The 286,792-nt window shown below is 32.3% G+C and overlaps 5 protein-coding genes across 16 annotated transcripts; 2 read left to right on the top strand and 3 right to left on the bottom strand.

Moving 5' to 3' along the window:
* Positions 1-4,244: 4,244 nt before the first annotated feature.
* Positions 4,245-33,994, top strand: LOC134686957 (uncharacterized). 2 transcript variants are annotated; one of them, XM_063546839.1, is made up of 8 exons: positions 4,245-4,355; positions 17,755-17,914; positions 19,440-19,503; positions 19,982-20,143; positions 22,659-22,768; positions 24,026-24,363; positions 26,584-26,795; positions 29,759-33,994. In XM_063546839.1, exons 2-8 carry the CDS (start codon positions 17,844-17,846, stop codon positions 30,257-30,259), a joined length of 1,458 nt encoding a protein of 485 aa, XP_063402909.1. In that variant the 5' UTR covers positions 4,245-4,355; positions 17,755-17,843; the 3' UTR covers positions 30,260-33,994. The 2 variants fall into 2 exon arrangements, with proteins under 2 accessions (XP_063402909.1, XP_063402910.1); XM_063546840.1 differs by having other exon boundaries at positions 4,261-4,293.
* A 10,472-nt stretch (positions 33,995-44,466) lies between these two features.
* Positions 44,467-65,085, bottom strand: LOC134686956 (transcriptional enhancer factor TEF-1-like). 4 transcript variants are annotated; one of them, XM_063546837.1, is made up of 11 exons: positions 64,977-65,085; positions 62,711-62,956; positions 55,268-55,395; positions 54,560-54,736; positions 54,239-54,273; positions 51,242-51,407; positions 50,600-50,662; positions 49,742-49,849; positions 48,569-48,709; positions 47,709-47,861; positions 44,467-44,719 (listed from the first exon to the last, which is right to left on the bottom strand). In XM_063546837.1, the coding sequence occupies exons 2-11, from the start codon at positions 62,940-62,942 to the stop codon at positions 44,606-44,608; spliced, it is 1,317 nt and encodes a 438-aa protein (XP_063402907.1). In that variant the 5' UTR covers positions 62,943-62,956; positions 64,977-65,085; the 3' UTR covers positions 44,467-44,605. The 4 variants fall into 4 exon arrangements, with proteins under 4 accessions (XP_063402907.1, XP_063402908.1, XP_063402906.1 ...); XM_063546838.1 differs by lacking the exon at positions 64,977-65,085 and adding an exon at positions 64,526-64,760; XM_063546836.1 differs by lacking the exon at positions 64,977-65,085 and adding an exon at positions 64,243-64,380 and having other exon boundaries at positions 54,560-54,721.
* Positions 65,086-81,661: 16,576 nt separating this feature from the next.
* On the bottom strand, positions 81,662-150,616 carry LOC134686955 (phosphatidylinositol-binding clathrin assembly protein LAP-like). Of its 5 annotated transcripts, none has more exons than XM_063546833.1 (18): positions 150,520-150,616; positions 141,994-142,136; positions 140,524-140,620; positions 133,408-133,510; positions 132,582-132,621; positions 131,635-131,691; positions 126,101-126,212; positions 124,604-124,710; positions 123,158-123,199; positions 119,191-119,270; positions 113,771-113,888; positions 112,302-112,584; positions 109,483-109,542; positions 97,846-97,999; positions 95,009-95,111; positions 94,100-94,162; positions 91,713-91,889; positions 81,662-88,227 (listed from the first exon to the last, which is right to left on the bottom strand). In XM_063546833.1, exons 2-17 carry the CDS (start codon positions 142,009-142,011, stop codon positions 91,731-91,733), a joined length of 1,596 nt encoding a protein of 531 aa, XP_063402903.1. In that variant the 5' UTR covers positions 142,012-142,136; positions 150,520-150,616; the 3' UTR covers positions 81,662-88,227; positions 91,713-91,730. The 5 variants fall into 5 exon arrangements, with proteins under 5 accessions (XP_063402903.1, XP_063402899.1, XP_063402900.1 ...); XM_063546829.1 differs by lacking the exon at positions 150,520-150,616 and adding an exon at positions 144,172-144,440; XM_063546830.1 differs by lacking the exon at positions 150,520-150,616 and adding an exon at positions 144,172-144,440 and having other exon boundaries at positions 109,483-109,539.
* A 1,813-nt stretch (positions 150,617-152,429) lies between these two features.
* Positions 152,430-186,644, top strand: LOC134686953 (serine/threonine-protein kinase LATS1-like). Of its 4 annotated transcripts, none has more exons than XM_063546825.1 (7): positions 152,430-152,513; positions 156,838-157,445; positions 167,472-167,568; positions 170,860-173,091; positions 181,364-181,546; positions 182,214-182,320; positions 186,122-186,644. In XM_063546825.1, exons 2-7 carry the CDS (start codon positions 157,113-157,115, stop codon positions 186,560-186,562), a joined length of 3,393 nt encoding a protein of 1,130 aa, XP_063402895.1. In that variant the 5' UTR covers positions 152,430-152,513; positions 156,838-157,112; the 3' UTR covers positions 186,563-186,644. The 4 variants fall into 4 exon arrangements, with proteins under 4 accessions (XP_063402895.1, XP_063402897.1, XP_063402893.1 ...); XM_063546827.1 differs by lacking the exon at positions 152,430-152,513 and adding an exon at positions 152,530-152,755 and having other exon boundaries at positions 181,367-181,546; XM_063546823.1 differs by lacking the exon at positions 152,430-152,513 and adding an exon at positions 152,530-152,755.
* A 6,997-nt stretch (positions 186,645-193,641) lies between these two features.
* Positions 193,642-263,467, bottom strand: LOC134686954 (E3 UFM1-protein ligase 1-like). Its single transcript, XM_063546828.1, has 17 exons — positions 263,330-263,467; positions 260,880-261,025; positions 259,593-259,719; positions 258,160-258,274; positions 253,730-253,860; positions 248,620-248,678; positions 247,201-247,347; positions 238,382-238,557; positions 233,643-233,813; positions 227,085-227,205; positions 219,897-220,140; positions 216,927-217,087; positions 216,236-216,366; positions 205,353-205,433; positions 202,205-202,296; positions 196,236-196,447; positions 193,642-194,735 (listed from the first exon to the last, which is right to left on the bottom strand). Exons 1-17 carry the CDS (start codon positions 263,401-263,403, stop codon positions 194,590-194,592), a joined length of 2,334 nt encoding a protein of 777 aa, XP_063402898.1. The 5' UTR covers positions 263,404-263,467; the 3' UTR covers positions 193,642-194,589.
* Between the last annotated feature and the right edge of the window lie 23,325 nt (positions 263,468-286,792).

Here is a 286,792-nt window from a genome sequence, read left to right as displayed (position 1 = left end):
ATACTACTTCATAACGTGTGACCTCACGTGTGTGGAAAAATTTGTTGATTCACGGATGCACGGAGCTATTCTAGTAAATGAATTAATCTACAAAGCGAGATCACTTTCCATTTTCATCAGCTAAGAGTCGACTAGCCCTTTTTGAAAGGCTAATGCTTGTAGGAAAATATTTATGAATGAATTCAATCATATTTTAACAATGGAATTTAAATGATATGATAAATACTGTTTAAGAGTTGTGTATTTATATTTTTGAAAAAAAATGTCAACAGACTTATTTTCCTAGACCTGTCTCACTAATAAGTCAACTATCATCAAATATATAACATAGTGTGAGTGAAACACTGGAAAAAAAGACTTGATGACTTAGAAACAAACTTCGAAGAAAGAGTGTCAGACAAACTTTATTTTTTTTTATTCTTGTATGATCGACAATAGAAAAGGAAAACAAAGTTAGATGAGGTTAGAACAGGGGTAAAAGTGACATGATTACTAACAGAAGAGAATTGATGGTTTAGAGAAGTCTTTGGTAGAGGTTCACATACCAAAGAAAATAATACTCGATTCATCATAAAAAAAATCTTGACTTTGATGAAAATGAAAAGAACAAATGATATAAATACTACCACTATTAATTAAAAGTGCAGGATATGTTGAAAGACGGGCTAGCATTTTCAAACGTTGTGATGAAATCGGTTACAAGCAAGGAAGGATAGTAAAGGTCGAGCTCCGGTCGATGGGCTGGTTATTGTACTGAGAAGTGGCCAATTTTGACCATAAAAGAGAAATTATGAAAAACAAGAAAAACCTTAGAAATTACACTAAATATAACAAGGTGTATTACTATATTGATCACAGGCACTTGTCTCAGAAAAAAATTTCTATTAAGGTATATAGGATTATTTTTTTCTGAGACAAGTGCCTGTGATATTGATGACGAGTTATCCCAAAAACACACAACTTTCAAGCAAGTGTTTGAACTGTTCTGAAAGACATCGGTAAAGTAAGAAATGTCACTGAACAGATTTTCGCCGGGGTAATAGACTTTAAACCAGGTGCTCCGAAGGGCGCAGCTTTATATGACCACAGAAGTCGAACCCTGAACAGTTGGGGCAAGTATATATGGACACAATAATCAAGCTTGATAAAGCTCTGAATTTGGATTGCGATAACATTTTTGATATAATATGATGTTCTGACACAAAATAAATGACTTACAAATCAATTGCGCAATATTGTGCAATTAAAGATTTCTTCTTTCAACTTTTCAAAAATTAGGAATTTAAAAAATTTGAAAGAAAGAAAAATGAACGCAAATATCACCCCTTTTTTTGGCAATTAGTCCAAACATTGACTTTTTATTTATACATAATATACAAGTAGTGTAAGGGAGGTAAATCCGAACATATCCAACATTGTATGTTAAATATTTTGGAATTATCTCCCTTATATTGCTGGGTCTTCCAAGTGCTCCATTGAAAGAGTTGGTATTACTTTGCTTCATAAAAAAGAATGGCCAACGTAGATACAAGTATCTTGTCTTAGGGAGGGATAAATCCTACTTTGTAAAGAATCACTGTGATTCAAACAAAAAATTATCTGAAACCGATATTAGCAAGATGCTTGATTTCTTGATTGATAACATATTTGTTACGTTCGGAGGACGTGTTTTTCAACAGACTGTTGGCATCCCAATGGGAACAAACTGTGCCCCTCTACTTGCTGACTTGTTTCTTTATTATTATGAGGCTTACTTCATGCAGGAACTTCTTAGGAAGAAAGATAAGAAGTTAGCAATGTCCTTTAACTCTACTTTCCGCTATTTAGATGACGTTCTTTCACTAAAAAATTTAAAATTTGGTGACTATGCGGATTGCATCTATCCCATCGAATTGGAGATAAAGGATACTACATATACAGTTAAGTCTGCTTCATATCTTGACTTACATCTAGAATTGATAATGAGGGTCGGTTGAAGACAAAACTTTACGACAAAAGAGATGATTTCAGCCTTCCAATTGTGAACTTTCCATTTCTAAGTAGCAACATTCCAGCAGCACCTGCATACGGAGTATATATCTCCCAATTGATACGATATTCCCGTGCTTGCATTTCCTATCATGATTTTCTTGATAGAGGGTTACTGCTCACAAGGAAGCTATTAAACCAAGAGTTCCAAATGGTGAAGTTGAAAGCATCCCTTAGTAAATTTTACGGACGCCATCACGAGTTGGTTGACCGTTATGGAATAACAGTTTCACAAATGATATCGGATATGTTTCTTACGTCGAAACTACAATCCCCTTCCCTTTCATGAATTTGACCTACCGAATTAGACTATTTACCGGATTTGTAATCACATATGCAACACGACGGGTGCCGCATGTGGAGCAGGATCTGCTTACCCTTCCGGGGCACCTGAGATCACCCCTAGTTTTTGGTGGGGTTCGTGTTGTTTATTCTTTAGTTTTCTATGTTGTGTCATGTGTACTATTGTTTTTCTGTTTGTCTTTTTCATTTTTAGCCATGACGTTGTCAGTTTGTTTTAGATTTATGAGTTTGACTGTCCCTTTGGTATCTTCCGTCCCTCTTTTACACTGCTTTTAAATTGTCTTCATTGTCCATTGACCAGAAATACCTAGTCCCCCCCTTTTTCCGATACATTTTGAGCCATAACCCTCCAAAGCATATACTAACCCCTTAATGGTATGGAAACTAGTGGTTTAATTTCAGAGAGATGCATACACTTAAGACATAAGTTATTATTTGAAAACTACAGAAATGCTTCTTTTTGGTCCCTTATTCCTAAACATATAAGGAAAAATTAACACCAAACTGATTCCTAGCCTTCCCTGTTTTTATATATGGAAATTTGTGGTACAATGTCAGAGAGATCCATACAGTTACACACAAGTTATTGTCTTGAACCTAGAAAATTTGCTTGTTTTTGCCCCTTTTTGGCCCTTAATTCTTAGACTGTTTGCCCAATAACCCCTTAAATAAATCCCAACCTTCTACTTATGGTATTAAACATTGTGGTACAATATCAGAACAAATTCAATTGAAATACTAATAAATGCTGTTTTGGCCTCTTTTGGCCCTCATTCCTAAACCCCAAAAATCAATCCCAATCTACTTTTTGTGGTTATAAACATTGTGTTAAAATTTTATTGATTTCTTTAAACTTATTCAAAAGTTATTATCCGGAAACGACGACGTGAGTACCAATATACGACCAATTTTTTTTATTTTTTTGTGGTCGTATAAAAACATTAGGATGTATTGCGGCTTGGGATCTAAAACTGCACGAGGTGGTCAGTAAATACGAACGATAACTCGCAATTCAAATAAGAATTGGGAAAAAAACAGCATTTGTACAAAAATCTAATAGAAAGATGAAAATAACTGACACATTGTAATTTGGCATATTCCTTTTACTTTGTTGAAATCACTACCCATTGATATATATACCTTGATATATTTGATGTGTCAAAAAAAGGACGGCACATCTGTATACCTTAATCAAGGATTTGTATAGTTAGAAGGGTTGGAATCTCGTGGGCTTTTACATAGACTGTAGTATTAATATCTTATGCTATACAAATCCTTGCCTTAATGTAGGAAGAGACCCCCGTGCAAAGATGTGACCTAAATCAGTTGAACAAATAAAATTATGGGGTACCACGATTTCCCGAGAAATACGAGAAAAACGTAATATCCCGAAAACAAGATTATAGAACGAGTAATATCTCTTATTAGTATTCTTTATTATTGTAAAAAGTAGTTTAAAAACACAATAAAAACACCTGTAACACAATTAAAAATCTTGTTCTCGGGATATTACGTTTTTCTCGTATTTCTCGGGAAATCGTGGTACCGAAAATTATGTACGTAATTTTACACATCTAGGTGTCCGTTTCATATCTTCCCCATAATTTTGAAATTTATCGGCTCCAGCAAAATAGTGATTTACATAGAGTTTTGCTATTTTGCCGGTCTAAATTAAGATTTTAATGGAAGAATGACAGAATGGAAGAATAGAAAAAATATAAAAATATACACTTTAAATAAAGATCTCTATAATCTCTATATCAAAATGTCTTCTCTAAAAAAATAATATTCTTTACTCTGAGAAAAAGTAGTCTCTATAAATGTACTTTTAGGTGACAATCTTTTACTGACTGTTATTGCCAGAGACATTGCTTAATTTCAGAAACTTAAGACCGGGACCAAATCCATATTTTAGAAACACTACAGTAGTATTTCCGGAACAGTTGTGGATTAAGAATTTTTGTATGCCAAAATTTTCAGATTACCTTCTTTGCAATCGCCGATAAATTTCCATGTTTTATAATGTAAGATTTAAACACCATTGTAGTACAGATTTTAGTGCTGAATGATAACACCATGGTAATCTGTTTGGAAAAATCAAATAACGAAAAAATACCAAAATCCAAGGAAAAGTGAAACGGAAAGGCTCTATTAGATAAGGGCGAACGAACTCAGGGCAAACGGACCCAGGGCGAACATGTTACTAGGGCGAACGGTCCCGATACCGTAATGTATAACGTGACGGTACCCAAATTGCACCTATTTTGACAGTTTCTCCACCTACGTTTTTTATGATCAAGAAATAAATGTCCTTATTGTGTTTATTTTTGTAGCCCTATCCTTCTTTATCGTAAAGGTACACCAATTTTAATTTTTAATCCATATTGAGTCATTAAAAAATAGGTTTGAATCAACCTCCAAACTATCCATGATTCTGTAATGAGGAGTACCCAAATTGCATCCATGCTTAAATTCACATCGTCAAAAGTCTGATAACCAAGCTTTTGTTTAATTTTTTCAAATAATTTGAACAATTGGGTATTAGTCCATGCTTACACTTCATTTTGTATGAAATGAATACTTATAATATATTGTATTTGCTAATTTTAAAAAGATGACGTCGCATGATGACGTTTTCGTACATTTTGCTTTTTCAGTAAAGAGTGCATCTGTTGATAGATACTGTGAACGTTTTGTGAATATCTAAATATGTTTACCTGTGTTGAAAGACGTGCATAGTATCAAATCATGCAAAACCAAATTGTTTAGTCTCTAGGAAATTTTGTAAGATTTCCGTTGCTATTTTTCTAAATAGGTGCAATTTGGGTACCCTTACGTTATATGGCAAATGTATTGGCTTAAACACATCAAACAAATGGCAAACAACTATCATATTCCTTACTTGATACAGTCATTTCCTTATAGTTGATTAAACTAGGTAGCAAAACCTGGTGAAAGAAACCAAAGTTTTCCATAAATCCTTAAGATTGAAATGGATCCGTATTCCCCTACATCAACTGGTATTTGACCAAGCTCTTCTAGATAATTGCAATATCAACTACATGTAATGTTACTCATAGTTTTACCAACTATTCATCAAAAACAAATTGACAAATATTATGGAACCTGGCTGTGTGTTTAACATGATTAAAGTAGTCCAAATAATTATGACGTCTGGCAAGGCTATTTTTTTTTGGGGGGGAGGGGGGGGCCCTTCTTGTGACATCATAAGGCTGAACCCACAATTTTTGGTTGGATTTTGAGAGCGAATTTGCTCTCAAAGGATTTTCACATTTTCTTCTTGTTAAATAGACAATAGACAATATTTTATTCGCACAAACACATTTACATTAAATGGTTATGGCATACATGTACAAAATTAAGACAATAAACTTACAATAGTTAAATTGATTACAATTATATTAGAGTGACAATGGTATTCACAGGAAAGAAGAAAAAGGCTATAAATATCAACAGTTAACACATTATTATTGTTCATGAACAATTGAAAAAAGAACACAAACAAAAATTAGGTTGGCAATGCATATCAAAAGAAATACAAGTTATACAGATGTTCTTAATAGAAGACAATCATTAATATACTTTATGGTGATTTTTATAATGACTGGTAGACTGCTATTTAAAATTACAGTCAAATTCTTAAGTGTTATAGTGGACTGCAATTTAACAAAATTGAAATTAAGATTTTTATTATACGACCGCAAAATTTGAAAAAAGTTTCGTCGTATATTGCTATCACGTTGGCGTAGTCGCCCCTCTAACTTTAGTAAAAGTGAATAGAAATCTATGAAATTTTGACACAAGCTTTATGACCACTATAGGAAGATTGGCATTGATTTTGGAAGTTTTGGTCCCAATATTTTAGGAATTAGGGGCCAAAAAGGGCCCAAATAAGCATTTTCTTGGTTTTCGCACAGTAACTTTAGTGAAATTTTGACACAAGGTTTATGACCACAAAAGGCAGGTTGGGATTGATTTTGGGAGGTTTTTTTTAACTGTTTAGGAACTAGGGGCCAAAAAAGCCCAAATAAGCATTATTCTTGTTTTTTTGTCGAGCCTTCGACTTTAGTCGAAAAAGCGAGACTAAGCGATCCTACTTTCCGTCGTCGTCGGTGTCGTCGTCGGCGGCGTCCACAAATATTCACTCTGTGGTTAAAGTTTTTGAAATTTGAATAACTTTCTTAAACTATACTGGATTTCTACCAAACTTGGCCAGAAGCTTGTTTATGATCATAAGATAGTATCCAGAAGTAAATTTTGTAAAAATAAAATTCCATTTTTTCCGTATTTAACTTATAAATGGACTTAGTTTTTTTCTGCGGGGAAACATAACATTCACTCTGTGGTTAAAGTTTTCAGAATTTTAATAACTTTCTTAAACTATCCTGGGTTTGTACCAAACTTGGACAGAAGCTTGTTTATGATCATAAGATAGTATCCAGAAGTAAATTTTGTAAAAAAATAAATCCATTTTTTCCATATTTTACTTTAAAATGGACTTAGTTTTTCTGCGGTGAAACATTACATTCACTCTGTGGTTAAAGTTTTTATACGACCGCAAATTTTGAAAAAAATTTCGTCGTATATTGCTATCACGTTGGCGTCGTCGTCTGCGTCGTCGGCGTCCGATTACTTTTAGTTTTCGCACTCTTACTTTAGTAAAAGTGAATAGAAATCTATGAAATTTTAACACAAGGTTTATGACCATAAAAGGAAGGTTGGTATTGATTTTGGGAGTTTTGGACCCAACATTTTGGGAATTAGGGGCCAAAATAAGCATTTTCTTGGTTTTCGCACTATAACTTTAGTTTAAGTTAATAGAAATCTATGAAATTTTGACACAAGGTTTATGACCACAAAAGAAAGGTTGGGATTGATTTTGGGAGTTTCGGTTTCAACAGTTTAGGAATTTGGGGCCAAAAAGGGCCCAAATAAGCATTATTCTTGGTTTTCGCACAATAACTTTAGTTTAAGTAAATAGAAATCAATGAAATTTAAACACAATGTTTATGACCACAAAAGGAAGATTGGTATTGATATTGGGAGTTTAGGTCCCAACAGTTTAGGAATAAGGGGCCAAAAAGGGACCCAAATAAGCTTTTTTCTTGGTTTTCGCACCATAACGTTAGTATAAGTAAATAGAAATCTATGAAATTTAAACACAAGGTTTATGACCATAAAAGGAAGGTTGGTATTGATTTTAGGAGTTTTGGTCCCAACAGTTTAGGAAAAAGGGGCCCAAAGGTCCCAAAATTAAACTTTGTTTGATTTCATCAAAATTGAATAATTGGGGTTCTTTGATATGCCGAATCTAACTGTGTATGTAGATTCTTAACTTTTGGTCATGTTTTCAAATTGGTCTTCATTAAGGTCTAAAGGGTCCAAAATTAAACTTAGTTTGATTTTGACAAAAAATGAATCGGTTGGGTTCTTTGATATGTTGAATCTAAAAATGTACTTAGATTCTTGATTATTGGCCCAGTTTTCAAGTTGGTCCAAATCTGGGTCCAAAATTAAACTTTATTTGATTTCATCAAAAATTGAATAAATGGGGTTCTTTGATATGCCAAATCTAACTGTGTATGTAGATTCTTCATTTTTGGTCCCGTTTTCAAATTGGCCTACATTAAGGTCCAAAGGGTCCAAAATTAAACTAAGTTAGATTTTAACAAAAATTAAATTCTTGGGCCTCTTTGATATGCTGAATCTAAACATGTACTTAGATTTTTGATTATGGGCCCAGTTTTCAAGTTGGTCCAAATCAGGATCTAAAATTATTATATTAAGTATTGTGCAATAGCAAGTCTTTTCAATTGCACAGTATTGTGCAATGGCAAGAAATATCTAATTTCACAATATTGTGAAATAGCAAATTTTTTTTTAATTAGAGTTATCTTTCTTTGTCCAGATTAGTAAGCAAGAAATATCTTATTGCAAGATTTTTTTTAATTGGAGTTATCTTTCTTTGTCCAGAATCAACTTAAATCTTTGTTATATACAATATACAATGTATATTGACTTTTTACTACCAACTGATAAATTTAAATAATCTTTACCATTCAGTGATAACAAGCAGTTTTTTTACATCTTAATATTTTATGATGTATTTAAATGAGTAGTTATTGTTGCAAACTCCATTAGAATATTTTAATTGAGATTAGTTTTGGAATAAGGGAAAGGGGATGTGATTAAAAAATTGGGTTCAATTGGGTTCAATTTTTCTCATTTGAAATTTCATAAATAAAAAGAAAATTTCTTCAAACATTTTTTTGAGAAGATTAATATTCAACAGCATAGTGAATTGCTCTAATAGAAAACAAAAATTTTAAGTTCATTAGAACACATTCATTCTGTGTCAGAAACCTATGCTGTGTCAACTTTTTAATCACAATCCAAATTTAGAGCTGAATCCAGCTTGAATGTTGTGTCCATACTTGCCCCAACTGTTCAGGGTTCAACCTCTGCGGTCGTATAAAGCTACGCCCTGCGGAGCATCTGGTTAGAATTTAATTAACTTTCTTAAAATATCCTGGGTTTGTACCAAACTGTGATAGAAGCTTATTTATGATCATAAGATAGTATCCAGAAGTAAATTTTGTAAAAAGATAACTCCATTTTTTCTATATTTTACTTTTAAATGGACTTAGATTTTCTTCCAGTTAACATTACATACAGTCTGCAGTTAAAGTTTTCAAAACATTTAATAGATTCATTAACTATCCTAGATTTTTACCAAACTTGGACAGAAGCTTCTTACAATCATAAGATAGTATCAAGAGGAATATTTTTATAGATTTTTTTCCTCATTTTTGTTGAGCCTGGGATTTACAGCAAAAGTAGGCGAGACACTGGGTTCCGCGGAACCCTTACAAATTTTTCACAATAACTGTAGTATAAATGAATAGAAATCAATGTAATTTAAGCACAAGGTTTATGAACACAAAAGGAAGGTTGGGATTGATTTTGGGAGTTGAGATCCCAACAGTTTAGGAATTAGGGGTCAAAAAAGTGCCCAAATAAGCATTTTTCTTGGTTTTCACACCATAACTTAAGTATAAGTTAATAGAAATCTATGAAATTTAAACATAAGGTTTTAATAATGACCATAAAAGGAAGATTTGGATTGATTTTGGAAATTTTGGTCCCAACAGTTTGGAAATAAGGGGCCCAAAGGGTCCAAAACTAAACTTTGTTTGATTTCATCAAAAATGGAATAATTTGGGTTCTTTGATATGCCGAATCTAACTGTATTTGTAAATTCTTAATTTTTGGTCGCGTTTTCAAATTGGTCTACATTAGGGTCCAAAGGGTCCAAAATTAAACTTAGTTTGATTTTAACAAAAATTGAATCCTTGGGGTTCTTTGATATGCTGAATCTTAAAATGTACTTAGATTTTTTATTATTGGCCCAGTTTTCTAGTTGGTTCAGATCAAGGTCCAAAATTAAACTTTGTTTGATTTAATCAAAAATTAAATAATTGGGGTTCTTTGATATGCCGAATCTAACTGTGTTTGTAGATTCTTAATTTTTGGTCCCGTTTTCAAATTGGTCTACATTAGGGTCCAAAGGATCCAAAATTAAAGTTAGTTTGATTTTAACAAAAATTGAATCCTTGGGGTTCTTTGATATGCTGAATCTAAACATGTACTTGGATTTTTGATTATGGGCAAAGTTTTCAATTTGGTCCAAATCAGGATTCAAAATTATTATATTAAGTATTGTGCAATAGCAAGAAATTTTCAATTGCACAGTATTGTGCAATAGCAAGAAATTTTCAATTGCACAGTATTGTTCAATAGCAAAAAATCTTCAATTGACAGTATTGCGCAATAGGAAGAAATATCTAATTGCATAATATTGTGCAATAGCAATCAATTTTCAATTGGAGTTATCTTTCTTTGTCCAGAATAGATATTCGTGCAATAGCAAGATATTTTCAATATTCTTTGAAAATTTGAGTTATCTTTCTTTGTCCAGAATAGTAGTACATGTAATCTATTTACCACGATGGGTAACACCTTTGACAGGTACTTGTACTTCATTGATATTGTAAAAACTTTTATTTCCAGTTCTATATTTTGGAAGAAATCCAAAGAAACATACTCTTAATTATTAATCTAGTACAGTTGATATAAAAGTTTGTTCAGTGCCTCTTTTCATTCTAGTCATTGTGTGTTCTATTGTTCAAACCAGACATTTTGTTCTAGTCAGAAACTTTAAATGTGTTATTATATAAAATACATATATATATAATAACTGCAAAGTTTGATTTTCTTAATGTTATTTCCAGTTTTATATTTTCGAGATTTTTGTGCCAGGGTAAATATCCTGGAATTGAATACAGTATACATGTATAACAAGCAACAAACTATGGCAATTTGGAATCTACACCTTGTCATACATGCATTAATATGTAATTAATAAAAGCTTTAATAACTGTCAAATCAGAAAGTAGTAAATATACACTTTAATGCTACATTAGTTTTATGCACTAAATGTGCATATTTTGAATAGTGCTTGAAAGCAAAAGGATTTATAATCTAAATAAATACACTCAAATTGAGCACTAACAACTGATAAGTGGCCTCCAGTGGTCAAGTCAAACCATCCATGACAACCAGTTGGGAAAAAAAAATTACCTGCCTGCCAGGTCTGTTTACAAAGAGTAGACCCGGGGGAGGGGAAACAGACATTCTTTTAAATGTGGCCTAATATTAAAGTTTGCGGTTTTAAAGAATCATTTATTTTACTCAAAATCCAATATTTGCAATGGACCTGAATCATCACTTATTTTGGATTAGCGTCATGAAGTCAATGTGGGATAAAAAAAAGTAAAAATCAAAAATACCCACAGCAGACGGCATGATTATCTGGACTAGATTAAAGGGAAAATTCATGATTTTTAACTTATGGTTTAAATACGTTCATAATGACATAATAAATATATTCCTAAAGTTTTATCGCTATATGTGCAGTAATAAAGGAGAAATTCAATATTTAATGAAAAAATGTTAACTACTTCCTGTAGGTCGTGACGTTTTCTCCTGGTTTTTGCATGCAGGGATTTAAAATACAATCATTAAAAGTCTTGGTTTTTAATCATATTTTAACGTAATCGGAAGCGCACCGATGACTTACGCTTTATCTAATAACCATCTGATAATAAGAAGATAAAATGCACAGACGTGCAATTGTACACATTCATGAGACAAATTTTCTATGTTAAACGTATATATATATTCGAATCATTTTTGTAGACAACACAAAAATTTATAAATAAAATTTTAATTAATGCATTTTCGGACTGATAAGGTGAACAAATTAAAGTACAATTGTAAAGACAATATGTTGGTGTACTCTTATTTACCTTTTACTCTCTCTGCTATGACTAGGTTTATACGATGTGTGAATTCTCGGTTCTGTGGCAATACTTGTAGATCTATGGCTTGTTGAAAGGTAAATTGTTATTTGCATGTCGGTATTTAACCACGCATCTGGGGCACACCTTGACAGGTGTGACTGTCTATTCGGATCAGTGTATTATAAAACAAGGGATCATTTAATACACAAATTTAAAATACATATTCAAGCTGGTGACATATAAAAATAGATCGCCGTGGAATTATTTAATTATATTTGGTGCTATTATTTATTTGATTCAAATAAGTTAATTTACTTAGAAATGCACAGTTTTCGTTTTAAGACGGGAAACTTAACTCATGTGTCAGAATGAAATGATATACACCTCTTGTCCTTGTTTTATGTTTCATAAAAAAGGGGAACTTAGAAAATAGAAATAGCTTTACCAAAGCATTTTGATTGTCCTTTATTAGGCAAAAAAATGTACGAGAACACTTACATTTAGACTTTTGAAAGCCATGTATTAATTAATATCTGAAACTATCTGAAGATAACTCTACCGAAACGGAATATAAAATGTACAAATATAAAGAAAAAATACTTGTGTACTTATAGGAAACCAAATGAAAGTTTTCCACAGAGTCGTCTGCTCTTGACCAAGGTATTTAAACTTTTGCAAGTTTACCTGTCCTATTGAATCAATACAATAGCTATTGTTCTTGGTGAAGTTTATTCACTTGGACATTTAAATTTCTTCTAGGAGAAATCTATCACTCATTGATTAATTTGCCTGACCAAAAAAATATCTTCTTTGTTGATTGAAATGCATACAACTATAAACTCACATAAACTGCATGTGATACAGTATTTATTCAATATCAATGATATTTTTTCAATCTGTTCAATTAAGCACTGATTTAATCAGAGTTGGGGTAATTGTAATTGTAATTGATTACAATTTTCAAAGTAATCAGTGTAAGTATTAATCAGCCTCAAATCTGATTACATGTAATTTAATTTAATCAATTACTTTTCAAAATAGCCTGTAATCCTGATTACATTTTGATTACATTCTGATTACAATGAAAAAAATCTAAAACTGTGTTAATGTCAATAAATGATTTTTTCATTATTCAATTTGGTAAATATTCTTTTTGTTTACTTAAAGCATGCTTATTGATTTGCATACTTCAGCAAAAAAATAAAATGTTTCAGTATTGAAAATTCATCATTAGCCAAAGCAAAGACATATACTACAATTATATGTCTCTGGCCTTTGAAAAAAGATATTGTACATATATTCACAAATTACAGATGTACTCATATACATTTGATAATAACTGTTACATTCAAGTAATACTTTTCATTATAAACCCTGAATTATATTCTTTTGTTAAAATTGTGATTTTTGTCAACTTTGAATTGACAGGTAGGAGACCAATTAAGGTTTGTTTTATTGCAATTACCAATTGAGCATAGCTGTAGGGCAATACACATGATATAGGATAAAATTTATTTGATTAGCACAAATTAAATAAAAGTTGGAAAAACATGTTCAAAATAAACAAATTTTGGTATGGATTTGGACTGGACATGTAAAATGCAATGATTTAAGTACTTATAATTTGTTTACTATATGATGTAACAATTCTATTAAAAATTTTGCATAGTTTTTAACTGGTAACTTTATTTCATTCATATTTTAACTTCCATAAATTGCACCTTGTAATACACATACAGTCTTGAAGAGATCAGAAGACAAGTTACAGCAAATAATTCATAAAAACTTTATTCATTATTTCAGTCAGAATTATTCAGAGACCATTGGCGATAAATTGTGATAGGTCATAACCAATGACACAATGTGCATGTACATGTATATATACATTGAACTTTTGTGGTTTATATTATTGATGAAAATTGAAGTTACCATTTTATAATAATTAAAAAAAATCCTTTTTCAAAACTGCTATACCTTTATTATTGTAATTTGGATGAAGAGTTGTCTCATTGGCGCTCACACCACATCTTCCTATATCTATATACTAGCTATATTAAACATTTATTCATTGACATCAAAAATGTAATTTTATTTATTCATTTTAATCAGATGTAATCATGATTACTTTGCCAATGTAATCATTAATTTAATCAGATACTTTCAGAAATGATGTAATCATTAATTTAATTTAATCGTACAATTGACAAAGTCATTGTAATTTAATCAATTACATTGAAAGTAATCGGACCCATCTCTGGATTTAATCATAAAAAGTTTATTTCTAAAAAAAATTTAACTTCTACATGCATTTATGTTTCAAAGAATCGGCATGTTTTTCGTCGTTCTTCAGTTATAAAGAATACATTTATGAAGACCTTTATTTAAACATTATCATTTCAAGTTTTTATTTGTGAACAGACTAAAAAATAGCAAATTTTAAAAGGTAAAATGTTGAAATTTGATCAGAAATCAACTTTTAATTTTTAAATCAGTGTTTATATCAAACAAATTGAAAATGTGTTCTTGATTGAATAAATACAACATCACATGCAGTTTTATAATTACTTATTTGTACATGTATTTCCATCATTAACAGTTCAATTTTTTGTTCAGCTAAATTAATCAGTGAGTGATAGATTTCTCTTGCAAGAAACTTAAAGGTCCCATCAAATAAACGATACAGAGAACAATACCTGTTGTATTTGTTAGATTGGACAATAGAACTTACAAAAGTTTAAATCGACAGGTAACTTGCAGGTGAATCTGTGGAAAACTAAGATAGGGTTTGCTATAAGAGATTTTAAAAAATTGACAGGAAATGTAAGGATCTTCTTGGAATGGAATCGAAAAATTACGAATAGATATTATTTTCAAGTGTGAAAAACGTCAACCAATTTTATTCACAATCGGGAACATCCTTATTAAAACAATCTTCGTCTCACAACGTATAATTATACTTAAATAACTATTTGACCAACGATGTTTAAAAACAAAAGACAACAAATTTAATTTCATCTTCTCCTATTTTTAAATGTAAATTATAAGTCTGTTCATCTGGCAAGAATACCCCTAAAGTGGACAAGCCGTTTATTCTTTAAATTGCTGTCATTGAATATCAAGAAAAAAAATAAATCCCGAAAATGATTTGAAACTTTAATATTCAATAGTTTTCCAAGAAAATATTTACATCCCTCGGGGATTATTAGTGTACGTTCAGTTGCATATATATTACATGAATGTCGGAACAATTGTGATGATGACGAATTTCTTCCTTTATTCGAGAACAATCTAAATGATATATAAATCTATGATTTTACTATGTTCATAACTTCGATGAACCAAAGCAAGTTATATATGGATCTCTATTTAAATCAAATTGTTTCTTTTCTTCTTCTTCTTTTGGTATACAATAATCTTTCGAATTCGTTGGTATATACCTGAACTAGTCTATTTACAAAACTTTTACCCCACTTTACACAAAAAGTATGTTTCTTGCTTATGTTCAATGTATACAAGTATATATTTTAAATTGCGTTCTTCCCCAACTTTCTACCCAGGCGTATAACGAATTGTCGACAAGTGCATACATTTTTGTCGAGCCTTCGACTTTAGTTGAAAAAGCGAGACTAAGCTATCCTACATTCCGTCGGCGGCGGCGTCCACAAATATTCACTCTGTGGTTAAAGTTTTTGAAATTTTAATAACTTTCTTAAACTATACTGGATTTCTACCAAACTTGGACAGAAGCTTGTTTATGATTATAAGATAGTATCCAAAAGTAAATTTTGTAAAAAAAAAAATCCATTTTTTCAATATTTTACTTGTAAATGGACTTAGTTTTTTCTGCGGGAAAACATTGCATTTTCATCTGTGGTTCAAGTTTTTAAAATTTTAATAACTTTCTTAAACTATCCTGGGTTTGTACCAAACTTGGACAGAAGCTTGATTATGATCATAAGATAGTATCCAGAAGTAAATTTTGTAAAAAAATAATTCCATTTTTTCCATATTTTACATTTGAATGGACTTAGTTTTTCTGCAGGGAAACATTACATTCACTCTGTGGTTAAAGTTTTTAAAATTTTAATAACTAACTTAAAACTATCCTGGGTTTGTACCAAAATTGGACAGAAGCTTGTTTATGATCATAAGATAGTAAACAGAACGTACGTGTAAAGTCTGCAGTTAAAGTTTTTAAAGCATTGATAAGATTCATAAACTATGCTGTATTTTTACCAAGCTTGGACAGAAGCTTCTTACAATCAAAAGATTGTATCAAGAGGAATATTTTTATTGATTTTTTCCCTCATTTTTGTTGAGCCTGCCATTTACAGCAAAAGTAGGCGAGACACTGGGTTCCACGGAACCCTACAAATTTTTTTAAATCAATATTTCTGGTATGTTCCAATCTGTCCTTTACTATTGACAAAGAGAATATATTACATTTTCCCAAATTAACCCTTGGAAAAAATATGTAAATAGATTTTTTTTCTTCAATTTTTTTTTTTATAAATAATATTCTTTACATCAGAAATGTTATTTATAAACAAGCGTATGAGTTAAGTATATAATGACTAGTGTATTATATCACTTTCGGACACGCAAGACAGAGATGTATATTATACATGCACCTGATAGTTCAAAATGTAAAGTTATAAGTTATCGGTCGTGTACACTGATCAATACCTACAGAAGTGAAACGATGCATGAACTTGCAAGCCTGACAGGAAATCGCTTGAATACCTGGACGCGTCACCTCACACCCCTCACATTACCTTTGAGAGTAATACCTTTAGCCATGCTAGTGATCAGATGAGGGAAGATCCGAATTTATTTGAATAATGTTTATTACTTTAAAGAATTATGAACGAATTAGATTTTCGACAACAATTTTCACGGAACACTTATTTATGATTTATGAAAAGGAAGGTTGGGATTGATTTTGGGAGTTTTGATCCCAACATTTTAGGAATTAGGGGCCAAAAAGGGCCCAAATAAGCCTTTTCTTGGTTTTCGCACAGTAACTTTAGTTGAAGTAAATAGAAATCTATGAAATTTTGACACAAGGTTTATGACCACAAAAGGAAGGTTGGGATTGATTTTGGGAGTTTTGGTCCTAACAGTTTAGGAATTAGGGGCCAAAAAAGGGCCAAAATAAGCATTATTCTTGGTTTTTGCACAATAACTTTAGTTTAAGTGAATAGAAATCTATGAAATTTAAACACAAGGTTTATGACCATAAATAGAAGGTTGGTATTGATTTTGGGAGTTTTGGTCCCAACAGTTTAGGAATTTGGGGCCCAAAGGGTCCAAAATTAAACTTTGTTTGATTTCATCAAAAATTGAATAATTAGGGTTCTTTGATATGCCGAATCTAACTGTGTATGTAGATTCTTAATTTTTGGTCCCATTTTCAAATTGGTTTACATTAAGGTCCAAAGGGTCCAAACTTAAACTTTGTTTGATTTTGACCAAAATTGAATCCTTGGGGTTCGTTGATATGCTGAATCTAAAAATGTACTTAGATTTTAAATTATTGGCCCAGTTTTCAAGTTGGTCCAATTGGGGTCCAAAATTAAAATTTGTTTGATTTCATCAAAAATTGAATAAATGGGGTTCTTTGATATTCCAAATGTATGTAGATTCTTAATTTTTGGTCCAGTTTTCAAATTGGTCTATATTAAGGTCCAAAGGGTCCAAATCATAATGTGACATAAACCTATGTTGTGTCAACAATTTAATCACAATCCACATTTAAAGCTGTATCAAACATAAAAGTTGTGTCCATACCTGTCCCATCTGTTCAGGGTTCTACATCTGCGGTCGTATAGTTCTGCGCCCTGCGAAGCAACTGGTTATAATCTATTACAAGAATATTCTCTAAATGCAATTAGACTGATTTAACCAAACTTGGCCATAATCATCATTAGGGTATCTACCACATGTACATAAAATGTGTCTGACAACCAGGATAACTGTCTGTGATAAAAGTCAATTTCCTCTGTCAATTTTACATGCTTTTCTTTTTATTTGATTACAGATTTATAAGGATTTAGCTGGCAAAGGTTTAAAATTTTCAGTCATGGAAAAATGTGGAACTTGATATTAACAAAATGGTGATGGAGTAAAATGGCCATGTTTCGGAATGTGTTTGGAGGTTGTGTATCTGATAGGAGTACAGAGGCCATGCGTCGTCAAAAGTAGGTTTGATGCTAACAAGGTTATTTTAAATTTTCTCCCCAGGACTTTGTTGTAAGACAATTATTAGTATGCAACATTCAAGAGGGACGAAAGATACTAGAGGGACAGTCAAACTCTGAAATTGAAAATAAACTGACAACACAATTGCTAAAAATGAAAGCGACAACCAGACAAACAATAGTAAACATGACTCAACATAGAAAACTAAAAAAGCAACACGAACACCACAAAAAACTGGGGTGATCTCTGATGCTCTTGATTTGAAGGGTAAGCAGATCCTGTTCCACATGTGGGTCGTGTTGCTCATTTTATAACAAATCCAGTAAATAGACTAATTCGGTAGGTCTCATTTATGAAAGGGAAGGGGATTGTAGTTACCAAGTTACTTATTGACCTCTAACATTATAATGCTGTGTCATGTCTAACATTATAATGCTGTGTCATGTTTAACATTATAATGCTGTGTCATGTCTAACATTATAATGCTGTGTCATGTCTAACATTATAATGCTGTGTCATGTTTAACATTATAATGCTGTGTCATGTCTAACATTATAATGCTGTGTCATGTCTAACATTATAATGCTGTGTCATGTCTAACATTATAATGCTGTGTCATGTCTAACATTATAATGCTGTATCATGTCTAACATTATAATGCTGTGTCATGTTTAACATTATAATGCTGTGTCATGTCTTTGATGAACTGTTGTTTGCACAATAAAAAAATGAAAAATAGATTACAGATGTCAACTTGGTGAACAATCACTAATCAAATACTCTGAAATTACAATAATCAATCTTGAAATTTTGTTCATTTCATAATAAATCCCAATGATAAGTGCACACAATAATTTCTGAATTAACAGTTAAAGATTTTTAGAGTGCAGTATCTTATACATGATATGATGCAGGTTGTAGAAAGAGGCAAAAGATACAAAAGGAAATTTGGTTTCCGTTCTCTTACTTAATTTTGCCTCAACCAAATGTTATGAGTAACAGTTTAAGATATGCTTAATGCTTATTACCACAAAACACAGATCGATTTTGAATATCGGTGTTGTCACTTTTATCGCTCTAGAGTGATGCCCCTTTACGCATGGAAAAATTGCTTGATTATTCGTTTCTGTTCTCTAACTTTAGTTTGCTTCACCCAAATGTGGCATCACTATCACTGTTCTAAAGTTATGCCCTATTAAAAATGAAAAAAATGCTTTCTTTTAGTTGTTGTTCTTTAGTTTGTCTCAACCAAATATTATGAAACATAAACACATGTACAATGCTTACTATGTACCACAAAACTCAGTTAAAGTACAAATTTGGGTTGTGTCCCTTTTACAATACTTGATTTATGTCCTTTTAGAACATTATATGAAAGTGTCCAGACGCCTCCATGGGACACAGATGATGTATATGTGTCCCATGGAGGCTTCTGGACACAGTCCTCATTTATTTTAAAACAATTGCTTGTGACAAGCTTATATGCTCTAGTCACAACTGTTGATTAATTATTTTTGATTACAGATTAAAGTTTGGAGTTCCACTGCACATTGCTTTAAAGAATGGATATATACCTGTTTCACTAGTTGTAAGTATTGGTCATTTTTGTTATCATTTTGGTCCAGATATGGATTCTATCATGTCCACACTTTGCTTTCAACATTTTTTCAAGGATCTGACAAAATTAATTCAACTATCAATTCTTGATACTTTCTCATCTGTCAATGAAATTACTGCATTCAAAATTTTGAAGGGTGTGTACAAATACATAGGGTTAAATCATATCTAATTTTAGATTTACATTATTTTCTTTTGAACATAAGGGGGTTTACTAAGAAGTATTTCATCAAAAATTGAATTCTTGAGGTTCTTTGATATGCTAATTCTAGCATTATGTACTTGGATTTAAGACATTGGACCATATTAAATAGGTTAATGTCCAATTTCTGTTTTAATCTTAATGATGGGCCCAAACTTTTTCAACTGTTCAGGGTTTGACCTCAGCAAGAATATCTGGTTTGTTTTATATTTGCATTGACGTATACCATAGTTTTTTTCCTTTTTAGGAACTTTTAGTCTACATAGCACATGAAGGAATGTTTACTGCAGACTTATTTAGACGTCCTGGAAATCCTGGTGACACAAGAAGAATTGTAAAGAGATTGTCGGAGGGCAAACCTGTTATTTTCCAAAACTATAATTTGTATACATTAGCATCAGTTGTAAAGGTAACTGTCAATCACAGCTGATACAATTATTCTTTTACATTTCATATTATGAAACTTATACACAATGCTTATTACCACAAAACACATTTCACGGATCAAGTGTGAATTTTTGTGGAGTCACTTATACTGTTCAAGAGTCATGCCCCTTTACAAATTGAAAAATCGCTGCATTTTTTGTTTCCGTTCTCTTACTCAAGATTGCCTTTATCAAATGTTAACATAGGACTTGTTGGAAATACATACTAATGTATTATGGTTTTCAACCTAATACAGAAAGCCTTATTACTTTATGAATATGAAAATATGAATTTAAAGCAAAGGTCAAAATCTAGAACATCAAATTTACCTATGATCTTGACCTCAATTTCAAGGTTATAAACCGAAGACCCCAAATTAAAAGACCCTAGATTATATCCATTGCTGATGATTTATGTCAATTAATGTACAATTTTTAATATAAGAGGGGAAAAAATTCCCATTTAATGTTGATGTTCCAGACCGTACAAGTATTTGGACCGTACACGTACGGTCTGATTAATATTAAGAAGTTGGTCAAGTTTATTAGATACAAATGTTTATAACAGATCAACATATCTTATATCTCAAATTGATATAAAAAGTTCAATAGTAATTGAAATAAAAATGTAATATTTTAACTATTTGAAAACAAAATCACACTGATTTAATCTGTTAATCTCCTGTATTTAGCATGTCAGTATATTTCAATAATTGCAGCCCATTATGCTCCTTGTAATTGAAGTTATCAGGAGAAAACATAATGTGGGAGGACAACAGTTTTAGAATATTTAGGAACTTTACAAAAAATGCATAGTCATAGGAACATGCATGAACAAAACTTGTTAATGTAAAACAAATATGACGTTCCTTGTGGAACCAAGTCTCACCTTGGGCCAGAGTAGCAAAATAGGATTCACGGATATAAAATTAAACAAATATTTAATTTCAATTGTTCGCTTATTTACTGAATCCATCTCATTGTAATAATAAGAATTTGTGTAACTAAAAATACAGATTATGATGAATATTTGTTTAAATTTAACCCATATGATCCCAAAACATGTATAATCAGCTGGACAGTAAATGTATACTCATACGGTCCGACCATATGCGTATGGTTGGACCATACAAGTATACGTATAGTCTGGACCGTATGCGTACGGTCCAAATACTCATATGGTCTGGAACATTTACACACCCTTTCAACCAAAATTTTATGATTTTATAAAGAGAAGTGAGAATAAGCAAAAATCAAGAGATTAGAATCTGACCCCTAGCTTCTTTTTTTGGACCAAGGACCTCAAATCAAGATACCCTAGGTCTGTATCACTTCATGAGTTACATTCATATATCACTTATGTCAAATACAAAAAGGGAAATAGCTCTCATATAGAGACTCCAAAGAAAAGTTGAAAGACCTAATTAATTTTGATGATGAATTATTTACTTGTAAGTGAATTATTTCGTCTTCATTGAATCCATATTATTGTAAACTTCAATTTAACCCCTTAGATAGAGATAGTTTACACATGTGACATGATTTATGTGTATTCCATTGTTAAAAGAAAAGAATGTCAACATTAAAAGTGAAACAAAGGTAAATCATATGGACTGATTCGATCAAAAAAATCATTCTTATACAGTTAAATTCGACAATTAACTAATTTTTTAACCCATTAACCTACAACATGAAATCAAACAGACATAGAAAAAATCCATTTGCAGGAGGTCCATACAATGTATCTATTTATATTTATGTAAATGTTCATATCATATTATGTGACCGTAAGTAGTTTTTGGGGTCATCTTGATAGATATTTAGATGGCATCTAGACTACAATGCACACAAAATTCTGATATATATAATCTAGTATATGCATTGTTAACTGTTTATTTGAGACTTATTATTATAATTTATTTAAATATATTTTTAAGTATGTTCTAAATCAAACATGAGTTTTTGAGTCAAATAGCTAGTGTTCCTTAATAAAGGGATTTTATAGATATTAAAGGGTTAAATTAACTTAGATATACTTACCACAATTTTCAATTTTTGTGATAAAAACATCTTCTTATAATTTATGTGAAAATCACAACATATTCTATATATGAATAGTAAATTATTCAAATGAACGTATAGTAATTTGCACTGAATTCACTATAACTCTACTTACAGTGAATTTCATTAAATATTTATTGCATAATACACATGTTTCTGCAACAAGAAATTTCTACCTGTGTAAAATGCTAGGAATTTTGAATTCATGTTGGGAGATTGAAAGAAGATTTTTGGTTTTAACCTATTTAACTGATAGCTGCTATAATTAGTTATCAAAGGATCCTGGATTATACTTTAATATGCTAGACACACGTTTCGTCTTCATAAGACTCATCAGTGACACTCAGATCAAATTAGTTATAAAGCCAAACAAGTACAAAGTTGAAGACCATATATATTTACACAATCAGTAAACTGATTTGATTTCTATTTGTACAGAAATTTTTGCTGAGACTTCCAGGTGGTATATTTGGTCCTGAAGGTGAACATACACTTCTACATGTTTTAGCCATTGGCCATAAAATGGAACAGTATGAAGCTGTACACAAGTAAGATACCAATGTTTTGCATGTTTTTATAGAAAATCTGTAATCCAATCAACAAGATTCACCTCATAAGGTACATCAATCACATGGTGTTAACAATTTGGGTTGAACAGGTCAAATTTCACCTGTGATTTTATAATGCACAGAAAAGATATAATATGTCATTTAAAACTTTAGCAATTTACAATTTTGATTACGGAAAATTTTAGCACCACAGACAAAAAACATAAATAACAGTACCGGTAGGACCTTTACCACCACAGTAAAAATTTACTTCGCTGGCCAGCAGTGCTTTAAGGGCCAGCGAAGAACACTGAATTATGTCAAATTGTGAGCTGTTAGTTTACATTCAAACTTACTTAACAGGAATACACAGCTCATTCTCAGAGTCCAAATCTAAAAGTTACCAACAATGTATACAATAAAAGAAAGCATATACATGTACAATGAATTTTATCTTAAGAATGTGCAACTAAAACCTTTTCAATGTCTATTTTTCTTGAAAATAAGCTAACTTACTTTAAAGCCAATTTTATCAAAATAAATGCACCATACATTTATTGGACAAGTCAAAATTTAAGTTAAGTCTTATTACTTCCAATATTGTGATTTATAACCATATAGTCCAATTGATAATTAAAGTCTGTAAATATGCAATTTTTTCTCGCTTGCTCACTATACTTTAAAAATGGTTGTTTCTTTTCAGTTTTATAACTTTTCCATAAACCTAAGGTGATTAAAATTTATTAGATTTTATTTAAAAACAAATAAGGATAGGGAGTTACTCAGCTATCAGCAAAATTTATGAAAAAAACCATATGAAATCTTCGGATAACTCATTTGAAGTATATGCTTATATGTGCAACAAAGGTTGTGGCACAAAATGGCCTAAAATATCATAAAACATCGAAACGGTTACAATTTGGTTCGTAAATGGAATTATTTCAAAAGTATTGATGCTAAATGAATGAGTTCTTTTCATAAAAGTACATAATATTTTCCAAAGTAAGCCCATTTTAGGCATTTTGTCAAAATATGATGATTTTGTGCAGTTGTCAGACCTAAAAGCTTAAGAAACACCTTGGCCGCCACCTACGATCCAAAATATTTTTTGTATACAAAAGATTCAAATTTTGATATAGAACTCCTCAATATAAAAACTTTTAACCCTTCGTGAAACTTCGTCCTTGATTGGAGGAGCTTTGGTTGACCTGTTTTAGGCTGAATTTTTACATATGACTATCTTTTATGATTTTACAGGTTTATATCATCATTAAAAGTAAGTCATCAGCATCTGATTTCACTTTTGTATGGAATATGGTTTACAATGATAAACAACTGTGACATAAACTTTATGACTGTAGAGGCATTATCACGCAGTGTGGCGGGTAGTATGTTTCATACCTGTGCAACTAATCCAGCCAGGGTGGAAAAAGCCAGTAGAATAATGCAATTGCTCATTGAAAATTTTGGTGTAGCTGGTATGTTTGGACAAGAGAACATAGAATATTTTGCAGAAATTACCAGCACAGAAATGCATATACGTGAAAAATTTAAGTGTCAGTTTGTTTATTCTCCTCCAGAGGACTCATTTTCAAGTAAGTAATACTTTTCTCTAATTCTTTGACAATTTATACCTTTCTGCACTCGTATAAAAAAAAAATTCAACGTGTGGTTGTGGTGATCTCAGAAGATGATTTGATGAGAATAAGGGTCATAACCTTAATCGGCTAAATCAATGAATCAAACTATGCAAACAGGTGTTCATGAAACTTTGTGAAATGTGGAAGGCACTCGAAGGGGACTTTTGTTTAACAAAAAATGAAAATTTATTTTTTAATAATTAGAGAGACAGATTCCTACACATTTACTGGTGAATTATTGGATTTATCCAATCTCGATAGTTAAATTGATAATCTAACTATCTTTGATAATCTAACTATCTTGATTGGATAAATCAGAAAATCCACTGGTATCAATGTAGGAATCTATATACCGTATAAATATCTTCTTATTAGCTTACTGCTTTGTATGTGATTAAAGAATGGTCTATCTAAGAAACATTTATGGGTGTGTACAGGTATAGAACCACTGATTTAGGGAATGGTCAGAAAGAATATACAAGAATTTATTACATCTTTGTAACAAAATAGTTCCTAAGCATAGGCCTAACTTTTAATATCTAATAATATTTTGGTAATAATAGTATCAGATAAAATAAGGAATGTATATCATTTTAGAAATATTGATTTAGGAATAAATCTCTGATAATTGTGCATGTTGAAAATTTGTGAAATAGAGTTACAGGTATGTTGAATTTCATTTCCCATGGAGGCTAAAGCAAGAGATAACAATTAAAGATTTTGTCATCAACAATTAGGTTCAGTCTAAAATAAGAGAATGTTATAGACCTCAGTAACTTTGTCACACCATCATGGAATTTTTATGTACAGAAGCTTGTTCGGATTACCTCCCTTACACTACTTTTAAAATATGTTTAAAGAAATGTTGTATATTGTCTTGAGGTGATTAGCTATCAATTTATTGTTAGAAGTTACTATTATAAGCCATGATTACATATGTCATATTCTATTTTTATACTTTTTTAATGTATTTAAATCATAAATGGATATTTATGGTTGCAAACTGCTTTGGGAATTTGAATTGAGATTATGACCATATCTATAGGGAAAGAATGTTTTCTTGAAAAAAAGGGGGAGGTGAAAAAAATTGGTAATGTGGAGGGTGATTTTTCTAATTTTTAACGGGATGACAAAAATGTTGGTTATTGATTTGGGGATGTACGGCGTCGGTCGGGCGGGCTGCAACCAAATGTTGTCTGTGCATTTACTCATGAACTGTTGATTCAAAGTTTTTAAAATTTTAATATGTTGTTACTGACAACAAATTGAAAGGTCAAGTTCAAGAATGACGATTTTGACTTTTATGGTTCAGGAGTTATGGTTCTTGAAAGATTGAAAAATGACGTTTCCAGTCGTGTCCGTGCATTTACGCATAAACTGTTAAACCAAAGCTTCCCAAATTTAATATGTTGTTACTGGTGACAAAATGAAGCTCAAGTTCAAAAATGACGATTTTGACTTTTACCGTTCAGGAGTTATGGTTCTTGAAAGATTGAAAAATGGCAATTCCATTCATCAATGTTCATGTTGTTGCATTTACTCATGAACTATTCAACCTAAGCTCTTTCAAATTTTAATATGTTGATACTGATGACAAAATGGAGGTCAAATTTGATATTGATGATTTTCACTTTCACCGTTCATCAGTTATGGTTCTTGTGATATTACCAGGACACAAATAAATATTAATAAATCCGGTTTGCTGTCTTGTGACAGCCTCTTGTTAGTAATTAAAAAGAAAATTCCTTCAAAATGTTTTCCCAAAAAATTTTTTTGTTTTTTTTTTGGGGGGTGGGGGTCAATTAGCAATAGCATAGTGTATTGCACAAAAGCAAAACATTGAATATGAATTCAAATCATATAACCAATTCTAAGTTCTTTGACTACAGTTAATCTCTGTTAGAAACCTATTATGTGTCAAATTTTTAATTACTATCCAAATTCAGACCTGTATCAAACATTAATATTGTGTCCATTTTTGCCCCAATGGTTCAGAGTTGGACCTTTGAGTCGTATCTAGCTGGGTTAGGCGAAGCAATATATTGCACATTGTTAAAAGTTGTTATTGTTAATTGAATACATGAAGTTTCTCAAATCAGAGTCATATTTGGCGTCTGTCTCATTGGCAATCATGCCAGACCTTCTTATTTTACATTGTACATTATTACTTTTTAGCTATATTGGAAGATGGATTTAATGAAATGTCTCAAATGCATTCATCAAGAGAGCATGTACATGAACAGGATGATGATGTTAAAATGTCTGAGAGTGGATCACCAGAAATGGTTCGATATATTGGTATGAAATCTATGGCACGACTACATGCTGTCTCAACTATTTCTGCACCTGAAGTGTCACTGGTTCCATCCCCAGGACTCATTAACAAGGTACAACTAAAGTATTAAGGTTATACCTAACACTGCAGGGAGATTACTCTGTAAAATCAGGCAAATGTTTTAATCATGTTGTACTGTTAAGGAAAAATTAGCGTTCTCAATGATCAAAATGAGTGTTTGTCACACTGCTATATATCCAACCAATTTTTTCCAAGAAAGTGATTGGTTCAAGTTTTTTGAAATCTTTATATTTTTTTCAAACATACAGACATATGAAAGACAATATTTTGTCAAAATTTTATGAAAATTAAACTAGCTAAATTGATTTTAGTCAAGATGTTGGGTACCTCCTTAAATCCTAGATTTGCATTATTTTTACATTTTATAAAGAAATAATAGATACATGTATAAGCATTTTTTGTCAAAATTAATTATTTAGCGACCTAAATGAAAAATATGTGGTCTCACTAAAATAGTGATCAGCAGAAATGTAAGATTAATAAAGAAGTCAAGCTTTATAGGAGTTATCTGCTATAAACCTAACTTTTATTAACATCCATTGACCCAAAAAAAGACTTCACTCTTCACATGGGAAAAATATAGTTTGAATCTTTCCAAGGGTTAAATCTTTAATCTGTATGCAAAGTTTAAATTATAAATGGAAAATGGTTTTTTTATACGACCGCAAATTTTGAAAAAATTTTCGTCGTATATTGCTATCACGTTGGCGTCGTCGTCGTCGTCGTCGTCGTCCGAATACTTTTAGTTTTCGCACTCTAACTTTAGTAAAAGTGAATAGAAATCTATGAAATTTTAACACAAGGTTTATGACCATAAAAGGAAGGCTGGTATTGATTTTGGGAGTTTAGGTCCTAACATTTTAGGAATTAGGGGCCAAAAAGGGCCCAAATAAGCATTTTTTTGGTTTTCGCACTATAACTTTAGTTTAAGTTAATAGAAATCTATGAAATTTTGACACAAGGTTTATAACCACAAAATAAAGGTTGGGATTGATTTTGGGAGTTTTATTTCCAACAGTTTAGGAATTAGGGGCCAAAAAAGGGCCCAAATTAGCATTATTCTTGGTTTTCGCACAATAACTTTAGTTAAAGTAAATAGAAATCAATGAAATTTTAACACAATGTTTATGACCACAAAAGGAAGGTTGGTATTGATTTTGGGAGTTTTGGTCCCAACAGTTTAGGAATTAGGGGCCAAAAAGGGACCCAAATAAGCATTTTTCTTGGTTTTCGCACCATAGCGTTAGTATAAGTAAATAGAAATCTATGAAATTTAAACACAAGGTTTATGACTATAAAAGGAAGGTTGGTATTGATTTTGGAAGTTTTGGTCCCAACAGTTAAGGAAAAAGGGCCCAAAGGGTCCAAAATTAAACTTTGTTTGATTTCATCAAAATTGAATAGTTGGGGTTCTTTAATATGCCGAATCTAACTGTGTATGTAGATTCTTAATTTTTGGTCCCGTTTTCAAATTGGTCTACATTAAGGTCCAAAGGGTCCAAAATTAAACTTAGTTTGATTTTAACAAAAATTGAAACCTTGGGGTTCTTTGATATGCTGGATCTAAAAATGTACTTAGATTTTTGATTATTGGCCCAGTTTTCAAGTTGGCCCAAATCGGGGTCCAAAATTAAACATTGTTTGATTTCATCAAAAATTGAATAATTGGGGTTCTTTGACATGCCAAATCTAACTGTGTATGTAGATTCTTAATTTTTGGTCCAGTTTTAAAATTGGTCTAAATTAAAGTGCAAAGGGTCCAAAATTAAACTAAGTTTGATTTTAACAAAAATTAAATTCTTGGGCCTCTTTGATATGCTAAATCTAAACATGTACTTAGATTTTTGATTATGGGCCCAGTTTTCAAGTTGGTCCAAATCAGGATCTAAAATTATTATATTAAGTATTGTGCAATAGCAAGTCTTTTCAATTGCACAGTATTGTGCAATGGCAAGAAATATCTAATTTCACAATATTGTGAAATAGCTAATTTTTTTTAATTAAGAGTTATCTTTCTTTGTCCAGTATAGTAAGCAAGAAATATCTGCAATAATTTTTTTTAATTGGAGTTATCTTTCTTTGTCCAGAATAAACTTAAATCTTTGATATATACAATATACAATGTATATTCACTTTTTACTACCAACTGATAAATTTAAATAATCTTTACCATTCAGTGATAACAAGCAGTTTTTTTACATCATGTATTTAAATGAGTAGTTATTGTTGCAAACTCCATTAGAATATTTTAATTGAAATTAGTTTTGGAATAAGGGAAAGGGGGATGTGAATAAAAAATTGGGTTAAATTTTTCTCATGCGAAATTTCATAAATAAAAAGAAAATTTCTTCAAACATTTTTTTGAGAGGATTAATATTCAACAGCATAGTGAATTGCTCTAAGAGAAAACAAAAATTTTAAGTTCATTTGAATACATTCATTCTGTGTCAGAAACCTATGCTGTGTCAACTATTTAATCACAATCCAAATTTAGAGCGGAATCCAACTTGAATGTTGTGTCCATACTTGCCCCAACCGTTCAGGGTTCAACCTCTGTGGTCGTATAAAGCTACGCCCTGCAGAGCATCTGGTTTCACATGAAACAAATTAGTTACTCTCTATAAAATTCTGAACTAGGGGATACTGATCTTCAATTTTAATCAAAGTGGGTAAATGTTGAGGATAACTAATAGAGGAGCAGCTGCACACAAACTATATGCCCTCCATTATTTTGTCATTGATTATGGACAGATGAATGGACATAATGAAGCCCTCATTACACCTACTGTTGCTTCGGGGTGGTGAAGTAAATATCAACTCCTCCTACACTTGACATATTTAAACTGAAAGGATCTTCAAACTCTTTTTTGAGTATTTTACACAAATTACAAAACAGCAGTACAGACTATTTGAATCAATTATTTAAGGTACATTTGTATTAATCATAAATATTTTTAAATTGCTTAATATTGTGTAAAATTATTTTATTTGTAGAGACCAAAATCATTTGAAGATAACCTAAATGAAACTGCTGAAATACAGTCGTCAAGGCCTAGCATAAGTAGATTTAATTCTGTGAAGCGTAAACAGCTTGAACGTTTAAGACACAGGTCTGACTGGTTTTTAGGACCAAACTCATGCACAACTTTAGAACAATCACAACAACAAGAACTTATTTCAGTGGGAAATGAACACCAAGTGCTCCAAGCAAAATCATCAGGGAATAGTGTAACTAAGGCATCTTCTGAAGGGACTGGACTAGATTTACATTCGGATAATGACAGTGTATTTTCTGAATCAAGTCGTAGTGAATCGCCAGCATCAGAACCTGCTAGATCCCAATCAGTAAGAATTATTCGTGATATAATTCATAGTGATACTTTAGAAGATGTACAAATGTCAGAGACAGGGGAAATTAGGAATGAAGATATGGCAGTAGGAGACTCAGACATTTGCTATTTTGTGGTTGAACATAAGTATGGTGATACAACATAGTCCTAGTAATGTCGTCTTTCTCAGGACTTCACCTGTCATTATTGAACATTGCAATTTTTTAACTAGAGTATTTAATACCTCCCTTTCAGCTAACATGGCCAATGAGAGCTGTTGTTTTTTAACTATAATATTTAGTACCTCCCTTTTCAGCTAACATGGCCAATGAGAGCTGTTGTTTTTTAACTATAGTATTTAGAGCTTCCTTTTTTCAGCTAACATGGCCAATGAGAGCTATTTTTTTTTTTAAATTATAGTATTTAATACCTCCCTTTTCAGCTAACATGGCCAATGAGAGCTATTGTATTTTTAACTAAAGTATTTAATACCTCCCTTTTCAGCTAACATGGCAAATGACAGCTGTTGTTTTCTAACTATAGTATTTAATACCTCCCTTTAAGCTTACATTGCCAATGAGAGCTGTTGTTATCTCATGGCATTTGTCATCTAACATATTATGCTCTTTAGATTGTCTCCTCAGCAGCTACTTTAATCAAACTTAGTCAGAATTTTCGTGTGTTTTGTAGTTTTCTATAAATTTTATCCAAGGTCTTTGCTTAACCAACCAACATGGTTTCCACAGTTTAAAATAGAACATAAGGGTAAATCGCAAATAATAGTCTTTAATCTATATAGATGATATATTATTATGTTAGATAGATGGATTGATTGATTTATTGTTGGTGTTTAACACAACTTTTAAGCAACCCTTATAGGCTATTTTGTGGCAGCCATTTTTTTATTGGTGGAGGAATCTTGAGTGTCCTGACCTTTGATAGAAAAGTTGACAATCCTAGTCAATTGAAAAATTGACAATCCTAGTCAATTAAGATTAGAATTGCATGCTTCAGCACGAGCGGGGTTTGAACTCACAACCTCAATGTTGACTGGCTATTAATAACAGTAGTAAAACTACTTCAACAACTTGTCCACTAAGGCCCCCGAATGTCAAATAGATCAAACAGAATAATCTATATGATTATTTTCCTTAATTGATAGTTTTGAATGAGCCAGAAAGAGGACACGGACAGAAGATCTACAAATTTGTCAGATAATTGAAACCATCATTGTATTGAAAGAAGCTTTAGATAATCAAAAAATAATTTGACAAATTAAAGTCATTTCAAAAGACCACTTTCGAGTTCATCCGTCACCTGAAAAAACTCGTCAATTATACGCGCCTTTATCACCGTCATTTGTGCGTTAGGGGCGTTGTCACTTCCATTCCATTGTTGAGGGAGTGGTTGGAAAACTAAAATTCTACATTGTACGAATTATCCGGCAAATTTAATTCTCAAAATTGACAACCAGCACTGCTGTCATTAGGGAATCGTCATTAAGTACCTACAGAGCAACCATTATTTCTAGTTTATCCTGCACAATGACGATCACTAAGACGCTTGATGAACGTAAATAGTGCAGAGATACAGGCGACCCCCTCTATCTGGTAAATGACGTCATAAAGGTGCGTATAATTGACGAGTTTTTTCCGGTGACAGATGAACTCGAAAGTGGTCTATTATCTTGGAAGCAAGAATGAATAGACACAAACTGTGAACAGAAAAAATGATAAGCAACATAAGAGCACAAAAAGCTGATATTACTGAAACCATCAATTACTGGAGTTGAAATAACGTGATTTTTTTTATTATCTTTATTATATTTATGAGTTATCTTGGTACAGTCAAAAGAAGAAAGCATGTCCTTCCTTTTTGTTGTGTATACAGATGTGAGTGGGTTTGATCCCCAGCATGGTTGAACCGAAGACTCCTATTAGCCATTATAGCTGCTTCTCCACTAAGCAAGCTAAGTAGGAGCAAAGACCTGTTATCTTGGAGTCACCACAGTGATCCTGCAGACCTTGTGAACTAGCATTTTAAATCTGGCTTAGTTGGTAAGTCATAGCCAAAGCATTGTTCATATTCATATCCCATTACATGTTCTTATTCTGATATCCATGTTATCAAGGATTTCTACTCACGTATGTCGGGTACTTGTTTTTTCCTCTCTTTTCATTCATTTTTTATCATGTGGAATGGGAGACATATCAATTGAGCAAAATGATTAGGTCCCCCACAGAGTCTATAATATAAGTTTTTCATTGTTTCAACTGCTGACATACAACACACATTTAAGCAGGCACAATGTGTTTTGCGAGGTACATTATAGAAATTCATCTTTTACAATTACTATACATTTTTGTACCATCGTTTTCCAGTGGCAGCCTAACCTAAAAAATCCAGTTATATTCTGCTCAATACAATCTCTACATTAAGGCTTGAATTCTTAGAATTTGTTGCAGTCCAAATTTTCAACCTTTTCTCCTCTATTACAAGACTTACCTTTTGTATTCATTGGTAATTTTTAAGCTCACCTGACCCAAAAGGTCCCTTTTAGCTTTCCTCATCACCTTGTGTCCGTCGTCGCTCATTGGTCAACTTTTACAAAAAAACATGTAACTAATGGGTTTATTAAAACCAAACTCTAGTTTAGATCATATATCTAATGACCCAACCCATTAACCAAGATGGCAGCCATGGCTTAAAATATAATATGGGGGTCAAATGCAGTTTTTATACAACCGCAAACATTTTTTGGTGTGTATAATGCTATGATGTCTTCTAAATCCGAAGACACATTTTGGTTTACGAATAATAAATTTAATGAAATTTTACAAGAAGGTTCAATACCTTTAAAGGAAGGTTGAGATTGATTTTGGAGGTTATGGAATGAACATTTAAGAATCGGGGACCAAAAACTAGCATTTTTGTAGATTCTGGACAATAAGTGTGCTGGCCCAAATAGAATTAAACTAAGCCACATTTTTTAAAAGGAAATTTTGATGGAAAAATATATCCGATGACCATGTCATCCAATCAACATGGCTGTCATGGCTAAAAATAAAACTCTATTGGAAAATTGTAAAAATAATTTCAAATGGTCAGAACTTGGAAACTAATTTAAATAATGGTAAGGGGTCTTCAGTTACTATTGTAATACTACAATGATATGACCTGCTTTAAATTTACCTTCTGTCCCAAATAAAACTTAACTTGGTTTTAACCTTATTTCACATAATTTCCAAAATCAGGAGAGTGACACAGGCTCTTTAGAGCCCCTAGTTCTTGTCATGAACATGCATGAAGTTTTTGCTACTTGATGTTAAAGCAAACATTTTCAATCAATCAAACTTGTATATGCCAACCAAGAGAAATATAATCTGATTTATTAATTTCTTTTCTTTTCTTTGGAACCACTGTTTTGCAATTTCTCATGAAAATTTCTACCACAATATTTTTGAAACCATCTGTAAAAACTGTTATGAAAGGAATGTAGAAACTGTGCCCCACTGTCCCAATTCTTCGAAAAAGTATGTTCTTGCCCACTTTATTGAACATCTTATTTGAAGTAATCATTTTTATTATTTTATACTAAGTAGGTTTGTTTGCATGTAATAAAGTGTTATTGTGTTGATGTAGTTATATGTAAAATGGTTGAATAACAGAATTTACACGTTTCCTTGCCAGTTTCTTTATGTTAGTGTGTCCAAAATTTGTGCTAATAATATTTTTTATGCCCCCGTCATAGTGGAGGGTGCATTAAAGTTTTGCCATTGTCTGTCTGCACATCGGTACATCCCAAAAATGGTTTCCGTTCTCAAACTTTAGTTTGCCTCAATTAAATGTTATGGAACTTGTACACAATGCTTGTTATCATAAAATACAGATATAATATGAGTTTTGGTGCCTCACTTTTATTTTTCTAGAGTTATACCCCTTTACAAATGGAAAAAAAAATGCTGAATTATTTGTTTCCGTACTGTTTAGTTTGCCTCGACCAAATGTTGTGAAACTTATATGCAATGTTTATTACCACAAACCACAGATCAAATTTGAAGTTTGATTGGGTCACTTTTACAATTCTTCATATAGTATAAATAAGATCGTAGATACATACAAAAACATTCAAGTAGACCAAAAAGATAGCCGACATTGATGCAAATCTGTAAATCATATACACAATGTAAGTCACAGTGTTATCATATGCAAGGTACAAATTAGAATATTGAACTGGAAATTATTAATTGAATCATCAATGTGTCCCAGCCTTGAAGAACTGTCGTCAGTAAAACCTGTACTTGTTCTAGCGACTGGTATATTTGATATTAAAAATCCAACCTGGAGAATACTGAATACACAAAGAACAGTGATACTTTTCAGTCACGCAAGGGACTACAAAGAGAGAGAAAGTGTTGTGTTGTGTTAAGCTTGCAATTGGGATGATAGATAGCAAGTCCTAACATGAGAATAAAATTGAGAAAGGAAGTGTGGAATGTGTCAAAGCGACAACAACCCGACCATAGAGCAGACAACAGCCAAAGGCCACCAATGGGTCTTTAATGTAGTGAGAAACTCTTGCACCCATAGGCATCCTTCAGCTGGCCCCTTAAAAAATATGTATACTACATGTAGTACAGTGATAATGGACGTCATACTAAACACCAAACTATACTCAAGAAACTAAAATTAATAAACAAAAAAGACTAACAAACCCAGTGGCTCCTGACTTGGGACAGGCGCAAAATTGTGGTGGTGTTAAACATTTTTATGAGATCTCAACCCTCCCCTAAACCTCTAGCCAATGTAGAAAAGTAAACGCATAACACAACGCACATTAAAATTCAGATCAAGAGAAGTCCGAGTCCAATGTCAGAAGATGTAGCAATTGAAAATAAATAAAATTACAATACATTTGTAATACATAGATTACAACAGACTACTAGCAGTTAACTGACATGCCAGCTCTAGATGAATCGGACAACCCATTGTTAGGTTGCTGTCCCTGAATTGGTAATTTTAAGAAACTTGGTTGTTTTTGGTTATTATCTTGAATATTATTATAGATAGATTTAAACTGTAAACAGCAATAATGTTCAGCAAAGTAAGATCTACAAATAAGTCAACATGACCAAAATGGTCAGTTGACTCCTTTCGGAGTTATTGCCCTTTATAGTATATTTTAAACCTTTTTATACGACCGCAAAATTTGAAAAAAATTTCGTCGTATATGCCTATCACGTTGGCGTCGTTGTCTGCGTCGTCGTCCGAAAACTTTTAGTTTTCGCACTCTAACTTTAGTAAAAGTGAATAGAAATCTATGAAATTTTAACACAAGGTTTATGACCACAAAAGGAAGGTTGAAATTGATTTTGGGAGTTTTGGTCCCAACATTTTAGGAATGAGGGGCCAAAAAGGGCCCAAATAAGCATTTTCTTGGTTTTCGCACTATAACTTTAGTTTAAGTTAATAGAAATCTATGAAATTTTGACATATGGTTTATGAGCACAAAAGAAAGGTTGGGATTGATTTTGAGAGTTTTGGTTCCAACAGTTTAGGAACTAGGGGCCAAAAAAGGGCCCAAATAAGCATTATTCTTGGTTTTCGCACCATAACTTTAGTTTAAGTAAATAGAATCAATGAAATTTAAACACAATGTTTATGACCACAGAAGGAAGGTTGGGATTGATTTTGGGAGTTAAGGTTTCAACAGTTTAGGAATTAGGGGCCAAAAAAGGGCCCAAATAAGCATTATTCTTGGTTTTCGCACAATAACTTTAGTTTTAGTAAATAGAAATCAATGAAATTTAAACACAATGTTTATGACCACAAAAGGAAGGTTGGTATTGATTTTGGGAGTTTAGGTCCCAACACTTTAGGAATAAGGGGCCAAAAAGGGACCCAAATAAGCATTTTTCTTGGTTTTCGCACCATAATGTCAGTATAAGTAAATAGAAATCTATGAAATTTAAACACAAGGTTTATGACCATAAAAGGAAAGTTGGTATTGATTTTGGGAGCTTTGGTCCAAACAGTTTAGGAATAAGGGGCCCAAAGGGTCCAAATTAAACTTTGTTTGATTTCATCAAAATTGAATAATCGGGGTTCTTTGATATGCCGAATCTAACTGTGTATGTAGATTCTTAACTTTTGGTCCCGTTTTCTTATTGGTCTACATTAAGGTCCAAAGGGTCCAAAATTAAACTTAGTTTGATTTTGACAAAAAATGAATTGGTTGGGTTCTTTGATATGCTGAATCTAAAAATGTACTTAGATTCTTGATTTTTGGCCCAGTTTTCATGTTGGTCTAAATAGGGGTCCAAAATTAAACTTTGTTTGATTTCATCTAAAATTGAATAAATGGGGTTCTTTGATATGCCAAATCTAACTGTGTATGTAGATTCTTCATTTTTGGTCATGTTTTCAAATTGGTCTACATTAAAGTCCAAAGGGTCCAAAATTAAACTTAGTTTGATTTTAACAAAAATTGAAATCTTGGGGTTCTTTGATATGCTGAATCCAAACATGTACTTAGATTTTTGATTATGGGCCCAGTTTTCAAGTTGGTCCAAATCAGGATCTAAAATTATTATATTAAGTATTGTGCAATAGCAAGTCTTTTCAATTGCAAAGTATTGCACAATGGCAAGAAATATCTAATTGCACAATATTGTGAAATAGCAAATTATTTTTTTAATTAGAGTTATCTTTCTTTGTTCAGAATAGTAAGCAAGAAATATCTAATTGCAAAATATTGTGCAATAGCAAGATTTTTTTTTAATTAGAGTTATCTTTCTTTGTCCAGAATCAACCTAAATCTTTGTTATATACAATATACAATGTATGTTCACTTTTTACTACCAAATGATAAATTAAAATAATCTTTACCATTCAGTGATAACAAGCATTTTTTTTTACATCTTAATATTTTATGATGCATTTAAATGAGTAGTTATTGTTGCAAACTCCATTAGAAATTTTAATTGAGATTAGTTTTGGAATAAGGGAAAGGGGGATGTGATTAAAAAAATTGGGTTCAATTTTTCTCATTTGAAATTTCATAAATAAAAAGAAAATTTCTTCAAACATTTTTTTGAGAGGATTAATATTCAACAGCATAGTGAATTGCTCTAAGAGAAAACAAAAAAATTAAGTTCATTAGAACACATTCATTCTGTGTCAGAAACCTATGCTGTGTCAACTATTTAATCACAATTCAAATTTAGAGTTGAATCCAGCTTGAATGTTGTGTCCATACTTGCCCCAACCGTTCAGGGTTCAACCTCTGCGGTCGTATAAAGCTACGCCATGCGGAGCATCTGGTTGATTATTGGCCCAGTTTTCAAGTTGGTCCAAATCGGGGTCCAAAATTAAACTTTGTTTGGTTTCATCAAAAATTGAATAATTGGGGTTCCTTGATATGCCAAATCTAACTGTGTATGTAGATTCTTAATGTTTGGTCCCGTTTTCAAATTGGTCTACATTAAGGTCCAAGTGAGTAGGAGGTAAAGTATTCAGTTACTTGTAGAAGGCTTATTTGCAATTTGCTCTATAAAGAGTGGCCATTTATGAGATGCCTTAGAGTTGTAGTTGTGTGCACAGTTTTATTTCGTGTTTGCCTGGAATAATGCACGGTACTTTCCAGTCGATGTGGCCGAGGGCATCACCTAGCATCACTGTTGTTTTTGTCTCGCCTTGGTGGAGTCTAAAAGCGAGACATAGGTATGCTGTTTCTGGCGGCAGCGGCGTCAACACTATTAGTTTGTAATAAGGTCTGGTTTATGGTGAACCTCAAGTTGTAGGTCAATCATATTTGGTATGCAGTTGTATAAGCATTGGCACATCTCATTTCCATGGAGATTATTGGTCCCTGCCCCCTCAGTCATGTTCTACTGACTTCGAAACTTTTGCTTATTTTACATGTATTCGTTTGTGATAAGGTCAGTTTTGGGGGAACCACAAGTGGTAGGTCAATTATATTTGGTATTCAGTTGTATAAGCATTGGCACATCTCATTTCCTTGGAGATCATTCGTCCCTGCCCCCTCAGTCATGGTCTATTGACTTCGAAACGTTTGCTTATTTTACATGTATTAGTTTGTGATTAGGTCAGTTTATATATGGTATTCAGTTGTATAAGCATTGACACATCTCATTTCCTTGGAGATTATTTGTTTCTGTCCCCTCAGTCATGTTCTATTGACCTCAAAACTTTTGCTTATTTTACATGTATTAGTTTGTGATTAGGTCAGTTTATGGGGAACAATAAGTGGTAGGCCAATGATAATTGGTATTCAGTTGTATAAGCATTGGCACATCTCATTTCCATGGAGAATATTTGACCTCGCTCCTCAGTCACAGTCTAATGGCTTTGAAACTTATCTTAGTTTATATGTATTAGTTTTGTGATTTTATCAGTTTAAGATGAACTGCTAATGTTAAATCAATGCATGATATTCGGTACGCAAATTTATTTACATTAGCAAATATTGATTCCATGGAGATTGTATATCCCCACCCCCTCTTCATTGACTTTGAATCTTTTACATAGTTTACAAGCTAATATTTGTATTTAGGTTTGGGATTGACTTATGATAAGTCAATGGTATTTGGTATGCAGTCGTATAAGCATTGGCGTATATCATTAACATGGAGATTGTTTAGCCATGTACTCAGTCATGGTTCATTGACTTTGAATATTTTCATAACTTGTGTAAGGCATTGGCATATATCATTAACATGGAGATTGTTTAGCCATGTACTCAGTCATGGTTCATTGACTTTGAATATTTTCATAACTTGTGTAAGATGATAAAGTATTGCTATTTTGATTTCTACATTTGTATATGGTAAGATCAAAATTACAAAAAGGCGAGACATATCTCTGTGATAACAGTTTATTGTATTATTGTTGATGCGATTAAGATGTTTAGATTTTCAAGTGTCTGTGATATGCCATTGTCTGAAGGTAGTCTATAGTAACAGCCTAGTAAAAGTTTTCTCGCATTTGTCATGTTTATTTCCGCCAATATGCTTTCAGTCTGTTTGTACTTCTCTGATTTCATTTGATAGTTATTGTGTTAATATGGCAATGCTGACGCCACCGTAGCTTTGGTTATTTTTGGATGCCATTCAGATGATAAGATATCGCTACTGAGCCAGGTTTCAGTGCCCAATATTATTTCTGGTTGTACAGATAAAATAATTTCATCTAGTTCAGCCTGTTTATTCTTAATAGACTGAAAGTTTGTTGTTAGTATTTTCAATGGTGTTTCTTTTTTTTGCGCTCTTTTGATACAAGTTTGATTTATAGGTGACGATGTTGGTCTAGGTAAGCCAGGACTTCCTACTGAATGTTCTGATAATGGTGAGAATGAGCTTGATGTTTCAGGTATGGTAAGATCAAAAATAGATGAGAGGTTTGGCATACCACATTGTATGCACGCCCAAGATATATTTGATGAATTCAAATATCGCTTGATCGCAACATAGTACTCTCTGATTCCATATAATAGCTTTTCCACATGGCCACCTGAGTGTTCTGGGACCTGGATTTATTTCAGTGTCTCCTGATAGTGCAAGTACTAGTAAACATAGATATGTTTTTGATTGTTTGATATGTAACACTTTAAAAGTTTTGAATCGACGTGTCAATCCATTATTGTTAAAGTAAATACTACATGTACGAATTGTACACCGTAACACGAGACGATCATAAGCCATTTTTTTTTATAAATTATAGTTAGTACTTGAATTTGTGCAACGCAAGGGACAGTGGGATAACTGCATGTATCAAAGCTTTAATAAAAGATTCATAACTGGTATTGCAAAAATCATATTCTTGACAGCACTAACTATGCAATTTTCAATATAATTACATGTTAAAATCACCACAGATTCTACATCTCAGTCAAAAGACATTACCTGTAGTACAATTTCAATAAAATTCCGACAAGAATAGTACACATGAAAACAATCACAACCAATTTTCCATATAATCGATATTTTCAAGGGGTCACAGCTCTTTTATAAATAATTGATCACTCTATTTTTTTAACTGGATGATAAATGAGAGCCCTAACGATGCAATTTTTCATAATAACAAGGTTTCCAAGAGGTACAACTGTTTTAGAATAAGTACATACACACTGATGTTCGAATTTGTCCGAGACCTTGCTGATATACAAATAAATGAAGTTGCTAGAAACAGCAAGCTATTCTACAAACAAAACTGCAAAAATAAATGTACATATGTTAGTTAGGTCATACAAGACCAGACGGTCTGACAGACAGACGGACGGACGCTATATCTATTTCCAATCGAATGTTGGGACAATAAAAATTGCCAAAAGACTTTAAAGAAACTTATTTGCACAAGCGATTTATTTTCACATCTTTTGCTAGTAGAAAAATAAATTGTCAGGAATATCTATCACATTCCATTATACAAGTCCATTAAAAAAATAGAAAAATAAATTACGAAAATAAATACTGTGGATTCATTAGCATTAGTTTGATACCAATGTTCGTGGAGATGAAACAAGAAATTGAATGACTTTTCTATAGGATTGTATGCAGGCGTCGGCAGGTGTCAATTTCGTTTACATAAGAACCATGAAATTAAAGATCCACGAACATACATGTTTATCTCATTCCACGAAAATTGGTAAACATGAAAATAAATGAATCCACAGTAATCCTAACGTTGACTAGAAAGTAAAAATGTGAAATAAAGTATCTAAAAATAAGCTGTATAGTAATCTCCAATAATATAAATTCTAATGCAGCTGCATATAAAATATCACACAAAGTGTTCCCCAATAAACTCACCTAATCACAAACTGATACCTTGTTTGAGTCACTAAAACAGCAACGTATTTTATAAAAGAACCAGATGCTCGGCAGGATGTAGCTTTATGTGACCCCAAAGGTTGAACCATGAACAGTTGGCCAAGTATGGACACACCATTCTAGCTTGATACTGTCTGAATTTGGATTTTGATCAAATTTTTGACATAATATAGGTTTCTGAAACAAAATAAATATGATCAAAAATCTTACAAATCTATTGCTCATTACTGTCAGTGTGCAATTCAAGATTTTATCTTGAAAACTTCAAAAATTGGAAAGTAGAAAATTTTGAATAAAATTATTAATCACTTTAAAAAAAAAAACCTCCCCACTTATTGACACCTCTTGATAACCTTAAAACTAATTTCCAGCCTTTCCTTTGAAGTATGGAACCATGTAGTAGAATTTCAGAGAGGTCCATACACTTCAACACAAGTTATTGTCTGGAAACTTAGAAAAATGCTTCTTTTTGGCCCCGAATTTCTTCATGTTTGGGGCAGTTAACCGCAAACTCAATTCAAACAAAAACCAGATGCTCCACAGTGCACATCTTTATACGACCGCAGAGGTGGAACCCTGAACGGTTGGGCGAGTATGGACACAATATTCAAGCTGGATACAGCTCTGAATTTAGATTGTGATTAAATAGTTGACACAGCATAGGAATGACTGTGGTCTAATGAACTTTCAATATTTTTTTGCTTTTGAGCAATTAACTATGCTGTTGAATATTAATCCTCCCCAAGGATTTGTATAGTTAGCTATACAAATCCTTGTCCTCCCCAAAAAAAAATATTTGAAGAAATTTTCTTTTAATTTCTGAAATCTGAAATGAGAAAAATTGACTCCCCATAATTTTTTTTCACCTTCCCCTTTCCCTTATTCCAAAAATGATCTCAATTCAATTTCAAATGGAGTTTGCAACAAAAACTACTCATTTAAATACATTATAAAGTATTAAAATGTAAAATGTCATACAGTCAATGGTTAAAATTAATTAATAGTAACTTCTAAAAAAATAAATGGAAAATGTGTCCCTTTGGACACAAATGATCCCCCTGCTAGCATATATCATTATAAAGGGACATAACTCAAGAACTGTAAAAGTAAAGCTGCCAAAATTTGAACTGAAACTAACTTTAGATGTAATAAGCATTATATACACATTTCATTAAATTTAGTTGAGACAAACTTAAGAGAACAGAAATGAATTTTTATTTAATTTTTCCACTTGTAAAGGGGCATAACCCTTGAATGGTAATCAAAGTGCTTGAAATCACTGAATGGTAAAGATTGCTTTAATTTATCAGTTGGTAGTAAAAGTGAATATTGCATTGTATATTGTATATAGCATTGATTTAAGTTGATTCAATTATTATTCTGGACAAAGAAAGATAACTCCCATTTTCAAAGATTTCATAAAGCATTGGTTTTAGGTGATTCAACAACCATTCTGGACAAAGGTAGATAACTCCAATTTAGTGTCTTGTAACTACAAAAATGCTTGTTTTTGGCCCTTTACTCCTAGACTGTTTGCACCATAACCCTTAAAATATATCCCAACCTTCAACTTATGGTATTAAACATTGTGGTAAAATTTCAGAAAAAAGAAATACTTATACACAACTAATTGTCTTGACACTATTTAAATGCTTGTTTTGGGCCCTTATTCCTTAACCTTAGGGATCCCAAAATCAATCTTTAACTTCCTTTTGTGGTTACAAACATTGTGTTAAATTCTTATTGGTTTCAATTTACTTATACTAGTTATTATCCAGAAACTATCTGTCTTCGGACGACGACACACACAACAACGTGAGACCAAAATACGACCGCAAATTTTTTTGAAGTTGTATAAAAATTACTTAACCCAGTGCAGCTGTATATGACCACAGAGGTACAATCCTTAACAGTTGAGGCAAAAATGGACACAGTATTCACACTTGATAAAGGTCTGAATTTGGATTGTAATTAAATATTAGACACATAATAGGTTTCTGACATAGAATAACTATAGTCAAAGAACTTAGAATTGGTAACATGATTTGAATTTATATTCAATTTTTTGCTTTTGTGCAGTACTCTACCCCTCTAAAAAAGAATTAAAAAAATCACACTCTCTATTTTTTTTTGGTGCTATACACTATGCTGTTGCATATTGACACCCACATCCCCCATTTAATTTCTGAAGTGAAAAAAATATGCTCCTCCTCCCCCCAATTTTTTCAAGTTTACAGTATTAAAAAAATATAATAGATTTCTCTTTTTGCTTTAATGCAAGACTATCCTGTTGTAAATTGACCCCATTTAAAAAAAAAAACAAAAAAAAACAACAATACTTGAAGATATTTTCTTTATAATTTTGAAATCAAATTGTCCCCATACTCTTTTTTTTTTACATCCACCCACCTTTTCCAAAAAAAAAATCTTTTTCCCAAAAGATATGATTATAACCCATTTAAATATTAAAATATACCATAAGTGTAAAGGAGGTATTTCAAAATGTTTTTGAATTACTTCCCTTACACTGCTTTTGACTTAGGTTTCGTAATCAAATAATTGAGCCATACCAAGATAGAGATATAAGCCAAAATCTACATTTTACCTCTATGTTCTATTATTAGCCATGGCATCCTTCTTGGTTGGCAGGCCAGGTCATCAGACACATTTTTTAAACTGAACACCCCAATAATGATTATGGCTTGGTTAAATTTGGTCCAGCAGTTTCAGAGGAGAAGATTTTTGTAAAAGTAAATGGACAACAACAGACGACAGACGCCAAGTGATGAAAAACAACTTCAGAACTAATGTTAAAAAATAAATGCTTTCTAACTTGTCCAAGACATTGCTGATATAAGTCTATAATACAAGTTTCATGTAATAAAAATAAAAACAAAAATAACGCTGTACAAGTGAAGGCACTTAACAAGACAAGATGGACAGACACTTGGATGGACACCTGGTATTTTCATGTACCCACAATGCATCAAATAGTGGTGAAAAGAAAAGATTAAACTGCACATTTAAGTCTTTTTCTTCAATAACAGGTGAAAAGATAAAGTTTGAGAAAAGAAAAAAAATGTGTCCCTTATGAAAAGACATATATAGAAATATTCATGGAAATTAAATATGAAAAGGTTGAAATCGAAAACCAAGTGACATAACCCTGAAGCCAGTTGAGCCACATAACCCTGAAGCCAGTTGAGCCCACTGCTGTCCTTCTTTTAAACAAGGAATTATTTGAATCTGGAATAATTTTGGATTCTGGAAAATTAATGAGAAATTTATGATGAAAACTAACCCAACTGAATAGGGTTAGCCATGCACCCATGGCTAAGTGGGGTAGTCAGTTCATACTGATATGATAGTGAAAGTAAAATTAACCTGGGCCATGCATAAATGGCTAACCCATTTAAGTTGGGTTAGTTTAAAACATTTTCTGATCAATTTTACATAATTCAAAATTCCCAGCTTCTAATAATTCCTTGTTTTTAATACATTTTTATATCTTTAAAGTGCTTGATGAATTTCTAAATTTTTATTGTTATCTGTAACAATTTCATGATTAGATGCCAGGTAAAAGTTCTACTCTGAGAAAATAAGAGGATGATAGCTATATACAGTCATGTTACTACAATGCTTTAACAATATATTGCATAGATTTAATCTTTCACAAGACGATAAATATGATGTTGTGCACCGTGTTCATTTGTTGAAACTTCAAAAACATATGCAATGCATAATAATGTCTCTTGTGTATCTCTGTTTGAAACAACCTGAAAAAAAAAAAAAAATGTTATTGTCAATAAATCAAGAAATATTTCATGATAAATTTTAAATTCCCAGTATTTTGTAAGATCATGCAGGGTCCAGAATAAGTACAAACCATCAATACAAAACTACATGAAAAATGTTTCTATTAGCCACAGATACATACACTTATAAAAAATTATGTATCAACACCTAATTTCAAACTTGATTTGTGTTGTGTTGTAGAATGCATTTTGAATAAGTTTTAGACAGATCACTTTTGGGTTAGGCAAATCAGCAATTTTTCTGTTTATAAAGAGACACAACTAATGAATGGTAAAAGAAATACCATCTAATGTCAAATTTGATCTGTATGATGTGGTAATAAGCAATTATGTTTAATTTCATAACATTTGGTTGTCAGAGGCAAACTGAATTCAATTAAGGTGACATACACGACAGACAGACATACACAACAGACAGACAGGCAAACCAGTCTCAGCAGTTGGGGCATAAACAACCAGATGACCCGCAGGGCGCAGCTTTATACGACCACACAGGTTGAACCCTGAACAGTTGGGGCAAGTATGGACACAACATTCAAGCTGGATTCAGCTCTAAACTTGGGTTGTGATTAAATAGTTGACACAGCATAGGTTTCTGACACAGAATGAATGTGGTCTAATGAACTTAATTTTTTTGTTTTGCCTTTGAGCAATTCACTATGCTGTTGAATATTAATCCTCTCAAAAAAAGGTTTGAAGAAATTTTCTTTTTATTTATGAAATTTCAAATGAGAAAAATTGACCCCCCCCCCCCAATTTTTTTTTCACACCCCCTATCCTTTATTCCAAAACTGATCTCAATTCCAATTTCTAATGGAGTTTGTAACAATAATTACTCATTTAAATACATCATAAAATATTAAAATGTAAAAAAAGTGCTTGTTATCACTGAATGGTAAAGATTGTTTTAATTTATCAGTTGGTAGTAAAAGTGAAAATACATTTATATTGTATAAAACAATGATTTAAGTTGATTCAACTACCTATTCTGGACAAAAAAAGATAACTCCAATTGAAAATAAATTTCTTGCTATTGCACAATATTTGGACCTTAATGTAGATCAATTTGTAAACGGGACCAAAAATATAAAATCTACATACACAGTTAGATTCGGCATATCAAAGAACCCCAATTTTTCAATTTTTGATGAAATCAAACAATATTGTGCAATTAGATATTTCTTTCTATTGCGTAATACTGTGCAATTGAAAATTCTTGCTATTGCACAATACTGTACAATTGAAGATTTCTTGCTATTGTGCAATACTGTGCAATTGAAAATTTCTTGCTATTGCACAATACTGTGCAATTGAAGATTTCTTGTAAATGCTGAGTACTGTGCAATTGAAAATTTCTTGCTATTGCACAATACTTAATATATTAATTTTAGATCCTGATTTTGACCAACTTGAAAACTGGGCCCATAATCAGAAATCTAAGTACATGCTTGGATTCAGCATATCAAAGGACCCCAAGAATTATTTTTTTGTTAAAATCAAACTAAGTTTAATTTTGCACCCTTTGGACTTTAATGTAGACCAATTTGAAAACAGGACCAAAAGTTAAGAATCTACATACACAATTAGATTTGGCATATCAAAGAACCCCATTTATTCAATTTTTGATGAAATCAAACAAAGTTTGATTTTGGACCCCAATTTGGACCAACTTGAAAACTGGGCCAATAATCAAAAATCTAAGTACATTTTTAATTCAGCATATCAAAGAACCCCAAGGATTCAATTTTTGTCAAAATCAAACTAAGTTTAATTTTGGACCATTTGGACCTTAATGTAGATCAATTTGTAAACGGGACCAAAAATATAAAATCTACATACACAGTTAGATTCGGCATATCAAAGAACCCCAATTTTTCAATTTTTGATGAAATCAAACAAAGTTTAATTTTGGACCCTTTGGGCCACTTCTTCCTAAACTGTAAAGACCAAAACTCCCAAAATCAATACCAACCTTCCTTTTATGGTCATAAACCTGGTGTTTAAATTTCATAGATTTCTATTTACTTATACTAAAGTTATGGTGCAAAAACCAAGAAAAATGCTTATTTGGACCCCTAATTCCTAAACTGTTTGAACCAAAACTCCCGAAATCAATCACAACCTTCTTTTTGTGGTCATAAACCTTGTGTCAAAATTTCATAGATTTCTATTCACTTTAACTATAGTTAGAGTGCAAAAACTAAAAGTATTCGGACGACGACGACGACGACGCAGCCAAACATGATAGCAATATATGACGAAAAAAAATTCAAATTTTGCGGTCGTATAAAAATCTTTTAAAATTGTGACTCAAGAATAATAAGTATTAAAAATATTTTTTCCAGAGGTAATTAGTGTATAAACATAGGAGAAAAATTGGTACCATTAAAAGGTTTGATCCCGCTGCAAATATTTGCATCTGTCCTAAGTCAGGAATCTGATGTAGAGTGTTTGTCGTCTGTTTATGTAGTTCATACATGTTACACGTTTTTAAATACATAAGACCGTTGGTTTTCAGTTTTAAATGGTTTTACACTTGTGATTATTGGCCATGGGGTCCTTGAAAGATTGCTGTTTGGTGTGAGCCAAGGCTATGTGTTGAAGGCGGTACCTTGCACTGTAATGGTTTACTTTATAAATTGTTACTTGGATGGAGAGTTAAGTCTCATACAACATCTTCCTATATTTATTGAATGCAAACTTTTCTCAGTTTGAGATTAATCTAAACGCCCCAGTTCACACATCAATATATATAACATCTAGAAAAAATGATTTACTTATACAATTGAAAGCCAAATCACTGTTTTCACAGAATTCAAAGTAAGTGGTTTCTTTTTTAACTAACCTAATCCCAAACAATCTTTGACATTGACCTTGCTGGATAATTCTTTGGTCCCTACAGTTTACCTCAATATATCTTATAAAACAACAATGATATTGATTGGTTTACCTGTAAAATTGTGAAATTTTCCAGCACACTGTTCATCATATATTTTTCTGGTAAGTGTTTTAATTTGTGTACAAAGTTTATCATGTATTCACACATTGGAGATCGATGGATTCGATATACGAAGCGGCCATTTTCATACCGTGGATACTCAGTCTAAAAATAAAGATAAATATTAAAACCTTATCATTTATGCTTCATGTTTGCAGCTGCGATGAGAAGTACTGTACATTCAGAATTATTGCGTGCTTTTATTATGGCGATTTTCAGAAAAATCTTGTTTAATTCATATAAAATATTTCAAAATGAGAGTTTCAATTATTGCGTTTACAACTCTGTCGCATTTTTCGCAATATTAAACACCTTGCAATATTTTCTTTATTTACACTATTTTACATGGTCATGCATTATATTTGTGAATGTAGGTTAAGGCAATGTTATATACAAAGATATATTTCTTTTAGTCTAACAACTGGATTATAAAACTATGTCACAGGAGTAAAATTAGTTGACAAATTCATTACTGATATTTTCAACATTTGTACACAACATTTATCTGCTACTTAAAATAAAACAACTTTTTGCACAAATGACAGTGATAAGTAACTTTCTTTGAATATAATTGATCTTAAACAGTATTTGAATAAAGCGCTTCATAAGCCTTTGGAGGCTAGCAGATATTTGTATTGAAAATTGCATTACTATGCTGGCTGATATTTTTATTGTATATATAAAACTTAGTCATGTGATATGTCATATATGTATATATTTCAAGCCTAAAATAGCCTTATTCAACAATTTTCACCCCCTAATTACATATTTATAAAAGAAGAAGCATTTTGTATCTGACACCATTGACTTACCTCAACCTTTTCTACAACTTGTTTTCCAAATGAACACACTTTAGTTGAACAGTTAATAGGTACATTTTCATTTCCTTCATATTGGCTCGTCACACCATAAAATGCACCACTTTCGTCAGCTTCATTGGTGTTAATGTCAGCCTGTAATCAGAATAGGTTATTGTGAAACAGAATCAGCTAGTTATTTTTTTAATAAAAATGATACATCAAGCCAATTTTCTTAAATTGTCTCAGTCAAAGGTTCCTCAATGCTCTTCAACTTTATCATTTATTTGGCCTTTTTATCTTTTCTTGATTCTAGAGTCACTGATGAGTCTTTTATAGACGAAACACGAGTCAGTGTAAAAACAAAATTTAATCCTGGTATCTATGATGAATTCATTTAGTAGAGTTTAGTGACAAGAGGTCAATTGAAACAAAATTCTCATGTTATTTGTATAGGTAGTTACTCATTTCAATAACAAAATTCTACAACACATAAAAGAGGCTGAAAATCTAAATCTACAGGTACCATCTCATATATAGAGACAACTAATGATTAGAGTAGAACTAACCGAGATGTAAAGATAAATGTAGGTCTTGTAATGATTTTCTGGATCAAGTATAGAATACGTGATCGTAGTACCATCGGACTTATATTTAAGTCAAATGAAGTAAATCGGTTCTTATACAAATTACATAATTGTAGTACCATCGGACTTATATTTAAGTCAAATGAAGTAAATCGGTTTTTATACAAGTTAAATTATTTTCCAGGTTTATTATTTGAAGATTGTAGTTATGTTTAATCGCCATATTAAGTTGGGATCGACAGGTCGACAGGTCGATAGGTCGATAGGTCGACCTGCTGACCTGTCGACCTGCTGACCTGTCGACCTGCTGACTATTTAACTGAGTACCAAATCTTCTCTCTACACAACATCCTGACTTAATGACTAATAATCTATGGATAACATGAAACATCTTTTGACCTGTTGTCTTGCTGACCTGTTGACCTGCTGACCTGTCGACCTGCTGACCTGTAAACTTGCTTGAATGAATATTTCGATTATTGCCGAAACTAGGCCTTCAGATTGTTGCGCGCCTAAACATATTTAAAGTATTGGCGTATGGATATTTCGAATATTGCCGGAACTACTTAAACGTATTCTATACTTGGGCCGATTTTCTTACCCAAAACTTCACCAAGAAAAAACTTGATTGAGGACCTTTATCATACAATTCTTTCAATCCACCTTTCTTTTCTGGAAATTTGTCATAAATTTGTCGAATATCTACAGCCTAAAATTAAGAAAAAAGTATTCAATAAACATTTTTTTAATTCAATTAATTCATTTCAATTATATATATAACAGGGACTTAACTCTTTTTATGTGAAAAGGGAGAAACACTTTATAACAGGTTCAACATTTTATCTGCAACATTATTTTAACTGCCAAGTTTGTGTTTTTGAAACAAATGGGAACAAATCTGACTTTATTCATAAATTCTAATAAGACACTCATGCAAACCCTTCAAGTCCAAAGTTTGAGCATGTCATTAGCATACCAATAGTTTTTTTCACCATTAATTAGATATAGGAAGATGTGGTGTGATGTTTTAATCATTCTGTTTTTTACGGAAACAGCAAAGTTTGCTTTTACCCAAGTTTTTGTAACTGTCTTTGTCCCATTAGAATGGAAATTATTCATTGCGGATTGAAATAATTTCTATTTTTATCACAGGTTGGCCCTTAACACACATACTGTACATTTAATTAGAATTCAATTCACACATGCTTCTTATTTTTCAATTCGAATTGAATTTCAAAGTGGCTTATTCGCATTAAACATCCGTTAACGTTAATACTCATTAGATAATTTGCATTAAATCGAAATTTAGACTCAAGCTGTGGACACTTACTATTACACACCCCAACATTTCTAAACTATAGAGTCATACTGGTATAAATATCTAACTTATACAGGTAAAATGGCTTTAACTACAGGTACTGTGGTCAAGCAGTTTGGAGCTTAATTAAATCAAACTTACCTCTAAAAGTGGATCAGAATATGTGGCTGTTGCACCAATGTGGACAAACAAATGTTTTGCATACTGAAAAAAAAATAACAGTTCATTGAGGATTCAGTCCTTTAATGGGGCACTATCTGTCAGTGTCAAATTTAATTTGACCATTTGAATCATATAATCTATTAAAACATACATCCAAATTACAAAAAAACAAAATGAAACAATTTACAATGATGCAGGGACATGTTATTTTAAATTTTTTAATGGATCACTATTTAATGAGTATTTTAGACTAGATTCATCTGATAAGTCATCAAGATGACATCTAAAGAATGCAGATGGTCACACTACTAGACATAAAAATAGCACAAATACAAATACACATTCAAGTACATGCAATTGTAAAGCAGTGATCTTTTTAGGTATGTTTGGATTGCTTTTGTTGATTATTATTATTTCGCAATTTTCCTTTCTAAATGTTTGAAACAAAGAAAATCCTACTAAAGCAAACTTTTTTTCCACAACACTGTATGATCTGACACAATAGATCAATTTACATGTATACAAGTTAAATTAAGATTTCATGCATAAAATAATTGGAGTCGATTTGAACACCAATTGTTTTAATCTTATTCAAATATAAAGATAAATGATATGACTCACATTATCTGGATCTCTTGTCTGTTCTAAGAAAGCACTAAATTCACAAAGACGTAGTTTTGGTCCAGCTATTGACCTGCCTTGCCATGGCGGAGCTACCACTTCACTGTTCGCAGACGTTTGGGATTTGTGTTCTAAATAACCTGGTGTACCAAATGATGGCTTAACACTACAATGATAAAAAAAAACACAATTAGCTAGATATATAACAAGACTTTTTATTGTTCAAAACTGCTTATCAATTTTGCTCTCAGACCTACGCCTGGACATGAAAAACTATTTTAAACTCATGAATTGAATTGAATTTATATGAATTGAATTTAAATTCAATTAAAGATTTCTTGCTGTTGTGCAATACACTGTGCTGTTGCTAAATAAATCTGTCGTCAGACCATAATTAAATAAAGTTCAATTTTTTCTCAATGTCATATTTGAAATTTATGAACATCAATACAGAGATAAATAATTCACCAAAGTTTCACGAGAACTTCTGAAAGCATTTTACATATGTTGGAAAACTGGAAAATCCCCCCTTTTTTAATGAATAAAACCCCAAAACTCAAAAACGGTAAATCTGAAATTTATAAAGAAAAACCAAAATGGACCTCAATTCAATAGACATAAACAATTCAACAAATTTCCATGCATATTGGTTACAGCATTTTTTAGTTAATGTCCGACATTTTGACGACAGATGGTCAATATATACCGTAAACAAACTATATCAGAGGGAACCAAAAATTCAGCAATTTTCATGTTTACAAAAATGCCATACTCATGAACGGGAAAAGAGACCCACCGGATTTCAACTTGATTTGTGTTTTTTGTTCAGCATTGTGTGTAAGTTTTTAAAACATTTGGTTGAGCTCTCATTTTTATAAAGGGACATTACTCATGAAAGGTAAAAGTGATGCTACCAAATTTAAACTTGATCTGTGTTTTGTGATAATCAGCATTGTGTATAATTTCTTAAAGCATTTGGCTGAGACAAACTGAAGTTAGAGAATGTAAACCAATTTTGGATAAGTAAGGAACAGAGGGACAAAGGTAACATTTTTTACTCTGTGTTTGGTTTTTTCATTATTTTACATTTATTATTTGTCACAACATACATGAAATGGCAATAGGACTCTTCACGGTAAGTTCGGCAATATTGAATAGGAAGCAAATTTTTTGGAAAGTGGAAATAGTGTGAAAGTATGAGAAATTCTTTGAATGTTTTCAAGCAACTGCTCTGTTTTAATGATGTTTTCCCATATTTTTCACACCCTTATTACCTCCATTATGAACATCTGCCCTTATCCAATATGGCTAAACTAACTGTGAAGAGCTCTGATGGGGATTGTTAATTTTAGCCAATAAAACTAGAGGCTCTAAAGAGCTAACCTTGGTCTATGTGAATTTTAAACAAAGGAAGCAGATGGATTAATGACAAAATTGTGTTTTGGTGATGGTGATGTGTTTGTACATCTTACTTTACTAAAAAGTCTTGCTGCTTACAATTATCTCTATCTATAATGAACTTGGCCCAGTAGTTTCAGTGGAAAATGTTAATAAAAATTTTCAAATTTTATGAAAATTGTTAAAAATTGACTATAAAGGACAATAACTCCTTAGGGGGTCAATTGACCATTTCGGTCATTTTGACTTATTTGTAAATCTTACTTTGCTGAACATTAATGCTGTTTACAGTTTATCTCTATCTATAATAATATCCAAGATAATAACCAAAATAAGAAAAAATTCCTTAAAATTACCGATTCAGGGACAGCAACCCAACAACAGGTTGTGTGATTCATCTGTAAATTTCAGGGCAGATAGATGAAGACCTGATCAACAATTTAACCCCATGTCAGATTTGCTCTAAATGCTTTGGTTTTTGAGTTATAAGCCAAAAACTGCATTTTACTCCTATGTTCTATTTTTAGCTGTGGCGGCTATCTTGATTTGATGGCCGGGTCACCAGACACATTTTTTAAACTAAATACCCCAAAGATGATTGTGGCCAAGTTTGGATTAATTTGGCCCAGTAGTTTCAGAGGAGAAGATTTTTGTAAATGATAACCAAGATTTACAAAAATGGTTAAAAATTGACAATAAAGGGCAATAACTCCTTAAGGGGTCAACTGACCATTTTGGTCACTTGACTTATTTGTAAATCTTACTTTGCTGAACATTATTGCTGTTTACAGTTTATCTCTATCTATAATAATATTCAAGATAATAACCAAAAACAGCAAAATTTCCTTAAAATTACCAATTCAGGGGCAGCAACCCAACAACGGAATGTCCAATTCATCTGAAAACTTCAGGGCAGATAGATCTTGACCATATAAACAATTTTACCCAATGTCAGATTTGCTCTAAATGCTTTGGTTTTTGAGTTATAAGCCAAAAACTGCATTTTACCCCTATGTTCTATTTTTAGCCATGGCGGCCATCTTGGTTGGTTGGCCGGATCAGCGGACACATTTTTTAAACTAGATACCCCAATGATGATTGAGGCCAAGTTTGGTTTAATTTGGCCCACTAGTTTCAGGAGAAGATTTTTGTAAAAGTTAACAATGACGACGGACGACGTCGGACTCAAAGTGATGGGAAAAGCTCACTTGGCCCTTTGGGCCAGGTGAGCTAAAAAATTGCATTAGAATCTTTTTAAAAATAAAACATAAAGTACCAAGGAAAAGCAAGGTTGACTTCATCTCATAGCAAATTATCATTATCTTCAAAATAACATTATTTTTTCTATTTATTGAACCAAAATTATTATCATTTCTCTATGTGTGTTTGTATCCTTATGTAGGATGTTAATGTTCCTTTCCTCTGACAAATTTCTAACACAAATCACTGACTTAATTTGACAACAAATTACAATATCACAAATGGGCATTTGGGAATTTTAAACATTAATATACATATATACCATACATTAAAAAACCTGGAAAAATTATATTATTGATAAACATTTAAAGCAAACAAGCTTTTAACACGTATACTTACTCAGTTTGAGGTCCAACATTATTTTGAGGCCAAAACTGAAACAAAGTACACAACTCAAATAAGGCTTGCAAATCAAAATAAAAAATACAAAGCAAATCATTACAGCAAAACTATGAAATTACATTTATGAATATAAAATCTTTTAACTTGAAAAATACATGTCTTATGTATTTATTCTAATAAAACTTTCATTAACATATCAATTAACAAACATTGAAATCATTCAAATAAAACTATAATTAACAATTTTGACAACAGTTTTTGAGCATGCCCACAAAAAGTACAACTTAATTTGTGTTACAACGTTTATAGATAACTAACCTGTGAACCACTAGCTGAGTAGGACGGTCGTACTGGACCAACACTGTGAGGAATAGCAAGTCCCTGCTGAATAGCTTTATTGTGAATGGCACTAGCTGATACAATTTGTGCTGATGACATAGACGCCATACTTTGTAATGCTTTGTCCTTCGCTGACTGGTCCTGCATTGGAATGGACTGATTTGGCATTAGAATTAAGATTTATGCATGCATGCATCCATGTATTATATTACATAAATCAAACTAAATTTAGCAATAAGAAAAGCAAAGCCCTGTATGCTGAATTTCATATTCTTGTATACTGAATGTCAATACCCTGTATATAGAATGTCTAGAAGAGATCTAGGGTTGTTTTTTGTATGACGGTCATTAAATGTTATATTTTTTTCTATTTTATTTGTGCTAAAAATCGGTTCAGAATTATCCTGTTTACAAATCTTTTTCGAAAAAAATAAGGATTTTCTTTTTCCAGGTATAGATAACATTAGCCATATTTGGCACAACTTTTTGGATCCTCAATGCTCTTTAACTTTGTTCCTGTTTGGCTTTACAACTTTTTTTATAAGAACGTCCCTGATAAGTCTTATGTAGATGAAACGCACACCTAGGGTACCAAATTATAATCCTGGTACCATTGATAACTATTACAACAATTAACTCACTACAGGAGGTGATGTTTATTGTGTAAAGTTAGATTTAATCTAATACCTTAAGTTGTGCTTGTATTTCTTTTGCTTTTCTTCTTGCCAGAACCTGTATGTGACTGGACACTTGTTTTCTAGTTCTTGTCTTCCCTGTCCGTAACTTTATATATCTGGCAATAAGTTCATTTCTTCCTGCAAAGCATAAGACTTCAAAAATAACTTTTTTGACAATGTTAGATCTATGTTTTGTCTTTAGGGATAATGAACAATATCTAATAAGCAGTGCACAATGACATTATACAGGTATTGTCCATTTGACTTCTATATATTTGCAGAAAAAAATTCTTAAAATTCATTTTTATGAATTAATAATTTTTTCCTTGATGTATGTTAATTAAGAAATAATTCATGGGGGCTTGAATATATCGTGATTTTACCAGGGGTTGGCCCTTTATGACAAATATTTTACCCTGAGCGATAGCGAGGGGTAAAATATGGGCATAAAGGGACAACCCGTGGTAAAATCTAGATATATTCAAGCCCCCATGAATTATTTCGATTCTAATAGGACAAATACGGCAATTCTTTTGGATCGAAGTGTCTAGCCTAGGTGGAGGCAAATATTTGCCGTTCCCATAAATTAACGCACTTTTAGATTGGCGTAAAAGAACGGAGCAAACAGAATAAAGTGACATACTCAAACTATTTACAATAACGTAATAGGATAGATTTGGATGAATTTTAATGATAATTTACTTATATGTCTTCTATGTAAAAAAAAAAGGGGCTTATACCACATGTTAGCATCGTTTGTTTACTTTTCCTTGTTGTGATGATTTTCGGTGACAGAAGCGTGTATTTTCCCGTAAAATGCTTTAATTATTACGTCATCATTCTATGACGTCGGTTTCTTCAATCACAAATAAACATATGACGTGGGAGTACGATCGGAACAGCCAATACAAAATATTCATATTTTACCACGGGTGTGTACTCAAAGCGTTTGAAGGACGTCATGTTAGAATATATGGTATATACGAACTCTGACTATTAATTTCATAATTTTTGGTCAATATTTTAAAAAGTTTCCCATTGTTTTTGTTTTGTTTAGAAGGCCGTTACACTACTTATACTTACTCCATCAGGTAATCAACACTTCAAAAAATAAAATTAACATAGAGACCTAATGGGAAACTTTTAAAAATATTGACCAAAAATTATGAAATTCATAGTCAGAGTTCGTATATACAATGTACCATATAATAATATACATCAAGGAAAAAAATATTAATTTATAAAAATGAATTTTAAAGAAATTTTTTCTGCAAATATATAGAAGTCAAATGGACAATACATGCAAAAGAGATTAAATGAAAAATGAAAATGAAAAATGAAAGTTTCAAGATGATTGGACTTCAACTTCATCAAAAACAACCTTTACCAACAACATCAACCTGAAATGGAACAGACACATGATCAGACTTACAAATGAACAAACAGACAGACAAGAAAACATAATATCCATAAATGATGCAAAACAAGAATGTGTCCATAGTACACGGATGCCCCACTCCCACTTTCATTATCTATGTTCAGTGGACCATGAAATTGGGATAAAAAATATAATTTGGCATTTAAAATAGAAAGATCATAACCTAAGGAACATGTGTACAAAGTTTCAAGTTGATTGGACTTCAACTAAATCTAAAACTACCTTGATCAAAAACTTAAACCTGAAACTAACACTATCATTTTCTAAGTTCAGTGGACCGTGAAATTGGGGTAAAAAGTCTAATTTGGCAATTAAATTAGACAGACCATATCATAGGGAACATGTATACTAAGTTTGAAGTTGATTGGACTTCAACTATCATAGGTGCAAATATTAATAAAATCAAACCCCAGAAGTGACCTACATTGTACATGTAAAGTGCCAAAAGAGAATAAACAGCTGCGCCATGAGCGCATGATATGCCCGACGTCTTGTGTGGAAGTTTTAGGCAATAATCATAAATAGTTTCTGAGAAAGTTTTAAGCAATAACCATATATTGTTTTTGAGACACGGAGGGACATGTGAAACCCTCAACCCTGTTTTTTTTTTTTACAAAAAATTAAATATCACTAAAATAAAATTTTGAATCAAAACCAAAAAGTATTCAGATCTTAAGATTAATATAACAAAGAAGTGTGTAAAGTTTTAAGCAATAACCTTTAATTATTTTTGAGATATGGCGCGACATGTAAAAAAAACCTCCCCCTTTTTTACAAAATACTCAATAACTCAAAAATGAAATTTTGAATCATCACCAAAAAGTATACAGATCTTTAGATTAATATAACAAAGACATGTGTAAAGTTTTAAGCAATAATCATAAATTGTTTTTAAGATATGGTGCGACATGTAAAAAGACCCTCCCCCTTTTTACAAAATACTCAATAACTCAAAAATAAAATTTTGAATCATCACCAAAAAGTATACAGATATTAAGATTAATATAACTAAGAAGTGTTTAAAGTTTTAAGCCATAATCAAGAATCGTTTTTGTGATACGGTGTGACATGTGAAAAAAAACTCACCCCTGTTTTAGTTACAAAGTGCTGTAACTCAAAAAGTTTTAATCTTATTTTCACCAAAAAGTATACAGATCATTTGACCATCATAAGAAACAACTATATTTATAAGTTTCATGAAATTTGGATAAGTCGTTCTCAAGTTACGGGGTGACATGTTTACGCCAGACAGACACCTGACATTTGTATACCATAATACGTCCCGTCAAAATTTTGATGGGCGTATAAAAATTGATTGATAAAAACACCTGGGAACACCAAGAAAGATGACAGACAAAGAAGTTAAGAGATATTAATTGACCTAATTATATATATCAGATAATTTTCTGACCTATTCACATATTTTCAAGTTTGAAAACGACACCTTTCCCAGTGGCAAGTCCAATCACCTCAGATTTAAGACCCCCCCCCAGAAAATAAAAAAAATAAAAATCACTTAGGCATTTTTCTGATTTGCAGATTACATAGTAAAGTGTTGAGGTTCCAAATCTACTAAAGTTTGGTTTAAGGAAATAGTCTTAAAAGGCCTGCAGTTAGAAGATAAATGTATTTTTGATTATTTTTTTCCCCCTTCATATATATAATAAATCATAAAAATGCTCTCTAAATGATAATAAATTATTAACTGTACGTAAGTCTACAGTCTACAGTCAAAATCAAACTTTATATCATTTAAGTGTAATGTATAAATATTAACCAATGTAAAAATAACATTATGTAACCTCCATATACCCCCCCCCCTAAATCAATATAATTTTTCATTGATAAAATATAATGTAAAAAAATCTGTGTTTATCTCTTCTGTCAAAATTATAATTGTATCACTCAAACTGTAAACAATAATTACACGCAAATCCCCTTCACATACACTGCCAAAAATATGAACAATAACAAATACATCATGACCTATTTATTCCTTTGTCTGGCAACAGACCAATTCAGTTTTATTATGCAAGGTACCTGTGCAGGAAGATGTTTTATATTACTAGTGCTCTGATTATAATTTTAAGATGTACAACTTATCTTTTAAATCCTATTAAAAATATTTGGCCATTTTAAAATGGAGAAACACATAATAATAAAAAGATATATGTCTAAGCAGCCTGTGCTTGACCTAAGGTTAGACATTAACATAAAACCTAAATTTGGAGGAAGGATATTAGTCATAAAAGAATGACTCATTGATCCAAGTAAGTTTACCTGGGGTTCTTAAAGGAATATTGTCATATCATATTATTTCTTATCATGTAAACCTCACATTTAAATCCGTAGTTTGTATGTTTTACAGAAATGATAAAAAGAATAACAAGTATTTAGTTATTAAGATTTAATTTTTAAAAATAATAGGACGTTTGATATTTGTTCAAAAGGTGTCTAATTTTATATAAAAAAACATGCACAACAATTAATGATTTGTGTGAATACTTTTTTACTTTTTATCAGTTACAAATGTATATAATCAATCAAACATTCAAATTCCTAATATGTTATCAATAACAAAGAAACACCCTTAAATATGTATACCATGAAATAGCATAAGGATAGAGATCTTTCAGAAACTCTGTTGATATTTATAAAGAATCAAAATCAAAAACAATGTCTTAATGTCAAAATTGAAGAAGATGGGGTATGATGGCCAATGAGACAACCCTCCACAAGAGACCATATGACACAGAAATAAACATCTTTAACTGTAGGTTCAGAGGCAGATTTAGGGGGGCAGGCCTGGACCCCCCTTCTATTGGAAAATTTTTGTTGATTATATAGGGAATCACTGAAGCATGACTGGAGTGGGCAGTCAGTGGGCACCACTTATGGAAATTTCTCAATCATCCACTGAATTTTTCGAACAATTAGTAAACCCATACCTCAAAGTCGAGCTGAGTTATAAAAGGACCAGAAATGAAAAATGTATAACATTTCACCAAAAAAAAATTAATGACCTGATATGTGTACAATATAATGAACGAAAAAAAAACATAAATATAAAATTAATTGATATTTGTTTTGTGTTTAAATATTGCTACACATAAATTGTAAGTGGTGTACAGGTTGATGTGTTCTTGTAGTTAAAAGGTTTATAAACATATTGTAACTTTGAGTGATAGGAAAGGGGAGGAAATTCATTTTTCTTGATATAAATGTTAAACATGTTAAACTGTTAGCAGTTGTATATTAATAAATTTCACAATTTTAATTAGGAATCAAAGATGTAGTGGAAATGAAATGCTGAATATAATTATGTCTAAGTTAAAAGGATTATATTATAATGTACTTTGTTTTACATTGTCATTTTGGGGCCTTTTAAAGCTGACTATGCAGTAAGGGCTTTGCTCATTGTTGAAGGTTGTACAGTGACTTATAGTTGTTTATTTCTGTGTAATTTTGGTCTCTTGTGGAGAGTTGTCTCATTGCAATTGGCAATCATACCACATCATCTTGTTCTATTTTGGTTAATTTTTTTTTGCAAAAAACAAATTTGTAAAAGTAAACAATTAAAGGTCAATTTCGCTCTTCAACACTGAGCCTTGGCTCACACTGAACAGCAAGCTATAAAGGACCCCAAAAATAACTAGTGTAAAACCATTCAAACAAAAAATCAAGTCTAATCAAGAAACACTTATAAATGAACCACATCAACAAACGACAACCACTGAACATCAGGTTCCTGACTTAGGACAGGTGCACAGTATTGCAAGTTTATATAGACCCCATTGACATGATTGAAATGGATCAGAAATAAGCAATTCATTGACTTTTTATTAAATGGGAAATGTGTCCATTGAACATAGATGATGCCCCCGTTTGCATATCATCTAAATTATAAAAGAACATACAAGTAATATTTGAAGAACAGTAATACTGTAAAAGTGACGCTGCCCAAATTTGTACTTGACCTGAGTCTTGTGGTAAAGAGTATTGTGAATAAGTCTCATATGATAACATTCAATTTGGTTGAGGCTAACTCAAGTTTCTGATAGGTATTAATCTAGAACAGTAAAAGTGACACCACCAAAATTCAAACTTGGTACGTAATAAGCATTGTGTATAAGTTTCTTCGCATTTTCTTTGCTACATTGTAAGTTTATGTATAATCTATCATGGTTTAAGCTATATATATAACAAATATCAAGTCAATATCTCTAAGCATGACGTATACAAGTGTGGAAAACTGATTATTTTAGTGATAATCTAAGTCAAAGGACCATAACTCTGCACAAAATCATCAGAATGGAACAAAATTTGAACTTGATCAGTATCTTGTCAAGCCTGAAGATGAAACTTTATTCCAATTATAAAACCAACATCTTCAAGCATGGTGAAAAAAATTGAGAAAACTGATTATTTGAGTGAATTTTTTAAGTCAAAGTACCATAACTCTGCAAAAAATCATCAGAACGAAACAAAATTCTAACTTGATCTGTAAGTTGTCCTCATAAAATTATAAACCAATTATAAAATCAATATCTTCAAGCCTGACGAATAAAGGTGAGCAATACTGATTATTTGAGTGAACATATGGCAAAACTTGGGGTTATATACTTTTCTAAATTACATAACCATTTTGCCATTACAATAGGATTATACATGTATATGCCCCTCAATAAAAATGCCAATATGCCAATTCCTATGTTGAATCAACAATTTTTCCACATATAGGTGAATTGTTCATCTTTTAAGGGTTCTGTTGGTGTACAAATGAACAATGTGTACTGTGAAAATTTTTGACCTTTTCAGTTTGAAAATTGAAAGTGTAACCTTGGTAAAATTGCTGTATATATAAAATAATGAAAAATCATAATCGAAACAAAAATAAAGATACAAGGAGATAATTTGTCCTTGATTTGTCCACATATCGGGAAACACCTAGTATGTTGAATTTTAAAGATAAAAAAGGTTTAACTTACATGCTGTCTTAGTTTTTTTCGGCTAAATTCTTTAAAAAAACATGATGATTTCAATTTCCCATTCCATATAAGGTTATTTTTAAGCATTTTCCCATAGAATTTTACCCAGTGGCGGATCCAGAACTTTTCATAAGAGGGGCCCACTCCAGTCATGCTTCAGTGGTTCCTTATATAAGCAACCAAATTTTTCCCACAAAAGGATGGGCCTGAGCCCTCCAGGGCCCTCCCTGCCTATGGAACATTTGGTAAATCCCTGCTAAAGGAAATTTTGAAAGACACATGAACATTAGTTTAAGATGCAGGACAGAAAAGGGGCTGAATTATTCACAATTTGATATAATTCATATTTTCAATCTTAAACTGAGGGAAGAAATTTAATCAAAATGGCAAAGTCGCATGGTGCAAATCATATGAATGAAGTACCTTTGATTTTGCCATGTCATTTTCTTAGACCAAGAACTCTGCACAAAATCAGCAGACTATTAATAAATTTCAACTTGATCTGTAACTTACCATGATAATACAAACACCAAATACTCATTGAAAATCTTTAAGCATGCATGTTGAAAAAAAATATGTGGAAAACTGATTCGCCAGATGGAGTGCAAAGCTTAAGTCCCCTTCAACTTTGTTGGTAAGGGACTTATAACAGGTTCCTGGCGTAGAGTTTAACATATTTGTGAGATAAGGTGTCAGACCACCAATTCAAAAACCCCATCTATTGAGCCAAATTTTGAAATTTTCACAGCAAGTTTAACTTCCTGGAAACTAGGTACAAATGTATATATCCTAAATTGTTCATGTATCACCTTTATGCATGCCTATTTTCAACCCATGTTTAAAGTCTTCTAAGAAAAGAATTTTAATCCGTATTTTACACTGGCATGACTGGCAGTGGAAACAGTCACCAAAAATGATAATGATGGATGTGGACACCTAAACCTTTTATTTAAAAATCCAAAAATAGAAATGTTAGACAAGTGCTTAAATTTCCTGCTAGAATGTAATAGCAATATCTCAAACCTACCATACATTTTTCCTTCATCAGACAAAATAATTTTTCTACGTCCACATGGTGGATATATTGCTAATGCTTCTTGAAAGCTCTGTTCAATATCTGGACTCCAAACACCTTCAGCATCATTTGAAAGGTCATCTACATCACCATCCCCACTTCCAGAATTACTTTCAGCTTTAGTCATGGTATCAGGAGGGCCAGGTGGTAAATTTTGATCCACATTTGGCCAACTGGAAGACATAATTTGTTTGGTACCTACAATAGAAACATACATTTTTGTGCAATAAGACACAGAATATTAAAGAATATTAGTAGGAGAAAGTTAACCATAGATGGTTTTTTATATCTTATTTTACAGTTGCTATAAGGTCATATGGCTTTTCACAAGTTTGGAGTCTTCCTTGTCTTTCAACTTTTTTTTTATCATAGTGTTCCTTAAGTACAATTTACAAATGTATATCTGTAACTTTTGTATATAAACTGTATCATGTGTATACTCTGCATCTTTTTTCATTCATTTCTTTACAGAAATGCAATAGCATCATGCATGTCATGTATGTGTAAAGAGACATATGGTCATGATGGTAAAGATGTTTGAGGAGTCTGTAATTCAGTGGTTGTCGTTTGTTTATGGGTAATTTATTTTACATATTTGGTTTTAGTTCATTTTTGGTAGATTAATTAGGCCGTTAGTTTCTGATTTGAATTGTTTTACATTGTCATTTTGGTGCCTTTTAAAGCGGACTATGCGGTATGGTCTTTGCTCATTGTTGAAAGGTGTATGGTGTGCTATAGTTGCTAATTAATGTCATGTTGGTCTCTTGTGGAGTGTTGTTTCATTGGCAATTAATCATACCACATCTTCTTTTTTTATATTTAGCATCACAACTTAAATATCTTTATTTGCCTAGAGTTAATTTTTGGTGCTGCTTTTTATTATTTATTGCATGCTGCATGCCTTGTTTTATTTGTTATTGCATATGTTTTTATATTCGGTGAAAAGCTCATTAGAGCTTATGTTTGTATTGTTTGTCAATATGCCGAATCCAAATAAAGTTTTACTTACTTACTTACTAATACATGTAGATGTTTCAACTTTGATTGTTATACATGTATATACATTCATGAATAATAACTTTGTCGAAATCATTCTAATTCAGAATTTATAATTAAAAATATGAGAAACTAGAAAAACTTATGAACTATATCAACAAACGACAACTATTGAACTTGAACCTGACTTAGGACAAGTGCAAACAAGAGGGTAGTAATGCCCAGTAACGACAGGAATTTGCAGCTATCTGTTTGCATCACATTGGTTAAAAATTTAATGCGATTTGTCAAAATATCCTTATCATGAATTGTCAGAGATCTCAAATAATTAAAGAAAACATAATTTTTGGAAGAAGAAAAAAATGGGATTCATCAAAATCAGTTGATGCTTTTATCATCTAAAAGAAAGTGTACATTTTATCGTCATACTAAAAAAAACTTTATTATTACCGTTACTGTTCATGCTGTTATTTGGCAAGAATTTTTACCTTTATTTGCCATGAAAGTACCCCCATTGCGAACCTCAAATAAATACAGCATAATAATGCACATTTAACAAGTTTCATACAAGTGAATCTAGTTCCAATAGTCATCTTATTATGTTCCCTACATGTAGGGGGTACTCCTCACAGGGGAGCTAATTTGTTATTGTCATTCATGACTGTTTGCCATTTGGGATCATTTGGTTGTAAACTTTTTCCCCGAATCAAATATTCTCACTATATATATATGCACGATCAACTGAAGCTTATGCAATCTGTAGACTATTACATTTTGATTCAACTCCTATTGTAACGATCCAAATTCTTGTAGACACCTGGGATGTCCTGAAAAGTTTATCAGCTATATATTTTCGGCCATTTATGCATTACGTTCACTTCACCTTTGAATCATTGTGACATTGATATTAAAAAAAAGTACCAAAATGAACTTTTTATGAGGTCAAATAACTTGCATTAGAGAAAAGGTAAACTTTTTCTGTTTCAAAAGTTCATGATACAAAAGTTTGTCGCCCGGAAGTTATGCCATGAAGAATGACAAATATTTCAGAGATTCGAAGCCCGCACAGACATTTCGGCCATGCTGCTCTGGTTTGAAGTTTCTAACATATTCCAGGCAAGTTTTCACTTTAACTCAGTACATTCATATGTAATTGTAACATAAATTCATAAAAGTTTCAAGTGTTAACTTTAAATTCAAATAAAACAAATATTTAACTCACTTGTTGGTATGCGTGGAATGGCACAAAGAATCTGGACAACGTACTAACCTACTGCGCATGAACACAGCGCATGGGGCGGGCCAGTCCTTCGTGTTGGGAGAATGTGACACAACTTCAAATCAAACAGACTAATAGTATTTAAATAAAGTGGAGTGTATTTTCACTCTAGGTTTACAGATGTCACAAGAAGATATCATTTTAAGGGGCATTGTCGTACACTTTCTTCTGAAACATATCCATTAATAAAAATTAAATTTATAGAAAGGTTCGTATGGGTTCCCGTTTCTACATATGTTACCTCTTAGAACCCCTTTCATTTTTTTGCGTTCGCGCTTGCGATTCCGTTTTCATTAAACCAGTGACATATATATGTCTTTGATTAAACCAAGGAACTGTATATATAAATTAAATTAAACCAGAGACATATATACACATGTATGTCTATATATGTCTCTGGTTAAATCGTGCATATATGATGATAAATGCAAACTCCATCTCTTCTTACCTAATTATAAGTATATATATAATATATATCGCGATTTTTAATACATATACAATAATATTATATGCATGTTGTCAGAAAATATAAAATTTATTTGTATGAGATTTAGAATTTAGATTTCGTAGCGACGCGGACCGCGAAGAGGACCCCAAAATGAACTGGTTTGGAAACAGAAATATTCATATTACTGCTTGCTCAACATAAAAGTGGGGTATCAGGAGAATGTATTTGTACAATGTACAAATAAAGCAAAAATGTATTTGTATGTACCTGGTATTTGTACAATCGTTGGCCAATGAATCGCAGGATAAATGATTTAACTATATGGTAACCGTATAATGTAATAAGCCAATATTAGTTACCAGGATAAACAATTGTCCAGTAAACCAGAAACCCGTTTCGTCTTCAAAAGACTAATAACCATCCGACGAGATTGCATGTAGCTGAGAATAGATTGGAGTCAGAACACCCTCTCATTTGAAAAACCGTGCCGGAATCATAGTGGTGTCAAGCTGAGACTACTATAACACAGTAGTCTCAGTGTCAAGCTATCCAGCAATTCTCATCCTGCAATTCTCTTTCGAAAAGCTATCCTGTCATTCGTCGGCATCATGCATTGGCGTTTGAAAAACTGCTCCTTTTTTCTGGGGTAAGCCCTCTTTAAGCTGAATATTTCGTTTGAAACATGGTGAAATTAGGCTGTTGGCCACTGTTGGATTGATTGATTGTTGGTTGCTTAACGTCCAGTGGCAAATGTTTCATGCATATTCAGGACGAGAACAAGTTCACAATAAATACAATAGGTAGGTTGATACAAAAGAGGCCATCTGGGATGATGGTCAAGGAAATTTGGACTGCCCCTAGAAAATGAGGGTATGTCGATAGGGACAGAAATTTTGCCTTGCAACAGGCCACCTACGGACCCCTCAAAGAGTTGTTGCAAGGGTTCTTAACGTGCAAAGAGCGTGGCAATTTCTTTACACGAGGCATCGGATTTAACGTCCCCCTTCTGACCGCACAGCCAAACGGACGCCCCACTTCGGCAAGCGTTTTACTGCCGGTCGGGAGAAGACCAAATGACCATACTTCTATACCCCAGTCACCCTTGGGGTTTTGGCCACTGTTGGAAAAACAGCCAAATTCTATAAATCCCGCATTGGGGGTTATATCTTTGCTGCCCGCTCACATTGGTTACAAAAAAAATCAAAAAAAAAAAAAAAAAATCATATAATTAAATTCAAGCTACTGTAACACAAATAGTGCGTAATTCACGCGTACAGCTTTGTCTTACAACTCATTTATTAAAACACGGATAAAAAATAAAATCGCAAACATACTGCATACTCAGTGAAATTTTTTCAATATTTCGAACCATTTTTTTTGGACTGTAAGAATGCTTACCCAGATCAATAAATGCTATTCGGTTGTTGTACTATATCCAATAGCTATTTATTTAAGCAGCGTCTATAACCCTTAGCCATAAAGAACTACCAAGAAAATGGGTTTGATATTTGGTACTCCTAATGCGTACAGATATATATTAAAGCAGAGTCTATAAACCTTAGTCATAAAGATCTACGAAAAAAGTAAAACCACAAAAACTAAACTTCGAGGTAAATTCAAAACGGAAGGTCCCTCATCAAATGGCAAAATCAAACGATAAAACACGTCAAACGAATGGACAACACCTGAACTGTCAATTATCTCCCCATTCAAACAAATATTTAACAAAAAACACAAAAAGCATATATCAAATTAAAAACCACATGCATTGCTTCGACTGTTTGACGTAGAGAGTATGGTATCCTTTATGCGTATTTTAGAAAATTTGAAAGTTTCGAACCGAATATTTCATGCTTAAGGAACGCTTTCCCAAGAAATTATATGCTATCCCTTAATACTTAGAACTATCCAATACAATATGAATACCTACTTATTAAATTAGAGTCTTTAACCCCTAGAACAAAAAAAAACCAAAAAACGATCGAGACAGAGGGTGGGAAGGTACTCCTAATGTATATTTTTGAGAATAGGAAATTTTTCTAATTTTCGAACCAAATTTTCGTGCTTCAAGAATGCTTTTGCAAGAAATTCTATGCTTTCCCTTTATACTTCTATTTAATACCTACTTATTAAAACAGTCTTTAAGCCATAGAACAAAAAAAAAAGACGGTCGAGACAGAAAACGTGAAGGGACTCAAAACGAGTATTTTATAGAATTCGATTTTTTTTAATTAAGTAATGTTTACCCCAGTATACCTCAGTATACCTTTGCTATCAGTATGCTGTACTATTCAAAATCTACATATTAAAGCAGAGTATATACCCATTTACCACAATGAACTATCTTATGCTTATCTCAGATATTCTTTGTTATCTTGTTGGTTGTTGAACTATGCAATAGCTTTTTATTTACACAGAGTCTTCAACCTCTAGCCATAAAGATCTACCGAGACCATGTGGTTGAAAATTGGTACCCCTAATGCGTATTTTAGAGAATTATAAGTATTTCCAAGTTTCGAACCGAATTTTTAATGCTTTAAGAATGATTATCTCAGATATTCTTTGCTATCCATTTATATTTCTATTCAATACCTTCTTACTTATTCAGAGTCGTTAACCCCTAGCACAACAAACAAAATAGTGGAGACGGCGGATCGGAAGGCAATGGGGTTAAAAATTGGTACCCCTAATGCGTATTTTAAAGAATTCGAAATTCTTCCAAGTTTCGAACCGAATTTTTCGTGCTTTGTGATTCTTAACCCATAGTAGCTGTGCTATTCTGTTTTACTATCCAATAGCTATTTCCTGAAGTAGGCTCTATAAACATGCATTAGCCACAAAGAATTGCCAGAACAATGGGTTTGATTTTTTTAGTTCTCCGATGTTTTCATTTCCTGCTCTTTCCTTCCTCTGTTTTGACATTCTAATTGCAAGATTTTCCCTACATTTGTTTCACTCGTAGTACCAAACTTTAACTTCAAAGTTTCAAAAAATTTTGAAGATAAAAAACGCCAAAAATTAAACAAAACAGACTTTAAATTGTTACTATGTGTTATTGTTGGAGACAATTTTTCGCAAAAAAAAAAAATGTCCATGTATTTAGATTTTTGTTTTGATTCAATTTGATTTTTCATTTATACACCAGTTTGAAAAGGCATAGCATATATATAAAGAAGCAACTTCGAAAATCTCTACAAAAATGAATCTTTTTTTATACTTGTTAGAAGAATGTAAATTCTACGGTTTCTTTAAGTTGCATTTTTACTTGAACGGGTTCTAAGGATAACGTTTGAAACTTTCGGAACAACGTCAAAATCGTCGTTTTATTTGGAACGTCATGTAACTCTGAGTGGCCCCAATGCCGTGCGTAACGTCACTGTCATTATTTTTATTAGCAGATTTGCTAAAACTTTGAGGGGGTATTTGATTATATTCCTCTTGGGAGTTTTTTGTAGACTTACTGTTGTTTCTTCTATATTTATAATTGAATTATTACTACTCTACGATATATTTTTCTATGTCCCTATCCGTGATAGAGCAGCCACTACACGAATACTGTTCTTCGTCAGATTGAGTTATCGGAAGGTACCAAGACCTTGTTGATAATATAGCGTACATAATACACTAATAATACACGAATTTCCGTTGAATTATAGATTCTGCGCGTTCTGACGTTTATCCTCTTAATACGTGTTATAGTGTTCTTTAATTTGTCTTTATTAATATTACTTTTACTGTTTGACTTGTTTTTGGTGATATCCATTTGCTTAATTACTTGGTCTGTATGCAATTGAGTGCTTCTACAACCGGGCGTTTTCCGTGTTATAGTAATTCAAAGACGGAATACCAATACTTTAAACTTTATTAGCAAGGTCCGGACAGTACCAGACCTAAGACCTAAACTGACTACAAAATGACATACACAAGCATATATAAAAAACAGTATCTATAGAAAAGGATTAGTGTCCAACGGATTAACTTGTCATGGTCAGAGTGATTTCCATCAAGACAAACATATATTTAACAATAGAATTAATAAAGCACAAAGAAATATAAAAGGTTAGATAGACGGATTAATAAATTGTCACTTTAGCACTTAAAATATATTGTCTGATCTTAATTTATTTGTAATCGCAAATAGTCCAAATCTTCCTGGTTATATTCGCCACTACTCCACCTAAACTCGGTCTCCGAGTTTGCCGAATGAATTTTGTTATCGTCGTGGGTATCCTCCTCCTCGCCGATGACGTTGCTGCGAATTGCCACGCGAGCAAATTGCATAGGTCGAAAGAGCACCTCGGTTTGAATGTTTTATATCTAGATGTTGAATCTCGTGTCTACTGTTTACGTTCTCTGCCTTAAGTCTCTGAATTTCGTCTTCCATATCATGTAAGATGCGATTGTACTGCAAGTCAGTATTTTTGAACTCCATTGTTAAGCGTTGTCTGGAGTTCGTTAAATTTAGGTTTTCCTCTTTCAGTTGAACTATTACTCTTTCCAAATGTTCAGTTCTATTTCTATGTTCGGCTAACTCATGTTCGATCTTTTGAATTATCTTGTTATGGTGTAAACGTTCTGAATTTAAATTATCCAAACTGTTCTTTAATATAACATTTTCTTTTCCTACGGTATCCAATTTAGAATTTTCAGCCTTAAGCACAGCGATTTCTTTGATGAAGTTTCGGTTAGACACTTTTAACTTGTTAATGTGCTGTTTCGCGGATTCGTCCTGTATGGAGCACGTTAATGAAGAGATTTCCTGGTCCTCAAGTCCTTGAAACGGAAATTGAGACATTTGCTTCTTCTCGATAAACGTTCTCATACGGTCACTATCTCTCTGAATTTTTGATTTCGACTTCTTTCTCGGTTTTGGGGTTTCACTTGACTTCACGTGAAAACTACACATACGGGCAAAATGTCCATGATGTCTGCACTCGTAACAGTGAGCGTTAGCTGCATAACATCGATGGTAGGTGAAAACGTTCAATGTCTTACCGCAATATTTGCACAGAAAGTCCAAACAGATATTTTCTTTTCTTATCGGAAACGGATGTCCATTTCTGAAAGGCTGGTAATTCCAGGTTCCTTCCATAGTGTTGTTTCTGGAGGTATCCATTAACTAGTTTGGAGAAACTAGCTCGGATCGTGCCGCGGGTACCTCAACCAATATATAACCGGGCGTTTTCCGTGTTATAGTGATTCAAAGACGGAATACCAATACTTTAAACTTTATTAGCAAGGTCCGGACAGTACCAGACCTAAGACCTAAACTGACTACAAAATGACATACACAAGCATTTATAAAAAACAGTATCTATAGAAAAGGATTAGTGTCCAACGGATTAACTTGTCATGGTCAGAGTGATTTCCATCAAGACAAACATATATTTAACAATATAATTAATAAAGCACAAAGAAATATAAAAGGTTAGATAGACGGATTAATAAATTGTCACTTTAGCACTTAAAATATATTGTCTGATCTTAATTTATTTGTAATCGCAAATAGTCCAAATCTTCCTGGTTATACTTCTTTGCTACACATTTGTTTGTTGTTTTAGGGATTAAGATTATAACACCATGTTGACTAATGTATATGTGACATTTTTACCTATGACGTCTGTTTGTTTTGTTCACGCATCGTTTTCAATATATTTTGGAAATTGATGCGACTGTCATACAAGTGAGAGGTATAGCTAACTATAAAAATCAGGTTCAATCCACCATTTTCTACAAAAGAAAATACCTGTTCCAATTCAGGAATATGACAGTTGGTATCCATTCGTTTAATGCGTTTGAGCTTTGATTTTGCCATTTGATTAGGGACTTACCGTTTGAATTTTCCTCGGAGTTCAGTATTTTGTGATTTTACTTTTTATCCATACAAGATCAATGTATCACCTATGTAGTAAAACTATTAGCCGTCGACAATACAGTCTTTGGGTATTTCTGGTTGTGTTGTCTGATTGCATACTTGCCACAATAGGCATGTTTCATTCATTGCTTAAATTCCTCAATTTCATTCAGGCACAACTCTCTTGTTTGAGTTCTAATAAAGTGACAATCATTGCATGTCAAAGCAACACTTTTTGGTCTCTTTTAATGGCATATACGAAAGAACTGGCTCTCGGAACCTCGGATGTATCAAAACAGGTACTTCAGATCTGACAAACAGACAAAATGTACTATCTTTTTAAAAATTTGTGTATTTTTTTTAATATCTAAAATCATAAGTCATCAAATGTTCTTCAATGATCGCAAGTCAATCAGCTGTTATTTAATATAAAAAAAACCTAAATTTTCTACATATTTTGAAAGTTACACTCACGCATAGGTACTACTTTGTGTTAAATTTGTAATTCTTTCTGGTCGGGTCCGAGTTAATGGTGTTAGACCTTTAGGCTATAGCAGAAGTGTAGACAAACTTGTAACCTGACTTGCTGTTGATTCATTTTCTGTTCATTCAATGGCTCTATTTATGTTGCTTTGAAGTATCGTATGTATTTTATGACAGTGGCTATTTGACCGGCACTGGCAATATAGCAAATTTGATATTTGACCGGCACCGGCAAAATAGCAAATTTGCTAATTAGCCGGCTCTGATAAAATTATATAAAACTGGAATTAAAATTTAAGAATAATAATTAAATATCAAAATGTTCTATTTAAAAAAAACTTTTGTTACTGTTTCTCATATAAACACTTAAACTTCTTATCTAAAACAAAAATTTAAAACTGTGTGTACATCAAAAATTTGACAAAAATAAAAATATGGCGAATCTATTATGAATAGAAATGAAGTAATAAGATGAATTAAAAAGTAAAATACAAATATGATAAAAGTCACTTTGTAGCTATACTTCATTCCGGAAACTAGTGTACTCTTTTCCTTTATGGAACAAGCATTGTGATTGTGTTGCGGATGCAATCGCAGAATGGTCTTTCAGTACCACGAGAAGAAGTTGAGAAATACAATTATAATCAAGCAATTATATGGCTTGGTCTTTTAAACCAAAACCGTGAAAAAATAAGAATTTCATCAGTATAATTGAAAATGAAAACGTGAAAAAAAAACTAAAACAAAGAGAAATGAAATTGTATTTATTTATGTATTTTCTCAATTTGAAAAATAGCATGTAAGTTGCACAGACGCTGCTCCTTATTATCCAATCTAGCGCAACCCAATACACATTAGAAGTTTGTTTTTCTCTAATTATTTTTTTTCTTCAAATTATTATATGTTAAGTTCCATGAAATTGCGAGAATGCAGAATTTTTCACTATTAACACCAGAGCTCCTAGGCACGGGCCTTGAGGTGCCTAAGACCCCTCGCCATATACCCCGGCTTTGAGTACACATCATTTTGGCATAGCTACACCCCTGGCTGTTTAGAGCGTTTATATAGAGGAGAAAAAGAACCCTATCTACATATGTAACATATGCACACAAGATGTAGAACACTGTTTTGAGTGGCAACATTTATCTTGTGCTAGAATAAACTTCCTAAGGCAAAGAATTGGTTTTGTTACAATTGCAAATGTTAAATCATGTGTCCATTTGAAATTCATAGCAAACAACTATTAATATTGTCAATTCAATTTTTTATTACTTTCAGCACATTATGCTTATCAGTGCAATTAATACAAATACATTTCTATGAACACAACATGACATAATACAGATTCAATAGTTTATTAAAGTCTCACCACTTGAATAACATTATACATTCCAATATACAAATACACCAGAGAAGCAAATAAATATCAAGTATTGACCAATAACAGTTTGGTCCTACGATTAAGTGCATTAAACAAGAATTTACACAAATTACACAAATCTTTTACATTTTTAGTGCTGAGAAGTTGCACTAATTTGAATGACGCTTGACGTCTATAATAATAAGGTTTAATAAACTGTCTCCTGCACGGTCTCTATAGCATTCACATTGTAAAACAAAATGGAATTCATCTTCAGTGATATTCAAAATACAAAGAGTCTATCATATCTGTTTTATGATGTAGTTTTGCATAACACTATTTTTATCACTGGCCGAATATTTAAACCATAAATTTTACACAGATTTAAATTTGAAAATCATCATTTTGTTATAAATATTTTAGAAAAAATATATTTAATAATGTATTTACAAATGTGTTTTCATGCTTTTGATTAATACTATAAAGTTATAAATTATTTATTTATGAAAATCTTTTATTTTTCATTGTACTGTATTTCTAATGCTTGATATGGTGATAAATGATTTTTAAATTATTATTAAGCTTTTTTTATTTTCTACTAATCACATCAATGAACAGTTTTATTTAGTGCCGGCTAAATAGCAAATTTGCTATTAAGCCGGTGCCGGTCAAATAGCAAATTTGCTATTTTGTCAGTCAAATAGCCACTGCCTTATTTTATATACATTCTGCCCCTTTAGGTATTAGTATGTTATTTCTGTAACTGTATAGGAGCTTGTTTTTACAAGTGACTCATTCTGTCTTGCTCTTATTTCTATATAATCTTCGTTTCTCCTTGTTTATCTGTTTCTCTAACTGTTTGAAATATATCTTAAAATTCCCTCTGGATTTGATTCTTTCTTTTAAATCCTTAATGTGTGTGACAGGACGAGTTCCATACTTTGTCAATTTACCTACAAATTTGATCATTTGATACAGTATGAAATGAATGTGTATTCTTGTCTTTCATTTTTTGTTAATGTGTTCGTCTATATGATTTTTTTGTGTTTATTTGATACACATGACGTGGCTCTACACCCGCCATTGTGTAATTGTGCTTTTGTAAATATTTGTATTCTTGTCTTTCATGTCTATATCTGATGTACAGTAGTTGTCGTTTGTTTATGTAATATATACGTGTTTCTCGTTTTTTATATAGATTAGACCGCTGGTTTTCCTGTTTAAATGATTTTACACTAGTAATTTTGGGGCCCTTTATAGCTTGTTGTACGGTGCGAGCCAAGGCTCCGTGTTGAAGGCCGTACATTGACCTATAATGGTTCACTTTTCTTTTTTTTTTATTTGGATGGAGAGTTGTCTCACTGGCACTCACACCACATCTTCCTATATCTATATGCCTTTTTGTATTCTTGTCTTCCATTTTATGTCTATATGCCTTTTTGTATTCTTGTCTTTCATTATATGTCTATATGCCTTTTTGTATCATTTTGTCTTCCATTATGTCTATATGCCTTTTTGTATTCTTGTCTTTCATTATATGTCTATATGTCTTTTTGTATTCTTGTCTTTCATTATATGTCTATATGCCTTTTTGTATTCTTGTCTTCCATTATATGTCTATATGCCTTTTTGTATTCTTGTCTTCCATTATATGTCTATATGCCTTTTTGTATTCTTGTCTTTCATTATATGTCTATATAAAGGCAACAGTAGTATACCGCTGTTCAAAATCGGGATAACAAACTAAAACTGAGGGAAACGCATCAAATACAAGAGGAGAACAACGACACAACATTAAAATGTAACGCACACAGAAACGGACTAAGCATTAGACTATATGCCTTTTTGTATTCTTGTCTTTCATAATATGTCTATATGCCTTTCTGTGCTTCATTTTTATATAGTTATCAAAGGTATCAGGATAAAATTTACTGACGAGTCTTTTGTAGACGAAACGCGCGTCTGGCGTATATACAAAATTTAGTCCTGGTATCTATGATGAGTTTATTTAGTACGCCAGACGCGCGTTTCGTCTACACTAGACTCATATATTTAAATTGAGAATGGAAATGGGGAATGTGTCAAAGAGAAAACAACCCGACCATATAACAGACAACAGCAGAAGATCACCAATAGGTCTTCAATGCAGGTAGAAATTTCCGCACCCGGAGTCGCCCTACAGCTTGCCTCTAAATGAATATATATACAAGTTCAGTGATAATGAACGCCATAGGCTTAGCAAAGTTGGTTGCTTTAATAGTGATTAAGACTGATGTACCCTTATTTGTGACATTTTTAATTATTATTCTGTTTGCTTTGTTCACACAGCGAGATATTTAGCTAGCTATACAACCAAGTTTATTCCACCATTTTCTACATATAATATGCCCGTAGCAAGTCAGGAATATGACAGTTATCCATTCGTTTGATGTGTTTGAGCTTCTAATTTTGCCATTTGATTAAGGACTTTCTGTTTTGAATTTGTCTCCGAGTTTAGTATTTGTGTGATTTTACATTTTAATACGATAACGTTGTCTGTCACTACGTACTTCTATTTATTACTGAAAGTGATGTTCTGATGCATAACCTTTGATTATCATAGTTTAGCATTATATGTAGTCTAGAGTGTTGTTCAAGGTCAATGTCTATTTCCCCCCATTAAATCTTCATAAGCAACTGCTGATAGCCCCAGGGTGCAGTTTTGATGATTCTCTACAATTTATATTTCCATTGTTCTATTGCATGCTTCTAGCTTTTTTTACTAAAGCCCTGGCTTTATTGACATTAAAGTTTTCATATTTCGCTGCGTTTCGATTTTCGTTCTTACTAATGTTCTGGTATGGATAATCATTCTTCACTTTAATTTGTTTTGACTTAGGAATCTGATACCAATAGTATGTCACCGGTTACATGTAACCACTATATACACGGATCATAATAACATAAACCTCGCCATCATACAGGGATTGATACTACTAAATTCAATCATTGTCACATGTAATTTCCGTTTGTTGAAAGACCTCTTGAAAGAAAGCCAGAACAGAAACATACAGATTTTAAAATGAGAGAAAAAATAAGTATAGATTATAACATGCCCTTTTCCATATTGGCTCTGGTATCATCCCGAGACTCCCATATCGGCCTCGAGGCTTTAGCCGAGGGCCGATATGGGTCGAGGGATGATACCCGGGCCAATATGGAAAAGACATGTTATAATCTTTTTATCACATATTTAAGTTCTGCAGAAAAGAGAGAAAAAAAACGTCAATTACATAAAAGGTAAAGTCTTAAGGGAATTATCACAAACGTGTTGTTAAGGATGCAATGACGTCACGTCATTAGGAACAGGGCACAATATGGATATAGATATAGGAAGATGTGGTGTTAGTGCCAATGAGACAACTCTCCATCCAAACAACAATTCAAAAATTAAACCATTATAGGTTAAAGTACGGCCTTCAACACGGAGCCTTGGCTCACACAGAACAACAAGCTATAAAGGGCCCGAAAATAAAAAGTGTAAAACCATTCAAACGGGAAAACCAACGGTCTAATCTATATAAAATATGTCTTTTTTGCCCCGGGCAATTTTGAGGTTATTGCATATGCAAAACCCGACGTATTCGTTACAAATATGTGATAATGAATATTATCACATATTTGTTATGAATACATTAGGTTTTGCATATGCAATAACCTCAAAATTGCCCGGGGCAAAAAAGACATATCCATATTGTTCCCTGTTCCTAATGACGTGACGTCATTGCATCCTTAACAACACGTTTGTGATAATTTGCTTAAGATTTTACCTTTTATGCATCATAAAATTGATATAATTTACGTTTTTTTTCTCTTTTCTGCAGAACTTAAATATGTGATAAAAAGATTATAACATGTCTTTTCCATATTGGCCCGGGTATCATCCCTCGACCCATATCGGCCCTCGGCTAAAGCCTCGAGGCCGATATGGGAGTCTCGGGATGATACCAGGGCCAATATGGAAAAGGGCATGTTATAATCTATACTTATAATCAGCAGCGACATGGGTACTATTTCAGTGAAGGCAATATTTGCATTGAAATTTGTCTGTTATTTGATTTTTACCAGTCTTCTAATGCTGGAGGAAGTCACATTCTGCTCGATTGCAGAGAACTGGAAATTGCGTGGAGACAGCTCCCTCTAGTATTATGCTCTGTTTCCTGTTACTAGTATGCCGGAAGAAGCGAATCCATTTGTTGTTTTGGGGTTGATGCCATAGTAATTATTCAAATTATTAAAAGTTTACTTACATGTACTTACTTAGGCCCTTGTCTCCTTCAGGGAGCATATACCATTGAAGAACTCACTTCATCTAACTCGATTTTGGGCCAGCTTTTCTAGTTTGTCCTTGCTTTATTTCCGATTCTGTGTCCCTACGCCAGGTGTTTCTTGGTCGTCCTGTTTCTTTTTCCTTGAGGGTTCCACTTAAGTGCCTGCCTTGTAATTGCTGGTTTTCGCAGTGTGTGGCCTATCCACACCAATTTTCTTTTCTTGATTTGGGTGACAATAGGTTCTTGTTCAGCTCTTTTCCATGAGTATTCATTTATTACTTTGTCGAACCATCTGAGGTTCATGATTCTCCTTACGCAGTAGTTGATGAACCTTTGGAGTCTAGACAACATTTTTTTGGTTGTTCTCCATGTCTCTGATCCATACAAGAGCACTGATTTAACGTTGGAATTGAAAATTTTCATTTTTGTGCTTCTTGATATTTTCTTGGCACTCCATATTTTCCCTAGAATGTTAAAGATGACTCTGGCTTTGTTGAAGTTCTTGCCTTTACATCAGCGTCTGTACCTCCTTCTATATTGACAATGCTTCCTAGATAATTAAACTCCTCTAATTCTTTTATGTTGATGTTGATCATCTTTATTGGTTGTTTACTTTTGGTATTGATCTTCATTATTTTTGTTTTTTCTTCGTTTTGTTTGAATCCAAGCTTTATAGATGTTGAAGAGAGAAGAGTTGTTTTTTCTTGCATTTGTTGTTGTGTACTGGATATAAGGGCTATATCATCTGCAAAATCCAAGTCTTCTAGTTGTTGTCACATTGTTCATTGGATTCCATTTCTTTTCCCTTCAATAACTTCTTTCATGATGTAGTCTATTGCCAAGAGGAAAAGAAAGGGTGATAGCAGGCAGTCTTGTTTTACTCCAGTTTTAACATCAAAACTTTCGCTGAGCTTGCCTTCATGTACAACTCTGTATTTCATGTTGATAAAGGAGTGTCTGATGATGTTAATGATATGTTGTGGTATTCCATAGTGTGCCATGATATTCCAAAGGGTTTCTCTGTCCAAGCTGTCGAATGCCTTTTCGAAGTCAACGAGGTTAATCACAGTGCAGTAACGAGGTGTTCCACTCTAAGGACTGTTCAATTATTATACGTAGTGTGGCTATCTGGTCTATGATCGGTCTTTCCTAAATCCTGCTTGTTGTTCACGGAGTTTTTCGTCTATAGCCTTAAGAAGTCGTGTAAGGAGAATTCTATTCAGTACCTTTGCAGCCACTGATAGTAATGCAATTCCTCTGTAATTTTTGCATTCTTTAAGGTTGCCTTTCTTTGGTAGTTTTATTAGGTGTCCCTCATTCCATTCTTGAGGCATTTCTTCTTGCTGCCATGTATTATGGAATAGTTTATGTAAGAGATTAGCTGTTAGGTCTGGGCTGGCCTTAAGGGATTTCGGTGGAATGTTGTACGAACCTGCTTGTTTAATTTCTACTTTTGTGTGAAGCTCTTCATCTGTTCTGTTGATAACTGGTGTATTAGCTGGAGGTTGTCTATTCGGAAGTTCTTTGAAGTATTCGGGCCATCTAGCAATCTGTTCTTCAATAGTGGTAAGGACCTTCCCATTTTTGTCTTTAACTTGTTGACCAGTTTGTCTAAATTTGCCAGCAAGTTTTCATATCTTTCATGTTTCTCATGTTTGCAGCTTCCTCAGCTTGTGAGGCAAGATTTTCAATGTATGCTCTTTTATCTTTTCTTACACACTGTCTAACTTCCTGGTGGGTTTTGTTGTAGTCAGGTTGAGCATCAGCTTTTTTTTTCTAGTTTTGCTTCTATTCAATTTGCCTTTATTCTGTTTTCTCTCATGAACTTTCCTAAGATAGGCTGGTGTAATTCATTCTTTTTGGATGTGTGTTTTTCTACCAAGAGTTTCTTTAAAAGTTTACAAGGCATGTATTTTTCATGTGTATTTTAGTCTAGATGCCATTAAATTAACTATAAAGTTGACCTCCAGAGTTTGCCGACAGTCATACAAGCAATATAAACATTAATGCAGAGATAGCCAACTCGTGCAATTGAATTTTTCTAGTTCTGTTTGATTTCAAATTTTGGGTTAAAAATATGTTACCTTTCATTTTTATCTTATAGTATATAAGAATGAGTTTTTGTGGAACGAATAAGTCAATCAAATGATTTACCTTTGTTTCACTTTAAAGTCATAAGAAACCTCAAATTAGGAAAAAAATATGCATATGCTTTTTATAACTAAATGAATAGTTTTCATTATACAACTTGTGTACATATACTTTTTTCTGAGGAAAAATCTTTAATTTGTCCACATTTAGAAGAAGTTTACTTATTTTTAATTGCTTGCTTCCAGGAAGTAATTCGCCAACATATTTTCCATATGCATAGTGACCCGAGTGTAACCCTCCTCGTAAAAATCCGGTGACCACAATACGCCATGTTCGCATGGATCTGTCATTGAAATAAACAAATATCTGATTATACATGTTAAACACGTGCTCAATATCCATGCTTTTTGTGATTTGTTTACTAAAAGGTGACAATCGGTAAAACTCGGCTTCAAAACACAGCATTTAATGAGCAGCCATATTTGTTAAATCATAACAAACAGAGATAAAAAAAAATTACGATTATATGATATATTTGCGAAGATAATAATAAAATCGTGCACAGAGGACTAAGTTTATGATGTATACACGCATTGGTTCAAGAATTGGACAAACATTATTTTTTACCACTCACTCGTTTCATATGACTTTAAACAATGTTGTCATTTTTTTCCTTTTTATAACATTAACTGAGCATGTATTATTAATGCGTAATCCATCTTTATTTAAATTAAAGGTCACATGAATATGGATTCAATGAGGTTGGAATATTCATTTGCAAATGAATAAGTCATCATCTATGTTTTTAGCTTATTTTGACAAAATTGAACCATACAGGCTGCTAGGAGCAAATCATTTTATCACTATTTCACTTTAATTAATGATTGAACAATTATTTTTTCATATATCTCGTAGATATGTGCCACTTCTTGATGCAAGGAATTTTGTAAAGGTCATGAAAAAGCAGATATATTTTCCCAACAGATCGTCATTCGGTCACTTATGTGTTCATTTTAACACTGTTTCCTATTATAAATAGAAATGATAATCTATAAATTGCTCGATTTGCTGCAAAATCCCAGGTTATACACTACTCTTATTAAATACTAACAAAAACATTCTCTCTTTTATTGACTATCACAGCTCACAATTTGTGTTTGACCATTTCTACAACTAGACACTGAATTATTCTATTCACAAGTAGAAACTATTGCAATAAATTAGTAAACAGTGAAAACACCTTTCGTGACAGTACAATTCTGATGATTTGGCATACCTATATATAGATTCCTACATTACATTTTTAATACTCATGCACATATTTAAAACACCAAAACGAGGCTCAGTGTTTGTTGTTGACTGTAATGAAATGCTGGAATGTATTAATCTAATATCATTAACTGTGCTTTAACATCACTAAAAGACTACTCAATACATTCTGTAGTTGATTGTTATGTATATATTACATCAATTATTAACAATGATGGAATTGCAACAGTTAATTAGTGTATTTCTGATAAAAACTATTATCACCAATATACATGATGATTGTAAAGGTCTGAATGTACAAACTAATATATATCTAAAATATTCACATTAGGCGATAACAGTAATTAGAACACGATACGTGTTGAGGCTAAAACTGATCAGTAGGTCAAATCAGCCATTACAAGTTTACAATATGTTATAGATGCAAAAGCAAGTAATCATTCTTAAAAAATAGAAAGAAGATATTGAATGAAAATCAAAATAATAATGGTCTATGTATTGAAATATTCTAGTATGCCTAATACAAAGTTTCCGCATCAAAATGGCTCTCACTCAATCTTATTTATTCAATTGTGTAATGGAATTTCTATGTAAAAAATAAATAAAAGCTAAATGTTCCTTGGAGTTTTGAATGTTTTCTTACTTTTTCTAAAATTTCCCATGTTACTGTTATTTTTAAATTTTTATTTTTTTTCCATAAGTCTGAAATGTTCTGATTTTAGTAAGTAGTTGAGGCCATATTCTTTTATAGACAAGATTGCAATCCCCCCCCCCCCCCCCCCCCCCCCAAAAAAAAAAGAAGAAAAAAGATCATTCATGTTGTGTGTTTTTTATTGCTTCCATAGTTTCCTTGACACAAAATTGCAAGTAATGGATATCATTGAGATTTTATCATGCATAATATATAAGAAATTCTTTGGAACTGTAGAGTGACCCCTATGATCTACTTTTAGACAAGGCCACCATATCGAAATTTTTATCTATCAAGCAGTTTCAGAGGAGATTTAAAATATTTACAGATGAACACAAAGTGGTGACTTAAGCTTACATTGCCATTTAGGCTAGTAAGCTAAAATACAAATAAATTTGTAACAGAATCATTTTATCAGCTTAAATTAAGAAGAACAGTTTTCAAACATTAGAACAAATACTTTTTTTCATTTTAAGATTAAATTACAGCAGAGAACACAGCTAATAACCAGATTAAGACTTTCATTGACACAGGAATGGTTGTTCAATATTTTCCAAAGATTGAAATAAATTAAAGGAAATATTGTTCATCATAGAATGTATCATATCTAGAGGTTATTTACAGTAGTAAGCTTGAGGAGAAAGAAAGGATGTGCTACCGGTATAAATGTGTTACAACCCACAACTTATTATCTTTTTAACAGTTGACAATGAAATATGTCTGTTCTTGATTTTGGTCTGCTTTGAAGTGAGACAAGAAATAATATTTCAATCCATTTAAATGCAATGGCTATGCACTGTTTAGTTGAAATCAACTATTTTCATTTAAAAAAAAAAAACTTAACACAAAGCTAAATAATTCTATAAGGATGAAGTTTGATGAACAAACATGAACTTGTTCATTTGGATTTCCACATGATCTGAGTTAAAAGCCTTCAATAGTCTGGTTGCTCCCCTTGTAACAAAAATGTCCATGTATTTCAGCCACTCTTTTCTCAAACAGATAAATTACAGAAGAATAATCTATTATTCCCTTTGAGATATGAAACCTTACAGTGTCAGAGAGATTCACTGTAACACAAGTTATTGTCCAGCAACTACTAAAAAGCTTTTTTTGATCCCAAATTCCTAAACCCCCTAAAATCAATCTCAATCTTCCATTTGGGGTATTGAACCTTCTTGTAAAATTTCATAGAAATCCACTCACTAAAACTAAAGTTATTGTCCGGAAACAAAATGTGTTCTCGAACAATAAAAACATAGACAAGTTCATACCATTATAGGGACCCTTAAAAACTGTGGTGGTATAAAAATCTTTAATCATCCCCAACCTGATACACCACCATTGATGAGGGTATGTAAGGCAGCAACCATTTGATTTTCTGGGGGGGGGGGGGGGGGGGGGGCTATGGTTTTTTTTTCTGTGCAAACTTTTTTTTTTTAGCGACAAACCGAAAACAATTTTTTTCTTTCAATTTTAGCATTACATATAGCGGCAGCTGAGGGTGAAACAAACAAATTTTTTTTCTCAGGGACCAAAACAAATTATTTTTTTCACTAAAACCTGGAAACAAACTTTTTTTTCCAAAAAAAACCATAGCCACCCCAGAAAATCAAATGGTTGCTGCCTAAGATTGCTATGTCTTGCTTCCTTGACAAAATGTTGCATGCATAATGGGTAAGCATTATTATTAAGTGATTTATCAGATATTTAGGAGTCATCTAAGCAATTATTTATTTGTATTTACAGTTTTGCTTCATCATCAACCAAAAAAGTAAATAAATGTATAAAAAGTATAATTAAAGGAAACTCATGTATGGAGTCTACTGAGAGTTTTAGCAATGAAAATATAAGTATCTGATATTAACAATGTTTACAGTTTGTCTTTTACAAAAAATGCAACAAATTGGTATCTGAGAGTAATATCAACTCAGTGGACAACTGACAAAATCTGCAATGTATATATTGATTGTCTCCCCTTATCAAATGGTTAAGTTGTGAAGATCTGGTCTGATCATTTCCCCTATTAATTCCTGTATTCATTCAAGGTTGATGCTAAACCCAAAATAAATCCAATGAAGATATCAATACCAGACAGTATATATAATGTTGATACAGAGACGAGAGGCTATCATGTTTTACATACATATACATAAAATGTGCATACAATACACAATTGTCTATTAAATGTCATCAGGTGTGCTTAACAATTTTTACTATTCAAGATGTACAAATACATTGAGACTTACATTTTAATAGAATTGATTGAATCTCATAGTGAGCACCTGCAACAGAAATGTCAAACACAGTACAACTAAAGTTGTATAAGTAATTTGGATGTCAAGCATGTGTACCTAGTTTAAAAGTAAGAACTTTTTTACAAAGCAAAAGAGTAGTGTATATCAGAATTGTATTTTATAATATAAATCTATTCATGATTTGCTTTAAAATATCACTTGTATTTCTTGTATTAGTACAAAAATCAGATCTTAGAAGTTAAAAACAAAAACAAGATGCTTCTAAATTACTCAATCTCTCATCTGGCAATATGATATGCCATTTTGATATTTTAATCTAACCTTTATTGCACTGGATTTTGTTTACTTATAAAGATGATAATGTTGTGCTATTTTCTCTCTTTCTTGTTTTGAAGGGAAAAAAACCCGCAAGGAATGGGAAATAATTGTCACTTTAGATGAACCTTATAAGCATTTTTTAAAGATTTTTTCAATCTTTGCATTCATCAACAACTGGCTATTTATTATATTAGAATATTGAACATGCTTTTCGCATATAGAATATATGCAACACTTCGAACATTTGCTGTTATTAACTACAAAGTAAATGTTAACGTCCCCTTTTGTCCCCTGTGAAACAAATTGATGGGGAAATGGAAATAAGGGACATTGTTATGTTGGTCTGTACATCTGTCTTGTCTTGTTAGGGCTCTCATGGTTTTAATAATGCAAATAAAGTGACTTGGTGATTATCGCAATAACAATTAAAAACTTGATACATAAGATTACTAAGAGTGGCATACTATTTCCAATGTTATTAGATGTTGTAACCAGATGCTCCACAGGGCGTAGCTTTATACGACCGCAGAGGTTGAACCCTGAACGGTTGGGGCAAGTATGGACACAACATTCAAGCTGGATTCAGCTCTAAATTTGGATTGTGATTAAATAGTTGACATAGCATAGGTTTCTGACAGAGAATGAATGTGTTCTAATGAACTTAAAATTTTTATTTTCTCTTAGAGCAATTCACTATGCTGTTGAATATTAATCCTCTCAAAAAAATGTTTGAAGAAATTTTCTTTTTATTTATGAAATTTCAAATGAGAAAATTGAACCCAATTTTTTTAATAACATCCCCCTTTCCCTTATTCCAAAACTAATCTCAATTAAAATTTCTAATGGAGTTTGCAACAATAACTACTCATTTAAATACATCATAAAATATTAAGATGTAAAAAAACTGCTTGTTATCACTGAATGGTAAAGATTATTTTAATTTATCAGTTGGTAGTAAAAAGTGAATATACATTGTATATTGTATATAACAAAGATTTAAGTTGATTCTGGACAAAGAAAGATAACTCCAAATAAAAAAATTTCTTACAATTGTAATTAGATATTTCTTGCTTACTATTCTGGACAAAGAAAGATAACTCTAATTTAAAAAAAAATTGCTATTTCACAATATTGTGCAATAAGATACTTCTTGCCATTGCGCAATACTGTGCAATTGAAAAGACTTGCTATTGCACAAAACTTAATATAACAAGAGGCTCTCAAGAGCCTGAATCGCTCACCTGAATTTTTTTGGTTTAATCTCTCATCAATGATTATTTTGGCTTTTCAATTTATTTAAATGTTTTTTGAATCGTCCTATTTTCTTCAAAAGCAAAAAAAAAATCATTTTCTCCTATGTTCTATTTTAGCCATAGGAGCTATGTTTCTTGACATACAAGGAAATGAAATATAAAATTTATACTAGATACTCTGAAACTCTGAAACTCATTTAGCCTAAGTTTGGCTGAAATTGATACAGCAGTTTCAAAGGAGAAGATTTTTTAAAGTTAGCAAATATGATGAACAAATTGTGAAAAATTGTCATTAAAGGACAATAACCCCTTAAGGGGTCAGTTGACAATTTTGGTCATATTAACTTATTTGTAGATCTTACTTTGCTGATCATTTTTGCTGTTTACAGTTTATCTTTATCTATAATAATATTCAAGATAATGATCAAAAACTTCAAAATTTCCTTAAAATTACCAATTAAGTGGCAGCAACCCAACAATGGGTTAATTGATTCATCTAAACATTTTAAAGCTGATAGATATTGACCCATTAAACATTTTAACCCCATGTCAGATTTGCTCTAAATGCTTTGGTTTTTGAGATATAAGCCAAAAACTGCATTTGACCCCTATGTTCTATTTTAAGTAACGGCGGCCATGTTTTTTGACGGATCAAAAATCAAAGCACACGCTTTGTGCAGGATAATCTAAGGAACAATCATGCTAAGTTTCATCCAAATCCATTCAGTAGTTTCAGAGGAGAAGATTTTTTAAAGTTAGCAAATATGATGAACAAATTGTGAAAAATTGTCATTAAAGGACAATAACCCCTTAAGGGGTCAATTGACAATTTTGGTCATATTAACTTATTTGTAGATCTTACTTTGCTGATCATTTTTGCTGTTTACAGTTTATCTTTATCTATAATAATATTCAAGATAATGACCAAAAACTGCAAAATTTCCTTAAAATTACCAATTAAGTGGCAGCAACCCAACAATGTTTTGTTTGATTCATCTGAAAATTTCAGGGCTGATAGATCTGGACCTAATGAACATTTTTACCCCATGTCAGATTTGCTCTAAATGCTTTGGTTTTTGAGATATAAGCCAAAAACTGCATTTGACCCCTATGTTCTATTTTAGGTAATGCTGGCCATGTTTTTTGACGGATCAAAAATCGAAGCACACACTTTGTGCAGGATACTCTAAGGAACAATCATGCTAAGTTTCATTCAAATCCATTCAGTAGTTTCAGAGGAGAAGATGTTTGAAAAATTGTTAACGACGACAGACGACGACGGACGCCAAGTGATAAGAAAAGCTCACATGGCCTTTTTGGCCAGGTCAGCTAATAATTTTAGATCTTGATTTGGACCAAATTGAAAACTGTTTGGATTCAGCATATCAAAAAACCCCAAGATTTCAATTTTTGTTAAAATCAAACTAAGTTTAATTTTGGACCCTTTGGACTTTAATGTAGACCAATTTGAAAACAAGACCAAAAATGAGGAATCTACATACACAGTTAGATTTGGCATATCAAAGAACCCCATTTATTCAATTTTTGATGAAATCAAACAAAGTTTAATTTTGGACCCCGATTTGGACCAACTTGAAAACTGGGCCAATAATCAAGAATCTAAGTACATTTTTAGATTCAGCATATCAAAGAACCCAACCGATTCATTTTTTGTCAAAATCAAAGTAAGTTTAATTTTGGACCCTTTGGACCTTAATGTAGACCAATTTGAAAACGGGACCAAAAGTTAAGAATCTACATACACAGTTAGATTCGGCATATCAAAAAACCCAATTATTCAATTTTGATGAAATCAAACAAAGTTTAATTTTGGACCCTTTGGGCCCCTTATTTCTAAACTGTTGGGACCAAAACTCCCAAAACAATACCAACCTTCCTTTTATGGTCATAAACCTTGTGTTTAAATTTCATATATTTCTATTTACTTATACTAAAGTTATGGTGCGAAAACCAAGAAAAATGCTTATTTGGGTCCCTTTTTGGCCCCTAATTCCTAAACTGTTGGGACCTAAACTCCAAAAATCAATACCAACCTTCCTTTAGTGGTCATGAACATTGTGTTTAAATTTCATTATTTTCTATTAACTTAAACTAAAGTTATTGTGCGAAAACCAAGAATAATGCTTATTTGGGCCCTTTTGTGGCCCCTAATTCCTAAACTGTTGAAACAAAAACTCCCAAAATCAATCCCAAACTTTCTTTTGTGGTCATAAACCTTGTGTCAAAATTTCATAGATTTCTATTAACTTAAACTAAAGTTATAGTGTGAAAACCAAGAAAATGCTTATTTGGGCCCTTTTTGGCCCCTAATTCCTAAAATGTCGGACGACGATGACGACGCAGACGTGATAGCAATATACGACGAAATTTTTTTCAAATTTTGCAGTCGTATAAAAACCATGAAAGTTACACTTTGCTTGAAGGAAAATGCATTCATTTTCAACAGATTTGAAAACATTGATTAATCCATTTTTTTCTGTAAAGGGGTATAGAATATAAAATGGCTGATGATTTTAAAGAAATAGCAATACATATTGTATAATTTTCCTTGATATGTGACTCAACACAAGGTACAGTGCTGATATGATCTTTATCATACTAATGATCTGAACAGTATTGGTAAAAATAAATACATGTCTATAAATACATCAAAGTATTCATAGCATTAAACATATACAAATAAAATATATTTGAAGGTGCGTAGAAACAGCCAAGCCATCTGTACACAACCAACTACTTATTGTGTTTTTCAATGTAGAACTGATGCCAGCACTGATGATAAATTGATCCCATACAGTAGTTTGAATATTAGAAAGTCTTTCTGCAAGAAGTTTTATCCTGTAAAAATAAACAGAAATTTATTAACATTGGTTCTAGTTGACATCTAGCAATATCTTACTAAAATACATTCTAAAGGTACCCAGAGATATTGTGGGTATGCAACTTGTCAATAAAAGCTGTAAAGTATGTCAGTATAAGCTGTAAATTATGTCAGTATAAGCTGTAAAGTATGTCTGTATAAGCTGTAAAGTCTGTCTGTATAAGCTGTAAAGTATGTCTGTATAAGATGTAAAGTATGTCTGTATAAGATGTAAAGAATGTCTGTAAAAGCTGTAAAGTATGTCTGTAAAAGCTGTAAAGTATGTCTGTATAAGATGTTAAGTATGTCTGTATAAGCTGTAAAGTATGTCTGTAAAAGCTGTAAAGTATGTCAGTATAAGCTGTAAAGTATGTCTGTATAAGCTGTAAAGTCTGTATAAGCTGTAAAGTATGTCTGTATAAGCTGTAAAGTATGTCAGTATAAGCTGTAAAGTATGTCTGTATAAGCTGTAAAGTATGTCAGTATAAGCTGTAAAGTATGTCTGTATAAGATGTAAAGTATGTCTGTATAAGCTGTAAAGTATGTAAAGTATGTCTGTATAAGATGTAAAGTATGTCTGTATAAGATGTAAAGTATGTCTGTATAAGCTGTAAAGTATGTCTGTATAAGATGTAAAGTATGTCTGTATAAGATGTAAAGTATGTCTGTATAAGCTGTAAAGTATGTCAGTATAAGCTGTAAAGTATGTCAGTATAAGCTGTAAAGTATGTCTGTATAAGCTGTAAAGTATGTCAGTATAAGCTGTAAAGTATGTCAGTATAAGCTGTAAAGTATGTCTGTATAAGCTGTAAAGTCTGTATAAGCTGTAAAGTATGTCTGTATAAGATGTAAAGTATGTCTGTATAAGATGTAAAGAATGTCTGTAAAAGCTGTAAAGTATGTCTGTATAAGCTGTAAAGTATGTCTGTATAAGATGTAAAGTATGTCTGTATAAGATGTAAAGAATGTCTGTTTAAGCTGTAAAGTATGTCTGTATAAGCTGTAAAGTATGTCTGTATAAGATGTAAAGTATGTCTGTATAAGATGTAAAGTATGTCTGTATAAGCTGTAAAGTATGTCTGTATAAGATGTAAAGTATGTCTGTATAAGATGTAAAGTATGTCTGTATAAGCTGTAAAGTCTGTCTGTATAAGATGTAAAGTATGTCTGTATAAGATGTAAAGTATGTCAGTATAAGCTGTAAAGTATGTCAGTATAAGCTGTAAATTATGTCTGTTTAAGCTGTAAAGTATGTCTGTATAAGATGTAAAGTATGTCTGTAAAAGCTGTAAAGTATGTCTGTATAAGCTGTAAAGTATGTCTGTATAAGATGTAAAGTATGTCTGTATAAGATGTAAAGTATGTCTGTAAAAGCTGTAAAGCATGTCTGACTGTATATGCTGTAAAGTATGTCTGTATAAGCTGTAAAGTATGTCTGTAAAAGCTGTAAAGTATGTCTGTATAAGATGTAAGGTATGTCTGTATAAGCTGTAAAGTATGTCTGTAAAAGCTGTAAAGTATGTCTGACTGTATATGCTGTAAAGTATGTCTGTATAAGCTGTAAAGTATGTCTGTATAAGATGTAAAGTATGTCTGTATAAGCTGTAAAGTATATCTGTATAAGCTGTAAAGTATGTCTGTATAAGATGTAAAGTATGTCTGTATAAGATGTAAAGTATGTCTGTATAAGATGTAAAGTATGTCTGTAAAAGCTGTAAAGTATGTCTGACTGTATATGCTGTAAAGTATGTCTGTATAAGCTGTAAAGTATATCTGTATAAGCTGTAAAGTATGTCTGTATAAGATGTAAAGTATGTCTGTATAAGATGTAAAGTATGTCTGTATAAGATGTAAAGTATGTCTGTAAAAGCTGTAAAGTATGTCTGACTGTATATGCTGTAAAGTATGTCTGTAAAAGCTGTAAAGTATGTCTGTAAAAGCTGTTAAGTATGTCTGAATAAGATGTAAAGTATGTCTGTATAAGATGTAAAGTATGTCTGTAAAAGCTGTAAAGTATATCTGTATAAGCTGTAAAGTATGTCTGTATAAGATGTAAAGTATGTTAATAAACTTTTATCACATAGATATGTCTCTCTTTTTGGTTATTTGGATAATGCAAATGTTGAAATTAAAATAGATACACTTTGACATGTAAGATTTGAAAATATTCAAAGTCAATTAACCATGACTGAAGGAACATGACTAAACAATCTCCATGGAAATGAGATGTGCCAATGCTAATACAACTTGACCTCCATTTTGTTGTCAGTAACAACATATTAAGATTATAAAAGCTTTGGTTGAACAGTTCCTAAGTAAATGCACAGACAACATTTAGCTGCTGTCTGCCGTATATCCCCAAATCAACTAGAGGCTTTAAAGAGCCTGTGTCACTCACCTTGGTCTATGTGAATATTAAACAAAGGACGCAGATGGATTCATGACAAAATTGGGTTTTGGTGATGGTGATGTGTTTGTACTGAACATTCTTCCTGCTTACAATTATCTCTATTTATAATGAACTTGGCCCAATAGTTTCAGTGGAAAATGTTAGTAAAAATTTACAAATTTTATGACAATTGTTAAAAATTTACTTAAAAGGACAATAACTCCTTAGGGCATGTAGGGGGTCAGGTCAATTGACCATTTTGGTCATGTTGACTTATTTTTAGGTCTTACTTCGCTGTACATTATTGCTGTTTACAGTTTATCTGTATCTATAATGATATTCAAGATAATAACCCAAAACAGCAAAATTTCCGTAAAATTACCAATTCAGGGGCAGCAACCCAACAACAGGTTGTCTGATTCATCTGAAAATTTCAGGGCAGATAGATCTTGACCTATTTAGCAATTTTACGCCATGTCAGATTTGCTCTAAATGCTTTGGTTTCAGAGATATAAGCCAAAATCTACATTTTACCCTTATGTTCTATTTTTAGCAATGGTGGCCATCTTGGTTGGTTGGACTGTTTAACAGTTTTAAGAGACGACGGACGCAAAGTGATGAGAAAAGCTCATTCGGGCCAGGTGAGCTAATAACCAATATTTTCTTTGAAAATCAGGTTAAAAATTCAGCAATTTCCTTTTGTAATCAGGCATAAGTCAAGAATGGTCAAAGTGACATCATCAGAATTCAAACTTGATCTGTTTGTTATGGTAATCATTATGGTAATCATTGTGTCAGATTTCATATCATTTGGTTTGATGCAAACTACAATGAGAGAATGGAAACTAAAATGCAGCAATTTTTATGTTAATAAAGAGGCATAACTCAAAAACCTTTAAATAGTGACACCATCCAATTTCAGACTTGATCTGTATTTTGTGGTAATAAGTATTGTGTATAAGTTTCATAGCATTTGGTTGAGGCAAACTAAAGTTAAAGAACAGAAACTAGGAGGGATGGACGTAAAGACAAGACAAGGATTAAACTAATGATGAGGGCATTATTATAACTCACTTCTCACAGAAACCTGCCTCATAAAGCTCCAAATGGATCATTCATTGACTGATGAGCTGGTGGCCGTGGCTGTGTCATCATGGTTCCATTCATTCCATAGACACCTGCTTGAGGCTGAACACCCATCACTGGCTGCATGTTCATTCCCATTGGCCTATTGGCTATCATACCAGGTTGCTGCAAAAATCAAAATTACCAATTACTAAATATCCTTACACCAAATATACTCTAATGGTCTATTGGCTATCATACCAGGTTGCTGCAAAAATCAAAGTTACTTAATATCCCTACACAAAATTATACATGTACTAAATGTATTTGGTTTTCTTGCTTCACATTTGCTCATTAAGGTGTAAGAACATGAACTCTCTTGTTTCAGTGACATATTATTGTCTGCAAAATTCCTCAAAATCATTCAAAATCTAATTTTACATGTAGACAGAAGTTTGCTACCTAGAAATTTAATTTGTCTGAGCTTTAATTAATGATTTGGACTGATTCACAATGATATTCACCTTGTATTCCATTGTGGACAGACTATAATTCAATTGTTACAAATATTTTATAAATTCACAGCAGAAGGTAGTAATAAGGAAAATTAGCTCAATTTTTCATAAATTCTGATGTTACTTGGTCATGGTCATGGTTAAATTCCTATTTTTATGTATTTTTTTTTTTATATTATTGTAGTAATCAAACCATTCTTTACAATTTTGAAATCATTTAATGAAAGTACAGAGTTCATGTGTTCATCAAGTTGCACATATTTTATCTATCTTAGGTAACAAGGGCAATATCAAAACTATAGGCTCATAAGAGCCTGTGTTGTCCACCTTGGTCTATGTACATATTGTACAAAAGAAAATTTCCAACATTAGGCAAGAATAGAATTCATGACAAATTTGTTTTGTTGATCTTGGATTGCAGATCATTTAACTGGTAGTCTGTTTAGTATCACTCCTATAAGAGTGGCAGTCTACTTACTATACCAAGATTGAAAATTAGATTTACTAAATTACTCATAGATCTTGCCTTGCTAATCATTTTGTGATTTAAAGTGTCTATTTAACTCTGGCAAGAATTGTACCTGTGAGAGCACTAACAAAGACCACACGGAGGGATGACTGGTAGTTCCATGTCCAATGCGTTACACGTGGGTAAAAAAAACAATTCTTGAGTAGCAGGTTAACAACTTCAACATGAGTACAATTTTTCCATGAAGGATCTGAGATCAAGGTTGAAAACTGTAGGAGTTGAGTACTCAAAACTTTTACAATCTTTCTTGCGTAAAATGTGACAAAGTCAATCGTTCTACTCAGCCTTTCTGGTTACATGAAGAAATTTTTGTACTGGGTAGTGAGAATGGCAGAGTAGTTTCCATGCATTGATGACAAAGTATCTCGTGAAGAGTTGTCTAAATCTGTGACCAATTTCAAAACAAGAGGCTGTCACAACGACAGCAAACCGGATTTATTAGCATTTATTTGTGTCCTGGCAATATCACAAGAACCATTTATACTGATGATTGGTGAAAGTGAAAATCGTCAATATCAAATTTGACCTCTATTTTGTCATCAGTATCAACATATTTAAAATTTGAAAAGCTTAGATTGAATGGTTTGTGAGTAAATGCAACAACGTGAATGGAAACACCATTTAAGGATCTTTCAAGAACCATAACTCCTGAACGGTAAAAGTCAAAATCGTCATTATTCATTGACCTCTATTTTGTCATCCGTAACAACATATAAAAATTTGAAAAGCTTTGGTTGAATGGTTCATGAGAAAATGCACGGACACGACTGGAAACACCATTTTTCAATCTTTCAAGAACCATAACTCCTGAACGGTAAAAGTCAAAATCGTCGTTATTGAACTTGACCTCCATTTTGTCACCAGTAACAACATATTAAAATTTGGGAAGCTTTGGAAGAACTGTTCATGTGTAAATGCACGGACACGACTGGAAACGCCATTTTTCCATCTTTCAAGAACCATAACTCCTGAACGGTAAAAGTCAAAATGGCCATTATTGAACTTGACCTTCATTTAGTTGTCAGTAACAACATATTAAAATTTTAAAAGCTTTGGTTGAAAGGTTCATGAGTTAATGCACGGACAACATTTGATTGCCGCCCGCCATCCCCAATTTAATAACCGACATTTTTGTCACAAAAATCCGGTTAAAAATCAACATAGGTGCAATATTTCTATAAATTTTCAGAGATCTAATGGGACAATTTATAGGAACTGACTTTTCCATGCCAGTCCACCACCCAACCTCACTATATGCTATAATTTGGTTTTGTACTTCATTTAACATGGTAAAAAAAGTACATTATTTTACTTTGATTTCCTTTTATAAGAGCAAATACAATGTAATTTACCATTAAAGGCTGTCCAATAGGTTGTTGGTACATTGTATTTGGTGAAACAGAAGTTCCTGTCATCTGAAAAAAAAATACAAATATTATATAGCTTTTACCTGTCTGATTAAAATTGTCAATATAAACTAGACCTGTATCACTACATGATGAACATTTCAAAATATTGATATTAAATTGCTTTGCCAAGCATAGTGGAAACAACTGCAGAGGTTCTATCTACCCTGAACAGTTTGGGCAAAAATGAACACAATATTCGTGCTTGGTACAGGTCTGAATTTGGATTGAAATTCAATATTTGATGCACAATAGGAATCTGACACAGAATAACTGTAGTCAAAGAACTTAGAATTAGTTATATGATTTAAATTCATATTCATTTTTATGCTTTTGTGCAATACACTATGCTGTTGTGAATTGACCCCCCCCCCCCCACATATAATATTTCAAGAAATTTTCTTTTTAATTTCTGAAATCTGATGAAAAAAAATCTTTATGCATAATTTAAAAGCAGTGTAAGGGAGGTAATCCTAACATATAATTTGTACTTTTTTAATTGTCCATTTACCAGGAAACCCTTGGTTTTTTTTGCTCCTAATTTCTTAACTGTTTGAGCCAAAATTTAAAATTTAAACAGTCAATTCATTGGGTATACAATATTTGGGGGGTTTACCTTTAAGAAGATATCAGTTGTGGCATTTATCTACATCATTATAAACATATTAATTGAATCCAAACTTTTAAATCTTCTTGAAATGACAAAAATTGAGTGAAAAAAATTCCTGATCCTCATGTTGAAGGTAGTATTGTTGAAAATCTATTTAATAGCTCATAATCAGTTCCGTTTGATCCAATAGTGATTTTGAAGTCAACACTAAGTGATTGATAAGATATACTAAAGTAGGGACTCACCATAGGCTGTGCTGCCCATGTGCTTGATGCATTTCCCTGGAACTGAAAGTTTGCACCTCCTGTTTTTTTATGCTCTCCTTTAGGTTGCCATTCATGTTGAGTTCTGAAGAAAATTTCATGACAAATAGACATAAATACTGTATCAAAAATAGCTAGTTACTTAAAGGCTTTTAGATCAAAGTTTTATGCTACAGGTGGTCCGAGAATACAATTAATTCGTAGTGCATTTCTTTTAGAACATAAACGAAAATTAAAAAAATCCCACCTGCGCTTTCTCAATGAAATTTTTACAGTGTGTTGTACTATTTTTGGGACAAATTATATCAAAATTATACAAAACTTCATCGCCTCTAACTCAAAATATGGACAATTTTGTGTTTAGGGTGTCTTGAAATCTTTTGACAGCTTCCGAAGTGCTAATTTTTAACCTTTTTCAGCTGGACCAAATCACTACTTTCCTGTAAAATTCTGAACCCAAATTTTTTTACAATGTAATTTCACTTACAATTTGAGGCATTAAACATGGAGAAATAAATTTGGAAGGGGTATAAAAATTAATGGCAAGTAACCCACTAATAACACTAGGGACTATATTCGTGAACAAACGAAAATCAAGGGACGACAATTGTGGTCTCTGACCTTATAGGATAGAAAGAGTTGACAAATCTTAAAAAAAACTAAAGCTTAATAAATTATAACACTGCTTGCAAAGTTTCATAACAATAGGATATATATTATAGACAATATGTTGAATTCTATACTCATCTTTGAGTGTTAAATTTTGACGTTAAAATTGAAAAATTTCAACTATCAACATTTTTGGCTTTAAAAATCAAAATATTGCAAAACAATACTTTTTAAATGCCTTCATATATAACTTATTATGTACTTAAAGCAATAGAGTACTCATTTGATTTATCAGACTTAGCATAATTATTCAAAAGTCAAACTTATATCAGCCTGGGCCTAAAAATTGAGGTTTTTCAATGAAAGGGGGCCTTACATGAAGATGTAATATTTTCCAGCAATTTTAAATTTGTGAAGCTTTTTGGTTAAAAATAATCCTTACATATGTTTTGAATGTACTTTAAATGGAAAGAAAAGTTACAAATAACATATCAAATTAGTTTAAAAGGGTTTTAAGCCAAGAAGACTGGAAAAAATTTAGGATCAATTTTGGCCGTGCCATATATTTACATTAAAAAATGCATATTGAGGCTATAAGAAATAAAAAATTGTGTCTTTTTTTATCATTTCTATACTCATGTGACATGATACAACAAATCTGAGCCCAAAAAGGCTCTGGCAATTAACTTTTCTTGCAGACAGTATGGTTTGATACACAGATTTTTGCCTTTTTAGTGAAAAATTTGAATGCAATTTTAGTCTCAATAGCATTATATTTAAACCACTTGCTATCCTACAGAAGAAAAGAAAGATATTATGTAAAATGGAACAGATACAATAGACATTGTAAAGTGCTTTTGTTACAAATTTAGTGAGGTCTTTATTATGGACTTCAAATTTTATATACCAAGCTCCCCACTTTTGACTTATCCAAATAGGGAGTTAGACAAGGGTCATTTATACAACACATTTTGCACATATTGTCTGAGATGATCTTCTTTTCTGTAGATTCAGAGGTCATAAATAAGTAAATGAAGTAGATAAAGGCACAGAAACACAAGTATTGACAAATGAAAACCTATCAGTTAAAAAGTCAGGATGCCATGTATGCATCAATATTGAAAAAGCCTTAAAATGCCTATTTTGACCATAAAATGCCGAAATTGGTCATTTTTGCAGAAATTCTATAAAATAAAAGTTTAAATCCTTTAGTTTCATGCTATTAGTGAACAACGAAAATCAAGGGACGACAATTGTGGTCTCGGACCAGGTATCACATAAACTTGAAATACCCATTATCCATGGAAAGGAAGTCAAGGTCAGATGAACCCTTCCATACCGACATGTACATTTAACAGAGATTCTGTACACTAAAAGAAATGCTTCTATTTTAATCTGATTTTATTTGTTACTTATTAATTTATCAGAACATTTTCGTGTGAATTTTGAAATGAATAGCATCCATGCTAAATCAAGATTTCTGTGTTAACAGGGGAGGTTATATTTTGATATAAGTTTTATTTATGTCTGTAGCGCAACCAAAGAGCTGTGGTGTCAAAAAGACAACTTTATTTGGCATTTATATCAAACTACAATTTGATAAACTGTTTTAGCCATTGCTATTGTTATACCACAAAGGTGACTGGATAATCACTGTAAAACATGTTTGTATATGGAATATTGTGAATTGAGAAATTTTTGCTAGCATTTATTGTTTGAACAAGGTATAAAAATGTGAGTCGAATTATAATGAATTGAGGAAATGTTGCCTACAAATAATGCAAGGAAAAAATGTGTTTTAAGTTTTGATAGAGCTGTCATGACACAATTTTCACAATACATGGGGGAGGGTTTCAATAAACATGTTTAACCCTGCTGCATTTTTGCGCCTGTCCCAAGACAGGAGCCTCTGGCCTTTGTAAGTCTTGTATGAATTTTAATTTTAGTTTCTTGATATAATTCAGAGTTATGTATGACATACATTATCACATAAATAGTTTACATATTAGTTTAGGGGCCAGCTGAAGAACCCCTCCAGGTACGGGAGTTTCTCACTGCATTGAAGACCCATTGGTGACATTCAGCTGTTGTCTGCTCTATGGTGTGGTTCTTGTCTCTTCGACACATTTCCAATTTCCATTATCAATTTTATGTAATTTAAAAATCATAAAAAGTATCTAAGTTACAGTACTTTTATCTATAATACTTACTTCTTGACACTTGCAGCAGGATTTATATTGAGGTTCCCAGCTAAACTTGCCAAACTAGAATCTAAGTCTTTCTGTAATAATTTATCAGTCTGTGTATTCATTAACTGACCAGATGTATTAGCTGGTTTCAGAACCTCTCCAAATGCATCAAAACCTAAAAAAAGGAGAAATTTTTTAAAAAAGCATTTAAAAAGATATCTTTCTGTATTCTTTACAAGAACAGTGAAAACAAGCTGATGAATCTAATCAGTATCAGGCAGATATATGTGGATCACTTAGGTAAAGTCATTTTACATCAGAAATCTCATTTAAAAATTGACTAGCAGTCCAAAAACATTTATGAACATACATAATATAGATATTCATACTATTGCAACAGAACCCATTATAAAAACCTTTTACCTCAAAATATTTATACTTATTCAGTAGGGGACTATTGCCATGTAATACTCACAGAATGCTTGTTTGAATTTGATGTGATATTAAAATGTGGTACTTGTATATGATCTTGTAGAACAGTCATATGTGAATTCTAACAATATTTTTATATTCATGCTGGCTTATTGTTCCTCTACCTAAATCAATGCACAACAAATATTATGTGAGTATTGTATGGCAATACATAGTCCCCTACTGAATAGGGAACAAATTTCAAAATCATTCTTTAACTTGTCATGATAAAGCTATAAACCAATTTTCAAATCAATATCAAATCAAAATAAAATGCTTTGCAGAGCACAACCTGATACGGCCACAGAGAACCCGGAACAGTTAGGGCAAAATTTGGAAACATTATTCAAGCTTGATACTGTCTGAATTTGGTTTGTATTCTGACAAAATAAATGTGGTTTAATATCTGAAAAATCAATATATGTCTATGATGACATCAAAGTCCAATTGCAGGATGTGTAAATTATAACTCTTTAGTTTAGTTATTAAGTTTAGTCTTTAATTCTATTTGTATACATCTTTGTATTAACAGTACGTAACTTGGTGGGTTGAGATTAAAGTGTTACAGAGAACATTTAAGTTGTTTACAACTAACATTTGCAGCAGAGCTCACAACGTCTGGCGAGATGGAACGACTCATGAGGTATAAGAACCCACCATGCTTGACAACAAAGAAATCATATCAGCAACGGAAAAACGAAGGGAATATGTGGCAACTGGTTACAGAAATGGACAAGAAAAGAGAGTACTTGCCTTGTCGTTACAAGGAAAACCGAGAGAAGAAGCATTAGAAATAACCCAGAAGATTTGAATGTTGATGAACGAGTAGACAAATTGCTAACAGAATTAGTTAAATTGTTTGAAAAGGACAGGAAAGATCAAGCTTATGCAGCATATACAACTTTTGATAAGTTGCATAGGGAGTCCTTGATTAAAATGTGCGACTATATGATTGAGTTTGAACAGAAGTATAACAAATGCAAGAAATATGACTTCCTGATGCAATATTAGTTTTTAACTCTTGGATATTGCAGGACTTGGTCAAAGTTACAGACATTTAGCTCAAACTGCATGTTCTGATTTAAAATTTGATATCATAAAGGTAGCCCTAAGTAGGATATTTTCATCAGAATCACTGAGTGATAATAATATAGAATCTAAAATTGTAGAAGAACATCATTTTGATAGAGGGTGAAGTTCAAGGAGATTTGGTGCACACAATAACATATTTAATCAAAGAAATATACAATCCAGACTTAATCCAACTGTCAATGGCAGCATATTTAGTTGTAGATGTGATTCAAAATATAACTGGTTCAGAGGTTTTCCACATAGAAAATATGATTTTAAAATGACAAGAGGAACAAACAGACACATCTGAAACTGTAAACATAACTGTAATTACAACTTAAACAAATTGCTGTATATGAAGCATTCAATGCTGCAGTTGTAGATATAGCATATACCAAAACAGTTTGCGCATCTAAATAGTTACATCAGTTTTAAGACACTCTTTACTCTGCTAATGGAGATATAAAACGCAAGAAAAGTCATACTATTAAACTTTGGTGTTGGTAAAACAGTGCATTCGTATCAGTCTGTAAAGTTACCTGCCACAATTTGGCCTAGAACAGAGTTGGGGTAATTGTAATTGTAATCGTTAATCAGCTGTAATTGATTACAATTCTTCAAGTAATCATTGTAATCATTAATCAGCCAAAAATCTGATTACATGTAATTTAATTTAATCAATTACTTTTCAAAATACCCTGTTATCCTGATTACTTTATGATTACATTCTGATTACAATGAAAACCAGATGCTCCGCAGGGCGTAGCTTTATACGACCGCAGAGGTTGAACCCTGAACAGTTGGGGCAAGTATGGACACAACATTCAAGCTGGATTCTGCTATAAATTTGGATTGTGATTAAATAGTTGACACAGCATAGGTTTCTGACACAGAATGAATGTATTCAAATGAACTTAAAATTTTTGTTTTCTCTTAGAGCAATTCACTATGCTGTTGAATATTAATCCTCTCAAAAAAATGTTTGAAGAAATTTTCTTTTTATTTATGAAATTTCAAATGAGAAAAATTGAACCCAATTTTTTAATCACATCCCCCTTTCCCTTATTCCAAAACTAATTTCAATTACAATATTCTAATGGAGTTTGCAACAATTACTACTCATTTAAATACATCATAAAATATTAAGATGTAAAAAAACTGCTTGTTATCACTGAATGGTAAAGATTATTTAAATTTATCAGTTGGTAGTAAAAAGTTAATAAACATTGTATATTGTATATAACAAAGATTTAAGTTGATTCTGGACAAAGAAAGATAACTCCAATTAAAAAAAATCTTGCAGATATTTCTTGCTTACTTTACTGGACAAAGAAAGATAACTCTTAATTAAAAAAAAATTTGCTATTTCACAATATTGTGAAATTAGATATTTCTTGCCATTGCACAATACTGTGCAATTGAAAAGACTTGCTATTGAACAATACTTAATATAATAATTTTAGATCCTGATTTGGACCAACTTGAAAACTGGGCCCATAATCAAAAATCTAAGTACATGTTTAGATTCAGCATATCAAAGAGGCCCAAGAATTTGATTTTTGTTAAAATCAAACTTAGTTTAATTTTGGACCCTTTGCACTTTAATTTAAACCAATTTTAAAACTGGACCAAACATTAAGAATCTACACACACAGTTAGATTTGGCATATCAAAGAACCCCAATTATTCAATTTTTGATGAAATCAAACAATGTTTAATTTTGGACCCTGATTTGGGCCAACTTGAAAACTGGGCCAATAATCAAAAATCTAAGTACATTTTTAGATTCAGCATATCAAAGAACCCCAAGGTTTCAATTTTTGTTAAAATCAAACTTAGTTTAATTTTGGACCCTTTGGACCTTAATGTAGACCAATTTGAAAACGGGACCAAAAATTAAGAATCTACATACACAGTTAGTTTTGGCATATTAAAGAACCCCAATTATTCAATTTTGATGAAATCAAACAAAGTTTAATTTTGGACCCTTTGGGCCCCTTTTTCCTTAACTGTTGGGACCCAAACTCCCAAAATCAATACCAACCTTCCTTTTATAGTCATAAACCTTGTGTTTAAATTTCATAGATTTCTATTTACTTATACCAACGCTATGGTGCGAAAACCAAGAAAAATGCTTATTTGGGTCCCTTTTTGGCCCCTAATTCCTAAACTGTTGGGACCGAAACTCCCAAAATAAATACCAACCTTCCTTTTGTGGTCATAAACATTGTGTTTAAATTTCATTGATTTCTATTAACTTTAACTAAAGTTATTGTGCGAAAACCAGGAATAATGCTTATTTGGGCCCTTTTTTGGCCCCTAATTCCTAAACTGTTGTAACCAAAACTCCCAAAATCAATCCCAACCTTTCTTTTGTGGTCATAAACCTTGTGTCAAAATTTCATAGATTTCTATTAAGTTAAACTAAAGTTATAGTGCGAAAACCAAGAAAATGCTTATTTGGGCCCTTTTTGGCCCCTAATTCCTAAAATATTGGGACCAAAACTCCCAAAATCAATACCAGCCTTCCTTTTATGGTCATAAACCTTGTTTTAAAATTTCATAGATTTCTATTCACTTTTACTAAAGTTAGAGTGCGAAAACTTAAAGTATTCGGACGACGACGACGACGACGACGACGACGACGACGACGACGACGACGCCAACGTGATAGCAATATACGACGAAAATTTTTTCAAAATTTGCGGTCGTATAAAAATCTTAAACTGTGTGTATGGTCAATAAAGGAAACTTTTTGTTATTCTAATTCAATTTATATTGAGCATGTTAAAATAGTTTGGTTTACTTTATTTTTTTTAAAAACTTGACAATTGGTTTGTATAATTCAGTAAAAAATAAACTGTTACAGTATTGAAAAGTCATCAATAGCCTAAGAGAGACATATAATACAATTATATGTTTCTGGCCTTAGTAAAAGATATTGTACATATTCACAATTTAAAGATATACATACATATATTTGATAATAACTGTTATATTCAAGTAATACTTATCTTTAACCCTTAATTATAATCTTTTATTAATGTTGTGATTTTTGTCATCTTTGAATTGACAGGTAGGAAACCAATTAAGGTTTGTTTTTATTGCAATTGCCAACTGAGTATAGCTGTAGGACAATATATATGGTAAAAGATAAATTAGACAAGTGATAATTTATCCAATTAGCACAAAATTAATTAAAAGTTGGGCAAATATCTTGTTTAAAATAAACAAATGTTTGTATGTATTTGGACTGGTCATGTAAAATGCAATGATTTTTTAGGACTTGTATTTTGTTTACAATTTGATTAAACTGGTACAATTTCATCCATATTTAACTCCCATAAACTGTACCTTGAAACAAATATAAATTAAAGTCTAGAATATGTCAGAAGACAAACAGCAAATGCTTTTTATAAGCTATATTCAATTGAAGTCAAAATAATTCAGAGATTAATGATGATAAAGTGCAATGGGTCATAACCCGTAAACCAGTGACACAATGTTCATGTATGTATGATGTGAACTTTTGAGGTTTATTAAATAGATGAAGCTTGAAGTTATCATTTTATAATATAGCAAACACAATACTTTCTAAAAAATGCTATAGTTATATAATAAACATTTATTCATTCACATCATGCAAAATGTTTATTTTTTTAATTCATTGTAATCAGATGTAATCATGATTACTTTGCCAATGTAATCATTAATTTAATCAGACACTTTCAGAAATGATGTAATCATTAATCTAATTTAATCGTACAAATGACAAAGTAGGTAATTGTAGTTTAATCAATTACATTGAAAGTAATCGGACCCATCTCTGGTCTAGAAACAGAAGTAATTGACTACGAAATACCTCTATTATTGAGTGAGGGGACAGGGCTAGGATGAAAATTTTTCTCTTGCCTTTTTTTAGTTGTTATCTCTGTCCTGCTTTCTATTTTTCACTCTATTTGGTCCTGCCAATTTTTTTTTATAATTTATCCTGACTTTTTTTACATAATTCATTGTGCTTGTGCATAGGTGTGAACTTTATAATGTAATCAAAAACTCAATAAAAAAAAGAAAACTATTTTGCTCATCTTAAATTTAATTCAAACTTAAATTGATACTTTAATCTGCAAACAAACATTTCTGGTAATCTTGGTTTCATTTGATCTGATTGTTTTCTGCTATGAACTCACAACATCCATCAACACAATATATATAGTATAATCCTCTAACCTAATTGAACTAAATATAAATAGTAACAGTGGTTGACATATTGTTTTGTCAATATATGGCAATTTTATATACTACAAAACCTAAATAAAAGTCTAGTGAGTTTTTAAAACAAAAGTAAGAAACTGAACAGAAAAAATAATAAATGTGTACACATAATTTACACAACACAAATGTAAACATGTAACACTGAGAAACCTGAATCAGTAAGTGGTGTTCCTGTCATAGGTTGATCAACTGCAGAAGAAACATGACTGGTTGAATGCAGTGAGCCAATCATCTTACTATGATTTTTCTCAATGTCTGACACAGAAGAAACCGTTGAGGGCATGACAGAACTGGAAACCTGTTTGACTGGTGAAATGAGTTCTTGTCTAGATAACAGATTATCAAGAGAACTATCAACAGGGATAGACACAGATGCTAAAGGGTCTAATGGATCCAGTGTGAACATCTGGTCTGCTGCTGAAAATGAGGTCAATCTCTTTAGACAATGTACATGTATTACTATGTTGATTTCAATAAAATAGTTAGCTACCAACCTCTGATGTATGAAACACATTAACTTTAATATTCACTGCTCCCTTTTGATGCTTAATAAATGTGAAAACCAACATTATCCATTTTGTCTTTTAGTAAATTTGTAAAAGTAGATCAAAATTAAGATCTACCAAGGTGGTTAGCATCACCTTGACTAATATCAATTTGGCTTGTTTAATTTTCATGAGATTTTGACAAATTGTTTATTTTGACCCTTTGACAAAATTCTAAATTTACCAAATAACTGAACCAATCACTCTATCAGAAAAATTTCATTCATTATAAAGCAGTTTGACCAATACATAATTTGATAATTGAGCTTAATATTTCCTATACAATATTATTAAAACGTTTAGCTGATTTTTACAGAGTTATCTCCCTGTAGTGTAAGGTACATGTACCACTTTAAACCAGATGCTCCGCAGGGCGCAGCTTTATACGACCGCAGAGGTTGAACCCTGAACGGTTGGGGCAAGTATGAACACAACATTCAAGCTGGATTCAGCTCTAAATTTGGATTGTGATTAAATAGTTGACACAGCATAGGTTTCTGACACAGAATGAATGTGGTCTAATGAACTTAAAATTTTTGTTTTGCCTTTGAGCAATTCACTATGCTGTTGAATATTAATCCTCTCAAAAAAATGTTTGAAGAAATTTTCTTTTTATTTATGAAATTTCAAATGAGAAAAATTGAACCCATTCCCCCCCCCCCACCCCCCCACCCCCCCAATTTTTGTTTTCACACCCCTATCCTTTATTCCAAAACTGATCTCAATTCAAATTTCTAATTGAGTTTGCAACAATAATTACTCATTTAAATACATCATAAAATATTAAAATGTTAAAAAGTGCTTGTTATCACTGAATGGTAAAGATTGTTTTAATTTATCAGTTGGTAGTAAAAGTGAATATTCATTGTATATTGAATAAAACAATGATTTAAGTTTATTCAACTACCTATTCTGGACAAAGAAAGATAACTCCAATTAAAAATCTTGCTATTGCACAATATTGTGAAATTAGATATTTCTTGATATTGTGCAATACTGTGCATTTGAAAATACTTGCTATTAAACAATACTGTGTACTTGAAAATTTCTTGCTATTTCGCAATACTATGCAATTGAAAATCTCTTGCTATTGCACAATACTGTGCAATTGAAGATTTCTTGTTATTGCTGAGTACTGTGCAATTGAAAATTTCTTGCTATTGCACAATACTTAATATAATAATTTTAGATCCTGATTTGGACCAACTTGAAGACTGGGCCTATAATCAAAAATCTAAGTACATGTTTGGATTCAACATATCAAAGAACCCCAAGAATTCAATTTTTGTTAAAATCAAACAAAGTTTAATTTTGAACCCTTTGGACTTTAATGTAGACTAATTTGAAAACAGGACCAAAAATTAAAAATCTATATACAGTTAGATTTGGCATATCAAAGAATCCCTTTTATTCAATTTTTGATGAAATCAAACAAAGTTTAATTTTGGACCCCGATTTGGACCAACTTGAAAACTGGGCCAATAATAAAAAATCTAAGTACATTTTTAGATTCAGCATATCAAAGAACCTCAAAGTTTCAATTTTTGTCAAAATCAAAATAAGTTTAATTTTGGACCCTTTGGACCTTAAATGTAGACCAATTTGAAAACGGGACCAAAAATTAAGAATCTAAGTAAACAGTGAGACTCAGCATATCAAAGAACCCCAATAATTCAATTTTTAATGAAATCAAACAAAGTTTAATTTTGGACCCTTTGGGCCCCTTATTCCAAAACTGTTGTTGGGACCAAACCTCCCAGAATCAATACCAACCTTCCTTTTGAGGTCATAAACCTTGTGTTTAAATTTCATAGATTTCTATTTACTTTTACTAAAGTTATGGTGCGAAAACCAAGAAAAATGCTTATTTGAACCCCTTTTTGGCCCCTAATTCCTAAACTGTTAGGACCAAAACTCCCAAAATCAAGCCCAACCTTCCTTTTGAGGTCATTAACCTTGTGTCAAAATTTCAAAGATTTCTATTTACTTAAACTAAAGTTACAGTGCGAAAAACAAGAAAATGCTTATTTGGGCCCTTTTTGGCCCCTAATTCCTAAAATGTAGGGATCAAAACTCCCAAAATCAATTCCAGTCTTCCTTTTTGTGGTCATAAACCTTGTGTTAAAATTTCATAGATTTCTATTCACTTTTACTAAAGTAAGAGTGCGAAAACTAAAAGTATTCGGATGACGACGACGCAGACGACGACGCCAACGTGATAGCAATATACGACGGCGGTCGTATAAAAACTTATGTATTGCTCATCAAGCTTCTTTCGACAAGCTCCCCTTAAATAAAACAAATCAAAGCTTTACTGAACATTGATTTTATGTTGAAAGTCTTAAAGATAAGAGGTTTCACTAAAAGCATTATAGAAACTTAAATCTTTTAAAGATCTATGACAATGAAGTCAAGATTAGATAAATAGTGTCAGACATACCCAAGCATCTTACATTTTTTGGATACACTAAATATTTTTGACCTATTCAGATTTAAAGTCAGACCAAATCACCAAAAAAAATAACATTGTCTAATTAACAATAAATTGCTTCAGGTGAATGCAGCTGGATACTACCACAGAGGTCCTACCCTGAACAGTTGGGGCAAAAATAGACACAATATTCACGCTTGATACAGGTCTGGCAAACAGTTAAATGTGGCACCCCTACGGAATAAACTGTTATACATTATAGTATTCTTTTGGTATGGTTGAAGTGCCATATGAAACTCTTACCCAGGTCTGAATTTGGATTGTAATTAAATATTTGACACATAATAGGTTTCTGACACACTATAACTGTAGTCAAAGGACTTAGAACTGGTTAAATGATTTTAATTTATATTCAGTTTTTTGCTTTTATGCAATACACCATGATATTCGTTAGATACCAATTTTTGTGGATTTCATTGGTTTCATACCTTTGTATGCAGACCTTGGCAAAACCACGAAATTAAATATCCACAAACATACAAGTTTCCTTTATCAACGAAAATTGGTAACCACGAAAATAAATGAATCCACAGACAGCATTGTTAATTTCTTTCTGTGCCCATCCCATGTAAAGGGCCTGGATTTTTTTTTATTGATTTAGGTACCTTCATATTTGTTTTACATTTTAGTTGCCGCTGTGAAATTCAGCATTTCATTTTGAGATTTTTGGTTTTCAGCCATTCATTTATATAATCTTTGCCTCTGTGTTGAGTTAACACATTATAGGTCAATCTTAAAAAATCCTACTGACTCAGTCCGATTTTGTGAGACCAATTATGTTATAGTCCCAGTTTGTTATAGGCCGAAATATCAGGTAACTTTAGATACACTATGGTTTTTATGATTTTAATAAATAAACATTAAACATTTGTAAAGCATCCTATTAAAAGCGCTGGAAAATGATTATTCATAATAAAATTGATAATGGAAATGGGGAATGTGTCAAAGAGACAACAACCCGACCATAGAAAAAAACAACAGCAGAAGGTCACCAACAGGTCTTCAATGTAGGGAGAAATTCCCGCACCCGGAGGCAACCTTCAGCTGGCACCTAAACAAATATATACTAGTTCAGTGATAATGAACGCCATACTAATTTCCATATTGTACACAAGAAACTTAAATTAAAATAATACAAGACTAACAAAGGCCAGAGGCTCCTGACTTGGGACAGACCCAAAAATATATTCATAAATGTTTAAACACAGTATTTATTTTCTCTTCAACCAGAGGATGGGAGGAGACTTCTGAAAATGGGATAATTGTACTCCTGTCTGGAGGTTCACTTATATGGATCTCATGCATGTCTGGGGAATCCCCAAGGAAAGCATACAGGTAAGATAAACATACAAAATGGCATACAGTTCAATAGTAATCAACGGTACCAGGATTATAATATAAATATAATATGCCAGACGTGCATTTCCTCTACATCAGTGTGGTTAGATCATACTAGTTATAAAGCCAAACAAGGTTGAAGAGCATTGTGTATAAGTTTCTTAGCATTTGGTTAAGGCAAACTAAAGTTAGAGAACGGAAACGAAAAGTTTAGCAATTATTTCGATTGTTAAGGTGATGTCCCAGATTTTAATCTTGGTTTGTTTTTTGTGGTAATAAGCATTCTGTATTAGTTTCATAACATTTGGTCAAGGCAATCTAAAGTTAGAGAATAAAAACCAATTTGAGAAATATGTACGGATGGACATACAGAAAGACAAGAGTAAAACTTAATGCCCCCAATGGTGGAGGCATAAAGGAAAGCATGTTTGTTAGTTTTATAGAAAGCTCCTTTATACTCATACAATGACAGTTATTTCATTTGTTTTACTAAACAAGGCTCTTGCTATGAATTGAACTGGGGTTTTCTCCAAATTGTAAAAATTAAAATTGCATTTAAGTCTAGAATGACAAATTGGTAATAATAAATGCACGCAATAATTTCTAAATCTACAGTATATATAACAAGTATGATATGTGATTTAAGCAATAACAAGTGTTTTCCAAAATTCTCCATCCTCTTAGAAACCTCACTTCACTGTCATTTACAATTTATAAAGGAGCCTATATTAGTAATAAATAAAATGCTTCGCTAAGTGCAGCTTGATACGACATAATAGGTCCAATCCTGAACAATTGGGTCAAATTTAGACACAATAAAGGATTCTGACACAATAAATGTGGTTGAAGAGCTTAAAATCTATTGGGCAATACTGTGCAATTCAAGATTTTTTCTTGAAACTTGAGAAGAAAAAATTTGAAAAAAAATATTAAAAAATTGGAACACTTTGACTTTGAGCAATTGCCCCCAAACTCAATGCTAGCCTCTCCTTGGGAATCTGGTTGTACGACTGTAGAGAGATCGATAAAACACAAGTTTTTGTCCGAAAACTAGAAAAATACTGTTTTTTGCCCCTGCATGTTTGGGCACCTTCTCAATCCTAGCCTTCCCTTTGTGATATAAAACCTTGTGGTACAATGTCAAGTAGATCCATAATGACATTCAAGTTATTGTCCTGAAACTACAAACATGCTTGTTTTTTGCCCTTAATTCTCAAACAATAATCCCCAAATTTAATCCCCAAAATCAATCCTGACCTTACTATTGTGGTATTAAACCTTCTTGCAAAATTTCTAAGAGATCCATTAACTTAATTTGCTAGTGCTAAAGTTATTGTTGGGCAACAAAATGTGTCTTGGGACAACGACGACAATGATGATATCATAGCATTATACCAACCCCAAAAAAGTTTTGCAGTGGTATAAAAAGCCTGAACCAGTTTTGTTAAACATGCTTTTATTGCCTACCCATATATCCTGATGATGTTGACGAGTTGTTGTAAAAAACTTTCGTAAAGTCAACATCTGCTGTCAAGAAGAAAATATGTACATGTATTTCATTTTTATATAATTATAAAAGATGTTTGTTATTTTGATTGGCTAATAGCAATCTTGTGTCATTCTTCATTTCAAAATGAATTATATGAATTGAAATATACATGATGGCACATGTTTCTACAATATAGTGCACAGGTAAATAGAAGTAAAACTTAATGTTTATCACATTTTCTTGATCTTAGACTGGAAGTATTATATTGACAAGAACAATGAAGACCCGTCTTCAAACATTTCATCTGTGATGCTGTGAGCAATTTTATGACATTGACTTAAAACATGGCACGTTATTTACTCTACAAAGTGTGGTGCCCTACAATATTATCATTCTTGGTTTGTTTTCACAATTACGTAAATAAATGAAGAGATTGATAGATAAATTCTCAGAAAACAGCATCCGGTAAACCTGTGAAGATTCTGTTACCCTTCATCTGTATGTGTGCTAATTGATAGATTGGTGGATTTGTGGGAGACAATTAATTCTAAAGAAAAACACAGTGACAAAAGAAATTTGTACAAGATTGATTGAATACATGCCCCATGTTTACTGATTTTTTTGGGGCTAGCAATTGCACTATACTAGATGTAAATATCGCAAGTTGTTATAATTTTGTAAAATTACTGTTTACTCCAGTGGCACACATTTCATGCAAATTTTGGATTATTGTAAAATGATTGTTCTGATAGAAATAAAAGAGATTTTAAAGAAACTTGGGAATTATTAGGCTTTGCTCTAAATCCAGGATAAGATCATGGGTTGTTATACAAATGTTTCACTTGAGCCTGGATCAGTCCCTGATGTGTTGAAATTTTTCATGTACTAAAAAAGTAATTATTGGCACATTCACTAATGACGAGTTGGAATACTGACACCTGCTGCATATAAGTGGACAAAATTCATTCAAATACAAATATTTTAGCAGTTTTGAATTTCACAAATTTAAATGCACCTATATATACGTACTTATAAATATAATTATTTTCTGTTACTGTATCTTACATTAATTTGTAGGATCCTTTACTATAGATAATTGAGCTGATCTGTAACAATAACATCTCCATGCCTTATATATCATGTACTGTAGTACTCCGCTAGATTAAAACTGACGAGGAAAGGTAACATACAACCACCGAAAGCTTTACTTTTGTGAAGCCCAGGTGGTCGTGTGGTCTATATCACAGTAGCATGGGTTAGAATCCCGGCGAGGGAAGAACAAAAAATTTGCGAAAGCAAATTTACAGATCTAACATTGTTGGGTTGATGTTTAGATGAGTTGTATATATATATATATTTAATTGTTTTCAATTTAGACTTGTTTATATCTTTTTCGTTTGGGCTTGTATTATATTTTCCCTCTGGTTTATATTATCTGTTGTGACTCTTTAACATTCAAGAGTCTATCCTAAATTGAGGTCAATTGTATTGCCTTCCAAATACTTTTCAATCCCTAACATCACTGCAGAGACATTAATTGTGGAAATCCAGATATGGTGTACAAATTTTACCACCTCATGTTTGTGGTTAACCATCTTTACTGCAAGTTCATTGTTTCTATTTGGTATTAAATCAATATATAGATCCACTTTGTTAAATCTTGTGATCAATATATTTGGCAATCGTAAATAGCAGTTTGCAGGGTTTAAGAACATCAGTTGTTCTACCTGTTGGTCAAAAAGGTTTTATCAAAATATACTTTTTCACTTTTTTGGTCTTTTCGAAAATGTTGTTTGTGCTGTATATAGACCCCTCTACAACAAAATTTGTTTTAAAATGCACATCTAAAGAAAGTGTGGTTCTTATCTAACGCAATTATAGGTTTAAATTTTGTTTTCAATTTAGACTTGTTTATATTTATTTCGTTTGGGCTTGTATAATATTTTCCCATGTTTATATAATTGTTTCATTCTATTCCGACTCTTTAAAATTAAAAAAAAAGATAATACCATCTATCCAAATACCATTAAGCAACTCTGAAACAGGAATGCCAACCAATTGTAAGATGCCAGACTTGTGACTGTAGAGTTGTAGGTTAAACTTCTGTCAACGGAAATCTTGTGTTGTAATCTAGAGCAAGATACTTTACTTTGCTTGTTCCAGTCTATACAGCTGTTTTAAAAATAGTGTGTGGTTCAGGGCAGTGATGGACATGTCGAGTCCAGATGCAGATTAAGAGGGTTGATTATATAGGGAATCGCAGAAGCATGACTGAAGTGGGCCCCCACTTATGAAAATTCTGTATCTGCCTCTGGAGTCTTGTACGGTTTTTGCTTCATAAATGAGTTGAGAATAATTATGGTTTGAAAAGCCCATGGACAATGGATGATAATATATGAATGGCTATAAGATAATTTATTGTGAATATCTAAGACCATGTACAAAAATTTATCTGGGGTTCTTCCATGTTTGAAGAGATATAACACCATATTGCATGTTTAATGCATGCTTTTAAAAGCCCTCTTTATTTGAATTCAACTGTAAACCCTAAATTGGCGACTTTAAATAAAAGAAGAGCAAACCTTGTAGTATTAGGCTTTGCAGTTTGGAAATTTATAATATACCTTGAATACTGCTGGAGAAAAAAAAACTTTTTACCTAACTACCTACCCTCCTTCCTAACTACCTACCCTCCTGTGAAACCAAGGGTTGGGAGAGGGAAAAGAAACATATTTTTAAATGTGGTCTTAAATTCAGTTATTGGCTTTTCCCTTTTACATCATTTATTACAGCTCACCTTGACTAGGTTGTGTGTTCCAGCCACCAGGAGCAAAAGAAGTCTGTATATTATTGACAGCATTATTCATGGCCATCACTTGCTGGACATTCTGAACAAACGGATTCCCTGTTAAACTCAGTAAATCATCACTTGCCATACCAGGTTGTGAAGATACTGGTGAGCCAAGCAAATTATTTGTGTCTGTTGCATTTGTATTATTGGCAAATGGATTTGTTGATGGTGGTGATTGTGTAGCAGTACTTGGAGTTGCTGGTGAACCCGTTTCCTTTAATTTATATTCCTAAAATGGAATGAACAAAACTGCAAGGATACTGGTAATTACCCAATCCATGAGAAATGAGAATATGGCTAACCTTTGATGTAGAAGAAAAAGAGATTTAGCTAGATTTCCATTTTTCATTTTTTGTACAGGTTAAATCCATTTTTAAGCAAAATTTTGTACATGTTATAGCGTATATGAACTACTTTTCTGCATGTTTTACATGTAATAATGTATTGTTGCATTGTTCAAATTATAGCATATACTAAATTTTTGTACATGTTATAACATATATACTTTTTTGACAATACTGATCCATTTTTCTTCAGAAAATATATGCTGAATCCCATATACTGCATAGCGACGATACACTGACAACGTTAGTGCCATATCAAGATCACTTTCTTTGTTTTTGCCATACAGTTTGTCCGTTACAAATAACATTTTCATTTTTGCACTCAAAGCTAACTTTGTCTGTTTTCTCCTGCTTTAGCAAATTGTCCCTTCCAGAGGGCCGCCATTTTATATATCCTCAAACATTACGATGGACTTGAAAAACAGAGATGTCATAATACTGTTACGACACTGTAGCAGCGCAGAGAGTGATGCGTATAAACAATAGTGTGATTTCTCTTTAATACTGCATTTGAGGAATGTTTTATCAAATTCTCTTGATTTTCAATAAAAAATCAAACAAAATCATGCTTTTACTCAATCTTAAAAGAACTATAGAACAGACCTGCCAAGAACTATAGAACAGACCTGACAACCATCTCAATTTTGGCGGTATTAATCCAATATTAAACCCCAAACCAGATATCAGGATTGTCAAAATTACACAAAATATACAGGAAAAAAAAAATATTGGTTACCAATTTTGAAGTTTTTCTGATCAATTGCTATAATTCTAATGCAATAGTTTGGAAGGATAATTTTCATAGGACATTGACAAATATTTTGAAGGGTTAGATTCTATGTTCTACTAGTCTGCAACTAAGAAGGCCACCATTTGGAATACTGATTTTTTTTTTTAATTTCTCATATTTTAAAAATTGGAAACAGTCAATAATTGAAAAACTGACGTAACATGATCATCTTAATATTATTTGCCTTTTTAATTTTTATTTGAGTCTCACTGGTGAGTTTATTGAAGACGTTTCGAAACCTCTTTCAAAATTTCAATCCTAGTATCTATCATGAGATATACCTTTAATTGTTGTAATCTTTGATTCTCCTCATCTAAAATTTTTTTCTTTTCTTCCTCTGATATCTGAAAAGAACTGTTCCCTGATATTGCATCTACAGCTGTTGAGAAGCCTGCTGGTCTGAAAATACAACAGACATTATGTTATAGATGATGCATATTTTAAGGTTTTTCTTGTCGTAGAACACACCGAGGGGTGTCAGGATTGATCAAATGAAAGACATATATGATAATGTTTCTATATTGTAGAGATAAATTAACAAAACTTCACGTTATTTTTTTTTCTAAAATTAAAATAAGGGACTACAATGACGGTTCATTTTACATCTATCATCGATTTAACCTTGAAAAATAAATTTCCAACTCGGCAACAAAAAACTATTAGACCAATACAGTTTTGAAGTTAATCATAGATTGCATGTTTATCAAGGAAAATAATGACCTCACACAGGTCATTATTTTATGCCTTGGAGCAATTATCATTGAAACATGGTATCGGCCGGGTTGATTCTGAAAAAGAATGACCTGTCGTTCTGAAAGAAAATAACTCCATATAGGTATATAAATTCTTTTAAATTCATTCTTTCAATTTCATTGTTGCTGTTCCTGTCTTGTGTCGCTCAAATTGATCTATATGAAACTCTACAAGATTGTAGACAAGAATGAAATGCATGACAAACTTCATGATTGTTTGGCCCCTAATTCCTAAACTGTTGGTACCATAACCCCTAAAAATCAATCCCAACCTTGCAGTCAAATTTCACAGAAATCCATTAACTTTAAAGTTATTGTCCAGAAAAGAAATGTGTCTTGGGACGAGAGATGCAGACAACAACATCATAACATTATACAAACCCAAATTTTTTTGGAAATTGGACATTTACATATTTAATACGGTCCAAAACAAGTAAACTGCGAGCTACTGCTCACTGATGATACCCCCGCCGCAAGTGGATAATATTAATAGTGTAAAAATATGCAAGTGTTCGGTAAACAGGAAGTTGTCAAGTGATCAATCTGAAAACGCATCACACCGTATAGCTGACTTAGATAAACCCTGAAACCAAATTTCAGAAATCCTTGTATTGTAGTTCCTGAGAAAAATGTGACGAAAATTTTCAACTTGGCTATCATGTGTAAAATCATACAAGTGTTCGGTAAACAGGAAGTAGTCAAGTGATCAATCTGAAAACGCATCACACGGTATAGCTGACTTAGATAAACCATGAAACCAAATTTCAGAAATCCTTGTATTGTAGTTCCTGAGAAAAATGTGACGAAAGTTTCATGGGACGGACTGACTGACGGACGGACGGACGGACTGAAGGACGGACTGAAGGACGGACTGAAGGACGGACTGACGGACAGACAGAGGTAAATCAGTATACCCCCCCTTTTTTAAAGCGGGGGTATAAAAATAAAATTAACACTCACACACACACACCAAATATAGCATTCAGAAAATAGGTCTTTTAAAAATTTATAAAACTTTGTTTATACAGTCCTAAATAGCTTATAATTATCAACACTTAGAATACAGAAATTTTTCAAATAAATATTTTAATCCAATTATAATTGTGTGAGACATTTTAATCCCAGATACACTTATTTATCAACAGGTGAAAATAAGTCATTTTAGTGTAAATCAAACTTCCTATAATTAAACAAATCTGTTCAAAGACAAATAACTCAATCACATTGAAAATACCACTTTTGAATATTAACTAGAGGCTCTAAAGAGCCTGTGTTGCTCACCTTAGTATATGTGAATTAAATGTTAAACAAAGGAAGCAGACAGTTCATGACAAAATTGTGTTTAGGTGATTGTGACGTGTTTGTACATCTTACTTTACTGAACATTCTTGCTGCTTACAATTATCTCTATCTTGTCCATGTAGTTTCAGTGGAAAATGTTAGTAAAAATTTACAAATTTTATGAAAATTGTTAAAAATTGATTATATTAAAATGGCAATAACTTCTTAGGGGGTCAATTGACCATTTTGGTCATTTTGACTTATTTTTGAGTCTTAAATTGCTGTACATTATTGCTGTTTACAGTTTATCTCTATATATAATAATAATCAAGATAATAACCCAAAACAGCAAAATTTCCTTAAAATTACCAATTTAGGGGCAGCACCCTAACAACGAGTTGTCCCATTCATCTTAAAATTTCAGGGCAGATAGATCTTGACCAGATAAACAATTTTACCCCTTGTCAGATTTGCTCTAAATGCTTTGGTTTTTGAGTAATAACCAAAAACTGCATTTAACCTCCATGTTCTATTTTAGCCTTGGCAGCCATCTTGGATGGTTGGCCAAGTCAAAAAACACAAACTTTAAACTAGATACATCAATGATGATTGTGGCCAAGTTTGGATTAATTTGGCTCAGTAGTTTCAGAGGAGAAGATTTTTGTAAAAGATCATGGATATTTACGAAAAATGGTTAAAAATTGACTATAAAGGGCAATAACTCCTAAAGGGGTCAACTGACCATTTTGGTCACGTTGACTTATTTGTAAATCTTACTTTGCTGAACATTATTGCTGTTTACAGTTTATCTCCATCTATAATGATATTCAAGATAATAACCAAAAACAGTAAAATTTCCTTAAAATTACCAATTTAGGGGCAGCAACCCAACAATGGGTTGTCCGATTCATCTGAAAATTTCAGGGCAGATAGATCTTGACCTGATAAACAATTTAACACCATGTCAGATTTGCTCTAAATGTTTTGGTTTTTGAGTTATAAGCCAAAAACTGCATTTTACCCCTATGTTCTATTTTTAGCCATGGCGGCCATCTTGGATGGTTGGCCAGGTCAAAAAACAAACTTTCAACTAGATACATTGATGATGATTGTGGCCAAGTTTGGATTAATTTGGCCCGGTAGTTTCAGAGGAGAAGATTTTTGAAAAAGATCATGGACATTTACGAAAAATGGTTAAAAATTGACTATAAAGGGCAATAACTCCTAAAGGGGTCAACTGACCATTTTGGTCATGTTGACTTATTTGTAAATCTTACTTTGCTGAACATTATTGCTGTTTACAGTTTATCTCCATCTATAATAATATTCAAGATAATAACCAAAAACATTAAAATTTCCTTAAAATTAACAATTTAAGGGCAGCAACCCAACAATGGGTTGTCTGATTCATCTGAACATTTCAGGGCAGATAGATCTTGACCTGATAAACAATTTTACACCATGTCAGATTTGCTCTAAATGCTTTGGTTTTTGAGTTATAAGCCAAAAACTGCATTTTACCCCTATGTTCTATTTTTAGCCATGGCGGCCATCTTGGTTGGTTGGCCGTGTCAAAAAACACAAATTTTAAACTAGATACATCAATGATGATTGTGGCCAAGTTTGGTTAAATTTGGCCCAGTAAGTTCAGAGGAGAAGATTTTTGTAAAAGTTAACGCCAAACAACGGACGGCGGACGCCAAGTGATGAGAAAAGGGCAATAACTCAACAAGGAGAAAAACTAAAATCGTGTAAATTGAACTGGACCTTCATTTAGTCACAGGTAACAACATATATAAATTTGAAAAAAAAATTGTCAAAGCATTTTCATGTTATTGAGGAGACATTATTTGGCAGCTGCCCACCTGGCCACCCGCCAGCCTTACATCCCCATATCAATTACCGTATTTCCTTTGAAATTCGGGTTAAAAACAAAAAATATCCCTGTTTTTTAAGCCCCTAATTTCTAAATGGTTTGAGGGGCCATAACCCCCAAAAATCAATCCCAACCTTTCTTTTGAGGAACATAGAAGTACAATTCAATAGAGATCCATACACTTACAAGTTATTGTCCTGAAACCAAGGCTTCCAAAACGGTCATATATTCCGGTCATTTGTATAATGTCCGGTAAAAGACCGGCTGGGCAAAGCATGAAACGGTCATATACTTTTTAGTTTCAAAGGCTTTTTCGGTCATTTTAACATATAAATTCACGATCTTTTTGACCCAACATTTTGCCTTTAACAGCCATACATTTCCTGTCATAAAAGTGACATGATGATTAATTACTATCAAAACAACCCCTACTTTAGTACTTTCTAATTTTAATCATGGCTAATTAGTTGTTGGACAGCTGAAAACTACCTGTTCAGGTGACAGGTAAACTATTTTCAGTACCGGACATTGTATAAATTAATCGGTCCATTCCCAATTATTTTCGTACATTTCAGCAGCTTGTATCTAATTGATTAAAAATATATAATAAATAAATTTATAAACATGATTTGATAAATCATTTAAAAAGGTTTTAAATGAAAAATCGTCAGAACTACGTTGTATGAACAAGAACACGTGTGCGCATGTGCACAGGTGGGAAGTTCAATTATGCATCCTACATTTCTTCAAAAATGCTAAAACTATCATTAATGCCTGTATCTAATGTTCATTTCAAGTGTTTTGTTGAAGAAATAACATGGAAAGAGCTTCTTCGCTCAGTAGTTCTATGTTAAAGTACACAGATTTTACGTATCCGTTTATGGTCCATGTTTTACCATTGTCAAGTCAACATCCGGTTTTGAAAAATTTGACTTTAAAAACGAAAATAAAGTTCTAGACAACTTCATTTTGCACAAATAAAGAGTCTAATGCAGATATGAGCACGTTGATGTGCACACTTTGAATGATGCAATGTCAATTTTAACATTTTATGTCAGAACATCAAATTCATATCAAAGTAAAGTTTAATATCGATTTTAATTTAATGTCAATGGGATGGCCATCTGATTACCATAATTGCCTTTTGTGACTTTGTCTTAGGGATTAAAATTCGGATCAGATATGAACTGTCCGGCTGGCTCAGAAAAATTTTGGAAGCCCTGCCTGAAACCTCCAACAAATCTTAATTTTGGCCCCTATTTCTAAACAGTAAGGGCACTTATAACCAAAATCAAAAACAATTATCCTTTTGTCCTTGTGGTAAAATTTCAAAGAGGTACATACACCTCTACATAATTATATCAATTTTGTTCTGAAACATGAAAAATGCTGGGTTTTTGCACTTTTTACTAAACAGCTACGACAGGAACCTCCAAAAATAAATCTTAACCTTCCTACTGTGTTAGATATTTCTTTGCAGTCATATAAACAACACAGCAGAATTCTCCTGATAATTAATGGTATAATGGTAATAAAGTTCTAAGATCTTTTATCACACCTTGAGTAAATACCATATACTGTGGAATCAGTACCAATTTTCGTGGACAGAGGAAAACTTGTATATTCATGGATATTTAAATTTGTGGTTTTGACAACACTCACATGTATTCCTTTAGAAAATTTTCATTTCATTGAACATTTAAATTAGTTGTTTCCCTGTACCCATGAAGTCCACGAAAAAGTTTGTGTCCACCGAATATTAATGAATCCACAGTAACTTATAATCACTTACTTTGTTGTAGAAACAATACCCTTTTTTCCTTCTAATGATGCAAGATGCTGTTCAAGTGCATCTAATAAACTTGATGGTGCCTACAAATATACAGAATATATACTGAAGCAATTACTGGATATGATTGTGATAACAAAACAATGGAAACTAATTATTATTGTACACTCTTTTATACATTAATATTCATGGTCCTGATATTTGCACAAAGTTATGTTTTTCTCTAACTGTTGATGTCATCTCTATACAAAATTTATAGGAAGTTGTATGAGTACTGATTGAAGAATAGCTGATTTTTTTTTCATAAATTGGTATTGACTTTGAACTATTTTACAGTAACTGTGACAGTGACTGTGAGCACTATCAGATCTATACTTAGTCCCCTTTTGTGTTTTTGCTAGTAGTATTTGTGCTTTGTATTGTTCTGATGTTTTAAGAGCTTTTTAATTGGTTTTCATAATTGTTTTATGTGTTGTTTTGTTACACATCTGTCCTCGGTCAGCTGAGGGTTGGTGCTAACATAATAACCCACTAATGAATTGAGAATGGAAATGGGGAATGTGTTAAAGAGACAACAACCCAATATTGTAGATATATATGTGCCTGTCTCAAGTTATCTTCCCTAGCCAAGGGTTACAATCCACTTCCCTCCTCTCCGCTCCTGGCGATTAAGATAGAATTTTGGAGACACAATGAAATGATTTTCATTGGTTGCAGTTGAACTCGCTGCATTCAATCAACTAGAGGCTCTAAAGAGCCTGTGTCGCTCACCTTGGTATATGTGAATTAAACAAATGAAGCAGACAGTTCATGACAAAATTGTGTTTAGGTGATTGTGATGTGTTTGTACATCTTACTTTACTGAACATTATTGCTGCTTACAATTATCTCTATCTATAATGAACTTGTCCGTGTAGTTTCAGTGGAAAATGTTAGTAAAAATTTATAAATTTTATGAAAATTGTTAAAAATTGATTATAAAGGACAATAACTTCTTAGGGGGTCAATTGACCAATTTGGTCATTTTGACTTATTTTTGAGTCTTAAATTGTTGTACATTATTGCTGTTTACAGTTTATCTCTATCTATAATAGTATTCAAGATAATAACCCAAAACAGCAAAATTTCCTTAAAATTACCAATTTAGGGGCAGCAACCGAACAACGAGTTGTCTGATTCATCTAAAAATTTCAGGGCAGATAGATCTTGACAAGATAAACAATTTTACCTTGTCAGATTTGCTCTAAATGCTTTGGTTTTTGAGTTATAAGTCAAAAACTGCGTTTTACCCCTATGTTCTATTTTTGCCATAGTGGCCATCTTGGTTGGTTTTCCAGTCACAAAACACAATTTTTAAATAAGATAGCCTAATAATGATTCTGGCTATGTTTGGTAAAATTTGGCCCAGTAGTTTCAGAGGAGAAGATTTTTGTAAAAGTTAACTAAGATTTACGAAAAATGGTTAAAAATTGACTATAAAGGGCAATAAATCCAAAAGGGGTCAACTGACCATTTTGGTCCTGTTGTCTTATTTGTAAATCTTACTTTGCTGAACATTTTTGCTGTGTACAGTTTATCTCTATCCATAATAATATTCACGATTATATCCAAAAACCGCAAAATTTCCTTAAAATTACAAATTCAGAGGCAGCAACCAAACAACGGGTTGTCCCATTCATCTTAAAATTTCAGGGCAAATAGATCTCGACCAGATAAACAATTTTACCCCATGTCAGATTTGCTCTAAATGCTTTGGTTTTTGAGTAATAACCAAACACTGCATTTAACCTCCATGTTCTATTTTTAGCCGTGGAGGCCAATTTGGTTGGTTGGCCAGGTCAAAAAACACAATTCCCCAAGTTTGGATTAATTTGGCTCAGTAGTTTCAGTAGAGAAGATTTTTGCAAAAGATCATGGATATTTACGAAAAATGGTTAAAAATTGACTATAAAGGGCAATAACTCGTAAAGGGGTCAAACGACCATTTTGGTCATGTTGAATTATTTGTAAATCTTACTTTGCTGAACATAATGGCTGTTTACAGTTTATATTCATCTATAATAATATTCAAGATAATAACCAAAAACAGTAAAATTTCCTTAAAATTACCAATTTAGGGGCAGCAACCCAACAATGGGTTGTCTGATTCATCTGAAAATTTCAGGGCAGATAGATCTTGACCTGATAAACAAATTAAATCCATGTCAGATTTGCTCTAAATGCTTTGGTTTTTGAGTTATAAGCCAAAAACTGCATTTTACCCCAATGTTCTATTTTTAGCCATGGCAGCCATGTTTTTTGATGAAATGGGAATTAAAACACAAACTTTATTCTTGATACCCTAGGAATCAATCAGATGAAGTTTGGTTTGAATTGGTTAAGTTGTTTCAGAGGAGAAGATTTTTGTAAAAGATCATGGAGATTTACGAAAAATGGTTAAAAATTGACTATTAAGGGCAATAACTCCTAAAGGGTCAACTGACCATTTTGGTCATGTTGACTTATTTGTAAATCTTACTTTGCTGAACATTATTGTTGTTTACAGTTTATATCCATCTATAATAGTATTCAAGATAATAACCAAAAACAGCAAAATTTCCTTAAAATTACCTATTTGGGTTGTCTGATTCATCTGAAAATTTCAGGGCAGATAGATCTTGACCTGATAAACGATTTAACACCATGTCAGATTTGCTCTAAATGCTTTGGTTTTTGAGTTATAAGCCAAAAACTGCATTTTACCCCTATGTTCTATTTTTAGCCATGGCGGCCATCTTGGTTGGTTGGCCGGGTCAAAAAACACAAATTTTAAACTAGATACATCAATGATGATTGTGGCCAAGTTTGGTTTAATTTGGCCCAGTAGTTTCAGAGGAGAAGATTTTTGTAAAAGTCTACCGACCGTGCAAGGGCTGTATAGCCAGTCAAGGTCGTTAAAAACTTCCATTTGTTGTAAAAGTTAACGACGACGGACGACAGACGACGCCGGACGCCGGAAGCTAAGTGATGAGAAAAGCTCACTTGGCCTTTTAGGCCAGGTGAGCTAAAAAGCGCCTACAACATGATCACTTGTAAATGTAAGAAGTTTATGTAAACAATTGTCACATGCTTATTGTGCCAGAAATCTTTACATCCCTCAACATATGACCATATTTAGTGACAATTTGAATGTTTTAATCAACTAAAAGAAGTTGCTGTGTATGTTTCTTGCACAAATGCATGAATGTCAAAGTATATTTTTGTTCCTGCTTTACCAAGTGTGTAGCATCTGTTACCATGTTTTCACCTCCAAATTGAAGATTTCAAGTGCTACCATTGGTGTAAAATAATGTATTCCGAATGGGTGTGACCTTAATCTACCGATAGATGATGCAGCATTGTTATCACAAATGACGGCTTCATCTGCCAAGGGTAGAGATAAGGGAAGTGGAACGTAACCCTTGGCTAGCGAAGATAAGCTCAAGCCAGGAGTCTGTAATTCAGTGGTTGTCATTTGTTGCTGTATTTCATTTGTTTTTGTTAATAATTTTGCATATAAAACAGGCCATTAATTTTGCAGTTTGAATTGTTTTTCAAGTCATGCCTCTTCAGATTGCTGAGTGGTATGGGTTATGCTCATTGTTGAAGGATGTACTGTGATATCAAGTTGGTAACCTTCATCATCATTTGGTCATGCTGATGTAGAATTGTCTCATTGGCAATCATGTATGTGTAAGGAATGATTACATATATATCAGGTTCAAATCTAGACCCTCAATTATTTGATAATCTTAAAACCAACTTGACCAAGAAATGAGAAAGTTCACATTAAATTCAATAAGACAAAATGAATTTCAAAAGTTGATTTTTTGTTGATGCAGAAAATAAAATTCCCAAACTTTATTTACTCACTGCGTTGTTTTAGTTTCTTTATTTTTATTATTATTTTGAGAGTCCTTTTACCATTTATTGCCAAACTTCAGGTACTAACCTTTGCTAAGTCAGGAATATCTCCTTTATCTATCCCAACATTCTGTAAAGAGAAAGCATAAGTACTGCTAAAAATTAATCCATAATTTCTAAATCTAATTCTATCAACCATTACTAACACTATTGTGTTTTAGAAATTAGCCCTTAACATGGTTTTCTGACACTTTACATGAAAATTTTGTTGGTTTCTCTGTATTTTTTCCGACCAAAAAATATTATAGAAGGGGAATGTGTCCATAGGGACACAGATGATGCCCCCGCTAGCATAAAACATTATAAAGGGACATGAGAGAGAATGGAAAAGGGGCATAACCCTAGAAAAGTAAAAAATGACCCTACCAAAATTCAAATGTTGAAATAAGCAATGTGTATGAGTTTCAAAACATTTGAAAAGCAATCTTCTATAGTTAGAGAATGGAAACGAATAATTCAACATTTTTTCATTTCTAAAGGGGCAGATATTTAGAACAGTAAAAGTGATGCCAACAAAACTCAAGCTCCATCTGTGTTTTGTGGTAATAGGTATTGTGTATAAGTTTTTTTTTTAAATTTGAGGCAAACTCACATTAATTTGGAAACTTTTCCATTTGTAAAGAGGCATAACTCTATAACAGTAAAAGTGACACCATCAAAATTCAAACTCGATCTGTGTTTTGTGGAAATGAGCATTACATAAAATTTCCATAACATTTGGTTGAGGCAAACTAATGAAAGAAAAAAACAAAACTGAAAATTTAGCATATTTTTCCATTTGTAAAGGAAATACATAACTCTAGAACAGTAGGAGTCACACCACCAAAATTAGAACTTGATCTGTATTTTGTGGTAGTTAGCAGTGTGTATATTTATATAAAATTTGATTGAGGCTAACTTAAGTTAAGAGAACTGAAAAACAAGAATGTCTTCATTTAAGAATTGAATGCTTCTTTTTGTAAATTTATTGGGTGGTAAAAGCGTTGACCGAAGTACATTTTGTATGAAGCGCGGAAGCGCTTCATTCTAAAAATGTACGCACGGTCAACGCTTTTACAACCCTATAAAGTTTCAAAAAGAAGCATTCAATACTTATAATTACATTTTTCAGCTAGGATCATGAAAACACGAATTTTATTCTGTTTTATTCAATTCACCTGTGCACTTTATTGTGGGACCTTGTGTCATCATGCATGATAAATGTTATTGTCTGATGCAATTGTTTACGGAATAACATGTGAAGTGCAGTTAGCCAATCAGAATAATGTTTTATAATGAAACTTACATCTAATGTAATTATAGTACACTGATGCCCCATCCCCACTTTCATTTTCTACATTCAATGGACTGTGAAAATGGGGGGAAATCTCTTAATTTGGCGTTAAAACTAGAAAGATCATATCATTAGGAGCATGTGTTTGAAGTTGATTGGACCTCAACAGCAAAAGCTTTGTGCTCTTATAAAACTAAATACCTCTGCAACTTTGAGGAACTCTCCAACTTTATCCATACGCACTAGGAATCTTTTATAACATTCTAATCCATCTTTGCATTGTTTTTTGTTCATATCAAAATATTTTTCTGGAAAAACAAAGATAACATACAATTATATTAGATATACGCAAAACATAGTGGTTTCTGTCACCCTTGAGATAACATACATTTATATTAGATATACACAAAACATAGTGGTTTCTGTTACCCTTGCATTCACAATGTAAACTTCCATATAAAATAATTAGGTTACCATATTTACACATTTCTAAGAGACTCAACATCTGCTGAAAGACATCTTTTCAAGAACTGAAAAGGTTATCATATGGCTTTGTTAAAATGTTAGTTCAGAAAGATAATCATTGTTTTCCTCTGTTGAAAAATGTCATAAATGTGTGCCCATCTCAGAGGGTCACTAAAGGAAAAGGTACAATAAGTATTAACAGCCCCCAATTATGTGCTCAAATCAAAAGTGATATGTTATGTGTATAATAAAATTTATATATTTTGGTTAACTTCAGAAGCTATATAGCTTTTTAAAAGCCCGTAGATTTGATTCATGATTTGTTGGGCCAAACACTGACATATTTGCAAAAGGGGAAAAAATTACAGTTTTTGTATTCCTGACTTGGAACAGGCAATTTCTTAAGTAGAAAATGTTGGATTAAACCTAGAATTAGCTTCCTTTGTACGGATATGTATGATTTACCATGATGCAACTTTAACAAAGTGTTAAAACCTAGAACTCTGTAGGATTGACGGACATTTACTAGGTTTTGTTAACAAAACTTTGAATTTTTCGAAAAAACTAAGGATTTTCTTAACCCAGGAATAGATTACCTAAGCGGTATTTGGCACAACTTTTGGGAATTTTGGATCCTCAATGCTCACCAACTTCGTACTTGTTTAGCTTTATAAATATTTTGATATGAGCGTCACTGATGAGTTTTATGTAGACGAAACACATGTCTGGCATACTAAATTATAATCCTGGTACCTTTGATAAATATTTCTAATTGCTCCAACCAATCAACAGACTTTTACTATGAAGTAGTCAGTAACAATCACTTACAATCAGGTAGATATTTAGCCCGCAGACGGTATTTTCTTCAACTTATAATAATGACTCAGAGGATATAAAAATTAATGCATTTTAGCTGTGTGCTTTATTCTTAGCTGTGGCAACCATCTTAACTGATTAACTGAACAAAAACACAAACTATATACAGTAAGGATCATTCAGTTAAAGTTTGGTTGAAATTTGTTCAGTGGTTTCATAGGAAAATATTGTTTGAAAATGTTTACAATGTTTAACCCATGTTTTCTCATTTTGCGATATGGGCTTTGCTCATTGCTGAAGGCTGTACAGTGACCTACAGTTGTTAATCTCTGTGTCATTTTGCTTTCTTTTGGAGAGTTGTCTAGTTGGCAATCATACCACATCTTCCTTTTTTTATATTTGCAGAAGTAAACTTACCAAGAAGGTTGATTACACCATCATTGTAACATGCAAATAGTCTGATCAGATCTTTGAAAAGCAACAAAAAACAAGCATTCATTACACCATTTGTCAATTCATTTGGAGTACACTGAAACAAAAAAAAATCCAACTTATTACTTTAAACAAGAGCTGTCACAACGACAGCAAACCGGATTTATTAACATTTATTTGTGTCCTGGCAATATCACAAGAACCATTATTGATGAATGGTGAAAGTGAAAATCGTCAATAAACCATAACTCCTGATCGGTAAAAGTCAAAATCGTCATTATTGGACTTGACCTCTATTTTGTCATCAGTAACAACATAAAAAAATTTCAAAAGCTTTGGTTAAAAGGTTCATGAGAAAATGCACGCACACGACTGGAAATACCATTTTTCAATCTTTCAAGAACCATAACTCCTGAATGATAAAAGTAAAAATCATCATTATTGAACTTGGTCTCCATTTTGTCATCAGTAACAATATATTAAAATTTAGGAAGCTTTGGTAGAACAGTTCATGCGTAAATGCAGGGACACGACTGGAAATTCCATTTTCAATCTTTCAAGAACCATAACTCCTGAATGGTAAAAGTCAAAATCGTCATTATTGAACTTGTCCTCCATTTTTACATCAGTAACAACATATTAAAATTTGGGAAGCTTTGGTAGAACAATTCATGCATAAATGCACGGACAGGACTGGAAACTCAATTTTTCAATCTTTCAAGAACCATAACTCCTGAACGATAAAAGTCAAAATCGTCATTATTGAACTTGACCTTCATTTAGTTGTCAGTAACAAGATATTAAAATTTTAAAAGCTTTGGTTGAACGGTTCATGAGTTAATGCACGGACACGACTGGTAACTCCATTTTTCAATCTTTCAAGAACCATAACTCCTGAATGGTAAAAGTCAAAATCGTCATTATTAAACTTGTCCTCCATTTTGTCATCAGTAACAACATATTAAAATTTGGGAAGCTTTGGTAGAACAGTTCATGCATAAATGCACGGACAGGACTGGAAACTCAATTTTTCAATCTTTCAAGAACCATAACTCCTGAACGATAAAAGTCAAAATCGTCATTATTGAACTTGACCTTCATTTAGTTGTCAGTAACAATATATTAAAATTTTAAAAGCTTTGGTTGAACGGTTCATGAGTTAATGCACGGACACGACTGGTAACTCCATTTTTCAATCTTTCAAGAACCATAACTCCTGAATGGTAAAAGTCAAAATCGTCATTATTAAACTTGTCCTCCATTTTGTCATCAGTAACAACATATTAAAATTTGGGAAGCTTTGGAAGAACAGTTCATGCATAAATGCACGGACAGGACTGGAAACTCAATTTTTCAATCTTTCAAGAACCATAACTCCTGAACGATAAAAGTCAAAATCGTCATTTTTGAACTTGACCTTCATTTAGTTGTCAGTAACAATATATTAAAATTTTAAAAGCTTTGGTTGAACGGTTCATGAGTTAATGCACGGACACGACTGGAAACTCCATTTTTCAATCTTTCAAGAACCTCAACTCCTAGACGGTAAAAGTCAAAATCGCCATTATTGATCTTGACCTTCATTTAGTTGTCAGTAACAACATATTAAAATTTTAAAAGCTTTGGTTAAACGGTTCATGAGTTAATGTACAGACAACATTTGATTGCCCGCCGTACATCCCCAAATCAATAACTGACATTTTTGTCACAAAAATCTGGTTAAAAAATACAGCAGCATGGAGTATCTGATACTGTGGATTCATCATTATTCGTTGGATACCAATTTTCATGGGTTTCATGGGTACAGGTGAACCAAGAATTTAAATATTAAACAAATAACATATTTTCAATAGGCTTTATATATACAGAGATTGACAAAACCACTAAATCAACAAGTGAAACTGCGAGCTACTGCTCACTGATGATACCTACGCCGCAAGTGGATAATATAAATAGTGTTAAAATATGCAAGTGTTTGGTAGACAGGAAGTTGTCGAGTGATGAATCTGAAAACGCATCACACGGTATAGCTGACTTATATAAATCCTGACACCAAATTTCAGAAATCCTTGTTTTGTAGTTCCTAAGTAAAAATGTGACGAAAATTTTCAACTTGGCTATCATGCGTAAAATCATACAAGTGTTCAGTAATCAGGAAGTTGTCAAGTGATCAATCTGAAAACGCATCACAGGGTATAGCTGACTTAGATAAACCCAGAAATCCTTGTATTGTAGTATTGAAAAATGCGACGAAAAATATTCATGGGACAGATAGACTGACTGACGGACTGACGGAAGGACAGACAGAGGTAAAACAGTATACCCCCCCCCCCCCTTTTTTAAAGCGGGGGATATAAATATCCACAAATAAGCAAGTTGTTAGCAATGCATGAAAATTGATATCCACACAAAATGAATGAATCCACAGTTTCTAAGAATTTAAATGTACTACTGTAACATCAAATACAACAATCCTTGTTATTAACCTATACAAAAAGTAATATACTTCAAAGTATAATTATCTAATTAGTCTACATGTTAGAAAACATAGGTGGCATTTTCAGGCCAGGTAAAAGTATGATATAACAAATTGAAGTACAAATCATGAGGTTTTTGTGGTTTGCACTTGAATGTTATTACAATGGCAGTATACATGACCATGTTATTATTAAAGTGAAAGTAACCAACTAATGATAGCTGCCATGGTACGGCATGTCCAGTGAGGTATTGTCTATTTTGGAATAGAAACAGAGATTTTATAAATTTTCATCTTTCACTTCTTACTTACATTTTAACGTCATCAAACAAAACAACTGTGATGTGACATAACCCAACATGAATTTCATTCTACTACCATGTGTGTAAATCACACAATCGTATTTGGATAAACAAACCATCAAGACAATGATATATCTAACTAGAGGCTCTAAAGAGCCTGTGTCACTCACCTTGGTCTATGTGAATATTAAACAAAGGATGTAGATGGATTCATGAAAACTTTGTGTTTTGGTGATGGTAATATGTTTGTACATCTTACTTTACTGTACATTCTTGCTGCTAACAATTATTTCTATCTATAATGAACTTGGCCCAGTAGTTTTAGTGGAAAATGTTAGTAAAAATTTACAAATTTTATGAAAATTGTTGAAAGTTGACTCAATTGACCATTTTGGTCATGTTGACTAATATTAAGGTATCACTTTGCTGTAAATTATTGCTGTTAACAGTTTATCTCTATCAATAATAGTATTCAAAATAAAAACCAAAAACGGCAAAATTTCCTCAAAATAACCAATTCAGGGGCAGCAACCTAACAACAGAATGTCCAATCCATCTGAAAATTTCCCGGCAGATAGATCTTCACCTGATAAACAAAGCCAGATTTGCTCTAAATGCTTTGGTTTTTGAGTTATAAGCCAAAAACTGCATTTTACACCTTTGTTCTATTTTTAGCCATGGCCGCCATCTAGGTCGGATTATGGGGTCATCAGACACATTTTTCAAACTAGTTACCCCAAAGATCATTGTGGCCAAGTTTGGATTTATTTGGCCCAGTAGTTTCAGAGGAGAAGATTTTTGTAAAAGATTACAAAGATTTACGAAAATTGGTTAAAAATTGACTAAAAAAGGCAATAACTCCTAAAGGGGTCAACTGACCATTTTGGTCATGTTGACTTATTTGTAAATCTTACTTTGCTGAACATTATTGCTGTTTACAGTTTATCTCTAACTATTATAATATTCAAGATAATAACCAGAAACAGCAAAGTTTCCTTAAAATTACCAAAATCAGGGGCAGCAACCCAACAATGGGTTGTCCGATTCATCTGAAAATTTCAGGACAAATAGATCTTGAACTGATAAACAATTTAACCCCATGTCAGATTTGTTTTAAATGCTTTGGTTTTTTAAAACCTGCATTTTACCCCTATGTTCTATTTTTAGCCATGGCGGCCATCTTGGATGGTAGGCCGGGTCACCAGGCTCGGGTCACTGGACACATTTTTTAAACTAATTACCCCAATGATGATTGTGGCCAAGTTTGGTTTAATTTGGCCCAGTAGTTTCAGAGGAGAATATTTTTGTAAAAGCTAACGACGGACGACAACGACGGACGCCAAGTGATGAGAAAAGCTCACTTGGCCCTTTAGGCCAGGTGAGCTAAAAATAACTCATTTTATTTTTAATTTCTATATTCAATTTCTATTTTCATTTCTATTCATATATTTGTTACCACTTCTGGGTTTTTTTAACTGTCAGAAAGCCCCATACAAAGTACTTCAGGGATAATTTTTCTTTAGTTAACCATCCTGATGCCGCCACTCATGTGGTGAAACATGTAGACACAATATAAATATGATTTATCAGTATAACATGGGTGTTGATGTCTTTATTTTCTATAAAAATTTCAATGTTCAACAAATATAAGTAAAATGCTTTGCTGAGTGCAGCCTGATATGACCACAGAGGTTGAACCATGAACAGTTAGGTCACCAGCACACTGTGTAACAAATTTATCTTACTGACTATCTTCACATGTGGTAATTTGACTAGTGGCTTGTCAAATTGATTAAGTCTTCAATATACTTATAATTAAGATCCTACTTCCATTGTTCTATACAGAAAAAAAATGTTCATAATAACAACCTTTTTATAGCTTTAAAATGGTTTTATAAATTTATTTCAATCGTTCATTACATGTATCAATTTCTTTGTCTGTTAAAAACTTCCAGATTTTTTAAATTTTTTTTGAAAGGGAAGTAACTCTTTAATGCCAACAATAACAACTTGTTAGTTTTAATTATGTTTATGAATTTATTTCAACCTTTCATCAATTTCGTCATCTGTTGAATCCTTCCAGATTTTTCCTCAACACCTTGTTGTTTTTATAAAGGGTTGTGCCATCTTTTATTTTTTGAAAGGGAAGTAACTCCTTACTAACCCTATTTGGTAACCAACCATGTATGGTAACTAAACCTATATTTTTTAAGGACACCCTATATCTAATATACATAGTCACCACACCTACGTGTAGTCCTTTACCCAATCATATCTCCATAAATCTATAGGAGGTACAAATGTAAGACAACTGTATACCAAATATCATTGGCCTTCCGCTATTGGTTTACTATGAGCTAGAACTAATCACACAAATTAAAACAATGGTGACCCTGACCTCGGAAAGGGCATACCCATGTCTCACTTTTTGATCTGTCAAGGTGAGACAAATATTGCAATAAATAAATGCTTGCATTGATATCTAAATTTACAGTACATGTATAAGAAAGTTCTTACTCAAAACTGTAGGAGTATCCTGTCAAACTATTTTCTCTATGTGAGATGAAGGATTGGGTGGACAGTGGTAAAACAGTATTTTGATGAACCATAACGATCCCAAACATCCCTTGTATAAGCATTCATTTTTGGCTAGACAAACACTGACTTATATCTGAAATATACTTACGTCATTGGACTGACCTAGCTAGACAAACAGTGACTAATATCTGAAATTTACTTACATCAAATTCAATTAATGCATCTAACTGGTGTTGCAAACAAGGGAGAGATTTCAGTAGCTGTAATGATAAATCATAGCTGACATAATATCTACAGAAACTGGAAACAAGCCGCATAAAACTTAAAATTACTGTAAATTCAGAAATTATTGCGTGCACTTATTATTGCGATTTTGTCATTTTAAACTTAAATGCGATTTTAATTTTTACGATTTTGAGAAAAGTCATGCTTAATTCAGTTAAAATATTACAAAATGCGAGTTTTAATTACTGCGTTTACAACTCTGTCGCATTATTCGCAATAATAAAAACCTCGCAATATATTCTGAATTTACAGTAATGTGTTATTCAAGAACATTCAGTGAAAGCAAGTATTCTGCGAGTATTGCATAGTAATACATCTATTGTCAGATTACTGTCACCTACTGAAAAAGAATTACTGTATTGGAACAAAAATTAAACTTGATCTATAACCTGTCATGGTTTAAACTATGAAATAAATATAAGGTCAATATCTTCAGTCATGACGAAAAAAGTGTTGGACTGATTGTTTAAGTGAATTTTCAAAGTCCAAGGACCATTACTCTACACAAAATCATCAGATCGTAAAAAAAATAAAACTTGATCTGTTACTTGTTGTGATAAAACTATATACCAATTTTCAAATTAATATCTTTAAACATGACATAAAAAAGTTTGGACAAAATCATCAGAACAGAACTAATTTCAAACCTAATCTGCAACTCGTTATAATAAAACTATATACCAGGTGAGCTAAAACAATTACCATTCGCATACAATTATACTCAAGCTATTGTCTGGATGCCATATATCTTCAGACGAATGTCATACTATTATACACAAGTTTTGCTGCAAAGTTGTCAGTCATGTGGGCATTAAGATGGGAAAATAGAAAACTTCAGAGGTAAATTATTCAACATATATTTTACCTTTTCAGCATTCATCTTCCTCAATACTCCATCATCTTTTCTATAAATAAAAAAAAATGGAAAGTGCAAATTGACATGACAAAATATGAACTTCACTCTACAATTGTATTTGAGATATACTCATCAGAAATACCTGAAAATAAATGTCCAACAAAATACACTTGAGACTCTTAAGAGCTTCTGTCACTCACCTATGTAAATGTGCATAATCAACATAGAACACTCTCCAATATTGTAGATGAGAATAGAATTGTCATTTTTATTGATCTTGTAAATATTGTTGAAGGCTGTACGATGACCTACAGCTGTTAATTTCTGTGTCATTTGGTCTCTTGTGGAGCGTTGTCTCATTGGCAATCATACAACATCTTCTTTTTTATATTATAATGCAAAAGGACAAACTTCAATTCATTGTATTATAAAACGTAAGACCTTCTACAATGTAACTTAAACTACCGGTTAACCAGTTGAACAATTATTCAAGGGATGGGTTAGGTAAAACTGTACGATTAGACAACACACAAATAACTTTTGAATCCAAGGGCCCTAAGCCAATTTTAATATAGTCCAACATAAATTTTACATGTCAGAGCTGGTGGGCCTGTGGTTCAGCATTAAGACTGCAATGACATCATATCCAGGTATTCAAGTATTTTTGTAGATATTGTCTTGCTTATCATGTTTGCTGTTAACAATTTCAATCTTTTCGAGTTTAGAGATAAAAGGCAAAATCATTAAAACTAACCAAAGATCATCATATATTAGCAGTAACTAGAGTAATTTGATCAATTTGGTAGAAAATATTTTAAACTAATATCAATCTTACCCTCGTCTGATTTTACAGAAGTCAAATGCCATGGACCTATATGACACGGCCTTTTCATTTAGGTATTTGGAATATCTTCTAATATAAGTTGACATGTCATAGCCTAAAATGAAAAACTATCCAATCAATTCAATATGCAATAAAAAACATAAAACAATGATGTTTAAGATGGTTCAGCGATCTAAACAAAACCTTTAATATTTATTTAAGGTTTTCACATCTTACTTAAAATGTTATTTCAAAAATTATGATTCAAGTGAACATAAAGAAATGTCACACCATTTGAAATATTTATGACAGTCTGAATAATATGATGACTGCCTTTGAGATACAAGTATTCAGTGGTATTTAATCATTAACCAGATGCTCCGCAGGGCGCAGCTTTATACGACCGCAGAGGTTGAACCCTGAAGGGTTGAGGAAAGTATGGACACAACATTCAAGCTGGATTCAGCTCTAAATTTGGATTGTGATTAAATAGTTGACACAGCATAGGTTTCTGACACAGAATAAATGTGGTCTAATGAACTTAAAAAAAAAAAATTTGCCTTTGAGCAATTCACTATGAATAATAATCCTCTCAAAAAAATATTTGAAGAAATTTTATTTATGAAATCTGAAATGAGAAAAACATTCCCTTATTCCAAAACTGATCTCAATTCAAATTTCTAATGGAGTTTGCAACAATAACTGCTCATTTAAATACATCATCAAATATTAAAATGTAAAAAACAAGTGCTTGTTATCACTGAATGGTTTAGTTTAAACATATTTATTTGACACATTCCCCATTTCCATTCTCAATTTTATTATTTATAGTGGATTGGGAAACAAGTTTTGCAACTTATATTAATCCCTTTCCACTTTGCGTTTGCGAGTGCTGCCTTGTAGCGGCATTAGCCTACTCTTTTTCGAAATCTACAAGGGTGTCTTTAACGTGCAAGAGATATGGCTCTCTCTTTACACGGGTCAGCCATTTATCGTCCAGACATGTGACAGAGTTGTCAAGTCACAACTGGAGATTTGGAAATTTTCAGCTGGAGTTTGGGCCTCATAACTGGAGATTTTTTATCGGCATTGTTATTGACGTACGCAATGGTTTTTTGGTGTTTAAACTGCATATTTGCCTTTTTTGTTAATGATTTTATAACTCCATATCCATTTTTTAAAATACTTGATAGAAATAGAAGATCAGGGGTTTTTAAATATTTATTTATTATATATAAAGTTCAAGATAAAGTGATCAGCCATCATATATAGGTGGTAAAAAGTATCTCTGCTTAAGCATCATTGTTAATTTTGGTACCACTAACTGAACTGTGGTGTAGAATTGATAGAGTTGTGAGCTTTCTGGTGGGTTAACTGTCTCCATATGTTAGGTCAAGTCATTAGAGTCACCATAGTCAGCTTTGCAACAAGTGTAGTAGACATACATATCATGTCTCAGTTCATTAAGATATTTGTCGTGAGGTTAAGTAATACAACGGTTCAATGTTTTTAACAGCATCACAAAAAAGTCGTTGTTTATACAACTTTAATTAATCCATTGTCAGTATTTCACTTTTAATCATCCAGGCATGTGTCTTAAACTTGCTAGTTGATCACCAGGTAATTGCAAATACTCTTTTATTGCTGTATACACAGTCTAATCCTTAACACCTTCATAGATAACTCGAGGCTATTTACCTTTTGACATCAAAACAGTTAAAGGAAACTTCCGTTTTTCTCGGACTTTTCCGATATGAATTTCGAGTTTCTCGGACTTTTTCTCTGTCAGTACCACTTTTGTAAACAAAAATTTCTACTGAAAATTTTTCGAGTTTGACATTTTCAAAAAGCGGAAGATTTCAAATTTAAACGGGAGGGACGGAAGAGGGTCTTAAAAGCGGGAGATTTTGACTCCCGCCGGAAGAATCACATGTATGATCGTCCCCGTCCGACGGACTATCATCGTTTCCTCAAGACCATACTCGCAAATGGTGTCAAGGGAGAGCCGAAAATTGAGTTCCTGAAATTTTCATCCCAAACGGGAATCGAACCAGGAACCTTTGTGTTAGAAGTCCGATGCACTAACCACTACACCACGGCTCTCATGAATGGTAAAGATTGTTTTAATTTATCAGTTGGTAGTAAAAGTAAATATACATTGTATATTGTATAAAACAATGATTTAAATTGATTCAACTACTATTCTGGACAAAGAAAGATAACTCCAATTGAAAATTGATTGCTATTGCACAATATTGTGAAATTAGATATTTCTTGCTATTGCGCAATACTGTCAATTGAAAATATCTTGCTATTGCACAAATATCTATTCTGGACAAAGAAAGATAACTCCAATTGAAAATTGATTGCTATTGCACAATATTGTGAAATAAGATATTTCTTGCTATTGCGCAATACTGTCAATTGAAGATTTCTTGCTATTGAACAATACTGTGCAATTGATAATTTCTTGCTATTGCACAATACTGTACAATTGAAGATTTCTTGCTATTGCTGAATACTGTGCAATTGAAAATTTCTTGCTATTGCACAATACTTAATATAATAATTTTGAATCCTGATTTGGACCAACTTGAAAACTTTGCCCATAATCAAAAATCTAAGTACATATTTAGATTCAGCATATCAAAGAAGCCCAAGAATTTAATTTTTGTTAAAATCAAACTTAGTTTAATTTTGGACCCTTTGGACCTTAATGAAGACCAATTTGAAAACGGAACCAAAAATTAAGAATCTACTAACACAGTTAGATTTGGCATATCAAAGAACCCCAATTATTCAATTTTTGATGAAATCAAACAAAGTTAAATTTTGGACCTCGATTTGGACCAACTCTAAAACTGGGCCAATAATAAAAAATCTAAATACATTTTTAGATTCAGCATATCAAAGAACCCCAAAGATTCAATTTTTGTTAAAATCAAACTAAGTTTAATTTTGGACCCTTTGGACCTTAATGTAGACCAATTTGAAAACGGGACCAAAAATTAAAAATCTACATACACAGTTAGATTCAGCATATCAAAGAACCCCAATTATTCAATTTTTGATGAAATCAAACAAAGTTTAGTTTTGGACCCTTTGGGCCCCTTATTCCCAAACTGTTGGGACCAAAACTCCCAAAATCAATCCAAACCTTCCTTTTGTGTTCATAAACCTTGTGTTTAAATTTCATTGATTTCTATTCACTTATACTAAAGTTATTGTGCAAAAACCAAGAATAATGCTTATTTTGGCCCTTTTTGGCCCCTTATTCCTAAACAGTTAGAACAAAAACTCCCAAAATCAATCCCAACCTTCCTTTTGTGGTCATAAACCTTGTGTCAAAATTTCATAGATTTCTATTTACTTAAACTAAAGTTATAGTGCGAAAACCAAGAAAATGCTTATTTGGGCCCTTTTTGGCCCCTCATTCCTAAAATATTGGGACCAAAACTCCCAAATTCAATCCCAGCCTTCCTTTTGTGGTCATAAACCTTATATTATAATTTCATAGATTTCTATTCACTTTTACTAAAGTTAGAGTGTGAAAACTAAAAGTATTTGGACGACGCAGACAACGACGCCGACGTGATAGCAATATACGACGAAAAAAAATTCAAATTTTGCGGTCGTATAAAAACCCATGGTTGATGAAAATGAGATACAAGATATGAATACAAATAGGAAATGTGTAATATATGTGCTAATAAGATAGGTACAGGAAACCAATGACCCTCTAGTTTCCATTGTAATATTTGTTACGGTGGAAGATATTACGGGTAGTAATTGTTCAGAGGAATGAAATTCTTTCCATTTTACATAGAAAATATTAAAGAGTAATTTCTTCCCAGTTAATATTTCGAATAAGCTTCTGAGAAACATTCCAATTGTTTTGATAGTACTTAATCATCATGTCACTTCTATCACTGGAAATGTGTGGCTGTTTAAAGACAAAATGTTGGGTCAAAAAGATAGCGAGTTATGTTAAAATGACTTTCTCTTACGAAAGCCTTTAAAACTAAAAAGTAGGATGTCCGTTTTATGTTAATTTCTGTGTCATTTTTGTCTCTTGTGGAGAGTTGTCTCATTGGCAATCATACCACATCTTCTATTTTTATACATTTTTTTATAGCAGTCTCTGAATCATGAAAATTAGGCAAGACATATACCGTAGATACTCGCTTATAAGTCAGAAGTTTGGAGCTGAAAAGGGTATCCGACTTATAGTCGGATCGACTAATAGGCGAGTATCGTTCGGATATGGAAACTTTGTAACACAAGACATCATCATACAAAGAATGCAGGGGCGGATCCAGCCAATTTAAAAAGGGGGGTCCCAACCCAGGACAAAGGGGGGTCCAACTGTATGTCCCCATTCAAATGCATTGATCAGCCAAAAAAGGGGGTTCCAACCCCTGAAGCCCCCTCCCCCCTGGATCCTCCAATGGTATGAAGCTATACTATCTTTAACATTTTAAAATATAAATCTTCATACAAATATAAATATCTTACAAGTGCTCCTGTAGCCACATAGTAATCTTATCTACACATAGTAATCTTATCTACACATAGTAATCTTATCTACACATAGTAATCTTATTGCCACATAGTAATCTTAAAAGTTTGGCCTTCTACAACTTAAGTTGCAGCTGAGACAACCAGATGCTCCGCAGGGCGCAGCTTTATACGACCGCAGAGGTTGAACCCTGAACGGTTGGGGCAAGTATGAATACAACATTCAAGTTGGATCCAGCTCTAAATTTGGATTGTGATTAAATAGTTGACACAGCATGTGTTTCTGACACAGAATGAATGTGTTCTAATGAACTTAAAATTTTTGTTTTCTCTTAGAGCAATTCACTATGCTGTTGAATATTAATCCTCTCAAAAAATTGTTTGAAGAAATTTTCTTTTTATTTATGAAATTTCAAATGAGAAAAATTGAATACAATTTTTTTAATCACATCCCCCTTTCCCTTATTCCAAAACTAATCCCAATTAAAATTTCTAATGGAGTTTGCAACAATAACTACTCATTTAAATACATCATAAAATATTTAGATGTAAAAAAACTGCTTGTTATCACTGAATGGTAAAGATTGTTTTAATTTATCAGTTGGTAGTAAAAAGTGAATATACATTGTATATTGTATATGACAAAGATTTAAGTTGATTCTGGACAAAGTAAGATAACTCCAATTAAAAAAAAATCTTGCTATTGCACAATATTGTGCATTTAGATATTTATTGCTTACTATTCTGGACCAATTTGAAAACGGGACCAAAAATTAAGAATCTTCATACACAGTTAGATTCGGCATATCAAAGAACCCCAATTTTTCAATTTTTGATAAAATCAAACAAAGTTTAATTTTGGACCTTTTGGACCTTAATGTAGACCAATTTGAAAACGGGACCAAAAATTAAGAATCTACATACACAGTTAGATTTGGCATATCAAAGAACCCCAATTATTCAATTTTTGATGCAATCAAACAAAGTTGAATTTTGGACCCTTTTCGGCCCCTTATTCCTAAGCTGTTAGGACCAAAACTCCCGAAATCTATACCAACCTTCCTTTTATGGTCATAAACCTTGTGTTTAAATTTCATAGATTTCTATTTACTTAAACTAAAGTTATGGTGCGAAAACCAAGAAAATGCTTATTTGGACCCCTTTTTGGCCCCTTATTCCTAAACTGTTAGAACCAAAACTCCCAAAATCAATCCCAACCTTCCTTTTGTGGTCATAAACCTTGTGTCAAAATTTAATAGATTTCTATTTACTTTTACTAAAGTTACTGTGCGAAAAACAAGAAAATGCTTATTTGGGCCCTTTTTGGCCCCTTATTCCTTAACTGTTGGGATCAAAACTCCCAAAATCAATCCCAAACTTCCTTTTGTGATCATAAACCTTGTGTTAAAATTTCATAGATTTCTATTCACTTTTACTTAAGTTAGAGTGCGAAAACTTAAAGTAATCAGACAACGACGACGACGCAGACGCCAACGTGATGGCAATATACGACGAAAATTTTTCAAATTTTGCGGTCGTATAAAAATTAGTTGTTAATATTTTCTTAACATTTAATAGGAGATAGACGTTGACCTGCTCAGAATGCTGATTATTTTTAGCTGTGTTGCTGTTAGTGTTAGTTTTGCCCTAATTGCTTCAGTTTGTATTTTATCCCCTTTGTTTTGTTTAAGCAACAGTGACCATGTATGTTGCAAGAGTAATTCCCAAGACAAAATGTTAAGCTAGATACCATAAGGAGCATACAGGAAAAGTTTGGGAACATTAGGTAGCACTCCACAGTTAGGTGTGTAGTTTCGCATTTTGGCCCCTGTGGATTTTTTAAATATGAGAGCTAGTGTGCAATAAAATTCATTTTTGGATAGCTGAGTATTAAAATAGCCTTTGTATTGGGTTTATATGAACATCAAGGTTATGTAATGTATGTAATATAGGCTGTTTTCTGTATGACAGTCCGTATTTGCATGTCCATACCATACATTGGTCCGGCAATTATTGTAATGTTTTTTTCCAACTTTTTATCGCACGAACTTTGTGATTGGATTTTACGAAAAAATGAGGCGAAAGACACCCATTTTTTATTTGATCATTAGGAAGATTTAAGAAAACAGTTTCTAAAAAGGTATCACTCAAAGGCATTGAAATTCTAGTTTGATCCAAATTTTGGGGGGATATATGACATGTTCACCCCCCTTTTTGCAATATTTTATGGTAAATAAATGCTGAATGTTGCCATGGATACACATAAAAGGAATTAATTTTCACCCTTTTAACGTTGGAAAATTGAATCTATGGAAGATACTGATTACATACATATGCACATGTACAACACAAACTGTTAGGTAAATGTATTAGAAATCCAGGAACAGGAGATGATAAAACATTTTGGGGCTCATTTTTAATTTTATTTTCTAACTGTGGAGTGCTACCTTATGCCTGGAAATTACAAGGAAATGTTTCTTTAAACAGTTTATGACAACAGACGACCGACGGATGGTGAAAGACAGCAAGTGCCAGCAAAGGCTCAATTTATCTGTTTATGTAAGATAAACAGTGTATACTTTTCAACAGCAAATAGATTATTTTAATCACCTTGAGTTTCTTTTTTCTCACCTTGAACTCCAGCTTTATCTATAAAGTTATTGAGGTTAAAAGTACAGTTATTGGAGGCCAAATACTGTGTGAATCTCTGAAATAAAATAAAAGAAATATAATTGTATTTATTGTCATAGTGCCACTGTGCCCACAGGATGCACCTATCTCCATCAATCTTACACATATCCTACACACCAAAACATTACCCTAATATACATCTAAAGAAAAATTGACAAGAGTTTTGACTACAATTGATTGTTATAATTATAATTAAGTCAAATGAGAATTTGAGTAGGGCCAAATAAAGATACATGTTTGGTTCCTGTTACATACTTTAAAGTTCGGTAGGTTTCACTGAAATTGTTTCCGGTATTATACATGCCCCATCTGAAAATCCACCATTTTTACATGTGTTAGGTTGTAAAAATAAACAGTCATGTATCATTGTTATTTTGTTTATTTTCTATTGTAACATCTTCTGACTTTTCTTGAACTGAATTTTAATGTGTGAATTGTTCTGTGTTTACTTTTCTATATTGGCTAGAGGTATTAGGGGAGGGGGAAGATCTCATAAATATGTTTAACCCCGCCACATTTTTGCGCCTGTCCCAAGTCAAGAGCCTCTGGCGTTTGTTAGTCTTGTATTATTTTAATTTTAGTTTCTTGTGTATAATTTGGAGTTTAGTATGGCATCTATTATCACTGAACTAGTATATATTTGTTTAGGGGCCAGCTGAAGGACGCCTCCGGTGCGGGAATTTATCACTACATTGTTGTCTGCTCTATGGTCAGATTGTTGTCTTTTGACACATTCCCCATTTCCATTCTCAATTTCATGATATGTTTTTAGTTTGTTTTTTTGCATTCTGTTATGAATTCTTGCATTTTAGCCATAACAGATACTTCTGATGGAAATTCAGATGACAGAAATCTATAAACTTAATTATTTTATTGATGGTTTCAAAATTTATTTTATAGAAATGGAAACAAATTCTAGGGTCTGGGTTTTTAACTAGGGTCCAGTGTGTAACTGGATCCACACATATATTTTTATTTGGCCTAAGTATTTTACTATATATAAGAAACTGCTTCAAGTCTCAATTGCTGACCTTGCAAAAATATGTCAATTTGATATCAATTTTCACCTTTTCTAATTTCAAGTGCATTCAAGCAAATATAAATTTTAAGCCAGTGAATTATTGTTTGTCTATGTATGGTGCCTTGTAAAATATTGTAATATTATATTAATTATTGGAAGTGGTGTTTCGGAAGACATAAATGCTTAAGCTTTTTTCTATCTTATTATCCTAAATATATTTGTATTTATGCTATTACTAACAACTGCTGTTTATTTTTGTTGTAAGGGGAAAATTTTCAAAAACATATCTTTGTTGCGTAAACATGGTAAAGGGTCCTCCTTCACCACAGATCCTTATCAAGATACAATATAGTTTTGGTGAGACATACCTCATTGCCATAATTCATTAAATTCTGTATTGTAATCAAGGACTTAAACACTATTGTCCAGTTTGTATGTTGTGTTCTTTCGATCAGTAAATCAGCTAACTGTGGAATGGAAACATTTGGCTCATTGGTGCATTGAATTAAATCTGCAAAATATATGAAATAAGAGCATGTAAATAGGTAACATATAACCTGGGAAAAGTAGGCATGCTGAAGACTCTATTGATAAAATATAATTTTCATTGAGAAAATATATGTCCAATTTTAATTTTGTTCCCACTAATACATAATAATAAATAGTCCATTTGCCAATTACCCATTTTAATCTGTTATTACACCCTTTTTTTAACAAATTACTCCCCTTTGTCAATCATAGACTGGTTCTATACCTTACAAAAGCAAAAAATGATGAATTGAAAGAAATGTTTCTGCGTTTTCACAAATTTTTCACAAAAATTAATTTCTGATGACATATGTATTAAGCAAACAACAAATGGATGTAATTAAAAGATTTGAAAACCTTATATATAACATCCATTACGCACAGTTTAATTTGCTCTTTCTGCTAGCTTTCCATTGTGAATAAAAATTAAAGTCCCTCCTAAGGGAGACAACTAAAAAAGGGATCTCTAAATACAGGGTCAAATACGGGAATTGGCAAATGGACTTTTTGTCATATAAATTTATTTGATACTCTTTAGACATACAACTCTGAAATTTGGTTTGTGGATAATTTTCAGTCAGTGGACATAACATGCAAGCTTGATACAGCTCTGAATTTTGATTGCAAATTAAAGATTTCTTCTTGAAACTTCTTAAAAAAATTAAATTTGAGAAATTTTGAAAAAAAGAAATTGAACCTTTTGACAAAATTGGACCCCCCCCCCCCCCCCAAACTTTTTGAATCACCCCTTGGAGCAATCACCCAAAACTGGCCCCTGCCCCCTTTCCATTGTAGTATATGGAACATTGTTTCTACAATTTCAGAGAGATCTAAACACTTAAAAACAAGTCATTATCCAGAAACTAGAAAAATGTTTATTTTAGCCCTTTAATGGCCATTAATTCCTGCATGAATGGGGCAGTAATCCCCAAACTCAATCCCTTCCTTTTGTGATTTGGAACTTCAAGGTACAATGTTAGGGAAATCCATACACTTACACACAAGTTATATATTGTACAGAAACTACAGAAATGCTTGTTTTTGGCCCCTTTTTAGTCGTAACTCCTAACCTGTTGGCACCATAACCACAAAAATTAATCCAATACTTCTACTTGTGGTAATAAATAAACATTGTGGTACAATTTCAGAGCAATTTTCGTATAAAAATCTCAAACACTCATGTATTTTTATAGAAAAATGATATTAAATCCCTGGTTATGGAACTTTTCCACGAACAAACATTAATTTACATTCAGCAGGTACTCATTTGCAGATAGAATTTTAACAAACCCAGATAAAATCAATATCTATGTTTAAATTATGTTTTTGCACATATAATTGTCAATCATCATGATCATAGTTTAAAAGATGGCTGTTAACCTAGATTGTTATTGTCTTTAAGGATTGAAATTGGAAATAGAAAATACTGGCTGGTAGCCCTGTTATTGATTGGTTCTGAATCAAAACCTTGCATTCTGGCAATTTATCTTACGCACATTAACTTTTTCCAAGAGAATTGTTTTCAACATGCATGTTCAAGGAAATTAATACAAACATGACAAACGGATATGTAAATTCAGCATAACAGAAATGACATCATTGACAACACATATCCAGTCAAAGTGTGTGTTTAAATGATGGCTGGTTTCAAACATTGATCAGTTCTAGAGGATGCAAGGCTTATCATCATAAGTAAGGGCCAATGAATCCATGGACATAATGGTTAATGGGTTTTCAAGCGTACAAACTGCAATCATGGACTATAAGAGAACATGTTGTGGCATTATCCCTTCAGGAATTCAATTCTGGCGAAATTGTTTTGTTTGCCCACCCTCAGAATCCAACAAGGGATAATTTATACTTTAGAGTTTAGTTGTCATGGTAAATGTACCCTAGTATCATCACCAGCTGCCTACCAACCATCACCCCAAACCGAGGTCAAATATTAACACAAGTATCCTTCCTCATTTAAGCCATGTCATCATACAGTAACCGCTAGGGATTGTTGGGTTACTTACAATCCAGATGTTTTTTCTTTGGCCCCATAACTTCTTCTGTAGTTGCTTTACATACAACCTTGGCCAACCCTTGGCCCGAGAGGCTGTGTTTAGCCGCAGTCATGCGATCTAAAATACTCTGTCCTGACATTTTGACTAACTATATGGTTAGAACACTCAGGAGTCACCAAGGGTCTTCTCTGACCCAAATGAGTGTGTTGAGATGCTCTAAATACACAAAAAGGGGTGGATACGGCGACCAATAATATTCAAGATGGCTGTTTCATTAATCAATCTCCGAAACAGAGGCGATCTGATTTTTTTGTTACACTTAGTCTACGCCGGTTTTCTGCAAAACTATTAGCTTTTCTAAAAGCTCGGCAAAATGTTTTTTAAAAGGCACTGGCTAAATCATATATAGAAATAAAATGCTCCGCTTAGAACCGGGAAAAGTATATCAATATGTTAATATAACACATATTATACAAATACAGCCTTTGTATGAGGTTGATACAAGGATATATTGACCTGAAAGAAGTATATTGACTGAGGACGAAGTCCGAGGTCGATATACTTCTTTGGGTCGATATATCCTGTATTGACCTCATACAAAGGCTATATTTGTTATATTATTAATTTCCGACCATACTTGTATCAAAATCGTCATTTAGGATTATTGGAATTTTATAGATATTACATTGTCTCCTTGACAGTAACAACATATTAGTTGTTATTTCATTTCCTTTTTTTTTTTTTTTTTTTTTTACATCTTATGTATTTAAAGATTTTTTGTCAAATAATCGATGACAGATATCATGTGTTATAAAATGTTAAACAATATCTTGAAATTCAGTACATTAATTCACAAAGTATATCGGTTTTTAGATATTCTAAAAATAACCGTGCGATATACTTTTTGCCGGTCAATTAGCTTTTTGCTATCCGCCGTTTTTTCTCTACCTTCGAAAATATAGTTTAACATGTGACTATCTCTAAACGAATCAAATTTGTTGTAATATACGAATTAAAATAATATAACGTTATATGTTCCTGGCTTAGAAGTGATAAATAATACTGTCAGTTAAAAAAATAATGATAACACTTGGTAAAGAGTTAGATCTATCTTTCTTTTGCCGAACTGACACTCTCGTAGATCTATATACTGTTCTTTTGTTTTTATATGAATCATATTATAATGTTTATTTTCATATATATTATTAAACATATATTTATCATGTTTTGTCTATTATGATTTATTTGTTGGTAATTGATTTGCCTATAAGGGCCCTTTCATTAGGAAATAAACATATTTTATTTGATTTAGAATCTATTTAGTTTTTTGTTTTGTGTAATACACTGGCGAATTGACACAATAAAATAATCATTACCCCCCACCTTTTTAATACAAATCTTTGAAGAAATTGTCTTTTGAATTTCTTAAATCTGAAATGAGAAAAGATTGCACCCTCCCCATAATTTCTTTTTTGTTAACCCCCACCCCCACTTTTTTCCAAATAATTCCTTCCCTCAAGATATGGTCACAATCTCAATTCAAATTTCGAATGGAGTTTGCAACCATAATTACCAATTTTAAATACATATCTCTAAACGAATCATACAAGTCTTAAAATAGAAAATGGCATACATAATCATGGCTAATAACTATTCCTTTAATAGTTACCTCTAAAAATAAATTGACAGCTTATCATCACAAGACAATACAACATTTATTTATACATAATTTAATGTGTTTGGATTACCTTCCTTACACTGCTTTTAAATGAAGGCAACAGTGGTATACCGCTGTTCCTCTTTTTTGCTCCTAATTCCTAACCGGTTTGAGTCATAATCCCCAAAACCAATTATAACCAACCCTTTGTGGTATTGAAACTTGCGATATAATTTCAGAGTGATCCGTACACCGTTCCACAAGTTGTTGTCTGGAAACTAGAAAAAAACCATATATTTGGCCACTTTTTGGTCCCTAATTCATAAACTGCTCGGACTATAACCTCCAAGATCAATCCCAATCTTCCTTTTGTGGTTATAAATCTAGTGTTTAAATTTCACAGTATCATGCATGTGATTCAATGATTCTAAATTCTTAAGAATTTTAAAATTCGCTTTTCTTAATTGTTTTTGATTTTTTTGTCAGAATTATTAGAAATCCTTTAGTTTCGTTCATATAGCGCCTTATAAAAGTTATGCTCTCTTATCCAATTTTTATTCTTTTCGTAATTTTAGTGCATATATCTGAAAAAGGCATATTTTCAAAACTTTTGAGTTTTTGTTAATTTTTTAATGATGCCAATATCAAATGTAGGAACAAACTATCGATAATCATTTCTAGCCAAATAACAGAGTAGTGAACATCCTCAAGGGCCTCAAGTAGATGATTTGTATTACTATTATGATGTTTCAGTCATGGGGTAATGCAATGATTTGTATTACTAGTATGATGTTTCAGTCATGGGGTAATGCAATGATTTGTATTACTAGTATGATGTTTTAGTCACGGGGTAACGCAATGATTTGTATTACTAGTATGATGTTTCAGTCATGGGGTAATGCAATGATTTGTATTACTAGTATGATGTTTCAGTCATGGGGTAATGCAATGATTTGTATTACTAGTATGATGTTTCAGTCATGGGGTAATGCAATGATTTGTATTACTAGTATGATGTTTCAGTCATGGGGTAATGCAATGATTTGTATTACTAGTATGATGTTTCAGTTATGGGGTAATGCAATGATTCAGGGGCGGATCCAGCCATTTTGTAAAGGGGGTCCTAACCAAGGACAAATGGGGGGGGTCCAATTACATATCCACATTCAAATGCATTGATCGTCCAAAAAAGGGGGTTCCAACCCCCGGAAACCCGGCTCCGCGCCTGTGATTTGTATTACAAGTAGGATGTTTCAGTCATGGGGGAATACAATGATTTGTATAACTAGTGTGATGTTTCAGTCATGGGATAATGCAATGATTTGTATTACTAGTATGATGTTTCAGTTCATGTGTAATGCATTGATTTGAATTACTAGTGTGATGTTTCAGTCATGGGGTAATGCAAATTTGTAATTGAAATGCAAAGAAAGGAAATTAATTACATGTTTCAAGTAAAAGTATGTATATGTAATGCAGTAATCTTTGAATTACATGTAACTGTAATTCAATGCAGCATTGTTTTCATTTCATTTAATTGTAATGTTATACAAAACAGAAATTAAGATTTGTCGATACAATGCGAAAACAAATTTACAGATCTAGCATTGTTGGGTTGATGTTCAGACGAGTTGTATATATACTAAGTAATATACTAAGTAATATATATATATATAATGATGATGATAATTTGATGATATAATTAGGAAAGAAATTCTGAGTTAATATTTCAATTGATAAAAAATTTAAAATAATATAATTATATTTATTAGTAAAAAGTAAAAGTTAAGATAAGCATCAAACTCATGCATTCTCTATAAAATCTTTTTAGAGCAAACGCAGAGATGTATATCGCGAAACATTCAAACCAAATACAGAAGAGCAGTCACCTTTAATAGGTTTACAATATGTAATGTGTAATTCAATACATTACTTTGCATGAGTAAACATTAATTTGATAAATGCATGTAATTATATGGATAGGGTTTTGAAGTTTGGTTGTTACGTACCTGAAGAAAACTTATTTCAAACGGGAAAGCACACTCTCATTTTTACGGAAATGAAATGTTGTTTACCGGTGCTGGATTTGGAAAGGATCCTGGTAAACTTATCAATACTTTTGATAAACTTTCTAAAAGGTTACGAATTCAATACTGTAGTAAGATAATTGAATATTATTTTTAATGGCTTTAATATTGAATTTGTTATCAGTAATTTAAAAGTGAGCTAAATGTTTTTGTTATGTACATAATATACACATTCATCGATCTACAATTTGATGATACCTGTATCTTGGCATTGCACAACTTCGGCTTATGTTTTTCTCTGACTGTTTATGACGTCTTTACACTAAATCCATTGGATGTTGGATATGCACTGATTGATAATTTAGTCTTAGCAGGGCCGAAACTACATTAAGGCAAATGAGGCAAATGCCTTATGTTAGAAATTAAAAAAAAAAATGAAACAAAAGATTGTCTTAATATCAAATTGTTTTCACGGAAAGTGTCTAGCAAAAAGCAAGTTCTCTTCGCTCTCTGGTGTCGCCCCTGCATGTTTTTCGTGATCCAGGTTTCTATTTTACTTTAAGTTTTCAGAATTGATGGTCTATTGTTTGTACTTATTAGTCCCGGGTTTGTCTTTTGTTCATTCATTGTCCTACTTTATGACTATAGTCTGAGTGTTGATTTTCATTTGTCTAGTAAACGTGTGGTTTTGCAATGTTGCATGCACACCGAGAATATACGATGCTACAAGACACAGAGAAAAAAAAAGTCGTTTCTGCATGGAGAGTTGAACTTGATATCAAAGAATACAAGACTGGCTTTTTGGGGTAGATAAAACTAGATAACTGACATGGTTTAAATTAAAGTAGGGTCACCAATTTCCCGGTATCAAATAATTTGGTGAAAAAAACAATAATGTATTGCCATATGACCTGTTCCATTGAAGAGTTAAACTTGCATTAAGTCATGTTCAGACCCCTTTAACAGAAAAGATACGAAAAAGACGAAAGATACCAGAGGGACAACGCCATGGCTAAAAATGAAAAAGACAAACAGACAAACAACAAAACACATGGAACAACATAGAAAACTAAAGAACCAAAAGAGTAAATGACGAAACCTAATCGCACTCAAAGTCAATGCATAGAAAAAATAAGAGGCTAGTTACGGCCCTGTCAATTGTGGAAATGAATTTCGCAATTTAATTGACCAGTGTTTCAAAAAAATTAAAAAAAAATCATTCGGATGTTCTTTTAAATTTCGTCAATGCATGCATGCTATCTTTCAAAGTTCTCTTTGTGGGATTTACAAAATAGAGAATAGTTAACAAAAAGTGAAGTCACATGATAAAGGACAAAAAATAAAATAAAAAGAGATAGAAAATAAAGAATAAAGAGTAATGTGGTGCTTGAATATAAAAACAATAAACTGTCTATATATAGGACAGATGTTAAGGGTTATCTTAATCTTTTGGCTAAAATGGCCGTATTTACACCCCTAATTTTACTCTGAGTACAGACTAACCTGTGCACCTGCAACAGTTTTAAGGGATGGCAGGAACTAGATATATAAATTTTAAATGCATTTTATGTTTTAAAAAATTATAAACTTTTCTAGATTTTGCTTTCCAGTTTTTTTCGTGCCTGCAGAAGGTGCAAAAATTAACTAAGTAGTGAAAACGATTGAGAAGCTCCCCTCATATAATCAATGTTGTGAGTAGTTTTGATTTAAATGGACAATGCCGGGATGGACAATAGACACCTGTAAACAAAAGGTGATTTAAACTGTGTAACTGAGTGGACCGTATCAAATGAAACTCGGGTGTTTGTTTATTTTGCTATCTTCTGCAGACTGAAAAAAACTGGACATGAAAATCCAGGTAAGTTTTTAATTTTCTGAAACTTAGACTTCGTATAACTTTTATATATCTAGTTCCTGCCATGCCTTAAGGTTCATGTGGACCCTATGGCTAAAATGGCCGTATTTTCACCTCAAAATTTTCTCTGAGTACAGGCAAACCTGTGCATCTGGAAAAGTTTTAAGGCATAGCATGCCCTAGATAAATAGAATTCAAATGCATTGTATGATTTAAAAAATTCTTAACTTAACTGGATTATGCCGTACACTTTTTTTCGTCTCTGCAGAAGATGATAAAATTAACAAACAGTTGAGTTTACCTTGATATGGTCCACTCAGGTACACAGTTTATATAACCAATTATTGTCAGGTATCTATTGTCCATCTAATGTCCATGTCAATTAAAAATGCTCATTTTAAGTTTTACCTGTGGGGAAGTTCTCAAACCTGTTTCCCAACTTAGTTTATTTTGGCACCTTCTGGGGGAATGAAAAAAAGTGCACGGCAAAATCCTGGTAAGTTTTTATTTTTCTAAAACATAAAACATACTTAAAATTCATTTATCTAGGGCATGCTATGCCTGATTTTTTTTACAGATGCGTAGGTTTGTCTGTACTCAGAGTAAATTTTGAGGTGAAAATACGGCCATTTTAGCCATAGGGTCCACATGAACCTTAAGGTTCATCATAAGGAATTGAAAAATATGGCCGTGTTTACACCTCAAAAATTACTATGAGTACAGACAAACTGGTACATTCAGGAAAGTTTTAAGGCATGGCAGGAACTAGATATATAAAAGTTATATGAAGTCTACGTTTCAGAAAATGAAAAACTTACCTGCATTTTGATGTGCATTTTTTTCCAGTCTGCAGAAGATAGCAAAATAAACAAACACCCGAGTTTCATTTGATACGGTCCAGTTACACAGTTTAAACCTGTTAAATCACCTATTGTATACAGGTGTCTATTGTCCATCTATTGTCCATTTAAATCAATACTACTCACAACATTGATTATATGAGGGGAGCTTCTCAATCGTTTTCACTACTTAGTTAATTTTTGCACCTTCTGCAGGAACGAAAAAAAATGGATAGCAAAATCTAGAAAAGTTACTAATTTTCTGAAACATAAAATGCATTTAAAATATATATATCTAGTTCCTGCCATCCCTTAAAACTGTTGCAGGTGTATAGGTTAGTCTGTACTCAGAGTAAAATTTGGGGTGTAAATACGGCCATTTTAGCCAAAAGGTTGGGTCCTCAATGCTCTTCAACTTTGTATTTGTTTGGCTTTTTAACTATTTTGATCTGAGCGTCACTGATGAGTCTTATGTAGACGAAACGCGCGTCTGGCGTATAAAAATAAAATTATAATCCTGGTACTTTTGATAACTATTATGATGAACCTTAAAACTTTCCTGGATGTACCAGTTTGTCTGTACTCATAGTAATTTTTGAGGTGTAAACGCGGCCATATTTTTCAATTCCTTATGATGAACCTTAAATGCCTCCGCTTATGATGACATATGTGTTTGAGTATAAAGTTTATTTTCGACTCTGTTCAATAATTTTATCAGTATTAATTTTTACACAGGCTCGGCTTTGACTTATTGTGTAACATTGTCACAACTTATAGATGATCATTTAACTCAGAAACTATTCGTTGAATGAGTTATATTCAGTAACTTCAGAAATATACAAAGCCGCCAAAAGAATAATTATGCTGTTTCAAAGATTAAAACAGCTAGAGATCTTGATGGGGCTCTTAATTTCTGTATACTATTATTTAATTTTTAAGTTATTTTTCTCTTTTCTTCATATTTGTCGCACCCCATTCTTCTCTTTTCTTTATATTTTAGAACCACAAAAATTGATGATAACTAGGAAGGCAAGGCGAAAAAAAAACCCGTTTGTTAATTGACATTAATAAAGTCACATATTTTGTGTACAGTTTCCCTAAAAAATATATTCATATCGTCTTGCCATCTGAAATAAGAACGGCAAAATAGCAAAAACTCTATATAAATCGCTATTTTGCCGGCTCCGGCAAAATAGACTCTAAGAGTCACGGACAACGTGCATTTTCTCAATCTTCAGGATGTGACAAATGACAAAATTTTTATGGATTATACAGGAACTTGAAAACACCAGATGAGAGCTAAACTAAAATTGTAAAATAAAATACGAAAAGATATTTGTTAGAAAATGCTTTGAGAATATCAAAAGAAAAGATAGGGTCACCGAATGTATTTTCTAGCTAAATTACAAAATAACTAAACTCCATGTAGATTTCTTCAGAAAATGCACCATTTTAGAGTTATCTCCCATTAACATGTCTATTTAAAAACATTAAAAATTTAGCAAAAAATAATCTACACTTTCAAAATTATTAATATTTATAATCTTATAAATGTGTTCTTTTAAATGTAAATTCACATAAGTTATCTGCATTCCTGCATTAAATTTTGCTAATTTAATTGAAAATGTGGACCTTAGATTTTTGTTTTTTCCAATCCAAGATGTTGAAAGACACCCATATCAGTTACCGACCGGGAGTAATTACCAATTGAAGAACAGTCCGGTGGACACATTTTACTGCCAAAAATATATGGAAACTCCCATTAATGAACGGGATGCCGAAAAGAAGGACGAAATGCACAGTGCCCCTGTGGAAATGCTATTCGCAACAATATTTACACACTTTAACACACGTGGTTAATTTTTGTACGAAAGTCACGTGAAAATAATGGAATGTCAACAATGCTGTAAAAAGGGCGTACCTCTGTCAATCAAATAGCTTGATGGAAAAGTCCATAAATGAAGTATCAGAAGGTAGGGCGGCATGAATTTTATTAATTGGAGAATACTTGCTCCTAAGATCGATAATTTATTACTTATATTTCTTACAGTTCAAAATATCATATTTTCTGCTAAAATATAAATTTACACGTCTATAGTTAATTTTAAGAATAAAGATGTAGGTCAAACAACCTGCTACGGAATTTGTGTTTCTTGGACTCGTCCATTTTGGATAGTGGCCGTATTCAGTGCCAGATTTCGACAGAGATTCTTGGGTGAGTGTTATTTGTTTTGCTGCTTGTGTCACCAGAAACAAGTAAAATAAAAATGAAACTATACAATTAAAAAAAAGTAACGAACTTTATTAACTAGAAGTTACAAATTCTGATATGGGACTAGATGCATTCGAACAACATGGCGGATACCAAAAAGGTGTTAAAAACCAACAGGTTAAAATATATTGTCGTTTACCTATTTTTTATCATATGATAAAATATCAAATATAAGAATATACGAGGAACAGTTGTTTACACCTCAACAAAACGACTGATTGTATTTTGAGAAAGTTGTCCAGAAAGACCGCTAAATATTCTTTAAATATTTACATTTTTATTGACATTGTATAAATACCTATTAATTTGAGTATCATACTGCTCAAGTACAATGTACCATGCAGTAACAAACAGACACATTACATAGTTTGTTATTTGTGACATGCAGACATTTGGTTATTAACTTATTATCAAGCAGGTTAAGTTGCCAGTTTACATCAGCTGGTATTTTATGCAATTATTTTCTATTGATGAGGGGGCCTTGGTGGGCGTAGTCGTTACTACTGTAATCACTAGCCAGTCAACTCAAAGGTTGTGAGTTGAACCCCGCTTGTGCAGGCGGCATGTGCGTGTGTACTCTACTCCAATCTTAATTCACTAGGATTGTCAGTTTTCCTATGGAAGGTCAGTGGTTTTCACCAGGCACTCTGGCTTCTTCCACCAATAAAAACTGGCTGCCACAAAATAGCCTAAATGTGGTGCTTTTTAGTTGTGTTAAAATACCATTAAGCAAATCAAATCTATTGATGAGTATTAATATATTTATTTATAGTGGATTTGGGAATCTTGTTATTTCAACTTACAATGTATTAATCCTTTTTCACTTATGTTGCTGGTGCTAGTGTTGCTTTGTAGTGGCATTAGCCTGCTCTTTTCCAAATCTAAATGTAACAAGGGTGAACATGTTGTTTACAGCTTTGTAGTGGCACTAGCCTGCTCTTTTTACAAATCTATATGTAACAAGGGTGAACATGTTGTTTACAGCTTTGTAGTGGCACTAGCCTGCTCTTTTTACAAATCTATATGTAACAAGGGTGAACATGTTGTTTACAGCTTTGTAGTGGCATTAGCCTGCTCTTTTCCAAATCTATATGTAACAAGGTTGAACATGTTGTTTACAGCTTTGTAGTGGCATTAGCCTGCTCTTTTCCAAATCTATATGTAACAAGGGTGAACATGTTGTTTACAGCTTTGTAGTGGCATGAGCCTGCTCTTTTCCAAATCTACATGTAACAAGGGCGAGCATGTTGTTTACAGCTTTGTAGTGGCATTAGCCTGCTCTTTTCCAAATCTACATGTAACAAGGGCGAGCATGTTGTTTACAGCTTTGTAGTGGCATTAGCTTGCTCTTTTTAAAAATCTATATGTAACAAGGGTGAACATGTTGTTTACATGCAAGTGATATGTTGATGTCGCTTACTAATTGATGAGTATTCAGTTCTTAGTTGAATATTAAGATGATGTAGTATGAGTGCCAATGAGACAACTTTCCATCCAAGTCACATTTTGTAGAAATAAAATATTTTATTGGTCAAAGTACGGTCTTCAACACAGAACCTTCTGCACACACTGAACAGTTAGCTATAAAGGGTCACAAAAATGACTAGTGTACTTTTTAAGAAAATTGTTATTTGGATTGAGAGTTGTCTCATTGGCACTCACACCACATCTTCCTATATCTATGTAAAACCAACCGTCTAATCTATATAAGAAACAAGAAACACTTATGAACCACATCAACAAATGACAACCACTGAACATCAGGTCAGTATACCAATTGTACCTCATATTATTTTTTCAATACATAAGAAAAAGAAGATAAAATTGAGAATGGAAATGGGGAATTCGACTGTGTCAAAGAGACAACAACCCGACCAAAATAAAAAAACACAACAGCAGAAGGTCACCAACAGGTCTTCAATGTAGCGAGAAATTCCCGCACCCGGAGGCGTCCTTCAGCTGGCCCCTAAACAAATATATACTAGTTCAGTGATAATGAACGCCATACTAATTTCCAAATTGTACACAAGAAACTAAAATTTAAATAATACAAGACTAACAAAGGCCAGAGGCTCCTGACTTGGGACAGGCGCAAAAATGCGGCGGGGTTAAACATGTTTGTGAGATCTCAACCCTCCCCCTATACCTCTAACCAGTGTAGAAAAGTAAAAGCATAACAATACGCACATTAAAATAAAAAACGCACATAACAATACGCACATTATAAGAAAAAGAAGAGCATACATGTACATATTTGATTAAGAGTGGCTCACTACGACTAAGAAAAATTGGTTTATCTTTTGAAAACAAGCGTGGTTTATTCAATTTTCATACACTTTTCTTCTACTTTTAATGATGAACACATACAAAAACAGTATGTTATGATTGACAACAAGGAAAGCAGAGGCTACTTTAACTAACAAAAAAAGCTTTATTGTGTCTTTATTAAGACATGGCGAATTTTCTAGATTGCAAAACAGATGGACAAATCTACACGATAAATGTAACTACAGAGATATAAAATGTATTTTATTTGAATAAAACATGACAAATCAAGAACAATAATATACATATTACAAATATAACATGTAAAACATAAAAAAACAATCAAGGTTTTGGCAAAAATATTCTGTACTCTTCACTTCACCTGGAAATTTTTTTGTTGAATTTTGAACCTGAAAAAAAGTCTAAAGAAAATGTTTTTTGGAATTTTGGATCCTCAATGCTCTTCAACTTTGTACTTGTTTGGCTTTATAAATATTTTGATATGAGCGTCACTGATGAGACTTATGTAGACGAAACGTTTGTCTGGGGTACTAAATTATAATCCTGGTACATTTTGTACCTTTGATAACTATAATAGGCATGTATATCACACACCCCCCTTACAAGAAACATGAACCAGGGTATAAATGTGTGTGTTATACATGCTAAAAGACGGTGAATTGATTACTAAAAAAGAAATTGGAACAGCCCTCTAATTTAACCATAAAAACAATGAGGGAATTAGAAACAAAACCACTAATAAATATAAAATTCTGTCTTATGTTTAGAGCAATTATAAAATTGTTTTTGTCAATATTTCCTTTTTGAAAAGGTGAACAATGATTTAAATGGCAAACATTGTATATGAGTAATGCACATTTATGTAATATCAATACCTTAAATAATGTTATAACAGTAAATACAAAAAAATGTGTTTTGCTACATATTATGAAAGATCAAGAAAAATGCACAGCTTCAGTTACTGCAATACTTCAACCCCTGCATTGAAGCATCATAATTTTAGTCAGAATATGCATGATTTTGAGCTCAACTGGCCCATTGCTTGTACAGTACATTCCGGTTATTTGCATAGCCTAATTGTCAGACAAAATTATTCCATTTTAAAAGATGTCAAAAAGACTGGCAAAAAAGACAATATTTTTTTACAGGCAAACAATAGAACACAAAACTCAAACCCCATCAAAAACTGGGGGTGATGTCAGGTGCTGTGGAGGGGTAAGCAGATCCTGCTCCATATGTGGCATCCGTTGAGTTAAAAACTATAAAAGATAGGTAGGAACTGTTAGTAGCAAAAATAGTAAGCAACGCATGATGATCTACAAAAATTGTCGATTTACACTGTGGATTATTTTTCATGTGTACCAGTTTCATGAACTGAGGAAAAGTTGTACAGTTTTGAATATTTGATTTGATGGATTTGCTCAAGTCAGCATACAAGCCTATAAAACATTCATACTTTTTAAACATGTTCATGGTTTATCTTGCTTATCATGCTTATTCCACAAATATTGGTATCCACATAATAATAATGAATTCACAGCATCTCGAAAAAATATATTGAGTACATGTATATTGTAGGTAGAACTATTTAATCAGCAGAAATAATCAGCAAATTAACAAGAATTTCAAGTATCTGCCTGTTATACATGTATCAATCTTTGATAGGTAAGCAATTGTGGCTCTTGTTAAGTTACACAAATGTATTTTTTCAATAAAATTGATTTGATCTTTACTTACAGGTTCTTTAAATGGTGAAAATATAGTAATTGGAGTATATGTGGATCTTTCACCATGTCTATAGTTTTGTTGGATAATACTTAGTAACAAAGTGAAAATTATGTGAACACTTTTAATTCAAAGCAATATATTGAAAAGTGATAGAAATATAATGGATTTATAAATATGGAAAATTGGACAAACTTAACTAAGTAACATGCTGCAAAACTTGAGTCCTTCAAACAACAAATTTGATAAGCTATTGAAAGCTAATTATATTGTGAACAAGAGATGAGATATGATACGTAATTCTACCAGTGGAAATGATAATGATGATCCAGAACGTGGTGGACGTCGACCGCTTGTCATTGATAATCAGGGTCGGCAAATGCTCAATGACATTAAAAATGCCTTAAGTCACCATCTTAAAACAAATAAACCTGAAGGAGAAATGTCACCAAACATTATTAAGCCTATATCAGCCCCAGGAAAAAGCCGGAAAGCCTACAACAAGCAAGCCATGGAAGCTATTCACAACAGTTTGAGACCATTCCAGCATGGGAAAGATGAAAAAAATGGCCATAGTAGTGCAACATCTACTCAAGGAAGTGATGACAGTGAAAAAAATGATGTGAGTTTTTATACTACCGCAAATTTTGAAAAAAATTTCGTCGTATATTGCTATCATGTTGGCGTCGTCGTCGTCATCGTCGTCGTCGTCATCGTCGTCGTCGTCCGAATACTTTTAGTTTTCGCACTCTAACTTTAGTAAAAGTGAATAGAAATCTATGAAATTTTAACACAAGGTTTATGACCATAAAAGGAAGGTTGGTATTGATTTTGGGAGTTTTGGTCCCAACATTTTAGGAATTAGGGGCCAAAAAGGGCCCAAATAAGCATTTTCTTGGTTTTCGCACTATAACTTTAGTTTAAGTTAATAGAAATCTATGAAATTTTGACACAAGGTTGATGACCACAAAAGAAAGGTTGGGATTGATTTTGGGAGTTTTGGTTTCAACAGTTTAGGAATAAGGGGCCAAAAAAGGACCCAAATAAGCATTATTCTTGGTTTTCGCACAATAACTTTAGTATAAGTAAATAGAAATCAATGAAATTTAAACACAATGTTTATGACCACAAAAGGTAGATTGGTATTGATTTTGGGAGTTTAGGTCCCAACAGTAAAGGAATTAGGGGCCAAAAAGGGACCCAAATAAGCATTTTTCTTGCTTTTCGCACCATAACGTTAGTATAAGTAAATAGAAATCTATGAAATTTAAACACAAGGTTAATGACCGCAAAAGGAAGGTTGGTATTGATTTTGGGAGTTTTTGTCCCAACAGTTTAGGAAAAAGGGGCCCAAAGGGTCCAAAATTAAACTTTGTTTGATTTCATCAAAATTGAATAATTGGGGTTCTCGGATATGCCGAATCTAACTGTTTATGTAGATTCTTAACTTTTGGTCATGTTTTCAAATTGGTCCACATTAAGGTCCAAAGGGTCCAAAATTAAACTTAGTTTGATTTTGACAAAAAATGAATCGGTTGGGTTCTTTGATATGTTGAATCTAAAAATGTACTTAGATTCTTGATTATTGGCCCAGTTTTCAAGTTGGTCCAAATCTGGGTCCAAAATTAAACTTTTTTGATTTCATCAAAAATTGAATAAATGGGGTTCTTTGATTTGCCAAATCTAACTGTATATGTAGATTCTTCATTTTTGGTCCCGTTTTCAAATTGGCCTACATTAAGGTCAAAAGGGTCCAAAATTAAACTAAGTTTGATTTTAACAAAAATTAAATTCTTGGGCCTCTTTGATATGCTGAATCTAAACATGTACTTAGATTTTTGATTATGGGCCCAGTTTTCAAGTTGGTCCAAATCAGGATCTAAAATTATTATATTTAGTATTGTGCAATAGGAAGTCTTTTCAATTGCACAGTATTGTGCAATGGCAAGAAATATCTAATTTCACAATGTTGTGAAAAAGCAAATTTTTTTTTAATTAGAGTTATCTTTCTTTGTCCAAAATAGTAAGCAAGAAATATCTTATTGCAAGAATTTTTTTTAATTGGAGTTATCTTTCTTTGTCCAGAATCAACTTAAATCTTTGTTATATACAATTTACAATGTATATTCACTTTTTACTACCAACTGATAAATTTAAATAATCTTTACCATTCAGTGATAACAAGCAGTTTTTTTACATCTTAATATTTTATGATGTATTTAAATGAGTAGTTATTGTTGCAAACTCCATTAGAATATTTTAATTGAGATTAGTTTTGGAATAAGGGAAAGGGGGATGTGATTAAAAAATTGGGTTCAATTTTTCTCATTTGAAATTTCATAAATAAAAAGAAAATTTCTTCAAACATTTTTTTGAGAGGATTAATATTCAACAGCATAGTGAATTGCTCTAAGAGAAAACAAAAATTTTAAGTTCATTAGAACACATTCATTCTGTGTCAGAAACCTATGCTGTGTCAACTATTTAATCACAATCCAAATTTAGAGCTGAATCCAGCTTGAATGTTGTGTCCATACTTGCCCCAACCGTTCAGGGTTCAACCTCTGCGGTCGTATAAAGCTACGCCCTGCGAAGCATCTGGTTGTTACATATATACAAATGTATATAGTATATATATTAGAAATGTACTACAAAATTGGAATTATTAATATTCTCTCACATGAAATATGTTGGGGGGGGAGGGGGGGGGGGGGGGAGGCAGGGACATAGAAATACTTGGGTTTCATGTGTCTGTTCATGCTATCCATTATATCTTCTTAGCGCTCTCAATTTTACAAATTTTGCAAGATTTTTATGAAACTTGTATCACAAGTTTATATCAGTATTTTCTTTGACAAAAAAGTGCCACTCAATTATTTTTGAAAGAGTTATGGCCCTTGGAAACATTTATTCCATGGTAAATTGCATCATGAGTGCTCTCATGTGTACAAATCTTGCCAGAATTTAATGAAACTTATCATTGCTTATATCATTATGATCATACTACTAGGTTTATGTAAGCAAAGTCTTGGACGAGTTAAAAAATTGGTAAAAACAATTATTTTTAAAGAATGCTGCTCCTTTGAAACATTGATACAAACAATGTATGATTGAAAATTACATACATGTAGTTAGCACTCTCATGTGTTCAAATATATGCTAGATTTTTGTGAAACTCGTTTTAAAGGTTTATTAGCTGGGAGTCATAAACCTGTCATAAATATAAAGACAGGTAGAATCAGAGTATTAAAATATTACAACAATAAAGGCATAGGCTTGAGAAATTGCGCAGGGTTTATGTAAAAGATCACAGGGTGGCATTCAGGATAGGGTGGGTAGAATGCCCTGTGAAAACAGCCTAGCTGGAACATTGAGTCAAAGTATGGATCCTGAGCAATAATTGGAATTGTATATAAATTTGAATTTCAATTTCAATTTCAACTTCAACTTCAACTTCAACTTCAACTTCAACTTCAACTTCAACTTCAACTTCAACTTCAACTTCAAAATTCAAAATTCAAAATTCAAAATTCAAAATTCAAATTCAGAATTCAAAATTCAAAATTCAAAATTCAAAATTCAAAATTCAAAATTCAAAATTCAAAATTCAAAATTCAAAATTCAAAATTCAAATTCAAATTCAAATTCAAGTTCACGTTCAAATTCAAATTCAAATTCAAAATTCTTCATTTCTTAATCACATGCATGACAGGGCCCTTTCAGGCATTATGAAATTGAACACAACCATTCTCACTTCCATACCAATCTTTCTCACTTCACTTGTTCTGATAATGTTAATTAAGGAATAACAGTACTGTAGTTAAAGAGTTGCCACCGTCAATTGTAGATTTGACGGTCGCAAATGCAGTTTTACTGGCGACGCGTAGCTGAGACAGTAAAACGGAGATTTGCGACCGTCAAATCAAAATTGACGGTGGCAACTCTTCAACTACAGTACTGTTATTCCGATTCTAATGCATTACAAAAAGAAAAAATACGATAAAACTTGAAAAAAATGTCTAAATTTGTCAAATAAAAAAAAAATCCACAAATCTTCATGAATGATTTTGGCACAAATAGGTCATGGCTTAACGTGACGTCATACAAATGAAAACTTACAAACTGGAGGTTATGACGTTACTTGTACGCTTCAAATTCTGATAAAATTACATTAAAATGGCGAATTCGAGGTAGGTGTTGTTTTATTTTCGATTATATAGTAGAAATCGAACATTTTTTGATTCATCAATTCAAAATGGCAGGTCCCTCCTTAGTTACGTCTGGTCAACTGTGGATTTGATGGCAACTTTAAGCCAATGAAAAAAATTGTTACATCCAAATTGCATTAGAATTAGATATATATATGGACCATAATTTGGTATTCGACCTTTGGTTTCTTTTGGTATCCTTTTTTATAAGTTCTAAAACTTTAACTTTTATTCTGTGGGTTGTGTTGGTGTTAGAATAGTATAAATGGATCAATTGAGTTTTTCAAGAAAAAATTAATACATTTTGATTCACCGTTTACGTGACAGGAAACCACACAGGAAACCAATCTTTATTTTCTTTATTTGGCACAATATATTTCAAAAGACATAAATGAACACCATTACTAGTGTTACTTGCTTCATGTTAATATTTAAAATGTATTTTCAATGTTAAATTAAAGGGTTTTTTTAACACGACAGGAAACCATAAGAAACCAAAAGCATTTTTTAAGTTTTATTTTATTGCAAAATCTGCTTAAAATAATCTGAACAGTATACTTTTTCTTAAAATCTATCTTTAATGTAACAGTATTATAAAACTCCTAAATATGTGCTTGTTTTGAAAACAATTAGTACAATTTATTCAGAAATTTCCACTTTTTCTTCATTGATACAGGATACCACAATCGTTGTATCTTGATGTTTAAGCCAAAAAATGTATTTATATTTGGTTTTGAAATTCCAGTTATATACAATTTATTTCAAATCATTGGCAATGTAAAATTCTTTAAATACAGTAAAGAAAAAAACTTTTAACTTGGAATTAAAATCTTTAAAATAGGCACCATGTGATATTTGTGACCTGTACACCATCTACATGGTTTCCACATTTTAACCTACTTTAGTGGGCTAAAATCAATAAAGTACTTTCTTTCAAGTCATGCATGGTAAAAGTTTACTTCTCCTTTGACAAGTTTATTGTGTTTCTGATAAGTGTTTGCAGAACAGGAATAAAAAAAAATAATTAAAAATTTTGACAAGATACAGACTTTGTACATTCCAATGCATTATTTTTCATTTAATTATCTTTATTCACCTAAAATATCCAGTAATATTTACTGCTGAAGCAAAATCAATCCAACGAACATCGGCACCAGGATAAGAGACGTAATTTCGATTGAATTTTCCAAGGACCCTCTACGTCGTTATTGGGAAACGTAGTGTGTTTAAACGTCGTAGTGTGTTTAAACGTTGGTCAAATCTGAAATCGATTTTGTCAAGTCATTGGGCATTTATTTTCACACAAGATCGTATGTAACATTATGCACATAGGAAAAATAATAGACCCCCGGTTGCAATCTCTTTGAAAATTGTATTTTCCTTTTTTAAACAAGTCGAAACAAGTCTACAGATTATGTTTAGAACTAGTATATCGTATGTCCGGCTGTAATGGCGTGATCACATGTTAGTCACATGTTTCACGTATGACCGGAAATGATTAGAACTTAAGGACAAAAACAATTTTAATAAATAACTGGACTTCTGTTTCGTGTGAAATGTAACGCATAACGACAACGTCATGTTCTTACTTAATTATTACGAAGATCAAAACAAGAATGTAAATCATCTCGGATTTACCTGTTTGAACATCTCGCGAGAGTTCATATTTGCATATTGTTTTTAAGAATTCTATTACAACAAAGCAGATTACATCATCTAAAAATTGCGTTACGAAATCGGACACAAAAATCACGCCACTGTTCTTACATCTGCTACATAAATACTTATAGTTCTCAGCATTTTCTTCTCACTATTCTTATTGGTCGAAAGCAAAAGTTACGAATTTGCCGGTGACGATTATCTATAAATCAGTCAGCGTTATGCTCTTCGGAAGCAAAAAGTAACTCGAGAAACGACACAAAAATATGGTTGTAGAATCTTTGAAATTCGTATATATTTCATTTTTTTTCTAGTGAGGAGTAGCATACACATGTATGTTGATAAAAATAATGGCATCTTTAGATGTAGTTACAACTTTTCTTACAGTAATTCACATTTTATCACTTTTCTATAGTTATAGGAAACGGAGCCCAATAGCAAATTATGGTCCATATACAGTACAATAGAACATACAAAATGTACACAAAAGTCATTGATCATATGAGTATAAATCATAAAAGTCCAGTTAATGAATAAAGAGAGATAAAGAGAGATAACTCTGATTGCTGAAATAAACATTTTCTTTTTGACTAATTGATGATTAATATGGTCCGAGACCACAATTGTCGTCCCTTGATTTTCGTTGTTCACGAATATAGTCCCTAGTGTTAACAGTGGGTTACTTGCCAATAATTTTTATATCCCTTCCAAATTTATTTCTCCATGTTTAATGCCTCAAATTGTAAGTAGGGGGGTGAAATTACACTGTAAAAAAATTTGGATTCAGAATTTTACAGGAAAGTAGTGATTTGGTCCAGCTGAAAAAGGTTAAAAATTAGCACTTCGGAAGCTGTCAAAAGATTTCAAGACACCCTAAACACAAAATTGTCCATATTTTGAGTTAGAGGCGATGAAGTTTTCTATAATTTTGATATAATTTGTCCCAAAAGTAGTACAACACACTGTAAAAATTTCATTGAGAAAGCGCAGGTGGGATTTTTTTAATTTTTATTTATGTTCTAAAAGAAATGCACTACGAATTAATTGTGTTCTCGGACCTAAGAGGTGAAGTCTCTAAATATAGAATCTGTACTTTGGCAACTTCCCTAAATGATTTGGTGGTGTCAATTTGTCAAATAGCATGAAACTAAAGGATTTAAACTTTTATTTTATAGAATTTCTGCAAAAATGACCAATTTTGGCATTTTATGGTCAAAATAGGCACTTTAAGGCTTTTTCTATACTGATGCATACATGTCATCCTGACTTTCTATCTGACAGGTTTTCATGTGTCAATACTTGTGTTTCTATGCCTTTATCTAGTTCTTTTACTTGTTTATGAACTCAGAATCTACAGAAAAGAAGATTATTTCAGACAATATGTACAAAATGTGTTGTATAAATGACCCTTGTCTAACGCCCTGTTTGGATGAAGTCAAAAGTGGGGTTCTTGGTACATAAAATTTGAAGTCCACAATAAAGACCTCACTAAATTTGTATCAAAAGCACTTTACAATGTCTATTGTACCTGTTCCATCTCACATAATATCTTTCTTTTCTTCTGTAGGATAGCAAGTGGTTTAAATATAAGCCTGTTGAGACTAAAATTGCATTCAAGTTTTTCATTAAAAAGGCAAAAATCTTTGTATCAGACCATACTGTCTGTTAGAAAAGTTAATTGCAAGAGCCTTTTTGTGCTCAGATTTGTTGTTTCATGTCACATGAGTATAGAAATGATAAAAAAGACACAATTTTTTATTTCTTATAGCCTCAATATGCATTTTTTAATGTAAATATGTGGCACGGCCTAAATTGACCCTTATTTTTTTCCAGTTTTATTTGGCTTAAGACCCTTTTAAACTAATATGATATGTTATTTGTGACTTTTCTTTCCATTTAAAGTACATTCAATACATATGTAAGGATTATTTACAACCAAAAAGCTTCACAAATTTAAAATTGCTGGAAAATATTACATCTTTATGTAAGGCCCCCTTTCATTGAAAAACCTCAATTTTTAGGCCCAGGCTGATATAAATTTGACTTTTGAATAATTATGCTAAGTCTGATAAATCAAATGAGTACTCTATTGCTTTTAGTACATAATAAATGATATACATGTATGAGGGCATTTAAAAAGTATTTTTTTGCAATATTTTAATTTTCAAAGCCCAAAATGTTGATAGTTGAAATTATTCAATTTTAACGTCAAAATTTAACACGCAAAGATGAGTATAGAATTTAACATATTGTCTATAATATATATCCTATTGTTATGAAACTTTGCAAGCAGTGTTATAATTTATTAAGCTTTGGTCATACCAAGTTTTTTTAAGATTTGTCAACTCTTTCTATCCTATTAGGTCCGAGACCACAATTGTCGTCCCTTGATTTTCGTTGTTCACGAATATAGTCCCTAGTGTTAACAGTGGGTTACTTGCCAATAATTTTTATATCCCTTCCAAATTTATTTCTCCATGTTTAATGCCTCAAATTGTAAGTAGGGGGGTGAAATTACACTGTAAAAAAATTTGGATTCAGAATTTTACAGGAAAGTAGTGATTTGGTCCAGCTGAAAAAGGTTAAAAATTAGCACTTCGGAAGCTGTCAAAAGATTTCAAGACACCCTAAACACAAAATTGTCCATATTTTGAGTTAGAGGCGATGAAGTTTTCTATAATTTTGATATAATTTGTCCCAAAAGTAGTACAACACACTGTAAAAATTTCATTGAGAAAGCGCAGGTGGGATTTTTTTAATTTTTATTTATGTTCTAAAAGAAATGCACTACGAATTAATTGTGTTCTCGGACCTAAGAAAAGATAAAAATGTGTTGTCTTTGTTTAGCAATATCCATAGTTAAACAGGTTATTTGTATTTAAATATTTTTTCTCTCAAAATTTCTTCAAATTTTTATTTTTGCAAAAAAGGGGGTGAAAAAAAAATTTGGGGGAGGGGGTCAAATGGCAACAGCATAGTGTATGGCACAAAAGGGAAGGTAAACATTTTTTTTTTATATGGGGTCAATTCATGATAACATGGTGCATTGCACAATAAAATGAATATAAATTAGAATCACACAATAACCAACTATAAGTTCTTTGACTACAGTTATACTGTGTCAGAAACCTATCATGTGTCAAATACAATGTATATAATTACAATCCAAATTAAGACCTGTATCAAGCGTGAATATTGTATCCATTTTTGCACCAACTGTTTAGGGTTAGACCTCCACAATTGTATCCAGCTGCACTCTGCGAAGACCTTTATAGATCAAACATCAATAATGAGGTCAAGTTATTGTGTATAGACTGGTATGTTATGTTATGTAGTTATCAAATTTATGTGAAATACCTTTTTCTATAAAAGGTATTTTACATACATCCTGCCCAATTTCTCAGGCCCATGCCTTTATTGTTGCAATCTGAAAGGTTGATGTTTAATTATTTGCTGAATAATTGAACATAATATAAGGGTACCAGGAACATAATATAAGGGTACCAGTAGTTATCTGTATGATCCCTAATTTTATATTCATGATATGCATTTTTTTTAATAAATCACTTGGCGAGTGTTCTAGTCTGCTTTGAAACACCTAACCGTATATATATATTTACAAAATTGAACATTTAACTTTTCATCAGTCTTTGAAAATTTCATATAGTGAAATGTTTTCCCTTTTTTCTTAGTTACACATGTACAACATATTTATTACACCCCAATTTTCACATCCATATACATGTATATATATAGGATTATGGGTTTTATAAAGTATGGTCAAATATATGAAGAAGACTACTAACAGGTGCCATCATCTGTCAGATGGAGATGATAATTTTAGAATTCAATATAATTTAAAGCTTGCTTTTAGACCCTTTTCACAAAGACCTTTCTATTTTTTATATAGACCCATCTTCTCTTATCTCTTAATTGACCAAATTTGATAACTACATAACATATACACAATAACTTGACCTCATTATTGATGTTTGATCTATAAAGGTCAATGTCATTAGCTGGTCTCTGTTGGTTTACTTAGTATCATCTGATTCTGACCTCATTTTCATGGTTCATTGGTAAATGTTAAGTTTGTATATATATACATTTTTGCGTACAATCATGCTATAAATGATGTCCTTGATGTAGGTGTTGTTTGAAGACAAATTTTGGTTTCTGAACTATTTAGTTAATAGATATAGGAAGATGTGGTGTGAGTGCCAATGAGACAACTCTCCATCCAAATAACAATTTAAAAATTAAACCATTATAGGTTAAAGTACGGCCTTCAACACGGAGCCTTGGCTCACACCGAACAACAAGCTATAAAGGGCCCCAAAATTACTAGTGTAAAACCATTCAAACGGGAAAACCAACGGTCTAATCTATATAAACAAAACGAGAAACGAGAAACACGTATATATTACATAAACAAACGACAACTACTGTACATCAGATTCCTGACTTAGGACAGGTGCAAATATTTGCAGCGGGATTAAACGTTTTAATGGGCCCAAACCTTCTCCCTTTTTCTGAAACAATAGCATAACATCACAACATATAAAAACATACGATAAAATATCAATTAGCAGACTTAACTTGTTTAGGTGAATGGATGGTCTTGATTAAATTTTACCAGTACATGTACAATGTAGGTTCTTATTTTATAATCATAAATTTAATAAAAAAAATCTTTTTGAAATCAGAAAACATTGAAACCAGATTTATATCATTACCACACAATCATGACAATGTTTTTAAGGATTTTTCCTCTGTTTTAGGACATCATCCGACAGATTTCTAGCCTTAGTAAACAGGACATAGAAAGAGCAAGAGCTGTCCAAGAACCCAGAAATGGCATCATCAAACAACATACAGGTAAGAATTGTTATTGTTGAATATTGCTAAGTCAAGAAAGGTATTTTCTCCAAGCATTGTTTTTGTCACAGAAATTGATACATCATGTACATAGCATTTCTACATTCCCCCATGACATAATTAAGGTTCAGTTTATAGATATCCATAATTTTGTCAATAAGAAAATAAAGAGACGTGGTACGTGTCAATGAGACAAATATCCAGCAGAGTTAAAATAATGCAGATTAAAGTATAAAACATGTTAAAGGTGACCATACAACCTTCAACAATGACAAAAAATTATACTGTATAGTCAGCTATAGGCTCCTGACCTGGGATAGGCACATTAAGTATGTGGCTGGGTTAAACATGCTTGTGATTGCTCAACTCTTCCGCTTACGCTTGGAATAAATTATACAATAAGTTGTCAGGCTGTGTATCAGTTGTGTGTACTCTTAATGGCCAAACATTTTACAGCATTCCTGACCTGATTGGAAGCAGTACCTCTGGCCAAGGGAAGCTAGTTAAAATGGTACGGAATTGCTAGTAAAATGTTGTCTATTTTTGGGAAAAGAATGAACACACAAGCTATACACAGCCTGACAACTTATTTTATAATTCGTTCCACTGTGCAAGAAGACAAACACATCTTGACAGTATAATTTTATCAAACATTTTCACAACAAAAACATTTTATTTAAATTTCTTTTTATAGTTTACTTACATACTTACAATGAACTTTCACTTTCAGTTGCTATTTATAACATTTCTAACCAAAGTAACATTGTGAAGTTTAAATTTTTACAACCCAACTTTGTACTTCAGCATGATTTTATGTATTGTTTGTATCCTGACGACGGCACCAAACATGTTGATCAATAAAAATTCTGCAGCAGTCCTGAAAGTGTTGTTGTTTGAAGAATCTCTACAATTAATAAAATTGTTTCAATACTTTTTATACGACCGCAAAATTTGGAAAAAAATTTCGTCGTATATTGCTATCACATTGGCGTCGTAGTCTGCGTCGTCGTCGTCCGAATACTTTTAGTTTTCGCACTCTAACTTTATTAAAAGTGAATAGAAATCTATGAAATTTTAACACAAGTTTTATGACCACAAAAGGAAGGTTGGGATTGATTATGGGAGTTTTGGTCCGAACATTTTAGGAATTAGGGGCCAAAAAGGGCCCAAATAAGCATTTTCTTGGTTTTCGCACTATAACTTCAGTTTAAGTTAATAGAAATCTATGAAATTTTGACACAAGGTTTATGACCACAAAAGAAAGGTTGGGATTGATTTTGGGAGTTTTGGTTCCAACAGTATAGGAATTAGGGGCCAAAAAAGGGCCCAAATAAGCATTATTCTTGGTTTTCGCACAATAACTTTAGTTTAAGTAATCAGAAATCAATGAAATTTAAAAACAATGTTTATAACCACAAAAGGAAGGTTGGTATTGATTTTGGGAGTTAAGGTCCCAACAGTTTAGGAATTAGGGGCCAAAAAGGGACCCAAATAAGCATTTTTCTTGGTTTTCGCACCATAACTTTAGTATAAGTAAATAGAAATCTATGAAATTTAAACACAAGGTTTATGACCATAAAAGGAAGGTTGGTGTTGATTTTGGGAGTTTTGGTCCCAACAGTTTAGGAATAAGGGGCCCAAAGGGCCCAAAATTAAACTTTGTTTGATTTCATCAAAAATTGAATAATTGGGGTTCTTTGATATGCCGAATCTAACTGTGTATGTAGACTCTTAATTTTTGGTCCCGTTTTCAAATTGGTCTACATTAAGGTCCAAAGGGTCCAAAATTAAACTTAGTTTGATTTAACAAAAATTGAATTCTTGGGGTTCTTTGATATGCTGAATCCAAACATGTACCTAGATTTTATTATGGGCCCAGTTTTCAAGTTTGTCCAAATCAGGATCCAAAATTATTATATTAAAGTCATAAGAAACGAGTGACCGGTGAAAAATAATGTTCTTCCAATTCTTAAACCAATGCATACAAACATCATAAACTTAGTCTTCTGTGCTCGAATTTATCATTTTTTTCGTGTAAATTTCGTATAATCGTCAATTTTTTTTTTCAATCTGTCAGTGTTGTTGTGAAAATATGGCAGGTAATTAAAGTTCGTGTTTGAAGCCGAAGTTTAACGATTGTCACCTGTTTGTCAATAATTGACGAAAAATAAACAAAAAAGCATGGAATTTGAGCACGTGTTTAACATGTAAACTCAGATAATAGTTTATTTTAAGGACATCCATGCGTATTGTGGTCACCGGATTTTTAAGAGATGGGTCACAGTGAGTTCACCTTGCATACGGAAAATATATCGGGGGAATAGCTTGCTGGAAGGAAGCAATTCAAATAAAGTAAACTTCTTCTAAATGTGAATAAATTAAAGAATTTTCTTCAGAAAAAAGTATATGTACATAAGTTTTACAATGAAAACTATCCATTGAGTTATAAAAAAACATATGCATTATTTTTTTTGATTTGAGGTTTCTTATGACTTTAAGTATTGTGCAATAGCAAGAAATTTTCAATTGCACAGTATTGCGCAATAGCAAGAAATCTTCGATTGCACAGTATTGTGCAATAGCAAGTATTTTCAATTGCACAGTATTGCGCAATAGCAAGAAATATCTAATTGCACAATTTCAATTGGAGTTATCTTTCTTTGTCCAGAATAGTAGTTGAATCAACTTAAATCATTGTTTTATACAATACATGTATACAATGTATATTTACTTTTACTACCAACTGATAAATTAAAACAATCTTTACCATTCAGTGATAACAAGCACTTTTTTTACATTTTAATATTTTATGATGTATTTAAATGAGTAATTATTGTTGCAAACTCCATTAGAAATTTGAATGAGATCGGTTTTGGAATAAAGGAAAAGGGGATGTGAAAAAAAAATTGAGGGGGGGGGTTCAATTTTCCTCATTTGAAATTTCATAAATAAAAAGAAAATTTCTTCAAACATTTTTTTGAGAGGATTAATATTCAACAGCATAGTGAATTGCTCAAAGGCAAAACAAAAATTTTAAGTTTATTAGACCACATTCATTCTGTGTCAGAAACCTATGCTGTGTCAACTATTTAATCACAATCCAAATTTAGAGCTGAATCCAGCTTGAATGTTGTGTCCGTACTTTCCCCAACCGTTCAGGGTTCAACCTCTGCGGTCGTATAAAGCTGCGCCCTGCGGAGCATCTGGTTTACAAATGCATATATTTAGAAATCCTTGGGCACCCATTTAGATTTGAATGATTTATTGATTCACCTGTTGTATATATTTCAGATTTTAAACCAATTCCTAGGAAACTTACTGAGAGGTCAGAAAGTCCCAGTGTAAACTCTGTTTCACACAATAGATCATCGGAATCTGATGTTACGTCGTCTTCACTTGTTAATGGAGATCAAACTCCTCCGCCCGTACCTCCAAGAGCTCCAATAGCTCAAAGGAGTCAATCACCTCCAGTAAATGTACAGAATTCTTTTGACAATTCCTCAGTACAAGGAAAAAAGATTTCGTCATCTGTTGTTAAGCCATTATCAACCTCACATAGACAATATATTGCTTCTAGTGTTCCTGTGAAGCAAGCAGCACAGTCTCCTCAACCTTCCCCACAAGGAAGTTTGCCCGTAACCCCTAACAGGGGTATGAGTCCAGTAAATGTTCAGAGGCCAGTGATTCATCAGGTCTCAAGTCAACCTGTGCGTGTTCCCACAAATGCAGGTGGTAATATTACAATTCGATATAAACAGCAACCACCTCCACCTTATACACATTCTAACAGTACTGGAACAGTGATACAAATTCATCCAAATCAAAATGAACAAATAAATTATTACCCTGGTTACCCTGTGGAATATATTTCTTCTTCAGACACAAGTAATGTGCCATTAAATGTTCAAAATTTACAAATGAGAGGTAGTAGTGGGTCATCGCCAATGGATGCTTGGTCAGCAAAAACATCCTCCATAATAATGACACCTGTAAAAAGTCAGGTGGTTCAGAAACCAAAGTTACAAACAGCAACGGCTCCTGTTCCTAATTTGACTGTCACTTCACAGCCTAATTTTGTATCTTCATTCCAAGCTCAAATAAATCCTTCACATAGTCAAAGTTTAGCAGTAACAAACTCAAATCCAGCAATGAGGGATGTTCATATCAAAATTATGCGACACCAAAATCAACAGGAAGGATACAATGTGACATCTGATGGTACATTCTTTCATGGAAATGGACGTCCACAAATTCAAATCCACCTTCAAAATCGTGCTAAAGCACAAGTTGCACCGCCTGCCTATGGTATGTATGATCATTTCAGATCTGATAACTCTACACCGAGATCTGGATCTCCTGTATCTCGAACAACAAATCAATCTCCAATGTCAATGCTGTCTACAGCATCCTCACCTTCAACCAATTCTGATGTTCCAGATAAACCACCACCTCCATATCCTGGTCGACATTTAGCTCATGGACCTGTTCAGATTGTCACTCCTATTCCTCAGCATCAGACAACTGTAGGTATGCAAAACATTATAAGAAACGTAACATCGTCTGCTCAGCAACAAAATGATCAACCACCACTGCCTCCAAGAGCTCCCAGACCTCTGACTGAGGCTGATCCTTCAAGACCTCCACCTATTCCTCCACCTCCTGTATCTAAACAACAACAGAAACAGGAGGAGGATACGGATACAGAAACATTGTCAACTGTGTCCGAAAGTAGTGTACATGAAAAAACTAGGTGTACCTCACCAATGCCCGAAAGAAAGCCAGAATCAAGAGAAAAGGATAGATTACGGAAAGACACACTTGTTAGAAATTATTCTCCACAAGCTTTTAAATTTTTCATGGAACAGCATGTTGAAAACTTGATAAAATCTCACCGGGACAGGGAAAAACGGCGGTTGCAATTAGAACGAGAAATGGCAAAAGTAGGATTGTCAGAAGATGCTCAGTTGCAAATGAGAAGAATGTTACATCAAAAGGAATCAAATTATATAAGATTAAAAAGAGCAAAAATGGAAAAATCTTTATTTCATAAAATTCAAACTTTGGGTGTTGGTGCTTTTGGTGAGGTAACACTGGTGCGCAAAAAAGATGTTGGTCATCTTTATGCAATGAAAACTTTAAGGAAAAGTGATGTTCTAAAAAGAAATCAAGTTGCTCATGTTAAAGCAGAAAGAGATATACTGGCAGAAGCCGACAATGAATGGGTTGTAAAATTATATTATTCATTTCAAGATCGAGATAATTTATATTTTGTGATGGATTATGTGCCTGGCGGAGACCTTATGGGGTTGCTTATTAAAAAAGGAATCTTCGAAGAACCATTAGCAATTCATTACATTGGAGAATTAGTGCTAGCTATTGAAAGTGTGCATAAAATGGGATTTATTCATCGTGATATCAAACCAGATAATATTCTTATAGATCGTGATGGACATATTAAACTCACAGATTTCGGACTATGTACAGGATTTCGTTGGACCCATAACTCGAAATACTATCAAAAAGGTAAGAATTCAGTCATTATTTGTTTATACCAATATAGAAATGTTTGAACATACATTTTAAATTAATTTCCATAATCATGATGATATATTATATATAATAAGCATGATTAGGAAAAAACTCTTCAATCACTAAAACATATTGATCAGTAAACAAAAATATTTTATATTGACCATGTGCTCAGCTTTTCTAATTTCTTGCCTTCCTCTGTTTATCTGAAATTACCAAGCCAAGGTTAACTGGACCCAAACTTGACCACAATCATGAGGGTTGTAAAGGGGGTACCTTTATAACAAAAAAAATATATCAGTAAATTTTTTTTAACAAATGACATTAATGGTAATTTTTGGTGAATGATGATAAAATGTACAGCGACTTTCATGGAAGGACAACTGTAGCTAAATATCACACGACTCAATTTATAAAGATGAAGTAAATGTGGCAAACATAATATTATACAAATATAGCCTTTGTATGAGGTCGATACAAGGATATATTGACCTGAAAGAAGTATATTGACTGAGGACGAAGTCCGAGGTCGATATACTTCTTTTAGTCGATACAAGGATATATTGACCTGAAAGAAGTATATTGACTGAGAACGAAGTCCGAATATCCTGAAATTCATTACATGACGTCACAAAGTATATCGGGTTTTAGATATTCTAAAAATAACAGTGCAATATGCTTTTTGCAGGTCAATATGCTTTTTGCTATCCGCCGTTTTCTCTCTACCTTCGAAAATATAGTTTAACATGTGACTATCCCTAAACGAATCAAATTTGTTAAAATATACGAATTAATAATATTAATCTTGAGCACATGTTAAAAATCTATGGATATACATTTGATTACAACTTCCTGTTACATTTTGTCTTTAGTCCAGGTAAATATGAGGATTTCTGTATCACATTGAAAATTTATATATATGGATCATAGCAAATGAAGATTTAGATTTTAATTCAGTCATGACAGTATATACATGATATGGTAGTCTATCTAGATTCTAGACCCTGAATAGAAATTTCCAAATGAGACAGGAAAAATACATACAAGTCAAATTGAACAATTGAAGTTATCCTTCTTTGTACTGGTTCTCGACTCCTCTATATGTATATAATGCATGTAATATATATACAAGTCTAAATTGAAAACAAGTTGCTTTCTTTAAAAAAAGAAATGCAATCGTAAACCCAAATGCTTGTTTGGCATTATATATATTATATATTAGATAATTGTTTAATAAAGATGTATTGTCTTATATACCTTTTGTTGTGCATAATAATTAGAAACTGACATTGCCTGTTTACTTAATGTAATACCAGCTTCACACATCAACGTATAGATCCGACGTACGTCGGTCGTGGTTAAAAAATCATGCATGCTACCAATACGCTAGTAATTTTGATGCATTCAACCTGTCACTCATATCTGTGCTAAAAGCGTGTATTGGGTGTGCGTGAAGTGTAACTGCCTAAGCGTTTTCTTGTCTTTCTACATTCCCAACTGCAGGTCTGTCTATATTTGAATGTTTGTCAATAAGTCTGTCACATTCGCCCGTCTGTTTACATGTTTACCAGTCCGTCTATGTCCACTGGTTCGTCTACATGTTCACTAGCTTTGAAATAGCTTTCGGTAAGTGCGATTATTTCATTGATTTGTGTCTATTGTTTTTATGTAAGTGATTATTGTCCACCGTACCCATATTTTTAGGGACGCAAATTGCAACTGATATTTTACAGTTTTTTTCTTGCGATGTGTTGTCCTTAAGGTTTGCTTCATTTGGGAAGGTTGGGTTTATGGCCACCCCATTGTTAATGTGCCAAAGTCCATTCTCAATCCAGGAACATGTAGTACAGTGGTTGTTGTTCATAATTCATGTTGGTCAATTTTTTTTCTTAAATTATTTTGTTATCGATAAGGCTGTTTAGTTTTGTTTGACTTTTGTTTTTAAATCTGAATGGTCGGGGCATTTAATAACCGACTAAAAAGTTTTTTTTTTTCATTTTTGGAGGCCGCTCGGTGGCCTTTAAAGACTTACTACCACATCATTGTAACTCTGGTTGGTACTTGTATCATTAGTGCTGGACCATGGTTGATCCTATGCACCTTTGAGGCAGGTGGGATATTTTTGTAGATCTTGTACAGCTCAAACTAATGGGAGTAGTTCCTGTACTTCTATGTCTAGTCCCATGTTGCATGGTAGGAGAGGGTGTAATATCTTCTGTAGGTTTGATGAAGTTTTACCCGTATCGGACTTCTTCTCCTGAATGAAAGCTTTAAGGCGACGAGTATTTTTGTATGCAATGTGCCCTTAACGTGTTTCAAACTTATCTGTAGCGTTTTCAACGCTCGTGTAGCGTGTATATTATGTGCGTGCAGTTTACAGGTATACGCTTGACAAACGCTTGAGCTGAATGAAATTTGTTATGTTCCATCTGGTGTGCAACTAAGTTACGCATACGATGATACGGACTTTGTTAATGTTCTTTTTTGACTGATTGTTTTACATTGTCATTTCGGGGCCTTTTATAGCCGACTATGCGGTACGTGCTTTGCCTGTTGTTGAAGGCCGTATGGTGACCCATAGTTTGTATTTCTGTGTCATTTTGGTTTCTTGTAGATAAATGTCTCATTGACACCAAATTAAACCATATTTTCTTTTTTTTATATTCGATATCTTATCGCCGACCTGGTTAAGTCTGCTAAAAAATGCATGCATTATTCATTTTTAGGTTATCAGTCGTAATTAAAGTGTCACATTTAATTCGTTGTTTCATTGGTTGAAGTATAATTTCTTACATCTGCATGGTCAAATGTGTATTTTTTTAAAATAAATTTTAGATTTAAATTTCAGTCATGGTTATTTTCCCCCTTCATATTGAATATCTATACTTATCAGTCGCATTTTAATGACGAAAAGGATTCAGAGGTTATTATGTGACCTCCTTGTTTTTAAAAAAGTAAATAATGTTGCAATATTTAAACAAAGAAAATAACTTTAAATTTGCAATATTAATGAAAATAAATACGGACTTAACTTTCATAACTAATTTTAACGTTTTTTTCAATAAAACGATTTTTTTGTTGAAAAATCCTCGTTTTACACCTATTAGAGGCACGTATTTATGATTATATTTCTATGTCCTTGGTCTATCCTAGACGTAAAATTTCAAACAATGCTAATACTTTTTTTAAAGATTTTATTTTTAATTGTTTTCGTTCAAAATATTTTATTTTTCATATTCAATATCTATTTAATTTTATTTTTAATAACCATTTTTTATTTTATTAAAGTTGCAATATTTAACCAAAAAAATAACTGTAACTTAATCATATGCAAGAAAGACTTCATTTAATTTCAGTATAAAAAAAATATTTAAAATAGCTTGCTTTTTACAACATGTACATCTTCACTAAACGTAAAATCTAAAATAAAATGCTACTAAAACTCTTTCTAAAGATTTTAGTTTTAATTATTCTCGTTCAGAATATAAAGCGCATTGTTTACATGCAATCTGATCTCATATCTAAACACAGCTGGTTACATTTTTTGTGTACATACATCGTTTGACTAATTAAAATACTACGCATGTAGGTTGATATTAGCAGCTTGTAACCGTGTGCAAGAAAATATTATATCATAATAAATTTCAGATCATACGTAAAATATCTCTATAGCAACTTAAGATGCTAATGCATATTCAACAGATTAGTAAGCTATTGCGCATGCATTTGAAAGGTGGTCATAGCTATTGCGCATGTATTTGAAAGGTGGTCAGAGAAAGAACAGAAGTGTTCCGAATAACATCCGGTGTTCCGAAAGACTACATCATTCGTCCAATATATACTGCGTAAACACAAATTTCAAACCTATGATTGCATTGGATTAAAACAGCATGTAACACATTTTGTTGTAGACGGGTCTAAATACAGCACAAAACAACATTTTCTAAACATTCTTAAACCCTGCTGACTGCCATTGACGTTTGCCAAATAAATTGATCAGAAGGTGTAACAAAATGAATCTCTATATTAATTTAATATCAAGCAGAAAAAAATAAACCAGCGGCAAAGATTGTAAACTACAACATGAGAACCTGATGATGAGGTGTTAAATTTTTTACACCATATCCAGATTTCAACACTTAATGTCTTTTCATTGATGTTAGGGATAGAAAAATAAATAAATTTACAGATCTAAAAATTTGTTCGGCTGATGTTTAGACGAATTATATATATAATAATATATATAGGTGTAAGAAAGTTAACAGATCAATATATTTCATGATTATCTTTCAGTTCAGACTCTTCAGGATACAATGTACAGTCAGGGGACTTACTGATTCAAGTACATGTAACATTATTTCCATAAAGGTTGGAAGTAATAGTTGTCTTTCTTTAATAATCACTTATTTAAGTAGTACAAAATAATCACTAGAAGAAGTGATTTAATTTTACTGTAGCTTTAAATATAGAATACTAATGATCCAGGGACTAATTATGTTTCTAAACTTATCAGAACCAACATCTGTGTTGACTAGGATGACCAGGTCATTTCAAGTGATGACCTTGTACTGAATCTAGGATAATGTCAGACACAAAAATCACTTGTTTAAGTATCATACCTCAATTTTGTTCCCAAAAACCACTTATTTAAGTACTGTATCATCATTTTAAAGTCATAAGAAACGAGTGACCGGTGAAAAATAATGTTCTTCCAATTCTTGAACCAATGAATACAAACATCATAAACTTAGTCTTCTGTGCACTTTCACTAAAATTAATTTGGCTCTTTTAATTTTCAAAAAATTTTGACAAAATAATGTTCTTCCAATTCTTGAACCAATGGATACAAACATCATAAACTTAGTCTTCTGTGCACTTTCACTAAAATTAATTTGGCTCTTTTAATTTTCAAAAAATTTTGACAAAGTATTTACTTTAAACCCCATATAAAAATGTAAAAATTTCAAAATTTTTAAACCAACCGTTTTGTCAGAAAAATTACACTGGTTATACATGTATAGCAGTTTGACAAACACCAATTTTGATCATTGAGAAGCTTAACATTCCCTTTACAACACAACATAATTAAAACTGACTTTACAGAGTTATCTCCCTGTAGTGTTAAGTACCACCTTAAGCCATTATTATAGCACTTTTTCAACTAAAATAGAATTTGCAGCTATATGATAGCATCAAAGGCATAAAACCTTAATGCTTAAAAGAAGCAAAAATTCATTTTTATTTCAATTTTACTAATGAAAAGATATTTTTATACGACCGCAAATTTTGAAAAAATTTTCGTCGTATATTGCTATCACGTTGGCGTCGTCGTCGTCGTCGTCCGAATACTTTTAGTTTTCGCACTCTAACTTTAGTAAAAGTGAATAGAAATCTATGAAATTTTAACACAAGGTTTATGACCATAAAAGGAAGGCTGGTATTGATTTTGGGAGTTTTGGTCCCAACATTTTAGGAATTAGGGGCCAAAAAGGGCCCAAATAAGCATTTTCTTGGTTTTCGCACTATAACTTTAGTTTAAGTGAATAGAAATCTATGAAATTTTGACACAAGGTTTATTACCACAAAAGAAAGGTTGGGATTGATTTTGGGAGTTTTGGTTTCAACAGTTTAGGAATTAGGGGCCAAAAAAGGGCCCAAATAAGCATTATTCTTGGTTTTCGCACAATAACTTTAGTTAAAGTAAATAGAAATCAATGAAATTTAAACACAATGTTTATGACCACAAAAGGAAGGTTGGTATTGATTTTGGGAGTTTCGGTCCCAACAGTTTAGGAATTAGGGGCCAAAAAGGGACCCAAATAAGCATTTTTCTTGGTTTTCGCACCATTGCGTTAGTATAAGTAAATAGAAATCTATGAAATTTAAACACAAGGTTTATGACTATAAAAGGAAGGTTGATATTGATTTTGGGAGTTTTGGTCCCAACAGTTAAGGAAAAAGGGGCCCAAAGGGTCCAAAATTAAACTTTGTTTGATTTCATCAAAATTGAATAATTGGGGTTCTTTAATATGCCGAATCTAACTGTGTATGTAGATTCTTAATTTTTGGTCCCGTTTTCAAATTGGTCTACATTAAGGTCCAAAGGGTCCAAAATTAAACTTAGTTTGATTTTAACAAAAATTGAAACCTTGGGGTTCTTTGATATGCTGAATCTAAAAATGTACTTAGATTTTTGATTATTGGCCCAGTTTTCAAGTTGGCCCAAATCTAGGTCCAAAATTAAACATTGTTTGATTTCATCAAAAATTGAATAATTGGGGTTCTTTGATATGCCAAATCTAACTGTGTATGTAGATTCTTAATTTTTGGTCCAGTTTAAAATTGGTCTAAATTAAAGTGCAAAGGGTCCAAAATTAAACTAAGTTCAATTTTAACAAAAGATAAATTCTTGGGCCTCTTTGATATGCTGAATCTAAACATGTACTTAGATTTTTGATTATGGGCCCAGTTTTCAAGTTGGTCCAGATCAGGATCTAAAATTATTATATTAAGTATTGTGCAATAGCAAGTCTTATCAATTGCACAGTATTGTGCAATGCCAAGAAATATCTAATTTCACAATATTGTGAAATAGCAATTTTTTTTTATTTAAGAGTTATCTTTCTTTGTCCAGTATAGTAAGCAAGAAATATCTGCAAGATTTTTTTTTAATTGGAGTTATCTTTCTTTGTCCAGAATCAACTTAAATCTTTGTTATATACAATATACAATGTATATTCACTTTTTACTACCAACTGATAAATTTAAATAATCTTTACCATTCAGTGATAACAAGCAGTTTTTTTACATCTTAATATTTTTTGATGTATTTAAATGAGTAGTAATTGTTGCAAACTCCATTAGAATATTTTAATTGAAATTAGTTTTGGAATAAGGGAAAGGGGGATGTGATTAAAAAATTGGGTTCAATTGTTCTCATTTAGAAAATTTCTTCAAACATTTTTTTGAGAGGATTAATATTCAACAGCATAGTGAATTGCTCTAAATGAAAACAAAAATTTTAAGTTCATTTGAATACATTCATTCTGTGTCGGAAACCTATGCTGTGTCAACTATTTAATCACAATCCAAATTTAGAACGGAATCCAGCTTGAATGTTGTGTCCATACTTGCCCCAACCGTTCAGGGTTCAACCTCTGCGGTCGTATAAAGCAACGCCCTGCGGAGCATCTGGTTAAACCTATGTGTTTAAAATTTTGGTAAAACTACAAAATCACAATTTGACAAAACGTCGAATTTGCTACTATACTCAAATAAGTGATTTAAAAATCACTTATTTCAGTAAATCTTCTGACTGATGTAACTATATATTCATGTACATGTATTTAGTTAATGTACAAAAAATGTATGTGTACCTTGCAAAGTTCTCATGCCCATTAGCATGGTCAGACAGTTTTCAATTGACCTTAACCTCATTTCAAGGATCAGTGAATTATCGTTTTCATGGTTAAGTCCATATCTTTAAGCAAAAGGTCTACTATGTTTTTGTGTGGATGGATCATCAGTTGTATATGCCCAACTAGCAGGTGTCATTTGACCTTGACCTCATTCATCGTTCAGTGGTATAAAGTTAAGTTTTTATACGACTGCAAAATTTTTTTTTGGGTCGTATAATGCTATCATGTCGTCGTCCGAGGACACATTTAATTTCGGATAATAACTTTAGTTTTAGTGAATGGATCTCTATAATTTTTACCAGAAGGTTCAATACCACTAGAGGAAGATTGGGATTGATGTTAGGGGCTATGGTCCCAATAGTAATTAGGAGCCAAAAAGGTGGCCCAAAATAATCATTTTTGTAATTTTCAAACCATAACTTGTGACGTATGAATCTCTCTGAAATTAAACCACAAGTTTCCATACCATGAAGGGATGGTTTGTATTGACATTGGGGAGTTGATATGTTGGAATGTGACCATTGCTGAAAGTACACGTATATATAGCTACAGTCATGTGAGAAATACAGATTCTTACGAAAATCTAGTTTTACAGTCATTGACAGTCATGTCAGTGGTACCTCTAAACTGTATCATGTCTATGATATATATCTATCAATAATATGCACATGTTCCAGGTCAGTTTTTGAATTCATATCATTTTAACTTTTCTTTGACTGCTTTCAAACATTATTTAACATTGTTGATGATTTAATTGATACCCAATTATATAAAATTCAATTTTAATTAACATTTGTCATTAACAAACACCCTGTCATGCCTGTACTGATTCATTATATATTTTTTAGCAGATGAATTACATAGCAGACAGGATTCAATGGACGTGAATTGTACCCTTGATGTTAAATGTAATTGTGGAGAAATTCAGAAACCGTTACAACGTAGAAAAAATAGAGAACGACATAGATGTCTAGCACACTCTTTAGTTGGAACACCAAACTATATTGCACCAGAAGTCCTTCTTCGATCAGGTATTTCTTAAGAAAAAACATATTCAAAGAAAAACAGACAATACGATGGCAAGAAACAAACAACAAGCAATAGCAGTCCACAAATTTTTAACACAATTCACAGTTAACTAAAGGTTCAGCGAAATAAAACCCATCAAAATTGACAGATGTTTATTCTTGTTTATTATACATGTAGTTATAAATATCAATATCATGAACATGTATTTGAAAATTTAAAATGTTTGTTATAGCAAAACAAAACCTAAATACCTAAGTATATCTTATGAACACACCTCTATTTCTTAGTCCACCATTCATTATACCTGGGTTTATTGACATACTCCGGATTTTTTTAGATTGGGAAAAACTCTGAATTAAAGGCATAAAATATTATGACGGTCAAAATCCATATTTTTTTCTCACTTTTTAAAAGAAATGAAAGAGATTCTTTAAGAACTTTTTTCCTTGCAAGGGTACATAAATTTGATCTTGTGGATGGTATGCAGGATGTAGGAATCCTCACCAAACAATTTTTAAAGAAGACAGCAATGAAAACTGAACAATATATGTAAAGTTAACAATATTGGGAAAGTTATTTCATACAACATCGGCAGCAATGGCTGTGTTAGCTATAGGGACTGAAGTGGGTTTTTTAAATGTCATTACGTTTATGCGGTTTTTTTTAAAGGTTACTCAGAATCCTGTGATTGGTGGAGTGTTGGTGTGATATTGTATGAAATGATTGTTGGACAGCCACCATTTTATGCCCCAACACCAGCAGAAACACAGTATAAGGTAAATGTTAGATGCAATTACTTATAAAAATCAGGAGTTTTACATTATCATTATAAATGACTTCCCTGTACAAAATTTGTTTTGGGGAAGTGATTTCTCAATTAAGTGCAATCAGCACTTGTTTGTTTAGTTGAGCACTGTATGTTTAAATTCATATTTATATCTATTAGAAAAATTCTATCATTTATAGATAAGATCTGAAAGTGAAATATAAATATGCCATACAAATTAATTCTTGCACAAATGATCGATTATTTCCTTAGAACGTTTGATATGAAACTATTCAATACTTTCAATATATTTGTACGAACTACAAAAACTAGAGGTTCTAAAGAGCCTGTGTCGCTCACCTTGGTCTATGTGCATATTAAACAAAGGACACGAATGGATTCATGACAAAATTGTATTTTGGTGATGGTGATGTGTTTGAAGTTCTTACTTTACTGAATGATTTTGCTTCTTACAATTATATCTATAATGAACTTTGCCCAATAGCAACAGAGAACTTTATTTGGTAAAAATGACATAAATTTACCAAATAAATGAAAATTGTTAAAAATTGACTATAAAGGACAATAACTCCTTAAGGGGTCAATTGACCATTTAGGTCATGTTGACTTTTTTGTAGATCTTACTTTGCTGAACATTATTGCTGTTTACAGTTTATCGCTATCTATAATAGTATTCAAGATAACCAAAAACGGCAAAATTTCTTTAAAAATTAACAATTGGAGGGCAGCAACCCAACAACCAGTTGTCCAATTCATCTGATAAATTCAGGGCAGATAGATATTGACTTGATTAACATTTTAACTTCTTGTCAGATTTGCTCTAAATGCCTTGGTTTCATAGTTATAAGCCAAAAACTGCATTTTACCCCTATGTTCAATTTTTAGCCGTGGCGGCCATCTTGGTTGAATGGCCAGGTCATCGGACACATTTTTCAAACTAGATACCCCAAAGATGATTGTGGCCTAGTAGTTTCAGTGGAGAAGATTTTTGTAAAAGATAACTTTAATTTACGAAAAATGGTTAAAAATTGACTATAAAGGGCAATAACTCCTAAAGGGGTCAACTGACCATTTCATTTGATTTGTAAATCTAACTTTGCTGAACATTATTGATGTTTACAGTTTATCTCTATCTATAATAATATTCAAGAGCCTGTGTCGCTCACCTTGGTCTATGTGAATATTTAACAATGGAGACTGATGGATTTATGACAAAATTGTGTTTTGGTGATCGGGATGTGTTTGCAGATCTTTCTTTTCTAAACATTCTTGCTGCTTACAATTATCTCTATCTATAATGAACTTGGTCCAATAGCTTCAGAGGAAATGTAAGTGAAAATTTACAAATTTTAGGATTTTTTTTTAAAAATTGACTGAAAAGGGCTATAACTCCTTGGAGGGTCAATTGACTGTAGATCTTACTTTGCTGAACATTTTTGCTGTTTACAGTTTATCTCTATCTATTATAGTATTCAAGATAATAACCAAAAACAGCAAAATTTCCTTAAAATTACCAATTCAGGGACAGCAACCCCACAACAGGTTCTCTGATTCATCTGAAAATTTCAGGGCAGATAGATTTTGACCAGATAAACATTTTAACAACTGTCAAATTTGCTCTAAATGCTTTGGTTTTTGAGTTATAAGCCAAAAACTGTGTTTTACCCCATATGTTCTATTTTTAGCCATGGCGGCCTTCTTGGTTGGTTTGGCGGGTCACGCCACACATTTTTTAAACTACATACCTCAAAGATGATTGTGGCCAAGTTTGGATTAATTTGGCCCCGCAGTTTCAGAGGAGAAGATTTTTGTAAAAGATCACTAAAATTTACAAAAATGGTTAAAAATTGACTTTAAAGGGCAATAACTCCTATAGGGGTCAACTGACCATTTTGGTCATGTTGACTTATTTGTAAATCTTACTTTGCTGAACATTATTGCTGTTTACAGTTTATCTCTATCTATAATAATATTCAAGATAATAACCAAAAACAGCAAAATTTCCTTAAAATTACGAATTCAGGGGCAGCAACCCAACAACAGGTTGTCCGATTCATCTGAAAATTTCAGGGCAGATAGATCTTAACCTGATTAACAATTTACCCCATGTCAGATTTGCTCTAAATGCTTTGGTTTTTGAGTTATAAGCCAAAAACTGCATTTTACCCCTATGTTCTATTTTTAGCCATGGCAGCCATCTTGGTTGGTTTGGCGGGTCACGCCACACATTTTTTAAACTAGATACCCCAATGATGATTATGGCCAAGTTTGATTTAATTTGGCCCAGTAGTTTCAGAGAAGAAGATTTTTGTAAAAGTTAACGACGACGGACGAAGACAACAACGACGACGGACGACGGACGCCAAGTGATGAGAAAAGCTCACTTGGCCCTTCGGGCCAGGTGAGCTAAAAACAGCAAAATTTCCTCAAAATTACCAATTCAGGGGCAGCAACTCAACAACCGATTGACCGATTCATCTGAAAATTTCAGGGCAGATAGATCTTGACCTGATGAACATTTTTACCCCTGTCAGATTTGCTCTAAATGCTTTGGTTTTTGAGTTATAAGCCAAAAACTGCATTTTACCCCTATGTTCTATTTTTAGCTGTGGCGGCCATCTTGGTTGGTTGACCGGGTCATGCCACACATTTTTTAAACTAGATACCCCAATGATGATTGTGGCCAAGTTTGGTTTGATTTGGCCCAGTAGTTTCAGAGGAGAATATTTTTGTAAAAGCTAACACCGGACGCCGGATGCCGGATGCAAAGTGATGAGAAAAGCTCACTTGGCCCTTTGGGCCAGGTGAGCTAAAAAAGGAAAAAGTACAACAAGCCAAGATTTTTTGTCTGTTTATAAAGCTCTTAGTAATGATAATTTTGGGACTTGTACAAACATTAGACACGCATGAGATTTGGAAAAAATTAAAAGAAGTATTCAAAGTGACCCTCCACGTAAAAATCTAGTGATTGCAATACCCATGGATCTTTCACTGAAATGAACTTTTATCTAATTGTACATGTTATACACGTGCTCAATATCCATGCATCTTTGTTGATTGTTTTACTATAAGGTGACAATCTGTAAAGTACTGCTTCAAAACACAAAAACTAATGAGCTGCCATATTTTCACTTCACAACAGACAAAGAGAAAAAAAATGACAATTATTCAATATTTTTGCATTAGAAATGATAAAATCATGCACAGAAGTTTATGATATATACATGCATATTAAGCCGCATTGGTTCAAGAATTGGATAAATATTTTTTTTTTTACCAGTCACTTGTTTCATGACTTTAATATATAAAAAAGATGTGGTATGATTGGCAATGAGACAACTATCCACAAGAGATCAAAATGACAGGGAAATTAACAACTATAGGTCACCGTACAACCTTCAACAATGAGCAAAGCCCATACCGCATAGTCAGCTATAAAAGGCCTGATATGACAATGTATAGCATATTATGCACCAACTCTTTATAAACGTGGTAGCTATTTTACAATTACCGTACTTATATATTCTAACATATAATGGCCATGTTTTAAAGTTTGTATCATTTTTCACTAAAATTTAAATGCAAGCTTTCAGAAATCTGAATCATCTTTCATGAGAGCATTTTATACAGCGTTACACATTTTAACATCCATCATCAACTTCCTGTTTACAAATAGCTTATAGCAGGGTCATCATTAATGAGCAATAGCTCACAGTTCACTTTGTTGTACATCAGCCATTGGAAGTCTTCACTGTAAATGAGTTTCACAGAATATTTTGTTTTTCCACAGGTTATTCATTGGTATGAAACTCTGAAAATTCCAAGAGAAGCTAACTTATCACAGGCAGCAAGTAATCTTATATTGAGACTTTGTTGTGGAGCATCAGAACGTGCATTTGTTGACGAAATCAAGCAGCATCCATTTTTTAATTCAATATGTTTTGATGGACTTCGTCACAAAACTCCACCTTATAAACCTCAGATCAAATATGCAACGGACACATCTAACTTTGATGATATAGACCCTGACAAAATAAGAGGTAGTGACTCAGAAGATGAGATTAAAAAACCTGATCACCCAGTCAATGGCAAGCACCCAGAACATGCATTCTTTGAGTTCACATTCCGCAGGTTCTTTGATGATGGAGGACATCCGTACCCGGTCAAAGAATCGGACAATCAACAAGAACAAACCAAGACTAATGAATCAAATGCACCTGTTTATGTTTGATGTATAACATGCAGAACTAAGTCATTTGCTCTTAATTATTTAAGTATATATATTTAATGAAGTAAAAATTTAAATTATCTTACATTATTTTTTAATCAATCAATCATGGCAATATTTTAAGGTTACACACTATATTTGCTAAGAAAAATTGGTAACTATTCTTGAATGTTTATTCAAAGCAAAATTAATTTTGCTGCATAGTTTTAGTGCCTGTATACATTTTAGTGTACCATGGTCAGCCTTTCTGTCAACATTCCAACATATAGCTATTTTGTTTGTCTATGTCACATTTTGTACAATTAAGCAGGGTAGAAACTTTTGATTTTGTAAACAGATATACATGTACTGAAAATATGGAGCTGGACAGCATTTTAATGTCAACAAAATTAACTGATTATCTTAAATTGTAGTATTTATTCTTCCATATGCAGCAATACTTATGTTTTCTAAATTTACCATTTTTATACGACCGCAAATTTTGAAAAAAATTTCGTCGTATATTGCTATCACGTTGGCGTCGTCGTCGTCCGAATACTTTTAGTTTTCGCACTCTAACTTTAGTAAAAGTGAATAGATTTCTATGAACTTTTAACACAAGGTTTATGACCATAAAAGGAAGACTGGTATTGATTTTGGGAGTTTTGGTCCCAACATTTTAGGAATTAGGGGCCAAAAAGGGCCCAAATAAGCATTTTACTTGGTTTTCGCACTATAACTTTAGTTTAAGTTAATAGAAATCTATGAAATTTTTACACAATGTTTATGACCACAAAAGAAAGGTTGGGATTGATTTTGGGAGTTTTGGTTTCAACAGTTTAGGAATTAGGGGCCAAAAAAGGGCCCAAATAAGCATTATTCTTGGTTTTCGCACAATAGCTTTAGTTAAAGTTAATAGAAATCAATGAAATTTAAACACAATGTTTATGACCACAAAAGGAAGGTTGGTATTGATTTTGGGAGTTTCGGTCCCAACAGTTTAGGAATTAGGGGCCAAAAAGGGACCCAAATAAGCATTTTTCTTGGTTTTCGCACCATAGCGTTAGTATAAGTAAATAGAAATCTATGAAATTTAAACACAAGGTTTATGACTATAAAAGGAAGGTTGGTATTGATTTTGGGAGTTTTGGTCCCAACAGTTAAGGAAAAAGGGGCCCAAAGGGTCCAAAATTAAACTTTGTTTGATTTCATCAAAATTGAATAATTGGGGTTCTTTAATATGCCGAATCTAACTGTGTATGTAGATTCTTAATTTTTGGTCCCGTTTTCAAATTGGTCTACATTAAGGTCCAAAGGGTCCAAAATTAAACTTAGTTTGATTTTAACAAAAAATGAAACCTTGGAGTTCTTTGATATGCTGAATCTAAAAATGTACTTAGATTTTTGATTATTGGCCCAGTTTTCAAGTTGGCCCAAATCGAGGTCCAAAATTAAACATTGTTTGATTTCATCAAAAATTGAATAATTGGGGTTCTTTGATATGCCAAATCTAACTGTGTATGTAGATTCTTAATTTTTGGTCCAGTTTTAAAATTGGTCTAAATTAAAGTGCAAAGGGTCCAAAATTAAACTAAGTTTGATTTTAACAAAAATTAAATTCTTGGACCTCTTTGATATGCTGAATCTAAACATGTACTTAGATTTTTGATTATGGGCCCAGTTTTCAAGTTGGTCCAAATCAGGATCTAAAATTATTATATTAAGTATTGTGCAATAGCAAGTCTTTTCAATTGCACAGTATTGTGCAATGGCAAGAAATATCTAATTTCACAATATTGTGAAATAGCAAATTTTTTTTTAATTAAGAGTTATCTTTCTTTGTCCAGTATAGTAAGCAAGAAATATCTGCAAGATTTTTTTTTAATTGGAGTTATCTTTCTTTGTCCAGAATCAACTTAAATCTTTGTTATATACAATATACAATGTATATTCACTTTTTACTACCAACTGATAAATTTAAATAATCTTTACCATTCAGTGATAACAAGCAGTTTTTTTACATCTTAATATTTTATGATGTATTTAAATGAGTAGTAATTGTTGCAAACTCCATTAGAATATTTTAATTAAAATTAGTTTTGGAATAAGGGAAAGGGGGATGTGATTAAAAAATTGGGTTCAATTTTTCTCATTTGAAATTTCATAAATTAAAAGAAAATTTCTTCAAACATTTTTTTGAGAGGATTAATATTCAACACCATAGTGAATTGCTCTAAGAGAAAACAAAAATTTTAAGTTCATTTGAATACATTCATTCTGTGTCAGAAACCTATGCTGTGTCAACTATTTAATCACAATCCAAATTTAGAGCTGAATCCAGCTTGAATGTTGTGTCCATACTTGCCCCAACCGTTCAGGGTTCAACCTCTGCGGTCGTATAAAGCTACGCCCTGCGGAGCATCTGGTTTATTATAAAATCCTAGACAAAACAGTTATGTTTGATATGAGAACTTTACTATTCTATATTAGGATTTGAAGTATTCCAAGACTTGTTTACCCGATTATCACAGGTGAGGCCCACAGTCATTTCAAAAATAAAATTCTGATAACTGTAATGTGTATAATATAAATCTTGAAACACATTCAGATGTTTTTTTGATAGAAATACTGCAAAAGTTTCCAAGTTATCATGAATTTCATGTAAAATGATGCAGGGTATGGATACCATAAATAAGCTTCTTTCTAAGATAGTTGTGATATCCATTTGACTTAAAAAGTACTAATATCACACGCAACTGTTTTGTCCAGGTTTTTATGATGAAAAGTGGTAAATTTAGAGTTGCCTATGGAAGAATAAATGCTTCCATTTTCCCTACAGACTGTCAAATTGCATTTGCTAAATTAGTTATGCAACACATTAGGTAAAACTATGATTCATAGATTTTAATGTTGAAAAGTGGTTTAAAGCTATATTTATTGGTCCCCTAATGACAAAGATGAGGGGACTTTAAGTTTGCACTCCTTCTGAAGATTGTCTGTCCATCCGTCAGTCTGAGAAATCAGTTTTCTACATTTTTTGGTCATGTTTGAAGATATTGATTTTAAAATTGGTATATAGTTTTATCATGACCAGTTACAGATCAAGTTTGAATGTTGTTCCTGTCTGATGATTTTGTGTAGAGGAATTGTCCTTGGACTTCAGATTCACTTAAATTATCAATTTTCTAATTTTTTTGTCATGCTTGAAGATATCAACTCGCTATTTGTTATAAAGTTTACACCATGACAAGTTATCAGTTTTCAAATAACTGGGAAATTGATATGTAAAATATGAGGAAAATTGAATATGCCATGTAGTCTTCCAGTGGCACTTTTGTTTGAATTTTACATTGACAATTATTGTTACATATATTTTTTAAATTATTCCTTTACAATGGCAGTCTCTTCACATCAAGTATGTTATCTAGAAAGCTTGTTTCAGTCCAAAACACTTTTGGTGAAACCACTAGGCAGCCATCACAAACAAGTGAAGCAGCAATGTGCACATCAGTTTTGCAGGCTTTACAAGTCTAATCTGCAGTATCCAATTTTGAAGTTATAGAACTTTCAAATGGTTGTAAATATAGGAAGATGTGGTATGAGTGCCAATGAGACAACTCTCCGTCCAAGTCACACTTTGTAAAAGTAAACCATTATAGGTCAAGGTACAGCCTTCAACTCGGGAGACTTGGCTCACACTGAACAGCAAGCTATAAAAGCCCCCAAAAGTTACTAGTGTGAAAACCATTCAAACAGGAAAACCAACAGGCAAATCTATATAAAAAAGAGAAACGAGAAACATGTATGAACTACATAAACAGACGAGAACTACTGTACATCAGATTCCTGACTGAGGACAGGTGCAAACATTTGCAGCGGGACCAAACTAAGACTAGGTGTGCAGTAAACTACAAAGAAGTGAATATTGCTGCTTTGAACCTTGGAACAGAATATCTATAGGCCTATGTATGTTCCTGATTGAACCATTGAACTATATTTTTCACCTTACAAAATCATGCTTTCTGAGCGTTTCCCAGACCCTTTCTTAATATGAAAAGTTCTCTTTTAATAATATTTTGACAATATTTTGGTCCCTAGCAAAATGTATAGATTCAGTGTAAGACTTTAGTTTTTAGGGACAACATGAAAGACAAATATGTAGGGTAAAGCAAAAATGAAATTCACATATTTAAATATGAGGCTTCTAATTATATATAATTTTTGGTATTTCGGCTTGCCGATTTAATCTTTTCTGCCGGTTAATTATGTGGGTTTTTTCAAATTAAGTTAAGATGGGGCTGAATATTCATTATATAACTACATGTATGTCAAGCAAGTTTTTATAACACATTTCATTTACAACTTAAAATACTTATAAGTAGTAAAGGTGTAACAAGAGTGCACACACGGAAATGTCTAGCCTTCTTTACTAGTCATTATACAACTGTCACATAAACTCAACATTAACAAAGAAAACTAAATATTGATCAATGAATCATGAAAATGAGGTCAAGGTCAGATGAACCATGCAAGGCAAACATGTACAGTTAACAATTCTTATACACAAAAAATATAGTAGACCTATTGTTTATAGTTTAAGAAAAACAGACTATAACACAAAATCTTAACACTGAGCAATGAACTATGAAAATGAGGTTAAGGTCAAATAAAACCTGCACGACTGACATAAAAATCATCAAATACATTCACCAAATATAGTAGACCTTTGTTTATAGTTTAAGAAACAAAAACTTAACACTGAACAATGAACCATGAAAATAAGGTCAAGGTCAAAATAAAACCCGAACGACTGACATAAAAATCATCAAATATATCACCAAATATAGTTGACCTATTACATATAGTATTAGAAAAAAAGACCAAAAAGGCCCCAAAATCACAAGTGTGAAACAATTCAAACGAGAAAAATAACGGCCTTATTAATGTATAAAACATGAACAAAAAACAAACATGTGTCCACGGAAATAAAGGAAACCATGGTGTAGTTACAAACTGTTGTTTCTAATCCCTTAACTGGTTTTTTAAACCCTAAACCCAAACTGGAACTGGTTTGACTTGCAATAAATTCACTCTGTTATTGACAGTAAGTCAGGAAACTGTAATTCAGATGTCTTTTTTTGTTTAACATATTCATTTTTTCGTTCATTGTATTGTAAATAAATCAGATCGTTAGTTTTCTTGTTTGAATTGTTTCACATTTGTATTTACGAATGGCTTACTTTACGCATTGGTTTTGCTCATTGTGAAGGTTGTATGGAGACCTTTGTGTAGTTCATGTCCAGTGGAGAGGGGTCTCTATGGCATTCATTCCACATACTATTTTTAACATTCTTTGCACAACCAAGATATGTATAAACAAGTGGAAAAATACAATTTCCATATGAAGTGTAATGTTTTGTTAAGCAAATTATTAGAATGTATCGTTTCAGTATTGTTTCAGAGATTTAGTATTACATTAGCTTTATTGTTTCTCTTATTTACTGGAAATTATTTTAATATTATAAACCATCTCTAATTTAAGTAGTGACTTATTCTCCAAGAAATTTTCTTTAAAAATATCTTGTTTTGATAGTTGTTTCTTTCATGTTTCTTGTTTTTAGTCTGATGTTGGAACATATCACTACAGAAGGAACACCTAAGCGCTTGTCATCTTTAGAGGAGGGTTATGCAAATGCATGTAAAAGTGTTAAAAAAAGTAGAAAATAATAATGTTTTTTTCAGGGCCTGTGCCATTTTTATAACTACCGGTATATATAATTGCACCAGGTACCACAAAATGTTTGTTACAAATCAACACTTCATGAATCAACCAGGTAAGAAACAACCAGTTTAAGAAATGACTAGCATTCAAAAACAACCAAAATCGGGTTTCGTAAAAATTATATGTGGGTGATCTGTTGAACAAGAAATTAAATTGGTGTGGCCTTATATAGTTATTAGCAGACATAGCAATCCATACTCAGTGTTTTGGAGAGCTTTTTCTAAGTTGTTACAACAAATCATTTACTGAAAGGGAAGCTTATTATGTCCCTATCTGGAATGTGGCATAAATTAATTTTTTTACGTAAAGACTTATAGAAACCTCCATGGAGTCAAGATAACTTTTATATGGAAATAAAATAAAGGGCTGCGCTTAGCGCATGAAAAGCCCGTTGCTCTTTTAACTTGTCTTTTATGCTTTAAATGAATTTATATGATCAACTAGAAATAGTGTGAGCCTGTGAGCCATCATACAAAGGATCTGTTTTCACCGATTAAATGTCTGGCTGATTTCATTTTTTTTTTTAATAAGACAGCATAAAATGTAAAATCTGACGAAATTGGTATAGTTGATGTAAAATCTGATATTTATACAAATCAAAAGGGATGTTACATTAATATATTCACCAAAGTTTCACCAAAGTTGCAAAAAATCCCCCTTTTTTTTATTAAGTATAAAAATTCATTACTAAAGAAAACGTAAAATCTAAAATTTATAAAAATGGAAAGGGAGCTTATGTCAATAGATATAAACAATTTATAAAAGTTTCATAAAATTTTGTGAAAGTGTTAGTTATTGTCCCAAAATTGGAAAATCCCCCCTTTTTTAAGCATAAAAATTCATAACACGGAAATGTAAAATCTGAAATTTATAAAAATTGAAAGGGAGCTTACATCAATAGATATAAACAATTCACCAAAGTTTCATGGACATTGGTGAAAGCCTTTTTGAGTTATTGTTCGAAGTGTTGAAAATGCCCCCTTTTTTTTATGAATAAAGCCCCATAAATCCAAAACTTAAAATCTGAAATTAAAAAAAACCGAAAGGGAACTTACATCAATAGATATAAACAATACACTTTAGTTTCATGGAAATTGGTGAAAGTGTTTTTGAGTTATTGTCCGAAGTGTGGACGAAGGACGGACGGACAGACGGACGGATGGACAGAGGTATACCATAATACGTCCCGTCTAAAAGACGGGCGTATAAAAAAGAAGATGTGGTATGATTGCCAATGAGACAACTCTCCACACGAGACCAAATGACACAAAAATTAACAACTATAGGTCACCCTACAGCCTTCAACAATGAGGAAAGTTCATTCAGCTTGAATACTTTAATTACTCATTTATTATCACATTTCTTACATCAATGAGTGAAAGTTACCTGATAATTTTTATTTATTGGCTTAAAAAGTTGAAATCTTACAATGAAGACAAAGAGGTCCAGTGGCGGATCCAGAGGGGGGGTTCCGGGGGTGTGCACCCCCCCCTTTATTTTTGCCGATCAATGCTTTTGTATCGGGACATATGTTTTGCACCCCCCCTTTGCCCTGGGTTAGCACCCCCCTTTCGAAAATTCCTGCATCCGCCCCTGAGGTCTATAAGTGGTATTTATTGAATTTTCAAGTTGTAGTAAATTAACCCTGTAATACATTGCAGTAAAAAAATTGTGGGTCATAAACACATATATTGGGTGTTTCAAAGCACCATTATTTTTTATTTGGTGTTTCTAACGAATATTTAGGTTACATGGTTACTTATGCTTGTGCACATGATAAAAAGGGGGTGAACAATTGATTGGTTAACTTCTGGAAGTTCTGGTGATGTTTTTTTTTCTTAAAAGCAATGATATGTTTTGAGAAACTTTTGTCTTAGTACTGGATAGAATAAAACTTTACTCATGCCAAGAAACACTGATAAATTCTGCACAGCATTTTGAGAAGTATAAATTAAAAAAAGACTAATAGGGGAAATCACTGATGATATTTCATCTTAATAGTAATTTGTTACAGGATATTTCATATTATACATTTTTTGTACCTCCAATATTTCAATTTTCACTTAAGATTTTACAAAGTTTCTATTTATGCAGAGTAGACAAGGCATTCACATCACTAAAATTTGATTGTTCTAATCCATGGTGACGCTTAAAAAGCCTGTTCACCAAATGTGTACAAAAGATATTTATATTGCACATAAATTTTATATCTGTTTTGAATCAATTTCAATTTGAATCTGAGTGTATTGGATGTCTTTTTGTATATATTTTAGTTCTCTGTCACTATAGATTTCTTTCCCATAATCACAACTTTTTTTATTTCATCCATTTGTAATTTAGCTTCTGACTCCAAGGATGAAAACTCATCTTTCTTTTCTTCATTTCCCTGGACTTTCATCATCTTCATTATTAAATCTAAAAAATAAAATATTTTTTTTTTATGTTAGAGCAGCAAGGCTGACAATTTGTAAAAGGGTATAGATTACATATAGCTTGATGTTTAAGTGCAGCTGTATTGACCTATGCATAGTATGTTCAATCAGTATCATAATAGTTGTTTAAAGCTAGTTGAATTGGATTTCTTGCTATTGCGCAATACCTGGTATTGAAACTTTCTGTAAAATTTCATAGAGATCAGGAAAAGGTTCACAAAGAATTGGCCCTGATTTTTTGTATGTTTTTTAAATTGGGGCAAAAAATTAAAAATTTCACATAGAAATACTTGTGATAATGCTACTAAAATATTTTCCTGGCACTTTCCTTTAATATTTATGGAGCAATGACCCATTAAATGAGCATAATTTGTATTAAAAGGTCAATTTTGGTACTTTTTGTCCATAATCTTAATTGTTTTTGGCATAATTATCCTTGACCTCCATCTACGATCCAAAAAGATTTTATATTAATGAAATCTATATCAAAATTGGAATCTTTTGGTTGCAACACATTCTGGATCATAGGTGTTTCAAAAGCTTTTAGGTCTGAAAAATGCTCAAAATCATCATATTTTGACAAAATGTTCAAAATGGGCTTACTTTGGGAATATCTTGTAGTCTTATGAATATTTTAAATAAAATGATTTTCGTCTAAAGGAATAGATTAACTTAACTGTATTTGGCAAAACCTTTTGCAATGTTCTCCAAATTACATGGTAATCAATGAGACAAGTCCACGAGTCACCATTTTCAAAACTGAGTCGAAAGATACATCAAGATTGAAATATTTTGTATAAACTGAACACACATGTATATGATTATTTTATAGAATATGTAGTTTAAAAAATAATCGGAATTTAATGTATTTCATTGCTCTTTTAGGTCATGGAGATTTAAATAATATTTCATTTTGCAATAAAATATCTTATTCTTACTAATACGATTTAAAACAGAACGGAAAAAATCACACACAGCAAAGTTTGAATTATGTCAACCAATTTATTTGGGATTAACCGAGTGTAATATACTCTTGCCAGAAACAACCAAGTCTGTGTTTTGGTATTGAAACCCTCAAAATTTACTCATACCAAAATATCAGGTACAAATCTTTGTGTCCTGTAGAAGAATTCAGTTATGCAATTTGTTGAACTCTGTCATAAAGTTATTGATGAGTTGTGTGGCTATGTAGCCCCAGATGGAAGTTGTCAAGCCACAAAATGATTTGAAACTAAAAACAGTCATTATACTGTGGATTCATTTTGATCCTTTGCATACCAATTTTTGTGGGTATAGTTAAACCATGGAATTAAATGTTCAACGAATGACAAATTTACAATAGGCTTGTATGCAGACCTTTGGAAAAATCATGAAATTAGATATCCACTAACATACAAGTTTTCCTTTATCCATGAAAGTGGGTACCCACAAAAATAAATGAATCCAAAGTAACATGCCACAAAATAAAAGTAATTATAGATACCCTGCTGGTTATGTAGTACATCATATTTATCAGCCTCCATGTGCGATTTAAGAAACTCTATGAGTAGAGGAACACATTTTCCAGGAATATGGACAATATTCTGTGTATATGTATGGATTAAAATAACTGATGACAAATGTAATGCCACTGCAGGATCAGTTTCAGACTTTAATTGTTCCAGTAAAACTTGTCTCTGGTTAAACACCAACTGCCTGGAAAAGAAAACAATTCTTTAAAACATATGAGTTTGTGATTATTTTGTTTATTATTTACATTTTTGATTCTTTATATTATCATACTTTACATTGCACCAGAATGATTAGCTGTCTCAACCAGACACAACACAACTTATACCATTAAACTATTATATGAACATACACATATTTGTCAGATACCATTTTCAGTTATCACGTTATAATGAAGTAAAACACTTATTTTGCCACTGAAAGTTAGATATACACTCTCAAGTAACTTGAGTAAAGTACTGGAAGTGCTTGAAGTGATAAAAAGTTGTAACATGCTACAAATGTAGGATTGAAGCATTATGAAGTCTTAGATGCATGATTTTTTTATTAGTTGTTAGTGGCTTTGAACTAGCTGTCCTGATAACTGCGAGTACTCTCAGATCTGGTCATTGTGTCTTTTAGTGTCAGGATGTATAAGTCCCCGGCCACGTCCACTTGTATTTTTGTCCATCTGATGAGTTAAGCCTTTTTTATTTGATTTTTATAGTTTGTTCTTATGTTGTACCGTTATAACACTGTCCCAGGTTAGGGGGAGAGTTGTGATCCCGCTAACATGTTTAACCCCACCATATTATTTATGTATGTGCCTGTCCCAAGTTAGGAGCCTGTAATTCATTGGTTGTCGTTTGTTTATGTGTTACCTATTTGTTTTTCGTTCATTTTTTTATATAAATAAGGCTGTCTTTTGGATTGTTTTACATTGTCTTATCGCGGCCTTTTGACTATGCGGTATGGGCTTTGCTTATTGTTGAAGGCCGTACAGTGACCTATAGTTGTTAATGTCTGTGTCATTTAGTGGTTTCTTTAAAAGAAATTCGAAATTTTAAAAGTTAATGACAACGGGCAACGACTGCCAAGTGATGAGAAAAAAGTTAACAACGATGATGGATGACGAAGTAAATATTGATATCTAAGGGCAATAACTCTTATAAGAGGGTATGACATTTCTGAAGTAAATAGACGGATAGCCACATATCAAACATTTCTTCACTGTCAGAACTTCTTAGTCTTAAGGTCAAGTTACAGTAAATGGGCTATGTCACAGATTTCAGTAAAATTTGGCATACAACTCTGGCTCGATGAACTTCAACTGAAAAACGAAAAAATATTGCGTTTATCTCAATTACCATTTGAAATATTACTGATTGAATTCTTACAAAATGGGTGGACATTTATATAGAAAGCACATGAAATCGGCGAAAACCCTTCTAAAATTTATCTTAAAATCGCCAAATCTTTAATTCTACTCCATAGATTTTTCTTAAAAAACTATATGTTGTTGATACATAAATTTCCGTTATAATGATGCAAAATAAAGATAGGGTCACCGACTTTGTTTTTACGGTATACATCATTCAAAATTGCGTTCTTTGTGAAAAAATCCAACAAAACGTCGAAATAATCGTAACGTTATCGCGTTGCAGGCCGTAAAACGTTGATTTTTGACGTTTTTCACTACTAACAAGGTCACAAATTGATTATTAGACAAAAAACGAAGTCGGTGACCCTATGATTATTTTATATCATTAAAACAGAAATTTATATGTCAACACTATATAGTTTTTTAAGAAAAATCTATGGAGTTGAATTAGAGATTTGGCGATTTTAAGACAAATTTTAGAAGGTTTTTCGCCGATTTTATGTGCTTTCTATACAAATATTCACCCATATTAAAAGAAATCAATCTGCAATTTTTCAGATAATAAAAGAGATAAATGAATTATTTTTTCGATTTTCAGTTGTTGTTCAACGAGCCAAGGTTGTATGCAAATTTTTAGCAAAATCTGCGACATAGCCCATTTACTGCTCCTTGACCTTAAGCTATTTAACAGATAAAAGACATGTAGGCAATGGCTGGTTATATTCCCTTAAAAGCATGATCATTGGACACATTTAAAAAAAAACTAGATACCCAAAAGTTCATTGTGACAAAGTTTTGATAGAAATTTTGAGAATTAAGGAATAACAGTACTGTAGTTGAAGAGTTGCCACCGTCAATTGTAGATTTGACGGTCGCAAATGCAGTTTTACTGGCGACTGTAGCGGAGACAGTAAAACAGAGATTTGCGACCGTCAAATCAAAATTGACGGTGGCAACACTTCAACTACAGTACTGTTATTACGATTCTAATGCATTACAAAAAGAAACCAGATGCTCCGCAGGGCACAGCTTTATTGGACCGCAGAGGTTGAACCCTGAACTGGTTGGGCAAGTATGGACACAACATTCAAGCTGGATTCAACTCTAAATTTGGATTGTGATTAAATGGTTGACACAGCATAGGTTTCTGACACAGAATGAATGTGGTCTAATGAACTTAAAATTTTTGTTTTGCCTTTGAGCAATTCACTATGCTGTTGAATATTATTCCTCTCAAAAAAATGTTTGAAGAAATTTTCTTTTTATTTATGAAATTTGAAATGAGAAAAATTTACCCCCCCCCCCCCCTCAATTTTTTTTTTACATCCCCCTATCCTTTATTCCAAAACTGATCTCAATTCAAATTTCTAATAGAGTTTGCAACAACAATTCCTCATTTAAATACATCATAAAATATTAAAATGTAAAAAAAGTGCTTGTTATCACTGAATTGTTTAGATTGTTTTAATTTATCAGTTGGTAGTAAAAGTGAATATACATTGTATATTGTATAAAACAATGATTTAAGTTGATTCAACTACTGTTCTGGACAAAGAAAGATAACTCCAATTGAAATTTCTTGCTATTGCACAATATTGTGCAATCAGATATTTCTTGCTATTGCACAATACTGTGCAATTGAAAATACTTGCCATTGCACAATACTGCGCAATTGAAGATTTCTTGTTATTTATGAGTACTGTGCAATTGAAGATTTCTTGTTATTGCTGAGTACTGTGCAGTTGAAAATTTCTTGCTATTGCACAATACTTAATATAATAATTTTGGATCCTGATCTGGACCAACTTGATAACTGGGCCCATAATAAAAAAATCTAAGTACATGTTTGGATTCAGCATATCAAAGAACCCCAAGAATTCATTTTTTGTTAAAATCAAACTAAGTTTCATTTTGGACCCTTTGGACTTTAATGTAGACCAATTTGAAAACAGAACCAAAAATTAAAAATCTACATACACAGTTAGATTCGGCATATCAAAGAACCCCAATTATTCACTTTTTGATGAAATCAAACCAAAAAGTTTAATTTTGGACCCTTTGGGTCCCTTATTCCTAAACTATTGGGTCCAAAACTACAAAAATCAATACCAACCTTCCTTTCATGGTCATAAACCTTGTGTTTAAATTTCATAGATTTCTATTAACTTATACTAAAGTTATGGTGCGAAAGCAAAGAAAAATGCTTATATGGGCCCTTTTTTGGCCCCTAATCCCTAAACTGTTGGGACCTTAACTCCCAAAATCAATACCAACCTTCCTTTTGTGGTCATAAACCCTGTGTTTAAATTTCATTGATTTCTATTTACTTAAACTAAAGTTATTGTGCAAAAACCAAGAATAATGCTTATTTGGACCCTTTTTTGGCCCCTAATTCATAAACTGTTGGAACCAAAACTCCCAAAATCAATCCAAACCTTCCTTTTGTGGTCATAAACTGTGTGTCGAAATTTCATAGATTTCTATTTACTAAAACTAAAGTTATTGTGCGAAAACCAAGAAAATGCTTATTTGGACCCTTTTTGGCCCCTAATTCCTAAAATGTTGGGATAAAAACTCCCAAAATCAATCCCAACCTTCCTTTTGTGGTCATAAACCTTGTGTTAAAATTTCTGGAGGCTATTACGTTACCTGTATGCTTCAAATTCAGATAAAATTACATTAAAACGGCAAATTCGAGGTAGGTGTTGTTTTATTTTCGATTATATAGTAGTAATATTTGTTGATTCATCAATTCAAAATGGTGGGTCCCTCCTTAGTTACGCCTGGTTAACTGTGGATTTGACGGCAGCTTTTAGCCAATAAAAAAAATTGTTACATCCAAAATCCAAATTGCATTAGAATTATAACATTATTGGTAAGAGTGACAATGAAACAACTACTGTATAGCAAGTAATTTTCACAGGTGTAAAATTTTGCAATTTCCATTGATTAGGTATATAAAATATTTTGGCGGTTATTATTTTGGCTGATAAACATTTTTATAAATACCTTTGCATGTGCAATTTTAAAGTGGCGGAATTTATTTGGTGATTTTGTTCTATCCACACCAAAAAAAGCGAGAATTTACAACTCACAAAATTTCTTGCTTCACAGTATCCACAATAGACTAAATAACATAGAAACTAGATATCATTGAGATGGAAGCCATCTCTGTGGGCCCCGCTGTCAATAACGTTGGGTAAATAAATATAGTGTGAATCAAAATTGTAAGCGATGGACAGACCAACAGACAGACAGACCTTTGACCTAGGAAATTGTACACACATCATGACACACCCTCTGGTGTTGGTTAAAATGGATGTCAAGTATAATATTTGAAATCAAAACGGTTCCCAAGATATAGAGCGGACACAATCTTCAACTCAGGACACAGGGATGTCAACTAAAACCAAAGTTTTTTTTACCTTGACCTTTGACCTAGGTACACACATCATGACACGCCCTCTGATGGTGGTTAAAATGGATGTCAAGTATAAACTTTGAAATCATAAAGGTTATCCAGATATGGAGCGGACACGATCTTTACCACAGGACACAGGGTTGTCAACTGAAACCAAAGTTTTTGACCATCACCTTTGACCTTGGCAGTTGTACATACATCATGACACACCCTCTGGTATTGGTTAATAAACATGTTAAGTATTAAGTATAAAATCAGAACGGTTATCTAGATATGTAGCGGACACGATCTTCATCACAGGACACAGGGTTGTCAACTGAAACCAAAGTTTTTGACCACTTTTAACATCTAATAAGGAAATGATTTCTTGATAAACAAGATAAATACTTGGCTCTTTCAAATTTGTTTCTTATCTAAATTAAATAAAATACTTTGCTGAATGCAACCTAATACGACCAGAGAGGGTGAACCCTAAACAGTTGGGGCAAATTTGGGCGCAATATTAAAGCTTGATACTGTCTGAATTTTGACAATTGAATGATTAACCCAAAACTCAAGCCTTATTTTTGTAGTATGAAACCTGATAGTACAATTTTATGGAGATCTATACCTAACACAAGTTATTGTTTGGAAACTAGAAAAATTATTGTTTTTGGCCCCTTTTTTACCCCGAATTCCTGCATGTTTGGGGCAATTACCCCCAAACCTCAATCCTAGCCGTCCCTTTGTGATATGGAACCTTGTGGTACAATTTCAGAGATATCTATACACTTACACACAAGTTATTGTCTGAAACTACAAAAATGCTGGGTGTTTGCCCCTTATTCCTAAACTGTTGGTACCATAACTCTAAATTTAATCTCAAACTGCCTTTTGTGGTATTGAACCTTTCTGTAAAATTTCAGAGAGATCCATTCACTTAAACTATAGTTATTGTCCGGAAACCAAATGTCTTTTGACGACAACGAGAATGACAACATTATAGCATTATACGAACTCCCTAAAAATGGTGTAAACCCTGTCAGCTTTGACTTTCTTAACAATTTAAATTTCATAAGTTGTTTAGTTTAATAAACTTTGAATAAAACTTATAATTCAGTTTTGTGCACCGCACCAACAAATGTACAATTTATTCTAATTTTATCTACTTTGCATATATTACCTTTCTTTTTTCTTGTCTGTTTTTTTCAGCATTACTCCAAGATGTTCTGGACTACAGATTATATTTAACTGGTTGTTAAACTCTTCTAGAGACTAGAAAGAAAACAAGAGGCTCTCAAGAGCCTGAATTGCTCACCTTAATTTTTTTGGTCAAATCTCTAATCAATGATTATTTTGGCTTTTCAATTTATTTAAATGTTCTTTGAATCGTCCTATTTTCTTCAAAAGCAAAAAAAAAATAATCATTTTCTCCTATGTTCTATTTTAGCCATAGGAGCTATGTTTCTTGACATACAAGGAAATAAAATATAAAATTTATACTAGATACTCTGAAACTCATTTAGCCTAAGTTTGGCTGAAATTGATACAGCAGTTTCAAAGGAGAAGATTTTTTAAAGTAAGTCAACATGATGAACAAATTGTGAAAAAAGTCTTTAAAGGGCAATAACTCCTTAAGGGGTCAATTGACAATTTAGGTCAATTTGACTTATTTGTAGATCTTACTTTGCTTAACATTTTTGCTATTAACAGTTTATCTGTATCTATAATAATATTCAAGATAATAACCAAAAACTGCCAAATTTCTTTAAAATCATCAATTCAGAGGCATTATACCTGCAAAACCAGTTACCCGATTCGGCTGAAAATTTCAGGACAGGTAGACCTTGACCTAATAAATACTTTAACTTCTTGTCTTATTTTGCTCTAAATGCTGGAGTTTTTGAGATATAAGCCAAAAACGGCATTTTACCCTATGTTCTATTTTTAGCCATGACCGCCATGTTTTTTGACGAAATGGAAAATAAAACACAAAATTTATTTTATACACCCTACTGATCATTCAGTTGAAGTTTAGTTGAATTTGGTTGAGTAGTTTTAGAGGGGAAGATTTTTTAAAGTTAGCAAATATGATGAACAAATTGTGAAAAATTGTCATTAAAGGACAATAACCCCTTAAGGGGTCAATTGACAATTTTGGTCATATTAACTTATTTGTAGATCTTACTTTGCTGATAATTTTTGCTGTTTACAGTTTATCTTTATCTATAATAATATTCAAGATAATGACCAAAAACTGCAAAATTTCCTTAAAATTACCAATTAAGTGGCAGCAACCCAACAATGGGTTGTTTGATTCATCTGAAAATTTCAGGGCTAATAGATCTTGACCTAATGAACATTTTTACCCTTGTCTGATTTGCTCTAAATGCTTTGGATTTTGAGATATAAGCCAAAAACTGCATTTTACCCCCATGTTCCATTTTTAGCAATGGTGACCTAGTATTTGGCCTAGTAGTTTCAGAGGAGAAGATTCTTGAAATAGTTTACGACAGCCGACGACGACAGACGACGGACGATGACGGACGCCAAGTGATGGCATAAGCTCACATGGTCCTTTGGGCCTGGTGAGCTAAAAAGAAAGTATATAAAATCTGCAAAACATACAATTTTCCCAATCATTTAAAACCACTACAATATATCAGTATGTTTAAGACTTTTTTGTTTGAAGTTGGTGATTATAATTTCTATACTTATAAACATATACAACAAGAATGTGTCCTCAGTACATGAATGCCCCACTCGCATAATCATTTTCTATGTTCAGTGGACCGTGAAATTGAGGTAAAATCTCTAATTTGGCATTAAAATTAGAAAGATCATATCATAGGCAACATGTGTACTAAGTTTGAAGTCGATTGGATTTCAACTTCATCAAAAACTACCTTGACCAAAAACTTTAACCTGAGGCGGGACAGACGGACGAACGGACGGACGAATGGACGCACGGACCAGAAAACATAATGCCCCTCTACTATCATAGGTGGGGCATAAAAATTAACTATTTAAAACTTAATGTTACAAAGGAAACAATTGAATATAATTTATTGAGCTCATTTTAGTAACAGATTCAGGAATTGTTGATTCTAGAAAAAGACTTAGTCAAATGAATAGACCAGTGACCTTCTGCTGTTGTCTGCTCTATGGTCGGGTTACTGTCTCTTTTACCCCATTTCCTTTCTTAATTTTAGGTTGTTGCGACAATGGTGAAAATATATATGTGAATCAGATGTGGATACTTAAAAATTCCAAAGATCTTTTAGAGTACATACAATCTAACCCTCTTTCATCTTGTAACAGTATTAAAACATTTGACTTTTCTACTCTTTACACAAGTATTCCACATTCCAAACTAAAAGACAAATTAAAAGAGTTGGTATTACTTTGCTTCATAAAAAAGAATGGCCAACGTAGATACAAGTATCTTGTCTTAGGGAGGGATAAATCCTACTTTGTAAAGAATCATTCTGATTCAAACAAAAAATTCTCTGAAACCGATATTATCAAGATGCTTGATTTCTTGATTGACAACATATTTGTTACGTTCGGAGGACGTGTTTTTCAACAGACTGTCGGCATCCCAATGGGAACAAACTGTGCCCCTCTACTTGCTGACTTGTTTTTTTATTATTATGAGGCTGACTTCATGCAGGAACTTCTTAGGAAGAAAGATAAGAAGTTAGCAATATCCTTTAACTCTACTTTCCGCTATATAGATGACGTTCTTTCACTAAACAATTCAAAATTTGGTGACTATGTGGATCTCATCTATCCCATCCAATTGGAGATAAAGGATACTACAGATACAATTAAATCGGCTTCATATCTTGACTTACATCTAGAAATTGACAATGAGGGTCGGTTGAAGACAAAACTTTACGACAAAAGAGATGATTTCAGCTTTCCAATTGTGAACTTTCCATTTCTAAGTAGCATGAATTTGACCTACCGAATTAGACTATTTACCAGATTTGTAATCACATAAGCAACACGACGGGTGCCGCATGTGGAGCAGGATCTGCTTACCCTTCCGGAGCACCTGAGATCACCCCTAGTTTTTGGTGGGGTTCGTGTTGTTTATTCTTTAGTTTTCTATGTTGTGTCATGTGTACTATTGTTTTTCTGTTTGTCTTTTTCCTTTTTAGCCATGGCGTTGTCAGTTTGTTTTAGATTTACGAGTTTGACTGTCCCTTTGGTATCTTTCGTCCCTCTTTTCATACAGGTGATCAATCTAAAAATGCTTGTTTAAATAAATCCCATGTACGTTTTTGTAATACTGTAATATAATATTACACATAAGAGTAACAAACCTTTCCGTTGAGAGATGTGTTAAGTTTACTCAAAATTTGCTGGATGTTATCTGGTAGTTTAACAATTATTGCAGCTCTTCCCTATTAAAGAAATAAGACATACAATAAATCTGATTTCACTACAAATACATAGTCCAGTCACAGTAAGGTTAGTTAAAGGTTTAATCTCAAACTAATTGCAATACAAAATCTTTTAGTTCTAATCTATAGCATTTAGCCCCAAATATAAACAGAAAAAAAGTCCCTTTAAGTATAAATCCAGTCTTCAGGAAAACTCAAAATCAGCACTTTTAATCTCCTATGAAAATTAACAATAACTTCGCATGAATGAGTTTTTTCAGTTTTGGTTGATTTTCTTTAAATTCATGTAAAGCATGATACTTTGATGGGGTAAAGAGTTCACTTGACAATATTCTATCATCTTATACTTATGAAATGGACAAAATCAAAGTGTTTTGGGTATTTCTAATTTTTTTTGCTCATTTTTCTTTGAAGAAAATGCAAATTTGTGGTTTTGTGACCTTTTTAAAAAAATAATGTGCAAATTTGGTATTGTTTTTATCTGTAAATTATATTTTTTCGGCATCTACCATTTTAAAGAAACTCTAAACCACAAAAAGAAGAACATATGCTTACTTATTTTTTATTAAATTTGAGATTCTTAATTACCTTGATATGAATAACCAATGAATTACTAAATCTAGGTTGTAGCTTGATAAAAGATATGAAAACACCTGTAGAGTTTTTTTTATACTCTAAAGACGGCTAAACTATCAAGAATGAATATATTCTGCTGAATAGAAGGGGTAAAGTAATAAATTTGTGTAATTTTTTTTTTGATATTACCCTTTTTTTGCAGAGTTATCTCTCATTTTAATGCAAATCTCCATCTATAGGAATTTTAAAATCAGGATTTTTTATTCTTCCTCAAGTTATATTTTGTTGGAATTTTTCTTTGTACATTTGAGGTATAATGCTAAATATTTAAACATAAAAATCTTCTGTTGAAATTCATTTAAGAAATAATTGATGCAAGCTATACTTTATTGTAGTTTTAATATAGGTAGGCATTGTATTTGTGATTAAATTGCCCACACGATAGTGAGGGCTTAAATAACACTAATATAATACCTACCCATGTTAAAACTACAATAAAGTATAGCTTGCATCAATTATTTCGATTCTGAATAGGACAATTAAGGTAATTCCTATGTCCAATAAGTATAAGTCTAAATGCGTTTGTGTAGGCTCTTCCATGACCCTCCCTTTTTTGTTTGTAAAGAAGCAAACGGCTGGCACTGAGATTTTTCAGAGGGAGGAGTTTGAACAGCCAGCATGAACGGTTGTTATATCTAGGTCAAATATGTCAATTTTGGAATGCAATACATTTCAGTCATAATAAATGGATTAGTAACATTATGTGCACCGTTTAAGAGTTTGAAAGTGTTTTGAAGTTAAGGAAATATATTAAGGTGAGAGGTAAGTAAATGAATGCCTCTAGCGGAAAACGGGAAAATCGACGTCTGTTGTTATGGGAGTTATCTCCCGTACACCAGAAAAAATATTTTCAAGATGTCGGAATATATTTCGCTTCGTCGAAATAATGGTCAATTTGGTGGAAGAGTATTGAATGCACCTCATCAAAATATAACAAAAATTGAAGTATATAAATGAAATATCTTGTCACAGTTAAACAGTGCTTCTCTCCCATGGAAATAAAAGTAACTTGGCATGTCGTGATGGTCAGAGAGGGATTGACTTGGGTTTACTAGCAGACCAACTTAAAGCTTGCAAGACCTGCTATTCACCATAATGTTTCTACAAAACTGTTTAAAAGAACAAAGAATCGGCTTCGGAAGTATTTTGTTTATACCTTGGGGTAACTGTCCATATATTAACTTACTATACGCTGGTAATCGGCACAGATCAGACACTTAACTTCAAATTGGGAATGTTGATATGGGACGTGAAAACGAAATCAATCCTCGACAAAAATGATGTTAATTCTGATATTCCTGATTTGATATTCCTGTATTACAGATTGATAATTATTGTGCTGATGAATATACATGTTCATCTATATTAATTAGTGTATGAAATAAAACTCATAATGGTAACGATTTTAAGGTTCTGATCCTGCCTGGAATTAAATGTTAATGATTTTTTTTTACTCAAAACTTAAATGTGGACAAATCATGCACAAATTTAAAAATATACTTTGCCGACTCTAAATACAGCTTATTTATTATTATTTATTATTTATTACATTTATTACATGTATGCATAAACTGTTGAATATAATATATAATAGATATAATAAATAAATATTATTAATATTCTACATGTGTTTTATTGATTTTGGATACAATGGTAACAGAATTATGGATTACATTAAATTAAACTAGTACATGCACATTCCAAGTACATGTGTGGTGAAATCTATACATTCTATATAGTCAGAATGTTCATTGTTTCAGGAAAAATATGACTAAGCTGCAGTACAGTCTTGTGAACAAACAAATAACTAAAAGGGATATACCCCTTAATAAGATACATATTCAAAGATTTGTCTGGGTGCCGAACAAATAACTAAAAGAAATAAACCACTTAATAAGATACATATTCAAAGAAACAATGTACAATATTGACAATAATGTTATAAATAGTGCAGGAGACAAATAAATAACATTCAAACATAATTGCTGAACACGCAAAATGCCCTCATACATAAACAGTGCCAGGAAATTTTAATTTTTGGTTCACTATATATAGATCAAAGATATATAATCTATAAGGTGCCGATTTGTCTATGTTAGGTGCCGATTTGTCTAGGTGCCGATTTGTCTGGATGCCGATTTGTCTTTCACCTGCCGATTTGTCTTTCACGGTGCCGATTTGTCTCTGGTAGGTGCCGATTTGTCCGGGTACCGATTTGTCTGGGTGCCGAACTGTCTAGAATTCCTATTATACTATTATCAATATATATTATGGCCCAGCTTAATAACTTTTATTTTTTTTAATGAAAAACACAAGATAGTTTTGAATTAAATTGTAATTGATATATTATAATTTCTTAACCCTTTTAAGATAAAAAAATATTTTTTTTAGTGCTAGATACTAAATATTGAATTGGTAGTTGCTCACAAGAACCTGAGTAAAACTTAACAACTTTTAATTTGAAATGTTGCTTTAATTGTATACTCAGATATGAATTGAACATTATTAAAAGAACATTATTTACATATGACCCTTTATACTATATGCTATAGTATAATCCAAACATTGTAGCGCACTGCGCGAAAGAGCACATCTCTTTCAAATCTCACCACTTCTCCCTATCAGTTTCAAAAAGAGAAGTCACTTCTCCCTATAATTCTGAAGTAGTGTGAGCCCTGCTGTAATATAATCATTTTCTCATTTAAATATAAATAAATGAATGTTCATAGAAACAAAAACCCTTTATTTACAGTGCTTTCTTTCACGTCCGCGATATGGTCTATAAATAGAATTTGAAAATGAAAGTACTAGTACTGTTAACAATGATTAAATTTAAAGTGTTAAAACAAATAATTTATAGTAAAAAATCATTGAAGCAAAAGAATTAAATTGCTGTGTGACATGAAACTTGTGAAATATAATGTCGGAAATTTTTTCAAACAGGTAAGGAAGAGAAAAGAAAAGAAACTTGAACGAGAATTGAAATGGGGATGGTGCCTTGTGTAAGGACAAATGAAAAGTAAAATTGTCTTTAAAAATGAACGAAAATTAAAAAAAAAAAGTAACATGTTGCTTTTCAGTCAATTTGAATTGAATGGAACATTGTGAGCTACAAGCTTCCTGCACCAAAATGCGGTAAGGGAAAATAGAGACCCGCTGCATGAAAATTACTCTTTACTGCCACTTCAAAAATAAAATAATTAGCAACGTACATATTATACTGAAGATTTAGAAATTTCTGCGTGCATCAATCAATTCATTTTAAAATGCGCAAAATTTCGTTATTACTTTTTTCGATTTCAGTTGGTGCTGTTTGTATACATGTGCAAAGTGCTGTTTTTAAAATTTAGAAAGAGTTTTATTTTTGCTTCGTATTTCTTCTCAATTTTCGCAATAATTAAAACTTTGCAAAAAATTCTGAAGTACGAACAGGAATATTATTGGCATAAATTACGAGGCACATAATGTCTATAATGATGGAACAAAACCAATGATAGGGAAAAAGGTAGGGAAAATATGCACCAAACTTCAAAATATTAATTTTAGTTTGGCTTTTGCCTATATTTACATTTATCCCACATCTCCTTTCGTGTCGTATTAAACACACCATTTAAGTTTGCAAATGACCAGTACTATTTGGATCGAAGTATGTGTTCATGTTTGTGTTGCGTTCTCGTGCCATTGAAACATAATTTTATAAATTTTATATGCATGACCTTTTGCAACTATCGGGCGAATAAAAGTATACTGTTGTGTTTTATTAAGCACCCGCCGTAGTGGAGGGGGCATTACGTTTTACACTTGTCCATCTGTCCTCTCGTCCATCCCAAAATTGGTTTCCGTTCTCTGACTTTAGTTTGCCTCAACCAAATATTAGGAAACTTATATACATTATACATAGTGCTGATTACCACATCTAGTTTTTAGTGGTGTCATTTTTTTCGTTCTAGAGTTATGCCCCATAACAAATTGAAAAATTGCTACCTTTCCGTTTCCGTTTCTAAGTTTAGTTTGTCTCAATCAAATGTTACGATACTTATATACAATGCTTATTACCACAAAACACAGATCATTTTGAATTTTGGTGGCATCACTTTTACCGTTCATGAGTTATGCCCCATAACAAATTGAAAAATTGCTACCTTTCCGTTTCCGTTCTCTAAGTTTAGTTTGTCTCAATCAAATGTTAAGATACTTATACGCAATGCTTATTACCACAAAACACAGATCATTTTGAATTTTGGTGGCATCACTTTTACCGTTCTAGAGTTATGCCCGTTTACAAATGGAAGAATTGCTGAATTTTTTGTTTCTGTTTTCTCACATAACTTTGCCTCAACTAAATCTTATGAAACATATACACAATGCTTATTAACACAAAAATAAGATCAAGTACAAATTTGGGTAGCGTCACTTTTTCCGGGTTTGAGCTATGTCACTTTATAACATTATATGCTAGTGGGGGCCTCATCTGTGACCCATGGACACATTTCCCAATTTATTTACTATTGTTTGTCTTTTGACTGTTTTTCGTTTTTTTTTTCTCATGGCATCGTCAGTATGTTTTCAGCTTATAAGTTTGAATTTCCAGTTGCAGGGTATATTTCGCCTCCCTAATTGTGAAACAGCAAAATTGCAGTCCAAAATATTAATGTACAGTTTTGTATATCTATTTTAATGACAGATCTTTTATTGTTTCAGTTAAATATGTTTATAAAAATGTCAGTGGCGGATCCAGAACTTTTCATAAGGGGGGCCCACTGACTGAACTTAGGGGGGCCAGCTCCAGTCATGCTTCAGTGATTCCCTATAACTAAAATTTTCCCACTAAAGGGGGAGGGCCACTAGGGGTCTGGGGGCTGCTCAAGGCCCCCAATAGCTCTGAGAAAAATAACGCAAAATTGTGCATTCTGAGCGTTTGCTGGACTCTTTCTGACATTGAAACGCAGTTAACTTCTAGCTATTTTTCGACAATATTCTGGTCTCAATGCAAAATCATAGACTCATTGTAAGTTAAGAATTTTAGGTTTTATGGACAAACATTAAAAGACCGATATGTAGGATAAAGCAAAAATTGTAATTGTCATAATCATTAATACTGGATCTGTCTGCCTGTTCTTGTCTTGTGTTGTGCTTAGTCTTTTGTGATTTGTTTATGACTAGATTTAAATATAGTGACAGTGCAGTATCATACTTTAGGGTCAAGGAACAGTAAATGGGCTATGTCGCAGATTTTGCTAAAAAATTGCATACAACCTTGGCTCGTTGAACTACAACTGAAAATCGAAAAAATAATGCATTTATCTCAATTATCATTTGAAATATTACTGATTGAATTCTTACAAAATGGGTAAACATTTGTATAGAAAGCACATAAAATCGGCGAAAAACCTTCTAAAATTTGTCTTTAAATCGCGAAATCTCTAATTCTACTCCATAGATTTTTCTTAAAAAACTATGTATTGTTGACACATAAATTTCTGTTTTAATGATATTAAATAATCATAGGGTCACCGACTTCGTTTTTTGTCTAATACTCAATTTGTAACCTTGTTTGTAGTGAAAAACGTCAAAAATCAACGTTTTTCGGCCTGAAACTCGATAACGTTACGATTATTTCGACGTTTTGTTGGATTTTTTCACATAGAACTCAACTTTGAAAAATGTATACCGTAAGAACGAAGTCGGTGACCCTATCTTTATTTTGCATCATTATAACGGAAATTTATGTATCAACAACATATAGTTTTTTAAGAAAAATCTATGGAGTAGAATTAGAGATTTGGCGATTTCAAGACAAATTTTAGAAGGTTTTTCGCCGATTTTATGTGCTTTCTATACAAATGTTCAAACATTTTGTAAGAATTCAATCAGTAATATTTCAAATGATAATTGAGATAAATACATTATTTTTTCGATTTTCAGTTGAAGTTCATCGAGCCAGAGTTGTATGCCAAATTTTACTGAAATCTGTGACATAGCCCATTTACTGTAACTTGACCTTAAGTACTAGTACTGCTAAAGTCGACACTAGGAACCCTGTTTTACGGTATTGATGATTCTTTATTGTTGAAGACCCTCCAGCAACTTTGACCATTGATCATTAGTATTTTTCTATGCATTGACTTTGTGTGTGATTAGGTTTCATGCACATTTACTCCACATTTCTTCATTTTCTGTTAAAGGGTGTTTGGATGACTTAATGCAAGTTTGACCCTTCAATGAAAAAGGTCATATGGCAATACATTATTGTTTTTTTCTTCAAATTGTTTGATATCGGGAAATTGGTGAAATTGCTTTGATTTAATCCATGTTAGATATCTAGTTTTATCTACCAAAAAAAAGCCAGTTTTGTATTCTTTGATATCAAGCTCAATTCTCTATGCAGACACAACAATTTTTTTCTGTGTCTTGTAGCATTGTATATTATTAAAATATTTTCTCGCACAATATCTGGACATCGGTGGGCATGCATGCAAAATTGCAAAACCACATGTTTACAAATGAAAATCAACTCTCAGACTATAGTAAAAAAAATAGGACAATAAACGAACAAAAGACAAACCTGGGACACAGAAGTACAAACAAAAGACCATCAATGCTGAAATTTAAAAGTAAAATAGAAACATGGATCACGAAAAACATGCAGGAGCGACATCAGAGAGTAAAGAGAACTTGTTTTTTGTTAGACACTTTCGTGAAAACAATTTTTTCTTCTTCATTTTTTAAAATTTCTGACACGAGGCATTTGCCTCATTTGAAATGCCTCATTTGCCTCAATGTAGTTACGGCCCTGTTAGTGTCAAATTTGTGCTAGATTGACTGGACTAAAAGATATCAAATCTTGTTGGTAAATGTCAAGAGGTATATCAAAAGAATCTGTTATTGAAAAAATTTGTAAGGGTTCCGCGGAACCCAGTGTCTCGCCTATTTTTGCTGTAAATCTCAGGCTTAACAACAATGAGGAAAAAAATCAATAAAAATATTCCTCTTGTTACTATTTTATGATTGTAAGAAAATCTAAGTCCATTTAAAACTAAATTACAGAAAAAACGGAGTAATCTTTTTACAAACTTTACTTCTGGATACAATCTAATGATCATAAATAAGCTTCTGTCCAAGTTTGGTACAAACCCAGGATAGTTTAAGAAAGTTATTAAAATTTTAAAAACTTTAACCACAGAGTGAATGTAATGGTTCCCTGCAGAAAAACTAAGTCCATTTAAAAGTAAAATATGGAAAAAATGGATTTGATTATTTACAAAATTTACTTCTGGATACTATCTTATGATCATAAAGAAGCTTCTGTCCAAGTTTGGTACAAACCCAGGAAAGTTATTAAAATTCTAAAAAATTTAACTACAGAGTGAATTTAATGTTTCCCTGCAGAAAAATCTAAGTCCATTTATAAGTAAAATACGGAAAAAATGGAATTTTATTTTTACAAAATTTACTTCTGGATATTATCTTATGATCATAAACAAGCTTCTGTCCAAGTTTGGTACAAACCCAGGATAGTTGGAGAAAGTTATTAAAATTCTAAAAACTTTAACCACAGAGTGAATATTTTGTTTCCCCGCAGAAAAAACTAAGTCCATTTATAGTAAAATACGGAAAAAATGGAATTTTATTTTTACAAAATTTACTTCTGGATACTATCTTATGATCATAAACAAGCTTCTGTCAAAGTTTGGTAGAAATCCAGTATAGTTGAAGAAAGTTATTAAAATTTCAAAAACTTTAACCACAGAGTGAATATTTGTTGACGCCGCCGACGACGCCGACAGAAAGTAGGATCGCTTAGTCTCGCTTTTTCGACTAAAGTCGAAGGCTCGACAAAAACAATGTTGTTACAGTGTAACCCAATATCTGGCTCTGCAACTACACAGGCAAAATTTGCTCACATGAATTACATATTAATTAATGAATGGGTATTATTTATTTTGAATTTATTAAACCATAAAATTAATTTTTGACTCTTCACATTTTTCATTATCCGCTTTGCAGATTATCAATGTAAATTATTGTTATTTATTATAAATAAATTTCTATCAAAAATAAGGCTCAAAGAACTTTTTATATTATTTATATTAACAATAACAACATACACACATGTTGGTGTATGAATACACAACTTCAGAGTGGGCGTATCGCCATAAAAAATTGACAACATTGAAAATAAAACTAATACTTTTAACCAATAAGAAGACAGTAAATACACCGATTTATTTATTCTCAAATGAAATTCATTTGAAAATTTGTATGTGACATTCACCTCAAACAATCTTATACATGAAACTCACTTGAAAATTATGATGTGAATTTCACATGAATTTCATGTGATCTTTTAATAAAAAAAAAAAAAAAAGTATTTTTCCTGATTTTAATAAACTTTAACAAGAGTGCACACACTGAAATGTCTCGCCTTCTTTACTAATCCTTGATACTATCTTGATAGACCTAATAACAGATAATGGTTTTACACTAGTAATTTTGGGGCCCTTTATAGCTTGTTGTTCGGTGTGAGCCAAGGCTCCGTGTTGAAGGCCGTACTTTAACCTATAATGGTTTAATTTTTAAATTGTTATTTGGATGGAGAGTTGTCTCATTGGCACTCACACCACATCTTCCTATATCTACTAAATATAAAGCTTTATTACAACTGTCACATAAACTCAACATTAACCAAGAAAAGGAAACATTGATCAATCAACCATGAAAATGAGGTCAAGGTCAGATGAACCGTGCCAGGCAGACATGTACAGCTAACAATTTTTCAATACAACAAATATAGTTGACTTATTGCTTATAAATAAAGAAAAACACACCAAAACACACAAACTTTTAAAACTTAGCAATGGACCGTGAAAATGAGGTCAAAGTCAAACAAAACCAGCGTAACCAACATAAAGATCATAAAATATGTCCATACACCAAATATAGATGACCTAATGCATAAAGTATTAGAAAAATAGACCAAAACTAACAAACTTAACTTTGACCACTGAACCATAAAAAATGAGGTCAAGGTCAGATGACACCTGTCAGCTAGACATGTACACCTTACAATCATTCCATACACCAATTATAGTAGACCTATTGCATATAGTATAAGAAAAACAGACCAAAACACAAAAACTTAACTATATACCACTGAACCATGAAAATGAGGTCAAGGTCAGATGACACGTGTCAGCTAGACATGTACACCTTACAATCATTTCATACACCAAATATAGTAGACCTATTGCATATAGTATAAGAAAAACAGACCAAAACACAAAAACTTAACTATAACCACTGAACCATGAAAATGAGGTCAAGGTCAGATGACACCTGCCAGTTGGACATGAAAACCTTACAGTCCTTCCATACACCGAATATACTAGACCTATTGCTTATAGTATCTGAGATATGGACTTGACCATGAAAACTTAACCTTGTTCACTGATCCATGAAATGAGGTTGAGGTCAAGTGAAAACTGTCTGACAGGCATGAGGACCTTGCAAGGTACGCACATACCAAATATAGTTATCCAATTACTTATAATAAGAGAGAATTTAACATCACAAAAAATCTTAACTTTTTTTTCAAGTAGTCACTGAACCATGAAAATGAGGTCAAGGACATTGGACATGTGACTGACGGAAAGTTCATAACATGAGGCATCTGTATAAAAAGTATGAAGCATCCAGGTCTTCTACCTTCTAAAATATAAAGCTTTTAAGAAGTGAGCTAACACCGCCGCCGCCGTAGCCGCCGTAGCCGCCGCTGTAGCCGCCACCGCCGGATCACTATCCCTATGTCGAGCTTTCTGCAACAAAAGTTGCAGGCTCGACAAAAATTAAGATGTTTTTTTAATTATATTATTTTTTAAAATTTATGTGAATTTAGTGTGAAAAAAAGTCATGTGATTTTCATTTGAAATTTACATAAGATTTAAATGAGATTCACCCAAACTCACATAAACTGATTTCACATGAGTTTCACATATAAGCTCGTTTGAGGTGAAATTCAATGATGGACAATACCAACATTATCTAGACAATACATCATATTACTCAGTATCAATTGACCATAAAAATCTTGTTGCATATGTAGTACTTCTCATTTGTGCAAGCTATCATAAGATTTGACTGTATTTGAATATGCTATAAAAGCTTACTTCTGGTGTTAACTGTGCATCTTCTTGGACTGACATCATGTGTTCTGTTGCTACTGCACTGACAACTATGTTGGTAATATCAGAACAAACAGTCTTCAATAAATGCTTGACAAGCTGTGCAGATGTTTCCTCTACAAAGTGTAAAATAAAATTGCATCATAGCTTTTTCATTACATATGTGCAAATTTTAACCTGTTGCATATCTCAGACATTAAAAGTGAGAAGGGACATGGGGAACGTGTCAAAGAGACAACAACCCGACCATAGAACAGACAACAGCAGAAGGTCACCAATAGGTCTTCGATGCAGCGAGAAATTCCCACACAAGGTCTTTCAGTTGGCCCCCAACAAATATATATACCAGTTCAGTGACAATGGATATCATACTAAACTTCAAATTATACACAAGAACTACAATTAAAAATAATACAAGACTAACAAAGGCAAGAGGCTCCTAACTTGGGACAGGCGCAAAAATGCAGCGGGTTAAACATGTTTATGTATTTTCACATACATTTTCCCCAGCTGTTTTCCTAATTAAAAATATACATATCATAAACTTAGTCTTCTGTTCATCAAAACAAACCAACGACCAAAAGAGTACGATGGAAGACGATGGATGCCAAGATTTTAGTGATTTATAATGGCCAGCCAGGCCAGGTGAGCAAAAAATTCTTTAATAAGTACTTACCATTAAATTGCTTCATTCCTTTTTCAAACAAACAACAGCTAGTCCAAAGACCTGATATTTTTTCTTGTAGTTCCCCATGAGTCTTCTTCCTTGCAGTACCGGTACCAGATTGAGTAAGGAACACAGACTTAGCAGCTTCCTGGTATTGCCTTGTCAATGGTCTGAAAGCAAAAATTAATTGGACCTCAAACACATATTTTTTGTAAAAATTAGGGATGGCAACATGTACTACAGTACTCAATTACCCACTTGAAAGACAGAGTACTTTAGTAAAATGTTTGTACTTAGATACTTATTTTCCTTTTATAAATCTTAAAACATTTCCCCTCACTTTAGTTCCATTTGAAATTTCATTCCTAAAAACTTATTATTATGAGAATAGAGTACTGTGGATTCACTTATTTCGTGGGTACCAATTTTCATGGTTTAGGGAAAATTTACATGTTTGTGGAAATTTAATTTCATGGTTTTTGCTGAAGTCTGCATGTACGACTACAGGAAATTTGTGATTCGTTGAACATTTAATTTCGTGGTTGAACTGTAAGCATGAAATCCACGAAAATTGGTATCCAATGAATATTTTAAAATGAATCCACAGTATCTATGATTAGAGACATTTGAATCAGTTTTTGTACACAGATCGGTGGTCAGTTATTCGTTGTTCAATTGACACACAAAAATGAGGAGTTATATTTTTAGTAATAAAGTTTGAGTTCTCCAATTCAATAATATGGATTATGAAAAGTAATATTGATATGAACAAGCATTATGTGAGTATTGCATGGCAATACATAGTCCCCTAAAGATACCAGTTCAAAATTCATTGTATTGGAACAAAAATCTAACTTGATCTAAACTTGTCATGGTGTAAACTATATAACAAATTTCAAGTCAATATCTTTAAGCATGATGGAAAAAAGTGTTGTAAACTGATTATTGAAGTAATTTTCTAAGTCCAAGGACCATAACTCTACACAAAATCATCTGACTAAAATAAAATTTTTACTCGATATATATCTTGTTATGATAAAACTATTTACCAATTTTCAAATCAATATCTTCAAGCATGATGAAAAAAAGTGTGGACAACTGATTATTGTAGTGAATTTTCTTAGTCAAAGAATCATAACTCTGCACAAAATTATCAGACCAAAACAAAATTTGAATTTTGTCTGTAACTTGTCATTATAAAACAATATACCAAATATCAAGACAATATCTTCAAGCACGAAGAAAAAAAGTGGAATACTGATTTGCCGGAAAGATGGATGCAAAACTACAAAGGGTAGGGGACTTAAAAAGGCTGACCTTAAATGTTTGGTAGGAAAACTAACAATTCTAGTCAATTTAGGATGGAGTTGATTGCATCTGCCACGTGTAGGATTCAAACCCACAAGCTCAGTGTTGATAAGCTAATGATACAGTTATTGGACTACTTAGATCACTCTAGCACCAAGGCCACTGGCAGCATTAATATATAACAAGAATGTGTCCATAGTACATGGATGGATTACTTAGATCACTCTAGCACCAAGGCCACTGGCAGCATTAATATATAACAAGAATGTGTCCATAGTACATGGATGGACTACTTAGATCACTCTAGCACCAAGGCCACTGACAGCATTAATATATAACAAGAATGTGTCCATAGTACATGGATGGACTACTTAGATCACTCTAGCACCAAGGCCACTGACAGCATTAATTTATAACAAGAATGTGTCCATAGTACATGGATGGACTACTTAGATCACTCTAGCACCAAGGCCACTGGCAACATTAATATATAACAAGAATGTGTCCATAGTACATGGATGGACTACTTAGATCACTCTAGCACCAAGGCCACTGGCAACATTAATATATAACAAGAATGTGTCCATAGTACATGGATGGACTACTTAGATCACTCTAGCACCAAGGCCACTGACAGCATTAATATATAACAAGAATGTGTCCATAGTACATGGATGGACTACTTAGATCACTCTAGCACCAAGGCCACTGACAGCATTAATATATAACAAGAATGTGTCCATAGTACATGGATGGACTACTTAGATCACTCTAGCACCAAGGCCACTGACAGCATTAATATATAACAAGAATGTGTCCATAGTACATGGATGGACTACTTAGATCACTCTAGCACCAAGGCCACTGGCAGCATTAATATATAACAAGAATGTGTCCATAGTACATGGATGGATTACTTAGATCACTCTAGCACCAAGGCCACTGGCAACATTAATATATAACAAGAATGTGTCCATAGTACATGGATGGACTTCTTAGATCACTCTAGCACCAAGGCCACTGGCAACATTGATATATAACAAGAATGTGTCCATAGTACATGGATGGACTACTTAGATCACTCTAGCACCAAGGCCACTGACAGCATTAATTTATAACAAGAATGTGTCCATAGTACATGGATGGACTACTTAGATCACTCTAGCACCAAGGCCACTGGCAACATTAATATATAACAAGAATGTGTCCATAGTACATGGATGGACTACTTAGATCACTCTAGCACCAAGGCCACTGGCAACATTAATATATAACAAGAATGTGTCCATAGTACATGGATGGACTACTTAGATCACTCTAGCACCAAGGCCACTGACAGCATTAATTTATAACAAGAATGTGTCCATAGTACATGGATGGCCTACTTGCATAATCATTTTCTATGTTTAGTGGACTGTGAAATTGGAGTAAAAATTCTAATTTGGCATTTAAATGGGAAAGATCTTATCATAAGAAACATATGTACTAATTTTCAAGTTGATACTGATAGGACTGCATCTTCATCTAAAACTACTTGACCAAACACTTTATTATGAAGATGGACAGAAAGAGGGATGGACAGATGGATGAACAAACGCAGAGACAGAAAAAAAATAATGCCCCTAATCAGGGCATAAACAGAGTTCTATAGGTTTATCTACACAATAGTACCTGTGAAGTTGTAGAGCTATTTCAGCTATGAAGCTGTCAGGGCAATCCTCCAATTCTGTCTGTTTTTTAAGATGATTTTCTAATTCTTCCAGAGACATAAACTGGGTTGCTTGTTGTTTTTCTTTCATAGAATTTGTTGCATCATCATCATCTGAATCATCTCTCTCTTGAGCTTTGAACTTCTTTTTGGTTGACCTGGTTTTAACTTCCCTACCCTGAGTTCCACCACCACTTTTAGAAACACCTTTAAAGGAATCAATAAACTCACTTTATTCATTAAGTCAATAGAATAAACACAGTAAACTCACTGTATTCCTTTAATCAATAGAATAAACAAAATTAACTCACTGTATTCATTTAGTCAAAAGAATAAACACAATAAACTCACTGTATTCATTTAGTCAATAGAATAAACACAATAAACTCACTTATTCATTTAGTCAATAGAATGAACACAATAAACTCACTGTATTCATTTAGTCAATAGAATAAACACAGTAAACTCACTGTATTCATTTAGTCAATAGAATAAACACAAATAACTCACTTTATTCATTAACCAATAGAATAAACACAGTAAACTCACTGTATTCATTTAGTCAATAGAATAAACACAATTTACTCACTGTATTCATTAAGTCAATAGAATAAACACAGTAAAACCACTGTATTTTATAATCAATATAATACACACAATTAACTTACTTTATTCATTTAGTCAATAGAATAAACACAATTATCTCACTGTATTCATTTAGTCAATAGAATAAACACAATAAACTCACTTTATTCATTTAGTCAATAGAATGAACACAATAAACTCACTTATTCATTTAGTCAATAGAATAAACACAATAGACTCGATGTATTCATGCAGTCAATAGAATAAACACAATAAACTCACTGCATTCATTTAGTCAATAGAATAAACACAATAAACTCACTGTATTCATTTAGTCAATAGAATAAACACAGTAAACTCACTGTATTCATTTAGTCAATAGAATAAACACAATTAACTCACTTTATTCATTAACCAATAGAATAAACACAGTAAACTCACTGTATTCATTTAGTCAATAGAATAAACACAATTTACTCACTGTATTCATTAAGTCAATAGAATAAACACAGTAAAACCACTGTATTTTATAATCAATATAATACACACAATTAACTCACTATATTCATTTAGTCAATAGAATAAACACAATTAACTCACTGTATTCATTTAGTCAATAGAATAAACACCATAAACTCACTTTATTCATTTAGTCAATAGAATAAACACAATAAACTCACTTTATTCATTTAGTCAATAGAATAAACACACTTAACTCACTGTATTCATTTAGTCAATAGAATAAACACAATAAACTCACTTATTCATTTAGTCAATAGAATAAACACACTAAACTCACTTATTCATTTAGTCAATAGAATAAACAAAATAAACTCGATGTATTCATTAAGTCAATAGAATAAACACAATAAACTCACTTATTCATTTAGTCAATAGAATGAACACAATAAACAAACTTATTCATTTAGTCAATAGAATGAACACAATAAACTCACTTATTCATTTAGTCAATAGAATGAACACAATAAACTCACTTATTCATTTAGTCAATAGAATAAACACAATAAACTCGATGTATTCATGCAGTCAATAGAATAAACACAATAAACTCGACGTATTCATTTAATCAATAGAATAAACAAAATTTACTCACTGTATTCATGCAGTCAATAGAATAAACACAGTAAACTCACTTTATTCATTAAGTCAATAGAATAAACACAATAAACTCACTGTATTCATTTAGACAACAGAATAAACACAGTAAACTCACTTTATTCATTAAGTCAATAGAATAAACACAATTAACTCACTTTATTCATTTAGTCAATAGAATAAACACAATAAACTCACTTTATTCATTTAGTCAATAGAATAAACACAATTAACTCACTGTTTTCATTAAGTCAATAGAATAAACACAATGAACTCACTGTATTCATTTAGTCAATAGAATGAACACAATAACCTCACTGTATTCATTAAGTCAATAGAATGAACACAGTAAACTCACTTATTCATTTAGTCAGTAGAATAAACACAATTAACTCACTGTATTCATCAAGTCAATAGAATAAACACAATTAACTCACTGTATTCATTAAGTCAATAGAATGAACACAATAAACTCACTTATTCATTTAGTCAATAGAATGAACACAATAAACTCACTATATTCATTAAGACAATAGAATAAACACAATAAACTCACTTATTCATTTAGTAAATAGAATAAACACAATAAACTCACTTATTCATTTAGTCAATAGAATAAACACAATAAACTTGATGTATTCATGCAGTCAATAGAATAAACACAATAAACTCACTGTATTCATTTAGACAATAGAATAAACACAGTAAACTCACTTTATTCATTAAGTCAATAGAATAAACACAATTAACTCACTGTATTCATTTAGTCAATAGAATAAACACAATTTACTCACTGTATTCATTAAGTCAATAGAATAAACACAATAAACTCACTTATTCATTTAGTCAATAGAATAAACACAATAAACTCACTGTATTCATGCAGTCAATAGAATAAACACAGTAAACTCACTTATTCATTTAGCAAATAGAATAAACACAATACACTCACTTATTCATTTAGTAAATAGAAAAATTTGTAAGGGTTCCTACTTTTGCTGAAAATCACAGGCTCAACAAAAATGAGGGGGAAAAAAATAAAAATATTCTTCTTGATAATATCTTTTGATTGTAAGAAGCTCCTGTCCAGGTTTAGTAAAAATCCAGGATAGTTTATGAATCTAATAAATGTCTAAAAAAAACTTTAACTGCAGACTTTACACATATGTAATGTTAACTGGAAGAAAATCTAAGTCCATGTGGTCAAAAGTAAAATACAGAAAAAGTGGATTTTTTTTTTTTATAAAATTTTCTTCTGGATACTATCTTATGATCATAAATAAGCTTCTATCCAATTTTGGTACAAACCCAGGATAGTTTAAGAAAGTTATTAAAATTTTAAAAACTTTAATCACAGAGTGAATGTAATGTTTCCCCACAGAAAAACTAAGTCCATTCAAAAGTAAAATATGGAAAAAATGGATTTATTTTTTTACAAAATTTACTTCTGGATACTATCTTATGATCATAAATAAGCTTCTATCCAATTTTGGTACAAACCCAGGATAGTTTAAGAAAGTTGTTAAAATTTTAAAAACATTAACCACAGAGTGAATGTAATGTTTGCCCGCAGAAAAACTAAGTCCATTTACAAGTAAAATATGGAAAAAATGGAATTTTATTTTTACAAAATTTACTTCTGGATACTATCTTATGATCATAAGCAAGCTTCTGTCCAAGTTTGGTACAAACCCAGGAAAGTTATTAAAATTCTAAAAAATTTAACTACAGAGTGAATCAAAAGAAAAAACACAATAAACTCACTGTATTTATTTTTTAATACAGTTTAATAAAGCCATAAAGATTGGACCCTGAAGAGTTGGGGCAAGTTTAGACACAAAATTCAAGATTGATACTACTCTGAATTTGGATTGCGATTGAATTTTTGACACAGCATAGGTTGTTTGAAATATTGATATCCAATATACTAAATCCAAACACATACATGGTAAGATACAGCATATCAAAGAACCAAAAACATTCAATTTTTGATGAAATCAGACAAAGTTTAATTCAAGACCCTTTGGACTTCAATGTGGACCAATTTGATCACAGGGCCCAAAGCCAAAATCAACACAGTTAAATTCAGCAAATTGAGGAATCCCATTAATTCAATTTTTAAAGGGAAACTTCGCAAAAAAATCAAAAATTGATATTATGATCATTCTGTATAAAAATGCTCAAATTCATGAATATTAAAGTTTTATTCTAGTAGAAAAGAGATCACCATCGATTTTAAATTTAGAGTATCAATTCTCTCCGGTCGGACATTTTGTTACCTTCTCCGATTTGCACCCAAGATATGTCTAAGGACCAAAACTACAGTAACCCGATGTAGTCGTAATTGCGTGTCGATATCTTGTCAATCGTACGGTTGTTTTATCCGACTTGTTAACTATAACTAAGTTGATACGGAAAATTTTCTTATCTTTTTTTTTTTAATAACCATGATCTGTTATTTTTAACATTATGATAATATTGGAATTAGTTAAAAAGTAAAAATTTAAAATCATAAATAAGTGTCCCGTGAAACTTGAATTGTTTTCGAAAATCTAATTAGTTCATAATTCTTTTATGTAATAAACTTTATTTAAATAAATTAGGATCTTCGCTCCACTGATCACCTGCATGGCTAAAGGTATTACTCCCAAAGGTATTGCAGGGGGTGTGACACGTCCAGGTATTCAAGCGATTTCCTGTCGAGCTTGCAAATTCATGCATCGTTTCACTTCTTAGGGTATTGATCAGTGTACACGGCCGATAACTTATAACTTTCCATTTTGAACTATTAGGTGTATAATATGCATCTCTATCATGCGTGTCCGAAAGTGATATTATATACTAGTCATTACTAAACTCGAAATAAAAATCTATATACATATTTTTTGTCAATGGTGAAGGACAGATCAGACCATACCAAGAAATTTTGATTTAAAAAAATGTACGCACTTGTCGACCATTTGTATATACCCCAGGATAAAAAGTTACGGAACTATAGCGCAAATTCAAATATATACATGTATACATTGTACATAAGAAAGAAACATACATTTTGTGTAAATTGGGGTAAAAGTTTTGTTAGTAGACTAGTCCACGTATGCCAACAGTATGTAATCATCAAATGTCGATAGACTATTGTATACCAAAAAAAAGAAGAGATTTAAATACAGGTCGATATATAACTTTCTTTGGCTCATCTAAGTTATGGACATTTATATATCAATTAGATTGTTCTAGAATAAAGGAAGAAATTCATCATCATCACAATTGTTCCGACATGCATGTTATATGTACGCAACTGGACGTACACTAATAATCCCTAAGGGATGTGAATATTTTCCAGGAAAACTTTAGAGTATCAAAGTTTCAAATCAATTTCAGGATTTATTTTCTTTCTTGATATTCAATGACAGCAATTTAAAGAACAAATTACTTGTCCACTTTATGGGTATTTTTGCCAGTTGAAACAGACTTATAATAACATTAAACAATAGGGAAAGATGACATTAAATTCGTTCAGTTTTTTTTTTATACATTGTTGGTCAAATAGCTAAAGTATTATATATAGTTGGGCCCGATATAGTTACGGTGTGAGACAAAGACTATTTTGTTAAGGACATTCCCGATTATGTATAAATTTTGTTGATGTTTTTCACACTTGAAAAGCATATATGTTCGTAAATTTCAATTCCCTTCCAAAAAGATTCTTAAATTTTCTGTCAATTTTTTAAAAAATTTATCAAATATCTGAAGTAATTGTGCGTTGTGAGATTTGAAATATTTTGATGAAAACATTAATTCCTAAATAGGTAATTAAAGATAACTTTGGATGGACTAAATTATATAATTGCAATTGTTAATGATCTGTTTGAAATATTTAAGGCTGCTGATCCTAATCTAAGATAGTACAATTTTTAGTTCATACACTCGTGATTAGAAGGTTTTTTTTATTTATGAATTTATACTTCAATTAAAATAATTAAGTATTTTATCGTTACTGAATTAATCAAAAGTCATAATTCATTTAAAAGTGATCTTATCATGCTTATGCAAAATATAAAAATATACAACAGCTATCCAGTTATTGTGCAACCTTATTATTCCCGTTAATTATTTTTTTATTTTTTTTTACATTTCTGCAGGGACGTCTATAAGTCCTTGATTTCTGTGTCTAAAACTTTGACGGACTCCCGTTTTCAATTCATACGAAATGTTGTTCACACCTTCAAGCCAGTAAAGCGTGACATCTATATTTCACTGAATGAGTATCAAAGGATTTAGAATTACATAATGCTAATCCTTTAATTACCTTGAGTTAACCGACGCACTCAACATTCTTTAGGTGTCACAAAACAATACACATTTTATTTCCACCGTACAAGCAAGTGAAAATGTTTTCTGGAATGAAGCAAAAAGGTCAGAATACAAATGTGTATTTTTATTACACTATTGATCATGTCAATTTCATATGTTTGTTTAAAGTATTTGTAGAAAAAAATCATAAAAATGTTCTATTGTATGAATTAATTTTATTATTAAAATTCGTTTTAAAATATCCACACAATCTAATTTTAAAAGTTGCATGGCTATCACTTATTTTTCGTTGGTTAATAGCTACACCAAAAGTCGTCGATGCGCTTTAAATCGCGTTATTAGATGGTTAGCGAACAAGACTTAAATGAGATATTTTCACTCCCGGCATGCATCAAAGACTTAAACTACGTCACATAAGTCAGGAAGTTTCAAGAAATAAAATTAATAATTCCCAATTTTCTCCTTTATTAGATTTCATATCAAAATAAAACTTGGTGAATATGTTTTTTATGGTATTATGAACATAATAAGATGAAAAGTGAAAAATCGCGAATTATCCCTTTAATAAAATCGAAAATGTTTAATCTTGGACCTTTTGATTTAAATATGGACCAATTTGAAAACGGGGCCTAAAATTCAAAATCTGAATACCAATTGACAAAGTTGATGACAACATCGTCTTAACATTATACAGTCACACAAAAAATTGTTTGTGGCTGTTTATAGGTCTATGCAGTGATATAAGACATGTTGCTATTGTAACAATTGATTGATCAAATTAGAGGACATAGAAAAAAAGATGTTAATAAGACTATGGATTTCTTAAATAATTGCAAAAACTGAATTTTCAGAGATATTTTTGTATGAATATAAGGATTTTTTTACTTCATACAGCCACACCACAAAGTAATTTTCAGATTCTTGATTTCTGAATTGAATCTAATCTTAAATCTATTTCACAAAAATTACTATAAAAATCAATAGCCTAAAGAGACAACAACCTGACCAAAGAGCAAACAACAGCCAAAGGCCACCCATGGGTCTTCAATACAGCGAGAAATTCCTGCAAGCAGAGGCATACTTCAGCTGGCCCCTTAACAAATATGTATACTAGTTTAGATATAATGGATATGTACCTGCAGCTTTTTTTTTTCTCTGATCCTTTCTATCCTCTTTACCACCATCGTCTATCTTTGAGAATTTCCCACTTCCTTTTGATGCTTCATTGGAGAATAAGGAAGGATTGTTTCTTACATCCTAAAAAGAGAAACATATTCTCTTATCTAAAACTAGGAACATCTTCAAAGATTGACACTACCCAACACTGTAAAGAAAACAATTCATAACAAAAATCTCTTTTTTGCTGATCTTTAATTGCTAATAATTTTTTCCGTTTAAAAGTTCTCTCTACCTTTTTTACTTTTCCTTACATTTGGCTGAAACCAGCAATTGGATGTATGGACAATAACATACCATCAGACAAGGGAAAAACTTAACGCCACATCTGCAATGGCAGGCACATAAAAATTGCTATTTAACAGCAATCCCTGCAATAAGAGTCTTCTTATTATTATCACAAATATTTACTAGTCGACATGCTTGTCATTTTTTATTTTTTTTTATCATTAACAAGAGTGCACATGCTGAAATGTCTCACCTTCTTTACTAATCATTGATATTATGTTGATAGTCCTAAATATAAAGCTTTATTACAACTGTCACATAAACTCAACATTAACAAAGAAAACTAAACATTGAAGATGATCAATGAACCATGAAAATGAGGTCAGGGTCAGATGAACCATGCCAGACAAGACATGTACAGCTAACAATTCTTCAATACAACAAATATAGTTGACCTATTGCTTATAAATTAAGAAAAAAAGACCAAAACAAAAATACTTAACACTTAGCAATGAACCATGAAAATAAGGTCACGGTCAAATAAAACCTGCGCAACTGACATGTAGATCATAAAATATTTCCATACACCAAATATAGTTGACATATTGCATATAGTATTAGAAAAATAGACCAAAACTCAAAAACTTAACTTTGACCACTGAATCATGAAAATGAGGTCAAGGTCAGATGACACCAGTCAGCTAGACATGTACACCTTACAATCATTCCATACACTAAATATAGTTGACCTATTGCATATAGTATTAGAAAAACAGACCAATACACAAAAACTTACCTATAACCACTGAACCATGAAAATGAGGTCACAGTCAGATAACACCTGCCAGTTGGACATGTACACCTTACAGTCCTTCTATACAACGTATATACTACACCTATTGCTTAAAGAATCTGAGATATGGACTTGACCACCAAAACTTAACCTTGTTCACTGATCCATGAAATGAGGTCTAGGTCAAGTGAAAACTGTCTGATCGGCATAAGGACCTTGCAAGGTACGCACATTCCAAATAAAGTTATCCTATTACTTATAATAAGAGAGAATTTTCAAGTAGTCACTGAACCATGAAAATGAGGTCAAGGACATTGGACATTTGACTAACAGAAAATTCGTAACATGTGGCATCTATATACAAAGTATGAAGCACCCAGGTCTTCCACCTTCTAATATATAAATAAAATTGAGAATGGAAATGGGGAATGTGTCAAAGAGACAACAACCCGACCAAATGAAAAAAACAACAGCAGAAGGTCACCAACAGGTCTTCAATGTAGCGAGAAATTCCCGCACCCGGAGTCATCCTTCAGCTGGCCCCTAAACAAATATATACTAGTTCAGTGATAATGAACGCCATACTAATTTCCAAATTGTACACAAGAAACTAAAATTTAAAAAATACAAGACTAACAAAGGCCAGAGGCTCCTGACTTGGGACAGGCGCAAAAATGCGGCGGGGTTAAACATGTTTGTGAGATCTCAACCCTCCCCCTATACCTCTAACCAATGTAGAAAAGTAAACGCATAACAATACGCACATTAAAATTCAGTTCAAGAGAAGTCCGAGTCTGATGTCAGAAGATATAACCAAAGAAAATAAACAAAATGACAATAATACATAAATAACAACAGACTACTGGCAGTTAACTGACATGCCAGCTCCAGACTTCAATTAAACTGACTGAAAGATTATGATTTCATCATATGAACATCAGGCACAATCCTTCCCATTAGGGGTTTAGTATCATACCATCATAACATATATGAGAAGAACATAACCCGTGTCATGCCAACAACTGTTTTTAGAATAAATGTGTTTAGTTCAGACGCAAGGACCTTATCAGTGACTCAATATTAACGCCAAAATATGCAATCTTTAATGACTTGACAACAGTATCGTAATTATATCCCTTCTTAATAAGTCTATTCAAAGGTTTTGTAAGTTTCTGAGGTGAATACTGACACCTTTGTGCTTTATAAAGAACATTCCCATAAAAATTGGATGTGAAATACCTGAACGTATAAGAAGTCTGCATGTTGAGCTATATTTACGAATGATGTCTTTATACCGATGATAAAATTTAGTAAATGTTTTGACTAGTTTGTGATATCGAAAACCCTGGTGTAATAATTTTTCAGTAATACATAAATTTCTCTCGTTAAAATCTAAAACACTGTTACATACACGAGCGAATCGTACAAGTTGAGATATATAAACACCGTAAGATGGTGACAAGGGAACGTCACCATTTAAAAAACGGATAAATAACGATAGGAAATAATTTAAAGCTTGTTAAAAGTAAGCTAATGCCGCCACTGGATCACTATCCCTATGTTGAGCTTTCTGCAACAAAAGTTGCAGGCTTGTTAAAATGTCTTAAGCAAGGAATAAAAGAACAGATTAATATTTGATTTGTGTGCAAGTATGTAAAAATTGTTGCAAAATCCACTCAGTATGTACTTTAGACTGTCAAATATCGCTTGGTTTCATCTACCATTGTTATGTTGAATTTTTTTTATCAATAATTTAAAGTTTTTAAGATATTAGTCAAAAACATCAAAAAAAATTATATGTTTATTACACGTCTATAATGTAAGGGTCTGCAAATTTTGATAGCAAGCTAATTCACTTTTCAGTTTGTTGCCTAAGCCTATCTGATTGTGACATTAATAAATAACAAAAGCAAATGGAAAGCATGACACTAAAGTGAATTGAAAGAGCCATGACATTGCTTTCTATTTTTCTTATATTTTCCATGTGTTCTCATTGTTAATATTCCTTGACAGTTGTGAAATGATTTGTTGTTTTAAATTTGTACTTTAAGAATCTGTTATTTCTATTTATCTAAGTTATAACGTTATGTATTGTTGTTAAGGTCTCTGCATATGGGAAAATATCAGGGAATTAGTGTCTTGGAAGTCAATAATTTAATTTTGGTACATTTATGAAGATTTCGATAATAAAAAGGTTTCGTTTGATAAAAAAAAGTTCACGGACATTTCTTATAGAGTAAAACTTAACTATCCAAGTGTATAAAACATGTTTCATATGGCTTTAAAGGGTAAAAACTTTAATAACAAGTCAAAAAACAGTCTTGACATAGTTGTAGATCTTATGTTGCTTATCAGTTTTGCTATTGAAAAAGTCTATCTTTTTAATTACAATTCTCATGAAAGAAGGCAAAAATATTATACTGTGAAAGTTCTTTCATTTGTGGGTATCAATTTTGGTGGTTTGAGCAACATTTCCATGTTCCTGTGTTTTTAAATTCCTGGATTCAAAGAAAGAAAAATGAAAAGTTTAAGCCATTAGAAGCAAACAAAGGTTACAAATTGTCTGAATTGAAGGAAATTGCATAGTAAACATTGACCTGTGTAAATCGTAGTGATGGCACTAATTAACCAGAGATAGAGTGACCAACGGTATTAATTAGGCCATAAACATGACACCTAAAACAACAGTTACATAAACAAGTGCTATAAACATATTTTAAATTGTAAAATAATTCTGATCAAAAGCAAGCCTAGCATGAAATGATTATTTCCCATACATATACGAGAATTATGAGATTATAAAATGAACACTTTATCATAGCATATCAATACAGGCAAACTGACTTTCATCGATCAAAAATATTTTTTTTAAATAACTAAAAGATCAAAAGTTGCAGTTCGGGTTCTTCAAGATTAAATGGGTATAATCCTGTCTGTAGTTGAAGTCCATAGTTTGTGTGCCATGTTAATACTATTATTGTATTCTCAGATTTGGTGATATTCAATATATACTCTAGAATATATCAGTAGTAAAACCTACATGGGGATCTTTCCACGTTTGTTTTATTTCGTTAAATTCATAGATAAAGTCATTTAGGAAAACCACAAAAATTCATACTGTAAATTCAGAAATTTGTGTGTGCATTTATTACTGTCGATTTTGTCGTTTTAGACCAAAATGCGAGTTTAAATTATTGTGATTGTAACTCTGTAGCATTTTTTGCAATAATTTTTGATTCAACAGTAGTGTAAGGAGTTTCACAGTTTATTACTTACTTTGTATATGTGTTCTAACAAGGAATACAGAAGGTAAATGTATAAAAATTGTTTAAAACATGCCTGTAAGCTGATAGCAATTGTCTTTTATTTTTTTTACTTTTTAGTATTAGGCATGACTTTTAATGTTGCAAAGTCAAATAAAGGGATGATTATTAACATCTTTTTACTTTGAAACATTTAAAAAAACAAGAGGCTCTCAAGAGCCTGAATTGCTCACCTAATTTTTTTGGTTAAATCTCTCATCAATGATTATTTTGGCTTTTCAATTTATTTGAATGTTCTTTGAATCATCCTATTTTCTCCAAAAGCAAAAAAAAATAATCATTTTCTCCTATGTTCTATTTTAGCCATAGGAGCTATGTTTCTTGACATACAAGGAAATAAAATATAAAATTATACTAGATACTCTGAAACTCATTTAGCCTAAGGTTGGCTAAAATTGATACAGCAGTTTCAAAGGAGAAGATTTTTTAAAGTAAGTCAACATGATGAACAAATTGTGAAAAAAGTCTTTAAAGGGCAATAACTCCTTAAGGGGTCAATTGACAATTTAGGTCAAATTGACTTATTTGTAGATCTTACTTTGCTTAACATTTTTGCTATTAACAGTTTATCTGTATCTATAATAATATTCAAGATAATAACCAAAAACTGCCAAATTTCTTTAAAATCATCAATTCAGGGGCATTATACCTGCAAAACCAGTTACCCAATTCGGCTGAAAATTTCAGGACAGGTAGACCTTGACCTAATAAATACTTTAACTTCTTTTCTTATCTGCTCTAAATGCTGGAGTTTTTGAGATATAAGCCAAAACCTGCATTTTAACCTGTGTTCTATTTTTAGCCATGACGGCCATTTTGACGAAATAGAAAATAAAACACAAACTTTATTTTATACACCCTACTGATCATTCAGTTGAAGTTTGGTTGAATTTGGTTGAGTAGTTTTAGAGGAGAAGATTTTTTAAAAGCAAATATGATGAACAAATTGTGAAAAATTGTCATTAAAGGACAATAACCCCTTAAGGGGTCAATTGACAATTTTGGTCATATTAACTTATTTGTGGATCTTACTTTGCTGATAATTTTTGCTGTTTACAGTTTATCTTTATCTATAATAATATTCAAGATAATGACAAAAAACTGCAAAATTTCCTTAAAATTACCAATTAAGTGGCAGCAACCCAACAATGGGTTGTTTGATTCATCAGAAAATTTCAGGGCTGATAGATCTTGACCTAATGAACATTTTTACCCACGTCAGATTTGATCTAAATGCTTTCGTTTTTGAGATATAAGCCAAAAACTGCATTTGACCCCTATGTTCTATTTTTAGCAATGGTGACTAGGTTGGTTGATAGATCAAAACTTTGGATACAATTTATAAACTAGATACCCTCAGGAACATTCAGTTAAAGTTTGGAAGTATTTGGCCTAGTAGTTTCAGAGGAGAAGATTCTTGAAATAGTTTAAGACGACAGACGATGACAAATACAGACGACAACGACGGACGATGGACGAAGACGGACGCCAAGTGATGGCATAAGCTCACATGGCTATGCCAGGTGAGCTAAAAAATCATGGAACTTATAATTGCAGATGGCAATGTACCAAATTGATTTATAGGGAACTAAATTAATCTGTCAATTGATTTGTTTTGACAACAATTAAGACTTTCTAGTTGATATTCAATAAAGATTAAATGAATTACATCAAACAACAAATCACATTAGCAGAGATTAATATTTATTTCAGCACCAATTTATCATAATACAATTAATGTATTTATTGCGTTGGTGGGTGATGTATTCCATACAAGATTGATAGACTAAGATTTGTATTTATTGCGTTGGTGGGTGATGTATTCCATACAAGATTGATAGACTAAGATTTGTATTCAATCAACTTCTCCAATTAACACTTCCTGTTTTTTTCAATCAACCATATCCATGGAAACAATAAACAATCAAACATGGTTTATGCTAAATTATTTATTCTACAACAATATTTTCCTTGTCCTGTTGTTCAAATTTTGTCTAAAAAAGATTTCTCATTTTACCAATTTTCAAGCTGGGATTGTTCAAGAATGTCCTTTTAAAATGTTATGCACAAGAGGAAACGTTTTTCTCAAATTTCAAGGGAAAAAAAGAGCTTGCTTACTATCCATGGATGTTTTTTATACACCAGAAAGACGGTAGTTCATTTTCCCTTCTTACCATTTCAGCCTTTTTGATAACCAAATCTTTGAATGGTTCGTTCCACTTCTGTAAAAATTTATCACTGGTTACTATTGTATCACAGCATACAGCAGTGTGTGGATACTTCTTTGAACATTCAGTTAAAATCTGTTTAACATCTTCCATACTAAATATGGAAGGCAGTAAAGGCTACAATAAGAAAAGTCTATCATTAAACATACTAAATATGGAAGGCAGTAAAGGATACAATAGGCCAAGTCTATCATTAAACATACTAAATATGGAAGGCAGTAAAGGATACAATAGGCCAAGTCTATCATTAAACATACTAAATATGGAAGGCAGTAAAGGCTACAATAAGAAAAGTCTATTATTAAACATACTAAATATAGAAGGCAGTAAAGGCTACAAAAATAGGTCTATCATTAAACATACTAAATATGGAAGGCAGTAAAGGCTACATTAAACATACTAAATAAGGAAGGCAGTAAAGGCTACAATAATAGGTCTATCATTAAACATACTAAATATGGAAGGCAGTAAAGGATACAATAGGACAAGTCTATCATTAAACATACTAAATATGGAAGGCAGTAAAGGCTACAATAATAGGTCTATCATTAAACATACTAAATATGGAAGGCAGTAAAGGCTACAATAAGAAAAGTCTATCATTAAAGGGAAACTTCGCAAAAAAATCAAAAATTGATATTATGTTCATTCTGTATAAAAATGCTCAAATTCATGAATATTAAAGTTTTATTCTACTAGAAAAGAGATCACCATCGATTTTAAATTTAGAGTATCAATTCTCTCCGGTCGGACATTTTGTTACCTTCTCCGATTTGCACCCAAGATATGTCTAAGGACCAAAACTACAGTAACCCGATGTAGTCGTAATTGCGTGTCGATATCTTGTCAATCGTACGGTTGTTTTATCCGACTTGTTAACTACAAAAATGTATAACTAAGTTGATACGGAAAATTTTCTTATCTTTTTTTTTTTAATAACCATGATCTGTTATTTTTAACATTATGATAATATTGGAATTAGTTAAAAAGTAAAAATTTAAAATCATAAATAAGTGTCCCGTGAAACTTGAATTGTTTTCGAAAATCTAATTAGTTCATAATTCTTTTATGTAATAAACTTTATTCAAATAAATTAGGATCTTCGCTCCACTGATCACCTGCATGGCTAAAGGTATTACTCCCAAAGGTATTGCAGGGGGTGTGACACGTCCAGGTATTCAAGCGATTTCCTGTCGAGCTTGCAAATTCATGCATCGTTTCACTTCTTAGGGTATTGATCAGTGTACACGGCCGATAACTTATAACTTTCCATTTTGAACTATTAGGTGTATAATATGCATCTCTATCTTGCGTGTCCGAAAGTGATATTATATACTAGTCATTACTAAACTCGAAATAAAAATCTATATACATATTTTTTGTCAATGGTGAAGGACAGATCAGGCCATACCAAGAAATTTTGATTTAAAAAAATGTACGCACTTGTCGACCATTCGTATATACCCCAGGATAAAAAGTTACGGAACTATAGCGCAAATTCAAATATATACATGTATACATTGTACATAAGAAAGAAACATACATTTTGTGTAAATTGGGGTAAAAGTTTTGTTAGTAGACTAGTCCACGTATGCCAACAGTATGTAATCATCAAATGTCGATAGACTATTGTATACCAAAAAAAAGAAGAAGAGATTTAAATACAGGTCGATATATAACTTTCTTTGGCTCATCGAAGTTATGGACATTTATATATCAATTAGATTGTTCTCGAATAAAGGAAGAAATTCATTATCATCACAATTGTTCCGACATGCATGTTATATGTACGCAACTGGACGTACACTAATAATCCCTAAGGGATGTGAATATTTTCCAGGAAAACTTTAGAGTATCAAAGTTTCAAATCAATTTCAGGATTTATTTTCTTTCTTTATATTCAATGACAGCAATTTAAAGAACAAACTACTTGTCCACTTTATGGGTATTTTTGCCAGTTGAAACAGACTTATAATAACATTAAACAATAGAGAAAGATGACATTAAATTCGTTCTGTTTTTTTTTTATACATTGTTGGTCAAATAGCTAAAGTATTATATATAGTTGGGCCCGATATAGTTACGGTGTGAGACAAAGACTATTTTGTTAAGGACATTCCCGATTATGTATAAATTTTGTTGATGTTTTTCACACTTGAAAAGCATATATGTTCGTAAATTTCAATTCCCTTCCAAAAAGATTCTTAAATTTTCTGTCAATTTTTTTAAAAATTTATCAAATATCTGAAGTATTCGTGCGTTGTGAGATTTGAAATATTTTGATGAAAACATTAATTCCTAAATAGGTAATTAAAGATAACTTTGGATGGACTAAATTATATAATTGCAATTGTTAATGATCTGTTTGAAATATTTAAGGCTGCCAATCCTAATCTAAGATAGTACAATTTTTAGTTCATACACTCGTGATTAGAAGGTTTTTTTTATTTATGAATTTATACTTCAATTAAAATAATTAAGTATTTTATCGTTACTGAATTAATCAAAAGTCATAATTCATTTAAAAGTGATCTTATCATGCTTATGCAAAATATAAAAATAAACAACAGCTATCCAGTTATTGTGCAACCTTATTATTCCCGTTAATTATTTTTTTTATTTTTTTTTACATTTCTGCAGGGACATCTATAAGTCCTTGATTTCTGTGTCTAAAACTTTGACGGACTCCCGTTTTCAATTCATACGAAATGTTGTTCACACCTTCAAGCCAGTAAAGCGTGACATCTATATTTCACTGAATGAGGATCAAAGGATTTAGAATTACATAATGCTAATCCTTTAATTACCTTGAGTTAACCGACGCACTCAACATTCTTTAGGTGTCACAAAACAATACACATTTTATTTCCACCGTACAAGCAAGTGAAAACGTTTCTGGAATGAAGCAAAAAGGTCAGAATACAAATGTGTATTTTTATTACACTATTGATCATGTCAATTTCATATGTTTGTTTAAAGTATTTGTAGAAAAAAATCATAAAAATGTTCTATTGTATGAATTAATTTTATTATTAAAATTCGTTTTAAAATATCCACACAATCTAATTTTAAAAGTTGCATGGCTATCACTTATTTTTCGTTGGTTAATAGCTACACCAAAAGTCGTCGATGCGCTTTAAATCGCGTTATTAGTTGGTTAGCGAACAAGACTTAAATGAGATATTTTCACTCCCGGCATGCATCAAAGACTTAAACTACGTCACATAAGTCAGGAAGTTTCAAGAAATAAAATTAATAATTCCCAATTTTCTCCTTTATTAGATTTCATATCAAAATAAAACTTGGTGAATATGTTTTTTATGGTATTATGAACATAATAAGATGAAAAGTGAAAAATCGTGAATTATCCGTTTAAACATACTAAATATGGAAGGCAGTAAAGGCTACAATAATAGGTCTATCATTAAACATACTAAATATGGAAGGCAGTAAAGGATACAATAGGACAAGTCTATCATTAAACATACTAAATATGGAAGGCAGTAAAGGCTACAATAAGAAAAGTCTATCATTAAACATACTAAATATGGAAGGCAGTAAAGGATACAATAGGCCAAGTCTATCATTAAACATACTAAATATGGAAGGCAGTAAAGGCTACAATAAGAAAAGTCTATCATTAAACATACTAAATATGGAAGGCAGTAAAGGCTACAATAAGAAAAGTCTATCATTAAACATACTAAATATGGAAGGCAGTAAAGGCTACAATAATAGGTATATCATTAAACATACTAAATATGGAAGGCAGTAAAGGATACAATAGGACAAGTCTATCATTAAACATACTAAATAAGGAAGGCAGTAAAGGCTACACTAATAGGTCTATCATTAAACATACTAAATATGGAAGGCAGTAAAGGATACAATAAGACAAGTCTATCATTAAAGACGCTGAGATTTCAAATTTGAAAAGTACAAAATGTATAAGTCAATACATACATAAAATTTTAAATTCTAACAATGTAAACTGTACAGTTCATTACAAATGGAAACAAATAGGTAAAGGACTTACAAGTATATCATTACTTTGTGATTTAGAAAACTGACATACAGTAGATTTGTTTAAAAAGAGAATATCACAAAATCCTTGAATAAATACTGGACAAAACAAACAGCAGTAAACTTTTCAGTAAATATATATACATAAACATGTATAGCCTGATATGGTATGTAAATCAGATTTATATAAGAAATCTGAGCAGGTTTTATAGCTTGTTGTATTTCCCCTTATGGTAGTTGTCATCTGTAGTTAATACCCTGCAATTCAGGCTATACAATTTTATAAAGATAGCTTAGAAAGAGTTTAAGGATTGAAAACACTATTTAATTGTATGACGGGAAGGGGAATGGTTCAAGAACACTTGTATTGATTTCTACATTTCTACCTACACTTCTAGACATTAACATTCATTTGTTTATGTGGTTCATAAGTGTTTCTCGTTTTTTATATAGATTAGACTGTTGGTTTTCCTGTTTGAATAGTTTTACACTAGTAATTTTTGGGGCCCTTTATAGCTTGCTGTTCGGTGTGAGCCTAGGTTCCATGTTGAAGACCGTACCTTGACCTATAATGGTTTACTTTTATAAATTGTGACTTGGATGGAGAGTTGTCTCATTGGCACTCATACCACATCTTCCTATATCCAATTATAAATACAAACCATTATATCAATCCATGTATCATTAGTATCAGCTTCCTCTACACTAGCCTCAACCTGATCTTTTATAGCAACTCCAATACAACACGTCCCAAGATATGTCATTGCTTCATCTTTGAATCTTCTTTTTATATAAGACTTTGGATCTGCTATTCCAAGTCGGATCAAGGAGTCATATTCTGAAAGAATAATAAATTTTTTTATTCTTAAAATTCCTGACTGATTGCAATTAAACATTTACAGTTTATTTTTCACTTAACAAAAAAACCTGTTGACACAGAGTTTTGTCTTAGCAATTTAAATAAATGTGAATAATAAACTATTGATTTTATATCGCAATTCAAAAAGTTAAAGGTTTCACTATAAGTATTAGATAATCTTAATATTTCTAAAGATTCATGACAATGAGGTCAAGGTTGGATAACTCCTGTCAGCCAGACATGAACATCTTACAATTATTCAATGCACAAAAAATAGTTGACCTAGGCCTGTTGCTTATGGTAATTAAAAAACAAACCAAAGCGCAAAAATTTAACATTGACCAATGAACCATGAAAATGAGGTCAAAGTAAGATGATACCTGGAAACAGACATGTTCACCTTTTAATTTTTCCATAAACCAAATATAGCTGACGTCTTGCTAGGGTTCGAAATTTAAGCTTGTTTGTGTACTGGCAGGCTGGACCAGTGGACTGAAATATCACCCCTTTTTTAATGAAGAAAACTCCATTACTTGGAAAGGTAAAATCTAAAATGTATAACCAGATCCTCCGCACAGGGCAGCTTTATACAACCGCAGAGGTCGAACCCTGAACAGTTGGGGCAAGTATGGACACAACATTAAAGCTTGATACGGCTCTGAATTTGGATTGTGATTAAATAGTTGACACAACATAGGTTAATGACATAGAATGAATGTAGTCTAAGAACTTAAAAACTTTAAAATTTTAAATTGGACATTTACCTATTATGGTCCAATATCCAAAATCTAAATACATAGTTAGATTCAGCATATCATAGAACCCCTATTGCCCAATACTGTGCAATTGAAAATTTCTTGCTATTGCACAATACTGTGCAATTGAAGATTTCTTGCTATTTCACAATACTGTGCAATTGAAGATTTCTTGCTATTATGCAATACTGTGCAATTGAAAATTTCTTGCTATTGCACAATACTGTGCAATTGAAGATTTCTTGCTATTGTGCAATACTGTGCAATTGAAAATTTCTTGCTATTGCACAATACTTAATATGATAATTTTGGACCCCAATTTGGACCAACTTGAAAACTGGGCCCATAATCAAAAATCTGAGTACTGGTACATGTTTAGATTCAGCATATCAAAGAACCCCAAGAATTCAATTTTTGTTAAAATCAAGCTAAATTTAATTTTTGACCCTTTGGACCATAATGTAGATCAATTTGAAAACAGGACCAACAAGAGGCTGTCACAACGACAGCAAACCGGATTTATTAGCATTTATTTGTGTCCTGGCAATATCACAAGAACCATTACTGATGATTGGTGAAAGAGAAAATAGTCAATATCAAATTTGACCTCTATTTTGTCATCAGTATCAACATATTAAAATTTGACAAGCTTAGATTGAATAGTTCGTGAGTAAATGCAACAACGTGAATGGAAACATCATTTTACGATCTTTCAAGAACCACAACTCCTGAACGGTAAAAGTCAAAATCGTCATTATTGAACTTGACCTCTATTTTGTCATCAGTAACAACATATTAAAAGCTGAAAAGCTTTGGTTGAATGGTTCATGAGAAAATGCAAGGACACGACTGGAAATACCATTTTTCAATCTTTCAAGAACCATAACTCCTGAACGGTTAAAGACAAAATCGTCATTATTGAACTTGACCTCTATTTTGTCATCAGTAACAACATATTAAAATTTGAAAAGCTTTGGTTGAATGGTTCATGAGAAAATGCACGGACATGACTGGAAACACCATTTTTCAATCTTTCAAGAACCATAACTCCTGAACGGTAAAAGTCAAAATCGTCATTATTGAACTTGACCTTCATTTTGTCACCAGTAACAACATATTAAAATTTGGGAAGCTTTGGTAGAACAGTTCTTGCGTAAATGCACGGACACGACTGGAAACGCCATTTTTCAATCTTTCAAGAACTCCTGAACGGTAAAAGTCAAAATCGCCATTATTGAATATGACCTTCATTTAGTTGTCAGTAACAATATATTAAAATTTTAAAAGCTTTTGTTGAACGGTTCACAACTTAATGCACGGACAACATTTGATTGCCGCCTGCCCAACTGCTGGCCCAACCTCCCGCCCGCCCGCACGCCGAGCATCCCCAAATCAATAACCGACATTTTTGTCACAAAAATCCGGTTAAAAATTAAGAATCTAAATACAAGGTAAGATTTGGCATGTCAAAGAACCCCAATAATTCATTTTTTTATGAAATCAAACAAAGTTTAATTTTGGACCCTTTTGGCCCCTAATTTGTTGGGACCAAAACTCCCAAAATCAATCCCAACCTTCTTTTTATGGTCATAGACCTTATGTTAAAATTTCATAGATTTCTGTTCACTTATACTAAATTTATTGTGCAAAAACCAAATGTCTTCGAACGACAACAATGACGACACCGTAATACCAATGTACGACCAAAAAAATTTAAATTTTTGCGGTCGTATATAAATCATAAGGGAGCTCATGTCAATAGATATTAACATTTCATCAAACTTTTTGGCAAATTGGTTAAAGGGGTTTTGAGTAATTATCCAAAAACTGGAAAATCCACCTTTTTTAATGAATAAAGCCCCAACTAGGAAACATAAAATCTAAAATTTATAAAATTCAAAAGGGAGCTCATGTCAATAGATAACAATGCATCCAAGTTTTATTCAAATTTGTTCAAGTGTTTTTGAGTTAATGTATGACATAATGGACAGACAGATGACAGACTGACAGACGGACAACAGTATACCATAATAAGTCCTGTAAAAGGGCATATAAAAGCCAACTTTATCAGACTTATAAGATCCAATCTGACAAAGGGTGACTTGATAGCTATGTCAGACGGTCAGACTATTTACAATAGATCTGGTTTTCAATAAATTCCAGAACAACATTGGTAGTTTAGGCAGATTTCTGCAGTAATCAACATATCAAATGTTCTGATGAGGAGAACAAAAGTCAGATTCCTGAGTAAACTAATTAGTTATCATTGACATGTGGCAACTTTCATTGTTATTAGAATTTCTCTCACTTCAGGCTGATTCAAAGCTTGACACACCATGTTGATATTTGCTCATCCATTTGAACTGTACATGTATTAGGACCTTTAAGTGTCTATTTTGGTTATCTTGTTTGATTGGATTGTTATTCTATTATTAAAAGTTCATACCATGTTCATATGAGGTAAAGCATACTTGAATTAATAACACTGTATAGACGAGTGACATTCAGACCTAAAAAATATTTTTAATGCACCTATCTAACACACAGCTATATTATATATCATTCGAAAGGAAAAAATGTGTAGATTCAATTTATCCCGGTCGTAAAAATGAAATATGGTGCAATTTTGTTTAAATAGAGGTCAAAGGTCATTCATAAAAATTTGAAAGAAAAACACTTCTGTAGTATTGTTGTTTTATTTGAAGAAGCTGGTTATAAAGCTAATTCAAATTTTACTTTACACGATACTATGATAACGTCTCTCTGATTCTTAGTTGTATATCGTTCATGGTTTGGCGATAATTGACGTCATTTTGACGTTTTCACTCTGCTATAGGTAAAACGGAACTTTCTACAGAAACGACGTATAATAACAAATATTTTACCTTACATGTGTTAATATTTGCTAAAATTGATAGTGTGCCATGCAAAATAAAAAAAAATGATGAAATATTTGTAAGTTGGACGAGTAAAAGGGAGAGAAAACAACGCAATAAAGAGAGTAAAAGGTAGACGTCTTTGTCACATCAATAGTGACAATAGTCTCTTGTTTATTTACAGCTAACAAACCGTGTCAAGATCGGAAATCACTATCTTACATGTTTAAAACAACCCCAAGCAAAGTTTAAAAGGATAAATGAATCACATTTTAAGTCTGTCCGTCCGTCAGTCCCCCTTGTTTGTGGCCCGTGATGAATTAAATCAGGTAACTTAAACATGTATACAGATATACAGTTGATCCAAAAACCAATGATTTCAAATATAAAATGCATTGCCTTGAACTATAGAACTGATGTTAAACACACTTAGTTCAGAGATGTATTATGGGATGGCACATGGTTCTTCATAAATTAAATCAGTTGATTTTAACAGTGGCATTGACATTTGAGCCGTCAAGTTTTAAAACATTGTTTGATTTGTTCTTGTCTGCTTTGTGTCCGGTCCATATATTTTAAACCTTTGAACCAGGGTTTTTCAAACTAAGTGTGCATATACATCATATAATAGGGGATGGTCATAAAATAAAATCAGGTCACTATGATATGGATCCAATCATAATGGAGTCCTGTCTGCGACATCTAGCTGCAAAACTAAGGTTTTTACATTGTCAAGGGCCTGTTATAGCCGACTATGCGGTATGGGTTTTGCTCCTTGTTGAAGGCCATATGATGACCTACAGTTGTTGATGTCTGTGTCATTTTGGTCTCTTATGGACAGCTGTCTCATTGGCAATCATACCACATCTTCTTTTCTTAAATTTACCAAAACTTCAGATACAGAAGTCGGTTTTACAAAAAAAATGAAGACAAGGTTTATCGCAAGTAAACTGAACTATTCATGACTTGCGACCAGCTTAAGTCGTAAGATTTGTTGTGAAACTGACCCCAGATGCAAAACTAGAATGCAGTGATTTTACAAACTAAACTTAGGTCCCACGGTGACCCTTGCTTTGACACTTGGGATTTACTATACTTTACAAACACTTTAATTTCTTAACGTGTTTTTTTTTATTACGACTGCATTTATTTTCACTCACGTTTGTGCATTCAAAAGTTTTGCAGTTAAAAATGCAAGCATTAATGTCTTACCAGTATTCAAAAACTTGGAATATATATAGATTTTTATCAACTAATATGAAATTGCGGGATATAGTTCGGCTAAACCTATATATAGTTTTTTTTGTCATTCCGGAGGATTTTCTGTCAATAATCTATTTCTTAAAAAGAAACGAAATAAATCTAATTTATCACAAATGATGCAATTCTATATTTTGTGATTTTTAAAAATATAAGACAGTCGAAATTCATATTTTAAAACTGAGCCTGTGAAGCTTTTGCTTTACTGGAACAATTTTTGATACTTCGCTGTTACTGACATAATTCTGTGTAACAGATGTTTACAATGATTTCATTACATGTACAAGTTCCCTAATGCATATTTTTTTTCCTTTACAAGAACAAATTTATTAAATCCTGAAGAAAGTATGACGTATTAAGACCACTTTTGTCATCCGTGTTCATACTTAGGTAAACCTACTGCCGTATTAGTTTGTTATGACGCCATGTCTTTGTTTGACAGCTTTCAGAACATGTAGTTTGAATGAGGATGCACTTGGTGGTAGGCGTGACACGATGGCAATAATTTTGGTTTGAAGTCTGATATTATGTAGCTTGCTCAAATTGTCTTGATTAGACTTATACATACGTATTTTTGGTTTCGGACGCTTCAGAGTTTTCTTTTAGCCCCGATCTACATGTCAATATGAATTTTGCCTAACTTGTGATAGAACCGCTATCTATTGATGATTTCGAAAGCGTTAAAAGAAAGTTTTCTTAGAAACACAGATAGATGATGAGCTATAGAACCTGTAAGAGAATGAACTGCTGGTAAAGGTACATATATTTAATAATAGAAACTATACATGCACAATAAACATGGTGCATCGCCAACCATAATTCACACGGGTATAAGAACTCGTAAACAGCACACAATTGTTCTGTCTACAATACAACGACGTTTCAGATCATTGTCGACCCTCTGACAATACTCCTCTTAAATTGTTAATCCGTATTTAGAATAAGAAGCCTGGTGATATCATAGTATAAGCCATGTACCGTTGATAAGTATGATTAAAAGGACACTATGATCTCTGTATACCAGAGACTAAATGCTTTGAGGTAAACAACTATTATAGCTTATCGTATGGCCTAAAACAAGAAGCAATAGCCAACACCGTATAAGCTATTAAGGTTATAAAACAATTTTAATTAGATACCCAAAAGCTTGATTCATGCTCAAAACTACAAACAAAAGCAAAAATCATAAAAAGCAACTAACGACAACCATAATGAATAACTAATCAATTTGAAAGATATTAGGCATATGATCGCTTGTTAACGTTAGACACGTGTTTCGTCGACATAGGACTCATCGGTGACGCTCGAACCAAGTAAAACTTCGAGGAATATTTAAAAACACGTAATCCTATTTAAAATACAGCTTAAGTAATATATATATACCCCCTGAGGTAGAACATTTATTGTATTTCAAATATCTACGAAGAATTCAAAATTGTCAATTGAATGAATAGATATCCTCATCATTAAAGTATTTACAGCATGTCAACATACAGGTTCTTGACGTGGTCCTAGCACATACGCTATGCTTCCTCTAAAATACTGACCAAAAAGGTGGACATACATGTATCTCATGTTCAAGTTCATGGTAAAAATACTAGAATCAGATTTGACATATCTTTGCGTACTTTTGGTTGCAAAACTAAAATGTGCATTGATCCAATTGAGAAAGAAGTATTTTTCAATAGTTATTCTTAATCTCTGCTTTTTGTAAGTGCAAATTGACTAAGAACAGTAAGATATTGGTTTTCTATCAAGAAAAAAACGTTGACATTTCAGCTTCTATGGTCCTTTTAATTTATTTTTTTATACTTTTCGTAATATTAGTATCAAAAAAATTGCCTTCGTGGTTATTTATACTCTTTTTCGAAGCGTTTAGGTCCATTAACTTGAGGGAAATTAACTGAGAAAGCGATTTCGGAAATTTGATTAAAAAGGGGGAGTGTGTAAAAAATGTATAAAATCCAGAATAATACAGTGATAATGATATGTTTTAAACTAGTAATGAACTGTTGAATAATACGAACATCATTAATTTTGGTTTCGAGCCGAAAATATCTAAGAAACGAAAAAAGAATATGAAAATTGGCACCATTTTTATAAAAAAATCCAAAATTGTTACAAAAAAATTTTTTTTTTCGCAAAGATTACTTCTTTTATTTTTGAAAAGTATTTTTTTATACATTGACATGTTAAACGTACTTAATTTTTGCATTGTGACAACAGAAAATAAAGCTACATGTTAATTGTTTCACGCTTCAACACTGTTGGTCATTTTTCAATTTGGAATTATTTCTCGATTTTAATTCAATTTTTACAAAAATTGCACCGTACGATTTTTTTACGACCGACCAAAAAAGGAAGTTCAGATATTATACTATAACATATAAAAAATTCAGCTGTGTGTTAGGTGGGTGCATTAAAGTCACTAACTAAGCGTCTTTTCTGGATATGTCACTTGCCTAGTAGTGATTTATTGCGTTGAAGCCTGGACTGAATCGGGTGTGTCTATTCTGTGTTGGTCTTAGCATTATGTATTCGGGTTAAGTTTTCTGTAATTAGTCAATACTTCAGTTTCATTATGTATATCTGTTTAATATTCATTTGATAAAATTTACTGTTTGCAATTATGGCAATAGCTTTAATTGTTCTAAATAATAAGGATGTTCTTATCCCAAGTATAAAAACATAGCCGTATTTGACCCAACCTTTTTCAACTTTTGATCTTCAGTCAGTGCTGTACAACTTTGTACCCCTTTTTTTCACTTTCGATCTTTTATATCTGGGCGTCTTGTGTCGTCTAGTCTTGTGTGAACGAGGCACGTTTTTGGCATATTGAATTTTAAACCTGATGCTTTTTGTTATCTATTAATCATGTGTTTCTTTGTCTAATATATTCTCCTATTTATTTGTATTGTAGTCCTGTTATATTATGTTGTCATTTTAATGTTATATTTAACATTACCATTAAAGTGCAAGGTTTGGCATGCCACAAAACCAGGTTAAACCCACCATTTTTTTCCTTAAAAAATGTCCTGTACCAAGTCAGGAAGATGGCCATTGTTAAATTATTGTTCGTTTCTCTGTGTTTTAAATTTTAACATTGCGTTGTTTGTTTTCTCTTATTTTTGAGTGTAAATTCACATTGCGATAAGACTAGTCACGGTACTTGTCTATCCCAAATTCATGTATTTGGTTTTGATGTTATATTTGTTATTCTAATGGGATTTTGTCTGATGCTTGGTCCGTTTCTGTGTGTGTTACATTTCAGTGTTGTGTCGTTGTTCTCCTCTTATATTTAATGCGTTTCCCTCGGTTTTAGTTTGTTACTGATTTTGTTTTTTGTCCATGGATTTATGAGTTTTGAACAGCGGTATACTACTGTTGCCTTTATTTAGTGAATATGTCTTCAAACTGTAGTATATCTGTACCTCAAGGTGGTACCCAACACTTTCACTAAAATTAATTTGGCTCGTTTAATTTTCATAAAATTTTGCAAAGTATTTACTTTGACCCTTTAACAAAAATATAAAAGTTTCAAAAATTTTGAACAACCGTTTTATCAGAAAAATTACACTGGTTATATAGCAGTTTGACAAACACCAATTTTGATTACTGAGGAGCTTAATATTCCCTTTACAACACAACGTAAATAAAACATTTAGCTAGCTTTACAGAGTTATCTCCCTGTAGTGTTAGGTACCACCTTAATAGTCATGTTTGATACTTACCTAAATATCCATTCTGTTTATAGAAGGAATCTACCCACTCATTTTGAGATTTAGTGTAGATATTAGGTATATACAAGGCTTTTTCATGTCTTCCTCCAGAGATAGATCCTGCAAGTCGACCTGTATTTACTAGATCTTCTAATAATGCTATAAAATATACATATTAGATTATGACCTAAATATGAAAAGCGTACAATCTGAAGATTTGTCAAGTTATTCTCTAAGGAAAGGAATTGATCAAATTAGCTGAGTAATAAAGGCTGACAAATCATCCATTCTATTTATTTCTTAACATACATACATGTATATACCATTTATAACAAGAGCAGGCGCTTCTTTTTTTTCATCGGCCCACTGAAAGTACACAATTTTGATGATTTTTTGGGCTATTATTGTGAAAAAAATGACAGTTCCACATTTAAACTTTGTTTCATACCAGTACTCTCAACAAAGATGAAGGGGAACAATCTGAATCAACTCAAAACAACTATAGCATGTATGGGTAGGTGTTAATATAAGAATTTTTTATCATATTTTGATGCTTTTTCGTGTCAAATTTTCCAAGTCAAATTTGTAAGTTTGTGATTTTTCTCTGTTTTAAGAACAAAATGCATATTTTTTCAACTTCCTTGTTATAATAGATTGAAAAAAATACATATCTATGAAATTTGAAAAGAAAAAGTTATATGGGATGTTTATGTTTCTGGTAAAGTAATTATTTGTACCCCTCGTTCATTTTTCTCAAAATTACACTAAAAAGGACTGACTTGATTAAGTAATAAATTTTAAAAATTTCATTACTATAAAACTACTTATTGGAAATACACAATTCTTTCACAGGGTTAAGTTTGATTATGACAATTATCAAATTCATTGCTATTTTCCACTTATATCACATGTTTTGGAAATCATTCCAGAATGAGATTTCAATGAGACCGAACGAGACTGAAATGTCAGAAGAATACATCCTTAAAACATCTTGCCAACTGAATTACAATTTAAACTAGAGGCTTTAAAGAGCTTGTGTCACTCACCTAGGTCTGTGTGCATAATCAACAAAGGACACTCTCTGACATTTTAGACCAGAATAGAATTCATTACAAAAATCTCTATTTCGTTGACCTTGTATTACAGATCATTTCAGTCTGTTTAAATTCATCTTCTTCTTTAATATTTGCTCATAACACAAAAGAAGGTGCAAAAAACCCTCACTTATTTATATAAGGCTTTAAGCTTAAATCCTACCAATAGGATAATGCCTGGCATTGGCAGTAAGTTTATTGCCTAAATGATATTAGGCAATGTCTGTTATTATAGTATTTTCAGACCTAAGAACTCCAAAGGTACCACATTGGGGCAACTAAAATGATTTCTGTCAGTTCTAATCAAATGCTGTGTTTATAGTAAACTCATACTTACAATAAAATAATCTTTCCTGAAAACTATGTCTGGACATTATACTTTGTATGACTGTTGGTCTGAAAGTAAAACAATATATTTGTTATAAAGCACTGTTTCCTCACCAGCAATGATATCATATAGAGAATATCACAATGGCTTTTTTATATAATGTGAATTCTCTTATTTTCCTTGGTACCAATATTTTGTGGATTGTGGAAAACTTGCATTTTCATGGATATTTGATTTCGTTGTTTTGCTAAAGTCTTATTAAACCCTTATTGAAAATATGTTATTCGTTGAACATTTAATTTTGTGGTTAACATGTACCCATGAAATCCATGGAAATTGTTATTCAACGAATAATAATGAATCCACAGTACAACATAATTAATAACTCATTATCTATAAGTATCAATTACTGTGGATTCATTAATATTCGTTGGAAACCAATTTATTGGATTTCGTGGAAACAGAAAAATCACGAATTCAAATGTTCAAGGATTACAAATTTTCTAAAGGAATGAATGCAGATTTTGCCAAAACCATGAAATTAAATATCCACGAATATGTAAGTTTTCCTCAAACCACGAAAAACTGGTACCCACAAAAATAAATGAATCCACAGTAAGAAGAAACCATATTCTTATACAATGAACAGCTATTTGCAATTTTAACAAGGAAAAAATATCAAACAATAGTTTCCATTCCCGTAGTCAGGGGGGGGAGGAGGGGTTTGGATGACCCCCCCTTGAAAACAAATAAGCACTGTTAAAGTCAATGTTCTGTTCATATTGTGACTGTTAATGAGTTCAATGACCCCCCCCCCCCCCCCCCCCCCCCCATTGGAAATTCCTGGCTACAGGCCTGGTTTTTGGTAATTGTTGTGGTAAGAATTAGAAGTTTAAACTATTCACTGAGGGTCACCTGCAGATGCAACAAATTCATTTTATTTTGAAAAAAAATATTGTCAACTCATATTGGGGACATTTGTCAACTTTGTATTGCAGAAGAAAATATTTCCTCTGACTGTACCAATGTGATGGAATGCCACAGACATATTTAGTTGAAAGGATTAGCCTAGGTATACCCCACATATTTTTGGGGGCATTTTAAATGAATATTTAGTACAAGCATTCAAAACTAAATGTATTTTATATTCTAGTATGATTAGTCACTGATGCCTTTTCAAATTTACAAAAAGAGGTTCTTCAGAAGAGACATTTTATATAAAGAAGACAGCAATATACAGGAAACCCATAAGTGATGTTCGTTTGGGAATTCAATACTCTGTACTTCTGAGCAATACTTGCATCCCTTTTTGTTATTCATAGAATACTAATTTTCATGGAATTCATTGGTAATGGTGATCCACTAATTCAAATACTCAACAGGTACAATTTTTCTGAAGGATTGTATGCAGACCATGAAAAAAACACAAAATCAAATATCCATGAAAAGTGGTATCCAAGAACAAAAAATGAAATCCACAGTAATTATTTGATGGAAATCTTATAACAATTGATCAATTTAGATTATAATAGAAACACAACTATCTCTTAATTCCATAGAGCTTTTTTTTTTTAAGCTATTTTATCAAAATCCTGCACTACTATAATTTCAGAAATTATTGCCTGCATTCATTATGACAATTTTGTCATTTTAGACCAAAATGCGATTTAAATATTTGCAATACTAAGCAAAATCCTGTATGATTCATATAAAAACTTTCAAAATGCAAGTTTAAATTATTGCAATTATAACAAGACACATTTTTTGCATTAATAACAAATATTGCAATAATTTCTGAATAGTATTTGCCTGGTTATGGCACTGAATGTTCCTTTGATTTGTGGCTTCATGCATGTAATGATTGATACAGTAAATATTAACCTGGTTATGGCACTGAATGTTCCTCTGATTTGTGCCTTCATGCATGTAATGATTGATTCAGTAAATATTTACCTGGTTATGGCACTGAATGTTCCTTTGATTTGTGGCTTCATGCGTGTAATGAATGATTCAGTAAATATTTACCTGGTTATGGCACTGAATGTTTCTCTGATTTGTGCCTTCATGCCTGTAATGAATTATTCAGTAAATATTTACCTGGTTATGGCACTGAGTGTTCCTCTGATGTGTGCCTTCATGCCTGTAATGAATGATTCAGTTAATATTTACCTAGTTGTTGCACTGAATGTTTCTCTAATTTGTGCCTTCATGCCTGTAATGAATTATTCAGTAAATATTTACCTGGTTATGGCACTGAATGTTTCTCTGATTTGTGCCTTCATGCCTGTAATGATTGATTCAGTAAATATTTACCTGGTTATGGCACTGAATGTTTCTCTGATTTGTGCCTTCATGTGTGTAATGAATGATTCAGTTAATATTTACCTGGTTATGGCACTGAATGTTTCTCTGATTTGTGCCTTCATGCATGTAATGAATGATTCAGTAAATATTTACCTGGTTATGGCAATGAATGTTTCTCTGATTTGTGCCTTCATGCCTGTAATGAATTATTCAGTAAATATTTACCTGGTTATGGCACTGAATGTTTCTCTGATTTGTGCCTTCATGTGTGTAATGAATGATTCAGTTAATATTTACCTGGTTATGGCACTGAATGTTTCTCTGATTTGTGCCTTCATGCATGTAATGAATGATTCAGTTAATATTTACCTAGTTGTTGCACTGAATGTTTCTCTGATTTGTGCCTTCATGCATGTAATGAATGATTCAGTTAATATTTACCTGGTTATGGCACTGAATGTTTCTCTGATTTGCGCCTTCATGAGTGTAATGAATGATTCAGTAAATATTTACCTGGTTATGGCACTGAATGTTCCTCTGATTTGTGCCTTCATGCATGTAATGAATGATTCAGTAAATATTTACCTGGTTATGACACTGAATGTTTCTCTGATTTGTGCCTTCATGTGTGTAATGAATGATTCAGTAAATATTTACCTAGTTGTGGCACTGAATGTTTCTCTGATTTGCGCCTTCATGAGTGTAATGAATGATTCAGTAAATATTTACCTGGTTTAGCACTGAATGTTCCTCTGATTTGTGCCTTCATGTGTGTAAAGAATGATTCAGTAAATATTTACCTGGTTATGGCACTGAATGTTCCTCTGATTTGTGCCTTCATGCGTGTAATGAATGATTCAGTAAATATTTACCTGGTTATGGCACTGAATGTTCCTCTGATTTGTGCCTTCATGCATGTAATGAATGATTTAGTTAATATTTGCCTGGTTATGGCACTGAATGTTCCTCTGATTTGTGCCTTCATGTGTGTAAAGAATGATTCAGTAAATATTTACCTGGTTATGGCACTGAATGTTCCTCTGATTTGTGCCTTCATGCATGTAATGAATGATTCAGTAAATATTTACCTGGTTATGGCACTGAATAATCCTCTGATTTGTGCCTTCATGCGTGTAATGAATGATTCAGTAAATATTTACCTGGTTATGGCACTGAATGTTCCTCTGATTTGTGCCTTCATGTGTGTAATGAATGATTCAGTAAATATTTACCTGGTTATGGCACTGAATGTTCCTCTGATTTGTGCCTTCATGCGTGTAATGAATGATTCAGTAAATATTTACCTGGTTATGGCACTGAATGTTCCTCTGATTTGTGCCTTCATGCATGTAATGAATGATTCAGTAAATATTTACCTGGTTATGGCACTGAATGTTTCTCTGATTTGTGCCTTCATGCCTGTAATGAATTATTCAGTAAATGTTTACCTGGTTATGGCACTGAATGTTTCTCTGATTTGTGCCTTCATGCCTGTAATGAATTATTCAGTAAATATTTACCTGGTTATGGCACTGAATGTTTCTCTGATTTGTGCCTTCATGCATGTAATGAATGATTCAGTTAATATTTACCTAGTTGTTGCACTGAATGTTTCTCTGATTTGTGCCTTCATGCATGTAATGAATGATTCAGTAAATATTTACCTGGTTATGGCACTGAATGTTCCTCTGATTTGTGCCTTCATGCGTGTAATGAATGATTCAGTAAATATTTACCTGGTTATGGCACTGAATGTTCCTCTGATTTGTGCCTTCATGCATGTAATGAATGATTCAGTAAATATTTACCTGGTTATGGCAATGAATGTTTCTCTGATTTGTGCCTTCATGCCTGTAATGAATTATTCAGTAAATATTTACCTGGTTATGGCACTGAATGTTTCTCTGATTTGTGCCTTCATGTGTGTAATGAATGATTCAGTTAATATTTACCTGGTTATGGCACTGAATGTTTCTCTGATTTGCGCCTTCATGAGTGTAATGAATGATTCAGTAAATATTTACCTGGTTATGGCACTGAATGTTCCTCTGATTTGTGCCTTCATGCATGTAATGAATGATTCAGTAAATATTTACCTGGTTATGACACTGAATGTTTCTCTGATTTGTGCCTTCATGTGTGTAATGAATGATTCAGTAAATATTTACCTAGTTGTGGCACTGAATGTTTCTCTGATTTGCGCCTTCATGAGTGTAATGAATGATTCAGTAAATATTTACCTGGTTTAGCACTGAATGTTCCTCTGATTTGTGCCTTCATGTGTGTAAAGAATGATTCAGTAAATATTTACCTGGTTATGGCACTGAATGTTCCTCTGATTTGTGCCTTCATGCGTGTAATGAATGATTCAGTAAATATTTACCTGGTTATGGCACTGAATGTTCCTCTGATTTGTGCCTTCATGCATGTAATGAATGATTCAGTTAATATTTGCCTGGTTATGGCACTGAATGTTCCTCTGATTTGTGCCTTCATGCGTGTAAAGAATGATTCAGTAAATATTTTCCTGGTTATGGCACTGAATGTTCCTCTGATTTGTGCCTTCATGCGTGTAATGAATGATTCAGTAAATATTTACCTGGTTATGGCACTGAATGTTCCTCTGATTTGTGCCTTCATGTGTGTAATGAATGATTCAGTAAATATTTACCTGGTTATGGCACTGAATGTTCCTATGATTTGTGCCTTCATGCGTGTAATGAATGATTCAGTAAATATTTACCTGATTATGGCACTGAATGTTCCTCTGATTTGTGCCTTCATGCGTGTAATGAATGATTCAGTAAATATTTACCTGGTTATCGCACTGAATGTTCCTCTGATTTGTGCCTTCATGCGTGTTATGAATGATTCAGTAAATATAACATCTCTGTCATAGGCATCTACATGTCCATGAATAATCTTCCCAACACGATCGTGTATATGCTAAAAAAAAATTTTTACTGTGAAAATTATATAATTGAGTAAATCATTTTAACTAAAAGAAAGCATTGCAACACAAATGGGAAGGATAGAAAGATGAAAAGACTGAAGAACTGAACGATGGAGATGAAAAGAATGAAGGACAGAAAGATGAAAAGACAGTAGAACAGAAAGACAGACAGAAGAAAAGAATGAAGGACTGAAGAGCACAAAGATGAACAGACTGATGGACGGGAGGGCAGACAGAAGAAAAAGACAGAAGGACAGAGAGATGAAAAGACTGAAGGATGGAAGGACAGAAAGATGAAAAGTCTGAAGGACGGGAGCACAGAGAGAAGAAAAGACTGACAGACGGAAGAGCACAAAGATGAAAAGACTGACGGACGGAAGAGCACAAAGATGAAAAGACTGATGAGTTCATTTGTGTGAATGTTTTTCACCAACCTGAAATTACAACTTGTACGGTAAAAATTGTTTGACCTATTGCAAAAAAGATGCACAACATGGTGAAAAAGATTGATTGACATTATCGCAATAATAAAAACTTGCATTCTTAATTCAAATATTTGCCTCTGTGGGTAGAATTATTTTAAATCGCAATAATAAATCTGACATTATTGTCTATTCTTCACAAATAGCAATAATAAATGCAAACAATAATTTCTAAATTAACAGTATACATAGAGATGAGAAGTACTGGGAAGTACATTTAGTAGTACATACATGTATTAATGTTGTAAAGCTAATTTGGCCACATCCAGATCGGAGGGTTTATGACATAGGAAAGAAGAGGAATAAAAGATTCAATCTTTCAAAAACAAATCTATTGCTAAATGAAGTTACCATTACCTTAAACCTGACAGTAAAATACAAATCATTATTGTTCACTGCATATGAAGTCATTTCAATAAATTATCTCCCCTAAATACATTATACACAAAATATAACTTACCATTACCTCAAACATAACAGTATCAAACAAATCTTCTTTTTCACAACCTATGAAGTAATTTGGATTAATTATCTCCCCTTCATACATTATACACAAAGTATAACATACCATTTCCTCAAACCTTACAGTAAAATACAAATCATTATTGTGCACTACATATGAAGACATTTCAATAGATTATCTCCTCTTAATACATTATACAAAGTATAACCTACCATTACCTCAAACATAACAGTATTAAACAAATCTTTTTTTCCACCCCCTTTGAAGTGTTTTATATTGTCAGGTTTGAGGTAATGGTAGGTTATACTCTGTGTATTATGTATAAATCCCCAAGGGTGACTGGGGTATAGAAATATGGTCACTTGGTCTTCTCCCGGCTGGCAGTAAAACGCTTGCCGAAGTGGGGCGTCCGTTTGGCCGTAAGGCTAACCTTAAAGTAATTGCAACAGAGATTTTACAGTTTTAATCTTCAGCATTATACCCCAAATATACACAGAAAAAAGTCCCATAAAATCTTACTTGAGGAAGACTCAAAAATTCCTATGGAGATTTGCTTGAATAGGGAGATAACTCTGCAAAAAAAAGACAGAAATATCAATAAAAATTGATACAAAATTATAAATTTACCACTTTTATTCTACAGAATGTATTGATTCTTGATAATTAAGCCGTCTTTGGAGTATAACAAACAACTCTGAAAGGTGTTTTCATGTCTTTTATCAAGCTACAATCTAGCTCTCGTAATTCATTAGTTGACCATTTATTGAATTTTTCAACATGTCAAGGTTAAGAATCTCAAATTTTACAAGAAGTAATTGTAACATGTTATGAAGTCTCCCAAACAAAGCTCCCGTAACTCCCCATTCATATGGTCCCATGTTCATTTGATTTGATTTTGTCCCATACAAGAATATATGGCTTACGAGTAGGGATCTCCACCATTTACAAGTTTCAAACAGGAGGGGATGGTGGTGACCCCCAGGGACTTAACCTACATTTCATTTGATTTGTTTTATTGTCCCATACAAGAATATATATGGTTTAGGGGTGGGGATCTGGACCCTTTACAAGTTATCAAACAAGATGGGTTGGGGTGACCCCCTAGGGACTTCCCTTTTATTTCATATGATTTGTTTTATTGTCCCCTACAAGAATATATATGGTTTAGAGGTGGGGATCTGGACTGTTTACAAGATAATAGTACATTCTCAAATTGAACGGGGTGGGGATGACCCCCAGGAAATTCCATCAAATTTCATGTGATTTGTTTTGTTGTCACATGCAAGAATATATATGGTTTAGGGGTGAGGATCTGGACCCTTTACAAGTTATCAAACAAGAGGGGGTGGGGTGACTCCTTAGGGACTTCCCTTTTATTTCATATGATTTGTTTTATTGTCCCCTACAAGAATATATATGGTTTAGAGGTGGGGATCTGGACTGTTTACAAGATAATAGTACATTCTCAAATTGAACGGGGTGGGGATGACCCCCAGGAAATTCCATCAAATTTCATGTGATTTGTTTTGTTGTCACATGCAAGAATATATATGGTTTAGGGGTGAGGATCTGGACCGTTTACAAGTTATCAAACAAGAGGGGGTGGGGTGACTCCTTAGGGACTTCCCTTTTATTTCATATGATTTGTTTTATTGTCCCCAACAAGAATATATATGGTTTAGGGGTGGGGATCTGTACCGTTTACAAGATAATAGCACATTCTCAAATTGAACGGGGTGGGGATGACCCCCAGGAACTTCCATCAAATTTCATGTAGAAGAAAAATAATTAAAAAAAGAAACGTAGAATAACAATATGTCACCCCAACTCCGTTGAGGGTGCCATAATAATAGGGAAAAAGAAACAGAGGAAAAGCAATATGTCACCGGACATTGTCGATCGGGTGACATAATAATAATAAGAAAAAAAGAAACGTAGAATAACAATACGTCACCCCAACTCCGTTGAGGGTGCCATAATAATAATAGGGAAAAAGAAACAGAGGAAAAGCAATATGTCACCCGACATTGTCGATCGGGTGACATAAAAAGAATCGAACAATAACAATATGTCACCCGACCTCCGTCAGGGTGACATAAAAAGAATCGATGAATAACAATACGTCACCCCAACTCCGTTGAGGGTGCCATAATAAAAATAATAAGAACTGAGCAAAAACAATAAGTCTCCAAACTTTGTTTGGGAGACTTAATAAAACTATTTATCAAAAGCCTATATTCTTCTTTTTGTGGTTTAAAGAATGCTACAAGGAAGATGCTGAACAAATATAATATACAGATATTTCACATTATTTTTTTCAAAATGGTCTCTAAGCCACAAATTTGAAATTTCTTGAATGAAATATGCACAAAAAATAAAAAATACCCATAACACTTGGTTTTGTATATTTCATGAACAGAAGATTACATCACATAGTCAATTACGAACTTATGCCTCTCTCAAAGTATCATACTTCTCATAAATTTTAAGGTAATCAACCAAAAACTGACAAAAAAGACTATTTTTTGCAGAGTTATATCCCCTTCCAATTTTAATTTCCATAGGAAATTAAAAATGCTGATTTTGAGTTTTCTTCAAGTTAGATTTAATGAGACTTTTTTCAGTGTATAATTAGGGCTTAATGCTATAAATTAGAACTAAAACATTTTCTGTTGCAATTACATAAAATGTAGTTTGAGGTTAAAACTTAGTTTGACTGGACTATTTTTACATTTTTGTCAAATGGTCAAAGTAAACATTTTGTCAAAATTTATTGAAAATTAAATGAGGCATTTCAAAATTGTCAGGGTGTTGGATACCACCTTAAATCAAAGGTATCCTATAATTGACCATGCAACCCATTAACAAATTTAGTTTTGAAGGCCTTAAATCAAAGGTATCCTATAATTGACCATGCAACCCTTAACAAATTTAGTTTTGAAGGCCTTAAATCAAAGGTATCCTATGATTGACCATGCAACCCTTAACAAATTTAGTTTTGAAGGCCTTCAATCAAAGGTATCCTATAATTGACCATGCAACCCTTAACAAATTTAGTTTTGAAGGCCTTAAATCAAAGGTATCCTATAATTGACCATGCAATCCTTAACAAATTTAGTTTTGAAGGCCTTAAATCAAAGGTATCCTATAATTGACCATGCAACCCTTAACAAATTTAGTTTTGAAGGCCTTAAATCAAAGGTATCCTATAATTGACCATGCAATCCTTAACAAATTTAGTTTTGAAGGCCTTAAATCAAAGGTATCCTATAATTGACCAAGCAACCATAAACAAATTTAGTTTTGAAGGCCTTAAATCAAAGGTATCCTATACATGTGTGTCATACCTCAGACAGAAAGTCAGCAGGAAGATCATACAACTTGGTAAGTTCTGGTATGGTCACATGACCTTGGTCTTGAAGTTTGTCGTTTACTTCTTCAGCTATTTTGTCAAGATAGGATCTAAAAAAAAAAAGAACCTAATTGAAAGATAAGATAACATCAGGTTTAAGTGTTTTTTCTCTTTTAACTAAGTATATATGCAAAAGGAAAAAAAAAGTATTATTGGCCGTCCCACTGCCATTATGGTCAATATCACGCTGCTCACCTTTTAATAAAATTGCATTTCTCAGATTTGTGACTTCAAAATATATTATGTATATTAACCATATATTGTCACACAAGGTAGTCCTTACCTTTCAGAGGGGATTATGAAGTTTTGTTGAACGTCAGGCGGGATAATTTTTTACATATATCAGGCCTTTAGTTTCTCGTAAGAATTGTCTTACATTTGTCATTTTGGGGCCTTTAATAGCAGTCTATGATGTATGGGTTTTGCTCATTGTTGAAGCTGTCTGGTGACTTATAGTTGTTAATGTCATTTGGACTATAAGAGAGAGTTGTTTCATTGGCATTTATACCACCCTTCTTATTTTTATATATTGTAATGAATTCTACATGGTTGCTTACAGTTAGCTGTTATTACAGAATTCAATTTTTACAATCCAAGATGATGAAAGATATATACAGACACTGCCAAAATCACAGATTAATTATACTCGAAAAATGCAAATTAACCTCAATGAACGAAAATTGGTACCCACAGATATAAATGAATCAACAGTACTGAATTAGCCTGGTTGGAGATTAATCTAAACAGTTTTATAGTGTTGATTTCAGTTAGACATTGTACATTTTTGCTTCTCCAAATTATGATCTTGTTTGTTTACATAATAATTATATGGATCTTTCCCTCATTATCAATGACCAAGACATCCATAAATAAAATTAATTTTGATAAAAATTGACTGAGACAGATGTCAAGGTCAGATAAATTCTTATAATGGTTCTACTTGTACCAAATCTAAAAGACACTTGTCAGATGAAAACCTGTGAAGTTAAGGATTACCTTCTACAATCTGAAATATGAAACTTTAACGATATTGCACTGTGCTATTGCTGTTGGTTACAGATAAGCATCTCTACATCTAACATTCTGCAACATTTGTTGCAAGCAAGACAACATTAACTGACCACATAAATAAGGCTGTTAGATTTCTCTTTGAATTGTTTTACAGTGTCATTTTGGGGCCTTTAGCTGACTATTCGGTAAAGGCTTTGATCATTGTTGAAGGTTGTACGGTGACCTATAGTTGTTCATTTCTGTGTCGTTTTGGTCTCTTGTCGAGAGTTGTCTCATAGGCAATCATACTACATCTTCTTATTTTATATATATACTTTCAGCTTGACTAATGTAATGGAGTAATATACATATACGTACATATCAATTAACTGTCCAAGCACTAAACTTCTGTTCTTCTCATGTTTTATTATCTCTGATGCTTTACTTTCTATATGACTGAAATCAACATTTAACAGCTGCTGTAAATCCACCAGGTTAATCCTACCTAAAAAGAAATACAAAAAGATGCAAACATTTTCAGACAGATGTGCATAAAAAATGTGTATCCCTCATTTTTAAGAGGTATTATTATTATGTCTGTATAAGAAATCTCCTCAGTTTTAAAACCTCAAAGGTGGATGTATGTCATTAAAATTTGTAAGGGTTCCACGGAAATCAGTGTCTCGCCTACTTTTGCTGTTAATCATAGGCTCGACAAAAATGAGGAAATATATAATAAAAATATTCCTCTCAATACTATCTTTTGATTGTAAGAAGCTTCTGTCCAAGTTTTGTAAAAATTCAGGATAGTTTATGAATCTAGAAAATGTTTTAAAAACTTTAACTGCAGACTGTAGGTAATGTTAACTGGAAGAAAAGTCCGTTTATAAGTAAAATACTGATAGACGGGTACAAAATTTTAATAAAATTTTCTTCTAGCTTAGTATTATAAACAAGCTTCTGTCCAAGATTGGTAGAAATCCTGAATAGTTTAAGAAAGTTAGTCAAATTTTTAAATTTTTTAACCACAGAGTGAATGTTATGTTTCCTGGTAGAAAAACTAAGTCCATTTATAAGTAAAATACAGAATTTTGATTTTATTTCTGGACACTATCTTTTAAAGATCATACACAAGCTTCTGTCCAAGTTTGGAAGAAATCCAGGACAGTTTAAGATTTTAACTTTTTAACTTTTAACTTTAACCACATAGTGAATATTTATCTACCTCGATGTCGCCTCCAGAATGAAGGATCACTATGTCTCGCTTTTTTAACAAAAGTTGAAGGCTCAACAAAAATGTTATTATACATGATTTATGCACAATATCTAATACAACTTTCTTTTTTAATGGCAATATTTGTTGTTTACATATTTGTTGAGTCAGGACTAGATAACACTGACAGTTTAATTAAATATGATGATGTTACAGAGATAACATTACAGGCCTAGGTGTATTGTAACTTAAATCTCTCCTGTCTAAGCCAGGTTTCTTTACCATTTATCAACATGTAACAGAGATAACATAACAGGTCTTCTGTATCTAATTCTCTCCTATTAATAGGCCATGTTTCCTAACCATTTATCAACTTATACTATGGAGTATGTAGAATTAACATGTTTATACAAGAGCCAGATGAATCAAAACTGGACACTGGAAAAACTTACCCCCGTTTACAAGTAACTCATCTGTTATTTCTTTATACAACTCCTGATGAGTTAAATATTCTTTCCCATCTAATGTGTAGATAACATCTATCAGCTTTAAATTCACAAGTTTTGAGACCAGTTCAATTACATTCCTTTCTGAAAGTCTAAACAAAAAGATCAAATTGATTAATACACATATCAAATCTACATGTAAACACATATAAATGTCTGAATACCTTTAGCTTAAGGGGACTCGCGGGTCTAAATCATTCTTTTTATTTAATATAAGATTTCGCTATATTTTTCTATAAATGAACTTTATCTTATACCTAATAGAAAAATGAAATAAAAAATGGGGTCACCGTACATTTACACTCACAATCTTCTTTCGAAAGAAGCATACATTTTTGTTGATGTCCTTTTTTTCTGTTGAACTAATAGGAGGAAGAGCAGTAATATCGAAATGAAAAAAAGGAACTAAATTACAGAAATCGCTAAAATTTTACAATTATTTAGTTTATGTGCAGCTTATTCGAAAACAACAAAAAGAAATATAGGTCACAGATGAGTTAAAAAAAGATATTTCAATTTTAATGCTAAAAAATGGCATTTTTGCACCAAAGGGAGATAATTTGGAGCTTTTTCAATGATAACTACAATGACACCTAGGGCCACCAAATTTTGATTTTTTGGAATGATTTTTGTACCATATGATAAAGTAACAACTTCTCAAGGTAATTAATAAAATTTGTAATGAAAAATAAATGTTTGATTTTTTTTCTGAAAATTTTATACCCGCGAGCCTCCTTAATCAGTTTATTTTTCTTCTACAGCAGAAGAGAGGCAATTACAACAAACAGCTTCACCCTGATGCATTGTCAAGGAGGACCACTCTCTAGCAGTAAGCAGTAAAGCCTTGAATCTTATTCATGACCTAAGACAATATTATTGTTGATCTTGTATTGCTAATTATACGTTCTTGTTTTCAGTTTCTTTCTACAAGTTTACTAAAGTTTTTGCCTAAAATCCAAAAAATGATAAATGGGTAAAATTCATTATTCGATGGCAATATTTCCATAAAGACTTACAATTCCAGCTTTGCTGACCTATTGGTAAATATTTTCATACTAATAATGGTTTATGTTAACATCTTTTTCAGATGACTATGTAGATGGAACATTTTTTTTACATTGGTATAACATATCCAGGTGTAATGATAAGTCGTTATACTAAGGCTATTTTTTTCTTATTTTTTCTGTAGACTTAGCTTTAATTTTTTATAACCATGCATTGGCAAGCTTGATAACTCGTAATTGTTTGTCAGTAACTAAATGTACAATGATGTCCCATACAGAACCTTCTGACCTTGTTTGTTTACATAAAAATTTCAATGGCGTCTAAATCACGTGATGTCAATTCGTTATATCCAATCAAATTGCTCTACTGTCAATTAGGGGATTTTTCAGTCTACGGCAATTACGTTATTTCTTTCTGGGATATTGCTTCAAAATAGTTTGCAATAGTTCTGGGTTTTATTCAACAGGAAAACTCTTTTTTTGCCATCCCTTTTGACATCAAGGGAATTTTGTATGAATATTTACCTACAGTCTTGATGGTCAGAATATCCATCTTTTTATAATGAATAAAAAAAAATCTATGAAAAATAAATGTAAATTGTTTTTTATTAACCAACTCTATATGCCTGTTCAAAATTATGGCATGGCCATCGTTTTTTCATATAGTTTTCCTTTCATTTTGGTTGGGCTTTTTTCACGGGAAAATCGCGAAAGAGGTAAGGAGCATGTCATTTTTAAATTCCTAAATATACGATTTGCTTGACCTGTATTGCCTGCCACAAGATTGATGACGCTGAATGGAATGTACACAAAGCAATGGAGGCCGGAAATGGGATTTTGTGAAGTTCTAGAATGTTTTTAAATATTCGGAAGTTGGGATTGAAACGGGCATTAGAAAATTGGCATTTTTTGGCAATAATTGAGAACAACAATAAAAACTTACCTTTAGAAATGTTTTTTTATTCAAAAGTGCAGAAAAACGTATTTTGCACTGTTTTTCTACGCCGGAAGTACTGTAGTGACATCAATGCGGAGTTTCCCCGTGTGTTAAGTTCAAACACAAATACCTAACGGACTGACAAGATAAACGATTTTAGACTACGGTAGGATATGATAGTTTTTGCATACAAAAATTGGTAAACATTATTATGGTTTGAAATATAAGTGACAAGAAGAAAAGATAGGGACAAGAAAGTACATTTACTATTAAAACAATAAATTTATAGTAAATAAATCATCTGATAATGATTGTACCGACCTCGTAGTAGGTTGTACGTGGCAAGCAACATACGTCGGTGTTTTTTTCGTTTGTTTTGGTGATTTTTTTTCATGACACAGTCACAATTTGAATTTTTATTAAACGTTTGATTGGATTTGTAGTAAAGCTTGTACCTTTGTTTCGCTACACTTAACTGGGCCCTCTGAAAATCTGCTGCAAGCCGTTTAACCTCTTCCCAGTCTGCCATATTTACGAATAGTCAACAATATTACTTCCCCTTTTACATTGCTAGTGCTATAATAATGTACACTAAAACCGACCCTACACTGAAAATTAAAAAGTGGTATTGCATCTCTTATGAGTGGAGGTTCCTCAGAGAAAAAAAACCAATACAATGTATATGACACGAGACATAACGTGAGGGTACCCAAATTGCATCTTTTTTGACAGTTTGAAATTGAAGAGCCTATTATTCTAGAATTAAACTTTCTTTTTGGGGGGGGAGGAAAAAGGGGGGACAAGGATTTGTATAGTCCTTTACAAATCTTTGTTTTCGGGGTTTATCCCCACAACTTTAAAAAATAATAATCGGTATTGAAAAATTACATGGTGGTGCACTTCTTTTTTCTTTTTTGGTGCGGCCAATTGACAGAACCCAATTTTGATAATTTTAAATTTCATTGGCTATTTTTCATCAATTTTTACCAATTATTAGGCTTTCATCAAGAAAAAAAAAATCACAGTTCTACAATAAAACATTTTTTCGTACTCAGATAATATGAAGTGGACCGTTTACAATAGATTTAACAAATGCAAAAACTTTTGTTACTTTTTCGTGTCAATTTTCCAAAGCTTCCAAATTAATTTTTCTGTCTAAACTAGAGGCTCTAAAGAGCCTGTGTCGCTCACCTTGGTATATGTGAACAAAGGAAGCAGACAGTTCATGACAAAATTGTGTTTAGGTGATTGTGATGTGTTTGTACATCTTACTTTACTGAACATTCTTGCTGCTTACAATTATCTCTATCTATAATGAACTTGTCCGTGTAGTTTCAGTGGAAAATTTTAGTAAAAATTTACAAATTTTATGAAAATTGTTAAAAATTGATTATCATGATTATAAAGGACAATAACTTCTTAGGGGGTCAATTGACCATTTTGGTCATTTTGACTTATTTTTTAGTCTTAAATTGCTGTACATTATTGCTGTTTACAGTTTATCTCTATCTATAATAATATTCAAGATAATAACCCAAAACAGCAAAATTTCCTTAAAATTACCAATTTAAGGGCAGCAACCTAACAACGAGTTGTCCAATTCATCTAAAAATTTCAGGGCAGATAGATCTTGACCTGATAAACAATTTTACCCCATGTCAGATTTGCTCTAAATGCTTTGGTTTTTGAGTTATGTGAGCCAAAAACTGCATTTTACCCCTATGTTTTATTTTTAGCCATAGCGGTCATCTTGGTTGGTTTGCCCGGTCACAAAACACCATTTTATAAACTAAATAGCCTAATAATGCTTCTGGCTATGTATGGTAAAATTTGGCCCAGTAGTTTAAGCATAGAAGATTTTTGTAAAAGTTAACTAAGATTTACGAAAAATAGTTAAAAATTGACTATAAAGGGCAATAACTCCTTAAGGGGTCAACTGACCATTTTGGTCATATAGACTTATTTGTAAATCTTACTTTGTTGAACATAATTGCTGTTTAATGTTTATCTCCATCTATAATAATATTCAAGATAATAACCAAAAACAGTAAAATTTCCTTAAAATTACCAATTTAGGGGCAGCAACCCAACAATGGGTTGTTAGATTCATCTGAAAATTTCAGGGCAGATAGATCTTGACCTGATAAACAATTTTACCCCTTGTCAGATTTGCTCTAAATGCTTTGGTTTTTGAGTTATAGGCCAAAAACTGCATTTTACCCCCATGTTCTATTTTTAGCAGTAGCGGCCATCTTGAATGGTTTGCCCAGTCACAAAACACAAATTTTAAACTAGATAGCCTAATAATGATTCTGGCTATATTTGGTAAAATTTGGCCGAGTAGTTTTAGAGGAGAAGATTTTTGTAAAAGTTAACTAAGATTTACGAAAAATGGTTAAAAATAGACTATCAAGGGCAATAACTCCTAAAGTGGCCAACTGACAATTTTGGTCATGTTGACTTATTTGTTAATCTTACTTTGCTGAACATTATTGCTGTTCACAGTTTATCTCCATCTATAATAATATTCAAGATAATAACCAAAAAGAGAATAATTTCCTTAAAATTACCAATTTAGGGACAGCAACCCAACAATGGGTTATCTGATTCATCTGAAAATTTCAGGGCAGATAGATCTTGACCTGATAAACAATTTTACCCCTTGTCAGATTTGCTCTAAATGCTTTGGTTTTTGAGTTATGTGAGCCAAAAACTGCATTTTACCCCCTATGTTCTATTTTTAGCCATGGCAGCCATCTTGGTTGGTTGGCCAGGTAAAAAAACACAAATTTTAAACTAGATACATCAATGATGATTGTGGCCAAGTTTGGTTTAATTTGGCCTAGTAGTTTCAGAGAAGAAGATTTTTGTAAAAGTTAACGCCGGACGCCGGACGCCAGACAACGGACGCCAGACAACGGACGACGGACGCCAAGTGATGAGAAAAGCTCACTTGGTCCTTCGGGCCCGGTGAGCTAAAAAAGCATATATTTTCAACTTCTTTGCTTTGATTGATTGAAAAACTAAACGAGGCATTTCAATATTGTCAGGGTGTTGGGTACCACCTTAAATCAAAGGTATCCTATAAATGACCAAGCAACCCTTAACAAATTTAGTTTTGAAGGCCTTAAATCAAAGGTATCCTATACATGTGTGTCATACCTCAGACAGAAAGTCAGCAGGAAGATCAAACAACTTGGTAAGATTAAAACACCTCTGAATTTGGATTGTGATTGAATACACACACAAAAATTTGATGCAGCATAGGTTTGTGGCACAAAATAAATGTGATCAAAGAACCGTGAAAATTTTGAAGTTTGGCATTTACCTATTATGGTCCGAAAATCTAAGTACATTGTTAGAATCAGCAATAAATCTAAGTACATGGCTAGAATCAGCAAAAATACTAAGTACATGGCTAGAATCAGCAATAAATCTATGTACATGGCTAGAATCAGCAATAAATCTAAGTACATGGCTAGAATCAGGATTAAATCTATGTACATGGCTAGAATCAGCAATAAATCTAAGTACATTGCTAGAATCAGCATTAAATCTAAGTACATGGCTAGAATCGGCAATAAATCTAAGTACAATAAATCTTAGTACATGGCTAGAATCAGCAATAAATCTAAGTACATGGCTAGAATCAGCAATAAATCTATGTACATGGCTTGAATCAGCAATAAATCTAAGTACATGGCTAGAATCAGGATTAAATCTATGTACATGGCTAGAATCAGCAATACATCTAAGTACATTGCTAGAATCAGCAATAAATCTAAGTACATGGCTAGAATCAGCATTAAATCTAAGTTCATGGCTAGAATCAGCATTAATACTAAGTACATGGCTAGAATCAGCAATAAATCTATGTACATGGCTAGAATCAGCAATAAATCTAAGTACATGGCTAGAATCAGGATTAAATCTATGTACATGGCTAGAATATTATATGATTTAGCAACTTAAAATAATTCTCAAAAATTTAATATTATGTTACCAACTGTATATCTATTTTCAAATTATAATCAAATATGATAAATAGTTCAAAATATTTCTCTTTCATTCTCACCTATGCTCCGTGTTGAAGATGATGTATTTTGACCTACCGCGTATACTGGTTTACTTCTACAAATTGTGACTTAGATAGATGAATTGTCTTAATGACACTCATATCACATCTTCTTTGTGTATATTACGAACACAGGGAAGCTTACCCAGGCACCATTTGCCAAAAAAAACTTTTTTCCTTTTATGTGCCTTTGGATTTTGTGTTGTAGTTACGCCCTATGAAGTCATTTGGATTGATTATCTCCCCTTTATACATTATACACAAAGTAAAACCTACCGTTACCTCAAACCTGACAATATAAAACGAATCTTTATTGTTCACCCCCTATGAAGTCATTTGGATTGATTATCTCTCCTTTATACATCATACACAAAGTAAAACCTACCATTACCTCAAACCTGACAATATAAAACGAATCTTTATTGTTCACCCCCTATGAAGTCATTTGGATTGATTATCTCCCCTTTATACATTATACACAAAGTAAAACCTACCGCTACCTCAAACATGACAATATAAAACTAATCTTTATTGTTCACCCACTATGAAGTCATTTGGAGTAATTATCTCCCTTTTATACATCATACACAAAGTAAAACCTACCATTACCTCAAACCTGACAATATAAAACAAATCTTTATTGTTCACCCCCTATAGTCATTTGGATAAATTATCTACCCTTAAAACATTATACCCAAAGTATAACCTACCGCTACCTCAAATATAACAGAATAAAACAAATGTTTTTTTTCAACCCCTATAAAGTCATATTGATTATCTCCCCTAAATACATGATACACAAAGAATAACCTACTGTTACCTCAAACCTGACAATATAAAACGAATCTTTATTGTTCACCCCTTATGAAGTCATTTGGATTGATAATCTCCCCTTTATACATTATACACAAAGTAAAACCTACCGTTACCTCAAACATGACAATATAAAACAAATCTTTATTGTTCACGCCCTATGAAGTCATTAGGATTGATTATCTCCCATTTATACATTATACACAAAGTAAAACCTACCGTTACCTCAAACATGACAATATAAAACGAATCTTTATTGTTCACCCCCTATGAAGTCATTTGGATTGATTATCTCCCCTTTAAACATTATACACAAAGTAAAACCTACCGTAACCTCAAACATGACAATATAAAACGAATTTTTATTGTTCACCCCTTATGAAGTCATTTGGATTGATAATCTCCCCTTTATACATTGTACACAAAGTAAAACCTACCGTTACCTCAAACATGACAATATAAAACAAATTTTTATTGTTCACGCCCTATGAAGTCATTTGGATTGATTATCTCCCCTTTATACATTATACACAAAGTAAAAACTACCGTTACCTCAAACATGACAATATAAAACGAATCTTTATTGTTCACCCCCTATGAAGTCATTTGGATTGATTATCTCCCCTTTAAACATTATACACAAAGTAAAACCTACCGCTACCTCAAACATGACAATATAAAACAAATCTTTATTGTTCACCCCTTATGAAGTCATTTGGATTGATTATCTCCTCTTAATACATAATACACAAAGTAAAACCTACCGTTACCTCAAACATGACAATATACAACAAATCTTTATTGTTCACCTCTGATGAAGTCATTTGGATTGATTATCTACCCTTAAAAATTATACGCAAAGTATAACCTACCACTACCTCAAATATAACAGTATAAAACAAATCTTTTTTTCAACCCCTATAAAGGCATATTGATTATCTTCCCTAAATACATGATACACAAAGAATATCCTACTGTTACCTCAAACCTGACAATATAAAACAAATCTTAGCTCAGTGTTGAAGGCCCTTTGTTGAAGGCCATACAGTGACCTATAGTTGTTAATGTCTGTGTCATTTTGGTCTTTTGTGGATAGTTGTCTCATTGACAATCATACCACATTTTATTTTTTATACTTTATTGTTCACCCCGTATGAAGTCATTTGGAGTAATTATCTCCCTTTTATACATCATACACAAAGTAAAACATACCATTACCTCAAACCTGACAATATAAAACAAATCTTTATTGTTCACCCCCTATAGTCATTTGGATAAATTATCTACCCTTAAAACATTATACGCAAAGTATAACCTACCGCTACCTCAAATATAACAGTATAAAACAAATGGTTTTTTTCAACCCCTATAAAGTCATATTGATTATCTCCCCTAAATACATGATACACAAAGAATAACCTACTGTTACCTCAAACCTGACAATATAAAACGAATCTTTATTGTTCACCCCTTATGAAGTCATTTGGATTGATAATCTCCCCTTTATACATTATACACAAAATAAAACCTACCGTTACCTCAAACATGACAATATAAAACAAATCTTTATTGTTCACGCCCTATGAGTCATTTGGATTGATTATCTCCCCTTTATACATTATACACAAAATAAAACCTACGGTTACCTCAAACATGACAATATAAAACGAATCTTTATTGTTCACCCCTTATGAAGACATTTGGATTGATTATCTCCCCTTTAAACATTATACACAAAGTAAAACCTACCGTTACGTCAAACATGACAATATAAAACGAATCTTTATTATTCACCCCCTATGAAGTCATTGGGATTGATTATCTCCCCTTTAAAAATTTAAACAAAGTGAAACCTACCATTACCTCAAACCTGACAACAATGTAAAACAAATCTTTATTGTTCACCCACTATGAAGTCATTTGGAGTAATTATCTCCCTTGTATACATCATACACAAAGTAAAACCTACCATTACCTCAAACCTGACAATATAAAACAAATCTTTATTGTTCACCCCCTATAGTCATTTGGATTAATTATCTCCCCTTAAAACATTATATGCAAAGTATAACCTACCACTCTCTCAAATATAACAGTATAAAACAAATCTTTTTTTTCAACCCCTATAAAGTCATATTGATTATCTCCCCTAAATACATGATACACAAAGAATAACCTACTGTTACCTCAAACCTGACAATATAAAACGAATCTTTATTGTTCACCCCTTATGAAGTCATTTGGATTGATAATCTCCCCTTTATACATTATACACAAAGTAAAACCTACCGTTACCTCAAACATGACAATATAAAACAAATCTTTATTGTTCACGCCCTATGAGTCATTTGGATTGATTATCTCCCCTTTATACATTATACACAAAATAAAACCTACAGTTACCTCAAACATGACAATATAAAACGAATCTTTATTGTTCACCCCTTATGAAGACATTTGGATTGATTATCTCCCCTTTAAACATTATACACAAAGTAAAACCTACCGTTACGTCAAACATGACAATATAAAACGAATCTTTATTGTTCACCCCCTATGAAGTCATTGGGATTAATTATCTCCCCTTTAAAAATTTAAACAAAGTGAAACCTACCATTACCTCAAACCTGACAACAATGTAAAACAAATCTTTATTGTTCACCCACTATGAAGTCATTTGGAGTAATTATCTCCCTTGTATACATCATACACAAAGTAAAACCTACCATTACCTCAAACCTGACAATATAAAACAAATCTTTATTGTTCACCCCCTATAGTCATTTGGATTAATTATCTCCCCTTAAAACATTATATGCAAAGTATAACCTACCACTCTCTCAAATATAACAGTATAAAACAAATCTTTTTTTTCAACCCCTATAAAGTCATATTGATTATCTCCCCTAAATACATGATACACAAAGAATAACCTACTGTTACCTCAAACATGACAATATAAAACAAATCTTTTTTGTTCACCCCCTATGAAGTAATTTTGATTGATGATCTCCCCTTAATACACAAAGTATAACCTACCATTACCTAAAAACTAACAGTATAATACAAATCTTTATTGTTCACCCCTATGAAGTCATTTGGATTGATTATCTACCCTTCACACATAATACACAAAGTAAAACCTACCATTACCTGCAGGGGCGGATGCAGGAATTTTCGAAAGGGGGGGGGGTGCTAACCCAGGGCAAAGGGGGGGTGCAAAACATATGTCCCGATACAAATGCATTGATCGGCAAAAATAAAGGGGGGGGTGCGCACCCCTGGAATCCCCCCTCTGGATCCGCCACTGACCTGAAACCTGACAATATAAAACAAATCTTTATTGTTCACCCCCTATAGTCATTTGGATAAATTATCTACCCTTAAAACATTATACGCAAAGTATAACCTACTGCTACCTCAAATATAACAGTATAAAACAAATGTTTTTTTTCAACCCCTATAAAGTCATATTGATTATCTCCCCTAAATAAATGATACACAAAGAATAACCTACTGTTACCTCAAACCTGACAATATCAAACAAATCTTTATTGTTCACCCCGAAGAAGTCATTTGGATTGATTATCTCCACTTTATAGGTTATACACAAAGTAAAACTTACCATTACCTCAAACTTGACAATATAAAACAAATCTTTATTGTTCACCCCTTATGAAGTCATTTGGATTGATTATCTCCCCTTTATACATTATACACAAAGTAAAACCTACCGTTACCTTCAACCTGACAATATAAAACGATTCTTTATTGTTCACCCCCTATGAAGTCATTTAAATTGATTATCTCCCCTCTATACATTATTCACAAAGTAAACCCTACCATTAACTCAAACCTGACAATATAAAACAAATCTTTATTGTTCACCCCCTATGAACTCATTTGGATTAATTATCTCCCCTTTATGCATTATAAACAAAGTATAACCTACCATTACCTCAAACCTGACAGTATAATACCAATCTTTCTTGTTCACAAAATATGAAGTCATTCGGATTGATTATACCCCCTAAATACATAATACACAAAGTTTAACCTACTGTTACCGCAAACATAACAGTATTAAACCAATCTTTTTTTTCACCCCCTATGAAGTCATTTGGATTGATTATCAACCCTTTTACATTATACACAAAGTAAAACTTATCATTACCTCAAACCTGACAATATAAAACAAATCTTAGCTCAGTGTTGAAGGCTCTTTGTTGAAGGCCGAACAGTGACCTATAGTTGTTAATGTCTGGGTCATTTTGGTCTTTTGTGGATAGTTGTCTCATTGGCAATCATACCACATTTTCTTTTTTATACTTCATTGTTCACCCTATATGAAGTCATTTGGATTGATTATCTCCCCTTTATACATTATATACAAAGTATTACCTACCATCACAGCAAACATAACAGTATAAAATCAATCTTTATTGTTCAGCCCCTATGAAGTCATTTGGATTGATTATCTCCCCTTTATACATTATACACCAAGTAAAACCTACCGTTACCTCAAACCTGACAATATAAAACGATTCTTTATTGTTCACCCCCTATGAAGTCATTTGGATTGATTATCTCCCCTTTATACATTATACACAAAGTTAAACCTACCGTTACCTCAATGGTGACAAAATAAAACGAATCTTTATTGTTCACCCCTTATGAAGTCATTTGGATTGATTATCTCCCCTTTAAACATTATACACAAAGTAAAACCTACCCTTACCTCAAACATGACAATATAAAACGAATCTTTATTGTTCACCCCCTATGAAGTCATTTGGATTGATTATCTCCCCTTTAAACAAAGTAAAACCTACCATTACCACAAACCTGACAACAATGTAAAACAAATCTTTATTGTTCACCCACTATGAAGTCATTTGGAGTAATTATCTCCCTTTTATACATCATACACAAAGTAAAACCTACCATTACCTCAAACCTGACAATATAAAACAAATCTTTATTGTTCACCCCCTATAGTCATTTGGATTAATTATCTCCCCTTAAAACATTATATGCAAAGTATAACCTACCGCTCTCTCAAATATAACAGTATAAAACAAATCTTTTTTTTCAACCCCTATAAAGTCATATTGATTTTCTCCCCTAAAAACATGATACACAAAGAATAACCTACCATTACCTAAAAACTAACAGTATAATACAGAACTTTATTGTTCACCTCCTATGAAGTCATTTGGATTGATTATCTACCCTTCACACATAATACACAAAGTATAACCTACCGTTACCTCAAACCTGACAATATCAAACAAATCTTTATTGTTCACCCCGAAGAAGTCATTTGGATTGATTATCTCCACTTTATAGGTTATACACAAAGTAAAACTTACCATTACCTCAAACTTGACAATATAAAACAAATCTTTATTGTTCACCCCTTATGAAGTCATTTGGATTGATTATCTCCCCTTTATACATTATACACAAAGTAAAACCTACCGTTACCTTCAACCTGACAATATAAAACGATTCTTTATTGTTCACCCCCTATGAAGTCATTTGGATTGATTATCTCCCCTCTATACATTATTCACAAAGTAAACCCTACCATTAACTCAAACCTGACAATATAAAACAAATCTTTATTGTTCACCCCCTATGAAGTCATTTGGATTGATTATCTCCCCTCTATACATTATTTACAAAGTAAACCCTACCATTAACTCAAACCTGACAATATAAAACAAATCTTTATTGTTCACCCCCTATGAACTCATTTGGATTAATTATCTCCCCTTTATGCATTATAAACAAAGTATAACCTACCATTACCTCAAACCTGACAGTATAATACCAATCTTTCTTGTTCACAAAATATGAAGTCATTCGGATTGATTATACCCCCTAAATACATAATACACAAAGTTTAACCTACTGTTACCGCAAACATAACAGTATTAAACCAATCTTTTTTTTCACCCCCTATGAAGTCATTTAGATTGATTATCAACCCTTTTTACATTATACACAAAGTAAAACTTATCATTACCTCAAACCTGACAATATAAAACAAATCTTAGCTCAGTGTTGAAGGCCCTTTGTTGAAGGCCGAACAGTGCCCTATAGTTGTTAATGTCTGGGTCATTTTGGTATTTTGTGGATAGTTGTCTCATTGGCAATAATACCACATTTTCTTTTTTATACTTCATTGTTCACCCTATATGAAGTCATTTGGATTGATTATCTCCCCTTTATACATTATATACAAAGTATTACCTACCATCACAGCAAACATAACAGTATAAAATCAATCTTTATTGTTCAGCCCCTATGAAGTCATTTGGATTGATTATCTCCACTTTATACATTATACACAAAGTAAAACCTACTGTTACCTCAAACCTGACAATATTAAACGATTCTTTATTGTTCACCCCCTATGAAGTCATTTGGATTGATTATCTCCCCTTTATACATTATACACAAAGTTAAACCTACCGTTACCTCAAACGTGACAATATAAAACGAATCTTTATTGTTCACCCCTTATGAAGTCATTTGGATTGATTATCTCCCCTTTAAACATTATACACAAAGTAAAACCTACCGTTACCTCAAACATGACAATATAAAACAAATCTTTATTGTTTACCCCCTATGAAGTCATTTGGATTGATTACCTCCCCTTTAAACTTAAGTAAAACCTACCATTACCACAAACCTGACAACAATGTAAAACAAATCTTTATTGTTCACCCCCTATGAAGTCATTTAGATTAATTATCTCCCCTCTATACATTATTCACAAAGTAAACCCTACCATTAACTCAAACCTGACAATATAAAACAAATCTTTATTGTTCACCCCCTATGAACTCATTTGGATTAATTATCTCCCCTTTATGCATTATAAACAAAGTATAACCTACCATTACCTCAAACCTGACAGTATAATACCAATCTTTCTTGTTCACAAAATATGAAGTCATTCGGATTGATTATACCCCCTAAATACATAATACACAAAGTTTAACCTACTGTTACCGCAAACATAACAGTATTAAACCAATCTTTTTTTTCACCCCCTATGAAGTCATTTGGATTGATTATCAACCCTTTTTACATTATACACAAAGTAAAACTTATCATTACCTCAAACCTGACAATATAAAACAAATCTTAGCTCAGTGTTGAAGGCCCTTTGTTGAAGGCCGAACAGTGACCTATAGTTGTTAATGTCTGGGTCATTTTGGTCTTTTGTGGATAGTTGTCTCATTGGCAATCATACCACATTTTCTTTTTTATACTTCATTGTTCACCCTATATGAAGTCATTTGGATTGATTATCTCCCCTTTATACATTATATACAAAGTATTACCTACCATCACAGCAAACATAACAGTATAAAATCAATCTTTATTGTTCAGCCCCTATGAAGTCATTTGGATTGATTATCTCCCCTTTATACATTATACACAAAGTAAAACCTACCGTTACCTCAAACCTGACAATATAAAACGATTCTTTATTGTTCACCCCCTATGAAGTCATTTGGATTGATTATCTCCCCTTTATACATTATACACAAAGTTAAACCTACCGTTACCTCAATGGTGCAAAATAAAACGAATCTTTATTGTTCACCCCTTATGAAGTCATTTGGATTGATTATCTCCCCTTTAAACATTATACACAAAGTAAAACCTACCGTTACCTCAAACATGACAATATAAAACGAATCTTTATTGTTCACCCCCTATGAAGTCATTTGAATTGATTATCTCCCCTTTAAACAAAGTAAAACCTACCATTACCACAAACCTGACAACAATGTAAAACAAATCTTTATTGTTCACCCACTATGAAGTCATTTGGAGTAATTATCTCCCTTTTATACATCATACACAAAGTAAAACCTACCATTACCTCAAACCTGACAATATAAAACAAATCTTTATTGTTCACCCCCTATAGTCATTTGGATTAATTATCTCCCCTTAAAACATTATATGCAAAGTATAACCTACCGCTCTCTCAAATATAACAGTATAAAACAAATCTTTTTTTTCAACCCCTATAAAGTCATATTGATTTTCTCCCCTAAAAACATGATACACAAAGAATAACCTACCATTACCTAAAAACTAACAGTATAATACAGAACTTTATTGTTCACCTCCTATGAAGTCATTTGGATTGATTATCTACCCTTCACACATAATACACAAAGTATAACCTACCGTTACCTCAAACCTGACAATATCAAACAAATCTTTATTGTTCACCCCGAAGAAGTCATTTGGATTGATTATCTACACTTTATAGGTTATACACAAAGTAAAACTTACCATTACCTCAAACTTGACAATATAAAACAAATCTTTATTGTTCACCCCTTATGAAGTCATTTGGATTGATTATCTCCCCTTTATACATTATACACAAAGTAAAACCTACCGTTACCTTCAACCTGACAATATAAAACGATTCTTTATTGTTCACCCCCTATGAAGTCATTTGGATTGATTATCTCCCCTCTATACATTATTCACAAAGTAAACCCTACCATTAACTCAAACCTGACAATATAAAACAAATCTTTATTGTTCACCCCCTATGAACTCATTTGGATTAATTATCTCCCCTTTATGCATTATAAACAAAGTATAACCTACCATTACCTCAAACCTGACAGTATAATACCAATCTTTCTTGTTCACAAAATATGAAGTCATTCGGATTGATTATACCCCCTAAATACATAATACACAAAGTTTAACCTACTGTTACCGCAAACATAACAGTATTAAACCAATCTTTTTTTTCACCCCCTATGAAGTCATTTGGATTGATTATCAACCCTTTTTACATTATACACAAAGTAAAACTTATCATTACCTCAAACCTGACAATATAAAACAAATCTTAGCTCAGTGTTGAAGGCCCTTTGTTGAAGGCCGAACAGTGACCTATAGTTGTTAATGTCTGGGTCATTTTGGTCTTTTGTGGATAGTTGTCTCATTGGCAATAATACCACATTTTCTTTTTTATACTTCATTGTTCACCCTATATGAAGTCATTTGGATTGATTATCTCCCCTTTATACATTATATACAAAGTATTACCTACCATCACAGCAAACATAACAGTATAAAATCAATCTTTATTGTTCAACCACTATGAAGTCATTTGGATTGATTATCTCCACTTTATACATTATACACAAAGTAAAACCTACCGTTACCTCAAACCTGACAATATAAAACGATTCTTTATTGTTCACCCCCTATGAAGTCATTTGGATTGATTATCTCCCCTTTATACATTATACACAAAGTTAAACCTACCGTTACCTCAAACGTGACAATATAAAACGAATCTTTATTGTTCACCCCTTATGAAGTCATTTGGATTGATTATCTCCCCTTTAAACATTATACACAAAGTAAAACCTACCGTTACCTCAAACATGACAATATAAAACGAATCTTTATTGTTTACCCCCTATGAAGTCATTTGGATTGATTACCTCCCCTTTAAACTTAAGTAAAACCTACCATTACCACAAACCTGACAACAATGTAAAACAAATCTTTATTGTTCACCCACTATGAAGTCATTTGGAGTAATTATCTCCCCTTTATACATCATACACAAAGTAAAACCTACCATTACCTCAAACCTGACAATATAAAACAAATCTTTATTGTTCACCCCCTATAGTCATTTGGATTAATTATCTCCCCTTAAAACATTATATGCAAAGTATAACCTACCGCTCTCTCAAATATAACAGTATAAAACAAATCTTTTTTTTCAACCCCTATAAAGTCATATTGATTATCTCCCCTAAAAACATGATACACAAAGAATAACCTACCATTACCTAAAAACTAACAGTATAATACAAATCTTTATTGTTCACCTCCTATGAAGTCATTTGGATTGATTATCTACCCTTCACACATAATACACAAAGTATAACCTACCGTTACCTCAAACCTGACAATATCAAACAAATCTTTATTGTTCACCCCGAAGAAGTCATTTGGATTGATTATCTCCACTTTATAGGTTATACACAAAGTAAAACTTACCATTACCTCAAACTTGACAATATAAAACAAATCTTTATTGTTCACCCCTTATGAAGTCATTTGGATTGATTATCTCCCCTTTATACATTATACACAAAGTAAAACCTACCGTTACCTTCAACCTGACAATATAAAACGATTCTTTATTGTTCACCCCCTATGAAGTCATTTAGATTGATTATCTCCCCTCTATACATTATTCACAAAGTAAACCCTACCATTAACTCAAACCTGACAATATAAAACAAATCTTTATTGTTCACCCCCTATGAACTCATTTGGATTAATTATCTCCCCTTTATGCATTATAAACAAAGTATAACCTACCATTACCTCAAACCTGACAGTATAATACCAATCTTTCTTGTTCACAAAATATGAAGTCATTCGGATTGATTATACCCCCTAAATACATAATACACAAAGTTTAACCTACTGTTACCGCAAACATAACAGTATTAAACCAATCTTTTTTTTCACCCCCTATGAAGTCATTTGGATTGATTATCAACCCTTTTTACATTATACACAAAGTAAAACTTATCATTACCTCAAACCTGACAATATAAAACAAATCTTAGCTCAGTGTTGAAGGCCCTTTGTTGAAGGCCGAACAGTGACCTATAGTTGTTAATGTCTGGGTCATTTTGGTCTTTTGTGGATAGTTGTCTCATTGGCAATCATACCACATTTTCTTTTTTATACTTCATTGTTCACCCTATATGAAGTCATTTGGATTGATTATCTCCCCTTTATACATTATATACAAAGTATTACCTACCATCACAGCAAACATAACAGTATAAAATCAATCTTTATTGTTCAGCCCCTATGAAGTCATTTGGATTGATTATCTCCCCTTTATACATTATACACAAAGTAAAACCTACCGTTACCTCAAACCTGACAATATAAAACGATTCTTTATTGTTCACCCCCTATGAAGTCATTTGGATTGATTATCTCCCCTTTATACATTATACACAAAGTTAAACCTACCGTTACCTCAATGGTGACAAAATAAAACGAATCTTTATTGTTCACCCCTTATGAAGTCATTTGGATTGATTATCTCCCCTTTAAACATTATACACAAAGTAAAACCTACCGTTACCTCAAACATGACAATATAAAACGAATCTTTATTGTGCACCCCCTATGAAGTCATTTGGATTGATTATCTCCCCTTTAAACAAAGTAAAACCTACCATTACCACAAACCTGACAACAATGTAAAACAAATCTTTATTGTTCACCCACTATGAAGTCATTTGGAGTAATTATCTCCCTTTTATACATCATACACAAAGTAAAACCTACCATTACCTCAAACCTGACAATATAAAACAAATCTTTATTGTTCACCCCCTATAGTCATTTGGATTAATTATCTCCCCTTAAAACATTATATGCAAAGTATAACCTACCGCTCTCTCAAATATAACAGTATAAAACAAATCTTTTTTTTCAACCCCTATAAAGTCATATTGATTTTCTCCCCTAAAAACATGATACACAAAGAATAACCTACCATTACCTAAAAACTAACAGTATAATACAGAACTTTATTGTTCACCTCCTATGAAGTCATTTGGATTGATTATCTACCCTTCACACATAATACACAAAGTATAACCTACCGTTACCTCAAACCTGACAATATCAAACAAATCTTTATTGTTCACCCCGAAGAAGTCATTTGGATTGATTATCTACACTTTATAGGTTATACACAAAGTAAAACTTACCATTACCTCAAACTTGACAATATAAAACAAATCTTTATTGTTCACCCCTTATGAAGTCATTTGGATTGATTATCTCCCCTTTATACATTATACACAAAGTAAAACCTACCGTTACCTTCAACCTGACAATATAAAACGATTCTTTATTGTTCACCCCCTATGAAGTCATTTGGATTGATTATCTCCCCTCTATACATTATTCACAAAGTAAACCCTACCATTAACTCAAACCTGACAATATAAAACAAATCTTTATTGTTCACCCCCTATGAACTCATTTGGATTAATTATCTCCCCTTTATGCATTATAAACAAAGTATAACCTACCATTACCTCAAACCTGACAGTATAATACCAATCTTTCTTGTTCACAAAATATGAAGTCATTCGGATTGATTATACCCCCTAAATACATAATACACAAAGTTTAACCTACTGTTACCGCAAACATAACAGTATTAAACCAATCTTTTTTTTCACCCCCTATGAAGTCATTTGGATTGATTATCAACCCTTTTTACATTATACACAAAGTAAAACTTATCATTACCTCAAACCTGACAATATAAAACAAATCTTAGCTCAGTGTTGAAGGCCCTTTGTTGAAGGCCGAACAGTGACCTATAGTTGTTAATGTCTGGGTCATTTTGGTCTTTTGTGGATAGTTGTCTCATTGGCAATAATACCACATTTTCTTTTTTATACTTCATTGTTCACCCTATATGAAGTCATTTGGATTGATTATCTCCCCTTTATACATTATATACAAAGTATTACCTACCATCACAGCAAACATAACAGTATAAAATCAATCTTTATTGTTCAGCCCCTATGAAGTCATTTGGATTGATTATCTCCACTTTATACATTATACACAAAGTAAAACCTACCGTTACCTCAAACCTGACAATATAAAACGATTCTTTATTGTTCACCCCCTATGAAGTCATTTGGATTGATTATCTCCCCTTTATACATTATACACAAAGTTAAACCTACCGTTACCTCAAACGTGACAATATAAAACGAATCTTTATTGTTCACCCCTTATGAAGTCATTTGGATTGATTATCTCCCCTTTAAACATTATACACAAAGTAAAACCTACCGTTACCTCAAACATGACAATATAAAACGAATCTTTATTGTTTACCCCCTATGAAGTCATTTGGATTGATTACCTCCCCTTTAAACTAAGTAAAACCTACCATTACCACAAACCTGACAACAATGTAAAACAAATCTTTATTGTTCACCCACTATGAAGTCATTTGGAGTAATTATCTCCCTTTTATACATCATACACAAAGTAAAACCTACCATTACCTCAAACCTGACAATATAAAACAAATCTTTATTGTTCACCCCCTATAGTCATTTGGATTAATTATCTCCCCTTAAAACATTATATGCAAAGTATAACCTACCGCTCTCTCAAATATAACAGTATAAAACAAATCTTTTTTTTCAACCCCTATAAAGTCATATTGATTATCTCCCCTAAAAACATGATACACAAAGAATAACCTACCATTACCTAAAAACTAACAGTATAATACAAATCTTTATTGTTCACCTCCTATGAAGTCATTTGGATTGATTATCTACCCTTCACACATAATACACAAAGTATAACCTACCGTTACCTCAAACCTGACAATATCAAACAAATCTTTATTGTTCACCCCGAAGAAGTCATATGGATTGATTATCTCCCCTTTATAGGTTATACACAAAGTAAAACTTACCATTACCTCAAACATGACAATATAAAACAAATCTTTATTGTTCACCCCTTATGAAGTCATTTGGATTGATTATCTCCCCTTTATACATTATACACAAAGTAAAACCTACCGTTACCTTCAACCTGACAATATAAAACGATTCTTTATTGTTCACCCCCTATGAAGTCATTTGGATTGATTATCTCCCCTCTATACATTATTCACAAAGTAAACCCTACCATTAACTCAAACCTGACAATATAAAACAAATCTTTATTGTTCACCCCTTATGAACTCATTTGGATTAATTATCTCCCCTTTATGCATTATGAACAAAGTATAACCTACCATTACCTCAAACCTGACAGTATAATACCAATCTTTGTTGTTCACAAAATATGAAGTCATTCAGATTGATTATACCCCCTAAATACATAATACACAAAGTTTAACCTACTGTTACCTCAAACATAACAGTATTAAACCAATCTTTTTTTTCACCCCCTATGAAGTCATTTGGATTGATTATCAACCCTTTTTACATTATACACAAAGTAAAACTTATCATTACCTCAAACCTGACAATATAAAACAAATCTTAGCTCAGTGTTGAAGGCCCTTTGTTGAAGGCCGAACAGTGACCTATAGTTGTTAATGTCTGGGTCATTTTGGTCTTTTGTGGATAGTTGTCTCATTGGCAATCATACCACATTTTCTTTTTTATACTTCATTGTTCACCCTATATGAAGTCATTTGGATTGATTATCTCCCCTTTATACATTATATACAAAGTATTACCTACCATCACAGCAAACATAACAGTATAAAATCAATCTTTATTGTTCAGCCCCTATGAAGTCATTTGGATTGATTATCTCCCCTTTATACATTATACACAAAGTAAAACCTACCGTTACCTCAAACCTGACAATATAAAACGATTCTTTATTGTTCACCCCCTATGAAGTCATTTGGATTGATTATCTCCCCTTTATACATTATACACAAAGTTAAACCTACCGTTACCTCAATGGTGACAAAATAAAACGAATCTTTATTGTTCACCCCTTATGAAGTCATTTGGATTGATTATCTCCCCTTTAAACATTATACACAAAGTAAAACCTACCGTTACCTCAAACATGACAATATAAAACGAATCTTTATTGTTCACCCCCTATGAAGTCATTTGGATTGATTATCTCCCCTTTAAACAAAGTAAAACCTACCATTACCACAAACCTGACAACAATGTAAAACAAATCTTTATTGTTCACCCACTATGAAGTCATTTGGAGTAATTATCTCCCTTTTATACATCATACACAAAGTAAAACCTACCATTACCTCAAACCTGACAATATAAAACAAATCTTTATTGTTCACCCCCTATAGTCATTTGGATTAATTATCTCCCCTTAAAACATTATATGCAAAGTATAACCTACCGCTCTCTCAAATATAACAGTATAAAACAAATCTTTTTTTTCAACCCCTATAAAGTCATATTGATTTTCTTCCCTAAAAACATGATACACAAAGAATAACCTACCATTACCTAAAAACTAACAGTATAATACAGAACTTTATTGTTCACCTCCTATGAAGTCATTTGGATTGATTATCTACCCTTCACACATAATACACAAAGTATAACCTACCGTTACCTCAAACCTGACAATATCAAACAAATCTTTATAGTTCACCCCGAAGAAGTCATTTGGATTGATTATCTCCACTTTATAGGTTATACACAAAGTAAAACTTACCATTACCTCAAACTTGACAATATAAAACAAATCTTTATTGTTCACTCCTTATGAAGTCATTTGGATTGATTATCTCCCCTTTATACATTATACACAAAGTAAAACCTACCGTTACCTTCAACCTGACAATATAAAACGATTCTTTATTGTTCACCCCCTATGAAGTCATTTGGATTGATTATCTCCCCTCTATACATTATTCACAAAGTAAACCCTACCATTAACTCAAACCTGACAATATAAAACAAATCTTTATTGTTCACCCCCTATGAACTCATTTGGATTAATTATCTCCCCTTTATGCATTATGAACAAAGTATAACCTACCATTACCTCAAACCTGACAGTATAATACCAATCTTTCTTGTTCACAAAATATGAAGTCATTCGGATTGATTATACCCCCTAAATACATAATACACAAAGTTTAACCTACTGTTACCGCAAACATAACAGTATTAAACCAATCTTTTTTTTCACCCCCTATGAAGTCATTTGGATTGATTATCAACCCTTTTTACATTATACACAAAGTAAAACTTATCATTACCTCAAACCTGACAATATAAAACAAATCTTAGCTCAGTGTTGAAGGCCCTTTGTTGAAGGCCGAACAGTGACCTATAGTTGTTAATGTCTGGGTCATTTTGGTCTTTTGTGGATAGTTGTCTCATTGGCAATAATACCACATTTTCTTTTTTATACTTCATTGTTCACCCTATATGAAGTCATTTGGATTGATTATCTCCCCTTTATACATTATATACAAAGTATTACCTACCATCACAGCAAACATAACAGTATAAAATCAATCTTTATTGTTCAGCCCCTTTGAAGTCATTTGGATTGATTATCTCCACTTTATACATTATACACAAAGTAAAACCTACCGTTACCTCAAACCTGACAATATAAAACGATTCTTTATTGTTCACCCCCTATGAAGTCATTTGGATTGATTATCTCCCCTTTATACATTATACACAAAGTTAAACCTACCGTTACCTCAAACGTGACAATATAAAACGAATCTTTATTGTTCACCCCTTATGAAGTCATTTGGATTGATTATCTCCCCTTTAAACATTATACACAAAGTAAAACCTACCGTTACCTCAAACATGACAATATAAAACGAATCTTTATTGTTTACCCCCTATGAAGTCATTTGGATTGATTACCTCCCCTTTAAACTAAGTAAAACCTACCATTACCACAAACCTGACAACAATGTAAAACAAATCTTTATTGTTCACCCACTATGAAGTCACTTGGAGTAATTATCTCCCTTTTATACATCATACACAAAGTAAAACCTACCATTACCTCAAACCTGACAATATAAAACAAATCTTTATTGTTCACCCCCTATAGTCATTTGGATTAATTATCTCCCCTTAAAACATTATATGCAAAGTATAACCTACCGCTCTCTCAAATATAACAGTATAAAACAAATCTTTTTTTTCAACCCCTATAAAGTCATATTGATTATCTCCCCTAAAAACATGATACACAAAGAATAACCTACCATTACCTAAAAACTAACAGTATAATACAAATCTTTATTGTTCACCTCCTATGAAGTCATTTGGATTGATTATCTACCCTTCACACATAATACACAAAGTATAACCTACCGTTACCTCAAACCTGACAATATCAAACAAATCTTTATTGTTCACCCCGAAGAAGTCATATGGATTGATTATCTCCCCTTTATAGGTTATACACAAAGTAAAACTTACCATTACCTCAAACATGACAATATAAAACAAATCTTTATTGTTCACCCCTTATGAAGTCATTTGGATTGATTATCTCCCCTTTATACATTATACACAAAGTAAAACCTACCGTTACCTTCAACCTGACAATATAAAACGATTCTTTATTGTTCACCCCCTATGAAGTCATTTGGATTGATTATCTCCCCTCTATACATTATTCACAAAGTAAACCCTACCATTAACTCAAACCTGACAATATAAAACAAATCTTTATTGTTCACCCCCTATGAACTCATTTGGATTAATTATCTCCCCTTTATGCATTATGAACAAAGTATAACCTACCATTACCTCAAACCTGACAGTATAATACCAATCTTTGTTGTTCACAAAATATGAAGTCATTCAGATTGATTATACCCCCTAAATACATAATACACAAAGTTTAACCTACTTTTACCTCAAACATAACAGTATTAAACCAATCTTTTTTTTCACCCCCTATGAAGTCATTTGGATTGATTATCAACCCTTTTTACATTATACACAAAGTAAAACTTATCATTACCTCAAACCTGACAATATAAAACAAATCTTAGCTCAGTGTTGAAGGCCCTTTGTTGAAGGCCGAACAGTGACCTATAGTTGTTAATGTCTGGGTCATTTTGGTCTTTTGTGGATAGTTGTCTCATTGGCAATCATACCACATTTTCTTTTTTATACTTCATTGTTCACCCTATATGAAGTCATTTGGATTGATTATCTCCCCTTTATACATTATATACAAAGTATTACCTACCATCACAGCAAACATAACAGTATAAAATCAATCTTTATTGTTCAGCCCCTATGAAGTCATTTGGATTGATTATCTCCACTTTATACATTATACACAAAGTAAAACCTACCGTTACCTCAAACCTGACAATATAAAACGATTCTTTATTGTTCACCCCCTATGAAGTCATTTGGATTGATTATCTCCCCTTTATACATTATACACAAAGTTAAACCTACCGTTACCTCAAACATGACAATATAAAACGAATCTTTATTGTTTACCCCCTATGAAGTCATTTGGATTGATTACCTCCCCTTTAAACTTAAGTAAAACCTACCATTACCACAAACCTGACAACAATGTAAAACAAATCTTTATTGTTCACCCACTATGAAGTCATTTGGAGTAATTATCTCCCCTTTATACATCATACACAAAGTAAAACCTACCATTACCTCAAACCTGACAATATAAAACAAATCTTTATTGTTCACCCCCTATAGTCATTTGGATTAATTATCTCCCCTTAAAACATTATATGCAAAGTATAACCTACCGCTCTCTCAAATATAACAGTATAAAACAAATCTTTTTTTTCAACCCCTATAAAGTCATATTGATTATCTCCCCTAAAAACATGATACACAAAGAATAACCTACCATTACCTAAAAACTAACAGTATAATACAAATCTTTATTGTTCACCTCCTATGAAGTCATTTGGATTGATTATCTACCCTTCACACATAATACACAAAGTATAACCTACCGTTACCTCAAACCTGACAATATCAAACAAATCTTTATTGTTCACCCCGAAGAAGTCATTTGGATTGATTATCTCCACTTTATAGGTTATACACAAAGTAAAACTTACCATTACCTCAAACTTGACAATATAAAACAAATCTTTATTGTTCACCCCTTATGAAGTCATTTGGATTGATTATCTCCCCTTTATACATTATACACAAAGTAAAACCTACCGTTACCTTCAACCTGACAATATAAAACGATTCTTTATTGTTCACCCCCTATGAAGTCATTTAGATTGATTATCTCCCCTCTATACATTATTCACAAAGTAAACTCTACCATTAACTCAAACCTGACAATATAAAACAAATCTTTATTGTTCACCCCCTATGAACTCATTTGGATTAATTATCTCCCCTTTATGCATTATAAACAAAGT

The sequence above is a fragment of the Mytilus trossulus genome, chromosome 10 (genome assembly GCF_036588685.1).
Source record: "Mytilus trossulus isolate FHL-02 chromosome 10, PNRI_Mtr1.1.1.hap1, whole genome shotgun sequence".
Taxonomy (NCBI): Eukaryota; Metazoa; Mollusca; class Bivalvia; order Mytilida; family Mytilidae; genus Mytilus; species Mytilus trossulus.
The sequence above is the reverse complement of the archived record's forward strand: the minus strand, read 5'-3'. Positions and strand labels throughout refer to the sequence as shown.

Coding starts and splice junctions, on each gene's coding strand:
- LOC134686953 (XM_063546825.1), top strand. CDS start 157,113: ATGATACGTAATTCTACCAGTGGAAATGATAATGATGATCCAGAACGT. Junction 167,569..170,859: donor CATCATCAAACAACATACAG/GTAAGAATTGTT, acceptor TATATATTTCAG/ATTTTAAACCAATTCCTAGG. Junction 173,092..181,363: donor CTCGAAATACTATCAAAAAG/GTAAGAATTCAG, acceptor TATATTTTTTAG/CAGATGAATTACATAGCAGA.
- LOC134686955 (XM_063546829.1), bottom strand. CDS start 144,301: ATGTCAGGACAGAGTATTTTAGATCGCATGACTGCGGCTAAACACAGC. Junction 113,889..119,190: donor GGTATTGTTTCTACAACAAA/GTAAGTGATTAT, acceptor TTGTATTTTCAG/ACCAGCAGGCTTCTCAACAG. Junction 94,163..95,008: donor CATGGGCAGCACAGCCTATG/GTGAGTCCCTAC, acceptor TTTTTTTTTCAG/ATGACAGGAACTTCTGTTTC.
- LOC134686956 (XM_063546834.1), bottom strand. CDS start 64,306: ATGTGCATTATTATGCTGTATTTATTTGAGGTTCGCAATGGGGGTACT. Junction 54,274..54,559: donor ACTCAGCTAGTGGTTCACAG/GTTAGTTATCTA, acceptor ACTTTGTTTCAG/TTTTGGCCTCAAAATAATGT. Junction 48,710..49,741: donor TTTTCTTGGTGAAGTTTTGG/GTAAGAAAATCG, acceptor TTCTGATTACAG/GCTGACATTAACACCAATGA.
- LOC134686957 (XM_063546839.1), top strand. CDS start 17,844: ATGGCCATGTTTCGGAATGTGTTTGGAGGTTGTGTATCTGATAGGAGT. Junction 17,915..19,439: donor GAGGCCATGCGTCGTCAAAA/GTAGGTTTGATG, acceptor TTTTGATTACAG/ATTAAAGTTTGGAGTTCCAC. Junction 24,364..26,583: donor TCCAGAGGACTCATTTTCAA/GTAAGTAATACT, acceptor ATTACTTTTTAG/CTATATTGGAAGATGGATTT.
- LOC134686954 (XM_063546828.1), bottom strand. CDS start 263,403: ATGGCAGACTGGGAAGAGGTTAAACGGCTTGCAGCAGATTTTCAGAGG. Junction 247,348..248,619: donor TCAGGAAAGATTATTTTATT/GTAAGTATGAGT, acceptor TATATTTTATAG/CATTATTAGAAGATCTAGTA. Junction 238,558..247,200: donor TAAACAGAATGGATATTTAG/GTAAGTATCAAA, acceptor TTATTCTTTCAG/AATATGACTCCTTGATCCGA.